This window comes from Podarcis vaucheri (genome assembly GCF_965113315.1).
Source record: "Podarcis vaucheri genome assembly, chromosome: 6".
NCBI classification, from domain to species: Eukaryota; Metazoa; Chordata; class Lepidosauria; order Squamata; family Lacertidae; genus Podarcis; species Podarcis vaucheri.
Genome location: NC_138764.1, coordinates 84,519,095 through 84,758,217, shown reverse-complemented (window position 1 = coordinate 84,758,217; position 239,123 = coordinate 84,519,095). Strand labels below are relative to the sequence as shown.

General features: G+C 44.9%; 3 protein-coding genes, 1 long non-coding RNA gene and 1 pseudogene across 6 annotated transcripts; 4 read left to right on the top strand and 1 right to left on the bottom strand.

The window, feature by feature from the left end:
* The first annotated feature begins 36,261 nt into the window (after positions 1 to 36,261).
* Positions 36,262 to 53,089, top strand: CCN5 (cellular communication network factor 5). Its single transcript, XM_082226486.1, has 5 exons — positions 36,262 to 36,421; positions 44,471 to 44,687; positions 47,295 to 47,546; positions 49,497 to 49,699; positions 52,705 to 53,089. The coding sequence occupies exons 1-5, from the start codon at positions 36,374 to 36,376 to the stop codon at positions 52,726 to 52,728; spliced, it is 744 nt and encodes a 247-aa protein (XP_082082612.1). The 5' UTR covers positions 36,262 to 36,373; the 3' UTR covers positions 52,729 to 53,089.
* A 14,073-nt stretch (positions 53,090 to 67,162) lies between these two features.
* LOC309534808 (P2Y purinoceptor 1 pseudogene) lies at positions 67,163 to 69,945 on the top strand (annotated as a pseudogene). The gene has a single exon. The product of its transcript is annotated as a P2Y purinoceptor 1 pseudogene (transcript).
* A 28,291-nt stretch (positions 69,946 to 98,236) lies between these two features.
* KCNK15 (potassium two pore domain channel subfamily K member 15) lies at positions 98,237 to 105,540 on the top strand. The gene is given in 3 exon segments (XM_082226302.1): positions 98,237 to 98,279; positions 98,282 to 98,578; positions 104,540 to 105,540. Coding segments are annotated over 3 exon segments (1,233 nt in total). The 5' UTR covers positions 98,237 to 98,251; the 3' UTR covers positions 105,448 to 105,540.
* Positions 105,541 to 112,438: 6,898 nt separating this feature from the next.
* On the top strand, positions 112,439 to 123,411 carry LOC309534368. The gene is made up of 3 exons (XR_014220633.1): positions 112,439 to 112,453; positions 122,613 to 122,786; positions 123,272 to 123,411. It is a non-coding gene; the product is annotated as an uncharacterized lncRNA (long non-coding RNA).
* Positions 123,412 to 123,653: 242 nt separating this feature from the next.
* RIMS4 (regulating synaptic membrane exocytosis 4) lies at positions 123,654 to 228,400 on the bottom strand (the record flags this gene model as incomplete). 2 transcript variants are annotated; one of them, XM_082226479.1, is made up of 6 exons in its annotated part: positions 228,285 to 228,400; positions 147,604 to 147,745; positions 128,627 to 128,739; positions 126,824 to 126,925; positions 124,815 to 124,954; positions 123,654 to 123,872 (listed from the first exon to the last, which is right to left on the bottom strand). In XM_082226479.1, exons 1-6 carry the CDS (start codon positions 228,379 to 228,381, stop codon positions 123,654 to 123,656), a joined length of 813 nt encoding a protein of 270 aa, XP_082082605.1. In that variant the 5' UTR covers positions 228,382 to 228,400. The 2 variants fall into 2 exon arrangements, with proteins under 2 accessions (XP_082082605.1, XP_082082606.1); XM_082226480.1 differs by having other exon boundaries at positions 147,604 to 147,742.
* Between the last annotated feature and the right edge of the window lie 10,723 nt (positions 228,401 to 239,123).

Below are 239,123 nucleotides of genomic sequence, written 5' to 3'. Positions count from 1 at the left end.
GCATAGTATTACAAACTGCCAAACCACACTATTTTGTATCTCCTTTATGATTCTACACCCACAGCAAGAAACACTACATCTGCGTTGTTCATTTTGCCTATTTGGTTCTTGTCATCAAATAGTGAGTAGTGATTCTAGTTGCTAGATGCTTCTCAACCTTGCTGTCTTTTTCAGTGGAGTATAAATGCCTATTGGCCTGCAATTCTATACACACTTTCCAGGGAACAAAGCCCCATTGAACACATGGAACATACTTCTGAATAGGCACATGTGGTATTGTAGTAATAGGGCAGGGATCCCCAATCATTTTGGACCTGGGAGCACATTTGGAAATTGTAATGTGTACCACAAAATAACCATCTCACTGACGAAAAGGTGTAATGCTCAGTACCCATCTTCAAACAACAACAACAGGGAACATACCTATGAAGACCCTAAAACAAATAATATACAGATAAGAAAAAAAACAGGCCACCATACCCAAACAACCAAGTGAACAATAAACCCTCATAGATGGGCACCTAGGAGGGTGTCTGGGAGTGCCATGGCATACCTGCCAAGTGCCCGGAAAAAACCAGGACATCCCATTTTCTCGTGTGAGATCATGGCAGCCTTTGGGTGTTGCAATCCTGCACTGTGCTCTTGTCCCGAAAAAGTGCTGGGGGATATGGGAGAGTGAGGGGCAGATCACATTACTCACCTGGGAACGCATCCTGGAAGACGTGCATCCCAGTTTTGGGTCTCCAAAAGTTGGGTGGTTTGCCATGGTCCCACCATTGCCACCTTGGGGACCCCAGCACTAGTGAATTAGCTACCTGACAGTAGAATCAGATTTACACTTTTGTAGATTAGAAGTCATGTTCTTGAAGTAAAAAGATTGCCTTTCCATTATGCTGTGCATTTGGCTCCAATTGCTCTCCCTTCTTCACTGAGTGAGTAATCATTGTCCTGCTGCATTTATTTATTTATGCAGGCCTATACACATGACTGGAGCATAAGCAAATAATGAACAGGTTCCTACTGACTCTGAGTAATTTACAACCTGCATTTTAACTGTGGTCAGGAAAGAGACAGCAAAAGGAAGGGAAGAAAAAAAGGGCAATAAAGGGTAAATGTAATCAAATGTGCATGCATATACTTAGGTACACATACTTAGATCTGCTAAGTGCTATCATACTTCCTACTTTACTTCCAGGCTTTGTTCTGCCCATCTCTTTTTCAAACACAAGCCCAGAAACATGCACTGAGTCTCTTACACACTTCTAGTCATGTACATTTATTTGCTTTTCACCTACCTGAGCACAGAATCCTGCCACCCACTGAAAAACCAAACCACTTTATCCCATGGCAGCCACAAATGCTTTCAAGTAGCACCTATAGGGAAACTATAAACCTATAGGGACCTATAAATATGCTTGCAAATGTGCCTTGTTAATTGCTCACTGTGATTATTTTGCTTGTAAGTAATCATCACTGCCTTGTTCTTATTGCATTGTATTTCTCTGACCTCACTCTAATACTTCTCCCCACTACAACATAGTAACATAGCTACCCCTCTGAAATTCATACAGAAATGGTGTTGGGAGGCTCCTCTGAGGATTGTTACACTTTTACTCCGAGGAAGCAAACTGTTGGAGGCGAATGTGTGAAGTGTGCCTCTAATTTTAATTTAAAATAGAAACTCGTTTAGGAAGTGCTGTGTAATGATCTGTGATGCTAACATTACAAAATATATACCACAGTACGACACACCTTGATACAATACACTCCAGAACAGGGTTGGTCAATGTGGTGCCCTCCATATGTTGCTGGACTATACAACTCTCACCATCTTTGACCATAGGCTATGAGGCTGGTGGTAGTTGGAGTCCAACAGAACCTGGATGCCACCATATTCACTATGCTTGCTCTAGAACCGGTTCTCAACCCGTGGGTCCCCAGATATTGGACTACAACTCCCATCATCCCTGAGCTCTGGCCTTGCTAGCTAGTGGTGATGGGAGTTGTAGTCCAACAACATCTGGGGACCCACAGGTTGAGAAAGGCTGCTCTAGAAGCATTCTTCAGGGAGTGGTACGGGCTTCTCCTAGGTTGGTAGATGGCTAACTCTGCAAGGGTAATTGCATATGTCTATGACAGTGCAAAAACAAAAAACCTGATATGCCTTTCCCAGTAGCCTAGCAGAGAAGGAAGTTGTAATGACCAATAGGGCTAGTATGGTTTAGTGATTAAGAGTTGTTGGTATAGGACAGGCATAGGCAAACTCGGCCCTCCAGATGTTTTGGGACTACAACTCCCATCATCCCTAGCTAACAGGACCAGTGGTCAGAGATGATGGGAATTGTAGTCCCAAAACATCTGGCGGGCCAAGTTTGCCTATGCCTAGCCTACGAGCTCAGAGGCCAGGGTTCAAATCCTCACTCAGCCATGAAACATACTGAGTGGCCTTGGGTCAGTCACTGTTTCTCAGCCTCACTTATCTCACAGGCTTGTGAGGATAAAATGGGGAGGGAGAGAACCATGTATGCAATGGTCAGGACTTATTGGAGAAAAGGCGTATTTATAGGTAATACGAATTATTAGAACCAATAGATGACAGATCTAGAAACAAGCTGTTATGATCACCAGTTAATGGTTGCTGTGAATGATCAGGTCACTGTTTTCATCCTGTATACATTCAAGTTTTGCATAGAAACATCACATGCAGAACTCTTGTTGTTTTTGCTGCAGCAGTAACCAAGACAACAAAGGGGAATAATCCCTGACCCAACAAAACTATGAAACCATGTAAGAGTCAGGAACAACAATATAATGCAAAAACATTTTGCTGCTTTACTCTCAGTGATATAAAATCAATCATTTTAAAATAAAACTGAGATGATTAAAATGTTAACATGTTATTTACATTACAGTTGTACAACAGAGAGTAATAAACTAATCACCAATATACCTGGCGATCAGAGATTCCAGTTCAAAATTATGAATACATAGTACACCCCGCCCCCCAGTCATGATACATAAAAATTATTAAGAATGATCCATCTGTATGATGCAAGTGTCAGAAACAAAGCGGAGACTTCTTTCACATGTGGTGGGATTCTGATTTGACCAACGCTTGAGGAAACTCAAAAGCCAAATAAATACTAATGACGGTATGAAATTCCTCTCCATCTGGTATTTTTCTTGCTAAATTATGTGGAAAGATCTGTGAATCTCACATATGTTAGCAGCTGCTAGAATATGATTTGCAAGGAAGCTGAAATTGTTTATGATACTTTCCATCAAATAATGGCAGGGCAAAATATAGGAATTTGCCATTGTGGCTAAAATAACACATTTTCTTGGATTTAGAGAACACCCCCCCCCCGGGTGATCTTTTTAATACAAAGGAATAATTTTATTGAACGGGACGCGGGTGGCGCTGTGGGTTAAAGCCTCAGCGCCTAGGGCTTGCCGATCGAAAGGTCGGCGGTTCGAATCCCCGCGGCGGGGTGCGCTCCCGCTGCTCGGTCCCAGCGCCTGCCAACCTAGCAGTTTGAAAGCATCCCCGGGTGCAAGTAGATAAATAGGTACCGCTTACCAGCGGGAAGGTAAACGGCGTTCCGTGTGCTGCGCTGGCTCGCCAGATGCAGCTTTGTCACGCTGGCCACGTGACCCGGAAGTGTCTCTGGACAGTGCTGGCCCCCGGCCTATAGATGTGAGATGGGCGCACAAACCCCAGAGTCTGTCAAGACTGGCCCGTTCGGGCAGGGGTACCTTTACCTTTAATTTTATTGAATACTGTAAAAGAAATCATCTGATGCCATATTTAATCTATGGTTTTACAATGTTCTAAGATTGCTCAGAGTCTACAGTAAATGAGGATACAGTGGTACCTCGGGTTACATACGCTTCAGGTTACAGACTCCGCTAACCCAGAAATAGTGCTTCAGGTTAAGAACTTTGCTTCAGGATGAGAACAGAAATCGTGCTCCGGCGGCGCGGCAGCAGCACCATTAGCTAAAGTGGTGCTTCAGGTTAAGAACAGTTTCAGGTTAAGTACAGACCTCCGGAACGAAGTAAGTACTTAACCCGAGGTACCACTGTACTGCAATCCATTTTTTGAGAACAAAAAAGGGCATTCAATTTCGCCTCCTCATTGGTGTTTCCTTTTGTGCATTGTTGAAGCTTTCAAATGCTAATTTTGCAAGACCTTCCTGTTATTGTTAATTACAAGATAATAACAATTAAAAACAATCGCTTTAAAAGTAGCACATTATTTACATTATTGCCTCAAGAGAGAATAATAAACGAATTACCAACATAACTGGTAAGTAGAGATTCCAAAGGCCAGAGGTATTGGAACACTGTAGTCTTCTCCCAGTTCTGTCACCTTCCTGGGCTGTCATGGACTTCACATTCCAATCTGTCACCTAACACAGGAGTCACCAACATTGCACCCATAGGTGTCAGTGTTCCAGCCAGTAGCTCCAACTGTGCCTGTAAAAGTTCTCAGTAAATATCCCCTCAAAAATAAAAAATGCACAGTGGTCTGCTTTCTCTTCCTGATCAGCTCCTGTTTGCACTGGCTTTGCCTCTCCTGCATTCAACATACACCTTCAGATATGCCCACATTTCATTGGATTCAAGGACTGTGTACCCATCCTCACTTCCATCTGAACAGGGGAGAGGTGTAAAGAGCTTCTCTCTGTGAGTGTGGCTGATGTAGGAGCCTTGCTCACATTGATGGTGGACCTTTTTGTGGTCCTGCCTCTTTTTCTGCTCTTTTAGATGCAGCAGAATGGGCGTAGCCAAGGGAGGGGGCAGGGAGGGGCAGCTCCCCCCCAAAAATCAATAAAAATACATAGCAAATTGAGGTTTGGTCCCCCCCTCCTAACAAAAGGCATATCCACCCCCACAAAAATCCTGGCTACTCCCATGTGCAGCAACCAGGGCTGTGATCTTGCCACTTGCAGGAGTGTGGCCTGGAAGATGCCGTCCCAGTTTTTCGTCACAGCGTGTTGGAGGGTATGTTACCCCACAGCAACAATTTGGTGTTAACATCATGCCACCCATGACAGCCATTTTATGACTGGCACCCACAACACTTTTTCAAAATTTCAAATGTACATAGTGCCCGCCACAACACTGGTGACCCGTGCTCTAATTAGTTTCTGTAAAGAATGCAAAATCCCCATTAGGGTAATTCCCCTATTAGGTCAACCAAGATGTCACAAAAGTGTGTGCAAACTTTTAAGTTTTCCAGAACAGTTCAAGATAGTAAGCAAAGCAAGGTTCAGAGAGAACACAAAAATCGGCTAACATTGTAATCTGTATTAGTGACAGTCTTAAGATGGAATTTGGAAGGAGGTAGCAGACATTCAGATATGGATTTGATTAGGTGCTATGCAGCTTTCTGATTGCACTGATCTGCTGGAAAGAAGAAACGTTAAAATGGTAAATCTCTCATTTTTAAAAAAATGCAATCCAGCTTCTATTTCCCCAGTTAGTCATTAAGGAACAATAGTGAAATATACTCAGAGTCGCAAAGTGATTTCATGCTCTTTATTCAGCTCATAGTGGTGAGGAGGAATGAATGAAAGTCCCCTCACAGTATCTGCTTTATATACATTATTTACACAATGGGCTGCACATGATTGGCTAATTCCGGAATTCTACTGTAAGCCAATCAGGTTGTGGATTCACTTCTATCTGGAGCAGGATTGGGTGGTTCCTGCCAACCAATCATACTGCTGCATTGTTCTAGGACCAATCAGACTGCTGCATTTTGGATCCTATTGTTCTAGGGCCAATCAGACTGCTGCAGTTTGGATCCTATTCAACTCAGTGCATAACAAATAGCCAATCATATCTCTTCTATGCATACTGAGACTCATTCACTGTGATCAGATAACCGAGTTCTGGGAACTGTTCATCAGTGGTTTCTGGTAAGGTGGACACACACTTCTGCTTTGAATCAAACAGCAAGATGAGGAAACCTTGCTTAGAAAACAACCTGGCCTTCAAAGCCATAGCAACATCTGATTAAGGATAAAAATAGATACCTTGGATCAAGGTCAGGCCAATTAAAATCACCCTGACCCTAACTACAAAGCTTTGCACAAGAGGATTGTGTGTGCTATAAACAATGGCATCCTTTGGGAATGTAGCACACACTATGCTGGCTCAGCAGAACAAATGCATTTAACGTGCAGCTGCAGTGCTTCTTTCCAAGAAAGTCATCATATATGCTAATAGCAAAATCAGTTCTCTGAGTCCTGCTCCTTATTGGGAGGAGCTAAATCTAAATGAACCAATGGTCTGACTTGGTAGAAGGCAGCCTCCTATTTTCCTGTGTAGCATTAAATGGCATAATTCACAGCATTGGCAGAAACAGACTCTGTTTGCAGACTCTGTTTGGCAGCCTACTTTTCACATTGGGTTGCCTCCATTTTAATTTATTTCAAGATAAAACACGAGTACAAAATAGCCTGGCTTAAACCCACACAATTTGTTTCCTGCAACATGCTTGTTGGATGTATGCTTTTCCTGGGGTCAGAAAGTTAACCTGCAACAGGCATATGGAGGCTGAAAACTGATAAAGGGTTCATCCATTGGTAAAGTCTCTTCTTCATGAAACATGCACCACTCAGAGTCAGACAGGCTTTCTTAATCTGTGTGTACTTTCACATGCGAGTTTTAAAAACAAGAATAGAAGGTGGCCCCTTGTGGATTAGCCCAAAGGCCTATTTAATCCAATATCCTGTTTCCCACAGGCCCACATGTGAAGATCACAAGCTGCACAATAAGGGCCATATTTTTCTCTAGCTTTCAGTCACCCAGGAACTGGTAGTATTCAGATGCATGTTGTCTCTGATTCTGGTGGTAGCATATGGCCATCTTGGATGCTTCTAGTCTGATAGATCCCAGCACTGCTAATCATGGGTTTTTTGCTATAAGCTAAAGGTGCACTTGCAGTCAGCAAATATTGTCAAATTTGCAGATGACACAACTGTGATTGGCCTCATCCCTGAAAGGGAGGGTGAAACAGATTATAGAGATGAGGTGGAGTGGCTGATAGAGTGGTCTAGAGCTAACAACTTGCTCATAAATACAAGGAAGACAAAGGAGCTTGTGGTGGACTTTAGGAGACAGAAGAGCAACGTCCAGCCACTTTTGATTGATGGGGTCTATGTGGAGAGGGTAACAACGTTCAGATTTTTGGGCATTGAATTACAAGAGGATCTGTCCTGGAGTGTCAACACAAGGGGGCTTGTGAAGAAGGCGCAGCAGAGACTGTACTTTTTGAAAATACTAAGGAAAAACCATCTTCTGCAGAAACTGCTGCTTGCCTTCTATCACTGTGCCATTGAGAGCGTGCTCACTTATGGCTTATGTGTGTGGTACGGAAGCTGTACTGCCCAGGACAGGATGGGGTTGTGCAGGGTTGTTAAGGCAGCAGAGAGCATTGTTGGCTGCCCACTCTCCACCTTAGAGCAGATTTATGCCACAAGGTGCCATAGGAAGGCACTGGACATAGTAAAAGATCCATCACATCCTGGTCACTGTCTCTTCAAGCTCTTGCCGTCGGGACGGAGATACAGGTCGATGAAGACAAGAACGAGCCGTCTTAAGAACAGCTTCTCCAGAGTGATCTCGGCCCTGAATGGGAAGCCTGAATGGGACTTTGAAAGTCATCTAATCTCCCTTGCTGTATTATACTGTATTGTTTAATTAGCGTTTTTATGGAGCAGTCAAGTAATTTCGTTGTCCCCGATGGGGGCAATGACAATAAAGATATTATTATTATTATTATTATTATTATTATTATTATTATTATTATTATTATTATTATCCTGTGTGTGTATCTCATTATTTGACACCCACATCTATGGTCATGACATGGCCCTTTCTTTTTTTCCACAGCAGGGAAAACTGATGCCATCTCCTAGAGCGCTCTTGGGCAATCCTTTGCCTACCAGATAAACAAGCTTATCAATTCAGCAATCAGAAAATGCTCTCGGTTAGTGAGGAAAGAGCTTAAACGCAAGCCTGAGTACAGATGACACACTAAGCAACCGCCTCTGCACACTTGACCTCTTTTTGTGCAGTGCACTGTAGAGAGTATCTCCTTCTCTTCCTCTCTCACCTGCACTCTGCCTCAGGTTAGTTGGGTGGATTGGGCCCACGGAATTTTGCAAGTTAAGAAATTTGAAGTTCACTTCTGTTGTTTGGTCATAATGAGGGTGGGCAGGTATAAGGACTCGTGATGGGAGTCTGCACTCCTATATTTACCACTACGCCGCTGGGGCACCTGCCAGTTAGACCAGGGACCACATTTCCTTGTCAACAGCCTTTTGCAAAGGGCTCATGTGGTGGACATGGCCAAAACAAAAGTGGGCGTGTCCAAAAGGGGCATGGTTGTATCACGTACTGAATGGGACCACCCCACACACACACACACACACACACACACACACACACACTGCAACATATCCCTCACATACACATTCACATAAGAAGAGCCTGCTGAGCCAGGCCAATGGTCCATCTAATCCCCCATTCTGCTTTCACAGTAGCTGGCCATGTGCCTTCAAGCAGGACCTGAGCTCAACAAGTAAGATTAAGAATAATTTATAACCTGCCCAGTGGCGTAGCGTGGGGGGTGCAGGGGGGGCTGGCCGCACCGGGCGCAGCATCTGGGGGTTAGGGTTAGGGGGCGCAAATCCACCAGTTAGGGGGCGCAAATCCACGGGTTAGGGGGCGCAAATTACTTGCCTTGCCCCGGGTGCTGACAACCCACGCTACGCCACTGAACCTGCCCATCTGGCTGGGTTTCCCCAGCCCCTGTGGGCGGCTCCCAACAGAATATTAAAAACACAATAAAACTTCAAACATTAAAAACCTCCCTAAACAGGGCTGCCTTCAGAGGTCTTCGAAAAGTCAGATAGTTGTTGATTTTCTTGACATCTCATGGGAGGGTGTTCCACAGGGCAGGCGCCGCTACCGAGAAGACCCTTTGCCTGGTTCCCTGTAAACTCACTTCTCGCAGGGAGGCAGGGGCGTAGGAAGGGGGAGTGGAGGGGGCGGGCCACCCCAGGTGCCATTCAGGGAGTGGTGACAAGAAGGCCCTTGCCTCCCCCCAGCTGTAGAGCAGCCAAGTGCGTGACCATCCGTACAGTCTGTACAGTGGCAGTACGCACGAATGGCAGCCTGTACGGACTGCGCATGTGTGGCATTCCATACAGAGTGCGCACGCACAGGATGTCGCAAATGCGCAGTCCGTACGGGCTGTGCCACCCCGGGTGCTGGAGAAGGTTCCTCCACCACTGCAGGGAGGGACCACCAAAAGGCCCTTGGAGCTGGACCTCAGTGTCCAGGCTGAACAATGGGGGTGGAGATGCTCCTTCACGTATCCCTCATGCAGTGGTTTCCAGCAGCTGGTATTCAGAAGCACTACTGCCCTTACCGCGGAGGCAGAGTAGTGCCATTGCAGCTAGTAACCTTATCCTCCTTGAATTTGTCCCATCTGCTTTTAAAGGCCACCACCACCTCCTGCGGCAGCAACTTCCGGGGTTTTAACTATGTGCTGCATTTTAAAAAATGCTTTCTTTTATCTGGCTTGAATTCTCTGACATTCAGCTTCGCTGGATGTCTGCGTATTTTGGTGTAATGAGAGAGGGAGAAAAGCAAGTTCCCTGCCCACTTTCTCTAGGCCATGCATAATTCTGTCAACTTCTATCAGGTCACCTCACCTTTTGCCTAACTAAATTGTCCTGTGTATGCATGCTGCCACACATAGCCCCCTCTCAGCCTCCTTCCCCCCTGCTCTCTCTCTCAAACACACAGTACATTTTTCACTTTACCAAGCTTGAAAAAGGCTCCAACTGGAAGTAACTGGAGTCTTTCCCCAAGCCTAAATATACCATTGTGGGGCATTTTCAGCAGGGTTAACCCTCCCTTATTGGCTACAATAGGAGGCCTTTTTCTAGCCTATTTGCAGTGGTGGGTGAAGGAGAAGCTTTGGGGTGGATGCGGAGACTCCACCTGGCCCACTGCCCAGTGGTTCTTCTAGGGACCAAAGGTTTGTCTCCTTATAGTGTAACTTCCTGCATTTCTAATGAATCTGTTGGTATTTGTGCCAAGCAGCCATTAGAGGGCACTATGCGCTTGCTGAACTGGCTGCAAATCAGGCATGTTCCACACAGGCCAGTCCTTTTTGCCATCATATAGTCATATTTTATTCTCCACAGGAGGCTCTCTGGCTTTCTTGTTGAAATAAATGTTCCGACCTCTTTTGGGAATTGCATGGGTCTTTAAGGCAAGCTCTGTGTAGCCAAGGTGCCGTATACGTTCTGGAATACAACACAAGAAATTCGGCACATTGCTGACTGTTCTAGGGGCTTGTGGAGGCGCAGCATGGCATAATGCCATGCTGTGGCTGGTCCCATAAGAACTGAGGAGCTGCAGGGAACCTTGGAGGTCATCCAGTCCAACCTCCAGCTATCTTTCCCCACAGATTTCAGCTCAAACAGACTTAAAAGGAATGATAGATGAGAACAGGAGTTTTATTGACTTGTACACTAAGTACAAGACAACCTAGACAGCATCTTAAAAAGTAGAGACATCACCTTGCCAACAAAGGTCCGTATAGTAAAAACTATGGTTTTCCCAGTAGGGATGTATGGAAGTGAGAGCTGGACCATAAAGAAGGCTGATAGCCAAATAATTGAATTTTGGTGCTGGAGGAGACTCTTGAGAGTCCCATGGACTGCAAGAAGATCAAACCTCTCCATTCTTAAGGAAATCAGCCCTGAGTGCTCACTGGAAGGACAGATCCTGAAGCCGAGGCTCCAATACTTTGGCCACCTCATGAGAAGAGAAGACTCCCTGGAAAAGACCCTGATGTTGGGAAAGATGGAGGGCACAAGGAGAAGGGGACGATAGAGGACGAGATGGTTGGAGAGTGTTCTCGAAGCTACCAACATGAGTCTGACCAAACTGTGGGAGGCAGTGGAAGACAGGAGTGCCTGGCGTGCTCTGGTCCATGGGGTCATGAAGAGTCGGACATGACTAAACGACTAAACAACAACACACTAAGTACACTAAGGGAAGTGGGTGGCGCTGTGGTATAAACCACTGAGCCTTTTGGGCTTGCCGATCAGAATGTCAGCAGTTCGAATCCCCGCGACGGGGTGAGCTCCCATTGCTTGGTCCCAGCTCCTGTCAACCTAGCAGTTTGAAAGGACGGCAAAAGTGCAAGTAGATAAATAGGTACTGCTCTGGCGGGAAGGTGAACGGCGTTTCCGTGTGCTGCTCTGGTTTCGGTGTTCTGTTGCGCCAGAAGCGGCTTAGTCATGCTGGCCACATGACCCAGAAAAACTGTCTGCTGACAAACACCAGCTTCCTCAGCCTATAAAGTGAGATGAGTGCTGCAACCCCAGAGTTGTCTGCAACTGGACTTAACTGTCAGGAGTCCTTTACCTTTACCTTTTTTTACACTAACTTTATTGCATACTGCCTTGGTATTTTTGATGAGCTTATAAACATTCTTCTAAATAAATATTCTTATAAATATAACTGTTTTATCTATGCATGGGTTTACTTCAGTTTTACCTTCTTGCTGCTTTATATTGGTTGCATTATAGGGTTGCCATATTTCAAAAAGTAAAAACCAGGGCGCCCCAAAAGTTGTGCTTTTTTCAGGAAGACCTCAGAATTGTTGAGCTTTTCTTTAAGAAACCACCAAAATTGTTGATCTTTTAGGAAAAACTAAAAACTAAAAGAACAAAACCCCCAAACACAATTTTTTGATTGACTTGTCTAAGAACCAGGACAAAGCGCCACATTTCAGAAATTCCCCTCGAACATCAATTACACCTTTGAAATCCCAGTAATGTCCGTGATTGTGTTGCAAGTGCGGGCTGTGAGATAACATGTACGGTATATGTTTGCTTATGTGAGAATGCTTGATTGGTGAATGTGAAAATGTGTTCTCTTCTTGTTGTCATAGACAGAATATTTGACTTGTAAAATAACCCTCCTTGCTTTGCTACCACAAATATATATAGTGCTATGATTCTAGAAAATAAAGTTTGGTGCATAGAATGTGACTGCAGCTATCCCCCAGTGTTAGTGTGGATGTTGTGTGCTCACCTTTCCACCAATGGAGAGGGGTGTTCCGGAGGGGGGTGTTTGTGTCACAAAACCTGTGTGTGAGATTTCATCACCCGTGTCAGCAGCTGCAGGGGCTACTTCAGGGGAGGTGGTTAACTTGTAAAAATCACAGAGGCTTGACTTCTCCTGCTGACTTGAGGTTCCAGAGGAGACAGATTGCTGCCATTATGTTTTCTGCTTTAAAAAGTACAGTGCCATTGTCTTTACGTTGGACATGATGCATGGACTCACTTTGACCGTGGGCAGTGCAATCCAAACCCAACAGGGCATGGCAGAGTGTCATAGACACTGCTGCATCTTCAATCCTGTTGCTCACACTGGCCAGGGTAGAAGGTGGGGGGAGAGGCAAATTGTTGCATGTGCCTGGATTTGAGTCTGCTGTTGCAGGATCCAGTTCATCACAGCCAGGCTTCAATGCTCCCCATCGCCAGAACGCCCCACTTGGGTGGGGCTCTCACCTGTCAGTGAGTTTGGTGGGCAGAATGGGGATCTCTACACCTGCAGGGTGATGCTGGTACCACTCACTGGGCTGAAGTCAGCAGGGCAAGGCGCAGGGACATCTCCAGCCAGTCCAACTCCCTTGCAACCCATTGCAAAGGGGGTTTGGATTGTAGTGGTCAATACAGATAGCTGTCATAGCAATTGCTATGCTTGGCAGACTGCTACCGAATGCTGCCCGGTATCCACAGCCGCCTGTGACAAGCCAGTTCAGCATCAGAGGAGTGCAGTGGGAAAAGGCATCAATCTCGGAGGACTGCATGTTCAAATCTTTTTTTCAGCTCTTACATGGTATATGTAATGTCACAAAACAACCAGACAAAGCACTCATAGAACCTGTTTCAATGTGCTTTGCATAGTACAAGAACTCTGTAAATTAAGCCAGGATTATTATCCCTACAATTGCAGAAAATAAGCCATTTTTGGTGTGTATTTTGTTTTGCTTTGAAAGGCAATGATACCTATTTCTTGCAGCTGAGATTTTCTCACTCCTTGAATTGTTGGCTGTTGCTGTGTCAAAACTCTAAAAATGTTTGTCTTGTGTGTAGATGTTGGCAAAAGAGTCAATTGTCGAGAATCTGGAAACAGATCATTAGGGAGTCAGCTACCTCGGTTTGTGGACGACTGGCTGTCTCTCATGAATTTGGCACTCCTCTTGATCATTCCTCAACCATGATGCAAGTCTGGGCTAAAATAAGTTTCCCCCCAAGGTCCACACGAAAACTTGGGTTCAGAGAAAAGGTAAGTGACTGTGAATAGTGCTGCTTCAACGCCAATGTTCCTTCATTTTTGGAAATGAATGAATCCACTGGGGTCAAGTTTGCACCACATCCTGAATGACACATAGTTTATTGGGCAAAAACATTAAGAGTTAAGGAAACCTCAACTTGTGGAAACAGAATTTTTAATTTGCATTGAAGAGCAACCTCTCTGGGGCTGAGAGTGGGATTTGGCAGCCATTGGCAACATTTTATTAGGATTAGAGTAACTTCCCATTCCAAACCCATGTGAAGCAGCCGGAGGAACTCAGAGTGTGCATTTGTCACAGAGTGTACATTCCTAATGATCTAAGGTTACGGTGATCCCCGTGACATTTATATCTGGCGGTACAGATTGCTTTGCATGCAGAAAGTCCCATGTTCAACCCCAGCTTCTCCGGGTATGGCTAGGAATGTCAACTTGCCAGAAATCCTGCAGATCCACTGACAGTCAGTGTGGACAATACTGAGCTAGATGGTCCAAGACTCAGTATAAGACAGCTTTCTATGTTATTATGCAGGGTGCATTTGCCACATTTATATATGCACACACAACATGGTGCTATGGGCAACTACTTCTGGCTGCAGCTTCCTTTTGTTAGGAAGATTGCTGGCTAATTGCTCAGGATGCCTGGTTGATGTTTATGCAAAGGGAAAGGCTATGTGAAAGTAACACACTGTCTCAGGAACTGATCCGAGGTCTCTCTGTGCGAAAAACCAGCTTTTTAGACAGCAAGCATGCTCACTGCAAGCTGCAGGGCCAGCCCTACCATTAGCTTGCTGTTGTTGTTGTTAGTTGTTTAGTTGTTTAGTCGTGTCCAACTCTTCATGACCCCATGGACCAGAGCACGCCAGGCACTCCTGTCTTCCACTGCCTCCCACAGTTTGGTCAAACTCATGCTGGTAGCTTCGAGAACACTGTCCAACCATCTTGTCCTCTGTCGTCCCCTTCTCCTTGTGCCCTCCATTTTTCCCAACATCAGGGTCTTTTCCAGGGAGTCTTCTTTTCTCATGAGGTGGCCAAAGTATTGGAGTCTCAGCTTCAGGATCTGTCCTTCCAGTGAGCACTCAGGGCTGATTTCCTTAAGAATGGATATGTTTGATCTTTTAGCAGCCCATGGGACTCTCAAGAGTCTCCTCCAGCACCACAATACAAAAGCATCAATTCTTTGGCGATCAGCCTTCTTTATGGTCCAGTCTCACTTCCATACATCACTACTGGGAAAACCACAGCTTTAACTATACAGACCTTTGTTGGCAAGGTCCATTAGGCAGAGTGGGACAATTGTCTCTGATGATAGGGGATAGCAGCAGCAGCAGCAGTCTGCTGGCTGTTCCTCCTGAGCCCCCAGGCATTCTCCCCTGTGGAAGCATAGAACTGTGTGTGCCGGGCAGTCTTTCCTGCACCCCTGTCACTAGATTGCTTTCCTCAGGTGTGCTGTAGGATAAGGCTACAAGTAAGATTCAACTGGCAGTCTAGTCTGCTTCTCTGCATGGAATGGGAATAGAGTGAGGTGTCATCTTGTCCTTTGCCTCAGGCTGCAAAATATCTTGGGCCGGCCATGGGAACCTGTGAGGTCTGGAAGAATCTTGGGGTTTCAGATCCCTCTCTGGAGATCTGCAGTGTGGCACTGGATCTGCTCCCTTCTTGGATTCCTACATTCTGGCTTACACCTGTGCTCTGCTTTCATATTTGTAAATAAATCTAATATAGTTAAAAAGCAATATGTCTCTAGTGATGGCTCCTCCAAGCAGGAGCAATGCCCTGATAGTCATGCCCTGGAACTTCTTACTGCTTGGGGGAAGTGGAGAGCATATAACAATGTTATAGGTATACCTGAAATATGGGTTTAAAATAGGCATGGGGAACCTGTGGCTCGCGAGATGTTTTTGGACTCTAGGTCCTATCAACTCCCAGTGTCCCTGACCATTAGCCATGCTCGCTGGGACTGAAAGGATCTAGAGTACAAAAGCAAATCACGAGCCAATGGTCTGCATGCCTATTTCTCCTGTTTCACTGCAAAGGATTAGACTAGATTACCCCCAACTCTATAATTCTATGATTTTCTATAATCACAACCTGTAAGACTAAGCTTTCCCAGTCTGATATTACAGTCTCATAGCTTTGCTGCTCATAGTCATCATTCACAGGGCATTTGAAGCACTGTCAACAACAATCTCTGAAGAGTGGAAAGTCAGCTGGACTCCCAGGTCTCTCTGATGAGCTGCTAACTGCACTTCAGAGCCAACAGGGCTGCAGGATCTCTTCAACTATTTTACGGGCATAACATTCAGGCCATGCAGAGGCCAAAGTGGCAAACCACATAGAGACCTAAACATTTCAGAGTGTTGCCACCCTGTGTTTTTACAGGGGTCAGTTTATGAGCCATCGGTCAGCACTTATTATAACCGCTTTATGACCTCTTTGGTACTTGGTCGTATAAACACACCAGGATGGAATTAATAACATCGCATCACACAAGACTGTTATTTTAGGCTCTAGGGTAGGTTGTGGGCAGGCATAACTGTTGCACTGCTAGAGTCCGGTTATGTACTTGAGGTCAGATAAACCATTCATGGGGGTGAAAATGTGCTCCTAAATAACTTGAGTGGTGGTGGTGGGAAGAGCTTGAAGCCGAAGGAGGAACATCTCTCTCCCTTATTTCAGCATGTAACCTGGCTTGGTATGGGCAGCCCAACTATTTCACTGGATCAGGGAGAAGCATTTGCTGTGTAACCATTAGCATTAGGCAGGGCCAGCCCAAGACAATTTGGCACCTGAGGCAAACCACAAAATGGTGTCCCCTTCCACCCAGGGATGAAGGGGTGAGCGAAGATCTACACATAACAAGTGGGGAAATAAAGATCTATATTGGGAACAAGGGTGGCAGGAGACCAGCAGTGCCTCCTATACTATAGAGGTGGCCTTGGGGGAGGCTGCTAAGGAGGCAGAAGATCTGGCCTCCAAGGCACATGCCTCAACTCTTGCTGCCAATCATTCCTTGAAGGCCGGATCTGCTGCCCCTGTGAATCTTGCCGCCTGAGATGGTCACCTCACCTTACATCATGAGTGGGTTGGCCTGGTATTATTGTAGTCATTATTGGGGAAATGGGTCTTTATAGGAACGCGGGTGGCACTGTGGGTTAAACCACAGAGCCTAGGACTTGCCGATCAGAAGGTCAGTGGTTCAAATCCCCGTGACGGGGTGAGTTCCCGGTGCTCGGTCCCTGCTCCTGCCAATCTAGCAGTTCGAAAGCACGTCAAAGTGCAAGTAATAAATAGGTACCACTCCAGCAGGAAGGTAAGCGGTGTTTCTGTGTGTTGCTCTGGTTTGCCAGAAGCATCTTAGTCATGCTGGCCACATGACCCGAAGCTGTACGCCAGCTCCCACGGCCAATAAAGCGAGATGAGCGCCGCAACCCCAGAGTAGGCCACGATTGGACCTTATGGTCAGGGGTCCCTTTACCTTTATAGTGGTCTTTATGAACCACTATGCCTAGTGGGCTTCATAACCTATTGCTAGTCTGCATGGTGCTACCCTAAACATGCAAGTTATAGAACTTGAAATTGCAACCCTCAGCTTTTTGGTGGGGAGATGAAAACAGGGCAGGGGTGAAAGGACTAAATTCACCTCTGGATCCCTCTCTGGAACACCTGGTTGGCATTCTGCTGATTTCCTAAAAGGGATCCTGGCAGCTAGATCAGGGCAGGAACCATGTGCATGGTGCTTGGGCCAGAATTTGAGTTACTTTGGCTCCAAAAGTTCCTCAGGCATGCAGCATACTCTGTCCTGAGCACAGGGAGCAATTGGAGCAGCCCCACCCCCTTCAGGTGGCTCAAAATACGATCCAGATCTGGTAGTATTTGCTTTATGTGCCGAAGTTTATTTCTTGTAGCTGCAAGGAGTGCAAAGAGGGGCAAAAAAGGTGGAAGATAGAAGCAAACAGGAACTAGGCAGGTTCCTTTCGTGGCTATTTTTAAATACTTCAAACAGCTCCAGCTGGCCCAAATTTAGAAAGGAAAACAGAGGGCTTCCTCCCTTTCCTTTCAGCTATTTCCCAGCATGTGTTTTTATGGTCCAATGGGAAGAGGGGAGAGAGAGAGGACAGAGGAATGCACTTCATTGGCAAATGAACCCCCAGCCGCATCCTTGCCATCCATCCATCAAAGTTAGTAGAGCAGGCTATGAAAGAGCCTTGTCATAAACTCCTGGATATCACATTCTAGTGCCTGTTAGGGTCCATCTTTGGCCTCAAACCAATACAGGTGTGCTGTACTTTGCTTTGCTAAATAATGTCCAGTCTGGAAGCACACTTTCAGGTTGGACAACACACTTTTTGCAGAAGTTCCCTGGCTCCATCCCTAACATGGTCAATAAGGCTCAAGTACCCCACAATTGCCAGGCCATGCTGATGCCTCTCTAGCTGTTGCCGTTTTCTGCGGGCCTCCTGTGATGTCACAAAAGGACATGGCAGTTGAGGTGAAAGAGGGTCTCCCCCTGTGACTGGGCCACCCCTAGATCTCAGGAGCCTCCCAGAATCTCAGGTTCTGGGAGGCTCCTGATCTGGCAAGCTTATTTGTCACTCATATGCAGAAATGATCATATTCTGAGCTACCTGAAAGTGATGTGTCTGTTCTAAGAGCTCCCTGTGCTCAGGGTTTGAAGCTGAAGTAATTAAAATTCTGGCCCAAGCACCATGCACATGAATCACATAATTATAGAGTTGGAAGTGACTCTAAGGGTCATCTAGTACAACCCTGTCCAATGCAGCATGGTTCCTGCCCTGATCTAGCTCTCAGCATCCCTTTTAGGAAATGAGCATAATGCTAACCAGGTGTTCCAGAGTGGGATCTAGAGGTGGATTTAGGCTCTCCCCAATTTACTATAGTTTGATTTCTATCCCAGCTTTCCTCTTGAAGGAGCCCAGGGTGGCAGTTTTTCCCTTCCAGCCCCTATGTTGTGGACCCAGTCCAGAATGGAATATTCTCTGGCTGTTGTATGTGAAAGCATGAAAGAGACAGAGATGCATTAAAGAGACAACATCTCTGCTGCAATGTGTCATTTGGCCCCAGCAAATTCCAAGCAACCTTCACCCATCCTCCTCCCCATCATCTCCTGCCATTGCAGCCACTTCACAACTTTGGTGTGTGTTTAAAAAATAACAAAACACACACACACACACACACACACACACACACACACACACACACACAGAAGTTGTTGGGTGAGTTCAGCTCCTGCCCCCCCCAAGCTTCAGGCTCCCCACTTGAATTCTATAGGTACCCTCCTCTCTGAAGGTCCAGGGAGCAGGAGACAGACTTCTGCTTTCCACATTAGCCATGTCTGCTTGGTGCTGAGTTCTTTCTCCTTCTCATATTTGGAGACGCAGGCAATGGAAACTTCAGCTGCTGCCGCATTCCACTAAGAAATTCTTCAAATTCCCCAGCCTCCCCGGGGTCCTGCCTTAGTTATTTCACATTGTATTATTCCCATCTGGAAACTGATCTGAAAACAGAGGACTAGATTTGAAACAGAACTGAAAATCAGTGACAGGACAAGGAGCTTTTGGGCAGGGGCACGTTAACCAGGAGACCTAGATGTCTATGTGAGCTCTTCTGTTCTAAGTGGAAGAAACTGTGCCAATCAGACACATCTGCTTCAGTTGTTTTGAGTGATGTGTTTTGTCCCACCTGCTTCCTGTAGGATCAAGGACAGAACTGTTTGTGTGACCTCTCCTTGCACAGTGGTGGAGGCCCTATGGGTTTTCTTGACTGGACAATGTCAATGCCAAGGGGAGCATTCGTTGGGCTATGCTGAATATTTCTTCACCCTAGGGCTTAATTTGTGTAGGGGCACTGGGAATAGAAAAAAGTGCCCCAATCAGGTGCAGTGTGGCCACATTCACCCTCTACTATTAAAGCACAAGTTAAGCTACATTGCTTCTCCCAAAGAATCCTGGGGATGCACTTTACCCCCACAGAGCTACAATTCCCAGCACCCTTAATAAACTACAGTTCCCAGGATTCTTTGTGTTTCAAGTGTTGGATGTGAGTTTTGGTCCCTCACTGAATGACAACAGAGAGTTTTCACAATCAAGGATTACAGGAAACGGCCTCCAGATCAGAGAATACTGTGTCCAGGCAACTTGAGTCCCATCATCTTCTCCTTCTCTTGAAACACTGCTTTATGGTTCAGAAGCTGCCACCCACTAGAAGCCGGGCCCATCCAGCCTTACACAGCAAAGGCAGCAACAACAACATGTCTTTGCGTTTAAGCCAAACACCTTTTACAAATTACTTCGCATGCTTTGCATTCTCAGCCTCTTTACAGGCACTTCACTTACTCAGATTGATCGTGGCTGGAGCCGGAGTAATTATATTTCCCACTGATTTTGAATTCAATCTGAGCCGCCGTCCTCCCCTTCCCGTCCGCCTCCCGATACAGGATGTTCTCTTGGCCTTGCATAGTTTCCAGGCGACATCGTTGCTTTCATAACCAGACTAGACCAAAAGTTTATTTTTCTCGGCTGAATCGTACAAACACATAACACAAGACACACTCTCGCACACAGGTTGCAGCTGTATCTTTACTGAGTTGGCTCAGGATGCTGAGGAAGGAAGACCCTTCTTGGACTGGCTTATATAAATTGTATATGAGTGAGAGGCCACCAGATATGTTCAGCATGGAGGGCAAAGGAAGAACATCTCCAAAGGAACCACCACAGCAGGGATGGAGAACCAGTGGCCTCCCAGATGTTTAGTAACTACCTGGGACACGGGTGGTGCTGTGGGTTAAACCACAGAGCCTAGGACTTGCCGATCAGAAAGTTGGCGGTTTGAATCCCCTCAACAGGGTGAGCTTGGTCCCTTCTCCTGCCAATCTAGCAGTTTGAAAGCACGTCAAAGTGCAAGTAGATAAATAGGTACCGCTCTGACAGGAAGGTAAACGGTGTTTCCGTGCACTGCTCTGGTTCGCCAGAAGCAGCTTAGTCATGCTGGCCACATGACTCCCTGTATGCCGGCTCCCTCGGCCAATAAAGAGAGATGAGCGCCGCAACCCCAGAGTCGGTCACGACTGGATCTAACGGTCAGGGGTCCCTTTACCTTTACAACTACTATCATCCCTAACCGCTGGCCATGCTAGCTCTGGACTGATGGGAGTTAAGGAGTCTGGCAACCTTTCCTCACCTCAGTTGTATACAAAGGTCATAAAGAACTTTTTTTCATTCTAAGCTAAAGTGGGAAGATTGATGCACTATTGGGCAGGGCTCCTGGGCCAACCAGAGGCCCTCTCCTCCTTTGGTGAACTCTAGTAGGCTTCAAACAGTCCTCCAAGCAATGCTCTAAACAACACTGGGCAGCTGAACCCAGCTGCCATTTTAATTTCCCACAATGCCTATGACGTAGTGTCACTCTGGAACACTTGGGGAAATTTAAATGGAAACTGGACCTGCTGTTTGGGGTGCCAGGTTGGCAACATTTATTTTGTAAGGGGGCTTGGCAGGCAGTGGTTCCCTGTGCCGTGTGACAATGTCTTTCTTGTATCTATTGTTGCCAATTCTTATGAAATACTGCAATTTAACACTTCTTTTCTCCAACCAGCATTGACCCAAATTGAGAAAAAGAATGACCTAGCTGCATTTTGAGCCGCTAATGTGCACAATGGTGTGATATGTGGCACCACCACTGCAAAAACAACTGTTAGGAAAGATTTTTGCTACCCTTTTGTATAGGTTTTGTGCACATTTATGCACATTTGTGATTTTCTTCAACAAATCCTGGTGGAGATACTGGTAATTCTTCATCCCCTCCCCCTCAAACTGTGCTCAAAGACCTTCTGGTTCAGATCTTGGCTCTTAACTGTTAGCTATAACATTAGGCACAATTCTTTCTTTAAAATGCCAAGTTAAAAGCTTCCAAAAGAGCAAGAGAAGGAGAGAGGTTGCAAAGTGCCACACGGACGCAAGCATTCATGACCTGCTAGCCAATAGGTGTTCATGATAATTGCACAGCCACTACCACATGGCAATCTCAATATGAATGTGTTGTGTGTCTTTTTGAGATGCAAAACCATGCATTCATTATTGGGAATCTGATATTCCTGAGGCAAAAGCTCAAAGATGGGAGGAATCTGTTTAAAATGTCAGCCAAAAATGGGTAAGAAAGAGACATGTGTTGGCCACATTCCTCCCCAGTGTGCCTGTAGCCACACACACATGTACTGAGGGATTTGTTAAGGGGCTAGCAGGGTCCTCCTTGTTCCTCCTTGTGCGCATTGCTGTGGATTGGCTGTTGCCCAGAATGAATTGCCAGCTAGCACACTCCCTGATTCCACATCTAGCCCTCCAAGCCAGGAGTTGCCTCGAACTCATGTTGCACATTCTCCTCCTCTCTGCAGAGCCACAACCAAATGCAGATAATTTGTGATTAGGGGAGAATAATTTCTACATGGAAGGCCATGCTATGTAGGTTGGTTCAAGAACTGCAGCCTTATGCCTGCCATAGGCAGGGGAAAAAACTAAATTGAGTTTAGATGCAGAATAGCATCCCTTCGAACTAGGAAAACTCATTTCCTCCAGACCATGTTGCTGGAAAAGATGTTTGTGAAAATAAATTAAATTCTTCATCCAGGATATAAAGAACCACATTTATTACCTGATTTGCATCCACCCTTTCTGCTCCCTTGTATACATTTCAAAGTATGAGCAGAGGAAATGCAATCATGCTTTGCAAGTCAACAAAATCTTCTTTTGCAATGCTTCCACTAGATGGCATACAATGCCAGGAACCAGACTAGTCCATTGCTAGCGGATAGAAAGAAGGGATACCTTTGCACCTGAAATGCCTCTGATGGAATTCATTGTGTTGGCTGCAGCTGTTAAGAGCTAAAGCATTGTCTGAGTCTCAAGACCATGGAATGAGCTACTTTAATGGCTAAAGAGCTATGGGGATGAATCATAGCTCAGTGGCACAGCAAATGCTTTGAATGCATAAGATCCCAGATACATTCCCCAAGTTGTCAGTTAGTTGGTGGTGGGACAGAACTCTGCCTGAGACCCAGGAGAGATACTGGTACTCAAAGTAGACAATCCTGGGCTATATAGACAAATAGTCTCACTTGGTATTAGGGATTGATTTAGCATTTAAAGGCAAATCTACCTCATTCACACCTCAATGCATTTTGCAAAGCAGTTTTCCAGCCAGGCAATGTCTACCAAAAAATCATACACCAAACTGTGCATGGAATGCTTATATTAGTGAAAATTGCATACAAGAATGCATTATGCTGGAAAATGTATAAATGTTAAGGGAAATGTGTTTTGTAAAAATATGTATATTTGGCAAAAATGCAAATATTTATGTTAGGATAAATTCATTCATGAGGACTTTAAAAAAGAAAATAAAAAACTGATGAGAAAATGTGAATAACTGAATTTAATATCGGAAAAATGAGGAACTGAAAGAAGCTGAAATTGATGGATTTGCCCATCCCTATTGTGAACAAGGCACTTTCCTACATCTCCAGCTATGAACTGCAATGCTCCTGGTTCAGATATTGCTTCTACAATGTCAATTGGCAAGACTCAGACTCCATTTCACTATGAGCATAGTCACCGTTCTACCTTGCAACTCAATTAATGCAGAGAGCTTCCTTTGCAACCTAACAGATGATTAAAGAGGTAGTTTATTAGAATCTAGTAAAGAATGCATTGATTACTACTAACCAACATGGGGCTTATCAAGAATAAAGTTTGGTCAGGCATGATTTATTCTTTGAAGGTGTCTGGAGGCAGTGATGGATTGGATGAGGGCCAATAAACTGAGGCTGAACCCTGAAAGACCGAAGTGTTGTGGGCAGGTGGTTTTCATGTCTGGGAATTAGGTGTGTGCCCTGTTCTGGGAGGACCAACAATCTCCCTGAAGCATGAAGCATCAGGGTCATAGTGTAGGAGCACTCCTAGATTCCAACTTGACACTGGAGTCTCAAATAGCTTCTGTGGCTAAGAATGCTTCTGCCTAGCTTTAGGCTGGTTTGCCAGCTCTAGTTGCTCCTGGACTGGGATATCCTAACCTCAGTTGTCCATGCTCTAGTGACCTCCGGCTTGGACTACTGCAATGCACTCAATGTGGGGCTGCCCTTGAAGATGGTCTGCAGGCTGCCGCTGGTGCAGAAGGTAACTGATTGGTTGGTAAGCAGGGCAGCCCAGTGGGGCCCTGTGACACTAAGTCCTGAAAGCACCGCACTGACTGCCAGTGAGCTACTGGGTCCAATTCAAGGTGTTAGTACTAGCACAGTGGTTGCCAAACTTGACCCTCCAGCTGTTTGGGGACTACAATTCCCATCATCCCTGCCCACTGGTCCCGTTAGCTAGGGATGATGGGAGTTGTAGTCCCAAAACAGCGGGAGGGCCAAGTTTGGCCACCACTGCACTGGCATATAAAGCCCGAAATTGAATGGGACCCAAGTACCTAAAAGAGGCAATATCAGTCATCACAGGCCCTACAATCAGCAGGCGAGGCCTCCCTGGTTGGTGCTGCTGACCCATGGCAGGGCCTTTCCAGTGGTGGCTCCCTGGCTATGGAATGCCCTCCCTAGTGAGGTGTGCCTGTCTCCATCCATCATTTTTAATCTTTTAGGAGGAATTTGAAAGCATTCCTGTTTATTTAGGCACTTGGCACCTGAAGAATGCTTTTCCGGGCAACCCTGAGGGTGCTGCATGAAATAATGTTTTGAATAATGTTTTGAACTGTATCTGCTTCTAGAGACTTTTACTTGTACTTGTTTTTAGAATGTTTTATTTAGCTGTTATGTTTCTGCTTGCCATCCTGGGCTCCTTTGGGAGGAGAATTTATTATTTCATTTTAGTTCCCTAGAATAGCCTGAATAGTCTTTTTCAGGGGCAGGAAGGCTTCAGGGTTGTGAGATCTACTTTTATCTTTTTAAATAGAATGTTGAAATACACCAGTCAGGCCAAGGTGAAAAATTGTGGCCTGGGGAGGACGACGCTCTTAGAATTAAGAAACAGGGTGGCTGTGAGCACGTAACTCAGCCAAGAAATTTGGATGCAGTACCAGAACTTGTTGCACACAAAGGTCTGCCCCTCTCAGCTTTCTTCATCTCAACATCATAATTTCAAATGCGAGGGGAGGTCTTTTTGCTGTTGCTAAGCTGTTGCTAAACAGAATTCTTGCTGGTCTACTGCAAATGACTCAGAGATCTACCAGTAAATCCCATTTTACTGTTTGCCCACATATGGTCTTTCTAATGGGACATGTACACAGGACTTTCTCAAAACATTGTGCTTCATTTATTAGCCAAGGTTGTCTATAGAGAGCATTTTACACTAACGTGACCTAGCCTGTCTCACTAAAATCAGCTACCCCTAGAGCTATTGCTCGAAAGGCACTTTGCCGCAGCATTTTCATTGAGTGCTACCCATTTCCTTGGATTAACCTAGTGCAATTGATACACAAAGGAAGTATTTTTTTGTAGGGGCAGGCTGTGGAGAAGGCAGATAAGCAAACAGATTAGCTCTGTGAATGGCTCAGATCGCTGCCACCTGAGCTGGGAAGTAAGGATAACTTCTAGTGCGGACATGAATTACAATTATAGACTCACTGCTATGTTCAAAAGCTCTATATAAACAGGGTGCCTGGAAAAAATATCCATCACTGTGTGGGAAGGAGGTGCACAGGAGGTCTGCCTGTACCAACTCACAACATTCACTACACAACTATAAATAATTTAGGAGAGGAGCTGAGCTCTTTCTCAAAGCAAAGTTTGCCAAGGGGAACAAAGGCAGACAGAACTGCACTCTGATCAGAGCGTGTTTAACAATTCAGCTCCTTCACAGAAGCCCCGTGGGATCACAGCGATCAGACTCTCGGTTTTTACAATCATGCAAAAAGACTAAACAGTCACAGAATGAGAATGGCGTGCTTTAACATTTTGCAGGAATAATAATAATCAACCCAACTGCGCTGCTTGATGCTTTATGATATCAGACAGAGCTTATCAAATGATGAGGTTTAATTGATGGCAAGGTTCAGGAATTTGCTCTTGTCCAGACTTCCAGTGACGGCATGGTATAGGAAAACAGGACAGACGATTACTGCACAGGATTTGAGACAGCCCTTAGAAAGCACGTCTCGCAATGAATGAGGAGATGGATACGCTGATATTAAAATAATTATCCCTGTGGGCTTGGATTATGAATTCTTTCTTGTCTTTGGCTGACTTATTATTTACTGTTGGCTTTCCTGCTGGCAATATTGAATTTAACCTCCTCGCTTTAATTCCTTGCTTCTTCCTGGCTGTCTGGGAACAGAGAGTTACAGGGAATCCAGTTGTACATCCGTCCGTCTTCAAGTATGTATCTTGCCTGCCCTCACTGCAGGCAGCAAGGAAGATGCAAGATGCACGCAGACCTTATGGCAGGAGCTGTGCAATAAGCCCCATGAAAGGCAGGCTGCATTTTGACACATCTGTTGCCCAAATGTTTGCTCTTCAGTTATTCCTAAAGATCTCTTTAAATGCTGCATCTGAATAAGAGCCCAAAACCAGTTTCCAATTTTTTTGGGGGGGCCTTTGAGCAAGGTGGAGGTCAGGATGCTTCATAGAGCCAGCTGATGCTTAGCATTATCCAAATAGGTTTCTTTTCATTGGCTAGAAAAAATAAATGGGGTCCTTTGCCTCAATAATCAAATGGTCTTGGGACAACCTGTCAGTCCAGTCCACCCCCAAATTCACAGGTGATAATAAAACAGATTTACATATGCATTAGAATGTTGTAGTAAAGTTTTGAGGTGAAACAGAATGCAATATACTAAAATGAGTCTACAGGAGGGGAATCACATTTTTGAATGCTCCTATGGATAAACACATCCCCATGTAGAAAACTTGCATAGCAAGAAGCACTCTGAGATGAAATCTTTTTCCTTTTAAAAAATATTTTATTTGTATATTTTTCACAAATAAAATGGTTAATCAAACATTATCCCATATACAGTCACTTAAACAGTTGACCTCCCTCCCATCTTTCCATGGTTTTCTCATGATTACCCTATCTTTTGCTACTGCATATTATAATTTATCTATACCTTCTTTTCTTAACTTTATTCTCAAAGTAACTTTTAATGGCTGAACTTACTCCAAGCCTGCTAGTGTACCAACATATTCACAATAATTTTTTTTAATAGTCTACAAATGTTTTCCAATCCTCCTTGAAGGCTGTTTTAACTACAGTCATACCTCAGGTTACAGACGCTTTGGGTTGTGTGTTTTCGGGTTGCGCACTACGCCAAACCCAGAAGTACCAGAACAGGTTACTTTTGGGTTTCGGCACTCGCACATGCACAGAAGTGCTAAATCACGCTTTGCGCATGCACAGAAGCGCCGAATCGCAACCTGTGCGCGCGCAGATGCAGCGCTGTGGGTTGCGAATGCTGCGGCTTGCGAACGTGCCTCCTGCACAGATCACATTCACAACCCAAGCGTCCACTGTATAACACCCATCCTAAAGGATCTTCGTTGGCTCCCAGTGTGTTTCCAAGCACAATTCAAAGTGTTGGTGCTGACCTTTAAAGCCCTAAACGGCCTTGGCCCAGTAGACCTGGAGGAGCGTCTCCCCCCCATTATTCTGCCCGGACAATGAGGTCCAGCTCTGAGGGCCTTCTGGCAGTTCCCTCCCTGCGAGAAGTGAGGCTACAGGGAACCAGGCAGAGGACCTTCTTGGTAGTGGCATCCTCTCTGTGGAACACCCTTCCTTCAGATGTCAAGGAGATAAAGCACTAAACAACTTTTAGAAGACATCTGAAGGCAGCCCCGTATTGAGAAGTTTTTAATGTTTGATGCTTTATTATGTTTTATATATTCTGTAAGCTGCCCAGAGTGGCTGGGGAAACCCACTTGGGTGGGGTATATTATTATTATTATTATTATTACTACTACTATTACTGCTACTACTACAACTACTACTAATACTATGCACTATGACAGGCTTCCTCAAACTCGGCCCTCCAGATGTTTTGTGACTACAATTTCCATCATCCCTGACCACTGGTCCTGCTAGCTAGGGATGATGGGAGTTGTAGGCCAAAAACATCTGGAAGGCCGAGTTTGAGGCAGGTTGTACTATGGAAAGAAGAAGAAGAAGAAGAGTTTGGATTTGATATCCCGCCTTTCACTCCCCTTCAGGAGTCTCAAAGCGGCTAACATTCTCCTTTCCCTTCCTCCCCCACAACAAACACTCTGTGAGGTGAGTGGGGCTGAGAGACTTCACAGAAGTGTGACTGGCCCAAGGTCACCCAGCAGCTGCATGTGGAGGAGCGGAGACGCGAACCCGGTTTCCCAGATTACGTGACTACCGCTCTTAACCACTACACCACACTGGCTCTGTGTGCCCTGTGTCCCCTAAGCTAGCTTGTTGCGTTGAGGTTCGATGGACGATGCTGTCCTATCACCTGTCAGAGACTGGACTGGACTGAAGGGGACGAGATTGAGGAGGAGGAATGATGGAGATCCTCCCCCCCTTCTCCTGACTCTTCCAGAGGAGAGGGAAGCAGTACTGATTTTACAGCAGGGGTTTGAGGAAGATAGAAGAACAAAAGAGTTGGGGAGTGTTAGGAGAAGGGGGAGGGGAGGCCGAGCAGCTAGCTGTCACATCACTGGAGAGTATTTCTAACCCCCCCTTCTCCTAGAACTCGGCATTCACTAAGGGTGCAGGAACAAAGGACACAGAGGCACTTGGCCACAAGCGGCCACCGTAAAGGGAAATGCTGTTGCTAGGATGAAGGGAGGATGTGCTCAGTTGGAGCAACGCCATTGTCAGGGTTTGTTGCATCCTTTTGTCTCTTGCTAGCATGAATGAATAAGCACATTAAAAAGGACTCTACCTTGTTTTCTCTGCATATTGCTGCCACAAGAGAGGAAGAGAATTCTGAATAGGACTGCCCCAATCAGTGTCTGTACATGGATGGGGTTGGGGGTAAGGAAACACTTTCTTGTCCTTCATACCAGGCAGCAAAGAGTCTTGAGGTGGCCCTACAAGAGACAGAATAAGGGTATCAAGCTGGAAGTCAGCTAGCAGTGACTTCTTCCCAAGCTAACAGACCATAGGTTGTGGGACTCCCTGCATCTCACAAGCCACGATGGCTGCAGAAACAGATGGAAAGAAAGGAGATTCTTGGCAGCCATCCCTTTTCACAAGGTTGATGCTTGCATTGCCTCTGTCACATACGTTAAGTATAATTACAATATCATCTTCCTTTATTTGTTTACGATGCCAGAACTAATAATCTTACTAGTTCATAAAGCTTACTTGAAACTCTAGATGTTGTTTAGTTTCCTTGGGAACAATATTTGCATTTTCTAAGTGGGAGGGAAATGTAAATTCTGAAGTCAAGGTTTCCCAAATGGTTTGGAGGGACGTGGCAATCACAAAGCTGTTTTTCATACTGCTTGCTTACATTCAATAAATACTCTCCTCCTTTAATGTAAAGCAAGTGTATCCATTTCCACCTGGCAAATATCGGAGGGTATGCTGAAAATCTTATTTGAGATGCAATTGGCATCATCATCCAAGGGCACAGGCTTGCCAGCCAACTGCACAGAATCTGAATTGCTTGCACTGGTTTCCTCATTTCTATAGTAACACAGGAGGACAACTGCCAGTTCCAGATGCAAAGGAATGCGATTCTCGTCCTTATGTCAACTCTTGTCTTACACAACTTGTCTTACACAAGAGAGTCCAACGGTTTCACACCATGGAAAATGTAGAGACTGACATCGTGATTTCATTATGCATCTAATGAAATTGTATGTCAGATATGGCACAACCAAGTGTGCAAGTTGCATCACTGAGAAAAGTGTGGAGTCTTTTTTTCCTCCATACACCGAAAAGAGAATCACCAGGGTGCTAGATGTAATCTGCAGTGATGTGTGTGTTCCACTTTATGTTCCCTCTCTAGGGAAAAAATAAGGACATACTATTTTTTCTGGGTGACTTCTCGAGGGACTGTGTTGTGTACTTTCTAAAGGAGAAAAGTGAAACAGCGAAGACATTCAGAAAGTACATCACCAGGGTGAGCAATAAGATTCAAAGGAAACCCACAACCTTGGTCAGCAACAGCCCTTCAGACATTTGAAGATGGCTGTTGTACCACCTCCCATCTTCTCTTCTCCATTGCTTTTTCCAGTGGATGATTGAGCTCATTGATCTAGAAGCTCATTGATTTGCAACTGCACTTGGAACCAGCCTGGCCCATACTGGTCGTTGGCACCTCATTAAATGACACCTAGCGCAGGGCACAAAGGAACTGATATCAGCAGCATGGCAATTCAGTGGTGGAGATGCTGCCTGGTTCCCATGCTGCCTGCCCCGGAGCAGCTATGAAATCTAATGAGGCAGGAGCAAATCCCTCTGGGGGACACTTAGTCAGTGAACAGCCTTGATAAAATCTTAAGTATGGGCCATTGGCTGTTTTCACATTTGTGGTTTTGGCCTCCTTTCTTCCTTGGTATTTCCAGAAAATTACAACCGCTTCCTTCTGCTTCCTGAGCTCAGCAGGGTGGCTGTTGGCATAAGGTTTATAATATGGGATTCTTCACCGGTTTCAGACTTGCTTTCCCTCAACTCTGCGAGTTATACAATATGGGGCAATGCTTCTCTGTATTGTTACACGGTCCTTCCCCACGTGGTGAGGTGTTCTCAGGGCAGTGTGAGGGAATATCGTTTCCTTTGGAAGCAAGAGCACTGAAGAGAGAGAGAGAGAGAGAGACTCATGTGGTCTTTGCAATGTTTGTTTTATGTGTAGGTATTTAAGCAGAGGATAAGCAGAGCCAAAATAGACACTCCTGCAAAGTAGATCCTCAGAGAGCAACTTGGCCACTCTTAAGGATGCACCCCAGTTTGAGCTAACTCCAGATAGAAACTCTTAGATTTCTCTCTATGTTTCTGGCCCAGTCCTACCATTAGGCAGAGTGAGCTGGCTGCCTCAGGCATCAGATACTGGAAGACAGCAACAGCTTGTCGGAGGACAGACCTGTGTTTCCCATGCAGCCTGCCCTGTGGGCGCCCCTCACCCACTGTTAGTCTTGGGCCAGCGGCCATTATTTCAGCCTAACCTAGCTCACAGTGTTATTGTGAAGATCAAATGGGGGTAGGAAAGGAGCATGTACCCCACTCCTTCTTTGGCAGAACAATGGGATTAAGATGCAACAAACAGATCATATATACTCCTTATTGAACTGAGAGTGTGGTACAGGAGTAACTGCATGAGAAGACGTGGAGAGTCAGGAGGAGACAAATACCCTCCAACATTTCTTGGATGAAAATAGGGATCTTCTATTCAACAACAACAACAACATTTATACCCCATGCATCTGACTGGGCTGCCCCAGCCACTCTGGGTGGTTCCCAACATATATATATAAACATAATAAAACATTAAGCATTAAAAAAAACTTCCCTATACAGGGCTGCCTTCAGATGTCTTCTAAAGGTTGTATAGTTACTTATCTGCCAAGGCGATTTCTGTAAATCCGGGACTGTCCCTGGAAAACAGGAACACTTGGAGGGTCTGGTGACATGGCCCATAGCAGGCTTTCCAAAATGCAAATAGTATCAGCCGGGAGGGGATGATATTGCTTGGAACTATAGCAGGTGTCCTCCTGCCTCAAAGCAAGTATCAGCTTCAGATGAAGGAGTTTCCTTAGGACTACTGCAGGGGAAGAAGGGGTTAATTTCCCACTCCATTCACACACAAACTCACACACTCCAAGCTCTCCCCCCAGCTGATTCTATTTCTTCTTTTTAAAATCTCCACATTAAAATCCATATCTCCACATTAAAATCTCCACATGGTACTTTACAGAGCACAATAGAATAGGTCCCTTTCCCAAGGTGCTTCCAAGTCAAGAAATCCATACAGGAACAACAGAGGAAGGAGAGGGAAGATTTCAGAAAATCCTGATGCTGAGTTTATCCACATGGATTTCTTTTTTCCCATCTTAACACATAATGTCAGGAAGAGAGTCCCCATGCTCCCCACCACACTCTGGGCCCAGTTCTACTAAAAGACTTCTTTTTCACCCAGGCTTTCCCTGACCCAGAAGACTGGGCCCTGCATAACAACAACAACAACAACAACAACAACAACAACAACAACAACAACAATTTATTCTGAGCGGCTCCCAACAGAATATTAAAAACACGATAAAACATCAAACAATAAAAACTTCTCAATACAGGGCTGCCTTCAGATGTCTTCTAAAATCAGACAGTTGTTTATTTCCTTGACATCTGATGCAAGGGCATTCCACAGGGCGGGTGCCACTACCGAGAAGGCCCTGTGCCTGGTTCCCTGTAACCTCGCTTCTCGCAGTGAGGGAAACCGCCAGAAGGCCCTCAGAGCTGGACCTCAGTGTCCGAACTGAACAATGGGGGTGGGGACGCTTCTTCAGGAATACTGGGCCGAGGCCATTTATGTGATTCAATCCTCTGTTTTGGTTTTATAAGATTTTATGCTGCTGTTTTATTGGTTTTGCATTGCATTTTTGTTTTAATGATATTGTTTAGTTTTTATATTGCACAAACACTTAAGAAATTAAAAAATTAAGCTGCTGGTAAATGATTTTAAATAAATAAATAAAAATTTTGCATACTAAGTGCATTATTATACCCATTGTTATAAATCTCAAATTATATTGCGATTTTAAAATTCAACAGAATACACACATTTTCTGTATGCAGCCTTGACTAATGTACTATAAAGCACTTTGGCATGTTAATTTTTTACTAATAAAGTGATTTTTATGCACTCTCCTGAAATATATGCATTTTTCTAAATGTTGGTTGGTTGGAGAACTGCATCACACAATTCAGCTAAGTTCAAATTTCAAAGGATAGCTGTGGTTTGGTTCTCATATTGTTCCGAAAAATGCAAATTTGATATTTTGTCTACTCTCCTTTTTAAGCTGTCTAAACTGGTGGCCACTACTGCATCTTGTGGGAGTAAATTCTACACCTTAGCTATGCACTGTGCGAAGAAGTACATTTGTCTATTCTGAATTTCCTATCATTCATTAGATAATTCCCAAGTTCTCATATGACCACACATGCACACAAAATATCTCCCTATCTTCTTTTGTCACACCATGTACATTTTTATACCCCTCTACCATTTCCCTGTCTAAGTTACTTTTCTTCCCCTAAAGTATAAAGCCCCGCTTTTTAGCCGTTTCTCATAGGGAAGTTTCTCCATCCTCTGACAATTTTCATTGCTCTTTTCTGCACCTCTACTTTTCCTACAGCACCATTTACAGGAACTAGAACTTTGCACAGCACAGCAAGCATGGCCACACTATAGATTTTCAAAAAAAAGGCAGTTTCATCATGGGCAGTTTTGCTTTTCACCCCCTTTCCTCCAGTGTAAGCTTTCACACCCACCAAAACCTGGATTTTGTCAATATCTAAGTAGCAAATTAAAAATGGCCCTCGGTAGCCCCCACAATTGTTTTATGAGGTGGCCTGAATCTTCCAGAGACCAAACATACTAGCTTGAATCCATTATACAGAGATCACTCCTGCTAAAACCAATGGGATTTCTTTCAAAGAGTAATATTGGATTGAAATGCAAGACAAATGAGGCAGGCAGGAGCTCATTCACTCTGCATATTTATAAGATAATGACTATAGAAGGAAGTAGTAGCTTGTGCAGAGCCATTGCAGTGTGCAAGTTGCAATGCTTTTCAATGAAATTAAGAGACACGTTATTCTGTGCTCCATCACAGCCTTTTCATAAGTCACCTCCACATACAGCCTAAATGGGGTGGGGAGCAAAGCTATTGACCTTCTGCCCCCACCAACTTACTCTGCATGACATCTGCAAAGAGGATGTCCTGTTGCGTGCTCATAGGATTTCATGTGATTCAGAACCCCATGCAATCTGGATTCCCCTTTTCATGTAGCGCATACTGAATTCACCAATGTTGAGGAGTGGGGTGGGGTACAATATGATGTCAGGGTCAGCAGATTCAGCCCATCCCCTCTCCACTGAGCTGACACATAGAGGCAACCTTGTGAAGAGGCAACAAGTGTTCAAATAAGCAAGAAAGGTGCAAGCAATGGCAGCTCGCAAACTGGAGAGGAGGGTAGACTGCAGTCATTGAGCAATTATTGACGGAGAATGGGGCTGGGACATACCGTGGGTTGCTGGCACCCAGGGCGAGGCGAGTGTTGTGCCCCCTGGTGGACTGGGCAGCGGTCAGTCCCTTCACATGCCAGTGTCCAATCAAGGAAGTCTCTCCTTGCAAACTAGCCCTGTTATGTACTAAGCTAGGATCCTAGAACAACAGGCAGGTAGGATCGTAGAATGCAACAACTGACTGGCCTGCAGGAGAAGACCAATCAGGCTCGAGGAGGGAAGCAGAATCAGCCAATCAGATGGGACTCATTGTGTAAATAATGTATATAAAAGCCTGAGGGTTTTTTTTTTGGGGGGGGAGAATTCAGTCACTGTTTTACAAGCTGCAATAAAGAGCATGAAATCACTGCAGGACTCTGAGTATATTTCAAGCCCCAACCTGGGAGCAGAATCATAGAATCATAGAGTTGGAAGAGACCACAAGGGCCATCGAGTCCAACCCCCTGCCAAGCAGGAAACACCATCAGAGCGCTCCTGACATATGGTTGTCAAGCCTCTGCTTAAAGACCTCCAAAGTAGGAGACACCACCACACTCCTTGGCAGCAAATTCCACTGTCGAACAGCTCTTACTGTCAGGAAGTTCTTCCTAATGTTTAGGTGGAATCTTCTTGTAGTTTGGATCCATTCTCCGTGTCCGCTTCTCTGGAGCAGCAGAAAACAACCTTTCTCCCTCCTCTATATGACATCCTTTTATATATTTGAACATGGCTATCATATCACCCCTCAACCTCCTCTTCTCCAGGCTAAACATGCCTACCTCCCTTAGCCGTTCCTCATAAGGCATCGTTTCCAGGCCTTTGACCATTTTGGTTGCCCTCCTCTGGACATGTTCCAGTTTGTCAGTGTCCTTCTTGAATTGTGGTGCCCAGAACTGGACACAGTACTCCAGGTGAGGTCTGACCAGAGCAGAACACAGTGGCACTATTACTTCCCTTGATCTAGATGCTATACTCCTGTTGATGCAGCCCAGAATTGCATTGGCTTTTTTTAGCTGCCGCGTCACACTGTTGGCTCATGTCAAGTTTGTGGTCAACCAAGACTCCTAGATCCTTTTCACATGTACTGCTCTCAAGTCAGGTGTCACCCATCTTGTATTTGTGCCTCTCATTTTTTTTGCCCAAGTGCAATACTTTACATTTCTCCCTGTTAAAATTCATCTTGTTTGTTTTTGCCCAGTTCTCTAATCTGCCAAGGTCGTTTTGAAGTGTGATCCTGTCCTCTGGGGTGTTAGCCACCCCTCCCAGTTTGGTGTCATCTGCAAATTTGATAAAGCAAAGAAACACAAAGGCAATCAGGTCAACGCATGTGGCTCTGGCAGTGCTTTACTGCCTTCCATCCTTCCTCCTTGGTGGGCAGTGGTGGCAGCTGCCTCTCCTCCCTCTCAGCTGGCCCAGGGGAAGAGGGCATGTGGGTGTCCTTTCGCCAGCTGGGAGCAGAAAGAGGCACTTATCTCCCCACTGATCTTGCCTTGATGAGGGAGCCCATCATGGCAGTGTCTGGTTGCACCTCCTCAGTAATTTGCACCCGGAGCCATCGCTCCCTTGCCCCCATGCTACACCACTGGAATGGGGCTCTGTGCACCAATGGGTGCAGGTACGGCTGCATACCCATGAGCTCCCAATCTGGCATGATATATCTGACCTGGGCGCTGCTGGCCATTCAGCAGCATGGCCTGCACCTGGCACTGCCTTAGCTACCCCTGGTGCCTCTAATGTTCCCTTCCCTGGTCTGGGTCTACAGTCATTGGCAGTGGTCAGCTGCTATTATCCAGGGGTCAGCAAACTTTTACAGCAGGGGGCTGGTCCACTGTCCCTGAGATCTTGTGGGGGGGGGCTGGACTATATTGGGGAGGGGAATGAATTCCTATGCCCATCAAATAACCCAGAGGTGCATTTTAAATAAAAGGACACATTCTACTCATGTAAAAACACACTAGTTCCCAGACCATCCACAGGCCAGATTTAGAAGGTGATTGGGCCGGATCCTGCCCCCGGGCCTTAGTTTGCATACCCATGCTATTATCCAACCTCTCTTGCAAGCTTCCGCTTGGGTGCAAAGGTGCTCAAAGTGTGCAGGCTTCCACAATACAGTGGTACCTCAGGTTAAGTACTTAATTCGTTCCGGAGGTCCGTACTTAACCTGAAACTGTTCTTAACCTGAAGCACCACTTTAGCTAATGGGGCCTCCCTCTGCTGCCACGCCACCAGAGCATGATTTCTGTTCTCATCCTGAAGCAAAGTACTTAACCTGAAGCACTATTTCTGGGTTAGCGGAGTGTGTAACCTGAAGCGTATGTGACCTGTAGCATATGTAACCCAAGGTACCACTGTACACAGAACCTCTGCTCCTCAAAGATCTCTGTGGAGCAGGCATCTCGTTGAGAGCACACAAATACACACCGAGAGAAGCTGTCCCATTAAAAGATACACTTACTGTTGATACCTTTCCTGCTTTCCCCTCTGTTCTGCTTCTCTGCAATCAGCCCAGCGAAACTTCCCTTCTGTGCTTTGTGAATGGGTTGCATGTTCTCACCTTGAGGTGAATGGAAATGTTAACTGGAATGTGGGGGGAGAAAAAGAAAAAGAAACAACTTGACGCTTGTCCAAACCTACTCGTGTTTATACTGGAGCCTAGGAGTGACATCAGAGCAGGGAAGAGTATAAACACTTGCAGGGCTTTACTCGCAGACTTTAAAAACTTCAGACACGCTGCTGTCTCCAAACTGCCTGGGGAGGGATGTGCTGAAGTGTCAGAATGAAACTCCAGCTTCTCTTGATCTCCTTCCTTTGTCTCCTTTCCAAGGTAAGGAAGCTGGGAATGTTTGTTTAGATAGCAAGGATCTTTCCCCCACTTACAAAACAATTTATAATCAAGCAACTTCAGTTTGGCAACTGGAATAATTAAAGGATGTCTTCAAACACGAATGTGTCTTTTTAATGTGCATGCTTAAGTGTCACATCTGTGGAAATGTGCTGTTGTGAATAAATGTTGAAAAGCCAACTTTTATCCTTTAGCACCACGGTTCCCATATTTTAAATCACTGTATTTGGATCTACTTCATTAATTGTGCCGGTACCAAAGTCATGTGCTTATGCTAGCAGAGGAGGCTGCATAGTAATCAATTAAATAGTTTCTTCTGCACACTCAGTTCTCTGTTTTACAACCTCAAGAGGCACAAAGCCAAGCAGCTGGCATTATTTTTCAATATTGCTCAATTGTTGTCCAACTTTTGCTCCGGGAAATACAGAGAAGCACATGTACAGCTGATGCCTCCTGCAGGATTGCACAAGATGAACAACACAGTTCATTTGACATGTACAGTGGTACCTCAGGTTAAGTACTTAATTTGTTCCGGAGGTCCGTACTTAACCTGAAACTGTTCTTAACCTGAAGCACCACTTTAGCTAATGGGGCCTCTGCTGCTGCCATGCCGCCGGAGCCTGATTTCTGTTCTCATCCTGAAGTAAAGTTCTTAACCTGAAGCACTATTTCTGGGTTAGAGGAGTCTGTAACCTGAAGCGTATGTAACCTGAGATACACACACACACACACACCAGAAAACAATTTAATCACTTGAGAGTTTTCCAGTGGATTTAGAACACTGCTTCAGTTTTAGTTTTTGGAAACACACTGTAAATGCTGAGATCGTTGCAGTTGCCTGTCTTTAAAAATATGTAATGCATGGACTGGATACCTGTGTGAAAATACAACTGGGTGTTACTTAAGGACACAGCAACCCAGAATATAAAGCCTAGGAGAGGTAAAATTAATCAGATCATAGCAGATATTCAGCATATCTACATCCAAGAATAGCCTGTAGTGGTGAGAAGCAAGCCCATGAAAACAAATACTATACCTCAACAGCTGTAAGAAGCTGTGCATTATATCCCAATGACATCAATTCCCGTTTGGTCATATTATCCTAGGAAATAGAAAGGTGTGGTTTGCTTTTCCTTACTGCACACTCTCGGTATGACTCAATGTCAGGGGTAGCACAATTGATCAATTTTTAGATTATTCAACTAGCACTCCTGTGAGTGACTCTAGGTAGGTTTTGTTTCCAAATTCTGTGAGGGAGATGAAAGGGCACCATTTGATGAGTTACACTGCAAGAGATGCTGAACATATTAGCATCACAATGACATTATTTTCTTTCGAATGCAAATAGATCACCATAAAGAAGAAACACTGACAAAGAAGCTCACCTTGAGCAGATTCTTATGAAGGCAGGTTCTCTTATAATCTTTGACCCCCTGTCTACTGAGTAGCGCAAGTGTGAGTTATCACAGACACTAGTCCCTTTCTCACTTCATTGGAAAGGAAGGAGTGTGGCAGGCTGTATCCGTACTAAACACATTGCTTTTTGGCGGGGGTCTTGATTCACCACTTCCCTTCCCTGTTTGCTTTAACGCAGGAGTAGGCAACCTAAAGCTCGTGGGCCGGATGCGGCCCAATGGCCTTCTTAATCCGGCTCGTGGATGGTCCAGGATTCAGTGTGTTTTTACATGAGTAGAATGTGTCCTTTTCTTTAAAATGCATCTCTGGGTTATTTGTGGGGCCTGTCTGGTGTTTTTACATGAGTAGAATGTGTGCTTTTATTTAAAATGCATCTCTGGGTTATTTGTGGGGCATAGGAATTCGTTCATTCCCCCCCAAAAAAATATAGTCCATCCCCCCACATGGTCTGAGGGATGGTGGACCAGCCCACGGCTGGAAAAGGTTGCTGACCCTTGCTTTAACGTGTCCACTGCCTCTCTTCTTACCTCAAGGCCTTATTCATGTGTCAATTAGTTCATTTGTTCATTCATTACGTTTTTATCCCTTCCTTCCTTTGCTGAGCTCAGGGAAGTTGTTTGCCTCCTGTGAGGTAGAATCATAGAATCATAGAATCATAGAGTTGGAAGAGACCACAAGGGCCATCGAGTCCAACCCCCTGCCAAGCAGGAAACACCATCAGAGCACTCCTGACATATGGTTGTCAAGCCTCTGCTTAAAGACCTCCAAAGTAGGAGACTCCACCACACTCCTTGGCAGCAAATTCCACTGTCGAACAGCTCTTACTGTCAGGAAGTTCTTCCTAATGTTTAGGTGGAATCTTCTTTCTTGTAGTTTGGATCCATTGCTCCGTGTCCGCTTCTCCGGAGCAGCAGAAAACAACCTTTCTCCCTCCTCTATGTGACATCCTTTTATATATTTGAACATGGCTATCATATCACCCCTTAACCTCCTCTTCTCCACTCAGGTAGACTAAGCTGAGTGTAGTAGACTAAGTGATCGGCCCAAGTGAGCTTCTTTGTTGAATGGGGATTTGAGCCCAGGTGTTCCTGAATCTAACCTGAGTTGGCTTTTTTCATCTTTCCTTTCCCCTTCTGTGCCATGTCTTTTAGTTGGTAAGCCATTAAATGATTGTATATAAGCCACTCCGGAGTCGTTTTTTTATGAAGAGCAGGGTGAAGTTGCTATGAATAAATAAAAATGCTTGCATCTGTGTATGAGGTACATGTCCTGGGAAGATATGGCTTAGTGTGTGTGCCATTGTAAATCACAAGAAATCATCTGCACTTGAGATCTGTGCTCTGCACAGAGATGTTAATTTTTTGTAGAAAATGTGATATTATAGAACACTGTTAGTCTGGAAACACCACGCTTGATTTAACAACAGTGCTTTTTCAATCTTGACAAATCATTTACTGTTGCATCTAAAACAAGGATCATGGTTTGTTTTGTACTAAGAAACCAAGATTGGTAAGCCAAGAACAAACTGTGGCCAATCATCATGGTTTGGAGCAATACAGATCAGCCTGAGGAGTACAACTCTGATGAGGAATGGCCAGGATCCTGAAACTCCACAGGAGCAGTGGAGTAGTCTTGATTTGGAACAATGGTTTGCTGAGGGGCACAGTTTGGGTGACAACAGTTGGGCAGAACTGGGAGGTGAACAGCAAGAAGAAAAATGGGAAGAGAGTGAGCTAGCAAACTCTCGCTCACTGGAAGATGTGCAGCCTCTCAGTGCCAAGGCTAGGAGATTAGATAAGGTGGCTTCACAAAAGGCTGAAGGTTGAGAGATCAGGTGGCTAGGAGACAAAAGGATGGAAGTGACTAGAGGGAAGTCGGTGGAACCTTAACTGGGAGCACCTGCACTCTGAGAAGGGTCGCTTGTTCTTTTGCTGCATTCATTAAACATTTCTGTTACTGGTAAGAGACTGCTTTCACTTTGTACTGTTTATCTATGGCCAAGGGGGGAGGAAGCAGTGTCTCTGAAGCCTGACACATAATGATACGTGGACTACCATGAAGTCCAAATGTGGCCTATATGTAATTAGAGTAGTAACCATAAAAAGACCCTGTGTTGTATTCAGGCATATTAATGGTGCCCTGTCTCCTTATGTACAGCCCAGGCTCCAGATTTTCACCTTCCTCCTTGACATGGACTAGGAGAATCCTTATCAAAGGATTCAGCTTCAAGCCTTCGTCTAATGAAGCTGAATGAAATACAGATACAGTGGTACCTCGGGTTGCAAACACATCAAGTTACAGACTCCGCTAACCCAGGAGTAGTACCTCGGGTTAAAAACTTTGCCCCAGGATGAGAACAGAAACCACGTGGCAGTGGTGCAGCGGCAGTGGGAGGCCCCATTAGCTAAAGTGATACCTCAGGTTAAGAACGGTTTCAGGTTAAGAACAGATCTCCGGAACGAATTAAGTTCATAACCAGAGGTAACACTGTACTAAACTGTGTTAGTTTAGATCTGGGGTAGTCAACATGCTTTCCTCTACGTGTTTTGGACTACAACTCTCATAAACTCTGTCCATTGGCAATGATGGCTGGGGCTGATGGGATTTGTATCTGGAAGGCACCACTGGTTTAGAGACTAGCCCAAAAACATATCACCAAAATGTTGTGGTGCAGTCTGTCAATTTGGAACACATCCTTTCAATGTATTTTAGAAGCTAGGAAGATGCAGAAAACTATTTATTTATCTTGCTTCTCTCATTATTGATGTAACAACTTTACAAAGGCACAGAATTTTCCAGCCTTTGTTATGAGTTATGCCAGAGGACACTCAGTTGGATACTTGTCCAATTGATACTAAACTAGCTGATACTATTACTTTGATGTTAGCCACCCTGAGCCTGGTCTTGACCGGGGAGCGCAGGGCATACATCTAAGGATATTCATCCCATCTTAAGGTGCTTACTTATTCAGTCACTGGTCAGTAATGAAAACACAATAAAGCCAATATCAAAATCAAAGTTGACCATAAATCAAAGTTGACCATCCATCAATACAGAAGTGAGCTTCAGTCACGTGATTCTCCTGGTATTATTGTTTGTGAGAGTCCCTATCCTATTAACTGCTACGTATCCTTAGCTATGATTGATCATTGGAGGGGTTCAACTACTTAGAGGAGTCAGTCACACAAAGAACAGTTCTTGCCAAATCAATAGTTAGGCCTCTGCTTGGAGGGAGGCCTATTGTGCTCCTCAACCGACCCCAGCCATTTTAGGTGGAGAGGGATTATAAAGCAGAGTGTCTTGGTGAGTTGTGCCCCAAACGTGTAGGGACATCAGAAGAGACCTGCTGGAGTAGGCCAAAGGGCCATTTAGCCAGCATGTTGCTGTCACTGTGGTGAGATGCCTATGGGAAGTCCACAAAGGAGATTCCAACTAAATATCAGGAAAAACTTCCTGACAGTAAGACCTTCTTTGACAGTAGAACGGACTCCCACTTGAGGTTGTGGACTCTCCTTCCTTGGAGAGAATTCCTTTGTGGGAATGTTGAGGGTGGCAGGAGAGGATATATTGTTTATTGATATCCTTCCTAACTTGCTCTAGCAAGTTCCTTTACTTAACGGAGTGCATTCCCCTTTACACAGCAAAAAACTTGTTGCAAACTTAAGACAATACGCAATTCAATCTGGCTTGTCCAGATTGAAATGTGTTCTAATATTTTCCTGGTAAGACCCCTTGAATCCCTCCTAAAAGACACCACAGTCTTATTCATAAGTAACAGAAAGAAAGTTTACTCACGACTTCCGGGGTTGGCGCGATCTGGGAATGGCGGATTCCCTCCGAGCTCCGGAGGGAATCGGCTCAGCGGGGGATGGGTCTTTGCCGTGCCGGCGACACGGGGACCCTTAAAACCGCAGGCACGAAAGCCTGCGGACTGAAGACTCGGTGGGTGCCTTAAGCGCCCCCCCTGATTCGCAAAGAGCCTTTTTAAAGGCTGCGGAGGGGATACGGGGGGTGGCGTGGCACCGAGAGTCCATCGCTACCTCTGCTGAGCGAAGCCGCGAGCCATGACCGGAGAGCGCTGACTTCCTTCCTTGAAATTCGGCTGAGAAAAAGAACCCGTGAGTTAATTGAATTTGGATTCTAAGAATTTTACCTATTGAATTTGAGACGATCGGGGGATGTGTTAAAAGGAAGTCCGCACCCCCCCCTTGCAGACGATCCAGAGCAACGATAAAAGAACTAAGCTGGAGTGCCTACCCTGTAAAGGGTGAGTTTAAAAAGACAGTAACTTCCAAGATTTGGAAAAGGAATTTTTTTTTTTGAGCAGGAGAGAGGAGTGTTGGAAGGGGTATATTTCTGTTGTAAGCAACCCCCCCCTCCCGGGCCCGGGAGTGTCCTACTTTGGAGCTGGTATAAGAAGAGCAGAGTTTGACAGCTGTCAAAGCTGTCAAACGGACTGTTAATAGTAGAAAAATTGCTACTTAAGACCCCTCTGGATTAAAAGGAGTTACAATTGAACTAAAATTGTTGGAAACAAAGAATCAATAATAAGACAGAGGACTGTTGGAGAAAAGAACACTAAGTAACCAGATTCCCTCTAGGGGGAAATCTGTGGAATTACAATGGCTGTGGATGGAAAGATACTGGGAGAAATCGAAAGGATGTTTTATTTGGTTGGAATCTTACAGGAACAGACTACGGCTATGAGTGAACAATTGATGACCTTGAATCCTGAAACAAGTAGTTCTGTTCAATGTAATGAGAACCTGGCTGAGAAAGAATCCACAGCTGAGCCGGAAATGATAACCAAAGAAGAGGAGAAGACAAAACAAGAAAGAGAAGAACTGAAATGGGAAAATATTGTCCAGAAGCTGACATCTGTGGAATATAAACAAGGAGACTATTGGACTGAACCTACTACAAATCTACGAAAGATCCAGAAGATGAAAGTGGAGGCCCTGGGAATTTATGAAATCAAGGAATTTAAAATAAAGAAATATAATTGGGGCCTCCACATAGACTCTGACTTTGATTATGTTCAAAATTCATGCCTTGTGGAAATTCCTCAGCAGTTGCTTGAAAATATGGGAAGAGATTTTGGACTGACTGTGAAAGAACTCTTTCGAGACGTGAAGACCGACATAAAGGATTGCCAACTAGGCCGGCAGAGAGGGACTGAAAGAGATTTGAGAGCCTCGGACGTAAGGAATCCGGGCTAATAATTGCTATTTTGGACATGTTTTCGGAAGGGACACAAACCGGGGAAGGGAGGGAGGGAAGAATCTAGTTTCAACAACACTTAAGACTATGGGATTTAGCTAACAAGATTATTATTTAAGACAAAATGGGAAATCGTTGGAAGGGAACTGAGGTCCAACTTAGAATAAATTTAATTTTGCTTTTTTATATATATAAAGGACTAATATTAAGATGGATAAGGAAATGCCAATTTGCTGATACAAATTTGGGAATAGGGATGCAAGGGAGGGGGTGGGGGGAAGTCAATGACCAGGGTTAGAAAATAAGTTTTTTCTGGAAACTATATATGTTTGTTGTTTTACCTTTCTGTTTGTTTGTTTTTATGTTTTTTGTGTTTTTGTCTTTGTCTATATAAAATGTGAAAACCCAATAAAAATTTTATAAAAAAAAAAAAAAGAAAGTTTACTCACGATCAGGCAGAGCACAGTGTGATCCTTGAAGGCAGGCTTTAGGCTTCAAGTTTGAAACATATTCAAACAGGTTTACCCCATAAGGGAGATTTACCTAGTGACTGCAGGCTAGCAGTCCAGCAGTTCACAGGATGAAAGGAAGATGGAAAAGAGAGAGAGAGGCAGCATGCCTTGTCCTTTTACCAGGTCTGGAAAGGTCACGCCCACCCACTAGTCGCATGCAAGGAAGGATGCTCTAGGCCAGGAGGAACAGGAAGTTTCGACTGGCTGGACCAAACATTCCCTTGCATGTCCACTCTAGCGAAACAAGGAATGTTGTATTTGACTGCTCCCAGTGAATTCCTTCCCACATATTTAAGCAGAGGTTGGACGGCCATCTGTCATGGATGCTTTAGCTGAGATTCCTGCATTGCAGGGGACTGGACTAGATGACCCATGGGGTCCCTTCTAACTCTTCAATTCTATGATCCTATGACATGCAAGACTTGAGCACAACAGCCCTCTCTCCACCTGCGATTCCCAGTAACTGGAATTCAGGAGAATGCTGCTAGTAGCCATGGTTTGTGTACCTAAAAAAGAAAGGCATTCAGTGTCACTACAGTGGACGCTCGGGTTGCAAACGTGATCCATGCGGGAAGCACGTTTGCAACCTGCAGCGCAGCGTGCGGACATGTGCGGGTCGCGCTTCTGTGCTTCTGCGCATGTGCAAAGCCCAATTTAGTGATTCTGCGCATGCGCAAGTGCCAAAACCCAGAAGTAACCAGTTCCAGTACTTTCAGGTTCGGCACGGTGTGCAACCTGAAATGGCACAACCCGAAGCGTCTGTAACCCGAGGTATGACTGTATATCCTTTTAAAATACTTATTATTATTCAGCTGCTCATTTCACCATGTCCCTATATTCTTGCGCTCTCTCTCTCTCTCTCTCTCTCTCTCTCTCTCTGCAGGTGTATGCACAGCTTTGCCAGACTCCATGCTACTGCCCATGGATCCCTCCACATTGTCCACCAGGATCCTCCTTAGTTCTGGACGGCTGCGGCTGCTGCAACATATGCGCCCGCAGACTGGGAGAGCCCTGCAGCTATCTACACATCTGCGATCGGAGCCAAGGACTTGTCTGCGATTACAGCGCTGCCCTGATGGGGAGAGGAGGAACCTGCAATTGTGAGCTATTCCTTCTTGCCTCTCTTTGCAGGAGCCCCTCTGTCATTTAGCGGGATGGAACTGGATCCCTCAAACTGGGCAAAGCCAGAAATGTCTAATGCATACGGAAAGAACGCCTGAAAAGATTAGGAAACCTGCGGGGTGCCCTTGAAACACAAGAGTCCAAAAGCATGTTGCACTCCAAAATCTTTATTAGATCTGTGAGTCAGGGCCAAAGTACACATGGCTAGCCATCATTCATGACTATCTTGTGTTTTAAAAGTGTTAATAGTAACTGTGGGAATTACAGGGTAGCAGGGAGAGGAATTTGAACTGGGACTGCAGCGCTGGGGTGTGTGTGGATTTTTCAATCTCACATTATTCTTTTCAGTTAGCACCCCTCTCTCAAGAAGTTTCTATTGGTCCTTTATGGCAAGACATGCAGTTGTTGTATAGCTTTTTTAGGGATGGGGGCGTTAATCAGGAAAATTTGTGTGGAAAGGGTTAAAACTTTGCTCCTCTGTGCCATGGCCCTGATCTAAATTCCAGATACCCTGCTGCTATTATACTCATACCTAGTAATTATGAACAGCCGTAGCAAGACAGAAAGTGCCATACATAACTAGGAAATGCTCCATATCCTGAGAAGTACTAGTAAAAAAGAATATTTCACTCACCAAAGAGTTAAGGGCCATTGTGACATCAGCACTCAGTGAACCAATCTTCTCTCTTTGCCCTCACCTCTGTTGGCATGAAAAATGGCGTGAAAATCCTGAGTGTCGAATGGCGCATTGGTCCATGCTGGCGATTCCAAACATTCACACCCTTTGGTGGGCACTTCGCTAGAAAGGGGTGATGATGCTCTCACAGGGCCATAAATCAGAGGCTGTGATGACAGTCCTGTAAGTTGGTACACAGTGCAGGCTTGGCTATATGTCATGACTGTGTCTTCTCTATTCTTCCCCTAGAGCTCCCATGGCAGCAGGCAGGAATGCAAACAAAACTCAGCAAATATGCCCTGATTTCCTGTCCTACTTGGAGAGTTCAGGTCAGCTGACAGGGATGTGAGTTAAACAAATATCGGCCTTTTACAAAATAACAAGACATAACTTGGAACAAAGTGACTTTCCTGTTTTTTAAAAGCTTTCTAGAAAGAGCAGGAGAACGGTGACCAACTCTTGGAAAGTTAGGGATCCCCCACACTCTGAGGATGGAGTCAGGCTTAGCTTGGGTATTAGTCCATTAGGCAATTAAACAAAACATGGATATCAGAAGCTGCCAGGTAAGAAACTACTATCTAGTTTGCCTTGTATTTTCAGCCCCAGCAGGTGGCACTCCCAAGATCTCAGGCAGAAGTCTTTCACATCATCTCCTGCTTTTAACTAGAGATGCCAGGGATTGCATCTGGAAATCTCTGCATGGAAAGCAAAGTTCTGTCACTGAACTATAGACCTTCATCCTAGCAGGAAACAAGGCTGTACTTGTCACTGCCAGTTAGTAGAAATCAGGGGTTCCAAAAAATGTGGTCTGTGGACCTTCTTTTGAGCTTAATTTGTGTGGTTTGTTCCATAAATAAATATTCATATTGTTTTATTGTCCACCAAGATGATCTGCAATTTTCAAATGTTCCTGGGCAGGGTAAATTTGGGAACCACTGATGTAGATAATCCTGAGCTTCCACCCTTCCAAATGACCTGTTTATTGGGCATCCATCCTAATTTGTTTGCCACGAGATTAGATGATGTCACATCAAAGCAAGTGTTGTCCCAGACTTTCCACTGACTTTCCCTGCCACTTTCCCTATTGCAAATAATCAGATCTTTTGAGGAAGCAGATTTGTTGTGCAACAGCTCCAAATCCACTTTAATTTTGCAACATGAATTTGCAGGTGTATGGCTGAATCCCAGCTGAAAATTGCGACAGTCTGGACATCTTTGATAGACCAATGGTCTGACACCATATAATACAGATTTCTATGTAAATTGTTTTGGGCTGGCCCTGTTCATATGAGTGCAGAGAATTCTTCAAATAACCTGGTCTGAAATTGTTCAGATTTCACTTCCCATTCCCACTTTGGAATGTTGCCAATGGATTTCTTGGTTTCTGAGCTTCTCCATGGAAGACTGTGCCACAGCAGAAAATCCAGATGGAAGGCCAACACAAGGCCTGGCTGTGTAACGGCTTTTCACTCCATCTTATATTGTATAGCCAACCTTCTGGTTTGTGGAGTTGCATCTGTAGGAGAATCTCTGACACAAAAATATTTCTCATAATCATTAGGAACAATGTACCTCTCACCTGTTCTTGCAGTGGAAGAAGATACATGGACTCATCAGTCTTATAACTAGTCTTTTGGCCCCAAATGTTAAGTTTTAAATAAACTTTTTAGTTTTTGGCTTTTAGGCTCAAATGTACTGGGTTTCTGACCCTAATTCCTGATACCTATGTAGGGAATTCAGTGGAGAAATTTCCTTTCCTAAAAACAAAAACACAGAGCCAATTTCAGTTTCAGAATGTGGAAGTACCATATTCCATTGCTGATCATATTACATGGTAGCTCTGTTACAGACTGAATGCCTACATTTGATTTCTCCTATTGTTTCTGTCTACTCTGAATGTGGACTACAGATGAGGACGACGACGACAGCTGTGAAGTGAATGGGAAGATCTATCAGGATGGGGAAGTGTTCCAGCCAAGCTGTAAGCTCCAGTGCCGCTGCTCTGGAGGAGGTTTCACATGTGTCCCCCTCTGCAGTGAGGATGTTCGCCTCCCCACTCCAGATTGCCCCCATCCAAGGCGTGTGGAGATCCCAGGAAAGTGCTGCCAGGAATGGATTTGTGAAAGACAAGACAGGCAGATCTTGACGGATACCATGGCAGGTAAAACTCAAGAGGTCCTGGCCCACCTTTTTGGTCATCACTTTGTTGTTGAAGTTACAGCCCAAACCAGCCTTGCATTTAAGCACTAGCCTGGTAGCCGGAGCTGAAAAGCTGTTGCATGCAGGTGAATGAGGGGGCTTGCAAAGGTGGCTACTTAGACATTGCCAAAAAAAGAGGGAAGGCATTGCCTAAAAGGAGGCTCTAGAGTTTCCTGGAATATGCATGTGCTGATTTACATTGCAGATTTAGAAGTAATTTCTGTAATTTAAACAGGCACAATGCATCTCCCCATCGTGGGGAAGACTGTGGCCAGGTGACTTGTATGTACCTGCACAGTCTGCTATTCAGGTGCTGCTGGTCTATGCCTTAAACATTTGCTTCAGAGCTTGTGCAGCTTAGATCTTCAACTGGAGTTAGATGATTTGGTGCACATTGGCACTTGCTGGAACTGAAAGTTCACTGGACAAATCATGTGCAGATTCCTCCTTCGGAAGACCTTGCTAAGAATGGAACCAAGGAGCTATTTCAGGAATCCCTGGGTGGAATTCAACCTTGCACTTGGTGAACATTTTGTCAGTGCAAGCATTGCGGTTTACCAGATGGAATATTCCCCCCTGTCCTCACCCCGCACACTGTTCAGAGGCTTCTCCTGGCACTGAAATCCCAAGCCAATTTCTGGGGGCACAAGAGGAGGAAAGGTGGGAAAGCTCCATTGAGCAAGCAGAAGCCTTTGCACTGGCAGGACTCATTAGGGGCAAGCCATGCCCTCTTCTTCAGATTCACTTTCCTATAACTCTCTCCTCCTGCTCTTCTGTGAAAAGGAAGCCTGAAAGAACTTGTTTTTTTTTTCCTGGGGGTGGGTGATTTCTATTGACAATTATAAAAAAAGACCTCACAAGCTTCCTCCTTATGCTTGTTTCTTTCCCAAATGTAAACATTGTTGTGTTGCTGCTCTCAATATGTTGAGCTATTGGCACAACACAGTTGAGCATTAAAACTCCAAAAACAAAAACATTGGGGAAACACTGTAGAACTACTAATAAACAGAATGCTATGTGGACAGTCCAATATAAATCCACCACAAATCTTTCTTCTTTGGCGATCACTCGTAGCCGAGTAAGATTGTCTTCCATAAACACGGTTTTAACAGTGGGTTCGTAAGTGACTGTGGAGGCCAATTCTGCATCCACACGTCCTTCCACAGTGGGGACATAGATTTCTGGGCAGGAGTTGATCATGGTGAGGGTTTGCCAAGCGTGCCTTCCTCTTAGCACATTTCTCCCTTCCATCCTGAGTTCGAGTGTCTTCAAAGCCCATGGCACCTTTGGTAAAGGCTGTTCTCCAATTGGAGTGCTCGCAGGCCAGTGTTTCCCAATTGTTGGTGTTTATACTACATTTATTTAGATTTGCCTTGAGAGAGTCTTTAAACCTCTTTTGTTGACCACTGGCATTATGCTTTCCATTTTTAAGTTTGGAACAGAGTAGTTGCTTTGGAAGATGATAATCAGGCATCCACACAACATGACCATTCCAACGAACCTGATGTTGAAGAATCGTCGCTTCAACACTGGTGATCTTTGCTTCTTCCAGTACACTGTCATTAGTGTACCACAAATATGTTGTTATTGCATCCATGACATGTTACAGAATACACCTAAAAACAACAACAACAACCCACCCTCAGTCTGGAGGAGGATCTAATTCACAAAAGCTTAGGCCACAGCAGTAATAATAATAATAATAATAATAATAATAATAATAATAATTTTATTATTTATACCCTGCCCATTTGGCTGGCTGCCTCAGCCAAACTTGCGAATTTTTCAAATCCCAAAAAATCCTTCCCATTTTTTGCTACAAAACTAAGAAGGCTACTCCTCTAGAGGTTGTTACCATGAAATTTATGAGCATCCATTTTAATGAAGCTTCTTTCTTTCATCCCCTGCTCAGCACAAAGGCTCCCTGGGACAGCGTCGATATTGATCCCCTATGCATGTGAACAGTGGAGCACTGAATGGTCTGCCTGTTCTGCCACCTGTGGCGTAGGGATCACCACGCGAGTATCTAACCAGAATCAGTACTGCAGGCTTGAGACCCAAAGACGCTTATGCCTCCTCAGATCCTGCCAGGGTCTGACGGGAATAGCCAGCATGGTAAGTGATGGGTCTGTGGAAAAAATACAAGAAATCTCCACCAGGGCTGAAGTTGCTTTTTTAAAGGAGGGAATCCCCACCACATGGCAGACATATGTCAGGTGGCTAATGTGGTTACTGTCACAGAGAATTTCTTGTGTTGGAGACAGAGCAAACAAGGATACAGAACTAAAGGGCAGGAAGAAGGGGCTGGTCAACAAGCAAGTGAGGGCAAGGACAAAGGAGGAGGTCCTTCGATGGGGTGAAGGACATTTGTGAGTGTGAAGCCTGGCTGGAAGACCATGGCTTGCTGAGGGACATAATGGAGAAAAGTCTGTATGTGAATGAGCAGCCCAGCAAGCCAGCTTTTGGGTACAGTTGTGGGAAATACATATTTGTGAAGCAAGCCCAGATGGGTAGCTTAATCTGGAGAACACGAGGCTCTTGATTTCTGGGTTCTGGGCTCAAACCCCAAGTTGGGCAAAAGGATCCCTGCATCGGAGGGGGTTTGGAATAAATGACTCTCATTGTCCCCTTTCAATTCTACCATTCTAGGATTCTAGGATCGACTCACAGGCTAAGCGCCTAGGGCTGCCCTGTGTTGATTTCTCATCCTCTCCTTCTGTAACAGCCTCATTCAGTTTTCCCTATTACAATGGCAGAACCAGGGGGGGATTGCTGGGGAGGGAAGGCACAGAGGGGGAAAAGTTCATCGGGTGTGTGTGACCTTATTCTCACATGTTAGATTCCCAAAACTGGAAGAATGCTCATATTAATACTTCTGCCCTAAACAGATTCCCTCTACAGAAAGTCCAACTGGCTTTGATGGAGTTAAGTTTCAAGTCAGCATGCATAGCATTGGAGCCTTAATTCTTAATGCCCAAATCATGATTCAGTTATAATTTGCATATGAAAAGTGCCTTTCCTTCAAGTTAGCCACAGGTGTCCAGTGAAGGGGGTGGGGCGCAACTTGTCTGAGGGGGTTGTTACCACCTATGTACCATGTGCATTTCCTCAGGCCCACAACTTTGGATGTTCCTGGCTGGGTTGAGCAAATGCACATTTCGTTGACATCGGGACATAGAGCAGCTTTTCCCAGCCTGGAGTCCTCTGGGCATTTTGGACTACAAATCCCATCAGCCGTAGACAGGGCCAATGGGATTTGTAGTCCAAACCACCTGGAAATCTGGGGGAATCTGGCATAGAGTAAATTTAGCAGGGCAGGAGGCATTTTAATCTTCCCCCACCTGCCGCAGGGCCCCCCAAATTCCTATGACTAGCCTTGTCACCTACCTCTACCTAAACTCTCCCTAAATTCTCCATGGACCACCTAGCTGTGTGCTAAAGGACCGAGCATCTTAAGAAAGACATTCTCTTTAAGTCCGATATAAATTGTTCCAGCAAAATCAATACTTGCAATTCGACTGCCAAGCTCTGTAAGTGGCTGAATCCCCAAATAGCAACAGACCCTCTGTGACCCAAAATGAAGCAGCGTGATTTATTGACACAGCTGGAGCTAAATGAGCTACCTGGCTGGATTTAAACTGGCCTGTTTTTTGGGTAGGGGAGGTTGTGCTGTTTTCCTCCGTCATTGAGGAGGGGCTCTGGCTCCACCAGGAACAATTCGTACTTTATAGCTTCTGAAGTGTGAAGTTTGGAGGGCTGCAACGAAGGTTACTTTGGAAGATCTGGGTGCGGCAGTTGATAGCGCAATTTCTGGGAAATAAAACACTCACACTGCTTTCCACACATCAAAGATATGTGTAGCGGTCGGTGTGGTGGGACAGAGCTGCAAGAGCACCTTCTGAGCACTAGTGTCGCTACAACTTACCTGGATGGGACTGGTGTAGGTCTGGGTGCTGGCAAGCTTGGGGTTTTGAAGAAACACTGGTAGGAGCCTCAGACTGGGATCAGGAGCTGGGATTAGGGGTAGGGCGGCAATAAATTACACAGCTTCAGTGAAATTAACTATTCAAGGAAACAAGGTTGACTTATGAGGCAAGGCCTAGAGAGCACAGCAACTTGTCCCAGTAGATCTTACCCTTATGAGGCAGCTGTGGGGACGGAAGGTCCCCACCTTCCCACAGTTGCCTAAGTCTCTTCCTGCCCCCTGGGTCCTTCCCAAGCAATCTGAGACTTCAATTTTGTGCCTGTCTTCTTGTAAGTTGGTTTTGGCATTTTCTGTTCCTGTAAAGTTGATTCAGTTTGGATCAGCCCAGGCTAAAATGTGTTCATAGTGTCAACTGTGAAAAACAAACCCAGATGGAGTTTGGGAAGGAAAAAAATGTTTGATTTAAAGCCAAGGTCAAACTACATTAAGCACATTTCAGTGAAAAGTGTGCTCAGCAACACCACTTAAGTCATTGATCAGTCCAGACAACAGATGTTCACCTATACATACTGATTAAAGGGCTCCTTTGTGCAGGTACTGATATCTATCTATCATCTATCTATCATCATCTAGCAGTGAAATGGTGCAACCCCCCCCCCAACATATAGGATACTGAGATAGGGAGATAAACAAGGGAAAATTGGGAAGGAACGTTGCAAGCATACCCTAAGTACATCAGCACCAGATACATGAAAATAAACTCCAAAGAAAATCATACCCAAACTAGACATTATGCAGAAGACATCATCATCGTCATTACTATCTGAGAGTCTGCCAATTTGAACAAAAGAATAGCAGTCACAATGAGCATCTCAACCCGTTCATATCCCACCATCTGTCTAGTCAAAAGGGCCTACCCTTCGAATGTAAGGGAATAGATACAGATACAGAGACCCAGAAAAGCAATTCTGGGAGGGATAATGTGAGCAGGTGAACAACGGGAGGAGAAAATATTAAGCACCCCCTTCTCCTCCACTAAAACTGACAGCCTCTGAGCTCTGCTTCTCAATTGAAAAGAAACCCGGAGATTGGTGAGTTTTCTCCCATCCTCTCTTGACATCTAGTTTGGCCCTCTCATTTAGCTGTGCTTTTTCAGAGTATGTTGGAAATTCCACTGAGTGCGTTGCCTCCACAGAGAGGAAGAGGAAGCCGCTTGTAAAACCAGCCCGCTCCATTCAGAAGTTGATGTACTGGCCTTATCCTAGCAGCTGGATCGTCAAAGTCCAAGATGCTCTCATTTCTTTGATAATGAGATAACTGCCTAGAAACAGAGAGAAGAAATGACCGTCTTTAGCTGGGAGAGAGGAAGAAAGCTAAAGTGCGGCTCCTCATCGCAGCCGACATCTGTCTTCTCCCTTGATTCCCCTGCAATTATGCTGGACAATGTTATCGTTCAGTGAGGGAAACCAGACCATATGTTTTAATACTGTACAATACCGATGTGTTTAATGCCAGCTTGTGGCTACTATTATAAATCCATCCATTGGAAAAAATGATGCTTTGCAGCTACAGTAATCTAAGGAACTGTGTCTTGTTATTCTTTCTCTGTGTTATCATTTCACTGGAGAATAGTTATGGGGGAGCTGGGGGAGGGAAGGGTGAAGCAGCCACCACTGTTCAAACCAGGCTGTTGTTGTTAGAAATAAAAGAATAAATGCAATGATGAACTGGCTGAGGATGAATTGACCAGGGGTCGTTCAAGGAACTTGCAGTGAAATCTAATGTTTCGTGGCAAGCCCCAGGCAACATGCAGCAGAAAACAGACCTTATTTGGTATACAAGAAAGGGAAGAACAGCAGTATAAGAGAAACAGAGTGTCTGTAGTAAAGTTCAAGGCATTCTTTGATGCCCTGTGCAGCTGTTCTGCTTGTGTAAACATGAATAGGGAAAGTGGCACTGATGGTCTGAAGGACTGCTTCCTTTTGCTCAAACCATCAACAGTTTTCCCAAAGGTGGAAGGTCTATTTGACATTGCTGAAGGGTATTTATCATGTCTGTGACACCATTCATACTTTGCACTCAGAATCTCTACAGAACAGCCTTTCGTCTTTATTGCTCCTAGTTTATGGATTGGATACTAAGAACTCACAATATGCTCAAGGAAGCTACCCAAGAAAATCCCCAGCTGGGCAAAAGCCAATGTTCTAGCAATATTCTAGCAACCTAGCTGATGTGTTCTGGACTAACAGAGTCTTCAACGGTGCTCCCATGCAATATTTACTGCAGAAACGGAGGGCAATAGCCAATGAATGTGCCCCATCAGCACAATGGGATTTTCTCGCCTCTCTTTTTTCTACATCTTCCCCAAATCTGCTCTGGAGGCAATGGAGAACCCCTATAACAGATGAGGCATGGGGGGCAGAGATAGCCTTGCACTGATGGGATGTGTTACTCCACACTACTTTGGATACATCCTATACCTAGAGGTTTGGGTCATCTCTGCCCAGGAGGGACCACAAGCTGTTCCCTGCGCGCCAACCTGAGATGATGGGACATGCTGCATACTACGGAGGCCTCAGGGTTTGTTGGGTAATGTGTGAAAAGGTCACACATCCGTATAGCTTTGTATTCTGCCCACACTGTGCCCACGTAGGTCTGCTCTTCTTCCCTGTTGCTTAATGCCCTCCTTCAGAGCCAGACCCCCCCCCCCAAAGACAAGCACCTGACTTTTCCAACAGATGACCCTGGATTAGGAATGGCAAGCACTGTTGTGTTTTGCAAATAAAGTCTGAAAACTATCAGGAATTTCTTGGCCCAGGGGGAAGAGATCTAATACGGAAGGTGTTGCCATATTTGTTTCTGTGAAAAAGTCAATTATTTTTGGATTGGCCCCAGAGAATAAGGCAACAGTTATCCTGCTATATCCAGCAGATACCCAAAATAAACAGGACACATTCAAGCTGTCACCAAAACAAGAAGGTTCTTCTTCTTCGGGTGCCTTTGACATTTCTTGCTTTGAAAGGGCACCTGTCTCCAAATAATTAGGTGGGGTGGAGAGAATCTCCCTCTGAGCATCTTCACATTGTTAATGGAGGTGGCTAGGGACTTAGAAATAGAAGGAGTTCAAGCACACAAACACACACCCTTCCAAATTACCAGGCACACTACACAATATCGAGCCCCAAACCTTTTGCAGCCTGAGGCGAAAATAAGAGACTCAAAATAGAAAAACAATGCAGCAGAGATGGAAAGCCATTTGAAAACAAACAAAGCAAAACTATTCCAAGCAGGCCATGGGGTTATCCAGAAGTTTTGTTGTGGGGATTGAAACTTCTAGCTGGACTGAAGGATGAAGTTTAAATGCCCTCTAATGGCCTTGCTCTAGATCTGCAGGCATAAAACTGGGAAATTGCGACTTGCTGTTTGAACAGTGATGAAGGCTAAGCAATGAACCTTTCTATATATATATATAAGCTGTTTATCATTTGGATCTCTGACAGCAAAAGTGCATTTCCTCTCACTGTGTTTCTTTTCTTTACACAAGCCAGTATTTTGACCCACTCTGGTATGAGAAGGAAACAGAACTGAGGATGGGGCTGGCAAGGTAAGAGCAGGACTGGATTGTCAATGCATGATAAGGTTACATTTAGGATCACCCATTATTATCTTGAGCCGGATCCCGACATGTTGCTCAGATCCTTTTTCTGACTTTTTAGTGTCAGCACAGGGCCACACAAAACACAACGTGGAACCCATATTTATCTACTTACACATGTGTCTACTCTTTTCCCATATAAGGTGGAAAGAGAAGCTCAAAGAGGCTGTGTGGACAAGGGGGGAGGAGAGGGCCCCCCACATTATATTCCTGTACCCAATCATTTCAGGCACTTTTATATATGGAACATAGCAATATGCAACATTCATTGAACAGCAGCACAATGATATTCAACAGCAAAACAAAAAACAAACAAAGCACATCCAGAGATGAAGCCTTGTTTGAACTCTTGTCCTTTTTGTGAAGCTGGTATATGTCCTCAGGCATTTTCCCATAGTCTGACTGGGCTGCTACTGAGGGAGCCATTGCTTTCCCTCCTGGTGAACTTCCAAGAGTCATCTGATTGGCTGCAGTGGCAAAGAGGATGCTGCTGCACTAGAGGGATCCGAGCTAGCAGGGCACCTCTTGTGATCATCTTTCCAATACTGGAACAAAGGTGAGAGGAAATTTCTAGGGGTGGCTGAATGCAGAGAAACAAGGCTCAGGATTGGGGAACATTAAGCTCCCCTCACCAGTGGTATCGCAACAGTGGGCGGGGGGGGGGGTTCACCCCGGGTTCCATGTCTGCGGGGGTGACCAGAAGTCACTCAGTGGGGGCTCGCGGCAGCGTTAGCAGCCATAGCGCCGCCACAGCCGCAGCCACATGTAGAAGATCCTCCGTTCACGGCTGCAGCCGTGAGCAGAGGATCCCGACACCGTCCGTACGGCACTGGAGCGGTGCCACTGGCAAACTGTTATACAGTGCATGTGCGGCGTCACTACATACGGCACATGTGTGCAATGCCGCACATGCGCTGTACTTAGCGGTGCGCTGGCGCTAGCGCTCCAGCGCCGTACGGACGGTGTCGGGATTCTCTGCTCACGGCTGCAGCCATGAACGGAGAATAATAATAATAATAATAATAATAATAATAATAATAATAATAAGAAGTTACTATTTATACCCCGCCCATCTGGCTGGGTTTCCCCACCCACTCTTGGCAGCTTCCAACCGAATATTAAAAACAATACAGCGTCAGACATTAAAAACTTTCCTAAATGGCTGTAGTGGTGATGGAGGGATCCTGGCACTGTCCATACGGCGCTGGAGCACCAGCACCGGCAAACCGCTATACAGCGCATGCACCAAACGTACTGACGCCACACATGCGCCCTGCGTAGCGACGCCCGCCCCGGGTGTCATGCTGCCTTCCTTCGCCCCTGCCCCTCACTCATGCAGCCTTTCCGATATTAAAATATACACATACTCCCCTGTCTGTGTATGTTGGGAGTGGGGAACTGTTTTGACTCTGCGGGCCAGATCCTTATGAGATCCTGGATTAACAGGCCAAATTTGGCAAGTGGGTGACATTGCCCACCTGCCAATCACTTGATGTCACAATGACATGAAGTGATTGGGCGCTTTGAAGTCCCAAAGTAGAGACATCAGAGCAATGCACGGGGCCTGCAAAGAGTCCTGCGTGGTGGTTTAAAGACTTGAGGCTTGGGTTTAGCACAGCCAACCCACCTGCCCAACAGGTGGTAGAGTTGAAGCCTGTTTTACTTTGTCAGTGTGCACTTTATGGCTCCTGATTGTGCATTGGCAGCCGTGTCTGTACCTGCTCTGCACCTAATGTCACATATGAAAGATGAGGTGGGGAGCAAGTGGATGTGGTTTGGGGGAAATGGCCTCACCGCCCAAACCTGAACCCCTGGTTTGCCAGATTTGGCCCAAAGGCTGGAGGTTTGGCATCCATGCTATTTTATGCTCACACGTTGAATAAAAAACATGGCTTCCACAATCACATCTAGTTTGACCCTCAAGTCTTCTTTCCAGCAATAAAGTAATATGTTCTTTGGCCTGCAATAACAGTAAGACTGTGATTCATATCAAAAGGGGACTCGTAATAAATGGTGGTGAGGAAAGTTAACAATGGCATTCTGTGGGAAAATCGAGGAGTTTGGCACTGGAAAAGAGGACTGGCAGCAATATATTGAAAGCAAAATTGGGCCACTCTTATCTAGGAAATGGAACGAATGATCAGGACAAACAGAAAGCAATATTTTTCAGTGTCTGGGCAGTGAAACATACTCCCTCTTAAGAAAGGTTTTGCAGCCCCAGAAGCCAGGAGACAAAAGTATAGCAGACCAAAGCATGTTACCAGAGAACTCTATTCTGAAGCCAAGCGTTGTTGTGGGATGTTTTACATTCCATAATAATATGCGCAGAGAAGGGGGGTTTACATCAAACTGTGCAGCCGAGCAAAAAAAGTTACTGCCCATTTGGCCACCTCCTGGAAGATATATTGAGATAGGTTTGTTTGTGGCTTGTGGAGTGAGGGAATGATGAGAAAATGCAAAAACGGCTGCTGGCAATAGAAAAACTGATCCAGGCCAAGGACTGTGGAACTGGAAATAGCTAGGGAAACTGGGGGGGGGGGGGGAGAAACTTAAAAGGATTTATATTTTTAAAATATAAATAAGGGAACTCAGATTGCTTCCATAAACAAATTACAAATCAAACAACAAAAGCTTCAAGTCATTGAAAGGTGCTTGGGGCAGTTTGTTCGGTTTCAACATGTGAGCATAAAATGTTCCAATGCCCCCTAACTGAACATGTTCAGAGCACCCCAAGGTATGAATATGCAGGCAGGAGCAAGTCCTGCTGTGTTCAGTGGGTCTTACTGCCAAGGAAGTGCTCATACGATTGCAGCGTTTGTCTAAAACATTAGATGGCCTATCGGACTGCACAACAAGTCCATGGAAGTCACTTCCCAGAGAAGAAGGAAGGAAGCAGAATGGCTGCTTATAAGGAGAACTCACCATACCATTGTTCCAAAAGTTGTGCGCTCTCTGCTGAGCTTTGCAAATGTGCTTGCACAAAACTTACACAGAGATCAGACCATACTGTCTTTAATGAACATTTGATTTGTTTCTGGAAAGGTTATCTGACAATAAATATTCATTCTGAATTCAATGCTTGCACATTGATCATTCATAAGAACAGAAGGAGAGCCTGCTGGACCAGACCAATGGCCATTCTAAGACAGCACCCTGTTCTCACACTAAGCACCCAGATGTGTCTGGGGAGCCTGCAAGCAGAACAAGCACACACTCCCCTCCTGTGGTTTTCAGCAACTGATGTTCAGTAGCATTACAGCCTCCAGCCATGGAGGCAGAGCAAATCTATCATGGCTAGTAGCCATTGATAGCCTTACTGTTATGTACTGAAGTTCTCACCCTGGGCCAGCAGGGGGATACTGTAGATAGTTTTCACTCAGGTCCACATATGCAAATAAGGGATTGAAAGTGACGTTCAGGGATTGGATAGTTACAGAAAGTGGTTACTGTTGCCTTCTAGTGGAGCTCTATATAAGCAGGCTGGCTAAACCCTTCAGTTCAGTTCTGTTCTGCCCTGTGAATAAACAAGAGCTGTTTGAAGAATCGCTGTGTCGTCTGATATGTTCACCCACAACTTAACACTTACTCTTCATGAATTTGTCTAATCCTCTTTTATAGCCATCCAAGTTTGTGGCGATCAATGTGGGAGTGAGTTTCATAGTTTAACAGTGCATTGCATAAAGAAGTACTTCCTTTTATTGGCTCCAAATCTTCCAACATCCAGCTTCATTGTCTTGCAGCTCACTGATGACCCAAGTCATGCTGCCTCCTTCTTCATTCTTACCTTGCTTGCCCTCTTTAGGCCTGAGTGACAGCAGTTCTATTTTGAATTTGTGCAGGGCCTGGGATCTAGGCCAGCTTAATTGTGCAACAGCCTGAGGCTCCGTGAGGCTCTGCAGGAGCAGAGCGTTGTTTTTCCGACAAGCAAATACCTCTCCTTCTTCAGATGCATTATGCTTTTCTGACTAGATGTTGTTTTGAAGAAGCAAGAGTTGCAAACAAGCACAGTTAAACTCCCTAGGTACACTTCATGTTATTGATTGATTTAAAAGATTGATAAACCTCTTAATCAAACAGGGTACAAGTACCATTGCTAAAATCCACAAACCAATTTTTTTAAAAATAGCAACACACAAATGTGTATAAAACCATCAGCCTTAAAACACAAATAAAACCTTTAAAATATTTAAAACTGATACAGGCAACTAAACTATATGTAACTAAGTTATATATCAGGTTAGGCTTGCTGAAACAAACATGTTTTCATTAGGCGTCTGAAACAATACAGTGATGGCATCTCTCTGATGTTGATATTTGTGTCACCTACCAGCAGGGATTGGTTATATTTCAGGAGTTGCGGTTGTGTAGTATCTGTCAGGCTTCAGGGAACCCGACCCCCTTCCCTTACGGCTGCCAGCCAGAAATGGGAAAACAAGCAGTTCTTACCAATGTAGTTTATTCAATACAGTGGATGCTCAGGTTGTGAACATGATCTGTGTGGGATGCACATTCGCAACCCGCAGCATTCACAACCCATGTCTGCGCATGCGCAAAGCGTGATATAGCGCTTCTGCACATGCGCGATGCCAAAACCCGGAAGTAACCCATTCCAGTACTTCCAGGTTTCGATGGTCTGCAACCTGAAAAAACACAACCTGAAGCGGCTGTAACCCGAGGTATGATTGTATTAACAGAGACGCATGATGCTGCCTCTAGGATGATGATGTTGCTCTGACTAAAGTCCCACCCCCTCCGTCTCTCCTATTATATGCCATTCCTACAGCGGCTGATCTGAGCTTTCTGCCTCTGAACTTTCTGTTCTCTTACTCTCAATGCCCACCTGGACCTGGGAGAGGGTGGGGTTCTGGCATGCTGTCCAAAGACACTGAGTCTGTCAGCTGTCTCTCCCCGGTGCTTCTTCTTCCTCCTGCTCCTCTCCCAATATTTCTCAGCTTCTCCCCTCTGCAGCCTCTGGACTGTGACCTTCTGCAAACCACTGTTCTAAATCTATACTGTCTTCCCCTTCTCTGGGAAGTGCAGGAGGAGGGGGAGGCGGTCTCCACCATTCCTCCTCCGATGTCCAGTTGCTGACAATACCAAGCATGTCACACTTAGGACCAGGAACCAAATGCTCTCCATTAGAGCACAGTTCCATCACAACAGGCTCAAACAGAGAAGCTGTAGTTGCCTAAGAAGACAAGCCTGCTGGATCAGGCCAAAGGCCCACCTACTCCAGCACAAGGTTCTCATAATGGCTAACTAGATGCCCATGGGAAGCCTGTGAGCGGAACCTAAGAACTGCAGAACTCTTTGATTCCCAGCAAAGGGTATCCAGAGGCATGCTGCCTAAAAGAGTGAAGGTGAAATATGGCTATTGTGGCTAGTAGCCACTGAGAAACCTATCCTCTTTAAAGCCAACCAGGTTGCTGGCCATTGTTGCCTCTTGTGGAGCCAGTGCCATAGTTTCACATTGCCGTGTGTGAAGATGTACTTTCTTTTGTCTGTTGTAAATTTCCCAGCGTTCAGCTGCATTGAGTTCTAGTTTTGCGACAGAGGGAGAAAGCTTCATCCTGTCCACTTTCTTCAGACCATGCTTAATTTCATACACTGCTTTTCCTGCATCTTATTTAGTGATATGCCAACTGTTTGCTTTTGTTCTCTCTTCCAAACATGCTCCGCATGTGGGCTGGAGATGCAGCCAGATTCCTAGGTCCTGTTTACTTGGACTTCAGAGGCATCTCCACGCCAGATGTTGAAGATTGCTGGCATGCAGTCAGAAGATGGATGGGCGTGGGGTGTGTGTGTCAGGATGGCCAACAATTTATGGGCAACTCAAAGTTTCTGCTGCTCTTCCTTCTTATGGTTCTTTATCTTTAAACTAGACTTAGACCAGACAGCCTGTGAATTAGAAGGCTGCTAGGATAGTGTCCTAAATCTATTTTTTCCAAAAAACAATTATTGAGTTTTCCACAATTATAACACATACCAGAACATATAACACATAAAGAAAAAAGAAAAAAAGAATAAAGAATGCATCAAAAAGAAAAACAATACAATCCACCAGCATAAAAAAAGAAACAAACTTAAACTTGATCCTTTAAAAACCCATACTTATTTACATGTTAGTTGACTTCCTCAATTCCCTCCCTTCTGAATTTCCTTTTACCTGTATGTTACAGCTTTCCAATATTATTCTTAAACCAAAATATTTCCAGTTATTATCTAATTTATTCACTTTTCTTACTTTCTAGACCTCATTTGTTTAATAGTTCCTATTTTAATCCTAGGCCTATTTGATACTTTCAAGTGATTTCTAATTTTTTATATTACAGTATTTATTCAAATAGTCTTTAAATTTCTTCCAATCTTCTTGGTATTCCTCTTCTTTCTGGTTGCGGATTCTTCCAGTCAGGTCAGCTGGCTCCGAGAAATCCACCATCTTCATCTGCCAGTCTTCCACAGTTGGTAATTCTTGTATTTTCCAGTTCTTAGCTAGTAAAATTCGAGCAGCCGTCGTGGCATACAAAAATAAATTAACATCTTTCCAGACCTGTTATCCCCAGAAGAAAGGCCTCTGGTTTCGATAGTGTCCTAAATCTAGGGTACCAGACAGTGTCCATTAGCAAATGGTAGAAATTAATAAACGGTTGTATTTAGACACTGAATATCCATGTTCAAACAGGCAATGGTCTCTATCCAATGCAGTGCTAAGTAAACATCCTATCAATGCAAGGATTGGTGCTTGCACAATGGGTTATCCTTGCTTGTGCCCCACATACCCTCCATAAACCTGCTCTGGAGGGTTTGGGGGGAAACCCAGAACTGATGGGGGGGAGTTGCAGCAGAAGGGAAGAAGAGAGGGATAGTCCCATCACACGAGTGGGGATCCTTGCGCTGGTGGGATGCTTCTTTAGAGCTGCATTGGATGTGGATCAACATATCTGACGACCAGATGCTGGAGTCAAAACAAAAGAAGTTGGTTTTCCCCTTAATGGCTTATTTGTCAGCTTCAATGTCATAGGCATCTGCTTGACCCCTGCTGGAGACAGAATGCTGAACTGGACGGTTCCCTGGTCCATCAACAAGCAAGGCAAACCCTATGTTCTAATATAGAATCCTTATTTGTCAGGCAACGTAGCCAAGGCAAGCATTGGTGGCAGAAATAAGTCATGCCAGGCATTTGTTTCCCTGATTCTGCTGTCAAAAATATCACAGGGAGAAGCTGGGGCTGACAAACACCAGGGACAATTTAGGTGGGGTTGCTTTTTGTCTTTTTTTTACACAACTTAAAGTGTGTGGTTTTTTTTAAAAAATAATTGAAAAGAAAATGAGTAGAACCTGGTCTTGATTTTTAAAAAAATGCTTAGTGATGAGAAGCTCTCGAGGTCATAGTGCAAAATGAGCATCAACGTTCGGACCATTATTTGCTCAGTCACATTTACAACACAGGATTGTGTAACCTCTGTATACACAGAACTTCAGATATGTGATAGGCTGTGAACCACCATTAGGCATTGGTGGCAAGAATCATTCAGACCTTCAGCGCTCTCTCTCTCTCTCTCTCTCTCTCTCTCTCTCTCTCTCTCTCCTTTCTCCTTGGTTGCTTCTCTGGGCTTTATTTGCTACATCCGTACAGTAACAGCTAAGGCCACCTGTTCATGCTGGACCGTCAGTAGAGATCTTCTAGCACTGCCAAAATCATGTGGGCACAGCTAATATTTCTGTGTCCCCAATCTGTCCTGCTGTAAGGAGTGCATATGCGCTGGCTTTGATAGAGATGAAACACACACACATTTTAAAAATCCAGCCTCAGACTTAGCCCAGAGAAGGAGCTTAATTAGAAGAGATATTCAATGCCAACCTTTTGGTGCCAATGTGAGGAGATATTTGCATTTTTTAATGTAAATAGCAGCTTCAGGGGAGGGATCTTTCTCAGGACCATAGCGGGAAAAGAGTTGCATTCTCTCTCCATGCTTGCTGCAATCCCAACAAAGATCACATGCCTCCAGCAGATACTGTTTGCATTTTTTTATATGTGATGTTGAATGCAAAGATGCATGGGAGCAGACATCTGGCTGGGTTTCCCCAGCCACTCTGGGCGGCTCCCAACCAAACAGTTTGAATAAAACTTCAAACATTAAAAACTTCCCTAAACGGGGTGGCCTTTAGATGTCTTCTAAAAGTCAGATAGTTGTTTATTTCCTTGACATCTGATAGGAGGGCATTCCACAGGGTGGGCACCACTACCAGAGCTGTGACCCCTGGAACAACAAGGACCCCCTTCTGACCAAAGACCCTGGGCTGTTGAGTGCTATTTTGCTTGGCCCATGCACACAAACAAAGCTGCAGCCAGTTGATTTCAGACAGACATATGTTGCGCCACCGCTGGGAGAGGGAAGGAATCTTCTTCTTTGGCGATCACTTGTAGCAAAGTAAGATTGTCTTCCATAAACACAATTTTAACAGTGAGTCCGTAAGAGACTGTGGAGGCCAATTCTGGATCCACACGTCCTTCCACAGTGGGAACATTGGTTTCCGGGCTGGAGTTGATCACGGTGTGGATTTGCCAAGTGTGCCTTCCTCTTAGCACATTTCTCCCTTGCGTCCTGAGTTCGAGTGTCTTCAAAGCTCATGACACCTTTGGTAAAGGCTGTTCTCCAACTGGAGCACTCGCAGGCCAGTGTTTCCCAGTTGTCAGTGTGTATACTACATTTTTTTAGATTTCCCTTGAGACAGTCTTTAAACCTCTTTTGTTCACCACCATCATTACACTTTCATTTTTAAGTTCCGAATAGAGTAGTTGCTTTGGAAGACGATCATCAGGCATCTGCACAACATGACCAGTCCAACAAAGTTGATGTTGAAGAATCATTGCTTCAACACTTGAGATCGTTGCTTCTTCCAGTACACTGATATTAGTTCTCCTGTCTTCCCAAGTGATGTGTAAAATTTTCCAGAGACACCATTGATGGAATCTTTCGAGGAGTTGGAGATGACGTTTATAAGTGGTCCATGTTTCACAAGCATATAGTAAGGTTGGCAGTACAATAGCTTTGTAAAAAAGCATTTTGGTTTCCCTGCGAATGTCCCAGTCCTCAAACACTCTGCACTTCAATCAGGAGAAAGCTGCACTCACAGAGCTCAGGCAATGCTGGATTTTGGCATCATTGTTGGCCCTTGTGGAAAGATAACTGCCTAGGTAGGAGAAGTGATCAACATTTTCCAACGCTGAGCAGCAGCCAAGCTGCCATAACAGCTCAGCTCTGCAAGCAGGAACTACCCCAACGCTTGCCCAAACGTGGCTCAGTGTATGAGGTGTGTGTGTGTGTTTCTGCTGGGTGTGTGTGGAGGGGCTAACTGCAGATCTCTTGCTCGATGCCCATAAACCCCAGGCAAGCCGTGGTTTGTTTTGAACTGGCCAACATATTTTCCTGAGCCAGAGAGGCAGGTGGTCCAAGCACGTAGCAATCCCTAAGAATAGCTAAGGCTGCCATAAATACATTCTGTCTCTTTTTGCTTGAGAAGGGCTTTGGCTCAGAGGCAGAGCATTTCCTTTGCATGCAACAGGTCTCCAGTTCAGTCAGCAGCATCTTCCGGCAGGGCTGCAGACGTCCCAGATCCGAAGCCCTCTAGAGTTTCTGCCAGTCAGTGTAGACAGACAACACTGAGCTAGATAGACCAATGCAGGGGTCAGCAAACTTTTTCAGCAGGGGGCCAGTCCACTGTCCCTCAGACCTTGTGGGGGGCCAGACTATACTTTTTTGTGGGGGGGGGGAAATGAACAAATTCCCCACGAATAACCCAGAGATGCATTTTAAATAAAAAGACACATTCTACTCATGTAAAACATGCTGATTCCCAGACCATCCATGGGCCGAATTTAGAAGGCGATTGGGCCAGATCCGACCGCCGGGCCTTAGTTTGCCTACCCATGGACCAATGCATGATTTAGTGCAAGGCAGCCGCCCACATTCCTAGATGGATAATGCTTGGGTATCAGAACTGGACGTGGGGCTTTCTACAAATGACCAGTACTATTTTGCTACAGTTCCCAGGAGTCTCTGGGGGAGGGTTTCCCAAACTTGGGTCTCCAGCTGTTTCGACTACAACTCCCATTAACCCTAGATAGCAGGATCAGTGGTAAAGGATGTTGGGAACTGTAGTCCAGAAAAACAGCTGGAGACCCAAGTTTGGGAAACCTTGCTCCGGGAAAAGCCATGTGCTGACGTGTGTGTGTGTGTGTGTGTGTGTGTGTGCAGCCACTGTATGCTCACTGGAAGGAAAGATCCTGAAGCTGAGGCTCCAATACTTTGGCCACCTCATGAGAAGAGAAGACTCCCTGGAAAGGACCCTGATGTTGGGAAATTTTGAGGGCACAAGGAGAAGGGGACGACAGAGGACGAGATGACAGTGTTCTCGAAGCTACCAGCATGAGTTTGACCAAACTGCGGGAGGCAGTGGAAGACAGGAGTGCCTGGCATGCTCTGGTGCATGGGGTCACAAAAAGTCAGACACGAAGAAACGACTAAATGACAACAAATGCAGCCACTGTGTGCTGCGCCCCTTCCCTTCCATCACTGTTCAGCAGAGATTCCTCTCCCCTTCACTTGGTTTGGCAAGTATCACAGTGTTTAGCTAACATCAAGTGTAGACTCAGGAAAGTTGTCTTAGCCCGTTTCCTCATTCTGATATTTTAGTTTGTAAACTTCAATCTTTGTCTCTCCCTTTTGAGATAAGTTGGGTATGTTTGACCCGGAGAAGAGAAGACTGAGAGGTGATATGATAGCCATCTTCAAATACCTGAAGGGTATAGCGTATGGTTCAGCTAGGGAACTCACTCACTCAGTGATGGCCAGGGATCCATTAGCTGTGATCCCTGCATCACAGTGGGCTGGACTTAATGATCCTTGGGGATCCCTTCCAACTCTACAACTTTTTTATTCTAATTCATGTGACCTACTTGGCAAGGCAATTGCTTGAAAAGTGGGATAAAACATACAAAGAAAGAAAGAAAGAAAGAGTCAGTGCTTTTTTCGGGGGGGATGCAGGGGTACGCATAACCCCAAACATTTTGTGAATCTTTGTACTTCTGTCCATTTACTGTATTTATTTTTCCTGGTTTGAACTATAAAATGGCGATTTTCTTGAGTCAAAATGAGAGTACCAGAGTACCCCTACACATTTTTTTAGAAAAAAAGCAATGGAAACAGTTAAGTGGGAATATTTATTATGATTATTTTATTTATTATATTTATATATATTTATTAAATTCATAAAAAGATCTCAGGGCAGTTCACAGAATAAAATACAAGATAAAACACAAGTAAATAATTAAACCGAAGCAACAAAGCGACACAATTTATGTCCCATGTGTTTACATCATCATGTCCAACGACGTTATGCGCATGTAAGCTGTATTCAAGCATATTGCAAAGCCAGTCCCCAGCTTCTTAGGATTTGTATGTGTAGCAGACTATACATGTCAGACAACCAGGTGTTACATGTAACTATTATTTGCATTTATTCATCACTTACACACCATAAAATACCTTAAAGTGGCTTACAATCGCTACTCACAGGTAATAAAGTGGGGAAATCGTGGCAAGTTATGGCTACAGCCATCATCCATGAAGCCCAAGTCCTTCACCTACTTGGATCCTGCACAACCGTTTCCCTGGAGGGATTTGGAGAACCTACGCGAACGCAGGACAAATAAAAGCAGGAGCGCGTGGTGAGGACCAGCAGCAAAGCCAATGCAATCTAGGTAGTCGTGCAAAGGCGAGGTTCAAACCGAGGGCACGGGAAGGGTGGCCGTCCCACGCCCCCTGCTTCCCCTCCCCCGAGGCGCCCCCCTCCCCGCCCGCCTTCCCCTCTCCCAAACAACCCCAGCTTGGACTTTCACTTTCGGGCTCCTCCCGGATCCCTCCTGCATCTCCGCCCCCTGCTCTCCTCGCGTCCCGTCCCGTCGCGTCTCACCTCCCCTCCGCTCTGCAGACTCCGCCGCGCTCCGGGAGCAGCGCGCATCCGACAGGCTCCCCTTGCGACGGTGCGGACGCGGCCCCGCCGACGCCTCAACCGCGAGCAGCACGTCGGCTTTCCATCGCGACCCGGGGCCACGAGTCGAATCTGGAGTCGGAGAAGGCGGAGATCGGACGCAAAGCGAAGCAAACCAGCGGCAAAGTGAGACCTGTCCTCCTGCGCCCTTTCCCCTTCCTCCGAAACCGCCCCGTCGAGGCGAAAAACCCCGCACCTTTTCTTCCTCTGAAGCGCCGTCCATTCCGCTTCCCTCCCTCGAGTTTCCACATCCTCATCACCCTGTCCTAGGACACCTTCTGCTTCCTCCTCCCGTTCTTAGCTCCCTTCTGTGTCCATTGCCCACAACTGCTCTTGATTCACAGACCTCCCTTCTGAGGCAAGGCTGCAAAGCTCTCCTGGTGCCTCTGCCGTCCACCAATGCTGCCTCCTTTCCCAAACCTTCCCTTGGGAACTCATAGATCCCTCCTGCATAGACATCTCCCCTGCTCCTTTCCCTGATTTAGTCCTGGCAGGATCCCCTTCTGTAGTTCCTCTCCCTGGTTCCTCCTCTACCCCAGCTGCAGCTTTATCATGGACCTCATGGAAGGAGAAATAGACAGCCTGGCCAACACCACAGCTGGCACCACCCCACTCAACATTGAGCTCCTGTGCCCCGTGAACACGGATTTCACCCAGTGGTTCCTGCCGACGATTTACCTGGTGGTCTCTCTGCTAGGGGTTGTGGGCAACGGGCTGGGCTTGTGGAACCTGTGCGCCAGCTCTTGGAAGGGCAGCTGGAGCGCCCTCAGCGTCCTGGTGTGCAACCTTGGGGTGGCGGACTTGCTGTACGTGGTCACACTCCCTTTCCTGGTCTCCTACTACCTCCTGGGTCGCGTGTGGCTCTTTGGCCAAGGCTGGTGCCGGGTGACGCGCCTGCTGTTCCACCTGAACCTTTACGCCAGCATTGGCTTCCTGACCTGCATCAGTGTGCATCGTTACCTGGGCATCGTGTACCCGCTGAGGATGCTGGGCAGGTGCCAGACCCTCGGGCCTACCGTCTCGCTCAGCGTCGTGGTCTGGGCCTGGGTCCTCATCCAGCTCTCTCCCGACTTCATCTTCAGCAAGACGGACCGTGTGGGCGTCAAGTGCCATGACACGACGGAGCATGAGAACCTGGGGACCTACCTGCCGTACATCCTGACCATCACGGTGACCGGCTTCGTCATCCCTTTCCTCATCATCACGGGATGCTACTGCCACGTGGTCCTGGTCCTGCAGAGGAACCGGAACGTGGACCCCATCCTCAGGTGCAGGAGCATCAAACTGGTGGTGCTGGTGATGGTGCTCTTCTCCGTTTGCTTCCTCCCCTACCACATCTTCAGGAACCTCAACTTGCTGTCGCGGAGGTGGCAGCTCCAGGGGTCCTGCACTCAGACCTTGAGGAACATCTACATCGCATATCAAGTGACACGAGGCTTGGCCAGCCTGAACAGTGCTGTGAATCCTCTCTTGTACCTGATGGCTAGCGAGGACCTGGTGACCCGGTCAAGGGCTTTTGGCCGAAGGATGAGAAAGGCGCTGGGGTATCTTTGGCAAAGTCAAAACCAGCAGCGCTTGGACCAAAATAAGCAAAGCATTATGCTCAATGAAGAATGTGAGGAGGTGTCTAATTATCTCTGAACTGACTTTAGAAGAAGAAAAGCATACCCTAAATGCTTATGTGGGCTTCTTTGCAATATCCATTTCTCTCTGGGCAGAGACTACGGTAGTTTTTAAAAGAACTAAACGTGATATGTCATGGAGGCACTATTGCATGTGATTTAAGCACATATTTCTTTTATGCCCTTGTTTTCTCCAGTGAAACAGATCTAGAAAACCTTGCAACTGCTTCTTGGAATGGCTATGTTCAGAGGCAATAGTGGGGTGAATGTGGTGTTTGTCCTTTACCAGAAAGGAAGGGTTCATCAGAAACTGTCCGATGCACAGCCAAGATTTATAGCACTGCACCTTGAGCATTCTGCACCTGTACAGTTATTCATTTACTCAATTTGATAGTCCTGCACCTGTTTACTCAGTATATGTCTAACTGCCACGACTGGAGGCCTGTGCATTTGAAGACAATAGGATTTAAGCAACCTGACTTAACACGAAGGATTGCAAGCCTTATGCATATCCATATTTGTGGTACCACTTGGTGGGGAGCATAAGCAGGAAATTTATCCAGATGCCTGTATTAGATGCACTTTTCAATTATCTGTGAAAATTTCCATTTCTCTTTACTGGAGAAAGCATGCCAATGCTATTGCAGTCATTGTAGATCCAGGATTTTCAACAATTCATTGACTCTTTCCCCCTCACATTTTTGACCACAAATGATTAATACAAACATTTGGGAAGAAATGGGCTATGCAAAATGTTTGAGGGCTAGAAACTTGTGGTTTTGTTTCTGGAGGGCCTGTGTTACAGTGTTTACATTGAATCAGACAACATTCTCTAAAGTACGGTATATCCTGAAGTGACTACACCAGTTAGTCTGCAACCTTATGCACTCTTACCTAGGAAGTTCTTCTGAGCTCAGTAAGACACGTACGGCTTACAATATCACTGCTTAATGTGTGCAAATGACCTTACGGCACATTATGATGATTACAAATATAGCTGTACTGGAGTTATTTACTCATTTGTACCAATTCCTTTGGTGTCTATTTCAAGATTTTGAAATGAGGAATTAAATATTTTTTTTGAAATGGTTCTGAGCACATTGAAGAGGTTGCATTTGCTTGATTTTAAGGTAGCTTGTGGTTGTTTGAAAGATTGGCTGTCGGTCCATGTAGAAAGGATTGAACCAGGAGCCTCTCCAACAAAAATCAATGAGCTCTTGAGCTAAGTCACCACATCTAATGTGACATGAGTCTCTGTTGCACCAAGCAAACCTCTCATTATCCAAACACAGAGATGGGGAATCTGTGATCCTACAAAAGTTGTTGGACTCCAGGACCCATCAGCCCCAGCCAGCATGCCCAGTGGAAGTTGTACTTCCACTGTACTTCCCCACCCCCTGGTCCTCAACAAACCACCCCCCATCAGAACATCATATGCTGTATTTGCCAATTAGATAAAGGGTGTAAAACAATGTGTGCATTATGCAGTGAAGTTAACAGTTGAATTCAAGGGTCTGGTAGATTTTGCTTTATCACAAATATTTATCTCTTAGAAAATGCCCACTTGTCTTATATCTTCCAGAATCAGTTTTTGAAACACACAGATTCATCCGCATTTGTCAGACTCCCACATTTGTATTCTGTCTTTTGAGGAGTGTGCATAGTGGTGGGCATAGAGGCAAAGGATGTTGTCTTATACTGAATCAGACCATGGGTTTATCTAGTTCAGTATTGGCTACATTGACTGGTAACAGCTTCCTGGGGTTTTGCAGAGGGTCTCTCGCAGTCCTGCCTGGAGATGCCAGGGATTGTATCTGAGACCTATGTGCAAAGACAGGATCCTTCACTGAGCTATGGTCTATAGAAACATGGGCCTTCACTCAACTATGGTTTACCACAGAGCTACAGCATCCTTGGAGCTATCCCATGAGGAAGGTTGGAGGAGGGAGAGATGGAAAGAGAGAAAAAGGCCCAAGGTCAATCAGTGAGTGCAATAATTTCAAAATGGATAAAGTAATAATTTGTGTTGATGCTGCTAGAAGAAGGTATAAGTCATTGAACTGCATCCAAATCTTCACTGGGCAGAATGGAAAGGTCACCTTGTATCTCAGCTATTTTGGGAGAGCAAGATAGTAGAACAATGCAGATGCGTGTAGTCACTTTAGGCAGCCAGGGGTCTAATCACAAAACAGTTAGCAGTTCATACACGCTAATCCGCAGGAGATCACACATTGGTGTACTTAATATTTTTATCCAACCCGTTTTATTTGGTATGCAACAAATTTAAGCATTTTGTTTCTGGATATGAAATCTGAAAGCATTGTACAGGTTTCCGGCTTACAATAGCCAAGCATCAGATCAGAATGGTTATCTTGGGAGGAATACCTTGCAATCATATTGTTTCTCTATACAATTCCATATGACATTTTGGGGGCTTCTTGGTTTCATGAAAATAAACATTATCAGAGCAAAATACATATGATATTGCATGTCCAATCCATGATAATCTTTGTACATCTCCTTGTTGGTTTGTAAAAATGGAATAAGGAGGTTTTTATTGTCTTAGGAGGACTGGAATAGCTCAGTCGTTAGAGCATGAGACTCTTAATCTTAAGGTTTGTGGGTTTGAGCCCCACATTGGATGAAAGATCCCTGCATTGCAGGGGTTCCTTCCAATATGTGGCTCCTTCCAACTCTATGACTCTGTGTTTCTATGACTGAGATTGGATCTCTTGTCACACTGTAAAGTCTCTATCCTGTTTTACAGGAGCTGAGGTCTTAACAGTGTAGATTGCTTCAGTAAAAAGCAGCAGTGCACTGATAAATCTAAACTCAAACTACACTTTACATGGGAGGTCTGTGGTTGGATCATTCATTCATTCATTCATTCACTTAATGTACCACCCTTAATCCAAGGATCACAGGGCAGTTTACAGTACACTAGGTCCTAGGATACTGGGCTGGATCCTGACTGAGGCTGCAATTCTTTGAAGGATGGGCCATAGCTCAGTGGCAGAGCATCTGCTTTGCATGCAGAAGGTCCCAGGTTCAATCCCCAGCATCTCCAGGTAGAGATGGGAGAGACTCCTTGTCTGAAACCCTGGAAAGCCACTGCAGGTCAGTGTAGGCAGTATTGAGCTTGATGGACATATGGTGTGAGTTGATGTGCTGCCACTGAGCTGTGATCTTTCCCTCTCTGTTCATCAATTTTAACAGAACCTAAATTGAACCAGCTTAATCAAGATCCAACCCTTTGCATTTTTGTATGGAATGCAGTTAATGGTGGTCAACCCTTTCCCCACCATGCCATTTTGCTGGCCAAAACCCACCCACTCCAACTGCTATTTGACCTGCAAAAGGCAGCAGTGGCCAGGATAAAAATCCAGAGATCTCCTGCATAAGGTATCACTTGGCTCTTATGTTATTTGGAGTTTGGCTGTTTTTCTTTCAAGTGGAAATGCACAGGACAGAAAAACACACATAATCAGATCTGATAAATCAGTGGTGGTGCCAGTTTAGCAAGGGAGTAGATAAACTAAAGGGACGTGGGTGGCACTGTGGGTTAAACCACAGAGCCTCGGACTTGCCGATCAGAAGGTCGGCGGTTCGAATCCCCGTGATGGGGTGAGCTCCTGTTCCTCGGTCCCTGCTCCTGCCAACCTAGCAGTTCGAAAGCACGTCAAAGTGCAAGTAGATAAATAGGTACCGCTCCGGTGGGAAGGTAAACAGTGTTTCCGTGCGCTGCTCTGGTTCGCCAGAAGTGGCTTAATCATGCTGGCCACATGACCCGGAAGCTGTACGCCGGCTCCCTCGGCCAGTAAAGCAAGATGAGCGCTGCAACCCCAGAGTCGGCCACGACTGGACCTAATGGTCAGGGGTCCCTTTACCCTTACCTAGATAAATTAAATCCAGCCCCACAGCTTTCCCTTTCACTCAGTTGATCAAAATAACTATCTCCAGGTTTTTTTAGCAGCTAGATCAGAACTACACACGTAGCTAGTTGCTGTGAAACTGGACATAGGCTTTACGTAGGTGCCTTTTTTTGGTAAAAGACGATGTTTGGGAATTCACCGTCCTTGTCCAACTAATGTCACTTGTGACAAACACAAGAATTTCAGGGAAAACTTACTGACTGGATAATTATTGCAGGGTGACATATGATGATGGCTTCGGGGTGGGGTGGAAACAAGACATTCTAGGTAGATTTTTAAGGGTTTTTGCTGCTGCTGTTGACACGCCATTCAATTTTTGCTAAGAGCTAGTATTTAATTCAAAAATAAAATTATCTGCAACTGTAGAAGTGGCTTGGGCATTTCCAGCTGAGCGCAGCCAGTTGAGCATGGTCACTGCTTGTAATATCTAAAGAGGAACTTGCTTAGGCTAATGAAAATATGGGCATGGAAACAGAATTCCACACATACAGTATATCCTTATTCAGATGAGGAACCACATGAGCAAACAGAAGCTACTACAACTGTATATGAGTAGTCTTGGGGTCCTTCCCGATGGCCTTTTTATTGTGCCTTCATGATGATTTGTGCTCATGGCGGTAATGGGGCAGTTATATGTGATCCCACTTTTAATACTGTTTGTGTCTGCAAAACTTTCTGGGCAGACCTATTGCTTTGTTCCCAAAGAGTTCATACCCCATAGCATCCTGCTGAAACTGTGTAGCTTTTGATGCCACAAATGTCCTGGGTTTTGGTCGGGTTCTTTGCTTGTTTTTTGGCCTTGTTATAGTGCAAGAGTGCCCCTCTCAATGGCAATAACGTGGTAGCATTGGGGAAGCACGGCAGAGCAACGTTTAAAGTGTATGATTCTGTATGGTCCAGAATTGATCCACCACTAATGCAGTATAATTGTCTCAAAGACATGTTGCCAAATTCACCCACAAGAAAACCACACTGGTAGACTACAGGAACCCTTCATCAGAAGATTGGAGATAGGTATTGCTCAATGGCATGAAAGGGTTGGATTTTGAATGCCCTGCTTCTCTGCCTGAATTGCTAAATTGGCAACACAAAATTACACTCCCCCCCCCTATCCTGTACATTTCCCCTTAGCCAGTTTCCCTTTGAATGTGAGGTAGTGGTGACAGGACAACTCTTTACCCATAAATGTATATGACCAGCTAAATTTAGGCATGGAAGCCATGGCTCAGTAATAGAGAACATGCCATGCACAAAGACGGTTTGAGGTTCAGCCCTTGGCTGGTTAAAAAAGAGGGTCAAGTAGCCATTGATGGGAAGGAGACCCTGGAGAGCTGCTGCCAGTCAGAGTAAGAGCTAGGCAAACAGTCCTAAGTCTGACGTGGTATACAGCAGGTTCCTATATTGAACACAAATAATTCAGTTTATAGTGTTTCTTCAGTAACATCAGTGGTCAGTCCTGTATGTGTGTTCACAAAAGTGACATGCTTTTTATCACTGCAATTGAGAGGGGTTGTGGGTTTTTTTTCTTTCTTCCCTATTTCAGCATTTATTTTGACTGCGATATATGCAATATGTCAGGCATGGGCTGACTTTAGTTTTGCAGGATAGGATCTCTCACTCTCTCTGTCTCTGTCTCTCTCTCTCGGAGATCTGGGAATCTAAGGTTATGCTTGCCAGATGCAAAACAGGAACAGGACTACAGTGGTACCTCGGGTTACGTACGCTTCAGGTTACATACACTTCAGGTTACAGACTCCACTAACCCAGAAATAGTACCTCGAGTTAAGAATTTTGATTCAGGATGAGAACAGAAATCATGCTCCAGCGGCAGCAGGAGGCCCCATTAGCTAAAGTGGTGTTTCAGGTTAAGAACAGTTTCAGGCTAAGAACGGACCTCCAGAACGAATTAAATACTTAACCCAAGGTACTACTGTATTGCATCTTCATTGGGGGGGGATTTTCTACAAGCTACACCTCCTGACATTTCATCTTCTACACAACTATTAAAGGTGCAGGAGGTTTGTCCTCATTTGTACTTGGCCGGGGGGGGGGGGGGCAACCGATGCAAAGCAGTGACTCAGGGGATGATTGCCCACTACATCCAAAGACTGATACTCTTCTATGTTTTGTATAGCCTAAATGCAAGCAGTTCTTTTACCGGGAGCCAGATACCTTTGATAATTTAATGAAAGCCGCCCAACAATCTCATCTGATCAACTGCACTACGGCTGAGTGTTTTTCTCAAATGTGATGCTTTCTTGCAAGTTATTTTCATTAATAATTGAATTTATATACACACTATTAAACCCCCCCATATCTGCATTTCTGTACACATGATGTGGCTGGAGAATTGAGTTGCAAAATTCAGAGGTGTACACTTTTCGAAAGATGGCTGTGCTTTCGTATCACATTGTTTTGAGAAGTATGGGTTAGGTAGGTAGGTTTGCCTTTAAAATGAACCAATATTCTCTCCCATCACTACATTGCTCTTCCTCTGTCCCTTGTCCCATGATAGCATCATGCTCTGCGTTGTCCTCAGTGGTGTAGCAAGGTCAGGTGGTACCCGGCGTGGAAAATTTCTTGTTGCCCCCCAACTCCATTGAAATCTAGTTGGACTCCCAAGAGACTGCAATCTACTCACAATATAAAAAGACTGGCTGTGATCTATCCATTGTCACTGACAGCAGTTGTTGAGCCTTTTTAAGGGAAGGATTGACCAAAGTTGCTGTCCTTTTTTTAGGGGAGGGTTGGCCAAAGTTGTTGAGCTTTCTTTGGGGTTACAGGGTTTGGGTCTTGAGTTGAGGGAGCTTCTGCTTCTCTCCTTCCCTCCACTCTCTGCTTGTTTGCTCGCCTGCCTCCTTCCCGTCCTCTCCCTGCTGCCTGCATGCCTCCTCCAGTAGCCAGGGAGCTCGGGGCTGTCAAAACAAAGGGGGAAGAGGGGAAGGCCACCGGCAAAGTGCCGCAGCTCCCCCCTTCCCCCGACGGCTCAGGATAGGTTGGAGTCATGAGCAGGCGGCCCGCCGAATGTCACCCCCCTCGGGGATGACACCCAAGCGGTCCGCCCTCCACCCCCACCTTGCTTCGCCCCTGGTTGTCCTGTCCCCGCTTCACAATATTAGCTGCCATTGGGGTCAGATAAATGCACAGTGCTGTGTTGTCGCTAGAAGAGGGGAAGAAGAAACACAGCAGCGGTTGGGCGTTTCGTGTAAATGGAGAGACCCTAGCTCAGGAGGAAATGCGAGATGGGACTTGTAGTTCAAAAAAGGCTGAAGGGCACCTCTTTGGCTAAGCCCACCATATCTATGTGTTGAAGTTTCCCAGGTTAAACTGGCATGAGCAGTTAAACAGATCAAGGAACAGGTGGTGTAAAAGACCCTGCCTGTGACTCTGCAGGAGAACTGCTAGTCAAAAGCGCTAGGCTAGATAGACAAATAGTCTTGCCTCGGTATAAGGCAAATTCCTGTGCAATGTCTACTTCCACTCTTAGTAAACATAACAACATCATACAGAAAATCACCCCTTATTAGTGACTTTTAGTAGATAAATGGGTGGTACCAGGTGGAATCTCATACCCCCCCCATCATTTCTCTGATGAAAATAGGGACATCCTGAATAATAATAATAATAATAATAATAATAATAATAATAATAATAATACCCCACACATCTAACTGGGTTGCCCCAGCCACTCTGGGCAGCTACCAACATATATATATATATAAATATAATAAACCATTAAACATAAAAAACTTCCCTGTCCAGGGCTGCCTTCAGATGTCTTCTAAGGGTTGTATAGTTACTATCTCCTTGGCTTGGGGGTTGCGTAACTCCATACCTCCAGTATTTCTCCAATGGAAATAGGGATGTCCTAAGGAAAAGCAGGACATTCCAGGATCAAATCAGCTTCCATAAATGTTGGACTGTCCTTGGAAGGTAGGGACACTTGGAGGGTCTGGAATCTTCCAGATAAGTAGTATCAAAAACTGAAAGCTATTTCTGATTATCTATTTGTTAATCTCGGCTTCCTTTGCTTAATCACTTGCCTCATTTTCATTTCCAGTCAGGGCTTGTCTTCTAGGAAGAGAAGGCTAAAGCCTATTGCCACAAAATGTCTGCAAAGGGTTTTTCAGCACACACTGAAGCCAAGGATTAACTTCAGTGTGGATCACCTCAAAGAACCCCCATTTGTTGCACAAGAAGGCAAATCTCACAACACCCAGTGCTTAGTTTGAGTCTATCCATTTCAGACAACCGGCAAGAGAGTCCTGAAGTTTCAAAGATGGTTTATTTCACCAGCTGAGTTTGAAGAGCTGAAGAGCTTTCCATGATAAAAGCTCGCTGGACTGGATGAAGATTTATCGCACCAAAGCTTGGATTGTGTGCACTCCCGGCCCTCTTTTGACGTACACAAAGGAAACCAGGCTTCTCTGTTCATACCAGATAATGATAGCAACCAAATAAACATTTACAGCTTTTGGTGACGGGTTGTTTTGAGCTGTTTAAAATGTGAATGAATGCAAGCCAGCTGGCCCAGAGTCTCACAGAAGAGCTGCAGAGCTCATTCTCAGCTTGCAAGTACAGTGGTACCTCTAGTTACGAACTTAATTTGTTCCGGAGGTCCGTTCTTAACCTGAAACTGTTCTTAACTAGAGGTGTGCTTTTGCTAATGGGGCCTTGCTGCTGCTGCACCGCGGGCACACGATTTCCGTTCTCATCCTGGGGCAAAGTACTCAACTCGAGGTAACTCTTCCAGGTTAGCGGAGTTTGTAACCTGAAGCGTTTGTAACGTGAGGCATTTGTAACTCAAGGTACCACACTCCATCATTCTGCCCGGACACTGAGGTCCAGCACTGAGGGCCTTCTGGCAGTTCCCTCACTGCGAGAAGCCAAGTTACAGGGAACCAGGCAGAGGGCCTTCTGGGTAGTGGCACCCGCCCTGTGGAACGCCCTCCCAGCAGATGTCAAAAAGAAAAATAACTACCAAACTTTTAGAAGACATCTAAAGGTAGTCCTGTTTAGGGAAGCTTTTAATGTTTAATAGGTTATTGTATTTTAGTGTTCTGTTGGAAGCTGCCCAGCCAGATGGACAAGGTATAAATAATAAGTTGTTGTTGTTGTTGTTGTTGTTGTTGTTGTTGTTGTTGTTGTTATATTACAAGGAAGAGACAGATCCATAACCAGCTACCTGTCCAACCCAACAACTGGCTGGTGGCTGGTGGAAATTGTAGTCCAAAACTTCTGAAGGTGTGGGAATGCAGGTTTAAACGATCAAACATGGAGCAGCAGCCTTAGCATCAAGGACTTTGATGAATGGTTGAAAGTCTGTAGAGTTCAGTCTATAGAGAAGATTAAGGAGTGGGTCATGAGAGCAGTCTTCAAATATCTGAAGGGCTGCCATGCAGGAAAAGGATGGTGTAGACTTGTTTTCTCTTAAGATCATAAGAAGAGTTTGCTGGATCAGGCCAACGGCCTATGTAGTCCAACATCCTGTTCTCATAGTGGCCAAACAGGTGCCTATGGGAAATCCACAAGCAGGATTTGAACACAGGAGCACTCTTCCCAGCAACTGATTCTCAGAAGTTGAGATTCCTGCATTGCAGAGGGTAAGACTAGATCATTCTTGGGATCCCTTCCAACTCTGTGATTCTATGAAATAAGCTTCCTTAAGAAGTGCCCTTAATCTTGTTTTCACACTACTTTCTCGTAAGAGGAGGTAGCATACATTGTGCTCTCAATTATCCTTTCAAGGAAAGCTGGAAAAATGTCCTCTGCAGTGAAGCATTCGGAGATGTGTTCAGCTTCAGACAGCTGGACTTTTGGAGATCAGGCACTCTGTGTCAATTTCTGTGTCTCCTTCTGCCTAATTTGATTTAATTAGAAACACTTGACGTACTTTAGACATTCTTGCAAGAGATCAGCTGGAACTGTAACATACTCTTTTTTTCTGTTGTTTTCGTGCCTCAAAAAGAAATGTTTAGTTTTGTCTCTGAGTCAGCTGGGGCATTTGGGGCCAAGTATATAACACCCAAGATTAAATAAAAGCACACATTTTATGGGGGAAGAATATGGAGGGCAGGGGTGGATGCATATGATGGTTTGTGGGGTCTGGATACAAGGCACTCGTGCATGTTTAAATTCATGTCCCTGATTAGCCACAAGACTTACTAGGTGGTCTTGGGCAAATCATTAAATTGATTAATAGTCTACGGATTAAATCTAGATTTGTGTTGCAGGCAGCCAAAAGTCATAGCAAGAACGTAAACAAACATATGGCATAGCACATGTGAAATCCTTATGCTAGTAAGAAACATACAGATGCTATTTGCACTACTTAATGTCTTTATGGTTCAAAAAAAAAAGTCATATACAATATTGTTGTTGTTTAGCTGTTTAGTTGTGTCTGACTCTTTGTGACTCCATGGACCAGAGCACGCCAGGCACTCCTGTCTTCCCCTGCCTCCCGCAGTTTGGTCAAACTCAAGTTGGTAGCTTTGAGAACTCTGTCCAACCATCTCGTCCTCTGTCATCTCATATAATATATATACATATCAGTTACCTTTGGGCCACAGGGTTCTGCATGATTATACCTATGCCTCTGAGGTAAGGAATAGTGTGATTTGCAGCCAACTATTATTACATGTAAGGGATGTAGATGGTGCTGTGGGTTAAACCACAGAGCCCAGGACTTGCCAATCAGAAGGTCGGCGGTTCGAATCCCTGCGACGGGGTGAACTCCCGTTGCTCGGTCCCTGCTCCTACCAACCTAGCAGTTTGAAAGCACGTCAAAGTGCAAGTAGATAAATAGGTACCGCTCCGGTGGGAAGGTAAACGGCATTTCCGTGTGCTGCTCTGGTTCGCCAGAAGCGGCTTAGTCATGCTGGCCACATGACCTGGAAGCTGTACGCCAGCTCCCTCGGCCAATAAAGCGAGATGAGCGCTGCAACCCCAGAGTCGGCCACGACTGGACCTAATGGTCAGGGGTCCCTTTACCTTTATTATTACATGTAGACCAGCCTGGGAAACATCTGTCAGACAATTTGTCCATCTAGCTCAACTGTCTTCAACCTGGTGCCCTCGCCAGATGTTAGAACCACAGAATTGTTGAGTTGGCAGGGAGCACGAGAGTCATCTAGTTTGTTTGCTGCAATACAGGATCTTTTGCCCAAGATGGGTCTCGAACCCACAACCCTGAGATTAAGAGTCTCAGGCCCTACTAACTAAGCTATGCTGTTGTTGAACTACAACTCCCATCAGCCCCACTCAGCAAAGCCAATAGTCAGGGACGATGGGAGTTGCAGTCCAACAACATTGGGCCATACCCAGGGCTGGATTTAGGTTTGATGAGGCCCTAAGTTACTGAAGGTAATGGGGCCCTTTATATGTCCAGCTATCCTTTGTCAACAACAAATTGTCACTGTTTTTGTGTTGAATATATGCTGTATGGTAACTTATGGACCTAATAGGTATCTAAAGCCATTTGCACATGCAGAATATAGGCACCTTATATATAGAAATGAGCAAACCAGTGATATTTTAGGGAGCAGGCTAGCAGGTAGGGCCCATTACTTGCATCACTGGAGCCTACACAACACAAAACACTGTTGCTGTATGTGGGTTTTATTTTATTTGTTTTTTATCTTATATTTTGGAGGTGTAAATCCAGTTTATTTCTTTCTTTAATTTTTTGGGGTGGCCCCAAGAGAGTGGGGCCCTAAGCTATAGCTTGTTTAGCTTATACGTAAATCCAGCACTGGATACCCTTGATGTATTTGTATACTGGAAGGAGTGTACAAACAGCTACCTGTTTAGCTGCACAACCTTATGCATATTTGTGTTCAATGGTACCTACCCCTTGATAAATTTCTTTTAAAACTGCAGTTAGCAATATCCTTTGTTTAATTAAACTGTATCTGGGGCGTGGCTCTCTAGAAGGAGATCAGCCCAAAGCATTCTCTTAAAAAAACCTAAACTGTCTATAAAAAACAAAACTGCCCAGAAGGGTACAGCTTTTTAAAATAGGTGGTGGTATGGAGCAGAAAGCAACCTTCTTCTTTGCTTTCCTGGCAACCAGTCCCAAATTGAAACAACAACATCCAGTAGTCAGGTTGAAGAGTGCAGGTACCATTTGTTTGACTTGGGCAGGCATTTGGCTTTGATCTAGAACTGTGCAAGGCAGCCTCCTTCATTATTAACTACCAACTGTTGCGATTTTTCTTCCTCCCCAATGCTTATACATGGATTAAAGAGAGAGCAGTTGGAACATTTCCCCCATTGTTCACCTTCACTGTGGAGTAAATAAGAATCGGACTGCAACCTCTCTTTCGGACTGAGAGAACAGAGAACAATCCCTTTGAGTGTAGTATTTTCTGCTTACTTTGATCTTTTTTGGAATAGAAAGTGAAGGGAATTCACTGCCGTCTCCATCTGTGTAGTGTCCCCCTTATAAACAGTCACTGACTGCAGTAGTTGTATAAAAATCCAGAAGGCATATCCCTTCAGCAGCAAGTGATCGCAGGAAAAGAAACCAAAACCTGCAGATAGCATAGATCCAGGGACATTTTAGCAGAGTGGGTAACATCAGCTGGAAGCATTGCCAGGGCAGTACTTCTGGCATCCTTGGGCTGTTGCAAGGGCCCTAGCACTCTGCTTGCTCTGTTCCACCATCAGGGACCTTAGGGATGAAGAACTGGTAAGAAATCAAGTTAATAAGATTGTAATAATCTATTAATACTCAGCATGTTGCCCATGTTGAGGCCTCTCTCATACCTCCCATCATTTCTCACATGAAAATAGGGACACAATTGCCAGTTCTCATGCCAGATCATATCCAAACTACAGCACCTGCATATTATTTATTACACATTGCTGAAGGCACTGCTCCACCTGATTTATATTGCATTCGTTTTCTCTGCCATGGCCCAAACCTCCATTGCTTTGGAAGTAAACAGGGGGCTTATTTTTTGCCCTAAGAAAAGACTTGGAAGTTGCCTCGTTCAAAAACTCTCAGTTACTACTTGGGATGCCACAGCAAGCATTGGTCTTCATGGATACTTGATGAATGAGTATTTAGACGAGTATTAGACGATAGGCTCATCCACATTTCTGCTTGTCCTGCCACGTTCCCCGGGAAAACCTGATCTTGAACGCTGAATTGGGCCACCAGTTTTCTGGGGATTGACTTTTGCTCCATTTCAAGGATAAAACATGGGTCTTCCCAGGAAAAGCAGCAGAGCAAACAGAAATCCACTCAGACATATGCCTAGAAAGCAGAGGAAACGAGGAAAAATGCTTGGAACCATGTTTTTTAAGCACGGGACCAGTGCTGGATTTATATATAAGCTAAACAAGCTATAGCTTAGGGCTCCCCAAAAAATTAAAGGAAAAAACCCCTGGATGTACATTTCCAAAATATAAGATTAAAAACTAATAAAACAAAACCTACATACAGCAATACTGTTTTGTGTTCTGTAGGCTCCTATGAGGCAAGTAATGGGCCCCTCCTGCTAGCCTGCTCCTAAAATATCACTGGTTTGCTCATTTCTATACATAGGGTGCCTACATTCTGCATGGACAGGTTGCATGGCAACATGTGCAAATGGCTTTAGATACCTATTAGGTCCATAAATTACCACATAGCATATATTCAACACAAAAATCAACGACAATTTGTTGAATGTCTTACCTTCCCGGGGGAGCAGTACCTATTTATCTACTTGCACTTTGACGTGCTTTTGAACTGCTAGGTTGGCAGGAGCAGGGACCGAGCAATGGGAGCTCACCCCGTCACGGGGATCCAAACCGCTGACCCTCTGATTGACATGTCCTACGCTCTGTGGTTTAACCCACAGCGCCACCCACGTCAATAACATGGGGCCTCATTAAACCTAAACCCTGGGCACGGGACAAACAGAAGTGTGGAGAAACACTGAGCCTAAGGAGAAGCAAGCTGATATCCAGCCCCACTACCAAGTCTGGTTGTAAGTGAGAAAGCAGACAGGTGAGGACAGACTGAGGACATTGTGTCAGTGCCCTATTTGCTATTATGGACTAGTCTCCGGTTGGGAGCACGTGCAGCTGCACTTGCTTTTAACCTTTTCCTTGCATTTCACGACAATTCAGCTTCACAATGATATACGCCAGGAATGAACACCTCTAGATGGTTCTGGACTCCAACTCCTGACCATTGGCCGTCTTGTCAGGGGCTGATGGGAGCTGGAGTCTAAAAAATCTAGAGGAGCACAGCTTTTCCACCACGGGCACATACAGTGAAAGCAGAACAAACAAAGATGGAATGATTGCTATCCAGAATCAAAACAAAACAAAACCACCACATATCACTGTGCAGAAGCTTTCTGCACTTATTAGATTTTTGTGTGACTGAGCAATTCTTGCCTGACATTTTTTTAAAATGCTAGGAATGGGCTATGGGTATAATGCTAGCCAATCCTTAAGGACAATTCTCATGGGAGCTGCAGGCCAATACAGGATGCAATTCTCTCATATTAGAGAAGAGCAGGCAATCAGGTTAAAATACACTTTAGCATTTCCCTCCATTTTTTTAGGAGACTTTGAAAAATAGCTCTGTGCAGTACTCTGTCCACGTCAATTTGAGATGAATGCAGTACAGGCATTACTGGAATGGCATGGGATAGAAAGCAATGTAGAATTATTCATAGAATTACTCTTTGTATTTTTACCAACTGAGGGTAGCCAGGCACTCTCCTAGTTAAATTTCAGGCACTAGATTTGTTGTTGTTGTTGTTGTTGTTGTTGTTGTTGTTTTGTTGTTCTAGCAGGCATTTTAAGGAAGTGTTTGATTTTATATTATTGCTCTATTGTCACATTTTCTTTAATTGTTCTTATGTACACTACTAAGAAATTCAATTAATTAATTAATTAATTAATATTAATTAATCTTTAACATCTTAAAGAGACCAACTTCAGGGCAGATTCTGCAGCTCTCCAGAAGTTGTTGGACTACAACTCCCACCATCCCCAGCCGGAGGCCATACTGGCTGGGGATGGTGGGATTTGGAGTCTGACAAATGTGGTATCTAATTTAGGTCTCACACTATCAAAGAGAATTGTGTGCAAGAAGGAATTCTGAATGGATACTGAAATGTTAACATGGCCTTAGGACCATCCTAAAGTTTGGAAGCCTGTTCCCTTTTAAATAAAACACATCTTTATGAAAGAGATAATATCAGATTTAGTGGACCATTCGAGCACATTTATAACCTAGCAGATGTGTTTCATTCTCGTTGTTTTTGCACAGGCAGAATAGCAAAGGCTTTGAAATTGTGAAACACCCTCAATGCTTGTGCTATTTTGACTTCAGATTAAGTAGGAGTTGTTAAATAGAAGGTCAGCTATTCAAACCACGAATGGAAACACAAACAGTGACTGCCTTATGAGTTATTGAGTCTCCTTGAATCCATCATTTCTCTACAGCTTAAGGTTCGTTTAATGGCTGTTGGCGAGACAAGCAAAAGTGTATTGGAAATCTCAGTTCTACAAATGATATACAGCCTGCCTGAGACATGAAACAAATGGCCTTCAGCTGAAATCTAATCCTGACAAAACTCCCCACCTACCTCAGAAATTTTGGCTGCAAAGTCCTCACTTGTTAAGCACAACTGGGTTATCGGCATTGCTACAATATCCTGGTGGGTCTTATAAATATGTCACCATATCAGAGACTTCCAAAGCCTGTGGCTTGTTCTAGATAACAATGGATGCTGAGAGTTATACATTTGCAGGAAGCTTTAATAACAGATCTAATGGACAAACTAAACGTCCTTGCAAAAAATATCACGGGTGGCCGTATTCCCATACATGGGGACACAGGGCGGAGTTCCAACACTAAGGAGACTGATTGGTCAGCACAGGTTTTTCTGCTTGCCTGATGAAATGATCTTCCGACCGCTGCCCCATCCCAGTGTGTGGTCCTGAAGATTCTCCTGGCCTTTCAGAGTGGATTTGGGGGGTGGGCAGAGCAGGAGGGAAAAGCAAATGCAGAGGCTGGCGGGACTTGTATGGTTACAGCATTTCTACAGTTCTGTTTAGAGCACAAAGTGACTATGAGGTGACTTGCTTGAGTCCACCTTAGTAATCTTTATGCTAGGGCTTGAATGTAAACGTCCCACACTGAAACTAACCGTCGATCTGTGCACTATAAGGTCGTTCCCTTATTCCATGGGTAGGCAAACTAAGGTCTGAGGGCTGGATCTGCCCCAATCACCTTCTAAATCTGGTCCGCAGACGGTCTGGGAATCAGTGTTTTTACATGAGTAGAATATGTCCTTTTATTTAAAATGCATCTCTGGGTTATTTGTGGGACCTGCCTGGTGTTTTTACATAAGTAGAATGTGTGCTTTTATTTAAAATGCATCTCTGGGTTATTTGTGGGGCATAGGAACTCGTTCATTTCCTCCTGCCCCAAAATACAGTTTGGCCCCTCACAAAGTCTGAGGGACAGTGGACCAGCCCATGGCTGAAAAAGTTTGCTGACCCCTGCCTTATTCCTAAGATGGCTAAGCCTTTTTTTTTTAATTGGTAAAGACTGAGACGAAACACTGCTTTGTGTGGGAGAGCAGGACAAATGCCACAGTAACTATAACAACAGTAACTAATGGCGAGATACCACCTGCATTAGCAGAACTAGGATATAATGCCAAAGCAGCTGGATTGCAGAAGATGTGTTTGGCAGAAGGTTCCAGTTTTGAAGGACTTTGAAGCGGGCATTTTCCTGGCGACTTTGCCCAGAAAGCCTGTCTCTGAGAAGGAAGATCCCTGGGCCCTTTCTCAGAGCCTAGGCAAGGCAGCAGGGAGGTGAAGATGGGCACCCAGCTAGCTGCTGCAGATGGATGCTGAGCTTGGCTACCATGTGGTGTCCACACAGGGCCACGTGGGTTGGGTAGTGGTGAACATGTGGCAAAATGAGCTGGTGAGGGGTCCTTCTGAACCCTGGAGACCTTGGCCCAACTCTGGAGATCAGGCCCAACCTGCCTGGTCGCTAGCATACCATTCAACATTTCTCTGATGAAAACAGGGACATCCTGTTGCTGTTGTTGTTGTTACCTGCCCATCTGACTGGGTTGTCCCAGCCACACTGGGCAGCTTCCAACATATATAAAAACAAAAGAAACCATTAATATATATTTTTTAAAGCTTCCCTGTACAGGGATGACTTCAGGTGTCTTCTAAAGGTTGTATAGTTATCTCCTAGGCTTGGGGGTCGCATAACTCCATCCCGCCAATATTTCTCCAATGAAAATAGGGACATCCTATTTCCGTGCACTGCTCTGGTTCGCCAGAAGTGGCTTAGTCATGCTGGCCACATAACCTGGAAGCTCTACGCCGGCTCCCTTGGCCAGTAAAGTGAGATGAACGGCGCAACCTCAGAGTTGGTCACAACTGGACCTAATGGTCCCTGTACCTTTACCTTCAAGGAAAAGCAGGACATTCCAGGATCAAATCAGAAACTGGGATGGCTTCTGTAAATCTGGGACTGTCCCTGGAAAATAGGGGCACTTGGAGGGTGCTAGACCTGTTTCTACTGTCTCCCCACCTGCTGTAGCTCTCTAGGCCACATCAAGCGCTTTTATCTGAGGCGCTGAGGGCAGTTTGTTCAGAGCTTTCTCAAACCTGCATCTAGCTCGATTGCCTGCTCTTACAGAATGCACAGTCTCGATCACATTCAACTTGGATGGCTTTAAAAGAGATTTAACAAATTTGTGGCGGATCAATCCCTAAATGGCCACCAGCCACAGTGTTAAGTTGTGTCTCCATTGTTGGAGGAAGTATTGCTTCTGGATGCCAGTTGCTGGGAATTGCATGTGGGGAGGTGGCTTTTGTGCCCAGGTCCTGCTTGTGGGCATCTATTTGGACCCTGTGAAAAGGTAAAAGGTAAAAGGGACGCGGGTGGCGCTGTGGGTAAAAGCCTCAGCGCCTAGGGCTTGCCGATCGAAAGGTCGGCGGTTCGAATCCCCGCGGCGGGGTGCGCTCCCGCTGCTCGGTCCCAGCGCCTGCCAACCTAGCAGTTCGAAAGCACCCCCGGGTGCAAGTAGATAAATAGGTACCGCTTACCAGCGGGAAGGTAAAGGGCGTTCCGTGTGCTGCGCTGGCTCGCCAGATGCAGCTTTGTCACGCTGGCCACGTGACCCGGAAGTGTCTCCGGACAGCGCTGGCCCCCGGCCTCTTGAGTGAGATGGGCGCACAAACCCCAGAGTCTGTCAAGACTGGCCCGTTCGGGCAGGGGTACCTTTACCTTTACCTAAAAAAGGTAAAATGACCCCTGGGTGGTTAAGTCCAGTCAAAGGCGACTATGGGGTTGCTGCATTCATCTCCCTTTCCGGGTCATGTGGCCAGCATGACTAAACTGCTTCTGGCACAACGGAACAACGTGATGGAAACCAGAGCACACAGAAATGCTGTTTATCTTCCCGCCGCAGCGGTACCTATTTATCTCCCCACCTGGAGAGATATTTATCTCCTTGCACTGGTATGCTTTCGAACTGCTAGGCTGGCAGGAGCTGGGACAAAGCAACGAGAGCTCACTCCATCATGGGGATTTGAACCGCCGACCTTCCGATCGGCAAGCCCAAGAGGCTCAGTGGTTTAGACCACAGCGCCACCTGCATCGCTCCCCTTTTACCCTGTGAGAACAGGGGGCTGGATGAGGTGGCCTAATCTAGCAGGCTCATCTTACGTTTTTATCTTATGTGGGGCAATTGCGATAACAATGGATGAACTATTGGGGAAAATAATATTTTCCTTTTGCTGGAAAGGTGACTTTCTAGAAAAGATGTATAAACAGTGCTCCCTCCCTTCCTTCCAGGAATAACACGAATCTTGAATGACCTTGAAGAATCTCTGTATTCAAGTGTGAATAGGAACCTGCTGTTGACTCCCTGCAAAAAAGGAGGAGGTGCAGAATTATTCTTTTTTTCGCATTCACTTCACACGAAGAATCGAAATGCTTTACATCCTGGTCCTATCGTATTCACCAAGTATAAATAGAAGCAGCAAGACGACATTGGATTCTTGCTTCACTGGGTTTCCAGCTCCATTCCATTAACTCAGGGGTGGGATAAGGGTTTATGTCACTGTCTTGGTGCTTCTAATTCCGCTAATAGGTGCAATACATCAGTTTCTGAAAGGGAGAGAGCAGAGGGTGGAAAAAGCTGAGTAGGGTCCTTTTCATTATTTGCTTACCACTTTGCTAACAGGCCACAGTGACAGGCCCAGAGGAGGTGGCTGGCCACTCCAAGAGGAGCGGAAAATGTTTTCTGTTCCAATGACACGAGGACTGAAGTGCTGCAGAGAAACTCGGACCATGAGCAACGTAAAAAGAAATATAACTGCTCTTTTGCAGACTGTGTCACGGGCTCTATGAGCATCGGGAAGATTTTTGAATGGAATAAACAGAAGCTCTGTGACACCAGAAGACCTGCAAACGCATCACACATTTAAAGCACATGTCTAACATTTTAAAATGAAACCAGAATGCCATAGTAAAAGGTGAAGAAAGAGCAACAGGAGGGGGTGGGTTTATGCGTGCAATATCAAAAAAAAGCAGTTAGAACCTAAACAATGCAAAGAATAGGCAGAAATCTTTAAAATGCTCTTGGGGGTCTTTGCAAAGCCAAAATGAATCAAAGGAAAACATAACCTTCCTGCAATACCTCTTCTAGTTATTTGGAACTGCATAGGGAATGTTTGGAAATGGCTGTCACTCATCTAGAATGGATCAAAAACAGTGGTACAGTGGTACCTCGCAAGACGAAAAACGCGCAAGATGAAAGAGTTTTCCGTTTTTTGAGTCGTTCCGCAAGACGAATTTCCCTATGGGCTTGCTTCGCAAGACGAAACGTCTTGTGAGTTCTTGCGAGTTTGTTTCCTTTTTCTTAAAGCCGCTAAGCCGTTAATAGCCGCTAAGCCGCTAAGTCGTTAATAGCCGCTAAGCCGCTAATAGCCGTGCTTCGCAAGACGAAAAAAACCGCAAGACGAAGAGACTCACAGAACAGATTAATTTCGTCTTGCGAGGCACCACTGTACTTCAGGTTACATACGCTTCAGGTTACATACGCATCAGGTTACAGACTCTGCTAACCCAGAAATATTACCTCAGGTTAAGAACTTTGCTTCAGGATGAGAACAGAAATTGTGCTCCGGCGGCGCGGCAGCAGCAGGAGGCCCCATTAGCTAAAGTGGTGCTTCAGGTTGAGAACAGTTTCAGGTTAAGTACAGACCTCCGGAATGAATTAAGTACTTAACCTGAGGTACCACTGTATGTAAATTTCAGCAAGAAAGAGGAATTTATACCAAGGATGTACCTGCAACCAGGTTCTGGCATCTGTAGAAGGTTCTGGGCATTGCTAAATGGCATGAGGAGTGAACAGAACTGATAACTAGCCAGGATTCAGTACAATTTTCAGGGTATTGAGGGAGGAACAAGGTTGGTCTGCCAGCAACAGAACTCTCTAGACTGGTAACAACTGAGAGATTTGGGACTCAGCTGCAAATAAAACGTTTTAAGTGTGTTTTAAGTGCAATATATAGTGTGATACTAGATAGTGATGGTGAGCCTTATGGAAAATTCAATGTATTTTTTTTAAAAAACACCTTTTTTCAAAAAAGCATTTTCAGAACGGTTTTTATATGTGTGTAGATTCCACCAAAATTGCAAAGTAGGTGTGTTTTTGAAGTACCGTATTTTTTGCCCCATAGGACGCACCGGCCCATAGGACGCACCAAGTTTTTTTGGGGGGAAATAAAGAAAAAAATTTTTATTCCCCCCCAGGCGCTTGTGGGAATGGCAGCGGGGAGAAGCGCTCTTCTCCCTGCCGCCCGCCTTCAGACCAGGTCCGGGGACAGCGGGAAGACGCGCTGCGCCTCCCCGGAGCTTGCAGGGCAGGCAGCGGGGAGAAGCGCTCTTCTCCCCGCCGCCCGCCTTCAGACCAGGTCCGGGAGCTTGTGGGGCTGGTGGCAGGGAAAAGCACACGTCTCCCCGCCGTCAGCCTCCAAACCACATTGGGAGACAGCGGGATGGCGGCGTTCCGCCTCCCTGCTGTCCCCCGACCTTGTGGGGCTGGCGCTGGGGCTCTCCTGAAGCCTGGAGACCGAGAGGGGTCAGTGCGCACCGACCCCTCTCGCTCTCCAGGCTTCAGTGAAAGCCTGCATTCGCCCCATAGGACGCACACACATTTCCCCTTCATTTTTGGAGGGGAAAAAGTGCGTCCTATAGGGTGAAAAATACGGTAGGTATAGGCTTTAGAGGGCTTCAGAACTCCCAGCTTTAAACAATGCCAGGGAGATTTTCCTTAATCTAATTCCCCCCCATTGTTTTTAATCTGAGGTTGTTTTATTACATTTGCTTAATTGTTTTTGCTTTTAATCTTTTAATATCATTATCATCATCTGAGGCTTTGCCCAAAAAAAGATAGAAATATTTTAAATAAATGCATTTTAATGTTAAGGGGTAAATGTACAGTCAGTGATCTTTGCTGAGAGAAAGTGGTGCTGTAAGTGGAGGGCCCTTGTTTCCACTTCTGAACTCTCAGAGTGTCTGAGCATACCACTTCAAGCATTCTGGGGCACCAAAACAGAAAGAATCATAGAACTGTAGAGCTGGAAGGGACCCTGAGGATCATCTAGTCCAACCCCCTGCAGTGGGTTGGTGTGTGCACGTTCCATGTAGGGTTGACCAGGCAAAAAACTCCTTCGACCTGGCCTGCTTATGTACCTTTTACAGCAGCTTGATCTATAGAAATCTGCCAGCAAAGCTGTTCAAGAAACAGAGAAGAACACCATCACCCACTCTGGGGACAGCCTGTCGCTCAGTGGTAGAGCATCTGCAGGTGGTCCCAGGTTCAAGTCCTGGCATTTCCAGGTGAGCTAGAGGGACCAGTGGTCTGACTCAGTATTAGGCAGCTTCCAAGGTTCCTAACCAAGTGGTTTTCCCAGTAGTGATGTATGGAAGTGAAAGCTGAACCGTAAAGAAGGCTGGTCGCCAAAGAATTGATGCTTTTGAATTAGGGTGCTGGAGGAGACTCTTGAGAGTCCCATGGACTGCAAGAAGACACAACCTCTCCATTCTGAAGGAAATCAGCCCTGAGTGCTCACTGGAAGGACAAATCCTGAAGCTGAGACTCCAATACTTTGGCCACCTCATGAGAAGAGAAGACTCCTTGGAAAAGACCCTGATGTTGGGAAAGATGGAGGGCATAAGGAGAAGGGGACGACAGAGGATGAGATGGCTGGACAGTGTTCTCGAAGCTACCAGCATGAGTCTGACCAAACTGTGGGAGGCAGTAGAAGACAGGAGTGCCTGGCGTGCTCTGGTCCTTGGGGTCACGAAGAGTTGGACACGACTAAACAACTAAACAACAACAACCAAGTTATTGTAACAGCCGTAGGGTGTGCAAGGTCCAACAAAGATCTACCTATGTGTATATGGTTTTTTTCCAGTTGTTGATGCTTTTCTTGTGAAACTGCTTGGGTCTGTTTCATGGGGAGTGATTAATTAAACCAACTAACAAATCCAATCTTGCCTCCCATGCTACTTAATGTGAAGAACATAAGAGCAGCCTGTCAATGGCCCATCTAGTTCACCATCCTGTTCTCCAACCAGAAGCCTGTGGGGAAACCCCTAAGCGTAGCCCAAGCAGTTTCCAGCAACGGGCCGTCAATAGCCTTGTGTTTATTTATTTCTTATTTATTAAATATCTATACCGCCCTTCATCCAAAGATTACAGGCAGTTTACAATATAAAAACGCAAAAGTACACACCATAATAACAAACGAAAACAAGGCCCACCCCATGCACAGTTTAAAAGGCCACAGATTGTAATGAATATGTCCAATCCTTTTAAAGTCTTCCAAGCTGGTGGGGGTGTTTTCTGTATGCAGATGATGCCCGGCTCTGGGACTTGTTTGCTGATCCCGGTGAGGGCGTGGGTGTCCTGAATCAGCATCTGTCATCAGCTAAGGAGTTGACCGATGATGCTTTGCAGGCATCTTTGAGCTGGTTTCCAAGAGGAATAAAAAAATCCAAAATTGGAGTTTGTGCGGAGATATGAAAGCTCCCTTTCCCATCTTCCAAGACTGGGGATGGAACTAAATTCCAGTTTTGGCCTCATTAAGGGAAGCAGCTCAGCCTGGTTTCTTCCCCTGCCTAATTAGGCTGATGCTTGTCAGCTGGCAGGGGGTGTGCATTTCAGATGCAGATATGAAAGCTCTGCTTCCTCCTGAGTCTCTGCTGAATTCTAAGCAAAGCCTTAGCTGAGAGACACAATCCTTTCTCCTCTCTCTCTCTCTTGGCAGTGGCTTAGATATTCCTTTCTGCACAATTAAATCCCCTCTGTTTGTCTCATTAGGACAAGTAGCTGCTGCTGCTGGAAACATAGAGGAGTCGCATGTCACATCCACCATTCCCACCATCTTCCAACCCCATCTACCCAAGTTTGATTCCTCCTCTAGCCCAACACTGCCCATGGAACCCATGACAGCTAAAGACCTCTGTTCTCCTGACTCTGCTTCTGCCTCCATGCAGGAGACGTGGAATTGAAAGGGAGCTGCTGTCCAATCAGATGCCGCTCACAATTGCCCTGATAGTCTCCCTACCTCTGCTACTCATCCTTCCTCTATGCCTCATCTCAATGCTACTCTACAGGTGCAGTTAGACAGTAAGCCCTGAAAATCCTTTAGGTGCACCTACAGTGGCTCAAGCATGGATCTGTTGATTTGATTTTAAATAGTGGTGTTCATGGACATACACATAAGGTATAGCTCAGCCGGAACACCATGAGTCTCTTAATTTCAGGGTCGTGGGTTCGAGCCCCACATTGGGTTAAAGATTCCTGCATTGCAGTGGTTGGACTAGATTATGTTGGGATGCGTCTGGGGAGACGGGGGCATTTGGCAGGCCCCCAGCTGGCTCCATCCACCGGCTGGCAGCCGGGCGATCTCCATTCCTCAGAACAGCATCAAACAGCGACACAAGCCTCAGAGACCTTTAGAGACTTGGCACGTTCTAGTCAGCAGAGTGAATAACTTCTCACAACGGAAGTGGCGGACAGAGACATGTGTAAGCATTATTTACAGGTGGAGCTGTGGGTTAAACCACAGAGCCTAGGACTTGCCGATCAGAAGGTCGGAGGTTCGAATCCCCGCAACGGGGTGAGCTCCCATTGCTCGGTCCCTGCTCCTGCCAACCTAGCAGTTCAAAGGCACGTCAAAGTGCAAGTAGATAAATAGGTACCGCTCTGGCGGGAAGGTAAATGGCGTTTCCGTGCGGTGCTCTGGTTTGCCAGAAGCGGCTTAGTCATGCTGGCCACATGTCCCAGAAGCTGTATGCTGGCTCCCTCGGCCAATAAAGCAAGATGAACGCCACAACCCCAGAGTCGGCCACGACTGGACCTAATGGTCAGGGGCCCCTTTACCTTACCTTTATTCAGCATAGTTCAGGAACAAAGGAAAAAACATGCCTGCTTCCCTTTGTGTCCAAACACAACAGCAGTATAGCAAAAGCAATATACAAACAGAAGTTCCCAGCAGACTGTGCTGGAAGTAAACAGGCATGTGACACACAACAGTCATGCCTGTTCCTTTTAAGGTGGAACGGAACTATATCCTAACAGATTACCCTTGTGGTCCCTTCCAACTCTCCGATTCTATGATTTCTCCCAAATCTGCCATGGTCATAGGTGTTATTTTTTCTTCTGTAGGTTCCCACACCTGAGAACACTGGGGACAGGTGCATGACCTCAGGACAGGGCCAGAGCTGCAGCCTCATTGCCCTTTGAGTGTATGCGGCAACCTTCATATATCCAGTGTATGTGTGTGAGGAGGGGTGTCACTGAAATTCAGACGTTCTACATTAAAATAATAATAAAAAGTCCTGAATGTCATGGGATTTGCTGCTAAACAACAACAACAACAACAACAACAACAACAACAACATTTTATTTATATCCCGCCCTCCCCAGCCAGAGCCAGGCTCAGGGCGGCTAACACCAAATATGAATTACAATAAAACATAATAGAAAAACAACAAACAAACAAACAAACAAACAAACAGTTAATTGAAATATGGCTTAAAATACAGCTTGTCAATATATCAAATATAGTAATATATCAAAATGTTGTTCTGAAGGTTCCTTTTTCTTTTTCTTTTCTTTGCACACAAAGACACGGTGGTTTTTAACCAGCTGTATTTAAAAATGGAAGAGTGGCTCCCGCCCCCCTTTCTTCCAGGGCTGGCCATCTGCTTGCTCTATTATGGTTTATAAAACAACAGAAACGGAACTGCAGGGAAAATATTGATCTAAAAGTTTTCAACCCTCACATTCTGAGATACCAAACACGGTGAACATATGGTCTAACCACATGGTGGATTGTGCTGAAGTAAGGTAAAAAGCTAAGTGTAAAGGACCCCTGGACAGTTAAGTCCACTCAAAGGCGACTATGGGGTGAGGTGCTCATCTTGCTTCAGGCCAAGGGAGCTGGCATTAGTCCGTAAATTTATCTTTCCAGGTCATGTCGCCAGCATGACTAAACCACTTCTGGTGCAATAGAACACTGTGATGGAAGCTAGAGCGCACAGAAATGCCATTTACCTTCCCGCCGCAGCGATACCTATTTATCTACTTGTGCTGATGTGCTTTCGAACTGCTAAGTTGGCAGGAGCTAGGACGGAGCAATGGGAGCTCACCCCGTCGTTGAACCGTTGACCTTCCAATTGGCAAGCCCAAGAGGCTGAGTGGTTTAGAGCACAGTGCCACCTACGTCCTTTTGTGCTGGGGTACGCAGGTGGCGCTGTGGGTAAAACCTCAGCGCCTAGGGCTTGCCGATCGCATGGTCGGCGGTTCGAATCCCCGTGGCGAGGTGAGCTCCCATCTTTCGGTCCCTGCTCCTGCCCACCTAGCAGTCCGAAAGCACCCCTAAGTGCAAGTAGATAAATAGGTACTGCTTTATAGAGGGAAGGTAAACGGCGTTTCCGTGTGCTGCGCTGCTGCCGGCTCGCCAGAGCAGCTTCGTCACACTGGCCACGTGACCCAGAAGTGTCTCCGGACAGCGCTGGCCCCCGGCCTCTTAAGTGAGATGGGCGCACAACCCTAGGGTCGGACACGACTGGCCCGTACGGGCAGGGGTACCTTTACCTTTACCCTTCAACCTCTTAGCAGCCTTGCTTGGGAGTGGGAGAAGGGTGTGGACGATAGTGGGCTATCTATCAGCAAGAATATCTGGGAGCTAAATTTATACTGACACCATCTTGGCATTGATTCAAATGAATCAATACATCTTTTTCAACGGTGCATGTTAAGCAGCGCAGTCCCATTCTAGTATAGCTTTCGATAAGTCTTGTATAGCATTTGGTAATTTCGCTACTGGGTTAAAATCATTAGATGCTACTTAGTTTGATATATCAATGAAGTGCAGAGTAAGCTTTGTTCTACTAGACACCATAGGACGTAACTCACATTTCGCCAGGCCTTATGTGACAATAACTGGGAAAATAATTAGGAGGAACCTGTTTGCAAACATATTACACCCCCTGCCCCCCAGTTATTGTCACATAAGAAGTGAGAGGATTGTGTGCCCAACCCTAATTTATTTAGTGGATACAATGATGAGGTTAGGTAAATTTATTCTGGACTTAATGGTCTTATGGAAGTGGGGCAGCTCTTTAGATGGCGATGTGAGCATGAGTTCACTTACTTCAAAATGTAGCTGGAGCTATCCTACCCATTCTACCCATTCAAACTGTATTTTTTATTAGTAATATTTATGCAATGTCCTCGTTTCCTAAAATAGCATGCACATCTCTGCTGATGTATCAGTTTTGCACATGATCAGAACACCTGCATAGGGCTAAAAAAAGATACTGACAGAAGCACTTTCTTTTATCTCATTACCTCTTCTGATCAAACTCCTCCTGACTGGAATTTGTGTGAGCCCTGTTGTTGAGACACACACCTCCTTGTGCTTTTCAAACAAGAACCTCCTGATCTAATTAGTTGCCTTAGCAGCTGGAGAAAGCTAGCTAGGGTTATAAACTTAAAAACAATTGAGTGAAGGAGTCCATTCCATGAGCAAGAGGGGTGCCTCAGCTGATGCAGTCTCTCAGTCCCAGTGACAAAGCATCAAGGTAACAAGTGTGTTCAGCAGTTGAGTGAGTTCAGCAGCAGGGTGATGAGGCCAGGTCCTTCCCTCCATGGCCTGGTTAAGAAATAGGAAGAGGAGAGTAGGAATAAATGAACAGTTCTGTCCATGGGTGGGTGTAGAAAGTGGTGTCCCCCAAGGATTGGCTTTTGGGCCTGTGCTTTTTAACTTGTTTGGAAATAATTCAGAGTTAAGAGGTGATGTGAGGTAGCCAATTTGTTGACCATACAAAATTGTTCGAGGTGGTTAAAACTGAAAGGGATTGTAAAGAACTCCAGACTGAGTGAATTGGTAGTAAAATGGCAAATGTAAACAAATGTAAAATAATGCACATTGGAGCAAAAAAACCAAAACCCACCCTAATTTAATATATACACTAATGGGACATGAACCAGCCATGAGTGACTAGGATAGTTCACTGCCGATGTTGACCCTGTGAGTGGCAGCTGTGGAAAAGGTTAATTTCATCACAGCAATCATTAGGAAAGGGGTTTATAATAAACTGCCAGTATCCATGTGTTGTGCAAATTTATTTGCGGGTTGATAGGAATCACAAGTGGGAGACTGCTGTTGCACTGAGCTACTGTTTTTGGACTTCCCATATGTATCTGGTTGACTACTTGAGAACACAGTGTTGTCTAGATGGTCCATTGGCCTGCTCCAAGCAGGGCTCTTCTCATGTTCTTAGGGTGAGACCAGACTTGGACTACTGGGTATCGTTCTGGTTGCCTCACCTTGAAAAGGATATTGCGGAACTGGAAAAGTGTAAGAAAGGGGAAACCAAAATGGTCAAGGGGACACAGCAACTCCCCCTGTTGGAAAAGGTCACAACATTAGAATCATAGAGTTGGAAGGGACTCAAGGGCATAGAAGCATAGAGCTGTAGAGTTGGAAGAGATCCTGAGGATCATCTAGTCCAAGGCAGGAATATGTGCCTTTCCCATATGGGCATCAAAACTGCAGCCTTGGTGTTATCAGGAGCACCAAGCTCTAACCAACTGAGCTACCCACAAGATGTCATTCATGACGGCAACAATTCTGGATGCCTTTAAAAGAATATTAGCCAAAGGCACAGAGAATGTGATCCATAGCTACTAACAGCAATGGCTCTGTTCCACCTCCTTTGTTGAAGGCAGCATGCTGGGCATCACAAACTGAGAGACAAATGGAAGTCCTCCTTCCAGGTTTCCCAGCGGTGGAATGGTCTTCCTTGAGAGGTGGTGGATTCTCCTTCCTTGGAAGTTTTTCAGTGGAGACTGGATAGCCATCTGTCATGGATTGCAGAGGGTTGGGTTAGATGACCCTCGAGTCCCATCCAATTCTATGATCTGGCTCTGAGAACAGGATGTGCTCTTGGTCTGGTCCTCTTGCATCCTTTTAGGAAACAGCCTTATGCTTCCTAAAAGGATGCAAGAGGACCAGACCAAGAACAACCTTTACCAAAGGTGTCATAGGCTTGAAGACACTCAGGACGCAAGGGAGAAACGTGCTAAGAGGAAGGCACGCTTGGCAAATCCAAACCGTGATCAACTCCCGCCCGGAAACCAATGTCCCCACTGTGGAAGGTCGTGTGGATCCAGAATTGGCCTCCACGGTCACTTACGGACTCGCTGTTAAAACCGTGTTTATGGAAGACAATCTTACTCGGCTACGAGTGACCGCCAAAGAAGAAGAAAGAAGACGGCTGTTCTTAGGTTTGGATCTTATCCCGTTTCTGGGCTTGTCCTCGTCCTGAACCGACAGTCTTAAATCCCCGCTGCAAAAGCATCGCGCAAAGGAGCAGAAGGCGAGTGGGTCGTTCAGAGAGCGGCCGTGGGAAGAGTGCCGATCCGTTTGCCTTCTCCTCGGGCGCGCTGTAGGTAGGTGTGGCCCGTCCCTGCGCGCCAGCCCCGGCCCCGCCAGCCCCTCCTCCTCGCAGCCGGCGCTGGCAAGCGGAGGCGTGGCCGGGTCCGGCGAGTCCCTGCGGCGGGAGCACGCGGGGAGCAGCGGCGGGAGCAGCGCCGGCTCCTCTTCCTCGCCCCCGGAGCTGCGTGGCTGCGATCGGCGCAAGGAGGCAGCTGCACCGAGGCGCTGAGGACGAGCAGAGCCGCCTCCGGTGCCTCGCGGGAACCTGGGCTCCGGAGTGGGGGGCGCTCCCAGTAGCCTCCGCTTGCGCGACGAGAAGCGACCCTCGATGTGAGCGGGAGCCGGGGTGGTCGGGCTCCGGGGAGAGGCTGCGCCGCGAATGCCCCGGGCTCCGAGGAGGCCGTCGTCCGCCGAGGCCGGCAGCTCCCCGCGCGGCGGTGCCATGCGGCGGCGGCGCCCCCGCGGCTGATGCGCTGTGCCCGGGGCAGCGGCGCCCGCTGGCCGGCCTCGCCATGAAGCGGCAGAACCTGCGCACGCTGTCGCTGATCGTGTGCGTCTTCTCCTACCTGCTGGTGGGCGCCGCGGTCTTCGATGCGCTCGAGTCGGAGGCCGAGATCGGCCACAAGCGCCTCCTGGAGCAGAAGCGCAGCGGCCTGCGGAGGAAGTACCGCTTCACCGCCGAGGACTACCGCGAGTTCGAGCGCCTGGCGCTGCGGGCCGAGCCGCACCGAGCAGGCACGCAGTGGAGGTTCGCCGGCTCCTTCTATTTCGCCATCACGGTCATCACCACCATTGGTGAGTGCGCGGCGGCGATCCCCAAAGCAACCCATCGCTGGGTGCGCCGAGCTATCTTCTGTCACTCTCCAGGGCAGGGACAGGAGAGCCTGTGGAAGTCTTTAGACTCCAACTCCCATCAACCCCATCCAGTATGGTCAATGGCCAGGGACGATGGGAGTTGGAGTCCAGTCCAGCAACATCTGGAAGGCCACAGGTTTCCCACTCCTGGACCAGGAGTCGGTGTGGGCTTGTTTCCGCCTTGCTCAATTTGACCCCTTTCTTCACCTCCCCAGATCCCCATCGCGGTCCACTGATGTGTGTTAAATGTACAATGCAGGGGTTCGTCTCTGCAATCAGGAAAGACTTAACCTGTATCAACCTAGTCAACATAGCCATTTTTACACCAGAGTTAACCATGCTGGGCTGAAATGTGCAGAAGGGAAGTTGATTCTGAACTTCCATCCCTTCATTGGCTCTGTGTGTGAACCAATGCAGGTTGTATGCATTTTGCCATAGTGTGATCTGCAACCTACATTTCATAAGGTCCATGCAGTAGGGAGGGGCAGCCTTCATGTGCTCAGGTTGTGCATGTGTAGACTGAGAGAGCCCTTGAATGCCCAGGAGATTAGGAATGGCAGCAGTGTATGTGTGCCATCTTGCACCCTCTCCACGCATCTGGCTTGATGTCATTTCCAAACATGTTGAAAGACCTCATGAGTAGAACACTCTCGTTTTAAGAATATAAGATGTTCCTTGCTGGACCAGCTCAAGTTCCATCTAGTCTATCGTTCTTAGCAAGAAGCCAACTTCCAACATGCTTTAGATGTTCTGGCAGAAATTGATCAGTGGGTCCTCCAGGAGACCGTGAGCTATCTTCAGTCCACATGGGCTGGGCATCAGCAGGGTCAACTTTCAACCTTGGCTTCAGCCCTAGAAAACGTGGAGCAACTACAGTGAAGGGCACCTGCAAGTACATATGTACTGAGTGCTTTGTCTCCAGTACAGTGTAGCCACAGCTAGCTTTCTCTCACCTGAAATTGGGGGCAGAGTTTTCGTGGCAAAATACAGTGGTACCTTGGGTTACAGATGCTTCAGGTTACAAACTCCACTAACCCAGAAATAGTACCTCGGGTTAAGAACTTTGCTTCAGGATGAGAACAGAAATCGTGTGGCGGTAGCGCAGCAGCAGCAGGAGGCCCCATTAGCTAAAGTGGTGTCTCAGGTGAAGAACAGTTTCAGGTTAAGAACGGACCTCCAGAACGAATTAAGTTCTTAACCCGAGGTACCACTGTACATGATTTCTCAGCCAAGCTTCAGACCCAGCACTGCCCATTCAGCAGGTATCCAGCCCTCTTCAAGCACATCAATACCACTACATAATGATCAAGTGAATTTGAGGACACTTTTGCTTCTTGAGAGATGAGCATAAATTGCCACCATATAAAACCAAGTGTCCACAGGGTTTGCCAGTTCCAAAGCCACATTAAAAGCAAGCAAGATCTTCTCATGCTCACTTTTGTTGCATTTTCCACTGCACCACCTATAATTTCTGCACCGACACCTAACTCTCGTAATCTCTGACTGCTGGCCCAATGGGAGTCCGGCATCTATAGGGGTGCAGGTTCCTCGCCTCTCTGCATTATGTGGTGTCAGTATGTAAGAACTCCAGACAATCCCTGCTGGGTCAGGCCCATGGGCCGTGTACTCCAGCTTCCTGTCCACACAGTGGCCAACTAGATATCTGTGGGAAGCCTACAAAGATGGACATGAGCACACCAGCACTCTTCTTACCTGCGATTCTTGCAACTAGTATTCAGAGGCACAATGCCTCTGACAGTGCAGGTGGAACATAGCCGGTGAAGAGTTAAGGGCATGAAGATGGATAACAAGCACCTATGGGTGCTTACTGCAGGGAGCAAACAACTCAGCAGGCAGACCTGTCCCTGTTCTTTCTGTGGCATTTTTGGGTCACTGACAATCATGCCATTCACTGTCTGGGGAGCTAGTGTCCTGAATACTCATTTTAATGAGCAACTATGAAGTTCTTTATTGATCCTCAGTAGAGGAATAACCTTTTAGACATTGCAATAAGAAAGGACAACAGCAGCTCCCCTCTCATCCCATTATAAAAGCAATTGCTCCATTTGCTGCAAATATATAAATACTGTCTACGTTGTCTGTATGCAGCATGTTCATCTTGAACTGCCTGTTCTTTGCAAAGTACAGTTAGCATCAATGATGGCACTTTCCCACAAGGGGCGAGGTAAACCAGAAGGAACAGGAGAGTGTCCTGCTGGCTTTGGACCTGCAGATGTCTGGCATAATAAATGGGCATGCCATGCTGTCGTCATATTGCTGTGGCGTGTATGTCACTCCCATCGGCTGTGCATGATGAGCATGCAGCCTTTTGTCCTCTTGCTGACTGTCTCTGCTGTAGGAAACTGGCACCCAGAGGTGTCGCTGCCATGAGGCAAGGGGGAGTGGCTCCTGAGTAAATGTTGTTGTCATGGGATAAGAGGATGGGGCCTTTTATGGATTGGTAACCGACTTAATGAAAGGGACGCGGTTGGTGCTGTGGGTTAAACCACAGGGCCTAGGGCTTGCCGATCAGAAGGTCGGCGGTTCGAATCCCCGTGATGGGGTGAGCTCCTGTTGTTCGGTCCCTGCTCCTGCCAACCTAGCAGTTCGAAAGCATGTCAAAGTGCAAGTAGATAAATAGGTACCGCTCCAGCGGGAAGGTAAACGGCATTTCTGTGTGCTACTCTGGCTCGCCAGAAGTGGCTTAGTCATGCTGGCCACATGACCCGGAAGCTGTCTGCGGACAAACGCTGGCTCCCTCGGCCTATAGAGCGAGATGAGTGTGCAAGCCCAGAGTTGGTCATGACTGGACCTAATGGTCAGGGGTCCATTTACCTTTTAACTGGCTTTTAAAAAAGGGAAGAAGAGAGTAGGAATAAATGGACAGGTCCATTAATTGAGGGCTGTAAGAATTGGGGTCCTCCAAGGATCTCTATTGGGACCAGGGTTTGTTTGTTTGTTTTTTTATAATCCTAAGTGGTCTTAAGTTGGGGGTTAACAGTGAAGTGGCCAAGTTTGCAGATGACAGGGTAGTGGTGGGGAAAAACTACAAGCATTCCAAAAGGATCTTTCTGAACTTGGGTGAGCGGGCAACAAAATGGCAGGCGATGTTTAATGTAAGTGTAAAGCAATACACACTGGGCCCCAAATTCCAAATGTGCATATTTTTAGTGACTGTATATTGGCTTGGGGGGGGGTCCTCTAATGAGCAGCAGAAGGCAATTAATAAATATTGTAAAGACATAACTGAGGTCTGTGTTGGTGGTGAGACTTAACAGAGGGGCCATGGTGGACAGCTCAATGAAAACATTGGCCCAGTGAACTGGTTTGCACATAATGCTAAGCCAAACTACAGCATCGTTTGAAAGTGTGGTCTCCTGCACCGCTGTGAGCAAAGCCATGCTTTGGCTTTGTCATCTGAACCTGGTTTCATGGCTTGTCTTCTTCCAGACAAACTTCCTGGTGACTACTAGGTCACCATGGCAACAGATGCAGGAGGGATACTATGTGGAGCCAAGTGCACCACCCCTATTATTACACCTATTCCACACCCATCCTCTGAACCCAAAACAACTTGCATGTGGTTTCTAGGTGGGCTTCCATCCAGATAGTCTACAGCAGGTGTGGCTGATGTGTGGCCCTCCCACTACAACTCCCATCATTCCTGACCATTGATTATGCTGACTGGGGCTGATGGGAGTGTAACCCAACGATATGGGTAAGGCTGATAGTTAGAGGGGCTTGCAGAGGCCCCTCATTCTTCTAGACTAGGCTACCCCAAATATTTTGCACTAAAACTGCTGTCATCCGTGACCATTGGCTATGCTAGCTGCAGTAGATGGGAATTGTCATCCAAGAGAACTGGAGCGCACCAGGGTAGGGAAAGGCTGCTTTAAAGCATTTCCTGGACTTAGCCTTTGTCTAGCATCAAATATTTGACAGCTATGTTATGGACAGCATTTCCCCTACATAGGTGTATGGTTTGCTAACGTATGCGGGAATTAAGGTCAACATCAAGAGGTGGAGCTCTGTTACCCTCCATCATCTGAAGTTTGGCAGGTGCCTACATTAGAAAGGTATGAGATGGCTGCATGAGGAACGGCAAGCAGATACACAACATTTGATCCTTGTTTGTGGGATTCTTTCTCCCTCTAAAGAGGCCCGCCTGGCCTTGTCCCTGCTTGTCTTTTGTTGAGCAGCAAAAATATGGCTCTTTCACATTATTTGAGAGGGAGAGACCTGTTTGTTCTACAGTACTCCTTTTTGCTGTTTTCTTATTATAGCTTTTAATGAATTGTTAGAAGCTACGAGGGCAGAAGGAATCATAATACAGGATCAGAAATATTTTCATATACTGAAATATGCTACAATGTGTCATAGACTTTCCAGGGATGATTTAAACCTTATTTATTTTTAAAGTCTGTCATCTGTATTTCCACTGAAGAGTGTCCAAGGCAAGTTTATGAGATCTAAAACAATCTGTTGGAAGCTCAATGAAAATTGCATCAAAAATCTTCAGAATAAAAGAAACGGTCAATTACTATTAAACATCTTCCATCGCATAACTCAGCAAAATGGCAACAACATAAGATGATTGCTCTTTAATGAGTCAGGCTTTTGATCTCTTACTTGGAGGCTGTTTGGTCCGATGGGCTAATCTCGTGGAGTGTAAACAGGCTTAAATGGTAGAATTTATATCTGCTGGGACTAGAATATGGCTTTTGATGGCTCTTCTGTCCACAACAGTTACAGCAGGTTGTAGTGTAATGGTCCATCCAATTACCGGTACTTTTACCTCTGTGTATCGCTGAGGTTACCAGCTTCCATTAGGCTTGTGCAGCTGAACTACTGCCATGAGGAATTGTAGTGCTGTTGGGCTTATTGCAGCCACCTTGGTGTGGTCCTCTCTCCTTGTTTATCTCACTGTTTTGAAAAGGGGACCCAGGAAGCTGCTATTGACGATGGACAAACATTAACATTTCCCCCTTCTGCAGTCTCAGGTTTCCCTATGGCTCACCTTATCTCCTGGAGCAGTTGTTTCATTCAATGATGATGCACATCAAAGGCAATACTAACTGAAGTACCCCGAGTGAAGCTTACACGTGATTAAATTAGAAGCGACTCTAGTGGGTGATATGAAAAACTGCTGAAAATTAGGACATGTGGGGTCATCAGACTGATAATTTGGACATGTGCTTGAGAACCTCTGTAATGCAATCAAAGCAAATATTTACTTACCATATTTTTCGCTCTATAAGACGCACCAGACCACAAGACACACCTAGTTTTTGGAGTAGGAAAACAAGAAAAAAAATATTCTGAATCTCAGAAGCCAGAACAGCAAGAGGGATCGCTGTGCAGTGAAAGCAGCAATTCCTCTTGCTGTTCTGGCTTCTGTGATAGCTGCGCAGCCTGCATTCACTCCATAAGACGCACACATTTCCCCTTACTTTTTAGGAGGGAAAAAGTGAGTCTTATAGAGCAAAAAATACGGTATTTCATATTTTGGGTCCGCTGATAACCTGAGTTCTCTGGGCAACATACAAATTAAAATGGATTAGAATTGCAGTACCAATGAAAAATGACCTGTAGCAACAATGATGCCCCCCAAAATCAGAGGAGAGATACAGAACTGGATTCATGAGACCTGGGTTCAGGTCCCCTTATTCATCCAGGAAACTTTCTGGGTATGCTTGGGCCACTCACTGTCTCTCAGGGTGTTGTGAGATAAAAAATGGGCTTCTGTGTTTCATCCTGAGCTCCTTGGAGGAGTGGACTAAATAAAACAATTTTTGGGGGGTGTGGGAATAATTCTGTGACAAAGGATTGTGTTGACATGGTTCTCCATTCATTAATACGTAATCTAGAGAAATGCTTACGTTTTCTCTTCTTTTGCCACAGGTTACGGACATGCTGCGCCTGGAACGGATGCTGGCAAAGTTTTCTGCATGTTCTATGCGATCCTCGGCATTCCCCTCACCCTGGTGATGTTCCAAAGCCTTGGCGAGCGCATGAACATCCTGGTCCGAATGGTGCTGAAGAAAATAAAGAGGTGCCTGGGAATGAGGCAGCCAACTGTCTCCATGAAGAACATGGTCGTGGTGGGCTTCCTGTCCTGCATGGGGACACTGGGCATTGGAGCAGCTGCCTTCTCCTATTTTGAAGGCTGGACTTTCTTCCACGCCTTTTATTACTGCTTCATAACCTTGACCACCATTGGGTTCGGAGACTTTGTGGCCCTGCAGAAGCACGAAGCTTTGCAGAAGAAGCCCCCTTACGTCGCCTTCAGCTTCATGTACATCCTGGTGGGCTTGACGGTGATCGGGGCTTTCCTCAACTTGGTCGTCTTTCGGTTTTTGATTATGAACTCGGAAGACGAGCGGCGGGACGAAGAGGAAAGGGCGTCTCTGAGGAGGGCCAGGAATTACATCAGCCGGGAGGAGAACCGGGGCAGGAACGACCTCCTGCTCCCCATCGAAGACGGGACGAGTCAGATGAACCTCCTGCCGTTGATGCAAGAAGAGGCCGGGAGGCAGAGGGGCAAGTCCTCAGGCTCCACCACGAGAGTCCCTTCCTTCTGCAACTGCCTGTGCTACCGGCCGCGGCTAAGCAGGAGCCCAGTTCCTTCCCAACCAGAGGCCTTCAACTGCCACACCAACCTTGTATATTACAATTCCATTTCTTACAAAATCATGGAAGTCTCCCTGGGTGGTAAGGACCACACTGGCTTGTCTTCCCCCCGGAGCACTCTGTCGTCCAATAGCCCCAGCTGCCGGGAGCACTCCCAGCTGCGGAGGAAGTCTATCTGATAAACGTGCATGCTCTTTTTGGACTTTTTCTTTTATTACTCTGAGCTGTGTTCTGCTCCTGAACTTCTTTTGATGATAAATTATTAACTGAGACGCCGGGTTGTTCTGGTTGCCTTTCTTTCATCTCCTTTATTCTTCTTTTTCCTTTGCAGGCACATCCCAAAATGGCTACCAACCTGCGGTGCTGCCAGCTCCACAATGCACTTGCCTGAGCACTGCTTTTATAAAATACGAGTAGTGGAAAATAGCTTTTCCCAGCAACAGAGTATGTCACAACAATTGCAGGAGAAGCTAAGTGTTTTAGGGGACTTAAATAATAGAACCCCACAGTGCATCAAAGTTGTCAAGCCATCTGCAGAAAGCCCTAATTATTGCCTCAGGGGAAAATACATAGATAATGCTCAATTGCATCATTGCAGCCTGCATTCTAGGTTTGTCCTGGCTTTACCCCCAACTGTAGGAGTGTACAGATGTACCTCCCACAGCAGAGATTTTCAACCTTTTTGGATCCACAACTCCCTTGACCCACTACATTCTTTCTGCGGCACCCCTGTGGGGCTCAGGAGTCCAGTTATGTCACCCCTTGCCTGGAGAGCCAGCAGCCCCTCACCTTGTGGAGGGTTGCCTCAGCCTCCTCTCTTCTCCCCTCTCCTTGTGAGTCCTCCATGCAGCACCTGCCGTTGCCCCTGATCTCTGAGCTGCTCCCCCCACACCAAAGAGAGGTGCCTCCTCACACTGCCCCACAGGGGCCCGAGAATCACTCCCTGGCCAGCCCCAGAGACACCATTCACCTGGGGAGCTTGTAGCCAGGGCTGCTGCAACAAACAGCTGTGCAAGCCTTGGGGAGGCAGAGATGCAAGAGGGCATCAGAGGAGGGAAAGGGGGACAGAGGCCAGTGTTGCCCATAACACCCTGGACTATCCTTTAAAGCACCCCAGGGTGCCATGGCACACTGGTTGAAAAACCACCGCCCTACAGGATTGAGTGCCTTTTTGTTGTTTTTTTTGCTCTGCTTCCCGCCCGCTCCCCACATCTTTGTTCTTCTAATGACACATAAACCTATTCCTGAAGCTATGTTTTGAGGGGGTGGGGACTTTAGGCAGGCTTTTATTTTATTTTATTTTATTTTATTAAAAAGGAATGAACACTAGATTTTGGAGGAAGTGCTTCGACTTTGTATTTGCTACAAGGGCCAGCCAAACAGCACTCTGCGCAGCCAGATAAGAGGGGAGAAGGGGAGGTGGCTTTGTGACTGTCACAATGCCCAGCCAATCAGCATTCTGCACAGCCTGATTTTCTCGAAACTGGGAGGCCTCCTTGCTTTCCAGAGGAAGGCTGTACATCTGGCCAGAGGGGCGAGTCTGAAGATCCACAGTTGGCTCATCGCTCAACCTGTTTACAACTGTGCAGCATGCTATTACCTTTGGGTGTGTTTATGTGATGGCTGTTGTGTTGGATTAGTATTGGCTCCATCCACTGTGGCCATTAGCCAGGGGTATCAACAACCAGGGGATGCAGGTGGCACTGTGGGTTAAACCGTAGAGCCTAGGACTTGCCGATCAGAAGGTCCGTGGTTCGAATCCCCGCGATGGGGTGGGCTCCCATTTCTCGGTCCCTGCTTTTGCCAACCTAGCAGTTCGAAAGCACATCAAAGTGCAAGTAGATAAATAGGTACCACTCCGGCGGGAAGGTAAATGGTATTTCCATGTGCTGCTCTGGTTTGCCAGAAGCGGCTTAGTCATGCTGGCCACATGACCCAGAAGCAGTACGCCAGGTCTCTCGGCCTATAGAGCGAGATGAGCGCTGCAACCCGAGTCGGTCACAACTGGACCTAATGGTCAGGGGTCCCTTTACCTTTATCAACAACCAGAGGGCCACAGTTTCCCCATCCTTGGCTTTCCACCACTGATTTTAATCCATAATGGCAACACACGAAAATATTCTGCTCCTTGTGCAATGTCACCGTGCCAGTTTTAAAAGTGTATTGGGGCAGAAGGCAGCATTTAGCCTGTGTGTGGGAAGAAAGAAGCTCTATAAAAAGACTGTAGGTTTTTTTAAGCCACCGGAAGCTGGTAATGTGATACCAGTTTAGTGAGCCAACTTTCATGAGCAGAAGTGATCCAATTAAAGGTGTTGATGAGCCTGGCAAATAATGTTCTAGCAGCTGCCTGTCACTCTGGCTGCATAACACATGCATGTGCTGACAGTGCCTTCCCTCCAATTACCTCCCCCCACCCCCCAGACATTCCCACTCTCATGGGGACAGTTCCAGCCCTTTAAAATAGGCAGAAGTGGCTGTGGAAGAGCCACCAGCTGCTACTTGACTTCAGTCCCTGAGCTTGCTTTCCCCAGCTCCTTTCATTTCTTCAGCTTCTGAGAAGCCACCATAGAAGCCTTTTCCTCCCCTGGGCTTGGTGTGTGTGCTCCTTGCAAAAGTGTGCCAGGCTTTCTGCTCCCGATAGCAGTGAAAATCAACTCGACTCTTGTGTCACGTGCTGCAACATGCATAGGTTCACAGGGCCCCAGCTCCCCGCCCTTGTGTTTTGTAGATCAGCCTGTCCCAACCTGGTGACCTCCCAGATATTTTGAACTACCACTCCCAAGACGTCTGGAGGGCGTCAAGTTAGAAAAGGCTGTGGCAGGCAGTCTGCATCAGCCGATGAGTGCAACATCTTGCTTGCTAATTAACCAGTGTTCGAAACTGTGACCAAGTGAAGATGCCTGTGTGCCAAGATGGCGCCTGACATCTCCAGCACCTGGGGCTATGCTTGGATTTGGGCTGTTTTCACACGCTAATACTGCATCCTGTAGAATTCTATCCATGATATTTTATCTGCACAATCGGAATGAATTTCAGGTAGCAAAATGCTTTTTTTCTGAGCAGCCTGAGCAGGAGCAGTGAACAGCGTAGTAGTAGTAGTAGTAGTAGTAGTAGTAATAATAATAATAATAATAATAATAATAATAATAATAATAATAATAATAATAAAAAATTTATTATTTATACCCCGCCCATCTGGCTGGGTTTCCCCAGCCACTCTGGGCGGCTTCCAACAAAACACTAAAATACAATAACCTATTAAAAGCTTCCCTAAACAGGGCTGCCTTTAGATGTGTTCTAAAAGTTTGGTAGTTATTTTTCTCTTTGACATCTGGTGGGAGGGCGTTCCACAGGGCGGGCGCCACTACCGAGAAGGCCCTCTGTCTGGTTCCCTGTAGCCTCACTTCTCGCAATGAGGAACCGCCAGAAGGCCCTCGGCGCTGGACCTCAGTGTCTGGGCAGAATGATGGGGGTGGAGACGCTCCTTCAGGTATACTGGACCGAGGCCGTTTAGGGCTTTCAAGGTCAGCAGCAACACTTTGAATTGTGCTCGGAAACGTACTGGGAGCCAGTGTAGGTCTTTCAAGACCAGTGTTATATGGTCTCGGCGGCCGCTCCCAGTCACCAGTCTAGCTGCCGCATTCTGAATTAGTTGTAGTTTCTGGGTCACCTTCAAAGGATACAGTTAATTGTTGCAGCTTGTCTACCCCACGCCACTGGCCTGCTCACAGTTGTCACCATTAAGAAAAAAGGTAGGAATAGGCCAATATATATGTGGATCAAGTGACTTTTCTTTAAAATCTCAAAGTTCTTAACTTAGTTCAAGGTTGTCATCTGAACTTGCCAGATGTTTAACAAAGAATCGATCACTGTCAGTCCATCCTTTGAAAAATAAGACTTCAGAGCTGTCTTGTCCCCCAAAATAGCAACTAGGCATTTTGTTTTGGCAACTCCTTGGTTTAAGGAGCCATTTGGCACCTAGCTTATATATCTGAGTTTCTATGTACTGTATATCTGAGTTTCCTTTACGCCGCATCTCTTCAGTCGCATTTTGAAAGTGTGAGATGTGTTGCCAGGAATAGAAACAATCTCCTCTGTGTGTATATTGCAGGAGAACTGTGCATGCAAAAATATGCACTACAGCATGGCAAGTGAAGGGCGACGACACCCTTGTTTTCTTTGCTAAGGATAGAAAATAGGTGACATATTCAAGGCTTGGAAAATGTCCTCATTTGGCACAAATGAGTGCCATCTGGTGGTCAACACAGAGAACTGCGCCATTCAGCAATGACACTCTGGGGTTCATGCTTGCCCAATTGATCACCCGGTTGAGTTTTATCTGGACCCAGAGGAAGAAACTGCATGTCCTGAGCATAAGGCAAAATGAACCCACAGTCTCTTTACCTCGGGGTTGTGGGTTCAAGCTCCATGCTGGGCAAAGGATTCCAGGCATTGCAAGGGGGTTGGACTAGATGATGCTTTGAGTAAATCAACGAACAATTCTCTTGTTTTAATGCAGGATAGAATTTGAAGACCACAATACAATGCAGATCGAAGCTCACGTAAGCTGGAGTCATATGCGCAAAAACCTGGGACTATGACATATTGAAGGACACGGGTGGCGCTGTAGGTCAAACCACAGAGCCTAGGAATTGCCAATCAGAAGGTTGGGGGTTCGAATCCCCACGACGGGGTGAGCTCCCATTGCTCGGTCCCAGCTCCTGCCAACCTAGCAGTTCTAAAGCACATCAAAGTGCAAGTAGATAAATAGATGCCGCTCCGGCGGGAAGGTAAACGGTGCTTCCGTGCGCTGCTCTGGTTTCGTCAGAAGCTGCTTAGTCACCCTGGCCACATGACCCGGAAGCTGTACGCCGGCTCCCTTGGCCAATAAAGCGAGATGAGCGCCGTAACCCCAGAGTCGACCACGACTGGACCTAATGGTCAGGGGTCCCTCACGTTTACCTTATGATAGGAGAAATTCCCAAATGTATCAGAAATGAGGCATGCAAAGGTCCCAAAATGGGGTGCTGAGAATGTTCTTGTGAGTTTGGAAAAGGGCTCCCTGTATGCTTCTTGTACACTTGTTCCTATGATAAAAAGCAGCAGAGTCCAAGGGAGAAACAAGGGTGGCTACCTTAACAAGCCTTCCAAAGTATAGTTTGTGAGCCCTTCGAGATTTAGCTCTAATCACTTGCAGACCTTGGTTCGTTCCTTGAGGGAACATGGTAATGAGTGCCCCAGGGGACTGGCATTCTAGCGCCAATGTTCTCCATACCTTTGGACTCACATGCGGTGCAGCCCCAGGAACAACTACCTGCCTCTTGGCACACAGGTGATATCTGGAAAGTTTGATCACCCCTACATTTAGGGGTGGGAAACTTGAAGCTCTCTAAATGCTAGACTCTAGCCCCCATCATTCATGACTAGAGATGTGAAGCTTGGGGGAAAACCTGGAAACATCTGGAGGAAAGGGGGAAGAAACAGTTTTTCTCCAATTTTCTTTTTCCTGCCTATTTGTATCTGAAAAATTGGAAAAAAGTAGAAAAACTGGTGGCAGATGTGGTGGGGAGAAACCCAATGGTTCCCCCCCAGGCCTTCACATCTCTATCCCTGACCACTGATTATGCTAGCTAGGGCTGATGGGAGTTGGAGTCCAACAACATCTGGAGAACCGGGGATCCTCCAGCCTTACTCTACATCCCAGGGTATGGTCTTGAAGACACATGAGGCTCCCAATTTACTGAAGCTAAGGAGATCTGGGTCCGCTCAGTGCCTGGAAAGGTGATTCTCCATTTGGTTCCATAGTGGAACAAAAGCAATATATAAATGTTATCTATCATCTATCTATCTATCTATCTATCTATCATCTATCATCTATCATCTATCTATCTATGTATCCTGCATTGGGCAGATGCATCACAGAACAGGGTTTATGAAATAGTGGCGTTAGAAGCCAGATCTTTATTGCAAATCACCACTTTCGAAGTCTGTCCATCCAGATTTGACTCAGGACTACATGCATGTAGGAAGAAAGTCCTGTGATCCCTGAGAGATCATTAACATTGATTGCTGCTCAGGGATTCCATGAGGCAGCAGATGCAGAAACCACAGGCAGGATGGATGCAGTGGTTGGCTCACTGGTGGAGAAAGGGAAAGGGAACTGGGTACCTTCCCTGCCCCAGTGTCATGAGATGTGGTCTTTGGATGTCGAGAGTGAAAGTTGGCTCTTTGCTGTGTCTCTCTTGGTGTTTTCACATTCTGCCTCTTGGTGTTTTCACATTCTGCAGTTGTTGCATCACCTCTCCCCAGAATTGCCCTGGTGCTGTCTGCTAAGAAAAATAATATATGTTCAAAGAAGCTACCTGAAATCATCAGACCAAACCTCAGGTGTTTGGGGAACCACCAGAAATGCCCCAACTGAGGAGCTTGGTGACCAAGCTGGAGCATAAAGAATCGCATGGTCCTTGCCTTCCTTGCTGTAGGGTGATTGTAGGGTGGGTTCCTTTCTTACAGGTGTTTAAAGTTGATCTCCATACCCACCTGTCTTCAGCCTGAAGTGGTGCCATCCATCCATACGTCCACCACCAGTTCTGTGCCATCTCATTTCCTGCTCATGCTGCTACAGGTGTAGACCAGGACTTCAGATTTCTTCAGTTGGGTGTTAGCCTTACTTATTAGACACCCTGGGAAACAAAAGCTCAGCACCAAAGTGCAGCTACAAAGAAACTTTGGAGAGTAGGATCAGGCCCTGGATTGCTCCTTCACTGTTTCTGTTGGCTGGTTTCTACATTTGCTCACCATGTCTGATCAGCCTGTGTCACAGAGAACACCAGAGCACAAAAGCTGCAAATTAACTGTGCAGAAAGTAATGCCAGGGACCCCGCAGGAAATGATGAACTGGGACATCTGGAGTGCTGAGCGTTTGTTTCACAAACTGAGTGGCTGCCATTCATAGAGATTGTGAGAAGCCATCAAGTCAAGGCACCTGTTTGTTTATTATTTGTTGCTGTCACCGTCCTTGGGTTGCTAGGAGATATTATGCGGAGGGCACCAGTTGCCTAGCAACTGCCAGAAGCTGATGCTCCTTTTGGAAGTTGGTGATGGGGGAACTGATGGTGACTTTTCCATAATCTGCTTTGGTTACATTAAAAAAACTTTAAAAAACAAATAACTTTTGAGCAATGGGTAAGTCTTGTGGGCACTCCTTCTCGTTCTCTGCCATTCCATTTCTATACTCTGGGGTCCCCTCTTTGTTTCTCTCCTCCCAACCTACTTGATTGCCCTTGTTTTCCACCAGCTTAACAGGAGGCATAATTTGAGCAAAAACTTAGCCTTGAAATAACTGGTCAATACAACAAGTTCTCTGATAAAGCCTATGAATCCTGGGGTGATTTGGAATTAAGCCAAATGCTGTTACTTTCCTAATGAATTAGAACCCAAAATCATAGATTCAGTTGGGTGGACTTACATGCCTGGGGGGCCAAATATGACCCTTACAGAGTGAGGGGGGTAGAAAAATGATAAAATATTAATTGTATGAGTGCTTAAGGTAAAGGTAAAGGGACCCCTGACCATTAGGTCCAGTCATGGCTGACTCTGGGGTTGTGGCGCTCATCTCGCTTTCTTGGCCAAGGGAGCTGGTGTACAGCTTCCGGGCCATGTGGCCAGCATGACTAAGTGGCTTCTGGCAAACCAGAGCAGCGCACAGAAACACCATTTACCTTCCCGCCGGAGCGGTACCTATTTATCTACTTGCACTTTGATGTGCTTTCAAACTGCTAGGTTGGCAGGAGCAGGGACCGATTAATGGGAGCTCACCCCGTCGCGGGGATTCGAACCGCCGACCTTCTGATCAGCAAGTCCTAGGCTCTGTGGTTTAACAAGTATGAGTGCTTAGAAAATGGTAAATGGCTCCACACAAGCCTAATTATTTAGGATCACAGCCTATTCCATGAAAGCAAAGGACAGATACCCTCCCTCTTCCCAGGACCAGAAGAGGCATAAAATGGGAGAAGCATAGATAGATGTGCAGATGCAGTCTCTGATTGCTTGGGGAAAGCCCAGGGGAGGAGGAGACACAGACGGCAGTGGGGAGACCTTTAGTCTTGGTAACTGATTTCCTGGAGTAAGACCTACAGGGGAGGAACTACTGTGTTCATTAGGCCCGACACTCGACAAGGTCTGTGAAGATTGTGTATTTGCTTATAAAGAGTTAGCTCCAACTCTGGATGGCGTGATTGACTGACTGGCTCACTCTGTGACACCCTGATCCCAGCTGGTTGCAACTCAGCAGTAAAAAGAAAGGCACGTCTTCTCTTTGATGTGCTTTAGTGTGGTGCCCTAACTTCAAGGTCCCTGGAAAATACAGTGGTACTTTGGTTATCGAATGGCTTAGTTGTAGAACAAATCGGCTCCCGAATGCTGCAAACCTGGGAGTAAGTGTTCCGGATTGTGAGTGTTTTTTGGAAGACGAACAGAAAACTCCTGCAGCCAATCAGAAGCTGCGCCTTGGTTTTCGAACGGTTTCGGGAATCAAACGGACTCCTGGAATGGAATAAATTCGAGAACCAAGATACCACTATAATTTAAAGTCCAATTCAAGGTGTGCTCGCATTAGTGTTTAAAACCCAAAGTGATGTAGGCCCCAGTTATCTGAAAGACTCCCTCCTTCTTAATGGAATTTCTGTGGAGTTGATCAACAGAGGGGTCCCTCTTGATGCTTCCATTGTCCTCAGAAGTTTGGGGCATTCTCTTTGCCAGCCTCTGAAGCCATGGAATTCCCTCCCCTACAGAGATGCATCTAGAACCTTCATTACCCGGTTTTTGTTGTAGGCTGAAGATGCTTTACCCTGACCTTGGACACCCAAGACATCTATTTCTGGGACCTACCCCATTCTCGTGACTGTAGTTTGCTTTAACTGATTTTAATATTGTTATTTTTTAAATTGTTTGTGGTGAAGGGCAGGGCGGAAATTTAATAAATCGTCGTCGTCATTTTTTATTTTTTTTAATGCATTCAATGAAAAGGCTCGGATTCAACTTAGGAAAAGAAATGAAGAATGTTTATTTTCAACAGTTTCAGTAGCTTAACACTAAGTTGCAAATTACCCAACCATTTTTTTGTATTGTCTGGATAAAACTGACAGACAAAGAAAACAGCGCATCCGTATCTTCCCTTAAAGACAAAAGACAGCACCCAACATTCATGTGTGCTGGACACTATGTGCTAAGTCACACATTGCCACATGTACAGCACTGTTACAGAGCAACCTGCCACAGAAGATGCCAAACAGGGAAGTTCATGCACCTTATGAACATTTCAGTGGGGTTTGTTAGAAATGAGACCTTCTCTTGGATTTGGGGGTCTTTTACGAGAGATCCTGTCCTGTGCAGTGCATTCCAAAAAGGTCACCGACCCAGGTAACATGCAGTTGATAATTATCTAGTTGCCCGCCCGTTTTCACTTTTTGTTAAATTCTTGCAAACTTCATGCGTTACGAGAGTTGGCATGGCAAGGGAGAGGACATGTAGCAGGTAGCGCTATTTTAACACCCAGGGGTAGAGGGCACAACCCAGCAAAAGATTATCTTCACTAAGTCCCTGTGAAAGTCAGTCACAACTAAAAACATTTCCATACACGAGACTTAAATTGCCTTCAAGCCTCTCTTGGCTCTAGGCTTTGGCTTTCTGTTAAGGGAAGGACCACACTATGTGGTAGAGCATCTTCATCCATGCAGGTGGTCCTAAGTCTGATCCTCAGCATCTCCAGGTAGGACCAGGAGAGACAACTGCTTGAAACCCTGGAGAGCTGCCCTGGAGAACCTGTGCTGGTGATACTGAGCTGAATGGACCCATGCTGTGACTTGAGATAAGGCAACTTCCTACGTTTGGTGTGTAAAAACATAACGCCCATGTGGAAAGGGAAGCAGGACACAGGCAAATGCAATTCATAATATGTAACTGCAAGTCAACATGTGCTGCGTAGACTGGGTTTTTGGCCAAGGTGCATCCATCAAATTAGGATGTTGAAGCAGTCATAAAGTCGGACACACCAGTGAACTTCAGCATCAGATGAATGCATGATCAGCTTATCTTGAATATAGTCATGTCCTTTCACCAAGCAAATGTGCTCTGGTTTAGGCCCTGTCTGAAAAGGCCATGTGAGGGGAAGGCGCATGCCACATCCTGTCATAGCGAGCTCCATACTTTAATTATGTTCTGTGGCTATGTGAAGAGGTGAAAGGAATAAGGTCCCCCATCAGTTCACTCACACATTGCCAGACTTGGAATGGCAGCCCTGGGGTGACCAGCATGGGCCTTTGCTTGGTTGTGCTGACTGGGGAATGTTCATCCACATTCATCTTCTGCCTCTGCCTCTGGGGAGAGATGGAACCATGCACAGTAATGGATGTGGGCCCATGAGCATCAGTTGCTGACCTCTGTTCCAGGTTTAGCATTGCAAATGTAGCTGGTTGCCCGATCTGTAATCAACAAGGGAAATTAATTTTCTGCAAGATTTCTTAGGAGTGTTGGGGAAGGGCCTTTTTACAAACCAAGCACTAGCCCTGGGAGCAGGAACGCTTTTACAGTTTGAGAGTTTCCATCTGAGCTTGCCTGCTCATTCCCTCTCCCACCTGCTGGAGCTAAACTTTAGCACTGATTGCAGCCTAATTATTTTATCCACTGGACTGAATTTAATACGGATGCAGAGCAGATTCTGCTCCTGCCATTTGGCGGAAAACTCCACGCACATTTCCTAATACTGTTTGTCGTTATGTGACAGCGCAGTCAAGCACTGTGGCATTCTGTTTTGCACATCAATCTGTGCTTGTCGTTGACAAAGGTGCATGTATTCCCCTGCTTTGGTGTCATGTACAGTAATAAAGGATGGAACAGCAGCTCAGGAAAGAAAAAGAAAAATACAGCCCACCTCCCTTTAACTTCAACGAGGTGTCTTTGCCAAACAGGCCCGTTAGGGGGCAGAGCTGCCATCAGATTCATAATACAAAACACTGGCAGTGGCGGTATCTGAAAAAACTGTGACAAATGCTCAACAGTTATCTGAAAACAAGGAGATCTGACACATTTGGTGAGCTTTATATTGAAACTTTTTGACAATTGTAGCATGAAAGTCAACTACATATATTTTATGGTCAGTGATTGGACTTACACAAGTAGGTAGAACGGAACCAACGGTATGGCACCTACCCCAACTTCCCTTTTAAAAAATAACCAAATGGCCAATATTAATATGGCCTAATCAAACCTGACATCCCTAAAAACTAAGTCTGTCACCACATATTGTTATCCATGGTATATACTGCCATCTGCACATCACATTCTCCACACCAAATGGAATATATTATTGCTTGTAAGCCTATGTAGACTCTCTTTATAAAAAGGCTTCTTTTGTTTGTTTACAGAATACAGGATTATGACAAACTAGCTAAGGTTTTTGTTTTTTCATCTTGAAAATACGACATCGATTCCTTCAACAAAGGCTTAGATCTTAGGCTAAGATCTCTAGCAGAGATGTAATGAACAACTGCAAATATTCTTACACAATATTAATAGTAATAATAACTTAATGAGAGATTCAAGTGAAATTTCTATAGGACTATTTCCTGGTAGCTATTTACAAAACTTTTTCCCCCCCATTTTTTTGGGGAAAACAACAAGTTGATAACATGTAGCATCTCACACTAAACCAGTAAGGCCTGAATCCAGAGAAGGGGAACTCTGTTGAAGTTGCATTGAATTCAATGGCTAACTAGTTGTCATGACTAACCAGTGTTCATTTAGTTCAATGTAGCTGATGGCTAACATACTCCAGATCAGGAAGAATACAGGTTGAACCAAACATAAAACTTTTAAAAAATAATTTTAAAAAAGTTAAGTTTGCAATCCAAAACATGCTTACAAAGGAATAAGTCCCACTGGACACAGAAGGATTTATTTTGAGTAACCATGCGAAAGATTGCACTTTAAATCATATAATCTGTTAGAAAAAAAAGTATCACATTTTGTTTTTAAAGAAAATATTCCTCCAGTGTCAAAATTATTAAATAGCATGTAGTAAACTAACTTAAATAAACTTCATTAAAAAGTCTTGCTGTCTAAGATGGTTATTACTAATCATGCTTACATTGAGATTCTTACTGCCTCAACATCTACATAATTTCTTTGTATACATAAATTTATGATATTTCTTTTGCCTATAGACCTACTTTAAAAAAACAAAAAAGTACATGTATAAGGGATCCAGTATTAAAAACATTAAAAAGGTATAATTATATACAACAGAAGCATTCACAAATTGATTTTTCTTTCTTCAAAAGTCCTTTGCCCCAAAGTTGGGAGCACTGGTTGAGCTAACAGCAGGCTGGGTTTTGCTTAATTCCCGATCCTCAAAAATAACTCTGCATACAGAGGAAGAATGATCTGGTGCTTAAGAGGCACTGGAAGTCGAGATTCAACTCCTTACTCTAAAAACTGACTTCCTGTACGAACCTGGGAACTTCCTGTGAAACAAGAATAGCTGTGACTTGGAGGCCATTGACGTATAATATTGTTTCGGTTTTTTATACGTTGTTTCAGTATTTTGATTGGCAAGATACATTTCATTCTATTTGTATATTATTAGTAAATGGACTTTCATGGGCACTCCAGGAGCTAAGAAAACCTAGATTTGTCCTCTCTACCATAAACATTAGGAATCGGGGGGGTCATAAAGCACTCCCAGAAAAATATGACATTTGCATCTGAAAACAATTGTGGCAATAAAATGGTTCTCCTGTTTTGGGGGGTTAAAGAATAGGGCAATGAAGCTCAGAGCCAGTATTTTGTGTGTTCCTAGGATTGTGGCTGAGAGGTCACTGCTTTGCTTATAAGGTCATATCCATGTCATAAATTTAAAGCGCCTTTAAAGCACACGACTTCCTCCAAAGAACCTTGGGAACTGTAGTTGGCTCCTTGCAGACCTACAATTCCCAGCATGCTTGCTAAACTACATTTCCCAGGGTTCTTTGGGGGAAGCCATGTGCTTTCAGTGCACGATGTGGATATGATGCAGTTGTCAGTCATTTTAACCAAAATTAAAAGTGCTTGAAGAGGCTATAAAATGGAGAGAGGCCGAGCCTTCGCTCCTCAGCTTAACAACAAGCAGGCAAGCCACAGAGGTAATGATTACCTCTCAGACACACACTAACTCTTCCTCTACTTCCCCATAGAAGTCAATCATTAAAAGTTACAGGCAGACACAATTCTATTTTAAACTTTTAAAAGGCAGCAAGAGATGAACTTTCAAAATGCAAACACTTGCTTTACAAATCCAAACTGATGAAGTGAAACTTAGGTCTATGGGGCCTTTTTCATGAAAAATATTATTATTATTTATAAAGGCTTCACTGTAAGTTTCATGGGAGTGGCTTCAGAAATATCTTCTAACTCAGCATGAAAAACGGGGGGGGGGGGGGGGAGTAAGGGAGATGTTCTGGTATGTGCCCCTAAAGGGGCAGTGGAACTCTCAGGAGCATAACCAGGTATCATGCAATCTAATGTGGAAGAAAACAGGTTCCAGGCTGGACTTTACACAAGAGGAGCTGATCCAAGCCTAGTGATACTAATTACCTCTTTATCACTTGTGGATTTCTGAGCCAGCTTTCAACAACAACCCAGTAAAAAGGTGTGCACAGGAGCAGAACACCTGCAACTACGGAAGAACTGCCTCTTAATTTTGATGTGAAACTTATTTGCTCTTTTGTAGCCAGTCTGTGGCCCCTACACCCTCGGAAGCTGCCTCATTCTTCCACCTCATCAGAGTTCCTTCCTTCCTGTTCATCACTTCCCCTTTCTTGCCTCTGTGGTTGGTGCGCGTTAAGCACATTAAAGTTAGAAAAGAGTCGCTTTCACTTGGCCCTCCAGTCGCTGTATGGGTCTGTTGTCCTCAGTAAAAAATAAAAATCCTCTTTATACTTATTTGAGAGGAATAAGTATCAAAACCTATCAAAACCAGCGGGCCTTAATTCTGAGTAGATCTACGAAGGATTGGAAATCCTAATTCGAGGTAGCCATGGTGAAATTGAAACAGGGCAGCCGTTGTTCGAGATTAGTTAATCCAGAACACTATTGTCTCTGGCTGTGCCCACTGCAGTCATGTGGTCCCCAATTGGTCACCCCTGAGGGAGTGCAGCCCTTGATAGAAGAAGAGTTTGCCCACCGCTGCTCTCAAGAATAAGGGCTCTCACAAGAATGAGAAGAACAGCTTTAAGCTGGCAATGTTTCGTATTTGGCAATGTTGTGGGCTGAAAGCAAGGTGCTCCAAAAGCTGGTTTGCGTTTTAGATTTCTGTTTGCGTTTGTGGGTCAGGATCTAGCAAGGCCGCTGCATGCATGTACCCAGAGGGTGCACACAAGACCACAAGGGCCCTAGTTTAGACTTTGAAAGGTGATTTTAGTCTCCTGGCATTAGTCTGCCAGTGTCATAGTGCAGCCCACCCAGGGGGTTATTGGGATTTGTAATTGATCAGAGTATGTGAGTGAATGTGTGCATTCTGGTTGAGGCACAGGTTTGTTAGAAGATGTGGATATTGAATAAGTGTATAGAGTCCGTGGAATTCTATGTGATGAAGTTTCATGTTTCATACATTGCATTATTTACGGATTCTGATGTTCTTCATACTGTGTTTAGTTTTTCTTGTTTTGCGCATTCTTTTTCGCTTTTTCTTTGTAAACCACCTCGTGATCTTTTATGATGCAAAGTGGTATATAAATACTTGAAATGGATGCATAAAATAGATAAATAAGAACTGATGTTATTTAGAAATGGTCATAAGGCGTGGTCAGTTCTGGGTGAGACTAGCAGGGAAAGGACGCTCAGGGCCACCTGACTAGTTTCGATTGCTAAGTAAATTTTGTTCCTTCTAATCCAGTCTTTGTAGATCGTTTATAATCTTGCATTCGTAGTAATGCAGACTTGCTTGCTAAAAATGGAAAACTGGATTGCATGTGTACCTAGCTCAGAGTTGCTGTAACTAAGGTTTTTTTTTGCCAGGATCCAAAGGGTTGCACCAAAGAGGGAAGAAAGGAAATAGCTTGAAATAAGTATCCGCTTGCTAAGCAAAACCCTTTTTTATTCTCTCAAGCCTCTAACACTTTTAATCTGTTGCTTTTAATTGCTGGCGTTACTGGGTTTAAAAAAGAATTGCTTTTTTAAACTGTTTTTCATTGCCATTTATTCTCTTGCTAATTATCCTGGGAATCAATTGGTTGAAGGGTAGTGTACAAACACACAGAATCAACATGAAAATGTTTTTAACATTTTGACGTTTATGTCCTATTGAAATTATTTCTAAGTAGCTTTGGGATGGACCTCTCTGTTCTGAGTCCTTCAGTTTAACCCAACTCACACATCCATTCACATTTGACTTAACAGAGATAGGCAGCTCCAGACATTTTAGAGTTAAGTCTGTTGTGCTGTTAACAACAGATTAGGAAGCCAAGATTGTGTTTCCAGCATTTTTGCTCCCACTTCCCCTATTAACATTTGGGTAAGAATTGACAGCTGTGCTGCAGGATACATACAAAACAGGGCTGATTTGATTTACAGGTTCAAACAACATAAGCAAAATCTTTGAATTTATAAAGCATCAACGACTGCTCTTCGGTTCCCAGCTTTGGAATGTGTTTTGTTTTCTCCACAGTCCTTTTTACGACAAGGTTATTAAAAGAGTCAATGGCTACCAATCACTAAATCTAACCCAATCTATTCTAGTCCATACATATATTGTACAATATTGCCTAGTACCTACTATACACAAATATGAAGAGGATTCAGTCTGAAATATAGTTAAGCGAGTTTTTAAATAAATGGGGGGAAAGGAGAGTCACAACATATTTTGACCAGCATGCAACTACCTCCCTTCAGCCAATACACAGAAAATCTTTAATATGACTTGGAAACGGAATTATACTTGAAACCGCAGGCATAGAAAAAATTAAGATAATCAATCTGAAACTCTGGAGCTTCTGTGATTTTAATATGCTCAATGTTTCCTTATGCTATTATCTATATTAGGTTACTTCTAGCAGAGCTCATTACTGGGCCTACTGCTTTTCTAGTCATTTGGTTGTTATTTCCCAAACCATTAAAAACACTACCTATAACATATTACTGTCTATGTTTCATTCTATAGTAAGTCATGCTTTAATCATGCTTAGTTCGTAGTCCATGTAGAAACCTTGTTATTACTCTGTGACGTAACAACAGGCCAGGAAGCCATTTTGAGATGGTTCCTAAATGCTAACATGGGACTTGGCACCAGAAACCGTGGAGCAAAATCAGCTCTTGACATCCTAATAGGAAAACAGATTTGAGATAGCAATCATTAAATCTTCATTAGAAATGAGAACAGAAACAAAACACCTAGCAATGTACAAAAGGTAGATCTAAATACAGATAGAGCGTCTTGGCCTACTTCCTAAAATTACTCTCTAAACTAAAGCCTCCAGATGTCGCTGTGACCAGGTAAATCACTTTGCTTCATTTGTGCAACTGCTCTATCTGGTAAACCACTAACCTACTCTACTGAAGGTGACTCTGTTGACAATCTGCTGTCGTCTTAGCTGTATGCAGAATATATATAGATATATATTATAGCTATCTTTTTATTGGCGAACATAAAATATTTACCTTTTATTTTATTTATTTTTTGTTCATTATAAAACAATCCACAAAGCCTATCTGCAGTGACCAGGTCAGTTTCACAAGTGACTCGGAAACTCATGCCGGTATCAACCCTCCAGCTGAATCACATTTAACTCTGTTCAAAAGCAAGACTTCTGTTGACTATCAATAAGAGCTCATGGTACAGCAGAAGACACACCCTTGCTTGCTGAACCTGGAATGTATAGAGCTTTGTGGCAATAAGAATGGTGGATGGAGGGTCAACAAAGCATTATGAGTAGAGAACATCCACTCAGAACATCCACACATATATACAGGCAGGCCGACACATACACACAAAAAGCCACGTGGAAGTTCAAATGCCAACATCAATCTCCTCCTCACACTCATTCAAAAGTGCATTGCAGTCATTCGCACGTGCACACAAACCATGCAAAAGGTTGGAAGGCGCTTTTAGTGTCACTTGTGAAAACACCCTTAAATAAGTCCTTATCTGCCTTCTGTGCCTGAGTTTTCCATGTTGCTTCATACCACTTGGGTATTAATACAGTTGTCTGAATGCAACACTCCTTTTTCTCTAAGCGCAGGGTTTAATAATCTCCTGCATGACGAACAGAACTCCATCTTCTGATCACTCCCACCTCTTTTTTTTAATGTGCAGACTTTTTATGTTGTCATTTCATTTGCAACGGCAGAAGAAAGTATTGCTACCTCAAACTGATCCCTGTTCCAGAGGAAAGTGGCATGTCACGAGATATGCACTATAAATCCCAAAAGCATGACTAGCGTTATGGAAGCAAAAAACACAACGGGGGATAGCACAGCAAAAGCTGAGGTAAGGTATGGTGTGTGTGTTTTGCAATGTTCATATCTAACAATGGGCTAGCAAGTAGCTCTGCCAGATTTCCAGTTTGCATTCAGCAACATTCTCTGTGCAACATTCCAGCTAATTGGCTTGCTATGCACTCTGCGTTAGAACCGACTGGTGTAACCAAAGTGTGTTTTCTTGTTCTTCCAACAAAAATGCATCAGCAGTACTGTTGGCCTAAGTCCTATAGTAGAAGACACTGCTGGTAATTTGGCACAGTGTAAAAAATACAGCGGCGTTTGTACATCATACAGAACTGTGGAACTTGTTCTAAAGTAGTAGCTGCAGTTCCTCCCACCCCTCCCCATGCCTTAAAGGGGGTGGGGAAAGTTTACAAAACCCACAAAGTTTCCCTGAAACTGCTGTTTTCTTTTAGGTCAGATGTTTGCTTTTGAATATTTAAGAATTTTCTAAAAGTTCTCTCTCTCTTCTTTCCCCAATTTGTAAAATAGCGTTAAGAAGAAGAAAAACATCTTCCCCAATTTTTAAAAAAGATGCTGCAACATTTCAAGGTTTTACACTGATCTGAAGCAAGGGTGCATGGATGACTGTGGAAAAAGGGAAACGAAAAAGTGTGTCGTGTGTGTGTGTGTGTGTGTGTGTGTGTCATTTCATAATTAGGACTTGTGCCCTGCAGCTCTTTCTACTTGGATGGAGAAAGGTCATTGGCCTCCATCTTGGTTCCTGTCCAAGGTTACTTGGCTATCCTCACCTTCAGGTTCCTCCAAGGACTGATCAAAGATGCAATGCGCTTGAGGACAGCGTTCTGGCAAACAAAACCTTGACAGCATGATTTTAAAAACAGAAGCAGTCCCCCTGGAACTTCCTTGCCCATTAAGACCTGTCACAACAAGGTCCTACTGTGCTCTCCAAGGAAAGCTGCGAGGATTGGCGTAAGAGTGGAGCAGTAGCAGGATCCACCATTGACGAGGTTGGGAAAAGCTTATACCAGCCAACTGCCAAAGTTGACAAATCAAGTTCTTCCAGAAGAACCCGGGCGACTCCCATGAAGTGTTTGCGTTCCATGCGTCCGTAGTTTCCCCAAACTATCACCTTGGAAACGAGAGAGGTGGGGAACATGTTTAGTTCACAAGCAATATCACATGAATGATGGGAGGCTGGCATGGAATTTATCTTTTGGCAAAGCTTATGATCTGAATGATACTGAAGAAGACCAAGGAAGGACTTGAGGTGAAGATCACGGGAGATTCAAGTCAATTGCGCTGTATTTCCTTTTCTTTTTTCAAAACTTCATTAATTTGAAAAATAAAAATAAAATACACACAATATACTAAGAGGCACTGAAATTAAAAGAAGTATTTTAAGTAAACTACTTTAAGTTATTAATTTTAATGGTTCTCAGCCTAGTATATCTGAAGGAGCATCTCCATCCCCATCATTCAGCCCGGACACTGAGATCCAGCGCCGAGGGCCTTCTGGTGGCTCCCTCACTATGAGAAGTGAGGTTACAGGGTACCAGGCAGAGGGCCTTCTCAGTAGTGGCGCCCACCCTGTGGAACGCCCTCCCATCAGATGTCAAGGAAATAAACAACTATCTGACTTTTAGAAGTCATCTGATGGCAGCCCTGTTTAGGGGAGTTTTAAATGTTTGATGTTTTATTGTGTTTTTAATATTCTGTTGGGAGTCGCCCAGAGTGGCGGGGTATAAATTATTGTTATTGTTATTATTATAGAACTAGAATTGTGTCTGCTCTCTGGGTGCTATTAATGGACAGTTACACAGTCCCCCAGCTCTCCCTTCTTGGCTCTTCCTCTCTAGACTGGACACTCCTTCAAGTAGAGGGCTGTCCTTTGCAAAGTAGGACACATGGCCACCTTAGTTCTTCAGCGGAATGGCAACTCATCAAAAAGCACAAACAACTTCCTCTCCCTGTGCGGTGCCTCCCTACGAATGCTACATCCTAGCTGACCACACAGGCCACCCTAACCCTAGCTGTGAGATCTGCCAGGAGGCCTCAGACAGGTCCATCTTACCTGCAGTACTTTGCCTTGTGGACTCTCTGGGAAAAGTAACACTTGGTTGTACAGCGGATCTAAGGACTTGCGAGCCACTTTGGTCTTTTTCTTTGCAATGCACACCCCATTTTCTAGTAGGTAGGCCTTGATGTAAGCAGCTGGAAGAATAACACAGGGTAAAAGGTTGTATTGCCATGTTAAGTACAGGGGCCCCCCACGAACACCACCACCCATTTGCTCAGATGAAGCTACTAAAAAAGGAAAGTGGTCTTTTCAAGCCTTGCTTGGTGTCTGAGTGATGCTGAGTTTGCCTGTGACTGGCCTTGGTATAATGTTTATCTCTAGCCATCATCACACATACGCAGCAAGTATCTATTCAGGATCACATCAGGATGTTTTGCTGCCCGAGAAGTGAGGGACAACATGGTGCAACTCCTATTCCACATACAGAAGCTGATTGGACAGGAAGTTAAATCTTGTTTCAACACTGGTGATGGGATGCTATCCTCCTTCACACCTGAGAACAGCAGATTTGCTTAGTGGGAGCAAGGTGAGTTGTTTGCTACACAGAGCTCTGTCTTCCCACTAAGGATGAAAGGATCTATCTATTTTGGTTCTCTCTGTTTCTCATTTTTTTCCCAGTCTTAAATTCAGCACTCCACATCTCTGCAACAATTTGCAGGTTTTCTTTTAGAAAAACCTCGTGAAAATTCTTCAGAATTTTAGTTCAAGTTTCTCCTAAACAGGCACAATTTTATATGTGGTTTTGACTAATGTACACATTTTTGCAAGGAATTTCTCCTAATGCAATGCATTTTTTGGTATGTTATTTGTATTGACACATTCATTTTTATCCACGCTTTTACATACTATAATGCGTTTTTGTAAACACTGGATGAAGAAGTGCACCACAAAATTCAGGTAAATGCAAATTTTGGAGGATGGCTTTGTTTCGGTTCTCACATTATTTTGGAAAGTGCAAATTTGATAAAGGCAAGCCGAATGAAGTATCTCCCTCATCCCTACCTCCAGTACAGGAGAATCCCTGGATGGGTTGCCAATACTGCCCCATTCTCAATGCACATCCCAGCACCTGCTGTCTGAGGCAGCCACCCCACTCTGAGGTCCTGTGTCTATGGCAGTGTACACACCATTGATTTTAAGCACACTTATTTCCCAAGAGAATCCTGGGAACTGTGTTTCAGAGAACTACAATTCCCAGCTCCCTCTACAAACCACAGTTCTCAGCAGTGTGTGTGTGTGTGTGTGTGTGTGTGTGTGTGTGTGTGTGTGTTGACCCACATGCTTTAAATGCACTTTCAGAGAATGGTGTATATGCAGCCTGGTAGAAATGAGCAAAGAACTGGTTGCTCATCTTAAAAATTATCTGAACCTTGCAAAAAAGTGAGAACCTTGTGATAACTCGTAAGGAATGTGTCAGGGAACTGCCACCAGAGGCAAGAGGAGAGGTAAGACGCTCCAATGATGCAGGGGAGGGAACTAGCAAGGAGAGAGAGAGAGCTTCCGCTGGGGAAGGAAATCCAGGGGACACCAGGGAGAAAGGGGAGGCTGAGAGTACTGCGGAGGGGAGGCTCCGAGACTCTTCCAGTGAAATCAGCGGAGAGAGCACAGGACCTCCGCTTGGCACGCCCACGCTGCGCAGAAGGCTTCCGCACAGAGAATCTAGGAGGAGACTTGGAGTCAAAGAATTTCTATGTTGGAGGAAGTTTAGGAGACGGCCACTCACGGATTCTGCCAGTGACTAAGACAGTCGCGTTGTAAGGGCTGTCAAACCAGGGAAAGGTTTAGCTATACGACCAGCTTGGAGCAGTTTGCAGTTTACGCACAAGCAACCCCAATTCCCATTACAGAATGCTTGAAAAATTCAGATGGCACACACCACACCATCCTTCCCACCCCTTCTAGTTCTCACAATCTTATCAGTTATTCCCTTGTAAAAACCAAGCATCCTTTTTCAATGCTATTACCCAGGATTTGGGAGAGGCAAAGAGGCTGAAACACGCTACCTGGCAGGGTTTTGGAGCCAGGCTTTGGAGTCAATCCTCGAGCTTGAATGATGTCCACTTCTAATTGTCCATTTCGCTCCTGTAATCCAATTTCCACATCACCTGGAAAGCAATCAAAATGAAAAGTAAGCGAGTGTCAAAAAGATCTCTATGAACAACTCCTCATTGCTCTAAGTCAGGCTTCCCCTTGCAACAAGTTGATTATCTAGAGGCAAGAAAGATGGGGATAAAATGGCAACAGAGCTCCCTGACTAGTATGGAATTCAGGCACTGGCCTTCCTTGTCTCAAAGTGGTCCACCAGGCATATGAACTGCCAGAGTCTTTGAATCAACTCACCCTTTCAAAGTGACTTCCAAACTATGTGCCCTTCCTCGAATGATCTCTTGAAATGTTATTTGACATCAGGAGAAGATTGCATTCAGAAGTTTTGAGCACCGATATCAGTGGTGGGACACGCACATGATAAACGTACATACAATTGTGCATGTTGCAAGGAAAAGGTAGAAGTTGTTGTCCCCCCCCCCTAAATAAGCTGGAGGGTAGGCAATTCCAGGACAAGAAAAAGGAAGTACTTCTTTACACAGTGTATAGTGAAAACAGTGGAATAAAACTGTTAAATTGTGGGTGAACATAGCAGACGACACAGCGATTCTTCAAACAGCTCTTGTTTATTCACAGGCCAGAAAAGAACTGAACTGAAGGGTTCAGCCAGCCTGCTAATATAGAGCACCAGTACAACGCAACTGTAACAACTTTCTGTAACTATCCAATCACCGAACGTCACTTTCAATCCCTTATTTGCATGTGGACCTGAGTGAAAACTATCCACAGTATCCCCCTGCTGGCCCAGGGTGAGAACTTCAGTATATAACACAAACTTTACCTGCATTTCACCAGCTGAATTTTGATCCATGAAAGAGTAAAGAGTGACCTTAAGGGGAAGGAACCTTGTTAAACTACAATGGTTAATACCTTAGTGCCCGGCATCATTATGGCTTCTTCTCTTTTCTTCCTTCCCACATGCTCAACGGGATCACTTGGCTAAGACTTTCCAAAGAAAGGCTAACCTTTTAAGAAGCCTCAGAAAACTTTTATTCTGAAACTTGTTTTTGCTTATTACAGCTATCACCATTTGGATTTTTTTTATATGTTGCATGCTCTTCTACTATTTCTTGTTATAATGTACATATTGTTGGATGTTTCAAAGCAATCTGTGTTCTTATCAAGACCTTTCCCTCAAGTAATTTGATTTATCTTTAATGTCCATGCTTTACCACACAAATACCGGCCGGGCATTGCTTTAAGGGAATCTCACACATTCTGATTTACACAAGCAACTCCATGTTTTCTTAGCTACTCGGAAGAGAGGAGGCGGGAGCTTCAATCACAGACTAGCAAACTCCAGTTGGACAGTTATAGCTTATTGGGAGGTTTGCGCAACATACCCGCTTCCCCAGAGGAGCAGACTTTTTGCGATAAGGAAAATAGTGGAAAAATACATTGCAAAGTGTGAGATTACACTTGCTTTGGTGCCCCACAAAGAAATCCAGGTGAATGCCCATTGAATAGCCAACTTCATCTAATCTATTGTGCATCAGGATGAATGCACAATAAAGAGGTCAAATCGTAGCACTCTCATTTATTTCCCCTTTGTTGTGTCATTCCGTCTGCTTATAAATTTGTAATTCCCTTAGGATAGGGCAACCTGGCAAACCTCCTCTTTGCAAAGCATCATGTGCATTGATAGCACTATTCAAACACAAAAACACATTCATAAAAAAAAATGGTTTTCTCTTGCTTACCCATGGAGGTAGTAGCCAAGGTTTGGCGACCCACAAACTGTGCAGGCCCCATGCTGCCCAGGAAATCGCTGAACTGCCCAGCAGCTGCCAGGTGAACTCCATTGAAGTTCAAGCTGCAAAATAAATTGGTTAGTGTAATTAATTGTTTCGAGATTTGCTAAATACACAGTCTTAAGCTAACTGGAAATATGCGTGAAATGAAGAGCTATTTCTGCATGAGTTCCAGTCTCGCTGGTTTTCAAACTGGCTTGACGCGCTTTCAGTTTCTTCCCATAACCGCAAGGGATGTGTGCTTAGTGTAGTTACAGATAATCACAGAAAAAACAATTATCGTCATGATAAATCAACATGGGAAATTGGTGTCATTTTCCTGTATCAAGCTTCTCCTGCCTCCCCCAAATACAGTAGGAAAAACTGAAACTCTTTTGCCTGGGGGTCCGAATGGCATGCAATTAATTTTTTGCTGATGTGCAGTCTCTCTCTCCTGAGGCTATTACATCTAGGAGGGAATCTAGAGCCAAACAGACTAGCCGTACTGTATTTATACTCAATGGAAACCACAGTAGATGAAAGCAGAAATTCCCTCTCACAATTAAAAATTCATTGCGAAGCTGAATGGATCCTGTTCAGAAGTGAAAATTATACAGTAGGATGTGTTAAATCTGTTGAGGTGCATCTTGATTTGCTTCCTTGTATTTCATATAATTTCACTTTGGGCTCTTTCTGACCCTCTGTTAATTTCTGGCATATTTCCCATGCTAACGTCCTTCCTCCTCCCATACATTTGAAGGAGTTTATTGTTATTATTATTCTGAAGAATTTAATTTCCTGATTATGCCACCAATGACATCATGGTACACCAATCAGAAACTGCAATGCTTGTAAAGTGATGTGAATTTGGATATCTCAATAAAAATGCTGAATCCTGATGCCTCAGATGTTCCCGGCCAACTGTACATATCAATCAGACCATTTTGCCTCTGCCCATTTTCCCAATCTTAAGTTTATTTATTTCATTGATTACATCTATATCCCACCTTTATCTTCCAAGGAACTCAAGGTGGTATACATGGTTCTCCTCCTCCCCGTTTTGTCCTCACAACAATCCTGTGAGGTAGTTTAGGCTAAGTGATGGTGATTGGCCCAAGGTCACCCAATGAGTTTCATGGCTGAGTGGGGATTTGAAGTCTCCCAGGTCATAGTCCAAAACTCTAAACATTATCTGAAGATGAAAGCTCATACCAATAACAAACTTAGTTGGTCTCTAAGGGACGCGGATGGTGCTGTGGGTTAAACCACAGAGCCTAGGACTTGCCGATCAGAAGGTTGGCGGTTCGGATCTCCATGATTGGGTGAGCTCCCATTGCTCAGTCCCTGCTCCTGCCAACCTAGCAGTTCGAAAGCATGTCAAAGTGCAAGTAGATAAATAGGTGCTGCTCCGGCTGGAAGGTAAATGGTGTTTCCGTGCGCTGCTCTGGTTCGCCATGCTGGCTACATGACCTGGAAGCTGTACGCCAGCTCCCTCGGCCAATAAAGCGAGATGAGCACTGCAACCCCAGAGTCCGCCACGACTGGACCTAATGGTCAGGGGTCCCTTTACCTTTATCTTTAAGGTGCTACTGGAAGGATTTTTAAAATTTTATTTCCACTATGGCAGACCAACATGGCTACCTACCTGTAACAATACACTACTGTTAGGTATAAAACACAGGTCCCAAGACTCTGGGTCCTGGGAACCTACAAACAGAATCTGAACAAAATTGGTGAAGCAGCAAAGAGCTTATTGGTTACATACGTTCTTGCAAGAAGTGGGTGTCTGAAAGCATGCACACCCAAATTTAGCAAAACACAAGCTTATATTCCCCATACCCGAGTGCAGTTTCCCTTCCCTGTTTCCCCATTGGCTGGCTACGTCAGGGTTCACAGCCTATCACAATTGCCTAATTAAAATACTAAAATCTCCGCCTTTGTTGACATCTCCCATTACTCTGAATTTACCCACCACCTACTTCTGATTATTTTCATCCTTATTTGGTCCATGCTCCTAGGTTTGACACATTGACTCAAGTGATAATGCTACAATCTGACCACCCTAGGCGAACACGGGTTCTATGTCTGCTGAAGCGTATAGATAAACCACATTTCAACTGCAAGACACCCTGTTTTCGGGCTCTCTAATCACAAGCCCTGCTAAAGATAAGCTTCTAAGCGAGTTGGCGGTTACTTAGCTGTTGTGACCTTTTGGCCTTTTATGGGGAAAAACAGCATTTTCATTTCTTACAACTATACTGCCACATTTCCACAGACTGCAGTGCTAGGGTGAGGAGCTGGGCCCTTTTATAAGGCCGGAGAGCGTACTCAAGTGAAAACCCTGGTGGCTTTCCAGTTGGCCCTGCCCTCCTTGTGATGCTCACCTATGCCCACCTGTGAATGGCCAATTCAAACTCCCACGGCTGCTGCCATTCTATGGACATCAGCCTTTGCCAACTTGTGGCCTCCAGATATTATTGTCGGGCTACAGCTCTCATCATCCCTGACAGCTGGGCCAGTGGGAGCTGTAGTCCAAAGCATTTGGAGATTGTGGAAAGCTGGGATAGATAATACTGAGCTCAACAGAACAATGCAAGGTAGCTTCATATGTCAATGTGACCGCAAAAATGGACGTCCCATTATGGATGATGTCAGCCCATTATTAGCCGACTTCTAACTGAATGGGGTTTTGACACCTATTAATGATTGCATGCAAAGGTTTGTGGGTTTAGAGCAACTAATCTGTAAAGCTAACACAAAGTCCTTGCAGACACACTGCACAGCAGACATGGTGCAAATGCATGCTTGCCCTTCTTAGTACAGATAATGATGCCTTTCTCTGTAATGACACAGAATTCCATAGAAAGAGAAGGAGAGCTCTGAGCTTCAGCATTTGACCTATTCGTGTGGGTGGAAGGAGAAAACAATCTTGGCATGGAGAGTGGGTGGATGGCTAGCTCATATTACAAACAGAGCAGTTCTGGGCACAAAACATCAACAACCCTGTACTGACTTCTCAACAAAATTGTAAGTGATATATAGGCAGTTAAATTAGCATATTGGAAGCTATTAGTTAGCAATTGCAGGAGAAGATGTTGCACCGAGCAGAGGCACAGCATTAGCAAATGTTTGACCCCGAGTACAGACTCGTTTCTGAGAAACCGATTTTAGGAGGCAGCGAACCATTTTACTGATCTGGTATGTGTTCCCTGCGGCGATGCATGTGACAGCGCCAGAAATTTTGTAATTACGCTTGACATTAATGTGCAGCAGCTTCCCAGGAAAGATGGCTGAAAAGCTGAGGAGGTCATATGAGGGAAGCATGGCCTGACTAGTCCAGAGGACACCTACTGACAGCGGTGAACAGTCTGGAAATGCTAAATGAGAAGGGAGTCTCTGTAACAAAATCTTGTTCTGAGGCAGAGTGCTAAGGAAGGAGGTGTTTATGGCCTCTGAATTCTCCTCCAATGGCTATTCCCCTCACCAAGAAGAGTTTGGATTTGATATCCTGCTTTATCACTACCCGAAGGAGTCTCATAGTGGCTAACATTCTCCTTTCCCTTCCTCCCACACAACAAACACTCTGAGGTGAGTGGGGCTGAGAGATTTCAAAGAAGTGTGACTAGCCCAAGGTCACCCAGCAGCTGCATGTGGAGGAGCAGAGACGCAAACCCTGTTCACCAGATTACGAGTCTACCGCTCTTAACCACTACATCACACTGGCTCTCAAAAGCAACACAACAAAAGAAGACCCCCCCCAATGCATGTGCTAATTCACCCACAATGCCTTCTTTGCCTCAGTCTTCTCCGATAAAGAAAACAATGCCCAACCTGAAGAATTTGGAGCAAATGATTCAGCAAAGGAAACACAGCCCAGAATAACTAAGGAGATAGTACAAGAATACTTGGCTAGTTTAGATGTATTCAAGTCTCCAGGGCCAGATGAACTGCATCCAAGAGTATTAAAAGAACTGGCAGATGTGATCTCAGAACCACTGGTAGTCATCTTTGAGAATTCCTGGAGAACAGGCGAAGTCCCGGCAGACTGGAGGAGGGACCCTTCACTGGTCTAGGCACACCCACACAGGCACACCTGATTCAGATGATAAAGCAATGCTGGCTGTTGTTTACATACCAATGAACCTTGATTTAAATCCCGTAATGGTTGCTCCCATGTAGATGTTAAGCAGCATCAAGGACAGGATGAAACTCTGCAGAAGCCACAGCAAAAATGCCACATGTGCAGAGTGACTTTAATTCTCCAACAAGTTAACCACAGCAGGTCTACATCTCCCTAGGATTAAGGGAGGGAGTGCAGTGTCTGATCAAAGATTGAGGCTTCTAGCACTTCTCATATAAATTAACCACTGAATTAGAGCTGAAGCTTGTTTTATTTTTATCCTTTTTGGTTATTTCAGTATGTGAAATATATCAGCTTCTGATTCAAACAGATTGTATCACAAGCCTGTTCCTTGTGATCCGCATCTTCCTGTATATGTTTCAAATGTGTTATAATTTATTTGAGGGAAATGCTTCTGAATGTGGCCTTTGAACAAACGTTCTTCAAGGAAGTCCGTCGCAAAGTTTGCTGTTCATTCATTATAATTGCTTCCATTATCGTTTGGTTTTCATCGTTTGAGGTTGATACCTTAATAGTAACAGTGATGACAAACCTTTAAAGAGCAAAGTGTTGTGCAGCCCAGTCCTATAGCATCTTTACACAGAGGTAAGTGCCACTGAAGGTGGAATCATAGAACTGTAGGGTTGGAAACGATTCCATGGGATTCTTGCAATGCAGGAATCCCAACTAAAGCATCCATGACAGGTGGCCATCCAACCTCTGCTTAAAAAATTTCCAAGGAAGGAGAGTCCACCATCTTCCAAGGATGATGGCTCCACTGTCAAACTCAGACATGAGTTTCTCCCAGCGCTATGTGAAGTGATGCTGGAGGCTGTACCTGGGACTATTTGCAAGTGAAGCATGTGCTCCACCACTAAGCTATGGTTCTTCTCAAAGGAGGACTGAATAACTGCAACGCAACTACATGGCAGTTTCACTGCATGCGCAAACTGAGGCACACACCATCAAACCACTTGCTATGCTGTTTCCAGAGCTGTGTAACCGACCCTTGTTTTGATCAATACACATGCTACCAGAGTCACAAGTATGATTCCACCTAACCCTATCAAGAAGGTACTAAGAAAGTTTTGGTGCTGACCTTTAAAGCCCTAAATGACCTTGGCCCAGTATACCAGAAGGAGCATCTCCACCCCCATCGCGAGAAGTGAGGTTGCAGGGAACGAGGCAGAGGGCCTTCTCGGTAGTGGCGCCCGCCCTCCCATCAGATGTCAAGGAAATAAACAACTATCTGACTTTTAGAAGACAACTGAAGGCAGCCCTGTTTAGGGAAGTTTTTAATGTTTGGTGTTTTATCGAGTTTTTAATATTCTCTTAGGGACGCGGGTGGCGCTGTAGGTAAAACCTCAGTGCCTAGGACTTGCCGATCGTATGGTCGGCGGTTCGAATCCCTGCGGCGGGGTGAGCTCCCATCGTTCGGTCGCAGCTCCTGCCCACCTAGCAGTTTGAAAGCACTCTTAAGTGCAAGTAGATAAATAGGGACCGCTTTATAGCGGGAAGGTAAATGGCGTTTCCGTGTGCTGCGCTGGTGTTGGCTCGCCAACTGCAGCTTTGTCATGCTGGCCACGTGACCCGGAAGTGTCTTCGGACGGCGCCGGCTCACGGCCTCTAGAGCGAGATGAGCACGCAACCCTAGAGTCGGACACGACTGGCCCGTACGGGCAGGGGTACCTCTACCTTTACGTTTAATATTCTCTTGGGGAAACCCAGCCAGAGTGGCAGGGTATAAAAAATAAATTATTCTTATTATCAGCATGTTCCTCTGCACTTTGGAAAGGACAAGTAATCCAGTCAACAGAGAGGCTTTTGGTGCTATAGCAGAGAAGGGGCTGCTCCTCTTTACACAAAGTATTAATAAGGAGCACGCTATATTCCTTCTATCAAACCTGGGAGAAACGTCTGCACCCTTCATGCAACTGAGCCCAGAGGACAAAATGGACTTAATAAGCTTTCTCTTGGTGATCAGCATTTTTCTTTTTTCGTTTTTCAAAGGGATATCCAATTTCTCTTCTTCTATGACCTTTGCCTCCTAGTCATTACAATTAATGATGAACTTGTTATGGCAGCATGTTAATGATTTTAATAAAATTAGCTCAGGCGGCCTTTGGAAGCAGTACTTGACTCCTCCTCTGAACTTTATACAGATGGGTGAATCTGCCCTGGGCAGCAGCTGACAAACCAGTATGTGCTGTATCATCAGGTCTGATCAAAGTTAGTGGAGGTCAGGGATTGCTGCAGCACCGCTTGAATTCAGCACAGAGCTGTAAGCTATGAGCAGGGTGAGCTCCGTTCATACTCCTTCAGCACCGCGAGGCTTAGGCCACATCCACAATCAGGCATTTCAAGCACATGGCTTCCCCCAGAGAATCTTGGGAAATGTAGTTGAAGGGTATCGGGAAGCTTAGCTCTCTGCTGGTGGCAAAGTGCAGTTCCCAGGATTCTCTGTGAGAAGCCAAGAGATTTAAATCTATGGTGTGGAGGGGATTTTATGATCTGGAAAAAAGAAAGGAAAAGTGACATTGCATGTTCTTTTGTAATTCAAGAAAATCTTTAATAAAAATTATTTCCATATATATATATATATATACATACACACATACACATATATAGTCTGAAGCTCAACATCAAAAAAAACGAAGATCATGGCCACTGGGCCCATTACCTCCTGGCAAATAGAAGGGGAAGAAATGGAGGCAGTGAGAGATTTTACTTTCTTGAGCTCCATGATCACTGCAGATGGTGACAGCAGTCACGAAATTAAAAGACGCCTACTTCTTGGGAGAAAAGCGATGGCAAACCTAGACAGCATCTTAAAAAGCAGAGACATCACCTTGCCAACAAAGGTCTGTATAGTTAAAGCCATGGTTTTCCCAGTAGTGATGTATGGAAGCGAGAGCTGGACCCTAAAGAAGGCTGATCACCGAAGAATTGATGCTTTTGAATTATGGTGCTGGAGGAGACTCTAGAGAGTCCCATGGACTGCAAGAAGATCCAACCTATCTATTCTGAAGGAAATCAGCCCTGAGTGCTCACTGGAAGGACAGATCGTGAAGCTGAGACTCCAGTACGCTGGCCACCTCATGAGAAGAGAAGACTCCTTGGAAAAGACCCTGATGTTGGGAAAGATGGAGGGCACGAGGAGAAGGGGACGACAGAGGACGAGATGGCTGGACAGTGTTCTCGAAGCTACCAGCATGAGTTTGACCAAACTGCGGGAGGCAGTGGAAGACAGGAGTGCCTGGCGTGCTCTGGTCCATGGGGTCATGAAGAGTCGGACACGACTAAACAACAACATATATATATATATTTCTATCTATGGTGTGGATAGAGTGCATACTAGTTTGGGCAGCTATTGCATGAAAGCTTCCCTAAATGGACATAGTACCGTATTTTTTGCCCTATAGGAAGCACTTTTTCCCCTCCAAAAATGAAGGGGGAATCTGGGTGCGTCCTATGGGGCAAATGCAGGCTTTCACTGAAGCCTGGAGAGCGAGAGGGGTCGGTGCGCACCGACCCCTCTCGCTCTCCAGGCTTCAGGAGAGCCCCAGCACCAGCCCCACAAGGTCGGGGGACAGAGGGAGGCGGAACGCCGCCATCCCGCTGTCTCCCGAAGTGGTTTGGAGGCTGACGGCAGGGAGAAGGGCGCTTCTCCCCGCTGCCTGCCCCACCACTCCGGGGACAGCAGGGAGACGCGCTGTGTCTCCCTGCTGTCCCCGGACCTGATCTCCAGGCGGGCGGGGGGGGGAGAAGAGCGCTTCTCCCCGCTGCCTGCCCCACCACTCCGGGGACAGCAGGGAGACGCAGCGCGTCTCCCCGCTGTCCCCGGACTTGATCTGAAGGCGGGCGGCGGGGAGAAGAGCGCTTCTCCCCGCTGCCTGCCCCACAAGCGCCTGGGGGGGGGGAATAATTTTTTTTCTTTATTTTCCCCTCAAAAAACTTGATGCGTCCTATGGGCTGGTGCATCCTATGGGGTGAAAAATACGGTAATTGAGATCTCATGAGTGGAACTTTGCTGACAGGGAGCTCTCTCTGGCAGAAAGGGATTTTTTTTAAAAAAAATTTGCCAATTCCCCTGAAACTTCTTTGCCCTGGAAATCTTTCCCAGAGAATCAGTGAAACCAATGGGCCAGTACAACAGGTGGAGTTAGGGGTTTCAGGGTAAAGTTACCAGATTTCCCCCCAATGAATCTGGGGACATTTTCCAACTTTAATGGATTTTGTAAGGGGACTGATTTGTAAATCCGGGGACTGTCCCTGGGATATCTAGTAACTTTATTTCAGGGAGGAAATTGAAAAAAACCCATCTTTGTTCTTCCACCCGTGGGGAGCCTCTGATGGATCAAAGGATTTTTCATGAGAGAAAGGATTCTTTTCATGGAAGATCAGACAGCATATTGGAAGCCAAGCATTGGAAACAAATGAAAATATAGCATTCCTGTACCATTACATTCATGCATAACCAGTCTGCTGCCTCCACTCACATGATTACCAGCTCTGTCAACTGTGCCTCTTTGAAGGGAAAACACCAGTGTGTTTTCTTTTCTTTATGAAGTGTTCCCCCAAAACACCCAGACTAAAGTAAACTCAAATATAATGTCTGCAAGAGATGTTAGATCATAGCGGTGTTGCTTGCAAGAGCTCAGTTTCTCATGTAACACATGTTAAATATAAGCAAGGTCACCCTCACAACAAACCCATTGGAATTTAATTTCTAGGCCAAGAAGAAACAACAGCAAAATCAATTTCTTGGCGCTGAAGCATCCCTGCTGGTGTTTGCTAAGTGCCAGTGACTATTTATGGCATCTGCAACACATCTGGTCTGCACTGTAAAAATCAGATATCTGCTTAGTATCTTCCAGATTGTCTACTTAGGGAAATCAGAGAAAGGTTATTTATTTATTGCATTACATCTCACCTTTCCCCCAAGGAACTGAAGGTGGCATGCCTGGTCCCATCACTCCTTAGTTTATCCTCACAACAACTCTGTGAGGCTGAAAGATGGTGACTGGCTCAAGATGCTTCCTGGCTGAGCAGGAATTCAAACTATGGCCTCCCTTCAACACTTGAACCGCTACAACATCACACCATATCACGATGGCACAGCCATGAGAGATTGTGAACCATTCCAAAGGCAGTACAGTCGTACCTTGGCTCCTAAACGCCTTGGTACTTGGATGTTTTGGCTCCTGAATGCCACCAACCCAGAAGTGAGTGTTTTGGTTCGCAAACGTTCTTTGGAACCTGAATGTCCGATGGGGCTTCTGCGGCTTCTAATTGGCTGCAGGAACTTCCTGCAGCCAATCAGAAGCCGCGCTTTGGTTTCTGAACATTTTGGAAGTTGAACGGACTTCTGGAACAGATTCCGTTTGACTTCCAAGGTATGACGGTATTATAAAAAAAATATGTCCCATCAATGAAGTAGTTTTCGGAAGAGGGGCCGGCAAATAGCATATTGAGTTTGGTGGGGCAGTGCCTCATTTACCCGAATGGCCAGCATCTCTTGTGTTGCAACTTAGGGTTTCTGAGAGACAGAGGAGTCAGCTATACAGCTGCAAATAAAACGTTTTGAATGTGTTGTAAAGCGCAATATACAATTGTGACACGAGATGGGGACAGTGAGCTATAGCAAATTCAATGCGTTTTTCAAAACAATTATAAAAAAAGCATTTTCACAACATTTTAAACATGTGTGTAGTTTCCACCTTGCCGATCTGCTGCAATTAACTCAGAGATCTACCGGTAGATCCTGAATGACATTCTGTCCATCACTGATACAATCTATCCTGCTTTAAATCCTAAAGCAGCGGGTGGGGAACCTGTGGCTCTCCAGAGCTTGATGGACACCAGCTCCCATAATCCCTGGTCCTTGACCATGCTTGCTGGGGCTGATGGGAGCTGGAGTCCAACAAATATCTGAAGTGCCATAGGTGTTCCAGCCCTGCCCAACGCCAACAAGTATCCATAAAACTCACTTAAAGAATCTTAAAAGGCAGGAAAAGACCACAACGAGGCAGAAATAATAGCAGCAGCAGCAAGGTTAATAAAAGATGAAACAGTCAATGCTGTCTGGCACATAATGATGATAACTGCACCAGTCATCTCTTAGTCTTATATAGTGGCTAATCAAGGCTTGGTCACTGTGCATTTCCTTTATTATTTAAACATGCTATATTAATAGCCCAGCAAATACCAGGCCATGCTCTCTGCCTCTCACCAGCATGTATATATTGTGGTTTTTATGTTGATCTTTTCTGTGAACTGCCCTGAGACCTCCAGTTATAGGGCAGTATATTAATGATGATGATGATGATGATGATGATGATGATGATATCACACCACAGTTACATTCAGCATTTAAAGGAACCATTGCAAGCTGCTCTGCCGAACTTACTATCCCTTGCCCACCACCCACCGCAGTATAATTTACCCATATTCTTGACCTGCTTTTAAAATCCTATTTTGGAAAGTGACAGTAGCACGAGCAGCCTAATGAAGGAAACTGCTTGCAGCAAGGAATGCTTTGAAGAATATCCCAAGCGGGAGCCGTTCCCCTCCAACCTGCCAAATGTGACGCATTAGTATGCGGAAAGCAGTTTCCGCGCAGCTAAGTTTAGGCAAACGTATCATTAATTTCTTTTCTTGTCCGTGTGGAGTTTGTGACCTCTTTTCAAATCTATTTTTAAAGCGGTTCTGAGATCTTCCATGCCAAGTGCTGCTACAGAGTGCCAAGCCAAAGCTTTCAACTCACCAACAGCCTCAAGATTTCATTACTTTGCCTGTCCACCTTTCCAAGCTCTCCAACCCGGAAAAAGCCATTGCTCTGCAACTCCCAACGATTCAAATGGCCAAAGAGGGCCAAAGAGAAACATATTCCCCACCCTCTCCATGCCCTGGAACTCAGAAAACCTTCCCTTTAGTTACCCGCCTATGCTCACTGTGCAAAAAAAGCGCTCAGTGGTTCCCCACCACCAATATGGACCACTTGGAAATTGCCAAGGGTCTTGGCAGACCACTTAATTACTTTTCTGCCTGCAGAGATTGTAATGTGCTGTGCTGGAGGTTGTATAATTTTTAAATTGCATTTTATTATTGCTTTTATTTCTTATATATCGAATCTTATTGCATTGCAATTTGAATTCTGTAGAATTCAAAACGGTAATGGCAAAATCCAATATAAGAAATAAAAGAAGCAATTAAAAATAAAATTGATCTGCCACCTCCCGTCTTCAGCCACAAATCTACAGATATGCCATGGAGCACGTGCTGAGGAGATTTCACCCCTCCCATATCCAAGAATCTGCTGATGTTCTCTGCTGATTCTCCAGAGAGGAGGGGTGGTTTCTGCTCTCTACTTATTCCGCTCCAGCCTCACATCAATGTGTCGGAGAGAGAGAGACTGAGTGTTAGAGAGAGATCGTGTGTATAGATAAGGTTGCTGCTAAGAGCAGCTGCAGACACTCAGTGCAGTTCAGCATTTTCGTTTAGACCTCTTTTAGCTCTGTGTATAGTTGTGTATTATAGTTGTAGATAGAATAAAGAAGATATTCTACAGAGCTGCTCTCCGAGTCATTTATGCTCTGCTATACTCTGCTATACTCTACTGTATGACAACTGTCTTATTGAAGAAGTGAATCCGGTGCTCACAACTCTAAGCTGTGAGTCCACAGCACTTTGACCTGTTCCTGTGCAGAAGGTGGTCTCTGGAAGTGCTACTCAGCTCGCCTAGCCCAGTCGGGGCTGAAGTGGATGAGTCCAGTTGGTGGCACTGGCTCAAGGGCGATGCTGACACGTGCATGATCAAGGTTTTGGAACCCCTGACTTATAAGTAGCTAGGGATGTTGGAATAGTCAATGAAAAGGGAAAGAACAGCAGAAATTGCCAATGTTTGCTTACTTGCCCCATGTCAACAAAGACAATCAGTATTTGCTGTTGTTGTTTTCTGTCCACAAGCAAAACTTAATTAATTATTTTCCCCTCCGTCATTTGCATTGTGTTTCCTTTACACTGAAATGAATAGGGTGGGATAATGTAATGACAACGCAATTTACAAAATTAATCATGTGAACTGTGTAATTTTGCCACAGTGGGCAACAAGGCAAATAACATAGTTTTTAGCAGAAGACATACTGCAGCGGAATGGAAACAGTGTTGCACGCAGCAAATTCAGAGCAGATTGGGAAATGATGCTTCTTACACCCCCAGAAGTAGCATAACTGCTTTGTATGTGGAGACTCTCAGGTTCAACTCTTGGTATCTTATTTATTTTTATCTTAGCTGAATTCTTATCTTGCGAACAGTAGATCCTGTGCTGCTTCTGTGCTACCATGAAAGCATTCAAGGAGTGCTTCCAGATTATCACTATTTTACAGGAGAGATTCATGTGCATACTGGGAATTTAGTTTGTGCACTCAAGGTAGATTAAAGTGCAATCCTGGCACAAGCTTGCTTAAAAAAGAAGATACTGTACTTTTTGCAGTTAGGAAAGTGATGGGGAAACACACTGAAAATTGTGGGATAAATGAATGATTACTAGGAAGACCTATAAACACCCTGCAAGCAAATCAGGGTGAATGTTCATTGTTGTATGACCTCCTTGCAAAGCAAACAAATCAGAACAAATGCTCAGTGAACACTGGACATTGTTTAATCAATAGGTAAGCTTTGTGCAAGCAAATGAAGATGAATGCTCAATAAACAGGTCATCTGGAGCAGTCCAGGGGGAGAGGGGGCTGAGAGAAAATGATGAAATGAACTCAAAGGAATGCTAAGAAACTGCAGAGGAGAGACTAGGAGACTAGAGGCTTTGTTTGAACAGAATCGAGTATCTTTCTTTCTCTTTCTTTGGCAATCACTCGTAGCTGAGTAAGATTGTCTTCCATAAACACGGTTTTAACAACGAGTCCGTAAGTGACTGTGAAGGCCAATTCTGGACCCGCACGTCCTTCCACAGTGGGGACATTGGTTTCCGGGTGGGAGTTGATCACGGTGTGGATTTGCCAAGCATGCCTTCCTCTTAGCATGTTTCTCCCTTGCGTCCTGAGTTCGAGTGTCTTCAAAGCCCATGACACCTTTGGTAAAGGCTATTCTCCAACTGGAGCGCTCGCAGGCCAGTATTTCCCAGCTGTCACTGTTTACAGTACTTTTTTTTTAAGATTTGCCTTGTCTTTAAACCTCTTTTGTTGACCATCAACTTTACTCTTTCCATTTTTAAGTTCGGAATAGAGTAGTTGCTTTTGCATATACACTTCCAGAGCCAACACTAAATATATAAATTCTGCTAAATGAGCCACCATGGCTGCTAGAGGGCTGTGAACATTTGTGTTCCAGGCTTTTTAGACTCGTCTACTATCGGAAACCAAAGGGGCACATTGGTTGCCAGATGTGAAATATATTGGCATTATTTTCAACTCTCTATAGTAGCCATTGAGAGACTTCGCCTCCATGAGTTTGTTCATCTCTTTTAAAGGCAACTAAGCTACTTTCTGCTCTTCTAGGAATGGCATGAGAATTTGGTTCAAAGATGTGTCGTCTTTCTATTTCTAAATTTTCATTTCTAAGTATAAATTAGCACACATAAATTGCATGCACATATATGTATTTTTTCCTCTTTTTTAGCTGTGCAAAAATGGTCAGCTGTAGCAGGCACAACAATCTGGACTATGTGCAGTGCTTGGGTGGTTCAGAAACCTGTAATCTCATAGACCACAAGAATGAGCCAATGAACCAGAATACAGTGGTGCCTCACAAGACGAAAAGAATCCGTTCTGTGATTCTCTTCGTCTAGCGGTTTTTTTGTCTTGCGAAGCAAGCCCATTGACGGATTAGCGGATTAGCGCTATTAGCGCTATTAGCAGCTTTTAGCGGCTTATCGGATCAGCTGATAAGCGGCTTAGCGGCTTAGAAAAAGGGGGGAGGAAAAAACCCGCAGGAACTCGCAAGACATTTTCGTCTTGCGAAGCAAGCCCATAGGAGATTCGTTTTGCGAAGCACCTCCAAAACGGAAAACTCTTTCGTCTAGCGAGTTTTCCGTCTTGCGAGGCATTTGTCTTGCGGGGCACCACTGTACACAAAACTTGCCACTGGATCTGAACCTTTGAGCAACGAGACCAGAAAGAAGCAAAGTTCGGGGTGGGGAGGGGGAGACTTTTTTGACCATTTTTCGGTTTTTCTTGAGACATTGAATAGCCACTATCGCAAATTATCAGGCTGAATGGAAATGAAGTAGGGAAAATTAATGTTCTGACTTGCAGATGGATTCCAAACGTCCCCATCAATGGGAGGGAGAATGGAGGGGGTATCTTGGGAGAACACCTGCGGCAGGAACATTTAATGAAGAATAATGCTCATGGTTTTCAAAACTTGCTGTGGAGAGTCCATAAATCTGCTGATCAGCTCTTGCCTGGAGAGCTGTTAGATGTTGAATCAAACAGAGCACTGGGTGGGCATTAGTCAAAGTAGAGATTTACAATGGATCTCTCTTACCCTTGCGGGCAGACGACTTTTGCGGGCAGGCACTGTTTGTAAACAAAACACTAACGATGAGAAGATTTTGAGGCCTCTGTGGAGCGAATTGCCATAAACCTGCCTGATGCACGTTAAAACATGTTTATTACACCATTGGTGTTGCTCAGAAGACGACACTTTGGAAATTTGCTGGCATCAAGTTGCCTGACTGATCACCTAACAGAATAAATGGAGCAAATAATCTTTCACAATTGGATTAATGTGCTTTCTCTTCATCACTTTCACTTCTTAAAGTGGATTAGCCCTGACTGTTTCTGATGTTATCTAATATAGACAGCTAGATGTACTCCCACCGTCCTCTTGGCAGTACAGTGGAATGGTTTTCAGCAATATCCTCCTGACTCTTAGGTGAAGGGTGCTGGGAATTGCAGCTCTGTGAGGAGTGAACTACCGTTCCCAGAATTCCTTGAGGGAAGCCATTTTCTGGTTAAATATTATGACATCAGCTTCTATGGACCAGAATCAGATGCACAAAGGGTTGCTGGAAAGGGGCAGGTTTATGTTTACATGGGTGTGTAGAGGAAAAAGAAAAAGGATGTTGTAAACAGTGGGCTGAAATGAACCACTCACAACAGCAGCAATCATTCCTTTCCCCTCATTATTTACAATGTATGCACCACTGCAGTGACTGTGTGCGTGCGAACACTGCTGCATTATAATGTGAGTGGTTCGTTTAATTTACAAACTGACAGTCACACAGCTACTCGGGTTCTCTGTTAGAAGGAATGATATCTGGGTTTCACAGGTAGGCATGTGGCAAAGAGAGCTGCAGGTGTCTCTGCAGCCTTCCATGCTGTATCTCAGAGTGGAGCCCACATGATGCCATGATACCAGCCTCTAGGGAAGTGGCAAGAGAACATTTTGTTTTAAGAGCTGAAACAAAGCATGAAGGGGGGGAAGGCAGAGCAAATTGACGACGTGTCCTTGCAGAGCACGGTTTTGACTTCCATATCAAACGAGAGAGCGCCTTTCCTGCTCCTCCCGAAGTCATTGCCTGCTGTGTTATTCTAATGTAAGAAAGTCACCTTAGCATTCTGCAAACTAATCATCCCAGCGGTCGTCAGCAGAAAACAAGAAAGCCTTCAACTGCAATGCATTTCGGATTCCAGCAGCCCACAATATTTTATTCTGGGGCAATTTACCTGAAGTCAGCTCATCCAAGAAAACCAGTACCTGGGTGGGTGTGCGCATGCACACAGTGGAAGCAATTATGTAAAACATAATTAACTTGCCACATCCTGCTAACTGTACCATATAGTATACCCGGGACCTTGTTGGAGTCAGAGCTAAGCTTCAGATTCTCTGTTGAATCAGCAAAATCCCCAAACAACAGTTATTGTTTCTGAGTTGGATACAACCCTAATTTTTTAAACCATGTTTTCATATCTGCTCTGGTGCAAAAAAAATTCTCGTCTTATATCCTGTCTTTCAGCCAAATCAACCTTCAAGGCAGCTTATGAATCATTAGAAATACAAAATACATATGAAAACTTCACGGAATAAAACAGGAATATAGAAAAATAGAGTCAGCGCAACACACGGAATGTCAGTTAAGGCTGAGGTTATAATCAGCACTTTTATTTGTGCCTGGAAATGAACAAGGAGGCAATGCAGATTGAACAAAATCAGAATAATGCACACCATGAAATTAAACACTGGACAACGTTCTTGCCGTTGCATTTTGCATTGGCTGAAGGGGGGGAAGGCAGAGCTGCCCCACATGGAGCGCATTGCAGTAATCTAATCTGGATTGATTCCTGTTTGTTTCCTGCAAACCATGATTTGCAAACCAGAAGTCATCCTCGGGACCAGGCAAGACCCCTAGTTAGCAATAAACAAGATTAGCATCAGCACAGATGTAATACAAGCCATGGTTATAGGTGACAAAGGGAGAAGAGGGGGGAAATTATGCCTGAGAGTGAAAAAGAATAGAATACCTATTCCTGAGGCTGGATCTCAATTTGGAAGCCATGATTTGCAAGGAGTCATTTCTGCACTTCCACAAGGTCTTGGATGTGAGTTGGCATTCACATCATGACAGCTTTCCCCAGGGGCAAACCTCTGAACTGAAAGCTGGAGGAACAATTTGACTTCTCACTAGCCTTCTTAGCTTGCTGCTCTCCTGGGAGATGTGCAAGCTTCCTAATTTGGCAGCGCATCAGGATGAGTAAGTAGCAACAGGTCTCTGTAAATATCTGTCCTCAGCTGGGAGGCTAGGAAAGGCTTGGTCATCTTAACTCGTAGGTGCTATTCAAATGGCAAAGGCAAGCGTGTGTACGTGTGTGAGCTACTTCTCAAGAACTGAAACATGGAGGGATGAAATGTGCCATCGAAGTAATACTGGTTCTGAATGTCCTAAGCCACAAGAAGTGACTTATGCAAGCAAACCATTAAAAATTCATAAAATGCTGCTATCTCTTGACAATGCTCCCTGAAAGAAATAATTCAGTATTTGCTTTCACAGAACAGGTCTAGGCATTCAGTAGCTGGAGTTCTTAACCTAGGTTGCTTCCATGCTACAGCATTTAAGCACTGCTGAAGACTTTTATGTGTGTATGTGCAGTTAGCTGGAAATGCAATTAGAATGGAGTTTCCACACAAATTTCCACCAGCAGTGCCCTTCCTTCCCCATGGCCAACGTCCTCTTAGCTTCCTATCATGTTTACTCATAAATAAGTCCTGTAAAAGTTCCCAGCAATGCTCTTTTTAACAAATTCCTCAGTTCCGACAATTTTATTGCTTCCTGATGCGTGTGAGTGTGTGCTGGTGGTGAATAGCCTATTAATTGCCCCTTTAATAGCCTCCCTTATTTGCATGCATGAAAAGGGCTGTGATTGCAGAAGCTTCTAAGTACAGCAAAGAAAGCAAAACATGCTTTCGATATTCTAGGAGCAAAATTGGAACTGGAAGCATGATTTGGAATAAACATGAGCGCTCACATCTTGTGCCTTTCTGAATCTCTCTGTCCATGTCACCTTCTTGATGGCCAAGGAGCTTTTATATCATCCTGTGTAAACTTGGAGTTTGAATATAAAGGGTACAGTTGCATGCCACTAACTTTAATAAATGGAGGATACTGCAGTGGAGCAGCTTTTTACCAAGGTACTCTATTTCTTTTGGAACTGGGCTGTTACGCACTTCCAATCAAAGCCTGAACATGAAAGCAGCCGGTCTGTGCAGTGATGCTGCACAGATGATCCAAGATATTTGTACATCGTTCCCAAGAGGCTGAACCACACAGACAGAAAGGAAATAATGGTTGTTGGCATGGAAAACAGATTCCCTGCAAGGCCAAAAGAACACGCCTCAATTCCAAATTCACTGAATTTTGTAATGCAGGAAAGGAACAAAGTTACCTTACTGCAATTGAGTAGCAGAACTATTTCCTTGGAGGCAGGTTTTCATGGAAGGCATCAGCTACATAATCATTACAATTGCAGAGTGGTGACAACAAACAAACAATAGCAATGAATAATAATGCCTGGTAGAATCTCTAACTTTAAACCATTTCTCCAAAAGGTAAAGGTGAAAGGTAAAGGACTCCTGGATGGTTAAGTCCAGTCAAAGGCAACTATGGGGTTGAAGCGTTCATCTCACTTTCAGGCTAAGGGAGCCAGCGTTTGTCCACAGACAGCTTTTGTGGGTCATGTGGCCAGCATGACAAAACCACTTCTGGCGCATACGGGACACCGTGACAGAAACCAGAGTGCACAGAAACGCCATTTACCTTCTGCCTCAATGAGTCACCTTTGAAGACCTTCTAGGCTCTAAAATTCAGACAATGACATCCCACAACTGAGCTAATTTCGTGCTGTTGTCAGACTTCGGGGTTGAATCCACAGCAAAGAAGTTGCATATTGGTCCTACTGAAATCAATGAGACTTATTCGTTACTCATCGTCTCACATTGATTGATTGACTTTTCCCGGGGTGGGGAGGAAAAGGAAAACATTGATTGGGAGGAGGCTAGTTTCCTACAAAAAAAGAAAGGAAGAATTATAGTGCTTCTACATTTTGCCTCATATCTCGGGTTCCACAAACACTAGAAACTTATTTTTTTTAAAAACTGAAAGCTGGGACTCTGGGGGTTATGGTTTTTATGTGGAGTGGCAACTGTCCCCTGGAAGCCCATTCAAAGATGCCTACTCTGTCAATGTATTTGTTGGTATAGGCAACGCAGAGGACACTTATTATTATATTTTACAATTAATTAAAGATTGCTTATGATCGATCAGTCGATAGATAAAGATATACAGATATATGTACTTTGCCCTCTTGCTACTTACTTTCCTTCGGATCCATAGCTGTTCATACTCTCCTCAATGGATTCATGGCTGGCTTGTCGGATCGTTCGGCTTGGCATCTCAACAGCCAGGCCGGTTTCTGTGCTCCGCTGGATGGCACCTTTGAGTTTCCGGCCATCTCCTTCTAAAACAAAGACAAAGAGCATGTGGGAAGGAGAGAAGGAGGGAAGGAGGGAAGGAAGACAAGAAAAGAAAAGTGATTAGGCATTTTGATATTGGGTGAAGACTATACAACAGTGGAAAGCAACATGCAAACAAATAAATACAAAGATTTGTACTTGGGAATCTGGAAACTAGGACAACACCAGAAAATCTGGAAACCTGGAACACTTTCTGGTGTGGCAGGAAGAGGGTTGAGCCTACAATGAGGCAGAGTGAGGCAGCTGCCTCAGGCAGCAGATGCTTAGGTGCAGGGAGTGGCCAGAGCTGTGAGTGACATGTGGCCTCCTCTGTACTTTCTACACTAGCCTGCTGCCTTTGAGCACAGTGGAAAGGACTGTCCTCTCACGAGTATTGGATTAAGATTCAACTACCAGTCCAGTTGCTTTCTGTATGTGCCTTGGGGCAGGACACCATATTGTCCTTTGCCTCAGGCAGCAAAATGTCTTGAGCTGGCCCTGGGTTTGACACCCTAGATTCCATTTTGCTTTTGGTGACACATCCTTCTACACACTAACTGATGTATGCGCATAGAGCTCCTCCATAAAAATCCACACAATTATGAAACTTTCTCAGTTTCCTACATCCAAAGCCAGCAAATTAGCCTTGGGTTTTGAGGTCTGAGTGTGATCGAAAAGCCAGGATTTCAGTTTGCAAAAGTAGCAGAACCAGATATTACACCTACAGCACAAGCCTCGTTTATATAAACAGCAGATAAGCGGCAAAACTCTCCTTGGTCTGTGGCATTACCAGGGATAGAAGGGTCGGTCTATTTCTATTCTCTCAGTTTTTATTTTTCCCCCAATATGAAATTCAGTGCTCTGCATTTCTGCAGCAATATGTGAAAATCTTCATTAAAAACGTTCAACATTTTTGTATGTATTTCTGACGAATGCAAACATTTTTGCAAGCATTTTCTCCTAATGTAATACTGCAAGTTTGTATGATACTTTCACAAATGCAGTCATTTTATGCACTCTACATAGATATGTGTTTTGAAAACATTGGTTGGTTGGGGAACTGCATTACAAAATCTGGATAAAAGCCAATTTCAAAGGGTGGTTATGACTTGATTCTCATATTGTTTCAGAAAGTGTGGATTTGATAAATTCAGCTTTAATTCTGAACAGAATCAAATTCCACACACCCACACCCATCCCTAACTACTGCAGATCAAAATGTAGCAGGGAGATAGCACGAGTGCCTGCTTCTTATGGAAAAAAGCAAACAAATCCTTGCACATAGATACTTGGATAACCTTATGGTTTCCTGGAAGATGTTCCTATATGGAAGAGTATTTAGACCTATGTGGCGCTGTGGGTTAAACCACAGAGCCTAGGACTTGCTGATCAGAAGATCGGCGGTTTGAATCCCCACGACGGGGTGAGTTCCCGTTGTTCGGTCCCTGCTCCTGCCAACCTAGCAGTTCGAAAGCACGTCAAAGTGCAAGTAGATAAATAGGTACCGCTCCGGCGGGAAGGTAAACGGCGTTTCCGTGCACTACTCTGGTTTGCCAGAAGCGGCTTAGTCATGCTGGCCACATGCCCTGGAAGCTGTACGCCGGCTCCCTCGGCCAATAAAGCGAGATGAGTGCCGCAACCCCAGAGTCGGTCACGACTGGACCTAATGGTCAGGGGTCCCTTTACCTTTACCTTTATTCCCATAAAAACAATTTTACTTCCTAGCAACTGGTTTTGCATAGGATGGAAGCAATAAAAATGAACATACTCCCCAGGATGCTGTTCTTATTTCAAAATATTCCTGTAATTAGAGGGCACAAAATTTTCAAGGACTAGCAGAAAACTCTTTCAAGGTTCATATGGCAGGGAAGAAGGCCAAGGATCAGATTTAAATTACTTACAGATCGAAAGGAGAGAGGAGGACTGGTAGTACCTAATTTAAAATTATATTATGAAGCGGCCTGCTTATGCTGGGTCAAAGACTGGATAACTTTAGAGAACACTGATCTATTGGACCTTGAAGGGGCAGACAACAGGTTTGGATGGCATGCCTACCTCTGGTCAAATAAAGAAAAAGCACACAAAGGGTTTTCGAGTCATATTATCAGAGGCCCACTGTATGAAGTTTGGGGAAAAAACAAAAAATTGTTGGAATGGAAAACACCCTGGTGGTTGTCACCAACAAATATCTTAACAATTAAAAAGACAAATCTGGAAGAGCAGAAATTGACGTATGAAGACTTATTGGTAAGATCTCAAGATAGCTGGAGATTAAGACCTTATGAAGAGCTAAAGGATAAGTTGACGGGATGGATACAGTATCATCAGATTAATGCAAAATGGACAGAAGATAAAAAAACAGGAATGAATGAAAAGAAGTCTAAATTTCAGTTCGAAATAATTGAAAGTAAATCTAAGATACTGTCTAAGATGTATAATATATTATTGGAATGGGATACAAAAGATGAAAAAATGAAGGAAGTCATGGGTAAGTGGGCGATAGATCTGGGGTATAATATAGAATATGAAAAATGGTTAAAATTGTGGAACGAGGGAATAAAATTTACGGCAAGCGCTGCAATTAGAGAAAACTTAGAAAAGATGATACATAGATGGTATTTAACACCAGAAAAATTAAGTAGGATGTTTAAAACTGAAAACAAGGCCTGCTGGAAATGTAAAACAAAAGAAGGCAATTTTATACATATGTGGTGGACTTGTGAGGAAACAAAAAAATTTTGGAATCAGATATATAACGAGTTGAAAAAGATATTTAGATACACATTTCCCAAAAAACCAGAGGCCTTCTTATTAGGGATTATCGGAAATGAAATTCAAGAAAAAGATAAAACTTTATTCCAATATTCAACGGCAGCGGCCAGAATGCTAATCACCCAAAATTGGAAAAGCACAAACCTCCCAATGGTGAGAGACTGGCAATTAAAGGTATATGACTTTATCGAATTGGCTAGAATGACGCAAAGAATTAGAAATAAAAAAAATACAAAGTTGAAAGAAGATTGGAACAAATTCATGGTTTATTTTGAAGGAAATTTTAAAAACCTACCAACTACAGCAGGTTTGTTATAAAACTCTCGATGTTTAAACCAAAAGTAAATACCAGCTGTAAAAATGAAATCATTGAAAGCAGAAACCCGAAATCAGTAGGGAAGGAAGTCGACGATATATGTTAACTGTGTTGTGGTTTTTTTTTTCTTTTTAATACCTTTTCTCTTTTTCTTTTTTCCTTTTTCTTTTGGTGCCTAATGTATTTGGTTTTTTCTTTTTGTGTGTGAAAATGAAACTTAATAAAAAGAATTAAAAAAAAAGAGAATTATCACTTTGCATTGCAGCGGCCGAATTTGCAGAGAAAATGTCCTGCTGATGTACTTTCCCGTGGAATGAATAACGCTGAGTCCCTTCCCTGAAAAACTGGCCTTCGAAAGCCCATCTTCTTAAATTAAGAGTTTCTATTTTCATCACCCGCTCTCACAGTCCACATTTCTTTGAATAAATTATGTTATATAATGAATATATAATAAGTACCATTAACACTAATTGCTTTGGCTTACGTCAGGAAGCTAAGAAGTTTCAGCTGACATGCAATACTTAAACCATAACGCTGACAAAGGGCTGCAAAATTCTGCTAATGAATGAGGATGCTGAACTCTCTGCAAAATGCATGCTGCCGTTAAGAATGCTATTCTCGTACTGTCTTTCTCTGGCAAGGGACGGATACCTGCCGTATTCATGTCCTGCCAGGTGAGAGACATCTGCCTTATGAGACTACACCTTTTTGTGTTACCCTTGATATTACCCTATATGAACTGTCACCCTGTTGACTGACTTACCAGTGGACCATTTCCAGGCAAGGGAGGAATAAGGAGGACAGATCTTCCACTCAGGGGCATAGTTTGGGGAGGGCTAGGGGGCCATAGCCCCGGGTGCATGATCTTCAGGGGACATGAGCCAGACTCTTCCCCACCCTGCTTGCCACCACGGATCTCTGGGTCCAGGATCTCTGGGTCCTGGAGCCTGGTCTGGTCTGGTCCTGCTGCTGCACTCTGGCCCCCTTGCTGAATGGCTGCCCAGACAGCATTGCAGGGATGTGCCCACCAAGGGCCACGTCAGCCAGCCAGGCTCCCCCCTGCGCAGGCGGGCTGGTGGCACAGTGAGGCCCTGTGAACCCTCCATGCCCCGCATCTACCCTGACAGTGAGGATTGGGTGTGCATGACAGGTTTTGTTCAACCTCTGCGCTCAGCCCCTGGTCCTGCCTGGGGTGCCTATGCATGCCCCGGGCACCAACAAAGGTCGCAACACCACTGCCTCTGTTCAAAATAGCCTATTGCTAAGTCTTCCCTCTACTTCTCTCTTCCTGTGTGTGATAGCTAGAGAAAATGTCTCTTCTTCACCTCCCCTGCCCTTTGTCTTGCAGAGTGGAGAACCCCTGAGGAAATGAAAAAGGGCCACCAAATTGTATGGCTTTAAAAGAGGGTTATTGATGGAGAATAAAGCTATCCATGGCTACTAGCTATGATAGCTATGTTTTACTTCTACTGTTAGATGCAGCATGTCTTTGAATAGCAGCCGCTGGAACTCGCATGCTGGGAAAGTGCTTTCCCATTCAGGTCCTGCTTGCAAGCTTCCCCTAAGCATCTGGTTGGCCAATGTAAGAAGAAGATGCTGGGCTAAATTAAGTCTTTGGCCTGATCCAGCAGGGCTTTTCTGATGTTCTTATGGCTCTAGAGGTCATCTCTAGTGCCCAAATCAAGGGTAGTAATAATACCACTCTATTCTGCCTTGGTCAGACCACATCTGCTCCAATTCTAGGGGCCAGAATTTAAGACAGAAATTGACATGCTGGAACGTGTGCAGAAAAGGGCAACTCTGATGATCAAGGGTCTGGAAACCAAGCCTTATGAGGGACAGCTGAAGGAGCTGGGTATGTTTAGCCTGGAAAAGAGGAGATGTTAAATTATTTTTGTATGCCACAACGGCTGCTCGAATTTTACTAGCCAAGAATTGGAAAACACAAGAAATACCAACAGTGGAAGATTGGCAGATGAAGGTGATGGACTTTTTGGAGCCAGCTGACCTGACTGGAAGAATCCGCGACCAGAAAGAAGAGGAATACCAAGAAGACTGGAAGAAATTTAAGGACTATTTGAATAAATATTGCAATATACATAATTAGAAACTACTTGAAAGTACCAAACAGGCCTAGGAATAAATTAGGATGTAATCATATAAATGTGATTTAGATTGGAAAGAAAAGTGATTAAGACAGATAACAGCTGGAATATTTTTGTTTTAGAATGATATTGGAACGCTGTTACATGCAGATACAATGAAATTCAGAAGGGAGGGATTTGGGGAAGTCAATTAACAATGTAAATAAAATTGGGTTTTTAAGGGATATGGGATTAAGATTGCTTTTTTATTGTTGTTTTGTTTTTGTTTTTCAGTCTTGTATTTTTTTCACTTTTGTATGTTTTTTTCCTATGTCATATTTGTTATAATTGTGGGAAATTTAATTTAAAAAAATTTGAAGAGAAAAAAAGGGAAAGCGGAGACTGAGGGGAGATGTGACAGCCATCTTCCAATATCTCAAGGGCTCTCACATGGAAGATGGAACAATCTTGTTTTATCCTGCTCCAGAGGACTCTAACTAATGGCTTCAAGTTACAAGAAAGGAGATTCCAACGAAACATCCAGAAAAACTTTCTGAATTCCACAGAGGGAAGAGACAGGATGTAAAAGTAATAAATAAATAGCAGAATACTGGATCCTATAAACAGTTATACATCTATAGATATCCACAATATGCTAAAGCCCTTAGACGTTTACATCATAGTCTTTGAAACTCATGAAGGAGGTTCCACAAACAGGGGCCTTCCCAGCTGATGACAAACTTTACATTATGATAATGTAATGTCCCTGCAGTTGTCATCCACCTTTGCAATGAATCCCCTAAGGTAGCTTTTCCTCTGGTGAGATGCTCAAATTCCCAGCACCCAGATTGCAAGATTGGGGATACGGCAATCCTGATTCTTCCCTCAGTCAGGAAATCCTTGGCTGTTGCCAAGGAGGGCAGCTGTGACAAATGTCGCAGGCACTTATTTGACAATGGCTACATTTGCCACTGACCACCCAACACCTCCTGCCTCTCATCTTCTCCCAAGTCAGTGCCAAATCTCAAGCCATGAGGTGCAATGTTAGAGGCTGCAGTATCCAACCTCAGAGGTAGCATCTGGTTTCACGAAGCATCTCCCACATGACCATTGCCATCCATGATTCCAGAAGCTAAAGCCTTGGCTAGGGCTCAGCTGCTGCTAATGCACTTCTCATTTTGCTTGTGCTGCTTCCCTCACCCCCAGCCAGATGGGAAGCACAGAAGGGTAGACTGATACAGAGGAACTGCTGAAGATCACTCCCGGCTTCCTCTTAATTACCGTGCACCACAATTACATAAATTACACCCTACCCTCTATTTCAGATACCACAGTACCAAAGTGTGGCTTGTTTTTTATCAGCCAAAGCCACGATGAAAGCAGATGGGACATCTTTAGCCACCTCTAAGGCGGCCTTTTGAGATAGCTTCTTAAAACCGGCCATCTCTCAGATTGGCTGTGGGTAGATTTGTAGTACTGTCATGTCACCTCAGCTGTCTACTTGAATTTGTGTTTTGTGTGATGGAAGGACATGAACGGAAAGACAGAGCAAAGTGCTTTTGCTATCATCTCGTGGCTTTTAAAACCATCACTCACAGCTGTAAGGAGAAACCTGAAAACCAGTCCGCTAAAGGAGAGTTATTTACAGATGAAAACTCTGATGCTTTCCAAACTTCCTGATGGGGGAAAAAAGATGGGCGGGGTATAAATAAAATCATTGTTGTTGTTGTTATTTTCAGGGATGTTCTGGGACTTATGCAACCAAATCGAACTCAGGCTAGAGACATCAGCAATGACAATGATTGTGGTGCAATAGTAGCAGGCAATGTGTCTTCAGTGCACCCAAAGACTTTCCATGCATGCAGTCGGATACTTGGCACAGAGTCTGGCACACTGAATATATCAGCTTTCTTCCCTCCTTCTAAAACCCAAGCATCTAGAATCATAGTTGCAGTGAAAGCAGTAAAGTATGTCAGCAGTACCTGGACAGATATCAGAAACCAGAGGAGGAATGGGAAGGTTTCCAGAGGTGAAGAAACAGAGCATAACCATCTGGCAAAGCTTCTGCCCCCCCAATCTTACCCCTGCTCCATCCCCATTTAGGGTTGCCATCCCTCCAGCATGCTTAGGAGGAAAGAGTTTGGCTTTTTGTTTCTTTTCTTTGTTAGTTTGTTTTTTAAAAGAGAGAATGAAAGGATGGGTGAGGAAGTCACATTTGGCAAATCCTCACTGTGATCAACTCCCACTCACAAACCTATATCCCCACTGTAGAAGGAAGTGTGTATCCAGAATTGGCCTCCACAGTCACTTAGGGACACACTGTTAAGACCATATTCATGAAAGACAATCTTACCCAGCTATGAGTGATCACAGAAGAAGAAGAAGAAGAAGAAGAAGAAGAAGAAGAAGAAGAAGAAGAAGGGGGGTGAGGAATGTTCAAGATCTGTAAAGTCATGAACTACCTAGGCAAATTGAACAGAAAACCCAAACAATGAAAGAAAAGCATATTTAATTTCAGGTTAATTACAGCAAAAAAAAAAAAGTGCCAATGGCCTCTAGCTCTGATGGCTTTAAACATTCATGGGGAGCAGGCAAATCAATTTGTATGAGCCTAGAAAGTGAAATGCAACCACCAGATCCATTGAATGTGGGAGTATCAGATGCTGGAAACCAGTTAAATAAAGGATGTCCCTCATCATCTTCCCATGCCTGATTAGCATTGCCTGGCCACTGGTGGAGACAAATGGATGCTTGATCTCATCCAGCATCATTATGTCCTTGTGACAATTCTGGTGTCCCCTGAGTGATGATGCACCAAGAGAAAATAATTTATCTTTGTTAGCTTGTTAAGGGCTATCTGTTTTGAGTATCGATCTTCTTTCCTATGGCAGCGGAAGATGTATATACCCTGCGCACGTTGCAATTAAAACTTGCTAGCGGTGGTTAAATTAATTGACAGCCTACCCAAGGGAAGGCTGCTACAGAGTAGATTACAGTCTGGGAATGTATTCATTTGAATTCACACAAGTAGCCATGCTCATCTGGATCATGTAGCTCACAGGTGGCCCTCCACAGCCTTCACGGTGGCCTTCAAGCCCATCCCGGAGCGAGAGAGAGTGAGGAAGCAGAAGAGAAGGATTGGAAGAGAATGAATGGGTGATCAAGGAATAAGGGGGGGGGGAGTGAGTTCTGAGATTGTGATGGAATGAACAAAGGACTGGAAGAGAAAGGGTGTTCCACCCACTATTTATTTGGCTCCACCCACCAAGAAGTGAGATGTGACCTCCCAGCCATTTCCTCCCCCCAAATGCTGCCCTAAGCCCCCCAAACGTTAGCCCACCCGTGCTCTAGGTTGCCAGCAGTATATATAGTTCTGATAACAACCCAAGAGTAAAGTATAACTACAGCACATGGATTCAGCACTGGATAGTTATTACAGCCCCGTCACTTGCTGTAATATAGACATGTGTAGGTTATTAGTGTTTAAAGGCAAAGGTAAAGGGACCCCTGACCATGGGTCCAGTCGTGGCCAACTCTGGGGTTGTGGCGCTCATCTCGTTTTATTGGCCGAGGGAGCTGGCGTACAGCTTCCGGGTCATGTGGCCAGCATGACTAAGCTGCTTCTGGCGAACCAGAGCAGCGCACAGAAACGCCGTTTACCTTCCCGCCAGAGTGGTACCTATTTATCTACTTGCACTTTGACGTGCTTTCGAACTGCTAGGTTGGCAGGAGCAGGGACCGAGCAACGGGAGCTCACCCTGTCATGGGGATTCAAACCGCCGACCTTCTGATCGGCAAGTCCTAGGCTCTGTGGTTTAACTCACAGCGCCACCCGCATACCTATTAGTGTTTAGGTGGGGTTTTAAAACATTCATGTTCATCCAGGCATCTAGAAAATGAAATATGCTGTGCTTTGGCAACAGGGAAACTGCTAGCTATAAGGATGCTTTGGATTTGCATTTTTAAAAAAAGGTCTATATTGCTTTTCTCTTTTGTCGTACTGTATGCTGCTTTGTAGGAGAAAGGGTGGGAGAACAATCTAATAAATTATTATTACTGTGGTTTATCATGAGCAAGCAATTTGCTTGTGCATGCTGCCCATTTGCTTCCACTTTGCTCCTCCGCTGGCATGAAAAAGATGCAATGACTCACAATATTTCTTAGCACATGATGGGGCGTTCAGAGCGTTCTCACTCACTGTGCTGACCACCCTCTCTAGTGGCCAAGTTCCCCCTCTTTTGAGGTTATAAAGACAAAGTGTTGATAATCTATTCTGCAGCCATTTATACTGACAGAATAGGGTGAATTCAAACCACCATTAGAAAACAACAACACAATGGCTAGAGCGTGTCATCTCTAATGCTGAGAGATGATATTTGGCATGGTGCATCTGTGCTTGGAATGACCCACCATGTCTCAGAATTATGACTCACTACACCTTGGCTCAGTTATAGATTCCCCAGGACATGGCATGTAAACATCTGAGCATGCATCAAAGCATTTTTCAGATCCACTCGTCGTGCCAAAATGTCAATGCATTCCAATTTCTTAATTTCTTATTGTACATCACCATATCTAAGCCACAGGGCTATCGTACCGGCAGGAACGTATGCAGCTATTACATATTTAACTTTCCGGTTTGTAATTGTTCGTGATTCCACCCTTCTGGGAACTTGTAAAAGCTACTGCAGTGTAATGACTGAAACATGATCAGCGATGTGGAAACCCCCTTGCAAATTTTAGCTCTGCTATAAACTCATTGGGTAGCTTTAGATAAATCATTGTCTTTCAGCTTTATCCCTCCACTACCCGCCCCCCGCCCGCCCCCCCAGTAATAGAAGGATAATCAAAGCCTACACTGCAGGAGTGTTGCAAGAATTACTGAGATTATTTATTTATTTTGTTAAATTTGTATACTGCCCTTCATCCGTGGATCTCAGGGTGCTTCACAAGATAAAAACACGAGACAAAAAACACAAAATACATGTTATTTATTACTGATAAAATTTATATACCATCCTTCACCCAAAGATCTCAGGGCAGTCCACAAGATAAAAATACAGGATAAAAGCACAAATAGTTAGAACAAAAACAAAACAATAACCCCCATAATAAAAACCAAAACAAACCAAATAATAACAAATAACAAACAAATAATGTGTGAAAAGTACCTTAGAGCACTTGAGGAGCACAATATATAAAAACTAAGGGCATGGCTCAGTCGGTAGAGCATGTGATTCTTAATATCAGGGTCATGGTTCTAGCCCCACATTGAGCAAAAGATTCCTGTGTTGCAAGGATTTGGACTAGATTATCTTTGTGGTCCTTTCCAACTCTGCGATTCTTTGATTCAGCCAAATTGAGCACATCTTTCCCACTGAAATCCATAAGACTTAGACATCCTCATCTTTGGCTGGATTGTGCATTATTGAGCATTATTGCTTCCCTTTTAAATCCTCCTGCTGCTTCTCCACTCAGTTCTGAGTTCTTGATTCTCTCAGCGTTCTCATTTTAAATCCCATCTGCTGTGATTACCATTCAATTTTTTGACATTCAGGTCCCCACTTGGCTTCCACTCTAGTGACACAGGAGGAAATTGATTCAAGGGGCTGTAGAAGTATCTCTCTGAGTGGGGCTTTCCATATCTGCTACATTAAGTGGAATCGATTTGAAGTTGAACAGGCAGTGGTTGGATTTAAAATGGATCAGATTGCCTTCCAAGATTTCTTATTTTGCACCAAAGCACACCGGGCACTAACAAATCCAAGGTTTACGGGCCGACAGGAGTTGGGAAGATTGGCTTTGCTACCGTGAGTCCTCATCAACAACAGACCTGCACAACTTGCAAACCACATGAAAAGCTCTGCTGGCAGCAGGGTGTGTGTGTGTGTGTGTGTGTGTATACACCCCATTAGTGCCTCTTGGATTCTGCCACTGCCTGCCTCCTGGATGGGAAAGCCCTGCCCTGCTCACTTGGAAAGGTGCCAAATTCTGGAATAGCTCAGTTGGTAGAGCATGAGACTCTTAATTTCAGGGTAATGAGTTCAAGCCTCATGTTAGGCAAAAAGATTCCTGCATTGCAGGGGGCTGGACTAGATAACCCTTGTAAAAAGTTACAGATAGGTAGCCGTGTTGGTCTGCCACAGTCAAAATAAAAAATTCCTTCCAGTAGCACCTTAAAGACCAACTAAGTTGGTCTTTAAGGTGCTACTGGAAGGAATTTTTTACCTTGTAAAAAGGTAAAGGGACCCCTGACCATTAGGTCCAGTCATGGCTGACTCTGGGGTTGCGGCGCTCATCTCGCTTTATTGGCCGAGGGAGCCAGGGTACAGCTTCCGGGTCATGTGGCCAGCATGACTAAGCCACTTCTGGTGAACCAGAGCAGCACACGGAAACACCGTTTACCTTCCCGCCAGGGCGGTACCTATTTATCTACTTGCATTTTGATGTGCTTTCAAACTGCTAGGTTGGCAGGAGCAGGGACCGAGCAACGGGAGCTCACCCCATCACAGGGATTCAAACCGCTGACCTTCTGATCGGCAAGTCCTAGGCCCTGTGGTTTAACCCACAGCGCCACCCGCGTCCCTGATAACCCTTGTAGTCCCTTCCAACTTTGTGATTCTAAGTTTATGTTCAGTAATTTGCTAAGCTTTGCCCCAAAGAGCCACACAGCATTCTCCTCTTCTCTTCTTAGGGTTTGTCCCAGGGAAGAAGTGCTTCACAACAACCGTATGAGGTAGGTTAGGCTGAGAGATAGTGACTGGCCCAAGATCGACCCTGTGAGCTTCAAGGATGAACAGAGGTTTGATCCTGGCCCTCTGCAGTCCCAACCTTGAACTGTTACTGTCTCTCTTATAATTTGGTTTCTTGGTTGTTGCTCTGGCTTGTTTTGCTTTGTTTTTGTTTCATTGGCTGCGTTTCCTCCTAAATGATTTCCCACTTTCTTTCCTGACGTATTCCGATACAGAGAACAGAGCCCCCTGAGGACTATTTGCCAGGAGGCATTTCATTATCCATCCGTTCTGAGCCGAAGAAAAGAATCCCTTTGGTCCAAAATACAAGAGAGGTAAAAATAGCATCTCAGCAGAACGGCATGAATACCAAACACCTTGATGCACACAGGAAGTATATGAAGCCATTTGTCTTCCCTGCATATTCCGCAGGCTTTTGCTTCGCTCCCTTGCTTTTAATTTACAGTGTGCATCTATCTATGTTTTTGTGTTTAACAAGCAAAGCTGTTTGGAGTAGCTGTCTGCCGCAAGGAGTCACATGGAGGCCACAGCCACTGACTGGAGTCATATGAGTGCACGCATGAAGAGCTGTGCAGGATCAGACCAAGCATGGCTTCTGACAGTAGTAAGAAGGGTGAAGTGGTCAGGGGCTGCAAGAGTTAAAAACCTCTTACTATTTCTGCAGCAAGGTTCCTCTCTCCAGTGTCCTAGAGCTGTCCAATCAGCATGAAAGGGAAGCTTTCTAGCAAATGAGGAGAAGTATTCTCGCCCTTTGTGCTGAGCAGAGCCAATCAGAATGAAGGGGAGGGTGTTGGCCACTGAAGACTGGCTCCTAAGGTCACTCTGATGAAGGTTGGGCGGAAAGAGCTCTAAGGATGCTCCAATGCTAAGCTTTTAGGAACACAAGGGGCTTCAGTTTTAAGGGCTGGATTTAGGTTTGATGAGGCACTAGGCTACTGAAGGTAACGGGGCCCTTTTTATAGCAGGTGGGGCCCATTACTTACATCATAGGAGCCGACACAACACAAAACACTGTTGCTATATGTAGGTTTCATATGATTTGTTTTTATCTTATATATTGGAAATCTACATCCAGGTTTTTTTTCCTTTAATTTTTTTGGGGGGCCCCCAAGACAGTGGGGACCTAAGCTATAGCTTGTTTAGGTAAAGGTAAAGGGACCCCTGACCGTTAGGTCCAGTCGTGACCAACTCTGGGGACGCAGCACTCATCTCACTTTATTGGCCAAGGGAGCCGGCGTACAGCTTCCGGGTCATGTGGCCAGAATGAATAAGCTGCTTCCGGCGAACCAGAGCAGCGCACGGAAACGCTGTTTACCTTCCTGCTGGAGCGGTACCTATTTATCTACTTGTACTTTGACGTGCTTTTGAACTGCTAGGTTGGCAGGAGCAGGGACCGAGAAACGAGAGCTCACCCAGTCGTGGGGATTTGAACCGCCGACCTTCTGATCAGCAAGTCCTAGGCTCTGTGGTTTAACCCACAGTGCCACCCGCGTCCCTATAGCTTGTTTAGCTTACATGTAAATCTGGCACTGCCGGTAGGCAAATTCTGGTTATGTACAATGGAGCTTCAAGGAAAACACAACTGAAGTCACCTCAAAGGAAGATATTGAAGCACTCCAAATCATTTGCCCATGTGAATGCGCAGGAGATAGTAGATCTAGTTGAAGAACAACACATGGACATTTGCATTGATCGAGTAAATATGCACAATGTTTCTTCTGTTTTTCTATAAATTAACTATGCATTTTGTGTGGGGAAGGGGGAAATACTCCCTTTGGGGGCATCACGAATCAACTGCCCATTTCACTAGACAACACTCCCTCCCCCTTCAAGTTCTCATAAGGAAAAGTCATTCCTCAGAGCATTTAACCAGCTGAATGCAATTGCAGTGTGACTGGAAGAGCTAGCATGCCTCTGACAGTCAAGTTACAGTCCTTCCGCCTTAATGGGTTGAGAATTTTGATGAGCACCTGAAGCAAGGCATTTTACATTGCGTTTCATATAGGAGCAAGTAAGAACCGTGATGGGTGTCTAAATAATATATCGGTTGAAAAGAACGACAGAAAATGGCAGGAGATGACCTTGGGGCAACAATCTGTCAGTTGGCATCATCCTTTGAACTTGTCATCTGAGTCACTAAAAGCCTTCCACAATGCCTGCACAGAGCTCTAAAAAAATGGAAGAGAACCTCGTAAGGAGGTAAGGAGAAGCATCTGAAGGAGGAGTGGGTGAATCTGTCCATTTCCAGTTTCTTGTTTTTCTGCTCTTTAGTTCACTTCTTCACATTTCCTGGAAGCCACAGGAAGGGTGACTGGTCTTGTTTGGAAGAGTTTGGATTTGATATCCTGCTTTATCACTACCCTAAGGAGTCTCAAAGCGGCTAACATTCTCCTTTCCCTTCCTCCCCCACAACAAACACTCTGTGAGGTGAGTGGGGCTGAGAGACTTCAGAGAAGTGTGACTGGCCCAAGGTCACCCAGCAGCTGCAGGTGGAGGAGTGGAGACGCGAACCCGGTTCCCCAGATTACGAGTCCACCGCTCTTAACCACTACACCACACTGGCTCCTTGTGCTCAAGTCCTGCCTGCTGGCTCTCCAAAGGCATCTGGCAGGCTATTTGTGAGAGCAGGATGCCAGCCTGGAAGGATGAATGGCCTGATTCACAGGCTTTCCTTATGTTCCCATGTTTCCACATCAGTTTGCAGGGGGAAACAAGTCCTTGTGAAAATTCAACAGCGTTTTAGTGCAAATTTCTCCCTGTATTACAATTTCACCCAATACACACATTTTTCTACAAACCATTTCCCTTTGCATTTTTGTATGGCACTTTCATTAATATATGCATGTCGTGCACACTTTATTCGAGAAGATGCATTCGTGTACACATTACAATGCAAAATTCAGAGAAGTGCGAATTTTGAGGCCTGGGTTTGTAAATTGTTTCAGAAAGTTCGAATTAGTAGGTCTGCCTATAAAGGCAAACTTCTTTGGATTTCTCCCCACCCCTAATCTGAAGTCAAGTCTGTGCAACTCAGGATCCTGGCCACACTTGCGTCTCATGCTCTAACAACTGAGCGATCATCAAGAGGTGATGTCAGAGACACATCCCAGGCAGGAAAAAACACCCAGGATACAAAGCAGGGCTGGGGAGGGGGGTTCAATCCAGTGGGCCGGACTAAAAAGGCCAAACACTGTCAGGACAGGCCCATTCAGTAACATTTAATATCTGTATAGTTCAAGCCATGGTTTTCCCAGTAGTGATGTATGGAAGTGAGAGCTGGACCATAAAGAAGGCTGATCACCGAAGAATTGATGCTTTTGGATTATGCTGCTGGAGGAGACTCTTGTGAGTCCCATGGACTGCAAGAAGATCAGACCTATGCATTCTAAAGGAAATCAGCCCTGAGTGCTCACTGGAAGGACAGATCCTGAAGCTGAGGCTCCAGTACGTTGGCCACCTCATGAGAAGAGAAGACTCCCTGGAAAATACCCTGATGCTGGGAAAGATGGAGGGTACAAGGAGAAGGGGGCGACAGAGGACGAGATGGTTAGACAGTGTTCTCGAAGCTACCAGCATGAGTTTGACCAAGCTGCGGGAGGCAGTGGAAGATAGAAGTGCCTGGCATGCTCTGGTCCATGGGGTCATGAAGAGCCGGACATGACTAAATGACTAAACAACAACAATGTGTGCACTTGATGAAGGTGCAGTCAGTGATAATCTGCCTTGCATGCAGAATGTCCGAGGTTCACTTCTTCATCATTTCCAGGTAGGGCAGGGAGTTTTGTCCCCTGTCTGAAATCCTGGAAAGAGACTTGCAGTCAGTGTCAACAACACTGCACTGGATGCAACAGTGGGTCCCTCTCTGTATAAGGCAGCCAGCTCCCTGTGCTCCTATGTACATACAGCCTTTTCCTCTCATGGTTAAGAGGAGAGAGCAGTAGCCACTGTCTGGACTAAAGTGGGAGAGGGGCAGCTAACTGAGTTTGCCTTGCCCTCACACCCCCTCTCACCAATCCTTGAGGCAGCACTGACCTTCACAAGTTGGGCAGTTTCATTAACCTTACCTTGGCCTTTGCTTTTGACAGTTGTTATTAAAGGAAATTGTTCCGGTGTTAAAGGTTGCAGAATAAATGGCAGGACACAACATGAAAAATGGCAAAAAAGAGAGAGATCCATATATAGAAGCCGGCTCCCATAATCAAAGCCAAATTGTTGTGGAGTGAGCTTTGTTGCTGTTGTTTCTCTCTCTCTCCCCCCCCCCCCATTTTCTTTTTGAAGAACAGTCCAATGGTTTGGTGTTTTGTTTCGTTTCGTTTTTGGCACACGGCCTGAGTTGTTGCTGCAGAAGGACTCGTAATCCTGAATAAGCTCTTCCTACTTGCAAATGAGAGTTCTGCTCCAGGAAGTGAACTTGTGTACCAACCAGAATCCACCTACACACATTACTTTCCATGAAGAAGGTCTAGATCCAGACTACACACTCACAATAATCACTCCATGCCAGGGCTGGGCGGTATCAGATTTTTCAGCATCGCGGTATATCACCAGCTAAACATTGCGATATACTGAATATATCATGATGTCTGAAAGAAGGATGGAGCTATGTAGAGGCACTAGCTGGCTTCAAGGCTTTCCCCGTGTCGTGATTTTTGCATAGCACACACACCATGATTCACGATATATTGCCAGGTCAAAAATTTTGAAACCAATATCACGATATGGACTTCAAACCGGTTTTGTCAAATATTTTGGTATATCGCCCAGCCCTACTCCACACCAACATAAAGGACTTCCTGTAAATTTACCAAAGAATAATATATAATACAATCGGGATTGAGAGGTTTTCTTAGGATGGTGGAGGACATGTGTGGTGTGTCCTGTTGGTGTAGTTGTGGAGGTCCTCTCTTCTGATGGGAAGTGGAGGGTTGAGGAGGGTCAGTTGTGGGGGAGTGAGAAATGTCCCTATTTTCATCTGAGGAATGTTGGAGGATATGTTAGCTGAATATGAAAGAAGGCACTTAAAGCAATAATTCCATCCTACTTAAGGACAAACAAACAACTGCTGGGCCCAGGAATAGCCCCAAACTCTTTAAATGATTAGTGGGGTTTGGTTTTTTTTGAAATTTTATATGACAAGATTTATATACAGTACCACTTAATCATCATCAACAACAAAAACCCTCTAGGCAGTTTGCATTAAAAAACACACTCATAAAAATCAAGCATCGGAAACAAATTGACATAGAATTCATTCAAATATAAACTGCGTGCTAATTGCATGCCTAAGCAAAACAAGCAAAACCGCTTTGAGGTTTTATTACAATCAAGTGGTATATGAATCTTGTGAAATAAATAAAAGAGATTTTTTTAGCAGGTGTCAGAAACAGTGGAGGGAAAGTGCCTGCCTCATCTTGAATGGACAGGGAGACTGAAGGATCGGTTCCTCGCAAATGCAGAGCAAACAGTATGGGATCTACTTGTCAAAGTGTCAGTTCTGTAGATCGAATGAGTGGAGTGGGTCAAGACCCCATCAGTCACGGGCAGGCTTAACCCCTTCAGACCACGGCCGTTTCCTAATGGCATCGCCTCCATTTTATTGGGATTCAGTTCAGTGTTTCTAACCTAGCTTAGTCATAATCAAAGCATGGATAACAGTGGTGACATTACCAGCGCTGCATGGAATCCAGTCATGGGGGTGCAGCAACTGTGTTGCATCAGTAATGAAAGAACATCTGCTTAGTCACCTCTGTTCTTCTCATTGTCTCATCTATTACTCTAATTGCTCAGCAATCCAAATCTGGAGGAAGATGGGAAGGGCTTTGGGAAGCAATTAATTACTGTTTGGTAGGCAAAGCTTCCGTAAGTTGAAATATTCTAGAAAGCGGGTTTTTTTTTTGGTAGGATAGAAGATTCGCTTTGCAACCCCTCCTTTGGAGTGGTTGAATCACAGAATTGTAGAATCGAAGTGTTGGAAGGGACCCTGGGGATCATCTAGTCCAACCCTCTGCAATGGAGGAATGTGCAGCTGTCCCATATGGGGGTTGGACCTGCAAACTTGGCGTTATCAGCTCTACACTCTAACCAACTGAGCTGAGAATATTTTATTTATTAGATTTATATACTGCCCTTCATCATAAGATCTCGGTGCAGTTCACAGAATAAAATACAGGATAAAAAAGACAAATAAGTACTGTATTTACTTGAATCTAATGCTCACCTTTTTGGGGTCAAATCACGTTGTGAAAATTAAGGTGCGCATTAGATTCAATGGCACGTTTACATTTGCAGGAAATACTTTTTTTTGTTTCAAGGTTCTGAAAATTGAGGTACACATTAGGTTTGATGGCTCATGAAAGGTAAAGGGACCCCTGACCATTAGGTCCAGTCATGACCGACTCTGGGGTTGCTGCGCTCATCTTGCTTTATTGGCCAAGGGAGCCAGTGTACAGCTTCCAGGTCATGTGGCCAGCATGACTAAGCCGCTTCTGGCGAACCAGAGCAGCGCACGGAAACACCGCTTACCTTCCCACCAGAGCGGTACCTATTTATCTACCTGCACTTTGTCATGCTTTCATAGAATCATAGAATCATAGAATCATAGAGTTGGAAGAGACCACAAGGGCCATCAAGTCCAACCCCCTGCCAAGCAGGAAACACCATCAGAGCACTCCTGACATATGGTTGTCAAGCCTCTGCTTAAAGACCTCCAAAGTAGGAGACTCCACCACACTCCTTGGCAGCAAATTCCACTGTCGAACAGCTCTTACTGTCAGGAAGTTCTTCCTAATGTTTAGGTGGAATCTTCTTTCTTGTAGTTTGGATCCATTACTCCGTGTCCGCTTCTCTGGAGCAGCAGAAAACAACCTTTCTCCCTCCTCTATGTGACATCCTTTTATATATTTGAACATGGCTATCATATCACCCCTTAACCTCCTCTTCTCCAGGCTAAACATGCCCAGCTCCCTTAGCCGTTCCTCATAAGGCATCGTTTCCAGGCCTTTGACCATTTTGGTTGCCCTCCTCTGGACACGTTCCAGTTTGTCAGTGTCCTTCTTGAATTGTGGTGCCCAGAACTGGACACAGTACTCCAGGTGAGGTCTGACCAGAGCAGAATACAGTGGCACTATTACTTCCCTTGATCTAGATGCTATACTCCGATTGATGCAGCCCAGAATTGCATTGGCTTTTTTAGCTGCCGCGTCACACTGTTGGCTCATGTCAAGTTTGTGGTCAACCAAGACTCCTAGATCCTTTTCACATGTACTGCTCTCAAGCCAGGTGTCCCCCATCTTGTATTTGTGCCTCTCATTTTTTTTGCCCAAGTGCAATACTTTACATTTCTCCCTGTTAAAATTCATCTTGTTTGTTTTGGCCCAGTTCTCTAATTTGTCAAGGTCGTTTTGAAGTGTGATCCTGTCCTCTGGGGTGTTAGCCACCCCTCCCAGTTTGGTGTCATCTGCAAATTTGATCAGGATGCCCTTGAGTCCATCATCCAAGTCGTTGATAAAGATGTTGAATAAGACCGGGCCCAAGACAGAACCCTGTGGCACCCCACTAGTCTCTCTTCTCCAGGATGAAGAGGAACCATTGATGAGCACCCTTTGGGTTCGGTCAGTCAGCCAGTTACAAATCCACTGAGTGGTAGCATAGTCAAGACCGCATTTTACCAGCTTCTTTACAAGAATATCATGGGGCACCTTGTCAAATGCCTTGCTGAAATCAAGGTAGGCTACATCCACTGCGTTCCCTTCATCTACCAGGCTTGTAATTCTGTCAAAAAACGAGATCAGGTTAGTCTGACATGACTTATTTTTCAGAAATCCATGCTGACTATTGGTGATCACAGCATTCCTTTCTAGGTGCTCACAGACTGTTTGCTTAATGATCTGCTCCAGAATCTTCCCTGCTATTGATGTCAGACTGACTGGGCAGTAATTATTTGGGTCCTCTCTTTCCCCCTTTTTGAAAATAGGGACAACATTTGCCCTCCTCCAGTCCGCCGGGACTTCGCCTGTTCTCCAGGAATTCTCAAAGATGACTGCCAGTGGTTCTGAGATCACATCTGCCAGTTCTTTTAATACTCTTGGATGCAGTTCATCTGGCCCTGGAGACTTGAATACATCTAAACTAGCCAAATATTCTTGTACTATCTCCTTAGTTATTCTGGGCTGTGTTTCCTCTGCTGAATCATTTGCTCCAAATTCTTCAGGTTGGGCATTGTTTTCTTTATCGGAGAAGACTGAGGCAAAGAAGGCATTGAGGAGTTCAGCCCTTTCTGTGTCCCCTGTTTGCATTTCACCATCTTCTCCTCTGAGTGACCCCACTGTTTCTTTGTTCTTCCTTTTGCTACGAACATACCCATAAAAGCCTTTTTTGTTGCTTTTAACCTCTCTAGCAAGCCTGAGTTCATTCTGTGCTTTAGCTTTTCTGACTTTGTGTCTACACGTGCTGGCTATTTGTTTGAATTCCTCTTTGGTGGTTTCCCCCCTTTTCCATTTTTTGTACACATCCTTTTTTAATCTTAATTCAGTTAAAAGTTCTTTAGATAGCCACTCTGGCTTCTTTAGGCACCTTCCATGTTTCCGTCTCATTGGTATTGCCTGATGTTGTGCTTTTACTATCTCCCTCTTAACAAACTCCCAGCCATCGTGAACTCCCTTTCCTTTTAGTATTGCTGTCCATGGGATCTCACCCAGCACTTCCCTAAGTTTTATGAAGTCGGCTTTCTTAAAGTCAAGAAATTGAGTCCTAGTATGCTTCGCTGCTCCTTTCCGCTGTATAGTAAACTTCAGAAGAGCATGATCACTCGCGCCTAATGATCCTTCCACATCTACCCCACTAACCAGGTCATCAACATTGGTTAGGACCAGATCTAAAATGGCTGTTCCTCTTGTTGCTTCTCCCACTTTCTGGACAATGAAGTTGTCTGCAAGGCCAGTAAGGAATCTGTTTGACCTTATGCTCTTGGCTGAGTTTGACGTCCAACAAATATCCGGGTAATTGAAGTCCCCCATTACTACTATCTCCCTTCCTTTTGCATGCTTGGCCATCTGTTCCAGGAAGGCATCATCTATGTCCTCCGTTTGGCTTGGGGATCTATAGTAAACTCCCACAATGAGGTCTCTGTTATTCTTCTCTCCCTTAATTTTGACCCAAATGCTCTCACTTTGGCTTTGAGGTTCTAAATCTTGGATCTCTTCACAGGTATACACATCCCTGACATATAACGCCACTCCTCCTCCTTTCTTGTCTGGTCTGTTTCTCTGAAATAGATTGTATCCCCCCATTATTACATTCCAATCGTGGGACTTATCCCACCAGGTTTCAGTGATGCCTATTATGTCATATTTAGTTTGCTGTACCAAGAGCTCAAGCTCATCTTGCTTATTTCCCATGCTTTGCGCATTAGTGTACAGACACTGAAGTCCATTAATCATTCCCCCGTGTCTCTTATTTAAGGATTTTTTCCTCCCACCACTAGGTCCGCGTGCTGTTTGCTCCATTTGGTCTATGACATTTGGATGATCATCTTCATTAATTGATAGACTCCTACCTTCAGGAGCACTGTCTCCCTCCCCCACATTAGTCAGTTTAAAGCCCTCCTGATGAGGTTTCTGAGATTTTTGGCAAAAACATTTCTCCCAACCGTTGTGAGGTGCAGCCCATCACTTGCCAGAAGTCCATCTTCAAGAAACTGCAGTCCGTGATCTAAGAATCCAAACCATTCCTGTTTACACCATTTGCGAAGCCAGCTGTTCACTTCCACTATTTTCCCCTCTCTCCCTGGGCCACGTCGTTCAACTGGGAGGACAGACGAGATGACAATTTGTGCATTTAGTTGCTTCAATTTCCTGCCGAGAGCCTCGTAGTCTCTTTTGATCTTCTGGAGGCTATTGCTTGCAGTGTCATTGGTTCCCACATGAACCAAGAGGAAGGGGTATTTGTCAGTGGGTTTTATGATTCCTTGCAGTCGTTCAGTTACATCTTGGATCTTAGCCCCGGGGAGACAGCACACTTCCTGAGACATCTTGTCAGGCCCACAGATCACTGCTTCTGTTCCCCTCAGTAGGGAATCCCCTATCACCACTACACGCCTCCTCTTGGGTTTGGTCGGGGTTCTTCCGTGAGCTGTCCGTTCCAAGGTCGCCTGCACATTCCCTCAGGACTGACTTTGCTGCTCGCCTTCATATACCTGATCGACTGTAATGAGGGAGAGATCCTCAAATGGAGTCTGCTCTTCGTCTTCCATGCTAGGGGAGAGGACCTCAAAGCGATTGTGTATTTCTAAACAATCAGAGTGAACCCTGGGCCTCCTACTTCTTTGAGTCACGTTTCTCCATATATCTGGCTCCTGTGTTGGTGAACTATCCTCCTTCTCAGGGGAGTCCCCTGTCTCCTCCTTGGTGGGGACGGTGTGCTCTGTTGCTTCCAAGAAGAGCTCCAGCTCTCTAATTCTTTGGAGCGTAGCTACACGTTCCTCCAGTTGCTGGACTTTGTCTTTTAAAAGGGCAATCAACATGCAATTGCTGCAGGTAAAGCTGCCTGCAACCTTTGGCAAGATGGCAAACATTGCGCAGGAATCGCAGGCGACTGCAGCTGTTCCCTCCCCTTCCATCTTGAGATCGTGTCGTTGGGGGTGGCTACAGAGGTCCTCCATCATAAAAAGCTTGAAGACAGGACAAATAACTTCCCCCACAAAAAAAAACAAACCTAGGTCTCCCCCAACAAACATTTGAGACTAGCTCCCCTAAATCTAAAAGATGGGTATAACTGCGTGCCAACTGCTTTCGAACTGCTAGGTTGGCAGGAGCAGGGACCAAACAACGGGAGCTCATTAGACTTGAGTAAATACAGTGGTACCTCGGGTTACATACGCTTCAGGTTACATATGCTTCAGGTTACAGACTCCACTAACCCAGAAATATTACCTCGGGTTAAGAACTTTACTTCAGGATAAGAACAGAAATCGTGCTCTGGAGGTGTGGCGGCAGCAGGAGGCCCATCAGCTAAAGTAGTGCTTCAGGTTAAGAACAGCTTCAGGTTAAGAACAGACCTCCAGAACGAATTAAGTTCTTAATCTGAGGTACCACTGTACGGTAAAACTAAATAACCCTCCTTTCCCACAGACACATTTAAAAGGCTGTAGAATATTAATCAGTCAAAGGCCTGGTTGCCCGGCACCTAAAAATATATATAATGAAGGTGCCAGGTGAACCTCTCTGGGGAGAGCATTCCACAAATGGGGAGCCACTACAGAGAAGGCCTGTTCTTATGTTTTATATGGGAAGAGGCAGTCCTTGAGGTATTGCCTATATACCTTGATGCATAGAGTCCAAGAAGCACATCATGATGCCTAAAGAAAGACACCAGAGACAGACGCTATTTTGGCATCAAATGGCTATGATAAAGCTCTGGTGTTCCTTATCCTGAGTATCAAATGGCTATGATATAGCTCTGGTGTTCCTTATCCTGAGTATTTTGCGGAAGCAGAATATCACAACTGTTGTGGCATACAGAGGCAGAACCATCATGCGTGCCGCAGAGTGGGTCTAAACATAATGTTGCACAATTTGTTTGTTAAAGAGCAGTGTCTACACGCAGCCTTGGTGGGTGTAGAGTGTGGTTGTTTGCCATGCCAGCCTAACTAACAGAAATATATATATATATTTGCTGGGAACAGATTTATATTGTGCTGGAAACCACTTACAAGAGACAGTGATTAAAAGAAGGTCAGTCTGGAATATTACAGGTCTTGTAAATTATCCTGAAGGTGCTCAAACAATGCAGCTAGCTTGCCTTCCTAGCTGCGTCCTTGCCATCATTATTCATGTTTACAGATCTGATAATTAACTGGGGAGCTGTTCAGAGCCTAAGACACACTGGAATTTTCGCATAAGGCAAGGGGGATGGAAGGCAGGCAAAGAAAATTAATTTTAAGATACAGTGCGACAAATCCCCTGTTCTAAATATATTCAGAGCAACGTGTCCTTTTTTCTTTTTTCTTTTTTGACAGTCTGTAATTGCATTTCAATTCCGCGCATATCCAGTCAGCAGTCAGCAGCAATCGGAGGAAGCCACCAAACGCCATTGGCCCAGAGGTAGCGCAGAAATAATTTGCCACCCAGTTGGTTCGGTACTGACAACTTGTCTGCACGAAGTCCCGGAGGAAAACCTGCCGTCCACAGAAATGGCTGAGTTGGTGTTAAGGAGGACACATGGATAATTTTAATTTGTATCTAATTTGGTACTTGGAGGCACTGCAATTACCTCATGGCACACCAGCAATAAAAAAACCAAACCCCACCCATGTGCACAAGTAGTTTTCTTTTAAGGATAGTTCTCCCCTTGGATGAACCAGGTGATAATACCCAAAAATGCCATAAGCAATTGTCTAGAGAAGACTCTCCAAGTTTCGCTATTTTCCAGGGACAGTCCCGACTGTTCCCGTTTCTGATTTGATCGCTTTTGTTGAATTAATGAAGCCAAATATTTCTAAATAGATTTTGAGTGAGTGTGCAGTTAATTGCTACTATTTTGAATTTTATTGCACAGATATCTTCCTTAAATCCCAGACATTTCTGGGATTTTTTCATCGGAAATAGAGTCCAGGCGGAATTTCCGAAAATTGGTAACAATGTCCAGGAAAATCCATATGCCTGGCAACCCGTGTTGGAAAGGTTGATTTTTTTTGGAGAAGTTTCTTTTAAAATTCTGTGTCCGGATTTTCACTTTTTGAAATACAGAAACCCTAGGATAGGGGGCAATGGGGATGAGTTTATGGAACTGAGAGGGCGGTGACTCAATAAAGTTTGGGAACCACTCTTTTCGTTATCTCCAGTCACTTCTGTGTGATTCAGGGAGGTCTGGATTAACAAGGAGAAGTGAGCTGCACACTGACAGTGATCACTGTAGCTGTTTACTCCAGAACTGCCACTCTTGGCTCTTTCCCATATTCAGGGGCTTTTACATGGCGTCATCATCAAATCATTGTTCTTCTGCATTGGCCCCTGCACTTTTCCCAGAAGATGTGACCTTTTTGGAAACAGAAGTGCAATCTCTGCAGGGGTAGCTGACATTAGTGCCTCTCCTCTGTTTCTTTGATGAGATGTGGTTTTGTTTTACGCAGTGACAAAGTTGATGGTTGATCTTTCACCATTGATCTTTCAGCGCTACTTTTTCCCAGTCAACACTATTTCAGCAATGTGGGATTTAAAACGACAGCAACCTTTTCCTTTGAACAAGCACACTTATTTTCCCCTTTTGGCCTTTTAAAGATTAAAATATCATTGCAAATGGAAATCTTTTAAAGCACAATTAAAAAAAAAAGTTTTCATGCTGCTAAACATGCACAGGTGAATTGCCCTCCTCCCACACACCAGTGTGGAGAGAACATAGGATGCACACCCACACACCCCTGTTCTCCTGAAATGTGGAAAGTGAACTGCAGTTTCGCATGTAGCAGCAGAAAAGCAACAAATGAATAGTGAAAGCAGCTGCTAGTCTGCTACAGATGGGCAAATCTGTCAGGTTTTTTCTTCTTTTTCAGTTCCTTGTTTTTCCAATCTTACGTTCAGCTCTTCACACTTCCACATCAATTTGCTATTTTTTTAAAAAAACCTCATGAAAATTCATCAGAACTTTATTGTGAATTTCTTCTTACACGCTCACTTTTGTACACAGTTTTGCCTATTATGCATTTTAGTATGTTACTTTCATTAAAACGTGAATTTTTATGTACACTTTACCCTAATATGTGCATTCTTGTACACATTACTTGGTTTGAGAACTACATTGCACAGTGTAGATGTTTATTTCGCAGGATGGCTGTGTTTTGGTTAAGTGTGAATTAGGTAAGTGCAGATTAGGTTGGCTTGCCTTTAAATGCAAATCGAACCAAATTTCCCCACTTTGCCTACTAGCAGTACAAGAGCAGCAAAAACAGATTCAGGAAGAAAGGAGCCCAAGGCACAAATGATGATGCTCTCTCAAGGCTCCTCCAGACAATCTCTTCATTGAACATTCATCCTGATTTGCTTGCAGAAAACTTACATGGACTTTGTACAATGTCCACTCATTATCAAGCATTCATTTTGATTTGTTTGCAGGGAAGTTAGGCAATGAAGAAGAAGGGTTTGGATTTGATATCCCGCTTTATCACTACCCGAAGGAGTCTCAAAGTGGCTAACATTCTCCTTTCCCTTCCTCCCCCACAACAAACACTCTGTGAGGTAGGTGGGGCTGAGAGATTTCAGAGAAGTGTGACTAGCCCAAGGTCACCCAGCAGCTGCATGTGAAGGAGCAGAGATGTGAACCCGGTTCACCAGATTACGAGTCTACCGCTCTTAACCACTACACCACACTGGCTCTTCATCCTGATTTGCTTGTGCAGGAGTTACATGTATTCCTATCGGTCAATTGTTTATCCAACAGTGCACCTCCCAGTTACTTTCCTAACTGTGATTCAACCCACTTTAATTGTGCGAACATAAATTTCTAGCACGCAATCAGATCTGTCCTGCAAAATATGGACAGTTTGGAGGTGACCTTTGATTGGCAGGGAGTGAGATTGACCCTCCTTTCCATACTCTTCTTCTTTAATCAGCTTTCAACAGTTTCACCCAAATGTCCAATGAGCTTTGTAGGACAGAGACTTGGGGGGGGGGGGGGCTGAAAAGGTCTCTCCCTTATACTACTAATAATTTTGTGCATGCCTAGAGTGCCTGTTTGGGAAGATATGGAAGTGAACTCTAATGCAGATGGCTTTTTAGAGAAAGGTTAACTATTCAGAAGTTGAGTCTAGTCATGGCTACCAGCCAAGACACATGGGACCTCCCGGTCTATAGATAGTGTAGTTTGAAATACCATATTCTGAGGACAAACAAAGCAGAAATGCCACTGTCATCCTCCTGTCCTGTTTCAAGGTCTCAAAGGCTTTGGGTTAGGCACTGTTGGGTGCAGTCAACTAGCCTACATGGTCTTTTAGTCAGATTCAGCAAGGCAGTTTTTGTGTCCCAAAAGGAAATTAATATTTTGCCTATTTTCTCAACCCATTATTATAAATCCACACAGAAATCCTACATTTGCACCCAAGATGGAGGGATGAACAGAGGTTTAAACACAGATCCCTTGTTCTGGCTTGGTGGGTTCTAGGGAAAGTCTTTTGCAAGCTAACTGAGCACAGAGTGCTGTAGCGTTCCTCCAAGCACATATCCCAAATTCTGAACAGGCTTCCAAATAGAGTCTTAATTGTGCAGTTCTATTCTTGAGACTAAACACCAAACACTTGGCCTAAGAACTTTGGCAGGTAAACAACTGCAGGTCATAAAACCCCATTCCTGCCTCACATTTTGTGTGTGTGTCCAGATTGAAGAATTTTATGATGCAGAACCTTGATTTATTTTTAAGTGAAAGAACACGCTGAAGTTCACCTCAAAAGCAGAGCGATCGGACAGAACAGCTTGTAAGAAAATACTCATAAATCTGAAACAAGCATGGTAGGCTGTGTTACCCTTTGCAACTAAAAAGAATTCCCCATGAAAACTACAATTTTTAAAAAGGCGAATGCCCACCATAACTTAGCACAATTTGTCTCTGGCCAAGGCCTTGATTTCGGTTATTATGACCCAAATTACTTATATTGTGTGGCTACATGACCAAAAATGAGACGATAAGCGTGGTCTGCAAGACACTGACCCCAACGGCTTTCTGGAAAATATGAGATTTGCATTATTTCTTTTCTAGAAACTACTTGACAGTGCTGGCTCACAAGCCATAGCAATTTGTTCTCTTATGTCTGCCAGAGCACTGCCAAGTGGAGGTAGATTACACTCATTTGCTGAACATTTTCATAAATGCAAATGCGACCGGTGCAGCTGGTGTGACTGACCTGACTCATAAGAGCCCATAAAATATTTCAGCAGGTGCCAATTCAGTCGCTGGGGAGCAATATCCTACTGAGGGAAGACACACAAACCTTCCTCCCAACTAACATCTGTTCCACTAACTACAGGGCTCTTTCAATTAAGGGTCCACAGCTGGCACACTGACATAGATTAGACAGCACAGTCTTCAGTATAAGAATAACGAAGAAAAGCACTGGAAATGGCCTCTGTATTCAGTGAAACAGAAGATAACGCGGAATGCAAGAAAGCCCATTTTATTTGCAACTTTCAAATAATGCACACAAGTCTTTGGCTACATCCACACCATTCATTTAAAGCAAATGGCTTCCGCCAAAGAATCCTGGCGACTGTAGTTTACCCCTCACAGAGCTACAATTCCCAGCACGCTTGCCAAACTACAGCTCCCAGGATTCTTCAAGGGAAATCATGTGCTTTATGGTGTGGATGTGTCCTTACTTTGAATAAGGGCATGGGGTGCTTCAGCCCTGATATGCTATTACAAGACAAGGGTGGCCCTGCTGTTAGGCAGGGTGAGACAGCGGCCTCAGGAAATAGATGCTGTGAAGATAGGGTTACTACCCTTGGTTGGGCAAAGTAAAGGAAAAGTGCTAAGTTGTGGGTGAACATATCAGATGACACAGCGATTCTTCAAACAGCTCTTGTTTATTCACAGGCCAGAATAGAACTGAACAGAAGGGTTCAGCCAGCCTGCTTATATAGACCTTCACTACAACGCAACTGTAACCACTTTCTGTAACTATCCAATCACTCAACATCACTTTCAATCCCTTATTTGCATATGTGGACCTGAGTGAAAACTATCTACAGTATCCCCCTGCTGGCCCAGGGTGAGAACTTTAGTACATAACGAAAAGGTCAGAAAAATACAGGTCAGGTCAAGTGAGGGGGAAATTGTGGGGCTAAAAATTACTTTACATGGTGCAGAATCTCTCTAAAGACCAGGCCCAGGCAAAGCCCCTCTCTCGCTCTCTGATCCACCTGCCTCTGTCCATGCAAAAACTCTCTGTCCAAATTCCCCCACTCTCCACTGGACAGATGGAGCAGGCCTGTGCAAACCTACTCTCTCTTGCTTTCTGACGCCAAGTCTCAGTCTCTGACCACCTGCCTCTGCCCATGAGGAATCTCTCTCTCCTCCCACTCTCCATCAGGGCTGTGCAAACACCTCTCTCTCTTGCTCTCCGAGTCTGACCCACCCTGTGCAAAAACTCTCTCCCGCATGGGACCAGACCCCTAAAACCGCCCCCCTTGCTCTCCATGACCCATCCTCTGCCTGTGCAAAGTCTCTCTCTCTCTCTCTCTCTCTCTCTCTCTCTCCTCCCAGCTCCACCTTCTGCCCGTGTCCCATAATAACTCTCACTCTCGACTCTGTAAAACCAGTCCTGCTATAAATCCAAAAGTGTTGAGAGCAGCACTAAGAAAAGATGGTTCAGGACTGTTTTTTTTAGGGGTGGGGAGGCAAAAATATAAGGCACTGGTATTTTTATCTTGATAAAGCGCAATGGGTACCAGTGCAACATAGCTGCCATGGGCAGCAGAAAATAGATGATTGGTGAGTGCCCTCACAAAGAAATATTTCCTAAGTCAACTGCAGCCAGTTTGCCAGCAGTCCCAAACCACATTGCTCCCCCCAAAAATCCTGGGACTGTGGTTTGTTAAGGGTGTTGGGACTTGCAGCTCTCTGAGGAGTAAACAATTGTTCCTGGGATTCTTTGTGGTTAGTCATGGCTGTTCAAGTGCTGTAAGCATTCTTTAACTGTATGGTGCAGCTGTGATCTCTAGGTAAAAATTGTTTGAGCTCCAGCTACTATTTTTGATTGCAGAATTATTATGGGGTTATGGCTCTGATATTAAAGTTCAAGCTTTGGGCAGCATCTGAACCATTTATCCACTTGGCTTTGTCCTTCCAGAAGCTCCAGAATCATTTCCCTTTTTCGATTGCAAAACACCGTCTGTTTCTGCTGAGATTTTCCTTGGAACATCTTGTTTCGGAGCCAACTGCCTTTAAAGCCTGGGTTTTCTGTATATTAAACCTGTTAATCCATTGTTTGCTTTCTGCCTGCACTTGATTATGCTGGAAATGGAGGGGGGGGGCAGGGGAGGATATCTGTAGCTGTTCACTAAACATGAAATGTAAGGTTTTTCTTTTCCCATACTGAGGCAGAAACCAGCTATAAATCATAATTCTGAGATGAAAATGGTACCGCATGCAAGCTTAAGTACTTTTCTGCCATCATTCTGCCCTAATATTGCCAGTAACACACACTATACCTTAAAAGTTACAGCTTGCTCCAAGCCCATCAATCATCCTCCCTAAAGAGCATTCAGAATGCAGAGCCCGGCAAAATGACTGCAGGATAATTCTAAACATCCATCAGTTCCTGTTCCCTTTCTGCATGTTCTTACTGAGGGTGTTCGCCACAAACAGAAACAGTTAGCAAAGCAATCAAAAGGGTTTTATCTGCTAACCAAATCAAATCAAAATAAAAGAGATGTTCTGCTTGTTCCTGGCAGGGATTTCGGCATGGAAACTGCAACGGTTCGCAGCAGGGAAGCCGGCAAAGTCAATTGATGAGCAAATCATGTACCGGACTGATTAAGTGGTGAAGACGAATGCAAAGCCGGAGGGCCTGTTTGGTAAAGCTGCCCTCCCCCACATTCATTACAAAACACATCCTTATCTTTCTCAGAGATTAGCTAAAACCAAAACTCAGTTCTGCAAATTTCCTGCAACTGGTAACGTCTGTGCTAGCAGAAAGTTGCCAGCACCGCTATCTGCAGAGCAGTTTTGAAACCATTTTTAAAGACACCAAGTAAGAATGTCACACACACACACACACACACACACACACACACACGTGTAGCATGCTTACAAAAATTAAGTAAGGCAAGCTACTTGAAGAATGGAAGAGCGATTGGAGTGACTGCTGATCCAGACCTCAAAGCATGAAAGGCATATTTTAATTGCAAAGGGATAAATCCAGAGAAATTATGCCTCTGGATACCAGTTCCTGGGAATTGGAAGTTGGGAGTGTGTGTTTGAGCTTTTGTGCTGCTTGCAGACTTGCCAGAGGTCTGGTCGCGCACTGGCTAGGTGAGCCTTTGATCCAATCCAGCAGGACTCTTCTAAGACCTGGGTTCAAAGTTATGTTGAACTACAAATGTATTGAAAGGTCTTGGAAATACCCTGTCTTTCAGTTTCAGTCTTCAGATATCTACTGCACAATCTACGTAACAAAAGGGCTAGAACCCTGCTCTAAAGAAAAGAGAAGAAAGCAGAGGGTCTCAGACAGCTGAATTCTGTGAGCAGTGGAACATTTTGCTTCCATGTTCCTACAAAGAAAAAGCACCAAAGCCCCGGTCATCAGAAGCTACAAGTACACTCAGTCATGATGCATCTAGAGATGTTGGCTCAGATCAAACACAACAGCAAACCATGAAGAAGATCTAATCATACAACAGGCAAAGTATGGTTTAAGTCTGCTTATCTGCTTCCTTTTTCTGCTCGCTCAGACAGTTCCTCCTATGTCTCTGTCATCCAGCAGCTTGGGGATGTGGATCAACAACAGTAACGATGGCCTTTTGGATTTGGGACATTGCATGAAAACTGTGGCTAGCACAAACCATGGCTTACAAAACCACTTCAAACTAAGGCTACAAAAAGTTTGCCTAGTTTGGGGGTTCATTGTTGAAACAGGGTGCACAATCGCCACTACTTCAAACATAGGGGTGGCCTTTTCTGTGCAGAGTATAGGGAGGAACAATTTGACTGGTATGGATGTGGGGCAGCAATTGACCCTACATAACATGCACAGGCATTATTGCTAAAGGGACACGGGTGGCACTGTGGGTTAAACCACAGAGCCTAGGACTTGCCGATCAGAAGGTCAGTGGTTTGAATCCCCATGACGGGGTGAGCTCCCGTTGCTCGGTCCCTGCTCCTGCCAACCTAGCAGTTCAAAAGCATATCAAAGTGCAAGTAGATAAATAGGTACCGCTCTGGCGGGAAGGTAAATGGCATTTCCGTGCGCTGCTCTGGTTCACCAGAAGCGGCTTAGTCATGCTGGCCACATGACCCGGAAGCTGTATGCCGGTTCCCTCAGCCAATAAAGCAAGATGAGCGCCGCAACCCTAGAGTAGGCCACGACTGGACCTAATGGCCAGGGGTCCCTTTACCTTTAAGTGAAGTGCTGGGCTCTCAACTGTGGTTCTCAGCCAGCGGATCAGCCATCCCTGCTGGTCCAAAACTGTGAACAGCAGATTCTCCCTCCCCAAACAAAACAAAACAGCTGTACTTTTGAGATGATGATGATGATGATGATGATGATGATGATGATTTATTATTATTTATACCCCCCCCCCATCTGGCTGAGTCTCCCCAGCCACTCTGGGCGGCTCCCAATCAAGTGTTAAAAACAATACAGCATTAAATATTAAAAACTTCCCTAAACAGGGCTGCCTGTTGTGTTTTCATCAGCAAGCTGCACCCTTGAGGTGCTCCTGAAGATATCTCCGTGGTCTCTGATAGAGATATTTAATAGCAGTTTATTGGCAACAACAACAGAGGTGCTGACAGTTGGGTTATTAAAGAAAGAAAATGGAGCAAATTGGTGCACAAGGCAGCTTTTATTGGCTGTGATGCACTGAAACAGGCAAGTGGAACTCGAGGCCCCCTAAGGGTGTGTTCTAAGATGGGGAGAGAAATCAGAGATGCTGCAGGCAAAGGGCTGCCCAGTGATGGGCCAATGCCAGCGAGAGTGACCTCAAGGGGAAGACGTGCCAGGGAATTACCCCTCTGGTGTCGCCCCGTCTGGGATGCCATTGGGGGCTGCACACACATGAAAATGGCAGATAGATGGTGGAAAGACCCTGAGTAAGAGGCAGAGAAGTCAATATCTCCCAGGGTGAGAGAATGGGAGATGAAAGGAAAGTTGCCAGGTGAGAGCTGGGAGGGTCTGTCATTTTCAGTGGAGGGCGGGATTAAGAGTTACTTCTGGATACAGAGTATTCTGTATCTGTGCAGTTGTTTTATCTTCTCCTCTGATTTTCTCCTCTCCTATTTTTATGCCGTTGCTGATTTCAGAATATGTATTTTGAGAACCTGTATTTTATTATGCATTCATATTATTATAATTGCATTTATAGAACTCTGTTGATTTTCAGGTTGAATAGATATTATGTATTGACATTTGGGTTCCATGCTGTAAACTGGTCTTCTCGTGACGGGTGGTATATAAATTTAACAAACGAATCAATAAACCAGTTTGCCCCACAGACCTTGTGGAAAATCAAGCCACCCAGTCCAAACTGTCACATGTGGATTGGAGTGCCAAAGCAGGTTAAGAATTACTTCCAAATTACTTCCAAACTTTGTTTCTGATTTCTGTCCACCAAATGATCACAAGCCATGCTTTCTCGACACCATCATACAAACCATGGTTAAGCTTCCTTTTACCATGCTTTGACGGAAAGTCTAAGTTGTGCCATGGAAACCTTAAAATAAAACCAGACTGCAATTGCAAAATGTGGCGAATGCAAGATTCTCTTTTGCAACACCGTACGAGGACAGCCGACTCGAGCCAAACTCATTAATAAATCAAAATGACAATAAAACAGTTGGAGGACAATGAATTATTGAGCAAAAAGCAATTTACTAAGTCAGACACGTACCAAAACTACATAAGCCAGGAGCTAACGAACACTGAATCTGATTTGCCCGGGGATACTTTTATCGATGTGCTGCAAATTGTCAGTCTAGCAAATGCTAACAGAGATGGAACCAACAGTTTTTGATTTCATCATTAAAGAAAGAATACTGATGACATTCTTTATACAGAGAGGAAGAGAAAAAGTCAATATCCCTTTAATGAGAGGAGATATTTTTAATGCCATGACTCCACTGTGTTCAAAACTTGAGAGTGACATTATCCAAATATGTTAAGTGCACCAAGGCAGATTTTCCACTGGTATATATCAGCGGGAGAGTCTAGGGTTCTGCTATGGGTATTCATTAGGGTAACTGCAATCTGGGCTTTGTTACATCCCACACATTGTACTCTGGTGCTAACTAACAGGCTTTTCAAATGGTTTTTTAAAAGCAGGCAAAAAACACCAAACTGTCTTAATTTAAAAAAAAAAATTGCATGTGCCTGTCGATCATAGTTCTTACGTCTCAAGCTTAGACAAAACAGTTTTAAGGAGGTTGAAAGTGATTGACAGGCCCATTAGTTTCCAGGCTGCACACCCACCTCTGCTTTGTAACCCTGCCACATGTGTGCAGCGGGTATTGCAGGTTTCTGAAACAATACAAACCCCTGAAAAACCTATTTACAAGAGGTGAAAGTGGGATGATTGCACATACAATGCACTGCGATCCTGACTTTACACTGCCTTCAAGTCTTGGCGGGGAGGACCCTATCTCTGCCCCAGTTTGTTATTGTCCTGGACATTCCAGCCTTGAGGATATTTTGCCCATTTTTCCTACCGCTGCAAGAGCAACGGAATTGAGATGCACCACTATGAAAGACTCTGGAAATCAATCAGAGAGAGAAGGACTGATCACACTTTGAAAGGCAGATGTGGAATGCCGCTCTCCTCTAGAGCTGAGCTGAAACTTCTCAGGAACACCCCCCCCCCGCCCCAATTTTTTTCAGCCCCCCAAACCCCACTTTGGAATATTTCACACATATTACAAGAATAATTAGCAGAACGTGCATACTGCTTTGTAATCAGTGAAGCAGGTGGTGAATTATGGATCCAACCAAATATATTTGAATAGGGTTGAAAGAAGCCCTAATTCCACTTCTCTTAACCCATGGATCATACCGCTGGAGGAAGCAAGCCAAACATCTAAGCACTACAGTAATGGGGCACCAGGATCCTATTGTTACAATCCCATGGAGCCACTGAGTGGAGCTGTACTGTTCAGCCCTGTCCGTACCTTTGTTTCCCAGTTTGCCTTGATTTCCCCCATGCAGGGCTCTATGTCACAGGGAATGTGGCATGTGCCGGGAATGGGGCCCCCATTTAATGTCAGGGACTGGGCAGAGGGGGAATGGTGGAGACCACCTTCCCAGCCTGACCCTTCCAGAGAAGAAGACGACAGTTGAGAATTACAACAGGGGTTTGAGCAGCCACCGAGACCACATAACATTGGTCTTAGAATCATAGAATCATAGAATCATAGAATCATAGAGTTGGAAGAGACCACAAGGGCCATCGAGTCCAACCCCCTGCCAAGCAGGAAACACCATCAGAGCACTCCTGACATATGGTTGTCAAGCCTCTGCTTAAAGACCTCCAAAGTAGGAGACTCCACCACACTCCTTGGCAGCAAATTCCACTGTCGAACAGCTCTTACTGTCAGGAAGTTCTTCCTAATGTTTAGATGGAATCTTCTTTCTTGTAGTTTGGATCCATTGCTCCGTGTCCGCTTCTCCGGAGCAGCAGAAAACAACCTTTCTCCCTCCTCTATGTGACATCCTTTTATATATTTGAACATGGCTATCATATCACCCCTTAACCTCCTCTTCTCCAGGCTAAACATGCCCAGCTCCCTTAGCCGTTCCTCATAAGGCATCGTTTCCAGGCCTTTGACCATTTTGGTTGCCCTCCTCTGGACACGTTCCAGTTTGTCAGTGTCCTTCTTGAATTGTGGTGCCCAGAACTGGACACAGTACTCCAGGTGTGGTCTGACCAGAGCAGAATACAGTGGCACTATTACTTCCCTTGATCTAGATGCTATACTCCTATTGATGCAGCCCAGAATTGCATTGGCTTTTTTAGCTGCCGCGTCACACTGTTGGCTCATGTCAAGTTTGTGGTCAACCAAGACTCCTAGATCCTTTTCACATGTACTGCTCTCAAGCCAGGTGTCACCCATCTTGTATTTGTGCCTCTCATTTTTTTTGCCCAAGTGCAATACTTTACATTTCTCCCTGTTAAAATTCATCTTGTTTATTTTTGCCCAGTTCTCTAATCTGTCAAGGTCATTTTGAAGTATGATCCTGTCCTCTGGGGTGTTAGCCACCCCTCCCAGTTTGGTGTCATCTGCAAATTTGATCAGGATGCCCTTGAGTCCATCATCCAAGTCGTTGATAAAGATGTTGAATAAGACCGGGCCCAAGACAGAACCCTGTGGCACCCCACTAGTCACTCTTCTCCAGGATGAAGAGGAACCATTGATGAGCACCCTTTGGGTTCGGTCAGTCAGCCAGTTACAAATCCACTGAGTGGTAGCATAGTCAAGACCGCATTTTACCAGCTTCTTTACAAGAATATCATGGGGCACCTTGTCAAATGCCTTGCTGAAATCAAGGTAGGCTACATCCACTGCGTCTGCTGAAAGCTTTTCTATTCCACTAGGACTAGGGCAGGTAATTAAGAATACATCCTTTCACAATGGTTTGTTGATGCCTGTATTTAACATTTTGTGGTTTTTATGGCATGGTTTTATTGTTGTAAACCCCTTTGCTATGTTTTTAATGGCACAGTGGTATACAAATATTTTAATCAGTACATAAATAGTAAGAAGTGTCTGTACACCTCTCTTCCTGGGAAGGTCACTGTCAGGAAGTGACCTAGGTGGCCTCAGTCCCGGGTTTCTTGACATTTTGTGTCCTTAAAAAACATTTTCTAAGCATTGCTTACAAGGCAGCTGGACACACTGCAATGCACAGTGCAAGTGAGACCCTGCCCACCCAGAGGCATCTCTGCTCATAAATTAGCATATGGAAATTTTAAGGATGTGTGCCATGGACCTGTGCTCCAAGTCATTTAAGTACCAGGCAACACGTCTCATGTATCACGTAACAATTTCCCTAGCATTAGTGAGTGCAACAAACCATGATCTCTGGCTTAGGGCTAAACCATGATTCCTGGTTGGGATGCTTTTCATTCCAAACAAACCTCAAGCCAAGATTTTTTTGTATGTAGGTTTTATTTTATTTGTTTTTTATCTTAATTTTGGAAGTGTACCGGTACATCCAGATTTTTTTCTTTAATTTTTTGGTTGGCCCCCAAGAGAGTGGGGCCCTAAGCTATAACTTGTTTAGCTTATATGTAAATCCAGCACTGCTCTCAGTCATGCTGGAGAAGGCGGGAAGCAAAAGAGGAGCAAACCATTAATTGTGATGTGCAAACTGCTTCTTTAGTTTATTACTAGCGTGTGCAAGATGTGTCTCAGGAAGCCAAATGCAGGCCATTGGCCACATAAGGTAGCGTGTCAGGCACTTCACAATCCCGTTTTCACAGTCCCAGGTAAATAGCACACAATGTTCTGGTGGGCTTCATTGGCTTTGTGCAAATCGTGTTTATTCACTTGAACATTAGTCCTGGATAATGTAATTCCAACACAGACAAGTTCCTACATAGGTGTTTTCTGAAGAGCTCCACATGGGGTCCCAAAGCGTGAGGGTCGGCATCCTTTACAAACCAAACCACATCATCAACGGTCCAGGTCAAAGGATTCTTGCTTATGGGCCGAGCTGCATCTTGCCTTTCTGGTGAAGGACTTGAGGCACTTCTGTTTCCTTGAAAGACCCACATTGGATCCCAGATTATTTCTGAGCACAATTCAAAGTGTTGGTGCTGACTTTTAAAGCCCTAAACGGCCTCGGTCCAGGATACCTAAAGGAGCGTCTCCACCCCCATCATTCTGCCCGGACACTGAGGTCTAGTGCCGAGGGCCTTCTGGCAGTTTGCTCACTGTGAGAAGCCAAGTTACAGGGAACCAGGCAGAGGGCCTTCTCAGTAGTGGCACCCACCCTGTGGAACATCCTCCCACCAGATGTCAAAGAGAAAAACAACTACAGTGGTACCTTGGGTTACATACGCTTCAGGTTACATATGCTTCAGGTTACAGACTCCGCTAACCCATAAATAGTACCTCGGGTTAAGAACTTTGCTTCAGGGTGAGAACAGAAATCATGCTCCAGCGGCACGGCAGCAGTGGGAGGTCCCATTAGCTAAAGTGGTGCTTCAAGTTAAGAACAGTTTCAGGTTAAGAACGGACCTCCGGAACGAATTAAGTACTTAACCCGAGGTACCACTGTGCCAGACTTTTAGAAGACATCTGAAGGCAGCCCTGTTTAGGAAAACTTTTACTGTTTAATAGATTATTGTATTTTAATATTCTGTTGGAAGCCGCCCAGAGTGGCTGGGGAAACTCAGCCAGATGGGCAGGGTATAAATTATTATTATTATTATTATTATTATTATTATTATTATTATTATTATTATCACAGCTCAGAGGCAGATAAGGGGGAAAGCTGGGAAACAATGGGAGAGGAGCAAGAAGAAGTACCAAGGGGGGGTGGACAGCTGATGGACACAGCGTCTTTAGAAAGCATTCCAGACCCCCACTCTCCCAGAGCCTGGTGGGCATTGAAAGCAGAGAGCTCAGAGGCAAAGGGCACAGCTGAGCACCAGTAGTGATGATGCATAATGGGAAAGAGGGAGGGCTGGGGACTCAGTTGGAGCAACGCCATTACTCTAAGAGGCTGCATTTCTAAGCCTCTCTCTGTGAATATTGAATAAAAAGCATTGGTGATAACTTTACTCGTCCTATCCATGCCTGGCAACTTACCATGGGGGTCGGATCCTCTGGTGCCTGACACTTAATGACTTTTCTCTAACATGTGGGTGACGGCAGAAGGTGGGGGCATGATGGGGGAGAGTCAGCAGGCACAGGATCACTGAACTGCAGAGCTGGAAGAGACCGCAAGGGTCATCTAGTCCAACCCCACAATCATGACAGTAATCACAAAATCCTCCTCTCTGAATTGGACTATGGAAGATGCTGTTGTTGTTTGCTGCTAGTGTGCTGCCTGAGCTTTCTGATGCTGCTATTGGTAATGGGGTGGCAGGATAGCGGTCTGTATTTTTTATGAATTGCATGCGTCTTGTGTGAAAGCGGTTTTGCTGTGCTATTATTACAATGTATTTTTACTCACGTTTTAAACAATATAAGTCACGCGGGGACCTTTTAAATTTAAACAATAGCCATAGCGACAACAACAACAAAATTCCATGCGGAATGAGCGAACTGAAATTTCTCAAAGAGAATTTTCAGCTATCCGCCCCCTCAGCCTTCCACCAAACTGTTGGGAGAAATTCAACCACACCTAGAGAATATGTGGGAAATTGGCCCTTCCCCATCTTTTATTTTTGTATTTGTTTTATTTTTTGCAACCTGAAAACAGTGTGGAGAATCTCAAGAGGCCTTTTTGCTGAACCCCACATTTTGCTGGCAGGAGAGGGCACTGAGAGCGACAGTGAATGAGTGATCTGTTTGTACGGTCTACATTCTAGTTACCCAATGATGAAACAAGAGAAATACGTTCAATATTTCCATGCGGGTTCTATTTGTTGCTATGGAGCGCAGTAGCGAATCAAGCACTGTGTGTCTGTGGGGCATGATGGCTGGTACATGCTGATAAAATACAGTTTATAATTCAGGCTCCACGGGGATCTATATTATTTTTATACAAATTAAGCTTCACCTCCCCATTTCCAGAATTTCAAATCTCAACATATATACTAGCAAAGCAAGCAAACTGCTTTTGATCCGTAAACCCAGCAATTTCCACTAACACCACTGGAAACTGCTCTGTCATCAAAGAGGCCTTGATTTCAGTCTAACGAAACAACACCTGAATCTGTACCTTTATTATTTTGTCGGGAAGCTATTACAGTGTAGAATCTGTCTTGAATAAAGCCCACCTCATCCATTTATGCTTAAGAAACACAGAGCTGTATTCTTTCCCTCTTCATCCCCAAAGCACGAGTGCTTCTGCTGTGGCATCTGGTCAAATCGGCGTCAGAAAGTATTTCACGGGCCCCTAATATGCAACCTGTAACGATGCTTTTGTTGACAAGATAAAAGTGCTGAACATGTTTTGCCATTGCCATGCTGTTGTCAGATTGTTGCAGTTAAAACTTGCTGGACCTCCACAGAATGCAGGAGATTCAAACACTGAGAGCCAGGCTAGATGGCGCAGTGGTTAGAAATGTTACCATGAAATAAATGAAGACAGACTAACTTTTGCCAAGCAGAATTTTACTAGGTATGCATCAGCCATAGGAAGCTTCCTTATACCAAGTCAGTATACCAGTTGCTCTGTCCAGCTCTGTTCATCTACTGCAGGGTTTGGCAACATGGTGGCCTCCTGATGTTGCTGGACTACAACTCCCATCATCCCTGACCATTGGCCGTACTGGTTGGAGCTGGTGGCGATTATAGTCCATCATCATAGGCAAGGCACTGTGTTCTCTATCCATGATGGACTGGCAGTGACTCACCAGGGTTTTAAATAGGAGATACTCCCAGCCTAACTGGATACATCAGGGTAGTTAGATGACTACAAACTCAGAGGATTAGTCAAGTTTCCCAAATCATAAGGCCATCAGCTATCCAAGACAGTAGTCCAAGATATCTGAAGGGCTTCAGAATGCCCAAGGTTGTTTCATAGTCTCTTAGATACTAGGCTCACAACAGAGCCTTCTTTCAACCTTCTTGGGTGCTGCAGCATGAAGTGAGGTGCCCCTCAGCATCTTCGGGGCTTCAGCAAGGGTGGGGACAGACCGTGGTAACATGGCGCCCTGTGTGAGGCCAAAATTTGACACGCACAGCCCAGCCCTTGCACTGCTTTCCCAAGGCTGGGTAAGTGAGGTGCCAGGCTTTGGGAAGGAGGCGTGAGGGCTCTGGCAGGGTCCTAGAGATCTCCCAGCTCCTTCCCAAAGCTTGGCAAGGGCTCACAGGACCTTGAGAAGGAGGTGGAAGGACTCTAAGACCCTGTCAGAGCCCTCCTTCCTCCTTCCCAAAGCCCCAAGCTTTCTTGCTGTGTAGTGGCCCCCTCCATACCTATGTACCCATTTAGATCCTGGTTAGGGAAATTATGCGCTGAAATACCATGTTATGCATCAGAGCGCTCATCATGAAATCACAATAGCTTAGTGAGCCCTTTTTACCTGGCATTAATCACGCACCATTTAACCTCCACTTTGCCCCTTTCACATTCTTCTTTTCGTTTTCACGTCGCTCATTTTCCGAGCCATTTTTACATACCTTGCTAATTGCATCTTTCGGTGTCGCATGCTGGTGAAACCCACTCAATTTGGACTAGAGGCCAGCTTGATGTATTAAATGCACAGTATATTGCCAGTTACTGAAATGTTAGTGCGTGTGTGCAATATTAGTGGAAGATATTCACATATAGTTCAGCTCATTAGACGGACCACTGGCAACGCATTCAGGAGAGGGGAGTGAATAAATGAGCCATTTATATCATAGTGTGTTTAAGGGGAGCAGTGGTTTGCCCAAATGCATATATTATTCTCTCTGACACAGAATTTTGGTTAGTTTTTTGACTGCCTAGCTTTTTGTTTTGTTCTTCAAGGCTTACAGCTAATCTTGAAAATGCATAAATGGTGCCATGTCAGGGCCACTTGTCTGCACATTCATTTTTAATTATGATGATGATGATTTCAATATATTACCTGGCCATTACCATTGGATTCTGGGGAGGGCTACAACTATTAAAATGTAAATATTAAAAATAGTTTAAAACAAGTCACACTCACAGGAATAGGGTGGGTCCTGAAAAACATGTATCTCAGGTGTCAAAGGCCAATGTAAAAAGTTGCATCTTCAGCATACATCAGAAATAATCATAGTAATTTTATTATTTATTCCCCGCCCATCTGACTGGGTATGAGAAACATGCCAGACGCAGCTTGGTGGGAAGGGAATTCCGCAACCTAGGAGCATGTGAATGTATCATGTGAATCTCTTAAAGAGATTTATTTATATATTTCATAATATGTTTATTTAGGATGCTTTTATCTTGCCCTTCATCTTATAGTCTCAGTTAAAATACTGGCTGCCTAAGAGCCAGATAGACCAGATAAAACCTGAAATCAACTGAGGTTAAATCATAAAGATTTGTGGGAACAACACAACTTGGCTAGATCTACACAGCTATTAAAAACACTCTGAAAACACTCTGCCAAAAAAACCAAAAACAGTTGTAAATTTCACAATCGAAAAAATTATTGAGTTGCGATTTCAGCTCAGAACAGAACAGAACTTTATTAGCAAAGCCAACAGGCCACAGCTATACAAGAATTAGAAATAAAATAAAATAAACATAAAAAGGGAATAAAAACAAACAAAAGGAGGTCCGTCAGGTGAACACGTCTGTCACTCAGATGGTGGCCCTTAATTTCACAGCTCTCTCGATGAACCTTGCGACCTTCTCAGTTGTCTGACTGTCCGTATCAGATAAGAGAAAGAACAGTATAATGTCTTGTGGACGGCCGGGGTTGGGGAGGATGAGTGGAGTAATAATCTCATTCCTTAGGTCTCTATAAAGGGGGCAGGATAAAAGGACATGGGACACTGTTTCCATGTTGCCATCTCTGCATGGGCAGAGTCGTTTTTCGAATGGAGTCTTTTGATAACGACCTTCGAGTACGGCAGAGGGAAGGACATCCCATCTAGCCAATGTAAAGGCGCGTCTATATTTTGGGATGGTTAATTTAGACAAATATGAAGCTGGAAAATCAAAGTGAGCGGGGGGAAAGTAAGTATACCATGGACATATTTTCTTTAGGATGGTCAGGTTGTTTTGCCGTTCAATATCTTTCAGGCGCTGGCCTATTAGGCTCTTTGCTCTACTGAGGCCCATTGGTAGTAAGGATTGCGAATGCAGACCGCATGTAAGGAGTTTTTGATGCACAGTTTTGAACCACATGCTTTTATAAGGGTCTTGCATTACTAGAGGCAGTAGGCCGGGTGGATTTAAGTTAAGGCGAAGCCAGTAGTTGAATGTTCTTTGCCAGCTCTGAGTTTCTACAGATGGAAGGCAGGCCTCGAGTCGTAAAACTGCGTTTGGGACACAGGAGGGGACACCAAATATCTGCCTTAGAAATTTGGACTGAGCAATTTCAAGACTTGAGCAGTGGTTCCCCGTCCATATTTGTGCCCCATACAGTAACTGCGCCAGAGGTTTTGCCCGAAAGACCTCAAGGGCAGCTGGGATATATCTGCCCCCCTTCGTGTAAAAGAAGCGCGACAGCATCTTAATGCTTTGAGCTGCTTTTTCTTTGGCATATTTTTGATGGACATCCCAGGACCCGGTCGACTGGAAAACGATACCCAGATATTTAAAGGCTTTAACCTGTTCGATTGTCTGGTTGTCCATCCTCCAGCTATACTGTCTGCAATTCCTTCCAAAAACCATGATTTTGGTTTTCTGATAGTTTATTACCAGTTGCTCTCTCCTACAGTATGCTGAAAATTCACCTATGAGCCTATTTAAGCCTATTCTTGTTCGAGATAGAAGTATCGCATCGTCAGCATACAAAAGCACGGATATTGATTTGTCAGCCAGTTTGGGGGCATGGAAGTCCGGAGATGACAAGCAGTTAACCATATCATTGATGTAGAAGTTGAATAGAACTGGGGCCAGAATGCAACCTTGCTTGACCCCCTTGCTGACAGGAACTGGACCTATAAGATGGCCATTTAGCGAGGTTCTTACATACAGCACCGTGTCTTTATATAAACAGCTAATCAAAAATAATAGTCTTTTATCTATACTTGATGCGCTCAATTTATCCCAGAGTCTTGCACGTGGAATTGAATCGAAGGCAGCCTTTAGATCGATAAAGGCTGCGTATAGCACCCCGCGGGGTTTTTTAGCATATTTGTCAATTAGGTAGGCTAGGGTGAAGCAATGGTCTATGGTGGATCTGCCTTGCCTAAAACCCGCCTGCTCTTCCGCTAAAATAGCTTCAGTTTCCAGCCAGCTGGTTAGCTTAATATAAAGATGTTTGGTATATAGTTTGCTGGGTATGGGCAAAAGGCTGATTGGTCTATAGCTCGCCGGGTCTGGCCTAGGTCCTTTTTTGTAGATTGGAATAACTATTGCCTCTGTCCAGCCATCTGGAAGTAGACCCGTTGAATCAATCCAGGAAAATAGAGATGCCAACAGGGGGGCCCACCAGCCAATGTTAGACTTCAGAAGTTCAGCAGGGATATAATCGTTCCCTGGGGCCTTATTGTTCTTTAATTGTGCGATTAGATTCTCAACTTCCTTTGCAGTTACTGGTGGCCAATGAGGAAGATCCTCCAATTGGATGCGTAGTTTATAATGTTGGACTTCCTGGTCATGAAACAAGGATTGAAAATGACGCAACCACTCCATTGGTTCCACTGTGCAGATGGAATTGGTGCGCTCCTGGTCCAATAGACCAGATATGGTTCGCCAAAAGCAAGTAGTATCTTTCTCGTGCGATGCCTTAACCAAGCTTTGCCATGCGGCTCGTTCAGCTTCCAATTTCTTTCTCCTTAATAATTGTTTGTAGAACCGTCTCACATAAATATAAGCATTAAGTGAGGTAGCAGTCCCTAATTTCCTATATTTCTGGTAGGCTGTTCTCGTTTGTCTCCTTGTTTGCCTGCACTCCAGGTCGAACCAGCTAGCTCCGTCCTTTGCCCTCTTTGTGGCGGAGCTATGTATCGCTGTTGATAAATGGGATTTCAGTCTTTCCAAAAGTAATTTAAAGCGTTCCATAATCGCGTCTACTGAACTGCTTGTCACAATAGCGGATCGAATAAGCTTTAACTCTGCTGACTGAAGGAGGTGGGTTAGATTTTCATTCAGTATTGGGGACCATTTGAGTCTTTTGGGAGCAAGTATACCCAAGTTTGCAGAAGGTATATATTGTGGCTCGGCTATAGAATAGTCAAAAGGCCGACCTACAAGCTCTAGAGTTAGAGGTAGGTGGTCACTCAGTGTATTGTAGCCTACTTGGAACTTCCTCACAAAGCTGTAGGCAAATCTTGAGATTAGAATATAATCTATGACACTTCCCCCTGCCTTGGAAAAATGGGTATATTCCCCGGGGCGATCCCCCTCTATGTTGCCGTTTAATATCAGCAGTTCCCTCCGTCTGGCAGCCTGCACTAAGCAGAGACCTGAAAAATTACTTCTGCTATCTTTGGACAGTCGTGTCGCACCAATATCCGTCTGTTCTTCGGGGTCCATAAATAGGTTGAAATGAGTGTATAGACTGTTGTCATCTGTTCCTATACGAGCGTTGAAATCTCCACACACGATAGTCGGGGCAGACGGGTAAATAGATTCAAGAGGTTCTAAAAACGCCTCTAGTTCAGCCCATAAAGCCTTGGCAACAGGGTTTTTTTGGCCTGGGGGAATGTAGACATTGACCAGCAGAAGAGTAGTTCTCTTAAGGCTAAGTAAAGCGGCTGTTGCTAAGGAATTGCAGCTGGGTAGGGCTGTTAGAGAGTGCGCCAGCTCCGTGGAAATGAAGCAAGCTAGGCCTCCACTAGATCTGCCACCCTTTAGAGATGGAGAGGCAGGCAGGCAGTGGCAGTTATATCCATTGAGAAATATGGGGTCATTCTGCCATGTCTCCTGAAGGAAAATGATGTCAAATTGCTTGAGGTAGCACAAAAATTGCTGGTTATTTTTCTTGGCGTTCCAACCCGCGATATTCCAAGACAGCATTTTTAGGCCCCGGGCCCTTCGAGGGGCTAGATCTATGTCACCACCACGTCCAGCAGTTCTTTGGTGTCTAAAAAAACACACCCGTTGGCTCTTTTCGAGGATGACTGCTTGGAGAGGGTGTAGTAATCCTCTCTTCTTGGTGATTTGGGGCTAGATTTTGGATTAGGGGGGGAGGCTAATTCATTCGGAGACAATTTAAGGTAGCTATGCCAGGAGTTTTGAGATTTCTCACATTGATTTGGTTTTACTTTATTATACATCACGGGGGGCTCAGATTGTAATTCCACGTCTACACATTTAAAGGTACCTCCCACTGTCTTCTTATGCACTAGACATTTGGGAGATATGGGCTGCACGTAAGGGTCCTTCGTTGTCTCACCTTGGTCATCCTTTTTTGCTAGTCTGCTTCGAAGTATATCAAGTCTTTTCAGGATCTCGGTTTGGACTGGAGAATGCAATGACCAGAACCGCTTTATCAGCGGGAGTTCTTCCTCCCAAGCGGAGTCCTCACTATCACACGTGAGAGGCCAGGCACCAGTTGGATGTGGGGCTTCCTTTTTTTCATTTTGTACTGTTTGATGGAGCTGATCCTGCTGAAACTTATGCTTTCTATTTTGGTGGATTTGATGGTTGGTTTTTTTTCTTTCGTAACCTTCCATTCCTATGCTCTTGGCCCCCATCAGAGAGGTTAATGGTGCTCTGTTCTCAAATGTTCTTAATAGGACTATTCTTTCTTTTTTAAATAGGTTTTTAGCTCTAAACATAAAACTGGCCAAATTATGATCTGAAAAAGTAATCAGTGCTCGTACCGAGTAATCATCTTGATGTAGATACTCTATAGCGGCTATGTCCGTTGCTTTTACTACTCCCGGTAAAATGCCACTTATAATAGACAAGAAATGGTCTATTCGGTCCGCCCCTACATACAATCTGGGTGGTTTGGGGTAATTAGCAAAGACAAGCTTTTGAGGGGTTAAGACTAACCTCCATTCTCTTTTGGGACACAACATCTGTCGAGCTTGGGAGGGATGGTTCCCCTCAGTGGTTTGGAACGCCAGCTCACCTCTGTCCGTGGATTCTGTGGTGGCCATAGGAAGACTCTGGGGCAGTATGACTGTGGGTGGATTAGATTCTTTGTCCCAGCTCGGAGTTAATTCTTCAGGGCTTGGTTTAGATTCTTTTGTGAATGTATCTATTTTACGTGTCTCATTGATGGCACTCGGGTTAGATTTGTTTGTTCCACTTGTGGAGAGGGATGGGAGAAGGTTAAAAAGCTTCTGCCAATATTTTTTGCAAGTACGGTGAGTTGTCTTGGACCGCCTTAGGTTTTTCATGTTTTTACTTTTCTTCGTCTTGCACTCAGCTTTTTTCCTCCGAGGTTTGGGGGACAGTAATGGATCCGGGTTGGCTAGGGGATTTGTAATCTGGACTGAAGCGCTCACATGTTGTTTAAAATTGTCTACTAGAGTCAGAAGGAGCCCATTTGTTATCGCTAGAAAATTTTTGACGTTAAGGAGATCCGTAGAAATCTGATGAATCTGCTCCCGAAGATAATCACCCCGCGTTTCTGTTCCGTTGTCGTTGGCTTCCAGCCAATAGGTTGAGGAGTCACTTCCAGGCTCCAGCGGTGACACCTGAGGGTTGGCGTCAGGGGTGTTAGCTGTATTAGCCTTTGTCACATTCTCTGCTATGGCAAGTTCTTGGGCCAGGTTTATTGGGTAGTTTATCCTCTTGTTGTTTGTTTGCAGGTCTTTTAGCTGTGATGACCAATCCAGCACTGCAGGTGGTAAGGGCATGGCTACATCTAATATACTCTCCTTCTGAGTTCTCTTACACGAGTTTTTTTGAGGAAAGTAGCTAATAATTTTGCTTTGACTCCCTCGGCGCTCCATCGAACGCTGCGGAGAGTTAAGCAGAATCCCTTGGTCCTTATAATTTTTCCTAGTAAGGACCATAGTGGATATGTGAGTAGATGTAGATATATGGTAAAAGCAAAAGCCCCCTTAGAGTGATTGTCGAATTAAACTTGCCTTGTGTTTCTTGGAATTATAGCTGCTTCAGTTCCTTCCTTTTTTTTGTAGATAAAAAGCTCGGCGTCCTTCCAAAGAAGCAGCTGGCCTCCCCCGTCTGTTAATTGCTGTCTTTGTGAAGGTAGGGCAGCTTGCCGGACCTCTTTTAGATAAAAATGGGCCTTGATTTCAGCTCTACAGCGCCATCTGGTGACACTGTTATAACACATTTATAATGCTATATTTTGATAAATGTAGCTGAGTCCCTTGTCAGGGCAACAGAAACAACCTGGCACAGAAATATAGTTGGCGCCAGGCATAATTCTTGGGGGAGGGCATTCCACAAATGGGGTATGATCATGCAAAAAAAGCTCTCACACTGGCCAGTGCTGCAAGAAGCTCTCCTAATAGTGGGACCATGAGATGGCGTCTCCTTCAGACTGGAGAGGACTAAACAGGCTGATACAAAGAGAAGTCCTCATTCAGATCCCTGGGTCCCGAGTGATTTAGATATTACAGGGGGATATCAGCATGTTAAATTCTGACCTGAAATAGGGAAGTTTTTAGGGAAGATGATGATGATGATGGTTATTTAGGTAGCCAATGAAGCGCTTTCAGGGAGATCTAATCCAAAACACCTGGAGAGACCAACACGCGGTACTCCTCGTGAACTTTATTTATACTTCTGTGCTTATGATGGTCACAGATGCATATACCCCCCCCCAGCTCCAAAGAAACCTGCTCTGAGGGGCCTCCAGAGCAGTTTCTTAGATAATTTTTTTTTGGGGGGGGGACTCCAATATCAATGGGATGTGATATCGGGCTGTGAGAGGGAGGGGAGATTGTGAAAAAAGGGTGCCAAGAACAAACACTTTCCAGAGTACAGTTGTACCTCGGTTTACGAACCTAATCCGTTCCGGAAGTCCGTTCTTAAACTGAAACCGTTCTTAAACTGAGGCGTGCTTTCCCTAATGAGGCCTCCCACTGCTGGTGCCCTTCCACCATTTGGCTTCCGTTCTTAGAACGAGGTAAAGTTCACAAACTGGGACACTACTTCCGGTTTTGCAGAGTTCTTAACCGAATAGTTCGTAAACAGGTCTGTTCTTAAACCGAGGTACCACTTTACTACAAAACCACCTCTGGATACAGCAAAATATATTTTGAGATCATTTCTATTGCTGCCACCCACTCCCCTTGGTACGAGACTTTTCTGAGTTGCCATTTCCTGGCCCTACTAGAACAGAAGCCATTAGAAAGGCATTGACATGAGCTTTGCATGAGAGCTATGGGTCAAGAAAAATAAAGTCATACCAAGGTGACAGATGCCTTTATAAATATCTGAGATTGATGACAGATGGTGGAGAAGCAGCCAGCCTGCAAAAATGTAAGCAACGTAGATGAATTATTCATTATCAAAGGAAGAGAACAAGACTAAGGAAAGCCAAGAATAATGGGAAGGGAGGGACACAAGGAAACATGCAGCTGCCCGGCTACTATGAACAGCCATGCCACAACATTCTAAAGTTATGCTTATAATGATGCCATCGGAAGTCCCTGATGGGCTATTTTATAAGCCAAGAGGCAAGGATTTATGAAAAGAATCAAATCATCATGGAGTGAGCCTGGTGTCTCCTTCCACTCCTTCCACCTGGTGCAGTCCACTTCAATTAATGACTAATGTGGATTTCTAACTGGCTGACTGACCGAACCCAAAGGGTCTCATCAATGGTTCCTCTTCATCCTGGAGAAGAGTGACTAGTGGGGTGCCACAGGGTTCTGTCTTGGGCCCAGTCTTATTCAACATCTTTATCAACGACTTGGATGATGGACTTAAGGGCATCCTGATCAAATTTGCAGATGACACCAAACTGGGAGGGGTGGCTAACACCCCAGAGGACAGGATCACACTTCAAAACGACCTTGACAGATTAGAGAACTGGGCCAAAACAAACAAGATGAACTTTAACAGGGAGAAATGTAAAGTATTGCACTTGGGCAAAAAAAAATGAGAGGCACAAATACAAGATGGGGGACACCTGGCTTGAGAGCAGTACATGTGAAAAGGATCTAGGAGTCTTGGTTGACCACATACTTGACATGAGCCAACAGTGTGACGCGGCAGCTAAAAAAGCCAATGCAATTCTGGGCTGCATCAATAGGAGTATAGCATCTAGATCAAGGGAAGTAATAGTGCCACTGTATTCTGCTCTGGTCAGACCTCACCTGGAGTACTGTGTCCAGTTCTGGACACCACAGTTCAAGAAGGACACTGACAAACTGGAACATGTCCAGAGGAGGGCAACCAAAATGCTCAAAGGTCTGGAAACGATGCCTTATGAGGAACGGCTAAGGGAGCTGGGCATGTTTAGCCTGGAGAAGAGGAGGTTAAGGGGTGATATGATAGCCATGTTCAAATATATAAAAGGATGTCATATAGAGGAGGGAGAAAGGTTGTTTTCTGCTGCTCCAGAGAAGCGGACACGGAGCAATGGATCCAAACTACAAGAAAGAAGTTTTCACCTAAACATTAGGAAGAACTTCCTGACAGTAAGATCTGTTCGACAGTGGAATTTGCTGCCAAGGAGTGGGGTGGAGTCTCCTTCCTTGGAGGTCTTTAAGCAGAGGCTTGACAACCATATGTCAGGAGTGCTCTGATGGTGTTTCCTGCTTGGCAGGGGGTTGGACTCGATGGCCCTTGTGGTCTATTCCAATTCTATGATTCTATGATTTTACCTTTTAATGAAAGAGGAGAGCACAAAATATGGTCTGAAGCTCAACATCAAAAAAACGAAGATCATGGCCACTGGGCCCATCACCTCCTGGCAAATAGAAGGGGAAAGAAATGGAGGCAGTGAGAGATTTTACTTTCTTGGGCTCCATGATCACTGCAGATGGTGACAGCAGTCATGAAATTAAAAGACGCCTGCTTCTTGAGAGAAAAGCAACGACAAACCTAGACAGCATCTTAAAAAGCAGAGACATCACTTTGCCAACAAAGGTCCGTATAGTTAAAGCTATGGTTTTCCCAGTAGTGATGTATGGAAATGAGAGCTGGACCGTAAAGAAGGCCGATTGTCAAAGAATTGATGCTTCTGAATTATGGTGCTGGAGGAGACTCTTGATAGTCCTGTGGTCTGCAAGAAGATCCAACCTATCCATTCTGAAGGAAATCAGCCCTGAGTGCTCACTGGAAGGACAGATCCTGAAGCTGAGGCTCCAATACTTTGGCCACCTCATGAGAAGAGAAGACTCCATGGAAAAGACCCTGATGCTGGGAAAGATGGAGGGCACAAGGAGAAGGGGACGACAAAGGATGAGATGGTTGGACAGTGTTCTCGAAGCTACTAACATGAGTTTGACCAAACTGCGGGAGGCAGTGGAAGACAGGAGTGCCTGGCGTGCTCTGGTCCATGGGGTCATGAAGAGTCGGACACGACTAAATGACTAAACAACAACAACAATGCAAACCATATTTTGTGGCAACGTCTACACTAGCAAACTGTATGTGAATAAGTGCAAGCACAAACCATAGTCTACAGGTAACAAACCATGGCTTGCATAAAAGGGGAAGGAAGAAGTTGGAGTGGGATATGTGGCAGGTGGGGAGGGGGCCACAATGTTCAATTTGGCATTTCATGTGAACCAGCCCACAGCGAAAACTGATTGCAAGGTGCTTGAGGTGGGAAAGCTGAACTGGAATGGCAGTGTACGCAGGAGGTCCCAGATTCAATTTCTGACAACTCTAAGCAAGGATGGGAAACATTCCTGTCCAAAATCCTGGAAAACTGCAACCAGCTTGAGCCAGCTGGACCAATGGTTTGGCTCATCACCACACAGCTCCTGTTCCTCCTATGAGATGAGAAAGACTTGCATCATTTGAGTTCTTCTCGTATAATCCCCCAAAGGGCATGCAATGCTTGATGCATTGACTTCGAAGGAAAGCCACAAATCCCCTAGAAGCAAAGGCCTTCTCTTGTTGAACAATTGAGGCTACTTTAAAAAGAAAGCACTTTGATTTGTGTCTCATCATTAGCTCCATTATTATGGTTGTGAATGACCATTGTTTCAATTCCTAATGTGTTTATTTCCTTTGCTTGAAATAATGAGATGTGTGTCTGGAAAAGCAGCCTGTAAACAGAGAGGTATTCTCTCTCTCTCTCTCTCTCTCTGTGTGTGTGTGTGCGTGTGTGTGTGTGCGCGCGCGTGCATTAGAGAGAGAAAGAGAGAGATTTGCACAATGCATCCTCATCATTTTAGTTTCATGCTGCCTTTCAATAATTAAAACCATGTTCAATGTGACTTACAATACAAAGAGATTTATAGTGGTACCTCAGGTTACATACGCTTCAGGTTACAGACTCTGCTAACCCAGAAATATTGCTTCAGGTTAAGAACTTCGCTTCAGGATGAGAACAGAAATCGGGCTCCGGCGGCACGGCAGCAGCAGGAGACCCCATTAGCTAAAGTGGTGCTTCAGGTTAAGAACAGTTTCAGGTTAAGAACGGACCTCCGGAACGAATTAAGTACTTAAACCGAGGTACCACTGTACATGATTACAAAAATAACCAAAGTTGAGTCACAAACAACAGAAATAAAATATATTTCAAAGTGCACCACCAAACTGAAACCATTTCCACATAAATCGTAAGATAAAAAAGTAAGGAAACAAAAATAACCTCCACAATATCCGCAACAACAAAAACCCCCAGCAAAAACCCCTAAACAATTACCCCAGCCCAGGTCTCTTCAGCAGCCTCCGCTTCTGCAGCTGGAGTCAGTCCGGGCCCCACCCTCCCAGGCCAGGTGGGGAAAAGGCGAGCAAGGCAGGGAGCAGTTCATCCAGTACTCACAGCCAAGAATGCGCACGCCTAATGCTCCTTGATCTTTCAGATAAACAGTATTTGTTTGTGGAAGTAATTAATGAAGCTGTTTCCTCGAAGCGGCTACAATTATGTGCCTATTAATACCCAGTGACATCACTCCTGGAGTGATTCACAGATGCAAAATTTGTAGGTGTTCAATAGCTGGTTGTCAAGTCAAATGGAACAATGTTAAATATAGTCCAGATTTGTCCTGGATTAGTTTTTAAAATAAAATAGAATAAAATAAAATAAAATAGTAGGTTTAAGCAGCTGCACACCTGCAGAATTCACAGTATAACAAGAGAGACACCAGGACACAAGCTATTTAAATGAGTATTTAAGATCAGCACCATGAAAACGTGCTTTTCCACAAAGATGGGGAAACCAAGCAAAACTGGGTCAATGAATTCTTTATGAAACTTGACCCAAGAAAGATGTATTGGTGTCTAGTGATTGTTCTCCGCCTTCCCTTATGTGTGCAAGGAACAGATAAGCTGTTAAAATTCCTTGTCAAGAAGCCTGATGGCCTTTCTCATGCAACTGATCAAAATTAGATGGTAACCACTTCAGAGTCACAGACTCTGATGGAGAGTCCCATTCATTGTATTCTGTTTTATTTTGAACCATTTCTCGGCTGCTTTTCTGGGAAACGCCCATCCAAAGCAGCTGACAGAGATAAAGATACAGCGCGAGATCGGTAACACAGAAATCAAAAACTCATCCAGAAGCTAGAAAACCAGTGAAAGAAACCCAATAATAGCCACAATCCAAGCACTAAAGCTGAAATCTTCACAGCTAAGCATTCTACTGATGGATATTCTGCTTGCGTAAGTACCCAACGTACCTGCTTAGCTGAAGACCCCACAACTCATGCACCCTCCTTCCTCACATGCAAACATATTGCTGTGGTCCTCTGCTGATATCTGCATATCTGACAGAGTTTAGTACAGAACCACTATGGACTGGGTAGCCTTCAAAGGCTAACTCTCCACTGTAATAACAGGAATGCCCTGGGGGAAAGTTAGTTGTCTTTCTCCAGAACTGTTGAGAACATCATAAACGGCTGAGTATAATGCTACAACAAAGGGATGCAGAACTTGTGGCCCTACAGATATTGTTGGATTTGAGCTCCATCAGACCCAGCCGCCATGGTTTATGGTCAGAGATTATGGGAGTACAGTGGTACCTCTGGTTAAGAACTTAATTCGTTCTGGAGGTCCGTTCTTAACCTGAAACTATTCTTAACCTGAGGTACCACTTTAGCTAATGGGGCCTCCCACTGCCACCACAGTGCTGCCACGCGATTTCTGTTCTCATCCTGAAGCAAAGTTCTTAACCCGAGGTACTATTTCTGGGTTAGCGGAGTCTGTAACCCAAGGTACCACTGTACTCCACAGGGACCTCAACCCTGCTCTACTGTGATCATTGAAGACTGCTCTGAGCATGCCTTTGAACAAATCTAGCACCAACAGTACCACTGTGACAGGAGTTGGCCTGATCCATCACTGGTTTCCTTGGGCATGTGTATCAAGCGCCAATGATTAGTCTGGATCACCTATTAAAATAGATTCATCATAAAAAAGGACCCAACAAAGTAAGCACTGGCCATCGTAGACCTGAGATCATCTTCTGAGGCCCTTCTTCATGGGCCTCCTCCTTGAGAGGTCCGGAGGGTGGCAACACGAGAACGGGGCCTTCTCTGCAGTGGCTCCCTGTCTGTGGAATGCTTTCATTGCTCATCACTGCTCCCCAGAATCAGCAGAGGCAACAAATATATTGTACAAGTTCAGGAAATGTACCCACATGTCCTTAAGTCATCCAGGTCAATGAATTAAGCTTTTCCTCATGGAAAACTTGGGTTGCAGATGGGGATGGGCAATCAGTTTCTCATTTTTCCAATCTTAATTCCAGTTTTCAACATTTCCACATAAGTTTGCAATTTTTTTTAAAAAAATAAAATAATATATTCTACCAAAAAAATGAAAATGAAAATTCACCAACATTTTAGTGTCTCCTGATTTTTGCAATACAATCCCCCACCCCAAATAATGCATTTTTGTCTGTTAGTTTCACTAATATATGCACTTTTGAGGACACTTTACCCCAGTATATGCATTTTTGTATGCGTTACTTGGCTAGAGACCTCCCTGCGAAATCTGGAGAAGTGTGAATTTCAAAGGATGGTTGGTGTTTCAGTTCGTGCCTTGTTTTGGAAAGTACAAATTAGGTAGATTTGCCTTAAATGCAAAATGGAATCAAAATTCTCTCCCATCCCTAGTTCCATGTAAGTATAGGATTAAAAAAAAAAAAATAGCACCCAGTCTTGGCTATGCTATGGCTGCAATCCTATGCTTATTTATTTCAGAGTAAAAGGACCCCTGGCCATTAGATCCAGTCGTGACCAACTCTGGGGTTGCGGCGCTCATCTCGCTTTATTGGCCGAGGGAGCCGGCGTACAGCATGACTAAGCCGCTTCTGGTGAACCAGAGCAGCGCATGGAAATGCCATTTACCTTCCCGCTGGAGCGGTACCTATTTATCTACTTGCACTTTGATGTGCTTTCGAACTGCTAGGTTGGCAGGAGCAGGGACTGAGGAACGGGAGCTCACCCCGTCGTGGGGATTCGAACTGCCAACCATCTGATCAGCAAGCTCTAGGCTCTGTGGTTTAAACCACAGTGCCACCCGCGTCCCTTATTTCAGAGTAGTCCCAGTGAATTCTATGAGAGTTGTTTCCACATAGTATCGCACCGCATCTAGTGTGGAGGAAAGATTCACTGGGCTGAGAAAGGCTGCCTTCCTCACTTACAATTATGATTAACAATGGAAAGGATTTTTCCTTGTAGATCTTAGGCACCTTTGCTCATCCATCCCCAAACTAAAGGCCAAATGGGCAGCAAGCCATCAGGCAGTCACGTTTCCAAAGCCCTGCCTGCTCTTTGCAAGCAGCTTCACATCTGAGACTCAAAAAACTGGCCTTCTGGAGTCTGAATGGATAGCATGCACTAATTAAGTATCTGTGTGATAAGGAAATCACATGGCCGTGTCCTTGAATAAATCGGTACGCAGAAAAGAGCTGAATGTCATCCATGCCAATTTCCTGGTCTGTCAATAGGGCACAGTTGAGTGTTGAGCAGAGCAAACAACAGGAATGTTTATTCACAAACATTTCACTTATGAATGACTAAGCTTAGGTTCAAATGTGTGTATCTTTTGCATCTGCTTTTAAAATAAATTTCTTGGCTTGTACCAAATGCCTCTGGTGTGTGTGTACCACATATATTATGAAACACAGGGAATAAACAGAGGGCTTATCCTTGCCCCATTTATGTGGACAGAATGAATCCATGTACACTTTCAAGAAACAATCATATGGATCTGTCCATAGATTCGAATAGAAGCACGCTCATCTAGAAAAGTTACATGGACAACCCATTTCACTATAACATTTCTAAACCTGAGTACAGTACTTGTGAAACCAATTCAAGATACCGTTTTGAGCAACAAATATTGCATGTGTTTTAAAAAATATCTCTGACTGCCAATTATGGTAACTCACTAATTGGCTGCCAATTAGTTTCCAGGCCCAATTCAAAGTACTGGTGCTGACCTATAAAGCCTTACATGGCTCAGGAACTCAATACCTTAAAGTCCACCTCTTCCCCATATGAACCAATCTGGACCCTGTGCTTGTCATCCGAGGCCCTTTTGTATGTCCCGCTTCCCCAAGAGGTTCGGAGGGTGGCAACACGAGAGCGGGCCTTTTCTGTGGTGGCTCCCCATTTGTGGAATGCTACCCCCAGAGAGGCTTGCCTGGCACCATCATTACATGCCTTTGGGTGCCAGGAGAAGACATTCCTCTTTACCCAGGCCTTCTGCCGTTAAACAATCTATGGCCTTAGAAATGTGGAGGGACTGTTGTTATGATTTTTCTTCCTGAGGCTGTTTAATTGTCTTTTATTATTATGCTATGTTAGGGATGCCATAGGCTGGTACATAAATGTTAATAACAATATTCAGTAATACTTAAAAGGTAAAGGATTCCATTCTTTTAAGATTATCTTTTCTCATGTCTTTATTATCCATTAAATAGGTTGGGGTTGATGTAATATACGGTATAAAGCAGGCGGTGGTTGGCTGTGAACTGTGATTAGTAACAGGCTACAGTGCAAGATATAGTTTGCTTCTCTGTGTTCCTCATGCCACAAAACCATGCATCTAGTTTTGTTTTGTTTTTAATGTAAACTACATTTGCTTCTCACCACCGGGGAAGAACTGGCCTCAAAGTGATTTCAATTAATTGCTTTTTTGATTTAAAAAAAAAAAAAAGCTTCACAGTGTAATCCTAGACTTGCAGACCAGGGAAGCAAATCATACTGAGGTCAATGAGGCTTTCTCCCAGGTGTGGAGATTTTGGCTGCAATCCTATAGCCAACTTCCTGGGAGTTAGCCCCATTGAACTCAATGGGATTTGCTTCTAGTAGGATTGTATAGGATTGCACTGCTGGAAGCCATTTTGATTCTGATAAAGTATACATATGGGTAGTCCAATACTGTTCATGTTTCACCAGATGTATATTCTGAATTATACTGGACCGATTCTCGCATAAGCGTGCAGAAGACCAAAGCCTTATTCTGTGTACACATACTTATTTGCTCTGCAACCAGTGTGCCTGCACTGCTGGTTTGGGAACCGATGATAGCCACAATCCATATGGATCCTGTATTTATCCTGTCATTTCTTATGAAATATTACAGCTTGATGTGTTTCCCCTCCAAACCAGCTTCGATCCAAATTGAGAAAATGTACAGCCTAGCTCCAATTTGCACTGGTAAAGTACACATAGCCAAAGACACAGAGGAGGGAAACAAGCAGGGGAATAAACTTCTATGGGGAAAAAATAGTTTTTTTTACTATTTTTGCAGCAACAGATCGAGACTGATTGTATTTTGCAAAATACTACTTTACAAAGGACTTGCTAATGAGCGAGCGTAACAGATGTTAAGTATCTTTGTTCCCCTTCTTGCTTATAAATAAATACTTGGGGAGGGGGAATTGTGAATGTGGAAGAGTCCCTTGCAATAGGAGAGAGAGAGAGAGAGAGAGAGAGAGAGAGAGAGAGAGAGAGAGAGAGCATTCTATTACTGTAATGCAAGAAATAAACACCGTAAACTATTTATGCACCAAAGATGCATCAACAGAGAAATGAAGAGTCCTGGAGGGACTCATGTCATGTGCCAAAGTGACAGCAAGGGTTGAATTATTTATAGGTGTGCAGAAAACACTGATTAAGACATGAATGAAACCAGAAACAACTGCAGCATGGGTAGATCCTACCAAAAAGCCACAGGTTTATGTATGGGGAGAAGAAGAAAAACTTCCCACAGCTAATGGCATTAACGAGTAGCTGACATCTTGCACTGTAACAGCAGCCAAAAATCACTGCCTCGCCTGACTGCATTTGGAAAGGCCAATTTTTGCAAAATAACCTAAGGGCAGGACAAACAGAGAGAGGCTGGATTAGAGCAACGGAGGACCATTGCCATGGCCCAAATCCTGCCCTTAATCATGTAGACTGGAAGAAGAGACACTGGCCGTGCTTGAGTTGTACAGATGCAAAGCAGATCGAAATGGAAAGTTATATTAAAGAAAATGATCTTTAAAAATGGGGGGTGGGGGGACAAAGGGGAAAGAGACATTGATTTGATAAACCTTTGTGGAGCATCCGCAGTTTGAAAACGAAGCATCCCTCAAACAAGACATGGGTCAGCGCAGCTTGTGACCTATCCAGCTGAACGATGTTTTATGGTGTCTCACCAGCAGCTTGATGACCTTCCTGGTTTTCAAGTTCTGGACAGACAGTGAAAAGCAGGAGGTGGGCTGGTCAGCTGCACTCACCTTAAGGGAGATTAATCACCAAGCTCCACTATTTTATGTATGCCACTTTGTCAACTACAGTGGTACCTGGGGTTAAGAACTTAATTTGTTCTGGAAGTCCGTTCTTAACCTGAAACTGTTCTTCACCTGAGGTGCCACTAATGGGGCCTCCCACTGCCGCCGTGCCGCCACCACGCTATTTCTGTTCTCATCCTGAAGCAAAGTTCTTAACCCGAGGTACTATTTCTGGGTTAGTGGAGTCTGTAACCTGAAGCATCTGTAACCTGAGGTACCACTGTACTGTGAGCAGGGCCTTATCAGTGAGAAGGCCCTCCCTCAATAAGTTTTCAGTTTCGTTTCCTCTTTTGCGCCCTTTTAGGCACAAACAAAGCCATTTCTGTTTCACCAGATTTGGGGGATGTTGATCTTTTTTGAATTATAGTGAAAAGTTCATAATAATCAGGGCTTTCTTTTAGCCGGAACTCGCCGGAACTCAGTTCCGGCACCTCTCAGGTGGGCACCATTGCCATTCTAAGAGAATGAGGCAGGTGTTCGTGGTGAGTCCTGGCACCTCTTTTTTCTAGAAAAATAGCACTGATAATAATAGTAAATAAGAACAAAAAGATAGGGTTCTTGACAGGTGTGTTTGGGCAGCCTTTCTTACCTCTCCACAATTAGATACATACCAATGCTATTGAAAACCCTGTTCAACCCACCTGTCCTTCTTTGCATCTGGCCATAACCTCTATCAACACACCTTTACTAACTCGCTCTTTAGGACTACTGTGTCATTTCCCAGCGATCTCACTGGGGGAGGATGTACAGCCACGGAAGTCTGTGCCAATATCAAAGTGCAAGGCAGGGTACCATGGGATCTTTGCGTTGCCATGGAAATGTCCTCATACAGTGCAGCGTTTTGACACAGGCTGTTTCATTACAAGCGGCATCAATATGGCTCACATCAAGTTGCCTCCAGAGTTCACCGCAGTCGCTGCAGCAGCTGACAGCTAATTCAAGCTGCCCGGCTATTGGATCCCAACCAACCTGGCAGCCCTGAACTCCGGAGCACTTGAGTTGAATTAATTTTAATGAAATGATTTTAGAATGTTGTATTATTTTATTGTTGTTAACCTCCCTGAGCCCGTCTTCAGCTGGGGAGGGTGGGATATAAATTATTATTATTATTATTATTATTATTATTATTATTATTATTATTATTCCATTATCTGCAAGGATGAACACCATCAGCATGTTAACATGTTGTCAGCGTAACTTGGTCTCGTTTCCTAATCAATCAAAATGTGCTGATGGCCACAACTCCCAAACAATGTACTTCAGGTATGTAGCACCATGAGAAAGAGAAGGCAGGCAGTTATATTGCTTTACGTGCTTCCCATAGTGGTAGGAACTTCCTACCACATTCTCCTTGCAAAGAGAGCACCCTGGAAACACACACAGATATACATCCAACTTGAGCATGGCAGGGAAATGAGCAAGTATCTTTTAAAGCATCCGCTTGGTGCCAGAGGCTTCTACTCTCCCAGACAGCCGCAAAAACTTAAGAGGCTTCCAGACTGTAATACGGCAAAAGAGAGAGAAGCAAAAATGCAGCCAACAGCCAGCTAGGAACAGGATCTCTTAAGGGCTTCACACTTACTTTTTGCCCCCCTCTTTCCAAGCACAGGTCCATGCTTAAAAGCCCCATCTCTGAGCATTTCTGGTTCTGCCCCATCTTTCCCTGCAAAAACTCGCTCATTAGTCCTCAATTGGAGCAAACATCAATTTGGGTTTTCTGCAGATTGCCGTTTGCTCTGATTAAGCTTTAAAGAGCATTGTTTTAACAGGGAAAGCTCTGGGGCAAAACAAAAACAAAAACTGGTGCTCAGACACTTAGATTTAAAGCGCAGTCCATGCCGGGAAAGAGCAGAGGAAAGGTATCGTATTTTTCGCTCTACAGGACGCACTTTTCCCCCTCCCAAAATTAAGGGGAAATGTGTGTGCGTCCTATGGAGCGAATGCAGGCTCCTTGGCTTCAGCGATAGCAACGCGAAGCCTCCGAAGCGCAGAGGGAGCGCCCCCTCCACGCTCCAGAGGCTTCACGTTGCTTTCACTGAAACCTGGAGAGTGAGAGGGGTCAATGCACACCGACCCCCCTCGCTCTCGAGGCTTCAAGGATAGCCGCCTGAAGCCTTCGAAGCGCAGCATGAGTTCCCACTGCGCTCTGGAGGCTTCAGGTTCCTTTCGCTGAAGCCAGGAGAGTCTTGCTTCAGGGATAGCTGCCTGAAGCCTCCAGAACACAGAGGGAGGTCACACTGCGCTCCGGAGGCTTTGGGTTCCTTTTGCTGAAGCCGGGAGAGGAAGACTCTCCTGGCTTCAGCAGAGAGGGAGAGCTGCGCAGCGCCCCTTCAGCCAAGCAGGAGGAGAAATGGAAGGGGCTCCGTTTCTCCTGCCACTTCGCTGAAGGGGCGCTGTGCAGAGAGGGGGAGAATTTTTTTTCTTGTTCTCCCCCTCTAAAACAAGGTGCGTCCTATGGTCGGGTGCATCCTATAGAGCGAAAAATACGTGTAAGTGTAAATAAGCCCTTACTAGCCTAAGGAGAATTGTGAAACAGCTAGAAGGACAACCATCTTTTGTACACTTGTTTTTTTCTTGTTCTCCCCCTCTAAAACAAGGTGCGTCCTATGGTCGGGTGCATCCTATAGAGCGAAAAATACGTGTAAGTGTAAATAAGCCCTTACTAGCCTAAGGAGAATTGTGAAACAGCTAGAAGGACAACCATCTTTTGTACACTTGAACACTTGCTAATGAGCAGTGGAGATAAGCTGGTGCTTCTAGTGTCAGCCTTTGATGGCTGAAAGATGTTTCAGGAGTACCTAAGGCCACTCTAGCCAGGATGGAGCAGAGACAAATGTTCTGGGAGAAGAGAGAGCGCTCGGGGAGATAAAATATAATAGACCCAGTGAAGCTAAACTAGGTTCTGAGTTTTGCACTGGGCTGGAAGGAGAGCTTTAGGGAACTTCAAGGAGATGCTGTTTACTTTTGGGGAAACTGAAGCCACTGTATAGATAGCTCGAGCGCAAGTATGCTCATCCATGCGCAATTTGAGAATAAACAAGATTTATCACAAAAATGCCATAGGCCTTCAGTGATCTCTCATTTAAAGAGAGACAAAACCCCTGGAATTTCTCATAGCTTAGGGAAGAGGGGAGTGTATAATATGATTTATCCTGGGCAAGACAGCACAAAAGAAACAAAAGATTATCATAATGTGTTCCTCTTAGCTATTTGGCAAGCATGGAATAAACCCAAAGGGATGTCAGCCGTACATCTCTCTTCTCTGGAATCATTTTATCCCTGTGAACATTTAAGATTAACTGTAAATAACCTTTCTTTGGGGTGGGGAGGGGAATAGTATCCTTCTGGATTTAAGTACCCTACATAAAAGAGATTCCCCCCCCAACAAAAAATCCTTTAATCAGATTGTCTAGAGAATGGATTTGACTTGAGACTTGCAGTTTCTGCAGATGAGAAGTTTTATACGAGGATGAAATAATTTGAGAGAGGGAGAGAAGATAAAACTGGAGGTGTCAGGTTGCAAGATGGAGTATGAAGAGTTAAATGGGCCTAGGAGGACAGACACAGATGCAGATGATGTATTCTGACATTCGTCTTGACATCCTGGGAAGATGGCGGCTTTTTGGGTGGGTGGTTCCCATTTTCAGGAGATAGACAAATTACCCATTCTGGACTGGGTTGCACTCCTTCTGAAGGAGCAAGTGGTACTCTTGAACACACCTTGGTCAACAGAGGCCCAATTGTCCTCCGTGGCTACGAATGCCTTTTACCAGCTTTGTCCAGTTCGCCGACTATGGCTGTTCCTGGACAGAGGCAGCCTGACTGCTGTCATCCATGTGTTGGTACCCTTGAGGCTGGATTACTGTACCATTGTTAAAACAGCTGCACTGGATACCCACCTTCTACTGAGCCAGGTTCCAGCTGCTTGCATTAATTTGCAAAGCCCCGAACAACTTAGGTCCAGGGTAACTCAGGGATTGCCCAAACCATTCTATCCACATCAACCACTGAGATCAGGCGCATCACTGGTCATTCCACAAATTGGTGAGGGTCATTTGATGGCAACAAGGAACAGAGCCTTTGGTATTATGGAATATTCCACCAATCGAGATTCAGCAGGCACCTTCTGTTTCAACTTCTACACACCTGCTGGAAACTCTTCTATTCCATCAGGCCTAGGCAGGCAACTCAGAATACATCTTTCCACAATAGTTATCTGATTTCTGGTTTTAACTTTTTTAACATGGCTTTTATTTTATGCTTTTTGTTTTGTTTTATTGCTGTAAACTGTATAGAAATATATGTATGACATAGTGATATGTGTAGATAATACCCAATGTTATCTATTTGGACAGTACAAGCAGTCAAACTCCAAGGTCTTGTATTTGTTTTCTAAAACCCATTACTCATTTTTTTTCCTTTTCACTGGAGATGACGGGGATTGAACCGCCAACCATCTGTATGCAAAGAACGTGCTCAACCACCGAACTAGTCTCTCCCCATTTCTGCTCAATAGAAATGTGCCTCCCTTTCCCTAGAGCATTTTCCATGAAAGAGTTCCGCAACGCAGAGCTCAAGAAACCTGCCGACTCAGTAAGTGTACAGCTGTTGTTAATTGTCCAGTTTGTGCATATGCATAATATATTGAAGCACCGTGCTATCAGCTATGCATCTAATATCTTTTTTCTGCTTACTCATAAAATGTACAATTTCCTTCTTCATTTCAGAAGATGAGGAAGGATTTTCAGCAAACATGGTATCAAATGCAGCCAGCAATTGCCATTCACAGATCACAGACCCTCCAAGTGTCCCTATTTTCCAGGGACAGTCCCGGATTTATAGAAGGCATCCTGGTTTCTGATGTCCTGCTTTTCCTTAGGACGTCCCTATTTTCATCAGAGAAATGTTCGAGAGTATAGTTATGCGACCCCAGAGCCAAGGAGGTAAGTAACTATACAAACTTTAGAAGATACCTGAAGACAGCCCTGTATAGAGGTTTTTAATGTTTAATGTTTTATTTTGCTTTTATATATGTTGGAAGCTGCCCAGAGTGGCTGGGCAACTTAGTCAGATGGGCGGGGTTTAAATATTATTACAGTCGTACCTTGGATTCTGAATGCGCTGGAACTCAGACATTTTGGCTCCTGGTTGCCACAAACCCAGAAGTGATTGTTCCAGTTTGTGAACATTCTTTTGGAACCTGAATATCCGATGGGACTTTTGCGGCTTCTGATTGGCTGCAGGAGCTGTGTTTTGGTTTTGAATGCTTTGGAAGTTGAATGGACTTCTGGAACAATTTCCATTTGACTTCCAGGGTACAACTGTATTATTATTATTATTATTATTATTATTGCTATTATTGAATAGTACGTCCCTATTTTCATCAGAGAAATGTTGGAGGGTATGAGATCATGGTTCCTGTGCAATCCAAGTGAAATAAATCACAGGAGATGCTGCCACAAAGCTTGGTGGGTTGCAACATCATAGAATTGTAGATTTGGAAGGGACCCTGAGGGACATCTAGTCCAACCCCCTGCAGTGCAGGAATATGCAGATGGCTCATGTGAGGATTGAACCTGCAAGCTTAGCATTATCAGCACCATGCTCTAACCAACCATCCAAAGACTGTTGGACAACTGTCCAGATAATAAAATGCTTCCATTCAAATAAGTTAATTCTTTTTTTTTCTTTTTTTAAAAACTGCCTGGGGCAACACTTCAAAGACAGAAACACCAAAAGGAAGTAAGAACTGCAATGATCAGAATCAGGACTTTGGTAATTAAAAGCAACAGGGCAGCAGTTTCTGTTTAAACGTGTTCCTGGTTTCCAGATTTTTTTGGATTTGGAAGTGTGCACTGAAAAGGGATCATGTTTGTCAATATCAGTGGTGCTGTCCCATTTATAATCTTGCCATGGAAAAAAGCTACTACGAGAGTTGTTAACCCAGTTCAGTCTAGCTGAAATTACATATCACACATACTCCAAAAATGCAGCCATCTTATGTTCAGTGGAGGAGGAGGAAGCTGCTTGGGCGCATGGGATGGTGCACCCAGGAGCGGGGCGAATCACCCATAGGGGTGGGGCGAGCAGCCTATAGGGGCCTCTGGAGTCTGCCTGCCTCCTCCCACTCAGCCACCCTACAGCTGGGGGGAGGCAGCGGGCAGAACATTTGGGCAGTGCAGAGCTTGCGAGTGCCCAAGCCACCGTGTCTCTCCCAGGAGAGTCGTGTGGCTCAGGCACGCTGCAGGCCCCGCAATGAGTGCTGGCTGGCCGGCATTTTGTTACCCGCCTCAGTGGTGACACCCAGGGCAGACCACACCCACCACACCCCCTTCCTCCGCCCCTGCTTATGTCTGCAGGCAGCGGACCACAGTGAAGACTTCCACGCTTCAGTCCATCAACCCAGCTCTGCCCACCAACCTGCCCCTGATTGGACCATTCAAATATTTGGTTTAGGCAGGCTATCCCACCATGCACAGTGGTCAGTCAGGGATGGATCTAACAGCTGGCTGTGAGAATGGCCTTTCACCCACTGGGGGTACCGGGAGAAGCTGGCACTAGATCGCAACCACCGCCCACCATGGATCCAGGTAAGCGGTTAATACATATCACACACACTTTCCGGTGGTAATACAATTCCAGACTAGGATCCGACCCCTGGAAGGCAATTTTTGCTCATTTGAAATGTATGGATTCACACTAAAATGCTGGTGATGCTTCACGACTTAAAAAACTAATAAACTGACATGGAAATGTGGGCAAATAGACTTAAGATTTGAGAAATGAGAAACTGAGAGAAACCAAAAATGACTAACCAAAATGGCTATGTTCTACCTTCGCTGTCAGAGGCAGTATGCATCTAAATGCATGTGGGATGCAGGTGGTACTGTGGTCTAAACCACTGAGCCTCTTCTCTTGGGCTTGCTAATCAGAAGGTTGGCAGTTTGAATCCCCGTGACGGGGTGAGCTCCCGTTGCTTTGTCCCAGCTCCTGCCAATCTAGCAGTTTGAAAGCACACTGGTGCAAGTAGATAAATAGGTACCGCTGCAGTGGGAAGGTAAACAGCATTTCTGTGTGCTCTGGTTTCCGTCACGGTGTTCCACTGTGCCAGAAGTGGTTTAGGCATGCTGGCCACATGACCTGGAAAGCTGTTTGTGGACAAACTCTAGTTCCCTTGGCCTGAAAGCAAGATAAGCGCCATAACCCCATAGTTGCCTTTGACTGGACTTAACCGTCCAGGGGTCCTTTACTGTTTTACCTTTAAAGGTAAAGGGACCCCTGACCATTAGGTCGAGTCGTGACTGACTCTGGGGTTGCGGCGCTCATCTCGCTTTATTGGCCTAGGGAGCCGAAGTACAGCTTCCGGGTCATGTGGCCAGCATGACTTCTGGCGAACCAGAGCAGTGCACGGAAAGGCCGTTTACCTTCCCGCCGGAGCGGTACCTATTTATCTACTTGCACTTTGACGTGCTTTTGAACTGCTAGGTGGGCAGGAGCAGGGACGGAGCAATGGGAGCTCACCCCATCGCGGGGATTTGAACCGCTGACCTTCTGATCAGCAAGTCCTAGGCTCTGTGGTTTAACCCACAGCGCCACCTGCATCCCTCTTGTTTTACCTTTTCCTGCATCTAAATACCAGTTGCTGAGAATCAAAAGTGGGGAGAGTGCTGTTGCACCCAGGCGATGCTTGCAGGCCTCCCACAGACATCTGGATGGTCACTGTGAGAACGAAATGCCTGTGGCTCCAGCAGGACTCCTCTTCCATTCTCACTAACAAATATATGGCATAAGGCTTCATGGACTTCATCATCTAATGAATTGGACTAAGTCCATGAAAGCTTGTGCCATAATAAATTTTTTAGTCTTTAAGGTGCCACAAGGCTCTTTGAATGCCTCCCATTAAATACTGACAAAATACTTGAGGCACTCCAAGTAGATTAAAGGGCTCTGATGCCCTAGCACAACAAATCTGCTCTTTTTCTGCCCTGTTTCTTTTTAAGGACTTTTTGGGGAGGTGCATTGAAAAGTGTGATTAATGGGGAAACATGCAAACACCCTGCAAGCTAATCAGGATGAATGGGCATTGTCACATAACCACCCTATAAACAAATCAGATTGAATCTTCAATAAAAACCAGATACAATCTAACCTCTATGTTAACTTTTTTTGCAAGCAATACAGGATAAACACTCAATAAAAGAAGCTCTTTGTTTGTCTTTGCTACAGCAGTTTTTAATACTGAAATTTTAATTGTAACCCAACCTGGAATATGTGTGTGAAGAGTGGGTTTTTTTTATTTTTTTATAAGAATAGTGACCAGAATAAAACAGTTGCACCTCTGCAAATCGTTGCCTTACACTAGGCGTAAACCTAGCCTGGGGATTAGACCTTGGCTCCCTGAACAAATTTCTTCTGGCTCGCCAAACCCCATCAGTTTTGGCAGCACTGCAGCAGCAAAAATATTAAACCTCTTTGCTAATCCCAGCATCCTGATGGAGCTATAAATACCGCCCGCCCCCCATCAGTTATCAGACTGATCATTTGATGAGTGGAGAGAAGGCAGTAACCCTGCTCCCCAGATGATCTTCATGAATCAGGCAAGCTGGGTGTGTGTGTGCGCATGTGCTGGGTCCTATACACCTGTTTCTCCTGTGTACGTAGTGCATGCAGGGCTGGCCCAAGACTTTTTGGCACTTCAGGCAAACCACAAAATGGCGGCCTCTCTCCTCACCAGGCAAAAAGGAGCGAGTGAAGATCTACATATGGAAAAAAGGAGGGGGAATAACGATCTACATTGGGATCTGCTGCCCCCGTGGATCCTCTCACCTGAGGCAGTCGCCTCCCCTTGCCTCATGGGCCAGCCAGCCCTAGGTGCATGTGAGAATGCATGCCAAAAAGGCACTTTTTGCATGCCTAGCTATTGAATTTTGTATTATATTACATCACATGATTTGGTACTGTAAGTGGTTAAATCCCGTTTGATTTATTGATACAGTAGACTGAACTGAAAACATATGCACTTCTCACCTAAATCAGTTGTTTAAAACTGCAGTAGGTAATTCATTGCTTAGAGAACCCATGCAAATAAGTTATTCCTCAAACAAAAGTGCGATCGAGCGACATTCCTTTTCACCAAATCAGATGCACGCAGTCATCAAAGAGAATACAGGAGTCATATACAGCTACAAGCACTTCAGGAATTCTCCCAATGTAGAAACATGACAGACCAAAGTACCTTAGTTCTTTTCTGGTTTGGGTTTGTTTGTTTTTTTAAAAAAAGCTGGAAGAGTTATGGTTTTGAGATAATACATTTTGCATTGAAATTAATTTTACATGAATTGGAAGTGACAGGAGAACATTTGCTCCTAGATAGAAAGATATCTAGGGACACATTCATTTAGAGTAAATTGACAGGGAAAAGATCCACACCCCAAAAAATATCATCATTGAGGAAATGTCCCACCTTTTCCCTATTAGCAGAAGGATTTTACATGCATGCTACCTAAAATGCACTTTTCAGCCTTTTTCAAGCTCTTGGGTATGAATGGCAAGACACACGCTCATCAGTATTTAGACTGGTGGTCATGACAGAAGGTGGGTTGACAATCTACTGTATGTTTTGGAAAGCTAGTTTAGCTGCTATACCAGGCTTCCTCAAACTCGGCCCTCCAGATGTTTTGAGACTACAATTCCCATCATCCCTGACCACTGGCCCTGTTAGCTAGGGATGATGGGAGCTGTAGTCCCAAAACATCTGGAGGACTGAGTTTGAAGAAGCCTGTGCTATGTATTTGGACACCTCTTAGGATATTGTAACCAATCTTTGCATAATGGTTCCTAAGATCAAGCAGCATGTTTTCATCTGTGTTTGGATACAACTGAAGCAAAGTGGCTGACTGAACCTTTCAAAACTGCACTGATTTTAACCACTGATTTCAAAACTGCACTGATGTTGTTGTTTCTTAGCATTTCTGAGCAATGCCGGGTAGGAGGCTGCGATTGCATATAATCTAAGAATAGGTGCGTCCTATTTTCAATCTTCCACCCACCATTTTTCCCCACTGAGTTCTACACATTTGGGAATGGTTTCTCACAACTTAGCCTCTCCTTCCTCTAAGGAAGCATAGATTTGATCGCTCTTAACTCGCACTGCTCTTTTACCCAATTCCTCCTCCCTATTGTATGACCTTGAGCAACTATGGCACAGCCATTCCCTTCACTGTTCTGTATGTTTCGGTCTCAGGGGAGAAGCCTTGTCAGTTTTGCTGATCTCCATTTTTCTCCCCTTGCTCCAGCACAGTAATGAGGTGTCTGCACCACCAAAAGTTCTTCCCTCATAACTTGTCGGTTTCACTGAGCAGGGATGGAGAAGGAAATGGTAGCAGTGAGTCTAAGCTGGTAATGCACAAATAGGGCCTGTCACCAACCATATTGCAGGGTTTTTTTTATTACACATATATATCGTTTCTCAAACACTTTATCCTCATTCTCATGCTCTGGTTATCTCCCGCTTGGACTACTGCAATGCGCTCTATGTGGGGCTACCATTACAACTAATCCAGAATGTGGCAGCTAGACTGGTGATTGGGAGCAGCCGCCGAGACCACATAACACCAGTCCTGAAAGACCTGCATTGGCTCCCAGTACGTTTCCGAGCACAATTCAAAGTGTTGGTGCTGACCATTAAAGCCCTAAACGGCCTCGGCTCAGTATACCTGAAGGAACGTTTCCACCCCCATCATTCTGCCTGGACACTGAGGTCCAGCACCGAGGGCTTTCTGGTGGTTCCCTCACTGCAAGAAGTGAAGTTATAGGAAACCAGGAAGAGGGTCTTCTTGGTAGTGGTGCCTGCCCTGTGGAACGCCCTCCCATCAGATGTCAAAGAAATAAACAACTATCTGACTTTTAGAAGACAACTGAAGGCAGCCCTGTTTAGGGAAGCTTTTAATACTGGATGAATCATTGTATTTTAATATTCTGCTGGAAGCTGCCCAGAGTGGCTGGGGAAACCCAGCCAGATAGGCGGGGTATAAAATTATCATCACCATCACCATCATCACAATAATCCTGTGAGATATGTTAGGTTGAAAGCTAGGCCAGTTGCCAACTTTATGGTTGAGTGGGGATTTGAACTCCAATCCTAGTCCAGCACACTAACCATTGCACCATGCTGCCTCTCTGCGACCAGGTCTAACCACAGAGCAGTGTGGGCCAAAATATAGGAATTTTAACCTACATTAGCTGCAGGGGGCAGGGTGAAATTAAAAGAAGAAAAAGCATAACTTGGGAATGGTCACAATGCGCCTTAACTGAAAGGTGGGGAGACTCCTAAACTATCATTGAAGTACTTGAGAAACAGACGGTTCTGGCCACGTTTAATATTGTGAAGCCTCTGCATCCAGCTTTCTAACATGGCACTAACACCTTTAAAAAGAATCACAGTATATATGCAAATGGTCCAATTGCTTTCAGGTTGTGATGATGCGGGCCGTACCACGACTTAGCAGAAGCTGGGCAAACTGTATGGCTTGGTGGATGGGAACAGGTGCAATACCGTAATTTGAAAAGTGGCACCGGAAAAGAAAATTAAACAGCATCCATATTCAAAATTTTCACAGCCGTAGAAACTAGCAAGTTGGGGAGAAAACTAGCTTGGATGTGCTACTTTCCTCTATGCCAAGAGGAAGAAGGCACCCAAACATGTAATCTCTCATGCACAGTCTGCAGTAGCATAGGAATAGCATACAATATTTCTGAATTTGAATATTTGCTCAAAAACCTGAACCACCCATAATGCAATCATGCTAAAGCTTTTTTATTATTTTTTAAAACCACTGTTTTTCTTCTTCTCCTGGATCAGATCAGTTTAGTCCTTCTGCCTTTTCTCAGCTTGCAACCTTGTTGTCAGGCTTTCAGAGTGATAATGGAGAACCAGTTTGAAGATCACAAGGGGCACACAAATGCTACATAGGATCACCACCACCGAGGATGCCAGCTTTTTACTTACTCCATTTTTCAGGGAGAGATTCAGCAAGTGCCAGCTTCTTCCAGCACCTGTGGGGCTTTGAAGTTATTAGAGGAATAGAGCCCCAAGGAATCGTCTTAAAATTCTGCAGGTAAAATTTCGACTCCTTCTCTAGCGTCTGTTGTTTATGAGTAACCCAAAGGTACATTCTTGGAGAAAGAGTGTGCATGTACTTGGGGGAGGACGCAGCTGTTGGGCAGCTGTGGTCCAAGCTGCTCTGCTCCCACCCCTGATTCTATAGGAAGCCATGCAAAAGGCTCTAAAAGTCTCTCCTAGGGATGAGAGAGAAATTTGATTCAGTCTGAACTTGAAGGCAAAGCAGCCTCATTTGCACTTTCTGAAACAAGAATCGAAAACACAGCAATCCTTCAGGATTCACACAAGTTTTGCAGCGCAGTTCACCTGCCAAGTTATGTGTGCACAAATGCATACAATAGGGTAAAGTTTGCAATAAAATGCATGTATTGCTAAAAACAACATATGAAAAGGTGATATATTAGGGGGAATTTCTTGGCAAAAATCTATAATATTAGGCGAAGATGTATATATTAAGAATCATTCACACTAAAATGATGATGGATGAGGGCTTTAAAAAATATAATGTGGAGAATTAAATTTAAGATTGCAAAAAATGAGAAACTGAGGGAAACTACAACTGACAGATTCACCCATCTGTAATCTCAACTGCTGTCCAGGTTATCTTTTCCTCCAACTTCCACTTAAACATAATAATAATAATAAGAAGAACATATCACCAAACAACTTGCGAAGCAGGGTAGATTAAAAAGCTGTGACACAACTTCTCTGCAGAAGCTCAGCATCCCCACAAATGCTACCCCTGAATGCAGCGACCGAACATGATGATCAAATCAGAAAAAATGACAAGCTGCCTCTTTCCCTCTCCCAAGCCAGGAGGGGATCACTTAAAAGGCAGAGGGGTTGAAACCAAGAAAAGCACAGAGGTCCTTGGTGAAAATAAAAGGAGTGGGATGAGGAAGAAAACGCTTTCTTTGAGAAGCACTAGATTTTCAGACCCAGAGGGAATCAGAAAAACAGACCAAGATTTTTCCTCTCTGCATACGACCCTCCCTCCCTCTCCCATGCTAAATGTGGGATTAAGGATGGGGAATCCTTTTCAGTCTGAGGGCCACATTCTGTTCTGAGCATTCTTGTGGGGGCCACATTCCAGGGGTGAGCGGCACCAGAGGCAAAAGCAGGTAGAGTGACTAATGCAAATATTATCTTTGTACAGTAGGCTCGTTTCTACATGTACTCTTCCCTATCCTCTGTCCAGGATGCTGTTCAGGAGGGAATGTGGCTTGGGGATAATAATAATAATAATAATAATAATAATAATAATAATAATAATAATAATAATAATAATAAATTATTATTATTATTATTAATTATTTGTACCCCACCCATCTAGCTGGGCTTCCCCAGCCACTCTGGGCGGCTTCCAACAGAACACTAGAATACAATAACCTATTAAACATTAAAAGCTTCCCTAAACAGGGCTGCCTTCAGATGTCTTCTAAAAGTCTGGTAGTTGTTTTTCTCTTTGACATCTGGTGGAAGGGCGTTCCACAGGGCGGGTGCCACTACCAAGAAGACCCTCTGCCTGGTTCCCTGTAACTTGGCTTCTTGCAGTGAGGGAACCGCCAGAAGGCTCTCGGAGCTGGACCTCAGTGTCTGGGCAGAACAATGGAGGTGGAGACGCTCCTTCAGGTATACTGGACCAAGGCCGTTTAGGGTGCTCTACAAAGACAGAGCCTATGGTCCACAAATGTGTCATACCGAGCCCATGTGTCAGGCTTGCGCCCACAGGAAAGATGCTTGACTCCTCTCCCCCAAATCCTGAAGGCTTCAGAAATGGTGGTGATGGTGGTTACTGCCAAGCTCATCTTTCCTTCGTTCTCTTAACTTGTTCCACAGAGCAGCCACACTGTGGAGTGAAACACAAAGCCAATTGTGCTAGCGGCCTTCATTTCTCATATGGGGCCCTGAGGCACTCTGGGAAATGAAGTTGGCCTGGACCTCCACTCCGCAGCATGGCAGCTCTGTGGGAAAAGTTAAAGAAAAATTGGGGGGGGGGGGAGAAGCAAACCACTGTCACTGTAGGGTCTCAGACCTGCACCTAGTAGTCCTACCCAAACAGTGCCACAGATTCTGCACCCCTGGTCTTCACTTTCCAGTTGCTTTAAAGGAACCATGGTTGGGACTCAGCTATACAGCTGCAAATAAAACGTTTTAAATATATTGTAAAGTGCAATATACAAATATGACATTAGATGGCAACAGAGAGCTGTGGCAAATTCAATGTGTTTTTCAAAATGTGTTTGTTTTTTAAGCATTTTCACAGCAGTTTTTTAAATATTTGTGTAGATTCCATCTTGGTTGTCCTTCTTTTCATATATGAGTTTTACCTACCTATTCTGGGAATCCTGAGTATGGCTAAGTAAATAATTTTTTCTCAAAAGCACTACTGCAATACTTTGACTGTTCCATTAGCCTTTGAGATGAGGCTTAAGTCTTCCCAACACATCAAAATACTCAACTGCATTTTACCCTTTATATGATACCAACTGCATTTTACGCTTTACAGGCTATTCCTGCAAGCCACTGCAGCAGCAATATTCCTTCTAGATGCAGTAGAAGAAATACAGTTCAGGAGGGGAGTAGGCTTGCTGCACTAAGGAGCAATATCCAGGTTGCTTAAAGGATGGGATGATGTACAGTCCAACAAAAAGGAGGCCGACTGCTCAGCCTTCAAGGAAAGGCTCCTCATTTGCTCAGAACGACGCTCTACCTGACATCATGTCACTGTGAATCCTGCCCTGCTGGTGATAGCTGGGTGTCTTCAAGGAGATGCGAGAAGGACTTCCCAGGATTTATGCTCTGGGCTGACGACAGGTAAAAGTTATGAGACGGATTTGTGAAAACTGCTCACCTATGAAATCACTTTCTTCACCGGAAAGTCTGTTTTCCTTACGGCTCCTCTTACGGCCTGGCATTAGGTAGGTACACACTGTCTCTCCATTTCATCACACAAAAGGCAATGGAGAAACTGCAGCATTCGGAGCAAAACCACTTTATCTGTATGGCAGGCAGAACTGCAAATAGACTGGTAGGTCCAATATAGATAGATAGATGATAGATAGATAGATAGATAGATAGATAGATAGATAGATGATAGATAGATAGATGATAGATAGATATAGTGCCAAGGAAATGGGCAGCGGAGGAAAATTAAAGAACCGAGTTTGTGGGGGGGGAAAGCCACTCAGCAAGACAAGGCTTTGTTTAAGTAAATAAATAAGAAGTGAGCAAACAAACAAGCAAAGCAGATGCTCCTCTACTGACCTATGACCTCTCCCTTCAGGAATATTTCAGTCTTCTGCCCAGAATTTCTGGTTTTTATCATTTATCTATTTTTTACTCCACCCATTTGACTGGGTTAACATGCAGGCAGTGTTCAACCCAGTTGCCCAGTAATAATAAATATTATTATTAATAATTAAATTTTATTTATACCCTGCCCTTCCCGGTTCAGAAAACCGGGCTCAGGGCGGCTAACAACAAATTCAAAACACTTAATTGTAATACAACATAGAGCAGCATAAAATACAGTATAAAAGCATGAATAACAATAAAATTCAAAGTTCAAAAATCAATTTGGGGGAAATCCATCCAATAAGCATTAGATAGTCACCAGGGCTAGCTGGCTGAATTAGTCCTACTTGGGCCAGCGAGGAGGCCAGGGGAGAATTAGCTGTGGGGTCTCAGAGTGGGTAATCTTCATAAAAGGGGAGGGAAGAGAAGAGAAATAAAAGATCAAGCTGAATTCAAATTAAAGGCCAGGAGGAATAGCTCTGTCTTACAGGAAGGAGGTTAAATCCTGAAGGGCCCTAGTCTCATGGGACAGTAAGCAGTAAACTGCTGCTTGGTTAGGAACTTAAAAAAAAACAACCAACACCATTATTTAATACATAAAGTTTAATTTGAAAGCTTTTCTTCTTTCAGTTCAACTTACTATGGTCCTCCTCACAAGGTTTATGAAAATAGGCCTGCAACCAACCTGAGCTAGCGATGAGAGTGGTTGCTAATCTCCATTTGATAATTAATGGCAGCTTCTGTAGACTCACCCACAACTAATAAGTCCACTTCCTGCCTCCAGATGTCCAGTAACCACACAATAAAGCATGGAAGACTAGGTAAAAATCCTCAGCTATTTAATGATTGGGGAATTGTGCTCAAATTTCCACTCCCATGGTTCTCCTAGTACCGGGTCACTCAATTTTGTCATGAAGTAGGAAATAATCCCATAATACGTATGTGACAGGTTGACTTCCCTCTTTTTCACACAGAAATGTTTATTGTGTTTAGGGTGCAAAATAGAATTCCATGCCCCTGTGGAAAATGGCAAACCCAACACCTGCCCATTGTATTTTTTCACTTTCTTTTTTCTTGCACAGAAATGGCATTGGAAGAGTTGGCAGTTGGTTTCTGCAAGTACTGACCATCTGAAATAGAAAGCCATATTACTGCCCTTGTATTTTATCCTTATTAGAGAGTGTACACTTTTCAGCATGTCAACACAGTTTGTCTGATTCAAAATCAAAAATAAAATCATTGTTTTGCTAATGGAATATGTGTGTTAGTAGGATTCAGCCCTAACTGCTCATTATGGTGTCCTAATATCATGCTGCACCCTTTTTCAGAAGGAAGAGATATACTGGAGAAATTTCACCCACCACTCTGTTCCTTCCTAACTTGCCCACTGCTGCTGTTGTAGAAACTTCAATAGTCATCCTTTTCCCAGTAAAGAGGATGCGTCACCAACTTGCTACTGCTCCAGGGGTGGGAAAAAGTCATTCTCACCAGTTACTTCTGTTGCATGAATTTTGCCTGCCCAATCCTTTCCCAGTGATCACAGGACAGTTCTATCCAATATCTGGGACTCTTCTGCTACTCCAAGCAGACCAACCAGGAATAAATGGAACAAAGTTCTAACTTAACTACCTTGAGACTGTAGAAGGCTGTAGAAGGGAGGGACTTTTACAGCCCAAAAAAAGGGCTTTATACAGCAAAGCTCATTGGGAATTTGGGTGAAACTGTTGAAAGCTGACTACAGGAGAAGTGAATGGAAAGGAAGGTCAATATCACTCCCCGCCAATCAAAAATCACCTCTATAAACTGCCAGTATTTTGCAGGAGGGATTTGAGTGCATACCAGAAATTTAGGTTTGTACAGTTCACATGGATCAAAGATCTCTGCCTCCCCAGTTCAACAAATCCACTCCAAACAAAACACAGACTTCTTGTGACATTGAAATGGAGGGGCAGAACAAAGGAACGGCTAACAGGAAGACCTATAACCTGCGTACAAGCAAATCAGGATGGATACTCATTATACAACCTTCCCACAAACAAATTGGAACAAAAGCTCAGTAAAGTCCGGACATAGTCTAACCTCCATGTAAGCATTGTATAAGCAAATCAGGATGCATCCTCAGTCAACAGGTTTCCTGGAAGAGCCCAAAAACAGAGTGCTGGAGCTGCATTTTAAGTCACAGCCGGCAGCCTGCAAATTAAATCTGCTCCCTGCAAGCGCTGCAAGGCCTCTTGTCTCAATCCCTGGCTTTATCTTGGCCCTGCCTCCTCCTACCGTAGATTGCAGTAACTTTCTGCAGTAGGGCAGCTACCTGTTCGCCACTGCGTGCGTATGCTGGGGGCGAGGGCAGGAAGAGACATTATAGGGAGCAGAGGAAAATCTCCCCTTCCTACAATCCCCCTCCTGAGCTCCTGAGCAAAATGGACAAGCTTCACCTGTCGCTCCAGTCCAGCTATAATACCAAAATGTGAAATGGGCGTTGCAAACTTCTAGTCAATTTCAACTCCTTTTCCTCGACCAAGCAAAACCATAAAAAGCCAAATTGAGCTTTGTGGCTCCTTGAAGACTTAACAAAGGTATTATGGCATAAGCCTTTGTGAGCAAAAGTTTCCTACATTGTATGCAAAGGAGTGCAAGGGGGGTGGCAAATGAAAGCAGCGAGGTCAAAGAGAAATGCAATGTAAAAAAATTACAGTGAGCCTTCACAAACATATTCAGCTTAATCAATGTGACCTCACAGTGAGGCAGGTTAGGCTCTGCAAGGGGCTGGACGATAAGCCTTGAGGTCCCTTCCAACTCTATGATTCTAGGCTGAAAGATGGTGGACCAATCACCAAGCTAGCTTCATGGGTGAACAAGGATTTGAACCCAGGACTAGCTTGAATATTATCTGCATGAAGTTGCACTAGTTCTGCCACATTAACTGTGTTGGACTGTGTACACACTCCCATTTAGTGTACTCCCATAGCTGGCCTGGCAAGCAGTGCACAGAGGGAGGGCATCAGCCATGATCCATATCTATCCTGTCGTTCCTTACAAAACGCTGTGTTTTGGTGCATTCTCCCCAAACCAGCTTTGATCTAAATTGTGAAAACGAACTAACCACCGCTGTTTTAAGCTGCTTATTTGTACAAAACCCTAGTTTGCTGTACCATAAACCATCAACTGAACTGCCCAGTTCCAAGCACACTCCAAAATACTTTTGTCTAGACTGGTATCATCCATCTGGAGGAAATGAATTCATCCAGTAATATGTATTTGGAAGGTTAGATCCTTGTCTTGGATCAGCTGTCCCAGATGGGATGTTTTCATATTTTGGGGCCACAAATGATTCTTCTTAGCAATCAAGAGTGTTCGAATTCAGCTTCTTTGCAGACGTAGCCATGCACAAGGGCACACCTGCACCAATTGTTTTTCCCCAAATGGTTTGCACCTGTGTGCGCCACAAAGAGCTTATGCAGTCTGCACAGTATCCTGCATTCTGCCTTGATTAATACTCCATGCCCAGAGGCTAACCTTTGTATGATGTCTATTGTGCCTGGTTAGATATTCCACAGTGTCCATAATCTAGGACATTATTCTCCTCGACTATGTTTTTTTAACACCTTTCTTTATTTCTGTTCAATTAAGGTGAAATGGGCGCTTTCCTTCCTATTTACCCATCAAATAGGCATCAGTCCTCCCGCACCAATACACACTTCAAGCTGCTTTATTGTGTGCTTCTGGCAGATTTCCCTCTTGACGTTGAATAGCCTCCATTAATTCCAAATATTTCTCTCTTTTTCTTTCCCTCTCACATACAGGCAAATACAGGGTCCCTATGAATGCCCTTTTTGTTGTGAATTCATGATTATTTCTGCTCACTTATGGTACCGGGGTTGTTGTACTCAATCACATTTTCAATACTATATTCACCAGGAAACATTTCGGGGCAGACACACTGCTTCGTTTCCAACCAGTGCATGTCCCATAACTTAAATCCTATAACTTTTTAATCCCACAAATGTTTGTCCTGCACTTCTTGTGCTGTAGCCGCCTCCAGATGATATTAATACAATAACACTGGGGAAGCATCGCAGAACAACTAATGAAGCAGAAAGCTGTGTGGACGGTCGAGAATAAATCCATCACTAGCGCACTATTATTGCAACGGTGTCAGGTTGCAGAATACATCTGCAAACAAACAACCGGTCTGGAGGAACCCACAAGGTTATTAGTTTATTCTGCTTTTAATCTGTTGGGAGCCGCTGGGGAAACCCAGCCAGATGGGCGGGATATAAATATGTTGTTGTTGTTGTTGTTGTTGTTGTTGTTGTTGTTGTTGTTGTTGTTGTTACTACTACTACTATTACTACTACTACTATAGCTCATCAGTATAATGTGCTGTGATATATAATATGCACAGCTGTCTGCATATTAACCATGATTTCCAAAGGAAGAAGAACAAAAAGCACCCAGGAGCAGGAACATAGCTTTGTATGTTCTCAAGTCGGACCACTGTTCCATCAAGCTTTGTAATGTCTACACTGATTGGCAGCAGCTCTCCAGGTTTTCAGACTGGGGATGGTCTCAGCCTTACTTGGAGATGCTAGGGCTTTAACCTGGGGCCTGAGCAGGAAGCACACGAGGGAAGGAAATGCGGAGCAAGGGAAGGAAATCAAGGAACGGCAATTGCCAAACCGTTGTGAAAAATTGTAGCGGAGGGGCATCGGCGCACACATACCTCTATTATCAGGCAACCTTGATCCTACAGATTAGCTGAAGCGCATCTGCGCCAATAGCAAGACCTGACAATAATAAACTGGTGATAATATGCAGCAGTCCTGTGCGTGTAAAACAGATCTTTCTCCTCTCATACTGTCAACAATGGCTATGGTGCAGCTTTGAACAGGGAAGCATGGCTGTCATGCATGGTGTGAGTGGTGCACCTCCTGATGCCCAAGAAAAGGCCACTTCTCCAGTCAAAAAAGGTAAGACATGAGTGGCATTATTTTTTCCCCGGTTCTGCCTCAGGTTTACTCCATCCTCCAGTTCAGGCTCAAGAATGGCAGGATGGAGAATTCCCTCTCCAGAGCATCAAGGGGTTTAGCGGCACAATCTGGGGAATTCAAGATAAGGGCCATTTTGAGAATGGCCACCAAATGCACACTGAACAAGGAGTTGAGGCCAGTACTTGCTCCTGAAGACCATCCCTATATAGGAGATCCGAAATTTAAAACTTTGTTTGGATTAATAAGACAGGGTTTCCTGTACCCAGCAAAAAAGACCCTCCCCTTCAAAGTCAGTAAGTCACAGGATTAATTTCATTAGACACATCTACTCCCAGCACAATGCTATTCTAACAAATTCATAAATTTGCCTGGGTGAAAGCTTCACGGGCGACAGATTACCTTTAAACTCGCATATTCTTGAAATGTATTAAATCCATCTGTCTCAATTAGCATATTTATCAATTAATTACAGCGGGAGTGTTTATTCTGGGAGCAGTGAGGCTTGCCATCTGAATAGCAGGGCAGTCTTTTGTTTTTACGAGACCAGAATGTGCAGTCAGAGAGGGCTTTTTTTGGGTCGTATTTAAAGTTTCCCCTTTCATCACATTCCCCAGAAGGCTGAGGAGCTTAATAGAAGGATTAAGACTTGCACCATGTTTTTATAAATGCATTGACTTCAGTGTAAATCGAAAAGCAGAGAGCTCACTTGATTATGCCTAAGGATGACCCTTTAAACCCTGCACACTAATTCAGGGTCGTAACTTGGTATGCCTTGCACTGCAAACACACAGCATGTGTGGTAGGCAGTGGCTGGCAGGCTGCTAGTCAGGCGGTTTAAGTAGGGTGTCATCCGCAGCTCATACTGAGTCAGGGAGGGGTTGAGTCAGTGCATCCATGACCACACAGTCCTGCTGAAAGCCAAGCAGTGCTCCCAAATCTGATCCACCGTGTCCTTCTCATTCCAGTATCCTGTAGGCTAACAGCACCTATCATCTGCATTGGCATTCGTACCTTTACTAACCCAAACACCCACCCACCCACCCACCCCCAAGCTTCTTACCCATCCACCTTGAGGCCACCAACAGCAACTTCTGTTGCCCCCTGCCCATTGCTTCCCTTCATTAGTCCAGCCCATTCATATTATTGGTCTTCACCAGCAACTATCTCATTCCTTTCATTCCTCTCTATGTATGCAATCATTACACCACTCTCCACTTTTCCTGTGGTCTGCCCCCAAAGTGCCCTTGGCCTGTGCAACATGAATCTACCACTCCCACCCCACAAGTTCTTGTAGTTTTGCTCATGCCTTTCACACCAGAGGAATGCAAAAATAAAAAAGCTTTCTCCATCACCCTCAGCACACGAAGATAGAGATAGAGAGAGAGAGAGAGAGAGAAACACACCCTGTCAATTCCATTCAAGCTATTTTCACAGCAGGTTGTAGGCATGTGGAAGGTAGGAGAGCCGATATTGAAGCAGCTCTTGCGCCATCAAATTGTGTGTGTATATGAGTGTGTGCATATAATTCCCACAGACACACGTTTCTACAGATGTACCACGATGAAAAGTTAATCCCCACAACTGGAGGTGGCTTCCTTTTCTCCCTCCTCTGCACCTCTAGAATCTAATTTTTGCACCCTTCCTCTTGGCTGCTATTTACCTGGGAGAGAGATGGCAGACATGACTGAGGGATGTGGAACAACGGTTAACTCTATGCAGCCTGTCCATTTGTTTAATTGGTACAGTTCCAGCCATCTTCAAGGAGCTCAAGGTGGGTCCCACGCCAAGCATCCCCCCCCCCCAAACAAGCCTCTCCTTCGCTCCAACTATTAACCCCTTTGCTGCCGACATGCCTCGGTTTTCTCCCCAGCTCCGGCTGCCTCCGTCCGCTTCCCTTTTGCTCTTCCCCCCTCCCACCCCGCGCCGAGTCTTACCCGCGTCCTCCTCGTCGAAGCTGTTCATGCAGGGGAAGTAAATGGCCAGGGCCTCGAAGGACGCGGAGAGGCTGAGGCGGCTCTGCGATCGCTCCATGAAAAGCCCCGAGCCCGGGGCGCCGCCGGGGGCTTCGGCCGCAGCTTGCGGCTTGGCCAGCTTCGACGCCCCATTCTTCACTCGGAGCACAGCCCGCGGCGTCTTGGCTACTGTGGGGGGGCCTTAGGGAGGTGAGAAATGGGCTGACCGGGGTGGGGGATATGAGGCGGGGGGTGGGTGAGAGGGGGGGGGTGACAGAAGAACGGACTTGAACCCACCCGCGGCGGAGATGGGAGGGAGGGAGAAAGAGAAGGTGATGCTGAGGAGGGAACGCGCAGGGAAGATGCTAGTGGTACCCAGGAAACTGAGCGCCCGGGAGAAAGGATGCAGGCAGTACCCGAGAGAGGAAGGATGCTGGCGGTACCCAAGAGAGAAAGGATGCTGGCGGTACCCGAGAGAGGAAGGATGCTGGTGGTACCCAAGAGAGAAAGGATGCTGGTGGTACCCAAGAGAGAAAGGATGCTGGTGGTACCCAAAGGGAGGATGGATGCGGTGAGGAAGGATGCTGCCAAGAGAGCTGCTTCTTCCAGCTGCCGCTCTTCTCCCGAGGAGAGATGCTGCAGCTGTTCTTTTGCCCCCAGGGAGGAGAGGAGGGAGGCTGCTGTGATCCCCGATGCAGATGTCAGGATGGAGCCCGATGCCCTTGCGTCGCCGCGAAGTCTGCGGCTCCCGACGAGAGAACCACCTGCTGCTCCGCCCGCTCTCCCCGGGCGTCCACGGCTCTTCCCGCGGAGGCGCGTCTGGCTCTTCTCGCCGCGTCCCCCACCGCCAGGCTGCGCTCCTCCGGCTCTCAATGCCTCTTCATTCAGCCCGGCGTCGAGGGCGGGGGCTGCGGCCGTGAAGTCATCCCGGGAAAGCCGGCGCGGCCAATCGGAGCCCGAGGGCGGGCAGAGAGGGGCAGTCGCTAGGGCTTGAAAGGGGACCCGCCGCTGGATAAGGGTTGGCGGCGGCCGTTGCCAGGCGGAAAGCGACGGAGCATGCGCCCTCGCGCCTTTTGTGTGGCGGCGGCGGCGGCGGCGGACGGTTTGCAGCCCATCGATTTCACGCTGCTGGAGTTCACTGGCTGTAGGATGTTCAGCACCATTCAGTCACAGAATCATGGGATTGTAGAGTTGGAAGGGACCACGAGGGTCATCTAAGTCCAGCCCCCTGCAGTGCAAGGATCTTTTGCCGGAAGTGGGGCTCGAACCCACAACCCTCAAATAAAGAGTCTCATGCTCTACTGACTGAGCTACCCTGTTGCAGGTACTAACTTAACTCCAGAGGAATGGCATGGTAGAATGTGGAGTTAAGTCCTTATGGAGAAACTAACAAGGCATCTTAAAGCGACCAGGAACACAAGGACCAAAGATGTTTTTGAAACTGCATAAAGGACTCCTGACCATTAGGTCCAGTCGTGGCCAACTCTGGGGTTGCGGCGCTCATCTCACTTTATTGGCTGAGGGAGCCGGCATACAGCTTCCGGGTCATGTGGCCAGCATGACTAAGCCGCTTCTGGCGAACCAGAGCAGCGCACGGAAACGCCATTTACCTTCCCGCTGGAACGGTACCTATTTATCTACTTGCACTTTGATGTGCTTTTGAACTGCTAGGTTGGCAGGAGGTGGGACCGATCAATGGGAGCTCACCCCGTCGCGGGGATTCGAACCGCCGACCTTTTGATCGGCAAGTCCTAGGCTCCGTGGTTTAACCCCACAGCGCCACCCACGTCCCTTGAAACTGCATAGCACATCTTTATTCAGTGCACCAGAAAGGACAATGCTGTCCCCTCACCACCAGCTATCCATGGCTCACTTTGGGACAGCTTGTTAAGACGGAGAGCAGAAGACACCAAACTGATGCAATCAGATCTAAACTACAGTGGACGCTCGGGTTGCAAACGTGATCTGTGCGGGATGCACATTCGCAACTCGCAGCGGCGTGTCTGCACATGCGCGGGTTGCAATTCAGTGCTTCTCCGCATGTGTGACCCTCAAAACCCGGAAGTAACCCGTTCCGGTACTTCCGGGTTTCGGCAGGTCCGTAACCCAAAAAAAGGCAACCTGAAGCGTCTGTAACACAAGGTATGACTGTCCTTACAAACTTTATGTTTGTATTATTTACATCAGGCACAACCAACAGGTAGATCTACTGGTAGATCAGTGGATGTCTGTGGTAGATCACAGGCTCCCCCCAAAGAAGCTCAACAACTTTGCCCTGCACACCTAAAACAGGGCTTTCCTTCCTAAAAAGAACTCAACAACTTAGACCTGAACCCCAAATAAGGGGATAGATCACTGCCAGTTTTTAACTCTGTGAGTAGATCACAGTCTCTTGGGAGTTGGTCACCCCTGATTTACATTATCATAGAAGAACTCCTCAGGGTCATCTTGTCCAACCCCCTGCAATGCAGGAATTGCAACTTGATCATACATGACAGATGGCCGTCCAACATCTGCTTAAAAACCTCCAAGGAAGGAGAATCTACCACTCCTGAGGGAGACCGTTCCACTGTTGAACAGCTCTTACTTTCAGAAAGTTATTCCTGATATTTACTTGAAATCTCCTTTCTTCTTGTAACTTGTATATAAATTAAATGTTTCTTGGGGGGTTGAGGATATATGAGGATTGTGATACGGCTTTTTTGTAAATGAAAAATAAAGTATTTTAATACCATGTGTCTGGTGGGATTGCGGTGTGCACAGGTGCCAAATGTCCGGGTGGAAAGAATGCCTTCCAACACAATTCTGTGCATGTTTAGTCAGAAGTAAGTGGCATTGAGTTCAATGGCATTCACACCCAGTTAAATACATATAAGATTGCAGCCTATGAACTTCGGGCAGAGGTTGCTCTGTTTGTTTATTTTAATTGTTTTTTATACTGCTTTTCCAAAATCAGCAGCAGCCTCTCAAAGCAGTGCCCCCCAAAAATCAAGAGATCACATTCTCAACTAAACTTATTTAAAATCCATTAAAAAACAACAATGATTATATAAAAGCGCTTAGAAAAGGAGTGGGCATGTTGGCTTATTTATATACCACTTTGGGGCTGAAAGGCTCCCAATATGTTGAACAGCATACTGCAACCAAGCACCCAGAAAAAGACAATAAAATGTTGTAAATATATGAATATATTATTTAAGTGCCTACGCATGAGTGCGCAGTGAAAGTGTGATGGACTGTGATATTTGATATATAAGCCATAAGAATATACGACAACAGAAACACTTCACCATAGGAGGACAAGTAGCCTGAGCAAGCTAGAAACCTGAAAATATTATATATATATATATATATATATATATATATATATATATATATATATATATGCAGGTTTTGGTGTCTTCGGGTGTCTTCCCGTGTAAGAGTCGGGGTGTCTGTGCGACGTTTCGACGAGGTCTCACTCGTCATCTTCAGGCTGGTGCTTTCGGCTTCTTGTTACTGGAACAGAGCAGAATCTGGTGTTTGAGTTCCTATAAATACTGTTGAGGGGTGTGGTGTATAGCCTCCAACGTTCTGGGCAGAGAGGAAGTTCCTAGATTAGTGTGCCTTTTCTTCTTTTGTTCCTTAATTACTTGAGGGATATCTTGAGTGATTTCATGAGTGATATTCTGAATACCACTGGGTGGGTCATTAAGTGTAGATTAGTTGCTAAAGCTTTCGTGTCTTGACCTCTTGAGCTTGTGAAGAGTTTTTCTGAGAAGATGGCTGTGCTGCATTTAGTTGTGCTCTGGCTTGGCTTCGTGTATAGAGCACAACTAAATGCAGCACAGCCATCTTCTCAGAAAAACTCTTCACAAGCTCAAGAGGTCAAGACACGAAAGCTTTAGCAACTAATCTACACTTAATGACCCACCCAGTGGTATTCAGAATATCACTCATGAAATCACTCAAGATATCCCTCAAGTAATTAAGGAACAAAAGAAGAAAAGGCACACTAATCTAGGAACTTCCTCTCTGCCCAGAACGTTGGAGGCTATACACCACACCCCTCAACAGTATTTATAGGAACTCAAACACCAGATTCTGCTCTGTTCCAGTAACAAGAAGCCGAAAGCACCAGCCTGAAGATGACGAGTGAGACCTCGTCGAAACGTCGCACAGACACCCCGACTCTTACACGGGAAGACACCCGAAGACACCAAAACCTGCATTCCTGTACCCGTGAAAATCTACGAAAGCATATATATATATATATATATATATATAAAAACACCAACTAGAAGAATTAATGATATTACTGAAGGTGCACTGAAAATGAAGGTCTTTGTAAAATAACAGGGAGGAAGCCCAATGAGCATCTGGTGGGAGGCCATTCTAAGGTTCTGGGGCCACAACAGATAAGGTCCTGCTTCTTGAAAAGAACAGCTTCACCTCCATGTGCAGGAGAGTCTGAAATGACCTCATTGAATGGATGTTAAATGTTGAGAGGGCTAAATGGGAGGGGATCTGCCCTGAGATAATCAGAATCCAGGTCACTGAGGCCTTTTGGATGTCAAAGCAGCACCTTGAATTGAGTTTGGAAGGAGCTGGGAACTATTGTAATGTTTCAAAACATCTAATAGGAAAATGCTGGCTTGAGCCCACCATAATCAAACAGCATCACTTGGCACTAGGACACCCCCACAAAGACACCGTTGCAGCGATCCAGAATGAAAGCCCACCCAGGCAAGGATAGCAGTGGCTAGGTCTCTTGTCTTTCAGTAGCAGACATATCATTTAGTATACACTGCTCAATATTCAGAATTTCTAAGCAGTGTACATGTCATTATTTCTTTTTTAAAAAATAGCACACCAATTTTGCTTGGTGTTTGCAAAGAGAGCTGAGAACAATGGTGATATTGTGAATATCTGGTACTGTCAGTCTGTTTGTTTTTATACAACTTTTTATCCATGCCTTGCTCCTATGCTTACATCCATGTTGTGAAAAGCTGTTCCTGTTGATTTCTGTACAGTGGTACCTCGGGTTAAGTACTTAATTCGTTCCGGAGGTCTGTTCTTAACCTGAAACTGTTCTTAACCTGAGGTACCACTTTAGCTAATGGGGCCTCCCGCTGCCGCCACGCTGCCACCGCGCGATTTCTGTTCTCATCCTGAAGCAAAGTTCTTAACCCGAGGTACTATTTCTGGGTTAGCGGAGTCTGTAACCTGAAGCGTATGTAACCCGAGGTACCACTGTAGTTTATATCAATCCATGGTTCAAAGGCACAAAAGCAGGCAGGCTATTTCCCCTGCTCCAACCACCAATTTCCCTCCCCGCTCAGAATTCTTCCTGCTTGGAGGGAAGAAGGGCAAAATATATATTTTTTAATTTGCGATGCATGTTTTCTGCAAAGTGAGTAACTTATATTTCCATTCTTTCTCCCATGCTTCCATCATTGTGTGATTTCCAGACACAGCCATATTAAATGGATCGTTTGTACAACATTGCCACAAAGGAGCATTACATGTATTTGTTACTCAACACTTTAAAGCCACTACTTCTGCACAGCCTTTAAAAATCAAGACTCGGAATAAACTCAGAACAGATCATCATGCAGGTGAGGTTATCCTATGTTTGTTTCCAAGCATTTAAATTTACCCTATGGGAGGTGAACAGTCTGATGCACAACACATATAGGCACATTTTGCACCATCAAAAGCATTCCAACAGTTAGCTGGGAGAAAGGAGACAAACAGATTTGATTCATCTCCTTGCTCTCATATTTTGTTGTGTCAACTCCTTCCTTTAATGTGGGAATGAAGCAGTAGAGCTGTGGCAGGCTTCCTAGAAAAAGAGAGGCGTCATTTAGTCAACAGCTGCTGAAGCCCTTCTCTAAGAATGCAAGCCTTCTCCTAGCACAGTCCAGTGGACTCTCGGCATCTGAGAGTGAGCAGTCACTGGTCAGGGTTTATGGTGTCACATATAGATAAGCAAGCTTTGTTTCCAAACGTTTCCTGAAGGCCGGTTTCCCACTCTTCTCTCTCTCTCTCTCTCTCTCTCTCTCTCTCTCTCTCTCTCTCTCTCCCCTCCCTCAAAGTTCACCCAGAAAACCTGGCTGCCAATCAAAAGCACCAGCTGTCCTCAGAAGATGAGCATTGCTCACCCAGGAAACTCAAAAGCAGTGTAGGCACAATTGCATCATATGCTTCCATTTGCGTGGAGGGATCTCTGCCTAGCGATTCTGTGTGACTCAAACCTCAGATAGAAAATAAGATGGAGCCTTAGCCTTCAGTTGGTTTTCCCAGCAGCAGGCAGGTTTCCTTGGTGTGTCACAAAGAGAAGAAGCCTCCCCAATCCTTTGCCCCAATCATTTCCAGTTGCTATCAAAAGGAGGAATTAGGATTATTCTATTGTCATTTTACCTTTTTGAATGTCTTTAAATATTGCTGTTGATTTTTCTTAGTGATATTTATCTTGTTTTCTGTTTTTTGTAAACTACATTGAGGGGTTTTTTTGCTTTTTACAATCAAGTGGTGCAATATATATATATATATATATGCAGGTTTTGGTGTCTTCGGGTGTCTTCCCGTGTAAGAGTCGGGGTGTCTGTGCGACGTTTCGACGAGGTCTCACTCGTCATCTTCAGGCTGGTGCTTTCGGCTTCTTGTTACTGGAACATATATATATATATATATATATATATATATACCTTGGGTTAAGAACTTAATTCGTTCTGGAGGTCTGTCCTTAACCTGAAACTATTCTTAACCTGAAGCACCACTTTAGCTAATGGGGCCTCCTGCTGCACTGCCGCTGCATGATTTCTGTTCTCATCTTGAGGCAAAGTTCTTAACCTGGGGTAATATTTCTGGGTTAGCGGAGTCTGTAACCTGAAGTGTATGTAACCTGAAGCGTATGTATCCCAAGGTACCAGTGTGTGTGTGTGTGTGTGTGTGTGTGTGTGTGAAAAAGATGTGCTTGGAATTGTAAAATACTCTGTATGCCCCAAGATGTTCAGACTTGACAGTGAGCCCTATAAAATGGATAGCCTCTGTGTATACCAACTTGAGTTCCTTGGAGAAAGGGCAGGATGCAAATCACCATACAATTACAGTATCATCAGTATACATCAGAGAGGAGGAACCTTTTTGGCCCAGCAGCCCAGGCAGGCAGAGAGTCAGTCCACATGGGTCAACTTTGACAGGTGGGAGGGATAACCCGCATGTCAATTTCCTGCTGTCATTATGGCTGGTTGTTCAAAGATCAGATTGGCTCAGGGTATTTTGGAAAGGTTTTACTTTGGCTTGGACAAATAAAAAATAAACAAATAGCTCAATCGGTAGAGAATGAGACTCTAAATCCCAGAGTTCATAGAATCATAGAGTTGGAAGAGACCACAAGGGCCATCGAGTCCAACCCCCTGCCAAGCAGGAAACACCATCAGAGCACTCCTGACATATGGTTGTCAAGCCTCTGCTTAAAGACCTTCAAAGTAGGAGACTCCACCACACTCCTTGGCAGCAAATTCCACTGTCGAACAGCTCTTACTGTCAGGAAGTTCTTCCTAATGTTTAGGTGGAATCTTCTTTCTTGTAGTTTGGATCCATTGCTCCGTGTCCGCTTCTCTGGAGCAGCAGAAAACAACCTTTCTCCCTCCTCTATGTGACACCCTTTTATATATTTGAACATGGCTATCATATTATCCCTTAACCTCCTCTTCTCCAGGCTAAACATGCCCAGCTCCCTTAGCCGTTCCTCATAAGGCATCGTTTCCAGGCCTTTGACCATTTTGGTTGCCCTCCTCTGGACACGTTCCAGTTTGTCAGTGTCCTTCTCAAATTGTGGTGCCCAGAACTGGACACAGTACTCCAGGTGAGGTCTGACCAGAGCAGAATACAGTGGCACTATTACTTCCCTTGATCTAGATGCTATACTCCTATTGATGCAGCCCAGCATTGCATTGGCTTTTTTAGCTGCCGCGTCACACTGTTGGCTCATGTCAAGTTTGTGGTCAACCAAGACTCCTAGATCCTTTTCACATGTACTGCTCTCAAGCCAGGTGTCCCCCATCTTGTATTTGTGCCTCTCATTTTTTTTGCCCAAGTGCAATACTTTACATTTCTCCCTGTTAAAATTCATCTTGTTTGTTTTGGCCCAGTTCTCTAATCTGTCAAGGTCGTTTTGAAGTGTGATCCTGTCCTCTGGGGTGTTAGCCACCCCTCCCAGTTTGGTGTCATCTGCAAATTTGATCAGGATGCCCTTGAGTCCATCATCCAAGTCGTTGATAAAGATGTTGAATAAGACCGGGCCCAAGACAGAACCCTGTGGCACCCCACTAGTCACTCTTCTCCAGGATGAAGAGGAACCATTGATGAGCACCCTTTGGGTTCGGTCAGTCAGCCAGTTACAAATCCACTGAGTGGTAGCAGAGTCAAGACTGCATTTTACCAGCTTCTTTACAAGAATATTATGGGGCACCTTGTCAAATGCCTTGCTGAAATCAAGGTAGGCTACATCCACTGCGTTCCCTTCATCTACCAGGCTTGTAATTCTGTCAAAAAACGAGATCAGGTTAGTCTGACATGACTTATTTTTCAGAAATCCATGCTGACTATTGGTGATCACAGCATTCCTTTCTACGTGCTCACAGACTGTTGTGGGTTCGAGTCCCACCCTGGGTGAAAGATTCCTGCATTGCAGAGAGTTGGACTAGATAATCCTTGAGGCACCTTCCAACTCTTCAGTTGTATGACTCTATTATTCTGTGAAACCTTAAATCTGTCCCAATTCAATTCTTGATTTGGAATTCATTCAAAACTTTAGCGCACCCTACCTTAAATCATAGGGACGCGGGTGGTGCTGTGGGTTAAACCACAGAGCCTAGGACTTGCCGATCAGAAGGTCAGTGGTTCGAATCCCCGCGATGGGGTGAGCTCCCATTGCTCAGTCCCAGCTCCTGCCCACCTAGCAGTTGGAAAGCACGTCAAAGTGCAAGTAGATAAATAGGTACCGCTCTGGCGGGAAGGTAAACGGCGTTTCCGTGTGCTGCTCTGGTTCGCCAGAAGTGGCTTAGTCATGCTGGCCACATGACCCGGAAGCTGTACGCCGGCTCCCTCGGCCAATAAAGCGAGATGAGCGCCGCAACCCCAGAGTCGGTCACGACTGGACCTAATGGTCAGGGGTCCCTTTACCTTTACCTTAAACCATAGGTTTGGACAGTGCTTTTTTCTGGGGGGGACGCAGGGGTATGCATACCCCTAAACATTTTGTGAATCTTTGTACTTTTGTCCATTTACTGTATTTATTTTCCCCGATTTAAACTATAAAATGGTGATTTTCTTGAGTCAAAATGAGAGTACCCCTAAACATTTTTAAAGAAAAAAAGCACTGGGTTTGGATAGAAATTGGTTTGTACCATTAAAGAAATAAGTTGTGTTCCATTGGCTGTTCAGTGGCTTTTGACAAAGCATTCCCCTCAGTCAATGTTCTGTTTGTAAATGGCAGTAATAATGCTCTACCTCATGAGCTTGATAGGAGTGAGAAAACTGAGAATAAGTGAAGTAACATTATTACCCTAAGCCCTGGGAATAAGCTGTGCTATAAATCTTGCTGTTGAGAAATAAAGATCTCTATTGCTTCTGAGAACATGGAAGCAGATCTTGAGTCATAGACCTCTTGCTGCTTTCACTGCATCACCTGCCAATATTGTTAGATGGAAGTGGTCCAAATGCCTTAAAGTACAAAGACTTCTCTCTATTACCACAGTGTCCAAGAGCAGATTCAAGCTATCGAGATTCATGCAATTGGCTCTTGAAAGCTTAATGCCTGTTGCTAGTGGGTACATGGGGTTTGAGCTGCCTAAAGTTTCTGGCTGCGTGATTAAATTTGGTGATACCACACCTCCACACTTCTCTAGATTTTTGAGCAGTTGATAAGTCTTTAGCTGGAGATTCAGATGCCTTGCTAATGCAGTTAAATGTGTCTCTCTTTTTAATAACTTCTGCTGACTCCTGAACCCTTGCAGTCTTTCACCCCAAAACTCCCTCTCTTCAGAGGCCCGGTAGGTGACTTCCTCTGTGATATCTGCTTAGCATTTGAGCTCCCTTCCCACCCACCCCCGCTAAATTCAGTCGTTAACATAAATGAATAAAAATGCACAGAAATAAAGCCTACCTTTGGAATAGACATCCCTGTAATTGCACAACTGGGCACAGATTCTGCTTTTCAAAATTCTGAGTATCTAGGATTTGTGACACTTGCTTTTAAAAAGTAAGTTTCTAACCCTTGTTGTTATGGAAGGAAAATCTGATCGCATGCAGGACACTACAGTTAAGACCTCGGAACAGACGCCAACACCCTTTCCAGCTTCTTTTGGGCCGTCTCTGTGGCATTTTAGTCCTGCAATGCACTGCATTTCTGTAGGAATCCAAACCCAGGTTAAAGAAACTGCACTGCCTGCTTTGACTCCAAATCTAGTTAAATTGTTGGCATGTGGGGAGTTTTTCTTCTCCTTCATGTCTCTGCCACGCAGACACTTATGTCTCATATCCCTATCCTCCATATTCAGCTAATGCCACCGCTTTTGCCGTATTCTCTCCAGATTGACAATCTTTGAAGCAAAACAGAGATGGCAGTTCAGCAGCTTCCTGTCAGATGGCACAGCAGGTTCCAACTTTGATTGTTACTCAGTTACTCGTGGCATTCAGTTTCCAGGGGAAAGAAATCTCAATCAGTGCAATCTGATTGGCTGAATTCATTATCTGACAGTCTGGAAATGGAAGTGTAGTTTTGTTAAGAGCGTTAAAAGGGTGACCCTTATTCCCCTCACAGAGCTTCCAGTT

What these genes read in the sequence shown, in the direction of transcription:
- CCN5 (XM_082226486.1), top strand. Translation starts at nt 36,374, where the DNA reads ATGAAACTCCAGCTTCTCTTGATCTCCTTCCTTTGTCTCCTTTCCAAG. An exon ending in TCCTTTGTCTCCTTTCCAAG is followed by an intron (nt 36,422 to 44,470) that starts GTAAGGAAGCTG and finishes CTCTCTCTGCAG; the next exon opens with GTGTATGCACAGCTTTGCCA. An exon ending in GAGAGGAGGAACCTGCAATT is followed by an intron (nt 44,688 to 47,294) that starts GTGAGCTATTCC and finishes TGTGGACTACAG; the next exon opens with ATGAGGACGACGACGACAGC.